The sequence below is a fragment of the Abramis brama genome (assembly GCF_963993115.1).
Source record: "Abramis brama genome assembly, chromosome: 25".
Lineage (NCBI taxonomy): Eukaryota > Metazoa > Chordata > Actinopteri > Cypriniformes > Leuciscidae > Abramis > Abramis brama.
In genome coordinates this window covers 21,917,992-22,206,349 of record NC_139987.1, presented here as the reverse complement: position 1 = coordinate 22,206,349, position 288,358 = coordinate 21,917,992, and the positions used below count along the sequence as shown (strand labels likewise).

The 288,358-nt window shown below is 40.4% G+C and overlaps 15 protein-coding genes, 4 long non-coding RNA genes and 5 pseudogenes across 31 annotated transcripts in view; 13 read left to right on the top strand and 11 right to left on the bottom strand.

The window, feature by feature from the left end:
- LOC311076918 (trace amine-associated receptor 13c-like) overlaps positions 1–269 on the top strand; it is a 1,095-nt pseudogene extending 826 nt beyond the window's left edge. The window contains exon 2 of the transcript in view: positions 1–269. This exon is cut by the window's left edge and continues 749 nt beyond it. The product of the transcript in view is annotated as a trace amine-associated receptor 13c-like (transcript).
- Positions 270–18,172: 17,903 nt separating this feature from the next.
- Positions 18,173–25,434, top strand: LOC311076917 (trace amine-associated receptor 13c-like; annotated as a pseudogene). Its single transcript has 2 exons — positions 18,173–18,582; positions 24,779–25,434. The product of its transcript is annotated as a trace amine-associated receptor 13c-like (transcript).
- Positions 25,435–36,542: 11,108 nt separating this feature from the next.
- Positions 36,543–37,546, bottom strand: LOC311076916 (trace amine-associated receptor 13c-like; annotated as a pseudogene). The gene has a single exon. The product of its transcript is annotated as a trace amine-associated receptor 13c-like (transcript).
- Positions 37,547–42,059: 4,513 nt separating this feature from the next.
- Positions 42,060–44,848, bottom strand: LOC311076674. Its single transcript, XR_014604690.1, has 4 exons — positions 44,718–44,848; positions 43,171–43,217; positions 42,995–43,060; positions 42,060–42,442 (listed from the first exon to the last, which is right to left on the bottom strand). It is a non-coding gene; the product is annotated as an uncharacterized lncRNA (long non-coding RNA).
- Positions 44,849–54,253: 9,405 nt separating this feature from the next.
- On the bottom strand, positions 54,254–73,243 carry LOC311076702 (baculoviral IAP repeat-containing protein 2-like). Its single transcript, XM_084105092.1, has 4 exons — positions 73,012–73,243; positions 72,844–72,906; positions 72,681–72,742; positions 54,254–57,421 (listed from the first exon to the last, which is right to left on the bottom strand). The coding sequence occupies exon 4, from the start codon at positions 57,235–57,237 to the stop codon at positions 56,299–56,301; it is 939 nt and encodes a 312-aa protein (XP_083961218.1). The 5' UTR covers positions 57,238–57,421; positions 72,681–72,742; positions 72,844–72,906; positions 73,012–73,243; the 3' UTR covers positions 54,254–56,298.
- Positions 73,244–75,806: 2,563 nt separating this feature from the next.
- On the bottom strand, positions 75,807–86,010 carry LOC311076434. 2 transcript variants are annotated; one of them, XR_014604668.1, is made up of 6 exons: positions 81,294–86,010; positions 80,937–81,046; positions 80,798–80,841; positions 79,629–79,693; positions 77,940–78,041; positions 75,807–76,150 (listed from the first exon to the last, which is right to left on the bottom strand). It is a non-coding gene; the product is annotated as an uncharacterized lncRNA (long non-coding RNA). The 2 variants fall into 2 exon arrangements; XR_014604669.1 differs by lacking the exon at positions 77,940–78,041 and having other exon boundaries at positions 81,294–85,998.
- Positions 86,011–86,108: 98 nt separating this feature from the next.
- On the top strand, positions 86,109–96,680 carry LOC311076951 (uncharacterized protein). 3 transcript variants are annotated; one of them, XM_084105459.1, is made up of 6 exons: positions 86,109–86,322; positions 94,118–94,351; positions 94,819–94,835; positions 94,948–95,165; positions 95,283–95,451; positions 96,001–96,680. In XM_084105459.1, exons 4-6 carry the CDS (start codon positions 94,950–94,952, stop codon positions 96,312–96,314), a joined length of 699 nt encoding a protein of 232 aa, XP_083961585.1. In that variant the 5' UTR covers positions 86,109–86,322; positions 94,118–94,351; positions 94,819–94,835; positions 94,948–94,949; the 3' UTR covers positions 96,315–96,680. The 3 variants fall into 3 exon arrangements, with proteins under 3 accessions (XP_083961585.1, XP_083961584.1, XP_083961583.1); XM_084105458.1 differs by lacking the exon at positions 86,109–86,322 and having other exon boundaries at positions 93,839–94,351; XM_084105457.1 differs by lacking the exons at positions 86,109–86,322; positions 94,118–94,351; positions 94,819–94,835 and having other exon boundaries at positions 94,859–95,165.
- A 4,150-nt stretch (positions 96,681–100,830) lies between these two features.
- LOC311076046 (uncharacterized protein) lies at positions 100,831–108,412 on the bottom strand. 2 transcript variants are annotated; one of them, XM_084103883.1, is made up of 18 exons: positions 108,352–108,412; positions 108,116–108,205; positions 107,831–107,969; positions 107,179–107,274; positions 106,709–107,092; positions 106,482–106,583; positions 106,175–106,407; positions 105,903–106,081; positions 105,659–105,749; positions 104,781–105,128; positions 104,558–104,675; positions 104,216–104,307; positions 104,003–104,120; positions 103,655–103,759; positions 103,185–103,370; positions 102,352–102,528; positions 102,125–102,146; positions 100,831–102,002 (listed from the first exon to the last, which is right to left on the bottom strand). In XM_084103883.1, the coding sequence occupies exons 2-18, from the start codon at positions 108,188–108,190 to the stop codon at positions 101,978–101,980; spliced, it is 2,490 nt and encodes an 829-aa protein (XP_083960009.1). In that variant the 5' UTR covers positions 108,191–108,205; positions 108,352–108,412; the 3' UTR covers positions 100,831–101,977. The 2 variants fall into 2 exon arrangements, with proteins under 2 accessions (XP_083960009.1, XP_083960008.1); XM_084103882.1 differs by having other exon boundaries at positions 100,831–102,146; positions 108,352–108,411.
- Positions 108,413–111,165: 2,753 nt separating this feature from the next.
- On the top strand, positions 111,166–119,074 carry LOC311076842 (uncharacterized protein). Of its 2 annotated transcripts, XM_084105336.1 has the most exons (18): positions 111,166–111,557; positions 111,704–111,793; positions 111,940–112,078; positions 112,635–112,730; positions 112,817–113,200; positions 113,326–113,427; positions 113,502–113,734; positions 113,828–114,006; positions 114,160–114,250; positions 114,781–115,128; positions 115,234–115,351; positions 115,602–115,693; positions 115,789–115,906; positions 116,150–116,254; positions 116,539–116,724; positions 117,377–117,553; positions 117,759–117,780; positions 117,903–119,074. In XM_084105336.1, exons 2-18 carry the CDS (start codon positions 111,719–111,721, stop codon positions 117,925–117,927), a joined length of 2,490 nt encoding a protein of 829 aa, XP_083961462.1. In that variant the 5' UTR covers positions 111,166–111,557; positions 111,704–111,718; the 3' UTR covers positions 117,928–119,074. The 2 variants fall into 2 exon arrangements, with proteins under 2 accessions (XP_083961462.1, XP_083961461.1); XM_084105335.1 differs by having other exon boundaries at positions 111,170–111,557; positions 117,759–119,074.
- Positions 119,075–123,224: 4,150 nt separating this feature from the next.
- LOC311076960 (uncharacterized protein) lies at positions 123,225–127,260 on the bottom strand. Of its 3 annotated transcripts, XM_084105472.1 has the most exons (6): positions 127,047–127,260; positions 125,554–125,793; positions 125,070–125,086; positions 124,740–124,957; positions 124,454–124,622; positions 123,225–123,904 (listed from the first exon to the last, which is right to left on the bottom strand). In XM_084105472.1, exons 4-6 carry the CDS (start codon positions 124,953–124,955, stop codon positions 123,591–123,593), a joined length of 699 nt encoding a protein of 232 aa, XP_083961598.1. In that variant the 5' UTR covers positions 124,956–124,957; positions 125,070–125,086; positions 125,554–125,793; positions 127,047–127,260; the 3' UTR covers positions 123,225–123,590. The 3 variants fall into 3 exon arrangements, with proteins under 3 accessions (XP_083961598.1, XP_083961597.1, XP_083961596.1); XM_084105471.1 differs by lacking the exons at positions 125,554–125,793; positions 127,047–127,260 and having other exon boundaries at positions 125,070–125,539; XM_084105470.1 differs by lacking the exons at positions 125,070–125,086; positions 125,554–125,793; positions 127,047–127,260 and having other exon boundaries at positions 124,740–125,043.
- Positions 127,261–127,497: 237 nt separating this feature from the next.
- LOC311076950 (trace amine-associated receptor 13c-like) lies at positions 127,498–128,559 on the top strand. The gene has a single exon (XM_084105456.1). The coding sequence runs from the start codon at positions 127,519–127,521 to the stop codon at positions 128,521–128,523; it is 1,005 nt and encodes a 334-aa protein (XP_083961582.1). The 5' UTR covers positions 127,498–127,518; the 3' UTR covers positions 128,524–128,559.
- Positions 128,560–151,108: 22,549 nt separating this feature from the next.
- On the top strand, positions 151,109–152,241 carry LOC311076574 (trace amine-associated receptor 13c-like). Its single transcript, XM_084104912.1, has one exon. It carries the CDS (start codon positions 151,136–151,138, stop codon positions 152,147–152,149), a length of 1,014 nt encoding a protein of 337 aa, XP_083961038.1. The 5' UTR covers positions 151,109–151,135; the 3' UTR covers positions 152,150–152,241.
- Positions 152,242–159,438: 7,197 nt separating this feature from the next.
- LOC311076575 (trace amine-associated receptor 13c-like) lies at positions 159,439–160,476 on the top strand (the record flags this gene model as incomplete). Its single annotated transcript, XM_084104913.1, has 1 exon — positions 159,439–160,476. The coding sequence occupies exon 1, from the start codon at positions 159,472–159,474 to the stop codon at positions 160,474–160,476; it is 1,005 nt and encodes a 334-aa protein (XP_083961039.1). The 5' UTR covers positions 159,439–159,471.
- A 10,920-nt stretch (positions 160,477–171,396) lies between these two features.
- LOC311075982 (trace amine-associated receptor 13c-like) lies at positions 171,397–172,458 on the top strand (the record flags this gene model as incomplete). The annotated part of the gene is made up of 1 exon (XM_084103733.1): positions 171,397–172,458. One exon carries the CDS (start codon positions 171,397–171,399, stop codon positions 172,456–172,458), a length of 1,062 nt encoding a protein of 353 aa, XP_083959859.1.
- A 12,482-nt stretch (positions 172,459–184,940) lies between these two features.
- Positions 184,941–186,131, top strand: LOC311076915 (trace amine-associated receptor 13c-like; the record flags this gene model as incomplete). Its single annotated transcript, XM_084105425.1, has 1 exon — positions 184,941–186,131. Exon 1 carries the CDS (start codon positions 185,127–185,129, stop codon positions 186,129–186,131), a length of 1,005 nt encoding a protein of 334 aa, XP_083961551.1. The 5' UTR covers positions 184,941–185,126.
- Positions 186,132–200,910: 14,779 nt separating this feature from the next.
- LOC311076914 (trace amine-associated receptor 9-like) lies at positions 200,911–201,894 on the bottom strand (the record flags this gene model as incomplete). Its single annotated transcript, XM_084105424.1, has 1 exon — positions 200,911–201,894. One exon carries the CDS (start codon positions 201,892–201,894, stop codon positions 200,911–200,913), a length of 984 nt encoding a protein of 327 aa, XP_083961550.1.
- An 11,629-nt stretch (positions 201,895–213,523) lies between these two features.
- On the top strand, positions 213,524–214,590 carry LOC311077032 (trace amine-associated receptor 13c-like; annotated as a pseudogene). The gene has a single exon. The product of its transcript is annotated as a trace amine-associated receptor 13c-like (transcript).
- Positions 214,591–218,843: 4,253 nt separating this feature from the next.
- On the top strand, positions 218,844–230,659 carry LOC311077049. Its single transcript, XR_014604737.1, has 5 exons — positions 218,844–220,803; positions 220,952–221,061; positions 221,540–221,618; positions 222,131–222,240; positions 230,528–230,659. It is a non-coding gene; the product is annotated as an uncharacterized lncRNA (long non-coding RNA).
- An 8,080-nt stretch (positions 230,660–238,739) lies between these two features.
- Positions 238,740–239,810, bottom strand: LOC311077031 (trace amine-associated receptor 13c-like; the record flags this gene model as incomplete). Its single annotated transcript, XM_084105598.1, has 1 exon — positions 238,740–239,810. One exon carries the CDS (start codon positions 239,808–239,810, stop codon positions 238,740–238,742), a length of 1,071 nt encoding a protein of 356 aa, XP_083961724.1.
- An 8,042-nt stretch (positions 239,811–247,852) lies between these two features.
- Positions 247,853–248,920, bottom strand: LOC311077033 (trace amine-associated receptor 13c-like; the record flags this gene model as incomplete). Its single annotated transcript, XM_084105599.1, has 1 exon — positions 247,853–248,920. One exon carries the CDS (start codon positions 248,918–248,920, stop codon positions 247,853–247,855), a length of 1,068 nt encoding a protein of 355 aa, XP_083961725.1.
- Positions 248,921–251,432: 2,512 nt separating this feature from the next.
- Positions 251,433–252,436, bottom strand: LOC311076913 (trace amine-associated receptor 13c-like; annotated as a pseudogene). Its single transcript has one exon. The product of its transcript is annotated as a trace amine-associated receptor 13c-like (transcript).
- A 12,232-nt stretch (positions 252,437–264,668) lies between these two features.
- Positions 264,669–285,681, bottom strand: LOC311077050. Its single transcript, XR_014604738.1, has 4 exons — positions 283,888–285,681; positions 281,103–281,386; positions 279,111–279,212; positions 264,669–264,767 (listed from the first exon to the last, which is right to left on the bottom strand). It is a non-coding gene; the product is annotated as an uncharacterized lncRNA (long non-coding RNA).
- On the top strand, positions 265,122–269,545 carry LOC311077046 (trace amine-associated receptor 13c-like; the record flags this gene model as incomplete). Its single annotated transcript, XM_084105609.1, has 2 exons — positions 265,122–265,414; positions 268,786–269,545. The coding sequence occupies exons 1-2, from the start codon at positions 265,152–265,154 to the stop codon at positions 269,543–269,545; spliced, it is 1,023 nt and encodes a 340-aa protein (XP_083961735.1). The 5' UTR covers positions 265,122–265,151.
- Positions 281,690–282,742, top strand: LOC311076595 (trace amine-associated receptor 13c-like; the record flags this gene model as incomplete). The annotated part of the gene is made up of 1 exon (XM_084104931.1): positions 281,690–282,742. One exon carries the CDS (start codon positions 281,690–281,692, stop codon positions 282,740–282,742), a length of 1,053 nt encoding a protein of 350 aa, XP_083961057.1.
- Positions 285,682–288,358: the final 2,677 nt, after the last annotated feature.

Below are 288,358 nucleotides of genomic sequence, written 5' to 3'. Positions count from 1 at the left end.
TTCGGTTAGGAGAAAATCTGAGAGTAAAGCTGCTCTGACATTAGGAATCATTGTGACAGTTTATCTGCTGTGCTATATTCCATACTATATCAGTAATCTCTTCCACAACCATAAATGTTTTGACATGAGTCTTGTACACAAACTCAGGTCTGAATCCTCTGGTCTATGCTTTATTTTATCACTGGTTTAAAAAGACAGTTAAACACATCCTAACTCTGAAAATATTTCAGCCAGCATCCTCTCTGATTGATAATTTTACACAGTATTAATTGTAATTAAATAGGTTAAACCTTCACTCTGAGAGCAATTTCACATAAACTGCATTATTGATATATAGTCATAGAGGTAGATTAACAGTTTATCTTTGTAATTTACCCTACATGTATCTCACACCAAATTAGAATTTAACAATTAACCCGTTAGCCTGCACCCCCACTTTTGAAAAATGCCCAGAAATGGCATACCCAAACTAAAACAGATACAGTTCATTAACCCTTTGCAAAAGCACAAGTATGGTCTCATTTATAAGCTGACACTTTGCAGTTTATTGTAAATTTAGAATTAATTATTGTCATAATATTTTTTTTTTTATATATAAATAGCTTCAAAGTTTTGTAAAGTTATTAGAAATGTATTTTTATGAAATATCTTCATGAAAATAATACTGAAGTTGACATTGTATCAATCTATAAATGCACTGCAGCTAAAGCCACATGTCTGACCAAGCTATGTTTAAAATCTGAAGATGATCAGTCTAAAACTCTGTATTTAATTAAATGTGTCTAAAGATCGTGTCATATGACTTTATTTTGAGACTCTAAAATGCAAACTGATGTTTATTGTCATCTTCTAAGCATCTATTCAGTCTATTGTCTCTATTGTTTTGTGGTGCAAACAAGCCCCATTCAGTCTCAGTCTCCCCTGCACACGTTCACACCTCTCCGGCCTGGTTATGGCTGTAAATATGCTTTTCTTTTGTCTGCATTAAAATTACTAACGACAGGCTATTCACGCTGTTTCAATTCCTAATTTCTTTTATTGAAGTTCTCACTTCACATTTCAAATTGTATCAAATGCCCTTCTTGAAAAAAGAAACATTTCAGTAAGCATTCCTATTTATTTTTATTTTTTTCATAAAAATAACAGCTAGGTGGCAGGTGCATCTTGGGCAAGGGGGTAATCCATCAGCCGGAAAGCATACAATCCCGAGGGCCGCCATTGGCTAACAAGCCATCACCTGCTGTTAGCATTCCATTGACTCCCATTCATTTTGGCGTCACTTGACAGCGAATAACTTTACATCTGAGGTGTTTAAAGACTCTATTTGTCCACTGTTTATTTCTAAAGAAACACGACAATGTATAAAAGGCTCTATTACCTTGTATCTTACGTTATGGCCCCGTAGAAGCAGTTTTTGTAAAAATAGGCTAATGATTGCATCATAACCACGCGACTCTCTGGAAATTACCGTATAGACAGGAGGAGAAGCTCGCAGTCAATCGGGGGGACATGGAGTTGCTCCTGCTCCTAGCTCATGGACAGCTCCTACTCACGCTCTCCGTCTCTGCAAGATTCAGAAGGGAATGATTCATATTTCTCTTGGAACAGCTACTAGAAGACTTACAACTGTCAGACAGGTTGCTCACGTCACATCTACGTCATCAAGCTCAGTTTGAGTCTGCGCAGTACGCTCAGCCATCAGGAAGTGTAAAAAAATAAACTGTTGCAAATGTCTAAATGTGTGCATGGGGCAACAAAGTTCCTGAAATAGCCCGATTTGTACAGTTACGTCTTTCTTTTACCTGCGCTTCCAGTTTTGGCACGGTTCTCTCACTCACTGAGTTTTGCAAGCGCGAAGAGGAGGGCGGGTCCACCTTCTTCATGTAGCCAATCAGATGAGCTTCTCGCTGTCTCTAGGTTTACTCTTATCTGACTGGTTCAATAAACACGCCAGTCACCAGAACACATCTTTATCTTCATTTGGCTCAGAAACCTTCTGGTTGCCGAAATGGTACTTTTAATGCACACATGTTAAATAAATAAACAAATAGATCATGATTGCTTAATAACCTGTGCACCATTAGGCTGGTTAAAGCTGACTAACATTCATACTGAATTTCAAGCTGGTGTTAACGTTACTGGATTGAAATTTGAAATATTATATAATCTGTTACACCACTGAGCAGATGTTAAACTTTACAATCAAAACATTTAATACCTATTCTTTATGTAATAATACAATTCTGATGCAGCGTTTTTCACATCATGTCTCTGTTCGTGGTATTTAACACTCAATTCTATATTTTGAAATATTGTCTTGGTCGCACTGCCAATATTGATTCTGATTTAGTGATTACTTTCATGTGACTGATCAAGCTATTATATGTAGCTATTATAAATAATAAAATGCTTTCTCTGTGTCCAGATTCGACTGTAATGAAAAACTGATACTAAATCAACATAAACTCAACTTTGACAAAAAGTAACTAATTATGTCTGAATAAAAACCCAGCAACCAGGGAATATACAGCATCTTGATATGTTCATGTATAGGGCTATACAGCCATCTAGTGGTTACACGATGGCATTGCAGGTGATAAATGGTGCATAATTTAGAGACGCTCTTAAATACACGAAAAAATATTATTGTAACTCATTTGAGTAACATAATAATAGTGGAATCCTCCCAATCAGTAGACCGGTGAATTTATGCATGCAGTAGTTCAGATACAAAATTTTCTTTCTTAACACAGCAGCTCGAAATTCAGTATGGACTCAAATAGTCATCCTAATGGTGCACAGGTTATTAAGCAATCATGATCTATTTGTTTATTTATTTAACATGTGTGCATTAAAAGTACCATTTCGGCAACCAGAAGGTTTCTGAGCCAAATGAAGATAAAGATGTGTTCTGGTGACTGGCGTGTTTATTGAACCAATCAGATAAGAGTAAACCTAGAGTCAGCGAGAAGCTCATCTGATTGGCTACATGAAGAAGGTGGACCCGCCCTCCTCTTTGCGCTTGCAAAACTCAGTGAGTGAGAGAACCGTGCCAAAACTGGAAGCGCAGGTAAAAGAAAGACGTAACTGTACAAATCGGGCTATTTCAGGAACTTTGTTGCCCCATGCACACATTTAGACATTTGCAACAGTTTATTTTTTTACACAAAGTTTGATTTTATGCAGTGAATCTGTTTTGCAGTTCCTAACTCTGTTGTTTTCGGTCGCAAATTGCTGTTCACGGGCCTGCAATGCTTTTGGCCGTATTTGTGCTTAAAAACCGTGCCAAAAGTGTAAGCGTGGAAAAATGGAAGTCAGAGGAATACAGATCCTATTTATTTTGTATTAGCATGAAGCTGCAGCTTCACAATACATGAATTACACTTACGAATAACAGTTAAATGCTGCAAATATTTTTTTCTTACACTTGAAAGGCGATTTACACCTTTACAAATATTCTCTTGCGCATGCAAATTTAATTTACGCTTGCAATCTTATGTACACTTTCACAAATCTTACCCTGTGCATGCAATACTTTATGGCATCATTTTACCTTCATACTATGCTCACAACAGGGTTTGCGTGGGAACGCAAATATCTTTGTGAGGGAACGCAAAAGTTTTGCGAGGGAATGCAATTATCTTTGCAAGGGAAAGCAAAGTTTCTCTGGGGAACGCAAAAGTTTAAATAATAATAATAATAATAAATCTCCCATCTCAATTTTTTTCACCACTAGGCTACGCCCCATATGGGCTCCGTAGTATTCAATAGGAGTGGTTGTGATTCAGTGTGTTTTCCACCTGGTCCGTCGTCAGTTATTAACCCTCAGGTGCTCTTTGTTTGGGTGCAACACGTGTTATCTTCCCTGTCAGAAGTGACCAGACACCTAAAAATGAAACTTCCTCCATCCCAGTAAAACCAATGCAATTTATTTTTGTTCAATAATATTTTTTTCTTTTGTATTTGAGAGGATTTGATGGTAATTATTAATATTTATGCAATATGTATAGTTAATTTTTGCCATTGAAATAATATACACATTTTTTTTCTAATTTTTTAAAATATTTATTTAATTATTACAGTATTTCAGATTAATATAGCGACTAGGCCTATACTATCCATTTTTTTAAAAGTCAGATTAGCGCCATCTGTTGATAGAAAATTAAATATAACATGTTATTGCACGGGTTTACCACTAGATGCCTGTATAGCTTACAGGTAACATTACAATTCAATAATAATAAAAAAAACAAAAAACAGTAATGCTTTATCACAGCTTATTATTATTTATATTATTAATTATAATTATTAATTATGTTATGTTTTTCACTATTGATGTTTTAGAGTTTCACCCCTTCATTGTTGAGCACTTTTTTTCTGCATCGTGGCCGATTTGTAGATTGTACACATAAATTCTCAGAATCTTTGTGTCTTTGTCAATTTCCCATTAATTTCTTATGCTCGGTAATTTTTGACCAAAGAGCACAAGTGTGACTTTTTTTTTACGACCACTAAGCATGCTCGAATCATTTTTTATGTTCACATACCAAATGCCAAAAAAGTCATCAAGTTTCGTAACATTCCGATGAAGCTGTGATTTAAAAAAATTCAAAACAGAAAATTTTCCGGTCAGAAATGACCTAAGATGCTAGACCTCCACCCCGTCCCGTAGACCGAGGGGTGTTAAAGGCACACTAGGCAGCTTTCCGTTTTTGTCAAACAGCGACCCCTAGAGTCGCTGTGGAGTACTTGTATTTAACTTTACTGTCGTAAATAGCACTCGCGCACAGCTGTCTCTGCACTCACGGCCTGATCCCTTCCGCCCTCTATACCGGTACGTGTTCAGTAGGATGGAAGCTGTAACGAGTGGAAATAAGGTGTGGCCCCTTTAAGAGCTGCGCGCGCCCTGTTGAACTGTCGTCGGCAGTCTGTGTTGTATCATGTGCACCTCGAACACCCGTATGCGGGTTATTTCAGTTTGATGCTCATTCTTATCCTACTTTTGTTTATCAAGTAAAGATGTGGACGTTAGAACGGGTGACAGACAGTTACACGAGTTCGACTGGGGACTAAAGTGCAAGTTGTGAGATGCCAATCGCCTCCGTGAGTCTGTCTGGCTCTCGGTAATAACTTCATCTGTGAGCTATCCCTATTTCTCCTCCTGACAGAACGCGTTACAAAGCGTCGGACATCGAACAGGCACAGATAACCTCTGAAGATGTCTACTAGTCCATCAACAAGAACGATATTTACTCGAGTCTGACTCCTTGCTCGGTCAGTCTGCCGTTTCCTTTCTTTCGTCCTCCGACAAAGCTTTCCTAGCTTTGTGTGCAGTGCCGTAAAGCAATTTGTTACATCGCGAGACCTGATATCATGCGATACTTCCTGACGCGACCCGCTGGCCCAAAGTTGCAAGGGTGGTTTTTCCGCTCACAGGCGCTCGGGGGATGCGCGACGACCACCATTCAACCCGAAACAAGTCATATAACTATTCCAATGACTCCGAAGCTGTTCGGTTAAGGTAAAAAAGTTACTTAGTGCACCTTTAAAAAACATAGTCAGTATAGGAACAAGTTCAGAAAAGGGACTTTGATCCCCAGGATTTAACCATGTCTTTGTAATGAAGAGAAAATCCAAGCTGTGCAAGGTGATAAAAGTCATTTTGAATAAATGTCTTGCTTACCATTGACCGCGCTGATCAGAGCCATCCTTAGCGGCAGCGAGTCGTCTCCATTGTAAGTTTCCCAGTGCAGCAATTTCAAGTTTTGATGATTCACTCCACCTCGACGAACATGCAGCAGTCGTTGACAGACGCTATTAGCAAAGTGTGTTGGAATCACAGGCCTTTAGAGCAATTAAAATACCACGGTGCTTTCCTCATCTTCTGCGGTGTTTTTGTCAATGTAGGCCTACAGCAAGCACTGGGCTGTCAAAGTAGAAAAGCCGGAACAGACGACAGCACGGGAGGGGGATACAGGCGTGAATTTCTCCATTCGGGACTCGACAGGTCTTTGAAGATAAGTTGAATATTTAGAAGGGTTTGACGATTGTACGTCCGAAAAGTTGAGATGTTTGGAATTAAAAGTTAAAAATAAAAACAGCAACAAAGCACACATATTATAGGACACACAAATGGCCTGCCACCCACACCGGCGCCATCTTGAGTAAAGATACTCCCCAGTCTTCAAACAATGCTTGGTTATAGCATTATGTTCACCGCCAACAACAACAACAAATATTCAAAAACAAATATTTTAGCAAAATATATTTATATTTTGGTCAGAATTACAGCGCTCCTATTCTATTGCGCTGCCTGTGTGGCGCTCGTTCATGTACATGCAAGTTCAGCTTTCAGACGGCCCGTCCACTCTTGACAGAAAAATGGAAATATTTGCTTGATTTTCAGTTTTAACTTGTTTTAAGAACAGATAATGCAAAGTGCTGTTGTAAACTTCTCTTAGCGCACAGGTATCTGCAATGTCTGTCATCACTGAGTGTCTGCCAAATGCATAAATGTAAATGACTGCTGATACACTTACAGCAGATGTGACAAAGTAAATGTTCTTTTACTTTATACTGACACCTATTGTTTGGTTATAGCATTGTGTAAAAACAATTTCATGTCTCTCTTTTGTCTCTTATGAACAGCGGTTTCAATGTCAAAGTTGAGATTATTAAAAGAAAATAATTATGTCATTTATGCAGCGTCAGTGTGGCCGATAGAGGGTAAGTCGGTCTGATCCAGACACTTTATAAATGAAAGGACACAAAGGAGAGCAGAACACTCCTAACAGGAGGAGACTCACTCATGGCCTATGAGACAAAGGATCACGAGACTCAATACTGCTTTCCTGCCATCAACTCATCATGCATCAAGGGAAAACGATCTATATATGAATACAATATCATGTATGTGTTTTTTTTTTCATTGCTGTCAGCATGGACTGTTTCTGAACCTGCTGGGGATCATCTAAGGCTGTGGCCGACCTGCTTGTCAGACTTATTGTGATACCTGTGAATAACATCAAGCTAACTGAAACGTGTTGGTACATTGGCGACAAACAATGTTCATATTGAAGGCTTTGAAAACAAACATAGTGAACAACCAAATTACATTCTAACATTGTAACATTACAATCTAAAAACAAAATAATGCTTTTTAAAGAAGTTAAATTCACTAAACTTAAAAAGAAAATATATAAAAACAAAACTGCTATCATAAAAATACACTTTTAGGTTTGACATTCTAATCTACATATATAATTTATGTTCACCACCAACAACAACAAATATTCAAAAACAAATATTTTAGCAAAATATATGCATATTTTAGTCAGAATTACAGCGCTCCTATTCTATTGCACTCTGTCTGTGTGGCGCGCATGCATGTGGTGGCGCTCGTTCATGTACATGTAAGTTTAGCTTTCAGACGGCCCCTACACTCTTGACAGAAAAATGGAAATATTTGCTTGATTTTCAGTTTTAACTTGAGACAGTTTTAAAGGGTCATGAAACCCCCCTCTTTCAGCTCAAGTCTTGCTCACAATTTTTTTTGTCCTTTCAAAAGTAACTAAATGCCCTGCTACATATTAGCCTTCAGCAGTGTTTCTCAAACTTTTTCATCCCAAGGACCACTTTATCTTTCTGAGGACCACCTAACAGAATCCCACTCTAACACGCCCCCAAAAAAACAACAGAATAGGAAGGACAAGCTAAATTTAAGTTTATTATGCAACTGTTTCAAGTCAAAAACTAATAATTCAAACACAAATGCAATTATATGATCAGAAATTATTATATGAATTTAATTTCATTTGGAAAAGTAAATGTGAAATGAGCTGCAGCTTAATATGAACAACAAACTGCACATGTGAAAAAAAAAAAAAACTGCAATTAAACATACTGTAATAGCCTAGGTCCCACTTAATATCATTCCAAAGAGCCATTAGTTTAAAACTGAGGTGGTGGGTATAGGAAGTCTATGGTTGTAACTATGGTAACAATAAAATACTGAAAAAATGTTCCCCTTAATGTCCAATATCACTGAAATAACTGGGATTTTACACATGAAACAAAAACTAGTACATTACAAAACTAATAGATCTGTGGATTTTATATGTTGAGATTTCCATCTAAAACTTAACATGAATATTAATGAGACGAGTGGTGCTGCTTATAACACATCAGTTTCTGAATGTCTGGCTCCAAAGAGGAGAGTTTCAGTCTCATACTAGGCTTCACGTTTAGTCTGTTGCACTGTTTTGTTTTCAAACCAACCAGTGTGGAAAACCCAACTTCATAGATGTATGTAGTTGGGAAGGGCATGAGCACTTTGAGGGCAGATTCTGAAGGCTTTGGATGTTCAGGAAGGAGCTGAGCCCAGAAGTCTATTAAGGGCTGTTGTTTGAATGACATTTTGAGACCTCCATCTGATGCAATGTCCAATGTATTATCTTTCTGTAGATGTTTAATTTTCTTTAGATTTTCTGTCTAAAAGTGACCAAAAAGACACTAATCTCCAGCTCACCATTGGTGTCGCCAAACTGCTCCATCTCCAAAACGTTCGTACCAAGCGGCAACCTCCCCTTCTCTCTCTTGAAACCAACACGGAAGTGAGTTAAACTGCAATTCACTGACTGGCCGCTTGGGCTGGCTGCAGAAGTGAGTCAAATCTGTATCTCCCCCATGTTAAAATGACCAACTTTACAGCAGAAAAAAAACATGTTTACAGCCTGGATCTCTATGTGGCTTTGGTCTATACAGCTAATTTTGCCCTTCATAACAACTGTGAGGGGGGTGCATTTTTTTAAAACTCATCCATTTAGTTGATTAAAATTTAAATTTCTGCATTTAAGGGTGTGGCCACTTGAGTGACAGGTGGGTTGTCGCTGATGTCAATGCTAGCCGTTTGTCTGCTGTTACTAGCTGTCACTTCACCTCAGCAAATGTTGCTGCTAAACTTGCTTTCTCTGCAGTGTTTGTGCTTTTTTTTCGGGATTATTTCATACAATTTAATACACCCATTACTTGGGTACAAAGCCCACGGCTTTGGATTCCGTCGTTGTCGTCGAGTATCGTTCGAGAGAACAACCAGCGCTGTATTTCAGTTGTTTTCCTCTGTGAACATGCACTAATGGATGTCTGACAATTTCGTTGCTTTTTGGAGTTTTCAAATTTAAAAACGTCAATAAAGGCTCGTTCGTTCTGCTCTCACGGAACAGATGGATTATAATATGCTTATGTAACGTTACCGTCAGATGAAATCATGCAGGCGTCGGCGCTTTCTCCATTCATGCAATAAATGCACATCCATGAATGAGCGCGGATTTTCTAGCGCATTTACTTTAACTTCATAGGCAATATATCTATGGTTTAACCCATTTGAGAAGAGGCCAAAATCAGAATTTAAAATGGACTGAAAAGCTCTCTACGAACTTGACGAGCGATGCCGCGCTGACGGACCATAGACTATAAAAAAGTGACTGACATGTATGCACATACATCACTGTCACACACACTCTCAGAGTAATATTAAGTTACTGCATAATACATTTTCAACTAGCAGAATAGTACAGAATCACGATACACAGTCTCACTTGTAGCCATGTCTTTTAACTACTATAATATTTCGAAGGGCAAAAACAGGAACTTTTAATTGGCTTTACATCATCAGGTGTCTTTAGCGCGAGGCACTGTGCAGTCGCAGACTTGGTACTGTCAGTAGCATAACCTTATAGCATTACCCAGAGCCGTTTAACAGCCTGAGCTAACTTGATCACGTCGAGCTATTTGGGCGTGATTTCTCAGCCTCTTTGCCCATTTTCTGTTATCCGGGAGTGACGCAAGGCCAAGATGGCGACGGCTGGCTCCGCCCACTTTAGGCTTCAAAAATGCTCTTCAGAAACCTACGGGTGACGTCACGGACACTACGTCCATATTTTTTTACAGTCTATGGTTCGTACGCATGGGTCGGAGTTTGCGTGCAGGTGCGCAAATTTTCCCATCAAGTTTGTTTTTATAAATCACAACTTATGCGTCGGAAGTGGCGTACACCTCTTTCAGGGCCTGTTTTGTGCGTACGCAACGGTTATAAATGAGGCCCCAGAGCTTTAATTTGGTGCGGGCCCCTTTAATTTTGTCCTGTACAGTGAAGACTGTGACCGCTTTTCCTTGCAGTGCTAAGTTGAGCGTATTGAGCGTGCTGAAAATATCTGCAAGATAGGCTAGTTTTGAAAGCCACATAAGTCATTCATAAGTCATAAAGTCGATCATACAGTTCGTCAGCTTGGGGCAGAAATAATTTTACTTCATGCAGATTGTGCAGAAAAGGCGAGCAGCCTGGGTGAAGCCGGCAAGGCGAGTAGCTTGACTGGGGCCGGCAAGGCGCTCAGGAACAGACACCGGCTCAGGGACAGACACCGGCTCAGGGACAGACACGGCTCAGGGACAGCCATCTTGACCGGAAACACAGGCTCGGCGGTGGCCATCTTGTCCGGAGACACAGGCTCGGCGGCGGCCATTTTGTCCAGAGACACAGGCTCGGCGGCGGCCATCTTGATCGGAGACACAGGCTTGGCGGCGGCCATCTTGTCCGGAGACACAGGCTCGGCGGCGGCCATCTTGTCCAGAGACACAGGCTCGGCGGCGGCCATCTTGATCGGAGACACAGGCTCGGCGGCGGCCATCTTGTCCGGAGACACAGGCTCGGCGGCGGCCATCTTGTCCGGAGACACAGGCTCGACAGCGGCCATCTTGTCCGGAGACAAAGGCTCGGCGGCGGCCATCTTGATCGGAGACACAGGCTCGGAGGCGGCCATCTTGGTCTCCAGTCCCCTCATTTCCCAGGCCGGAAAAGGATCATCAAGGCAATTATTAAAAATGTCTTTAACTGCCGAGTCATTATATCCCATCCCACTGGAGAGAGTACAAAAAAAAAAAATCACCCTTAATTCTTCCACCGTCCGGCCCTGCTGGCGTAAGGAAAATAAATTCCCTACTCTCTCCCTCTCGTTCCAGGTGAAACAACGAGGGGTACGAATACCTGTGCTGCTGGATTTCTTCATTGTGGTGGAGTCCTTCTGTCATGACGCGCACCCGAAAGGGTGAATTCCAAGTGCAGCTTTATTTTGGGTAATCCGTAATCATATCCACACACAGGTAAAAGGTCATAATCCATGTAAATCAGTCCAAAACAAGAAAGAAAGAAACAAACAAACAAACAAACAAACAAACAAACAAACAAACAAACAAACAAACAAACCAAGACAGACTCTGAGATGCGGGTGAAACAATACAAGGACACCACACCAGTGACTAAAACAGACAGGGTATAAATAGACAGACACTGAACAAGGTGAGTGGGAACAGCTGAGTGTGATAATGAATAATGAGTACGACAAGGTTGATGGGGATTGTAGTCCAATAGTGACTGACACCTGTGGGGGAAGAGGACCACTAGTGGCTACCCAGGGGACATCACCCATACATTGTGACACATCTCTTCAATAGGACTCATTTGTTCACCACACCAGAATGGACTATTTTCTTTAGCGGAACCAATACAATCGTTTTTAAATCAATAAACTCCTTTTTATTCAATATTTTGTGTCAAATTATGGATTTATTTGTTCGGTAGCCATGTAATAAGCGGGATAATGTAGATCCTGCTTCGCGTCGGGGTCCTGATCAGCCTGTCTGGTTGTATTCGCTATAACAACATTCTAATCTATATTATCCCTTACATAATATATATGCCTATATTTAAATGCAAATATTAATAATTTCAGTGTATAATAAATGCATCACTAATCGTGCACCTGTCCTGTCTATGCTGCTGAGTCCTCCTTCCTCATCTGCACCTCCTGTCCTGCCACAGCACCCTTTTCACTGCGGAAAAGGTCTGTTAATTTGGCACATTTAGCTGCCTCGTGCCAACATTTTTTTCTTGTTCATTCTTATTTTTTCGGCCCCACCCATTTCTTTCTCTTCTTTTTGCCATTTTTACAGTCTGCCTCTGTTGCATTCACACAAACCCAAACCTAACCAGAAGTAAACTTCTTTGATCGGCGCCTGTGAGCCAATCGGATGTCAGGAAAAACGAGGATCAGTCCAAGTTGGGAGGGGCCGCTCGTATCCCCCCATAAGATTGGAAGTATTGGTTTGGCCCGGTCTGAAACACACACACAGCGCGTTCCGCTGCAGCTGAGCAGCCGGCCAGGCCGGTAGCGTATTATAAAAAAAATAAAAACTTTTTGACCACAAGCCAGTTCGGTCTAAAATGGACAAATGAAGCGCCGCCTTCCCGGAATGCTTTGCGGGCGCATCAAAGTCGCTTGACGTCACCCATACGGCGCTGATCCACTTGTCCGTGCGACACTTCTGTCGTGCCGCGCTCCACTATATTCCTATGGGTGACATCAAGCGACTTTGACGCGCCCGCAAAGCATTCCGGGAAGGCGGCGCTTCATTTGGAAAAATGCTGCGCGTCAAAAAGCTGGCCGATGCCCATCTTTATGCAAATGAAGTCCGTTAAACGCGACACGTCTATCCAATAGAAGTAGAGCATATGAAGACGGAGGGAAGTCTCTCGCAGGTCCTCTGTTCTAATACGCTACATTTCCCGCTCTGTCAAAACCACGCCCATAGCGGTTAACGCCCATCAACGTACCAATGTGGGGAGGCGTCGCGACACCACGCGACAGTCGTGTCGGACAAGTGGATCAGCGCCGATAGGAATATAGTGGAGCGCGGCGCGACAGAAGTGTCACACGGACAAGTGGATCAGCGCCGTTAGACACGCCAGGGCTGTAGCAACGTTGTTGCGCGACATTCAGCAACTGAGAGACGACGTTCTGGCCATTAGATAGATTAGATTAGATTAGATAGATTAGACTAGATATAGATATCCCCCATTTAGCATGTTTTGTGGTTAATTTTTAATTAGTCATATGTTAAAAAAATATATACTTTTTAAATATTGTTTATCCCTATTATTATTTATGGGCCTAACAGTAAATTCATTATAATCAACATCTGCAAGTGTACACTTTGAAGAGTAAAAATGACATACCCAGCAAACACATTTACGTTGCAACGTCTGTGGCACGTTGCATTTCTGCTATGGCAACGTCGCTGTCTACGTGCTTGCAACATTGTAACAACGTAGAATTGTAAGACGCGAAAGAGCTGTAGCAACGTTGTTGCGCGACATTCAGCAACTGAGAGATGACGTTATGACAATTTTTTGTTTTTATGCTAGATAGGCCTATAGACCTTTATGTAGCCCCGCCCCTTTTCAGCGCTGCCCTCATTCAGATTCTGCGTGTTTATTAATGAACGGCTCGTTTTAAAATATTTCCGGTCGACTGACATTTGTTAAGTCATCTGCTTTAAACATCACAGTCCTCATGATAACTTTGTTATATATATAATGTGATGTTTTGTTATATATAACAAAGTTATCATGAGGACTGTAAAAATGAGCTCATTTTTTTGTAAATTTGGAGTGCTGTCAGTGCCCACAGTAGTCGATTGTCGAGTTCTCCACTGTTGCTTAGTTACCTATGATCACGCGCGTGAACTCGACAATCGACTACTATGGACTTCGACCCGAAAACAGGAAATAAATACAGGTATGAGCGCTGGCCGAATTAAATTCATTTTTATTCATATCTTTCACATCTACTGCAGTCAGATTCACCGTGTTTACTCTGAAGGAATCACTCACAATGGCTGGGCACTTGGTATCACGATTTTAAAATCGATTTTTTTTTATTACAGAATATTACCGATATTATTACCGATGAAATGTGTCGTTACAGAGCAAGCGGCAACCTCCCTGTCTCTCTCTTGAAACCAACACGGAAGTGAATTCAACGGCAATTCATCAACTGGCCCCTCGAGGCTGGGTGCAAATCTGTATCTCCCCCATGTTAAAATACCCAACTTTACAGCAGAAAAAAAACACGTTTACAGCCTGGTGCAAAAAGTGGCTTTGGTCTATACAGCTAATTTTGTCCTTCATGACAACTGTGAGGTGGGTGAATTTTTTTTATAACTCATCCGTTTAAATTATATTAAGCCTTAAATTTCTGCCTAATTGACCCTTCGCTAAGCCCCGCCCTCCTTAGTTACTGTTGCTACGCCTGTCAAGCTTTTGCGCCTGGCACGTCTATTACAGTATGTATGCACTGGTTTCAGACATTCCTAAGGAGATAATTAGTCATTTTTGGCGAACAGGTGAAAATATGAGAGTGCAATACTGCAGTATGCATTCGAGGGCTATATCCACGACATAATATGCAAACGATTAGAGAATAATTTCATCAAAATTGAAGTTAAAGCATAACGTTAGGTCCCAGCGCAAGCAGCAACCGCCTCATATGCTGACCATTCAAATGGGAAACACACAAATTTGAGGAACAATTATGTGCATGCCCAGCAGGGTAAGTGAAATTTGAAAATATTATAATATTTATAAAACAAACAGCTTATCCATATGTATTGTGGAATAAACACAAGACATTAGCCTGACCACTTTGCAATGATACCATTCTCCCGCTTATATTTTTAGCGCGCCAGGCTAACGTTACTGCTCACACGTCGGACTAACTTACTGTTATGAACTGATTAAGTTTGCATACCAACCTTTTCCTTAGAGATCTCCGGCAAGCCCCGTGAGTGATGTTCCCTCCTTTTACTAACTACCTTTTACTTTTACTAGAACTAACGGGAGAGTCGCGATCGGATTGGGGTAACGGTTTGGCCGTCGATTAACAAAATGTTGAAATATATTTTTAAGTAACGTTAAGTTATGTCAGTGAGCCTCCGTCTTGCCTTTAATCACACTGCTTGATCCACGAGCTGGACAATAACTTTATTCTAGAGCTGCTATAAAGCCAAAACACTTTTAATTTCCTATTATCAATGTAAAGCTGCTTTGGAACAATCTACATTGTTAAAAACGCTATAAATGAAGATGACGCCTGGCATTTCTCCCCTTGGGTTTTAGGTTTCGGGAAGGGAACAAAATCCACCACCCCGTCCAAACTTTTAGGATACCGGGTATCAGATTTGCACAATCCATACGCACAACGCTTCGGCATGTTTCCCTCGCTCGAAAGCTTGCCAGACCTCCCGCGCCTAGTTACGGTTGCTAAGCCACGATTGGCCTGTGGCGGTTTTCGGGCGTGGCTTAGCGAAGGGTCAATTAAGGGTGTCCACTTTTGAGTGACGGGTGGATTCCCACTGCTGAGGTCATTAGTCATCATTAGCCGTTTGTCTGCTGTTTGTTAACTGCCACGTTACCTCAGCTAATTGTCTGACTGTAAAAATAAATAAATTCGGGAGCTACCAAGATGGCGACGGTCAGCCACGCCCACTTTAGGCTTCAAAAATGGTCTTCAGAAACCTACGGGTGACGTCGCGGACACTACGTCCATATTTTTTTACAGTCTATGTTACAGAGCTGCGCACGATGCATCTATAAAAGACTGTGATCTCGATTCAAACACCCACGCGATTCTTCTTCCATTTCGTCTGTCTATTAATCCTTTGACAAAATCATATCGCAACATTCAAATCTGTGTAGGCACTGCTGCTGACCCGGAGAGAGTTGTCATGAAACCGCAGTGTCAGTCAGCTAGCTAAGTTTGAAAACCCCGCAATCTAGTGTGGTGTTTGAGGGGTGGGCGGTGACATGCGTGACATGACGTGAGCTGAAAGTAGTGGGAGGGAGAGTCTGTTGTGAGTTTAGGGGGCACATTGTGTGTGTGTGTGTGTGACTGCTGCCTGCTGAACACTGGGTCGCAGGAAGAAGGATCTGAAGTGCCAGTGTTTCGGCAACAAAAACCCGCCGAACTGAGCCGAAACATCCCAATTTTTATCCTCCCGCCCAAACCCTTTTTTGCCCCCAAAATAGATTGCAAAACCGCCCAATCTGGCAAACCTGCTCACCACAGAAGTGACCGGACACCTAAAAATGAAACTTCTTCCACCCCAGTAAAACCAATGCAATTTATTTTTGTTCAATAATACTTTTCCTTTTGTATTTTGAGAGGATTTGATGGTACTTATTAATATTTATGCAATATGTATGGTTATTTTTTTTTCCATTGAAATAATACACAATTTTTTTTTCTAATTTTAAAAAATATTTCTTCAATTATTACAGTATTTCAGATTAATATAGAGACTAGGCCTTTTAAATCGATTTTTTTTTTAAGTCAGATTAGCGCCATCTGTTGATAGAAAATATAACATGTTATTGCATGGGTTTACCATTAGATGCCTGTATAGCTCTCTATGGCGAGGCTTGTGAATTCTCTAGTTGTTTTTGGACCAAATAACTTACTTTTAAGATGTGGATTTTAATGTATTTTTTAGAAATTCTCAAAAAAAACTTTTTGCCAAAAAAATAAAAATAAGTTTGATGTGAAGTGTACACGTTTTTGCATCATTACTACAGTCAAACCTGAATACAGAGAAAGCATTTTGTTACAGGTAACATTACAATTCAATAAAAAAAAAGAAAAGAAAAATAAACAGTAATGCTTTATCACAGCTTATTATTATTTATATTATTTTTATTATTAATAATAATAAACATTATATTAATTATTATTTTAATATTTGTTTATAATTATATATATATATATATATATTAATTATAATTATTAATTATTTTATGTCTTTCACTATTGATGTTTTAGAGTTTCACCACTTCATTGCTGAGCATTTTTTTTTCTGCATCGTGGCCGATTTGTAGAGATTTTTTGTGTTTTTGTCTATTTCCCCTTCATTTCCTATGGTCGGTCATTTTTGACCGTAGAGCAAAAGTGTGACTAATTTTTTTACAACCACTTAACCACTTCGTGTGTTCACATACCTAATGCAATGCCATAAAAGTCACCAAGTTTCGTAACTTTCCGATGAAGCTGTGATTTTTTAAAATTCAAAACAGAAAGTTTTCGGTCAGAAATGACCGAAGATGCTAGACCTCCACCCCATCCCGTAGACCGAGGGGTGTTAAAAACATATGGTCAGTAGGAACAAGTTCAGAAAAGGGACTTTGATCTCTCTTGATTCTCTCTTTGATCTCCAGGATTTAACCATGTCTCTGTAATGAAGAGAAAATCCAAGCTGTGCAAGGTGATAAAAGTCATTTAGAATAGTGTCTTGCTTACCATTGACCGTGCTGATCAGAGCCATCCTTAGTGGCAGCGAGTCGTCTCCATAGTGAGTTTCCCAGTGCAGCAATTTCAAGTTTTGATGATTCACTCAATTGCAGCAGTCGCTGACAGACGCTATTAGCAAAGTGTGTTGGAATCTTGTTGGAAAAGGCCGAATCCACTCATGCCGTAATTCCAGGGAGCCCCTGGATATAGAACAATCGTAGTTTTGTTCAAATGCCCGCACATCCGGCCGAACCTGGGTCGCAGACCAATCAGCCAGGCGGGACTTTTGAGCAACTAAAATAGAAGGGTTTGACGATTGTACGTCCGCAAAGTTGAGATGTTTGGAATTAAAAGCAGAAATAAAAACAGTAACAAAGCACACATACTAGGACACAGACGGCCTGCCACGCACACTGGCGCCATCTTGAGTACAGCATTATGTTCACCACCAACAACAACAAATATTCAAAAACAAATATTTTAGCAAAATATATTTATATTTTAGTCAGAATTACAGCGCTCCTGTTCTATTGCGCTCTGTCTGTGTGGCGCTCGTTCTTGTACATGTAAGTTTAGCTTTCACTCTTGACAGAAAAATGGAAATATTTGCTTGATTTTTAACTTGAGTCAGTTTTAAGAACAGATAATGCAAAGTGCTGTTGTAAACTTCTCTTAGCGCACAGTTATCTGCAATGTATGTCAGTGCAGCGCGGTTAATCACTCGAAATGCAATGTAAGTCGCTTTGGATAAACGTGTCTGCCAAATACATGAATGTAAATGACTGCTGATACACTTACAGCAGATGTGAAAAAGTAAACGTTCTTTTACTTTATACTGACACCTATTGTTTGGTTACAGCATTGTGTAAAAACAATTTCATGTCTCTCTTTTGTCTCTTATGAACAGCAGTTTCAATGCCAAAGAAAATTATTATGTCATTATGCAGCGTCAGTGTGGCCGATAGAGGATTAGTCGGTCTCATCCAGACACTTTATAAATGAAAGGACACAAAGGAGAGCAGAACATTCCTAACAGGAGGAGACTCACTCATGGCCTATGAGACAGAGGATCATGAGACTCAATACTGCTTTCCTGCCATCAACTCATCATGTATCAAGGGAAAACGCTCTAAATATGAATACAATATCATGTATGTGTTTTTTTCATTGCTGTCAGTATGGACTGTGTTTCTGAACCTGCTGGTGATCATCTCCATCTCTCACTTCAAGAAACTTCACACTCCAACAAACCTGATTATTCTCTCTCTGGCTGTGGCCGACCTGCTTGTCGGACTTATTGTTATGCCTGTGGATGCCATCAAGCTGATTGAAACGTGTTGGTACTTTGGAGACACTTTTTGTGATCTGTTTATGATAATCATGGGACTGCTTATCTCAACATCTATGTGTAATTTAGTTCTCTTACGAGAGTTCTCTCGTACTGCGTTTTAACCAAAACGCTACGGGAAAAGTCTCTTTTCACGAAACACTGAAGCAAAAAATTATCCTTTAATTTTCATATATGTAAAACGCGTTGCGGCAGCAGTCAGCTATGGCGAGACGGCTTGCTCGCTCATTGGCTGCTCTGCGGCAACTGCATAAGCCTATCGAGCGAAGCCTGAGGTGACGTCAGGCCAATGAGGGCGCTTCGCGCCCTCCTCGCCACTTCCCGCCGAGACGGGCGTGGCTTACCTCTATAAAAGGAGCTCGAGAAGGCTGATTCACTTGATTTTAATCTCTTCAGCGAAGCGCACGCATCGCTGGATCACGAGGAAGCACGCGTCGTCTGATGCAAGCACTTCAGCGGGACGAGCCCTTGAAGCCGCTGGCCAACGCCGCCTTCTACCGCCGTACCTGCTGCGCTTTCCGACGCCATATCTTTTACATTCTTTGTTCTTGTGTATGTGTGTGTGTGTGTGTGTGTTCGCTTTGCAACACACACCCCTAAAAGAGCTGCGTCTTTTTCAAGACGCCTTCTCATGCAGCGCTCGCGCTCGCTGACGGCGAACGCCTTCACTCCGAGCAAATTGCCTACGGTGACTCTGAGGACTCGCCGGGCATCCTTTCCGAGGCTGCCCTTCCTGGAAGCGGATGGCGGGATTAGTTTTTCTTTACGTGACAAGAAAAGCTACCCTGCCTCTGCACGCGTCATTCACCGGCGAAGGAGAAAAGAGTGTTCTTAGTCCCACCGTTGGTCGGTCTGACCTCTTTTCTCTCACATTTCTCAGTTCCCTGTTCGGCGACTGGAAATATTATTGCAGCAAGTGAGTCTGTTACATGCTTGCCTGCCAGCAAACGCCGAAGAATACATGTTGACGCCGCTTTCAAAAGCCTGTATCCCCCTGTGGCTCAGTGGTGGAATTATAGGTTTTTCACACGGGAGGCCGGGGTTCGGATCCCGGTCTAGCGGCATATATATTTATGCCGCCAATGCTTTGCTCTGTCAGTCCCCTGAAGGCGACTGCAGAGATGCATTTTGCAGCCAGCGAGCGCGTAGTACCCGCTTGCCTGCAACCGAACACCGTTTCTACGGTTCCCGTGCGTCACTGGCGAAAGGAGAATGGAGTATTTTCAGCCCCGCTGAAACTGGGCAATATCCACTCTTCTCACATTCTGGCATTTTGCAGGCGTCTGAAAATGCAAATCACTCTGTCTGTTCCCCGAGAGGCAACTGCAGACGTGTTTTTTTTTTTTTGCTGCCCAAGAGCACGTGGTACATGCCTGCAAGCAAACGCCAGTGTGGATAATACTCGCACTGACTTTGTCTATGTATCTTCACTGTGGTCCAGTGGTAGATTCTTAGACTTGCGTGCGTGGGATCTGAGGTTCGAACCCCAGGCCTGCCGGCAGAAAATATTTATGCCGCCGAAAGCAAATCACTCTGTTTGTTCCCCGAGAGGCAACTGCAGACGTGTTTTTTGCTGCCCACGAGCACGTGGTACATGCCTGCAAGCATACGCCAGTGTGGATAACACTCGCGCTGACTTTATCTATGTATCTTCACTGTGGTCCAGTGGTAGATTCTTAGACTTGCGCGTGGGGGATCGGAGGTTCAAACCCCAGGCCTGCCGGCAGAAAATATTTATGCCGCCGAATGCAAATCACTCTGTTTGTTCCCCGAGAGGCAACTGCAGACGTGTTTTTTGCAGCCCACGAGCACGTGGTACACGGCCGATGATGCTATATGTGTAGAGAAGATGCCCACTGCTAGTGCCCATCCCTACACACTAGCACAGCCCTTCACACAGGGCCCGCGCTCATATATTCGACTCGGGTCGATCACGCACACAACATAGTGAACGTGCCCACTGCCTAGTGCCTACAAACACTATGTTCTGCATGCCTTGTGGTTTCTGTAAAGACGAAACCTGTGTGCATTCACTCTGCTCAGACAGACAGTGCACTCATTGCAGTAACTGTGCCCGCTCTCCCGCGCCCACACTTACTCACGGTATTTTCTGGTGTCCCGGCCACGGCCGATGGTGCTATAAGTGTAGTGTCGATGCCCACTCCTCAGTGCCCATCTCTACACACAAGCACAGCCCTACACTTAGGGCTCGCGCACATAAAATCGACTCAGGTCGATTGCGCTTCCAACATAGTGAAAGTGCCCGCACAAACACTATGTCTCACAGACCACAGGCTCTCTGTAAAAACGAGATCTGTGCGCGCTCGCTCTGCTCAGTCAGACAGCGCGCCCAAAGCAGTGAATGTGCCCGCTTCCCGCCCACATTTACTCGCAGACATGAGTCCCGCGGGACCCGCTCAGCCCTCCCTCACTCAGTCAAGCGCTGTAGTAAGGTCGAGGACGAGCGCTCTGCCCGCTGTAATAAGCGCGCCCCCCGCCTCGAATGCCACAGGTATAACGCCTACGTTATTGCGCCCCGAAGCGCCTCTGTCGCACGGCGAACAGAGCGCGCTCCGCATCCAGCCCTTAGCCAACCATGCAGAAGCATGGGCAGCGCTTCCAGGGGTTTCGGACTGGGTGCTAGGCATTATAAGAGAGGCTTCTCGCTACAGTTTTGTCGACGCCCTCCCCGCTTCACAGCGCGCGTCCAAACTACGGTGGTTTCAGAAGTAGCACACCTACTTCGCGCCGAAATATCAAAAATGGTAAGCAAAGGGGCGATAGAGCGTGTGCCCCAAGCTCAAAGCGAAGGGGGGCTATACAGCAGATACTTTCTAGTCCCCAAAAGGACGGTGGTATCAGACCCATACTGGATCTAAGACAGCTGAACAAAGCATTAGTGAAACGCAGTTTCAAAATGCTCACGACCAGGAAAATCCTCGCGCATGTTCGCCGAGGAGACTGGTTTATGTCAATAGATCTGAAGGACGCGTATTTTCAAATACAGATAGCGTCACATCACAGGCGATACTTGAGATTCGCCTTCGGGGGTCAGACATACCAGTATACAGTCCTGCCGTTCGGTTTGTCCCTGGCACCTCGTACATTTATGAAATGCATGGACGCAGCGCTCGCTCCTCTCAGACTCAGAGGCATGCGAGTGCTGAACTATTTGGACGACTGGTTGATCCTAGCCCAATCACGATCTCAGCTCGTGGAGCACAGAACCATTTTACTCGATCACCTCGAGAATCTTGGTATCACGGCCAATTGGGCGAAGAGTTCACTGAACCCCAGTCAAACGATTTCGTTTCTGGGTATCGTTCTGGACTCGCAGTCTATGACAGCGCGGCTGTTGCCACAGCGCGTGCTGCACATTCAACGCGCGGGGAAGTCTTTCCGCCGCGGCGCTTTCACCCCGCTCAGGAAGTTTCAAAGGATGCTGGGTCTCATGGCCTCAGCATCATCAGTTCTCCGGCTGGGCTTGCTCCGCATGCGCCCGCTGCAGTTCTGGTTGAAAGCGCGGGTACCCGGTCGATTACGCCTCAAGGTCGATCAGAACTGTGTTACAGCCCTGGTGCCTTGGATGGCGGACGACTGGTACCGATCAGGTGTAAGCCTGGGGACTTCCTCGGGAGTGAGGATGGTGTCGACAGACGCATCCACCTCGGGATGGGGAGCGCTGCTCGAGGGCAGACCGTTCTTCGGCCTGTGGTCGGAACGAGAAAAGCTCCAACACATAAACTGCCTAGAAATGCTGGCAGTGCACAACGCGCTGACGCGTTTTTGTCCCCACATCAAGGACCAACACGTCATAGTCCGTTCGGACAACATGGCTGTGGTGTCCTACATAAATCGCCAAGGCGGTCTGAAATCCACATCCCTGTACAGGCTGGCGAAACGCCTCCTAATATGGGCTCAGCACAACTTACGCTCGCTGAGAGCAGTGCATGTACCTGGGCGTCAGAATGTGGGCCCAGACAGACTGTCCAGGAACAACGTTCCCCCGGGCGAATGGTCTCTACACCCACAAACAGTCCGGCTGTTGTGGGAGAGATTCGGCAGAGCGGAGGTGGACCTATTCGCGTCCCACGAAAACGCTCACTGCCCCGCGTTCTCTTCAAAGAGCGACAGCGCGCTGTCCCGAAGGTGGCCGCGCTGCCCGCTATACGCTTTTCCCCCCGTCTCCCTCCTGCCACAGGTGTTGGAACGGGTCAGGGAAACAAAATGCCCAGTGCTGCTTGTAGCACCGTTCTGGGAGAACCAAGCATGGTTCCCAGTCCTGATGCAGTTAGCAGACATCGCTCCATGGCCAGTGCCGTTGAGGAGAGATCTCCTCTCGCAGGCCGGGGGCTCGATTTGGCACCCACACCCGGAACTGTGGTCCCTTCATGTGTGGGCGCTCAACGGATACCCGTTGGTCTCGCAGAGGGAGTCATGAATACCATCACTCAGGCTAGAGCACCGTCGACTTGGCGGCTTTATGCTTCGAAGTGGTCGGTTTTCTCCGGCTGGTGTACAGCTCGGAGCCTTTCACCCCTCGAATGCGAGGTAACGGAGGTTCTCTCCTTCCTACAAGAGCTGTTGGATAAGGGCAGATCCCCTTCCACGCTCAAAGTGTATGTGGCGGCTATTTCAGCGTTCTCCGGTTCAACGCTGGGTCAGTCACTGGGAAGGAACGATTTAGTCATCCGCTTCCTCAGGAGAGCTAGGAGACTGAATCCACCCAGACCTCCTTCAGTCCCTATGTGGGACCTTTCTACGGTCTTGGCGGCCATGAAAGGTGCCCCTTTCGAGCCTATCCAGTCTATTAGCCTCAAACATTTGTCTTTCAAAAGAGTGTTTTTGATGGCTCTCGCTTCAGTGAAGCGCATAGGCGATCTGCACGCGCTCTCTGTGAGCCCGGCGTGCTTGGAGTTTGGTCCTATGACTCTAAAGTCATACTCAAACCTAAGCACGGCTATGTGCCGAAATCCCTCAACACGCCTTTTCGGGCTCAGGTTATTTCCCTGTCTGCCCTGCCGGCATCGAGTGAGGAGGGGGACTCGAGTTTTCTTTGCCCTGTTAGGGCTTTAAGAGCTTATATGTCCCGCTCTGCTGTCTTCAGACAGACAGAGCAGCTCTTTGTCTCGTTCAGCGGACGTTCCAAAGGAATGGCTGTTTCGAAACAAAGTCTATCCAGATGGATAGTTGACGCCATAGCGCTGGCTTATACTGTCAAGGGCATTCAATGCCCGTTGGGAGTTAGAGCGCATTCTACGAGAGGCGTTGCCTCCTCGTGGGCTTGGTCCAGCGGGATTTCCCTACAGGATATATGTACGGCGGCAGGCTGGGCCTCTCCGTCTACATTTATCAGGTTTTATAACCTAGAGGTTCCCGCCTTACAGGCTAAGCTTTTGTCGGTGTAATCTATTCAGCTGTCTAGCCAGACCTCTGAAATCGCAGGCGCAATGCGCTACCGACTATCTTGGGCAGAACTGTGTAAGACCCACATTTCCCACATTAGTTCAGGCTCCCTACCCTGTCTATGTGATGTCATATTCGCGTCTGTGGACATGTCTATATAAGGACGGAGGGAAACCCCTCCTGTCTTTAGACTCTCCCTGTGAGGTCACGTTAAGCCTGCGGACGCTACAGTATAGGGAATTAAGGCTCCCCTCCCTTATTCCCTGACTCTGTGTGAGTCTATCTGGTGATTATGCACTGTATGCCTGAAATAGCTTCCGGTGATCAGTGTTTTTATCCCAGCACGCACGGCGTTTTACAAGGGGTTCCCGTAGCGTTTTGGTTAAAACGCAGTACGAGAGAACTCTCGTAAGAGAACGTACTCGGTTACTAACGTAACCTCGGTTCTCTCTAGAAGAGGGAACGAGTACTGCGTTCTCTGCCGTGCGTCTGGTTCACTCTGGTTCGCTTCGGCGATCAAAATCAAGTGAATCAGCCTTCTCGAGCTCCTTTTATAGAGGTAAGCCACGCCCGTCTCGGCGGGAAGTGGCGAGGAGGGCGCGAAGCGCCCTCATTGGCCTGACGTCACCTCAGGCCTCGCTCGATAGGCTTATGCAGTTGCCGCAGAGCAGCCAATGAGCGAGCAAGCCGTCTCGCCATAGCTGACTGCTGCCGCAACGCGTTTTACATATATGAAAATTAAAGGATAATTTTTTGCTTCAGTGTTTCGTGAAAAGAGACTTTTCCCGTAGCGTTTTGGTTAAAACGCAGTACTCGTTCCCTCTTCTAGAGAGAACCGAGGTTACGTTAGTAACCGAGTACGTTTTAATTGCTGTTGATCGTTATGTGGCTGTGTGTCACCCTTTACAGTACCCACAAAAAATCACCACAACTAAAACTTTAATAAGCATCTGTGTCTGCTGGTTTTTCTCCTCTACCTACAATATTGGCTATTTAATTAGTGGCAGATATTTTGAAAATTCCCAGAGACCAGATGTGTGCTATGGAAAGTGTTATTTAGTCATCAGTTTTTCATTGACATGCACAGACCTGTTGTTTTCATTATTGTTTCCTTGTGCCCTTATTATAATTTTATATTTAAGGATATTTTATGTTGCACATCAGCAAGTGAGACTTTTAAACTCTCTGATAAAGGGTGGGAAATGTGTAATGGAAGGTTCTGTGAGGAGGAAATCTGAGAGAAAGGCTGCAGTGACATTAGGAATCATTGTGACAGTTTATCTGCTTTGCTATATCCCATACTATATATTGTATGTAACAGGAACTATAATCTCTTCTGCCACAGTGACATTTCTAATATGGATTTTGTATGTTAACTCAAGTCTGAATCCTCTTATCTATGCTTTATTTTACCGCTGGTTTAAAATATCAGTTAAACACATCTTAAGTCTTAAAATATTGGAGCCATCTTCCTCTCTCATAGACCTTTATACAGATCAAGTGTAAACTATTCATCACTTGTAAATGTGTTACACATCATTCGTAGATTACCACTTCAAGAATCAATAAGGCATAAGATCAACGAATCTTATCTACGAATGATGTGTAACACATTTACAAGTGATGAATAGTTTACACTTTAGATTAGGGGATGCAGAAAGTGTTGTAAATGATTTATTCATGTGTTTACACATCTATAGGTGTTGAACACTGTAGTGTGTACTGCAGTGTAAGTGCTGACTGGTGTCTTCTCTGAAACACATGGATTCTTTAACCACTGTGCACCTGATGTGAGCAAAACATACAAAAAAATGTAACAATTTATTAAACATTTATGAAACGCATAGTCATGTTTTGTAAATGATTAGATAATCATTAACTAATCAAATGTAAATGACTTATAATTGAATCTACAAAACATACATAAAATAATGAACTTAGCCTATTACTTATTAATCATTTATGAATGCATAGTCATGTTTCATAAATGATTAGTTAATTTATAAAACATACATACAAAACATACACTTGCTAGTCATTTATGAATGTTTTGTAAATGATTAGTTCATCATTAATTAACCACTTATAAATGACTTACAACTGAACGTTATTATAAAGTGTTACCAGTTCCCTTTCGTTGTCACTCCGAGTTACGTCGGATGACGACGAATGGGGTTTCGCTTAGAAATCCTATCATCTTCGAGTATTAAAACACGAGCCAATGGCAAAGAAATGCCATGGGTCTGCGGAATTTGCATAGCGTAACTCCGCCCCACCCTGGGGGTATATAAGGAAGTCGCGAGCAACATGCAGATATGTTTTCGCTTCGGAGCCAAGTTGATGTACTTCACTCCACAGCCAAATCCTGAGTTTATCTCTTCATCTCTTCGAGACGAGCCTCTCTCCAGGTGTTGGTGTGACAGCGAGTTCCAGCGAGTGCACATTCCCTGCTGATCTGTGCAGTGATTTGCCAGAGTTTGTGTGTTCTCTCCCTGGTCGCTTCAACACTCTGCGGAGAAATCTCCTTTCACAAAAGAGCATTGCACGCGGCACGTCTTTTTAAAGATGCCTCGCCCGTGCACTTCTGGTTGCGGTCTATTCGTGTCTGACTCTGATGGGCACAATCGTTGTCTTGTGTGTCTGGGTGTTGAGCACGCTAAGGCAGCGTTTGTGGATGAGTCATGTTCCCACTGCGGGAACATGCCCATCGCACGGTTGAGATCGAGACTCAATGATCTTCATGTGAGAGTCCCCTCATCCGCACCCCGATCTACTGGTCCCGAGAGGGCTGGTACTTCGGCTGGCGGCCAGGGTGATCTGAGGGTTACAGTGTGGAACAAAGCGCCGACTATTCCACGCTCCACACTTCCCTCTGTTCCCGTGCAACCCGCGAGTGTCCGCGTGGAAACCGCTGTACAGTCTTCTGACTTGCCGCGAGTTTCATTCGGCGCTCCAGAGGAGGACGTGATGTCGATCGCTGCATCACAAGGTGGGCAGGAGTCCTCGGGAAGTGAGGATTCGGCTGTGCTGCCACCCTCGGGTGCCCCAGCATTGTCCGAGTCTGATCCCGAGATGACGGCCATGCTTTCCCGGGCAGCCGCGGCGATCGGTCTTGAGTGGTCCCGGCCACCTGGGCCGGTTCGTTCGCGGCTGGACGATTGGTTTTTGGGTGCGGCTGCTGATCCGCGTCGGCAGCCAACCCCAATGCCTTTTTTCCCGGATGTGCATGAGGAGGTCACGAGGTCCTGGAAGGCACCATTGTCTTCCCGTGATCGCTCGGCGACCGCCTCCGCCTTGCCTCCCCTTGATCAGGCGGCCGCCAAAGGGTACACTGGGGTTCCCCAGGTTGAACGCTCTGTTGCGATGCAGCTGTGTCCTCAGAGTGCTTCTTCCCGCGGGGACCCAAAGCACCCCTCCAAGGCCTGTAGGTTCTCCTCCACCCTTGTGGCGAAGGGCTATAGAGCTGCGGGGACGGCGGCCTCCTCACTGCATGCCATGGCGACTCTGCAGGTCTACCAGGCCCAGATGTTGCGTGATATGCACGAGGGGAGGTCTGACCCAGCACTCTTTGATGAGTTGCGTGCCGCCACCGACCTTGCTCTCCGAGCGACGAAGGTGACCGCACGCTCGCTGGGTCAGGTGATGGCCACTTCGGTGGTCCAGGAGCGACACCTATGGCTAAACCTGGCTGATATGCGGGAGGCCGAGCGGACCCGGTTCCTCGACACCCCCATATCCCAGGCTGGCCTATTCGGCGGTGCAGTCGAGGACTTTGCCCAGCAGTTCTCGACTGCCCAGAAGCAGACTGAGGCTCTAAAACATGTCCTGCCCCGGCGGCCCGCTGCTTCGGCGGCGCAGCCGTCGGCACAGGTGCCTCAGCCCGCTCGCCGCCGAGGGCGCCCTCCTGCGGTTCCCGCCCCTCCCGATCGGCCCCAGCAGTCCGCTGCTCCCGGGTCGCGTCGTCGAGGAAGCCGTAGGAAGGCGCCACAGCCCTCTCCCGCCCCGCGCCCCGCTAAACGCCAGGCTAAGCGGCGCTCCTGAGACGGGCTGCTCAGAGATGGCGATGAGTTCTGCACAGGAGCCGGTAGCAGGGCCGCTCCTTCCCCCGGTGGAGGGCCGGGGGAGAATCCTTGGTTTTCCCATTCCCGCTGCTCGTCCCACGACGGGCAGCACCCTAAAATGGTTAAAGAAAGAACTCACTATCCCATCTCTGAGCACACGGAGTGTGCGGATGAGAGCACGCGCCGCCCACGGGCCACGCTCCTCTCATCCCCCTCTGTCGCCAGACCCCTGCCAGAGCACGCCCCCGTGGGACGCTGGTCCTCTCCTGGCCTCCTCTGGCAGGACGCGGCTAATGACCGTGCCCCCGCACCGGGCCGCTATGCCACCCACGCCTGGGCCGGTCATTCCGCCTCGCTGCACCCCCGACGGCACGTCTGTGGTTCGTATGACCCCGCTGGTGCACTTTCTGGAAGCCTGGCTAGAGCTTCCCAGACTGTCCCGCTGGGTCGCGAGAACCATCAGGCTCGGCTACGCGATTCAGTCCGCGCGATCTCCTCCCCGCTACAGCGGAGTCCGCTTCACTATGGTCGGTGGCAATGCCCCGGTCATGAGAGCGGAGGTCGCCACCCTACTGGCGAAGGGTGCGATCGAGATTGTCCCTCCAGCCGAAATGAGGTCCGGCTTCTACAGCCCTTACTTCATTGTTCCGAAGAAATCGGGTGGGTTACGACCGATCTTGGACCTGCGCGTCCTGAACCGCTCCCTTCACAGGCTGCCGTTCAGGATGCTCACGGCCAAACGCATTTTCGAGTGTGTGCGGCCACAAGATTGGTTTGCAGCGATCGACCTGAAGGACGCCTACTTCCATGTCTCCATTTTACCTCGACACAGACCGTTTCTACGGTTTGCTTTCGAGGGGCAGGCATACCAGTACGCGGTTCTCCCTTTCGGGCTAGCCCTGTCTCCTCGCGTCTTCACGAAGGTCCTCGAGGCAGCCCTTGTTCCCCTCCGGGAACACGGGGTTCGCATCCTGAACTATCTCGACGACTGGCTGATCCTAGCTCACTCTCGAGACCGGGTTTGCGAACACAGGGATCTGGTGCTCCAACACTTAGCCCGTCTGGGCCTTCGGGTCAACTGGGAAAAGAGCAAACTTTGCCCCGTGCAGAGGATCTCTTTTCTCGGTATGGAGATCGACTCGGTCGCCATGTGCGCGCAGCTTACGAACGAGTGCGCGCAGTCACTGCTGACTTGTCTTCGCCAATTCGAGGGCAAGAGTGCGGTTCCACTGAAATTATTTCAGAGGCTCCTGGGGCATATGGCATCCGCAGCCGCAGTAACGCCGCTCGGATTGCTTCATATGAGACCGCTTCAGCTTTGGCTTCGCGATCGAGTCCCGAGGTGGGCATGGCAACACGGCAAGCTCCGGGTCCCAGTGACTCCGACCTGCCGTCAGACCTTCACCCCGTGGTCGAACCTCAGCTTTCTACGGGCCGGAGTGCCCCTGGAACGAGTTTCCCGGCATGTTGTTGTCTCAACAGATGCCTCCACCACGGGCTGGGGCGCCATGTGCAATGGACATGCTGCCGCGGGCTCCTGGACAGGACCCCAGCGCCTATGGAATGTCAATTGCCTCGAGTTGCTGGCTGTACGTCTCGCCCTGCACCGCTTCCATGCGCTGCTCAGGGGTCAGCACGTATTAGTCCGATCAGACAATACCGCGACAGTAGCGTACATCAACCATCAAGGTGGTCTGCGCTCCCGCCGTATGTCACAACTCGCCCGCCACCTCCTCATATGGAGTCAGAAGCATCTGAGGTCGCTTCGAGCCATTTATATCCCGGGATACCTGAACCAGGCGGCCGACGAGCTGTCTCGAGTTCGGCCTCTCTCTGGAGAATGGCGACTCCATCCCCAGACGGTCCAGCTGATTTGGGATCAGTTCGGCGACGCACAGGTAGACCTGTTTGCCTCCCACGACTCGTCCCATTGCGACCTGTTTTATTCCCTGACCGAGGGCACGCTCGGCACGGATGCACTGGCGCACAGCTGGCCGCGGGGCCTCCGCAAGTATGCGTTTCCCCCAGTGAGCCTTCTTGCGCGGACCCTGCGCAAGATCAGGGAGGACGAGGAGCAGGTCATATTGGTTGCCCCATACTGGCCCAACCACACCTGGTTCTCAGAACTCATACTCCTTGCGACAACACCTCCCTGGCCAATTCCTCTGAGGAAGGACCTCCTTTCTCAGGGACGGGGCACCCTGTGGCACCCTCGTCCCGGTCTTTGGAACCTCCACGTGTGGCTCCTGGACGGGACGAGGCAGGTTTGAGTACCCTACCACCAGCGGTGGTGGCTACCATCACTTCCGCTAGAGCATCGTCCACGAGACATGTCTATGCGTTGAAGTGGAACCTCTTCGTCAACTGGTGTTCTTCTAAACATCAAGAACCCACAAAATGCCCCATCAGTGTCGTGCTTTCCTTCCTGCAAGAAGGGTTGGAGCGAAGGCTGTCTCCCTCCACCCTGAAAGTGTATGTTGCCGCCATTGCCGCACATCACGACGCAGTTGATGGTAAGTCCTTGGGAAAGCACGACCTGATCGTCAGGTTCCTGAGGGGAGCCAGGAGATTAAATCCTCCTCGTCCTCCCCTCGTACCCTCTTGGGACCTCTCAGTGGTTTTAACTGCCCTGCAGAGTGCTCCCTTTGAGCCTCTGCAATCAGTGGAGCTTAAGTTCCTGTCAATGAAGACAGCGCTCCTGGTTGCATTGGCCTCCATCAAGAGGGTAGGGGACCTGCAGGCATTTTCGGGTTGACGAAGCGTGCCTGGAATTCGGGCCAGCTAACTCTCACGTGATCCTGAGACCCCGGCTTGGATACGTGCCCAAGGTTCCTACCACACCCTTTCGAGACCAGGTAGTGAACCTGCAAGCGCTGCCCTTGGAGGAGGCAGACCCAGCCTTGGCACTGCTCTGTCCAGTACGCGCCCTTCGTGCTTACGTAGACAGAACGCGGTGTTTCAGGACCTCAGACCAGCTCTTTGTCTGTTATGGTGGGAAGCTGAAGGGAAAGGCTCTCTCCAAGCAAAGGTTGTCTCACTGGATAGTGGACGCCATTGCTTTGGCTTACCAGCAGCAAGGTCGACCGTGCCCCCTTGGTGTGACGGCCCACTCCACTCGGAGTGTGGCATCCTCTTGGGCTCTAGCGCATGGCGCCTCGCTAACAGACATCTGCAGAGCTGCAGGCTGGGCGACACCTAACACATTCGCGAGATTCTACAATCTCCGAGTAGAGCCAGTTTCTTCTCATGTACTCGCTTCAACTAGCCGGTACTAGATTCTGCTCAGGTGTCTTCGCTTGCTCGCCATTCCTCTCTACGGACGGGATACGTGCGATATTCTCCTCAGGTGAGCCTAATAAGCCCTGAGTCTCCTCCAGCACTGACGACGTCAACGCCAGAGTTATGCCACTGGCAGCTTTCGCGCTTGGCTAGGTGCCTCCATGTGCATGGTTCCCTTCGGGTGACCCCCACATGTGTATTCCACTGTAAGCCTCTTTGAGCATGTGTCTTCCCTTGGCAAGCCACCTTGCCACCCCTGGGGTTGAAATATTCCACCTGCGGCTGGACACCCCAGTGTTGCTCCGTATGCAGCCCTTCGGGGTCATATGTGTATTCCAAGTCCCCCCCTTCGGGTTGGGCATGATTGCATATTTCCACTGGATATGCTTCCCAGTGTACCTTGGTATTCCTGTGTTAAGTAGGACTCCTTCGTCCGTGCTAGTCTCACGACAGGGAGCTCAGACTTACGCAGGGCACTGGAAGACAGTCGAGAGGTGGCGTGATTATACGGGAACCTCATTCGTCGTCATCCGACGTAACTCGGAGTGACAACGAAAGGGAACGTCTCGGTTACGTATGTAACCCTCGTTCCCTGAGTAGGGAACGGAGACGTTACGTCTCCCTGCCACTTCCGCTGTACCGCTGGAACGCCTGAGTTCAGTCTCGGCTCCTCAGCGAAGACATATCTGCATGTTGCTCGCGACTTCCTTATATACCCCCAGGGTGGGGCGGAGTTACGCTATGCAAATTCCGCAGACCCATGGCATTTCTTTGCCATTGGCTCGTGTTTTAATACTCGAAGATGATAGGATTTCTAAGCGAAACCCCATTCGTCGTCATCCGACGTAACGTCTCCGTTCCCTACTCAGGGAACGAGGGTTACATACGTAACCGAGACGTTTTCTTTAAGTGAACATAACATTATACTTATGGTTTACTATTTATATATTATTTTTGCACTTGGAGTATACTTCTATGTTCAAATGTTATTTTTTTGTACTTGAAAAATACCTTTAACTGTACTTTAATTTTAAAAACAGCGCTTGAATGTCGGTAAGTTTCATAAAGAAAGGCAGCATTTTAAACAAAAAAGTTGAGAAAATCACATTTTTGTCAAAGACTACGCCTTGATCAGATTCAGAACGATGATCAAAACACAGATGGAGTAGATCAAGTCCAACACCCCCAAAGCTTCACAGTCGTTTTCTCTTCATGGGTTATGCTTCATTTAATTTGGTAACATTAAGCAGTTTTGATTTACACGCTGTTTAACAGGCATAACAAGAATGTCCATTACATTTGGACATTCTAATGCTGAGAAAAGACAAAATATAATATAATTTATTTTTGACATACAATAACTCAGGAAGGAAATAAGGAAGGAGGAACATTCTGTTTTGGTGAAGTCACTTTAAATGTGAGCTGGATCAAATTTTGTGGTGATAGCATAAAGTAATCAAAAGTTACAGCTTTTGGAACTAATGTAGCCTTTTTGTTTATTTTGTAAATTATGATTTTTTTTCTTTTATTTTTCATCAAATAACTCAGCATTATTTAGGAGTTAATCAAATTGGCTACATTTATTGTAAATTTCAGATACTAAGCTTCCAAATGACACCTATTTTCAATTCAATTCACATTTATTTGTATAGTGTTTTTCACAATACACATTGTTTCAAATGATTACAGATTTTAACATCCCAGGTTACAACTGTAACCCTAGTTCCCTGAGAAGGGAACGAGACGCTGCATCGATGATGGTTTGGGAATGCCCCTGCGTAAATGCATCTGAAGCACTTGTATCAACTAGTCCAATGCTGAGAGTTAACGTCACAGGCGGGTGACCAGGAAAGGATAAAAGCACATCTGGTATGACTGGCGTCAGCTTCGATTTAGAATGAAGCAAGTCGATCACAGGGATGCAGGGAGTATGGCAAAGTGACGCAGCATCCCGTTCCCTTCTCAGCAAACTAGGGTTACCGTCGTAACCTGAGACGTTCCCTTTTGAGGGAACTCGTGCTGCATCAATGACGGTTTTGGAACAAGAATGCCGAACACCATACGAACAAGAGCCTTACCGTGTGAATACTGAGAGCACAACTAAGACAAGACCACCTGTGAAACTGAGGCAGCGCCCAGGTCAATGTTGTAAAACCTTACGAATGTGAGCAGAGAGGACCAGCCTGCTGCATACCACATCCTGTAGGAATACATCCTTATATGATTTTCTAGCTGCCATACTCCTCCTGGCCTAAAAGCACCACAGAGGAAACATGCACCAACAGTTTCTCCCCAGGGATAGACCAACCAAAGGGACATGGTAGGCAGCTAAGGCCACCACGCACACCTTCAGTATGGAAGGAGATAACCCTGTGGAACAACAAACCTGCAGCAACTCCAGTACTGTACCAATCGGGCAGTTAACTGGGCCCCACTGTCGAGATCCGCAGTAAAAACCCATCACTTCAATACATACAGTTTCCTCGTGGAAGGAGCTCTGGAGTGAAGTATGGTCTCTACAACCTCAGTTGCCCTCAGAGGCCAAACCCACAGGTTCTATATCTCTGGGCTGGGGTGAATCACAGGAGGATCTGGTGTGCCAGTTTGCATAGCTGGCATGGACACAGACCCTCCGATGCTTTATATAAGAGACCACCGATGTGTTGTCTGTGCGAACAAGCACATGATGGCCTCAGGTCTGGAAGCAAATACTTCAACATTGAGAAGACAGCCATCATTTCCAGGCAGTTTATGTGATGAGATGATGACTCCTCTACAGACCCTGAGCTGAGTGGCCATCCATTACTGCTCCCCAGCTAGTGAGGGAAGCATCTGTCGATAGCAAAACTCAATGGCAAAGAGCTCCTAACACTGGACCCTGGGATAGGAACCAAGGTTTCCTCCATATAACCAAGGTGCGGAGACACTGCAGAGTGATCTTGATCATACGAAGTGGGTTCCCCCTTGGGGAAAACCCCTTGGTCTTGAGCCACCACCGCAGGGGCCTCATGTACAGCAGGCCAAACGGTATAATTTTGAACGCAGCAGCCATCCAGCAGGCCCAACAGTCTCTGAAACTGTTCTACAGTGAGTGACTGGCCTAGCTTTATGTCTTTTACGACTGAGAGGATCATGGCAACACGAGCAGGCGAAAGCATGGTCCTCATTGTCACTGAATCCCATATGAAACCAAGAAAGGTGGTCCTCTGTGCTGGAGAATTCACACTTTTCTTGGCATTTAGTCTCAACATGAGCGAGAACAACATCTCGATGCTGAACCGCCAACTGTTCCGACTCTGCTAGGAATAAGCCAGTCGAATGCGTATGCCCTGCAGCCTGAGCAGCGCCAGAGATGAATCTACGCATTAATTTAACGTGCGGGGTGATAGAGCTAGACCCAATGGAAGAACCCAATACTAATAGGCTTTGACATTGCACTCTTTAGCAGTAGCATTTTGTGCAATTCTACATATCCCCTTTCCTTAGTTCAGTGGTTCTCCAATTTTTTTAGAGTGCCATACCCCCTGAGGCTTTTAACTTCCTTCTGTCCCCTCTCTTCCACTTAGACTGCAGTCACACCTTTTCCATTAAGGGACAATATTTGCCCCCTTTAATCAATTTTTCCAGTTCATTTTTTACCTTTATAAATACCTTTATAAAATAAATAATGCTTTAAATAAAACAATGTTCAATAAATATGCAATGATGGTAAAAATGAAGTGAAACTTTTTAATATTAAATTGAAATCGCCAGTAGGTGGCGGTAAGTCACAGTGACTTTATGAGTGAGTCATCGAGCCATTCATTCATTAGAGACATATTCAGCTGCAGACCCGCAGCACCACCAGTTTCAGAACCTCAGCTCCAGAACCCCAGCCACAGAACCGGAAGTGAGGGACGGAGTTATTGACAACGAGACAAGCATGGCGGAGAGCATGGTGAGTTGTCTAATGTATTTGACATCATGTGGTGAATAATTGTCAAATATATTAAGTTCAGCGTTTATCTGCTAAATATTTAATTTGTGCTTGGCTTTATCATCTTATTGAAGCTTGAATATGTTGTCATACTTATACAGCAATGAAAAAAACACATCCATGATACTGTATTCATGTCTGGAGTGTTTTCCCTTGATACACGATGAGTTGATGACAGGAAAGCAGTATTGAGTCTCATGATCCTCTCATCATGAGGATGTGGAGGTCCTGGGCTGGTGTGGTTACGTGGTCTGCGGTTGTGAGGCCGGTTGGATGTACTGCCAAATTATCTGAAACGCCTTTGGAAATGGCTTATGGTAGAGAAATGAACATTCAGTTCACGGGCAACAGCTCTGGTGGACATTCCTGCAGTCAGTATGCCAATTCCACGCTCTCTCAAAACTTGCAACATCTATGGCATTGTGCTGTGTGATAAAACTGCACATTTTAGAGTGGCCTTTTATTGTGACCAGCCTAAGGCACACCTGTGAAATAATCATGCTGTCTAATCAGCATCTTGATATGCCACACCTGTGAGGTGGATGGATTATCTCAGCAAAGGAGAAGTGCTCAATAACACAGATTTAGACAGATTTGTGAACAATATTTGAGAGAAATAGGCCTTTTGTGTACATAGAAAAAGTTTTAGTTCTTTGAGTTCAGCTCATGAAAATGGGGGCAAAAACAAAAGTGATGCATTTATAATTTTGTTCAGTGTACATGTGATGCTTTTATACATAAATATGTAATTAAGACACTATGTATACCAGCCTACATAAGCAGCCGCTCTTCATGTGAAGAGCACAGGAGAATACTCATTTGATTTTTAAAGAGTTTGATGCTAGCATGCAGATTATGTAATGTTTTCATACTTTAATAAGCATTCAAATACATAAAACACATAAACTGGTTAAAGCAGTCAATTTTTACTATACTGAACTATTTTGTACTGATACTTTTCAGTATTTAATGAAATACATTTATGTATTTATAAGAAATATTTCTCTCACATTGTTTACATGTTGGATTTACTTTATCTTAGCATTGGACTTTGGGATCAATTCTCTGTGAAGAATACATGTGATACTTTCTTAGAACACAGAAGAGATATTGGCAGCCTCAGTCACCATTTATGTTCATTGCATCTTTTTTTCTGGACAGTGAAAGTGAATGGAAAGTGAATGGCCTAGCAACTCGTGAAATCACATGTGTTGTATTTGTGCATTTTCAGGGATGGAAAACAGAGGTTGTGCTTTAAGTGCAAAAAAATAAAATAAATCAATCCCCCACCACCACAATCATGAATGATAATCTGTAAACATTTCCATCAGAGAGGATGCTGGCTGAAATATTTTAAGAGTCAAGATGTGTTTAACTGATATTTTAAACCAGTGGTAAAATAAAGCATAGATAAGAGGATTCAGACCACAGCTTACAAACAAAGTCCATGTTAGAAATGTCATTGTAGTGGAAGAAATTGCAGTGGTTTCAATTAGAGAACTGATATAGAATGGAATCCAGCACAGCAGATAAACTGTCACAATGATTCCTAATGTCAGAGCAGCTTTAGTCTCAGATTTCCTCCTCACTGAGCTTTCAATTACACATTTACCACCTTTCATCAGAGAGTTTATAACTTTCACTTGACATTGTACAACATAAAATATCCTCAAATATACAGTAATGATCACAACACAAGGAAATAGGAAGAAACAGGTAAAATTAGTGAATGTCCAAGCAAGACTATTCATAACCATGCACTGACCATAACATGTTTTGTATGAGATTTTAAAATATCCGATACTAGTTACACACCCAATATTGTAACCTAAACAACAAAACCAGCAGAGACAGATACTTATTAAAGTTTTAGTTATGGTTATTTTCTGTGGGTACAGTAATGGGTGACACACAGCCACATAACGATCAACAGCAATTAAAACTAAATTACTGAGAGATGTAGAAAGGAGCAACCTAACGATAATTATAAACAATCCGCAATAAGTGTCTCCAAAGTACCAACACATCTCAGTTTGCTTGATGCCCTCTATGGGTATCACAATAAGTCCGGTAAGCAGGTCAGTCACAGCCAGAGAGAGAATAATCAGGTTTGTGGGAGTGTGAAGCTTCTTGAAGTGAGAGATGGAGATGATCACCAGCAGGTTCAGAAACACAGTCCATGCTGACAGCAATGATATGAGCAGGTAAATTATATTGTATTCATGTCTGGAGCGTTTTCCCTTGATACATGATGAGTTGATGGCAGGAAAGCAGTATTGAGTCTCATGATCCTCTGTCTCATAGGCCATGAGTGAGTCTCCTCCTGTTACGAGTTTGTTCTTCTCTCCTTACTGTCCTTTCATTTATACAGTGTCTAGATCAGCCTGACCAACCCATCTACCGCCCACTGGTGATGATGCATAATGGCAAAATTATTTTCTTAATGCATTGCATATTTTTCAATGCGGATTAAAGCTAAGATGCAAGAGGTTTTGTAGTCCTTCCTTGTGCACCACTGAGTGTGTGCCCATTACTTGATTTGTAGCCATAAATTACAGGTATCCTCCACCCAAAAATATACATTTCTTTCATTATTTCATGATGCCCCAGATATATATGCAGGGTTCATCAATTTTGTAAAATGCTTGATTTTAACCATTATGTTTTCAAAGTTTAAAACAAGGTTGGATTTTGAATATTGTCATTGAAAATTCTTGATATTTTTTATTCCTTAGAATAAAAAATAACCTTTGTTAAATTTCAACTCGTGGAACATTTGTGCGTCATAGTGCATCACTTATAAAATAAAAATAGGCAATAGATTAAAATATTAGTGATAGCCTTTGATTTACTGTAGTTAATGTGGTAGTGCATAGAGTTCATTTTAGAATAAGAAAGAAAATTTGTGTTTAAATTTATGTGAACCAATCCGTTTGAATTACATTCGTAGTAAAATCTATGTGTATTCTGCTTAAATATAGACACCAGGCAGATGCTGTTTTCTGCATACAGTATATTTTCTCCTCTCACTCGCACAAAAACAGATTCAGTTTTCCTCAAAATGTATGAAAATAGACAGTGGAAAACAAACAGAATTTTATGCAAACCTGTGTAAGGCCTGTCCAATCGTTCCAACGACAGTTTCCGATAAGTGGGTGAAAGTTTAGAAGCTGCAGTTAGAAGCTGGTTGCTATAGAAATAGACAAGCAATATGTCTTACTTTGTTACATTTACAAAATTGTACTTTTAAGAATAGATTTAAATGATGGTACTTTTATTTTAACTCGAGTACATTTCTAATGAAAAAACTGTACTTTTACTTCGTTACGTGGGGCGACGTTTCTATCGTTAAGCCTGTTTTATGCTTCTGCGTTGAATCGACGGTGTACCCCCGCAGACCCCTCTGCGTCGCCGCGAACCCCTCTCCGACCCCTCCACCGTAGCTCGACGTGCACCTCCAAAAAATTGTAACTACGCGTCGATGCGATGCAGACCGCAAGGGCTGTGATTGGTCAGATTATACATCATTTCCGGAGTGTAGCTTTTCCGGTTTCCCCCTATACCGCCATTTTTAAAGTGACCACTGCACTGGTCGTACAGACCAACTTCGCTGACGTCTTCTTTTTCTTCTGCGATTAAACATTTGCAATAAAATCATTTGTTGTTCAACGTCGATTAGCTCCAGCTGCAACAACACTCTCTCTCTTTCGCTCGCCATTGTCGGAAATGAAAAAGAGGAACCGGCGCACGGAACCAAAACAAACTAGCAAAGAGATTCGCGAACCACACACCCCCCTAGCATTCTGGCGGCATTCATTCATTTCACCGCGATGCAATGCAACCCGACGCAGAACCATAAAACGGCCACGACGCCGTAGGAGTGACGGCGTAGCTACGCCGTGGAGTTGACGCAGAAGCATAATGAGGCCTTTAGGCTACTTTATTTTAATGCAATATTTTGTTAAATGTGTAGTTTATTCCAAGCGCGCTGTCTCTTTTTTTATGGACATGAGTGATGCTCAATTCACAAATGAATCGCTCTTTTGAGTCGATTCTGTTCAAAGACTTAATCAAACAAGTTGGCAGAACTGTCTAATAATCAGTTCGCGAATCAGTTTGAATTATTTGTTCAGCTTCCTGCACGCACTTAATCGTCTGAAGCGGTTTCACACTCTCGGAATCATAACAGGAAGATTTAAGACCATCAAGAATGTTGGATGAAGTGGCCGTGGACCTACTGTACAGTCAAGTGAAAGCAAATCTGCAAATGCATTATTTTAGGCTTGTTCGACTTGAACCGGCGCTGAACAGACCGATCGGTTTATGACATCAAAGTACCACGAGAGCAATTCAAAAGCATAAGGAGCTGTCTCTATTCGCTCTTGCGGTACTTTGATGTCATTCACCGATCGGTCTGTGCAGCGCCGGTTCAAGATGAACAAGCCTTTTGTTTGCAGCGACATCTTGGTAACACTTTACAATACGGGTGCACTAATCATTAATTCATGCTTAACTAATGCACAGATAATCATGTGTTAATGGATGACTCATGAAGAACTAAACCATTAATTAATGATTACTGCATCAGCAACTAATAAAGATTCTAAATGATTAATAGATTAAGTAATATATGAATTGTTATTAATTAAATGTCATAATGTATTAATTCCTTAATAACTTATTTTAACAACTAAAAGTGTAAATTAATGTGTTAATTACCACAGTTGGTCAAAGCAATGTACTTCAACTTCCAGTTGTCTGCTTTAATTAATCATTAACTAATGATTTGCAAATGTATCATTATGTTATGACTTTACTTGTTGAGGCACATGACTATTAACTAATTGTTAAGTAATATGCCATTTGTGGGTTTTGACAGTTTGCACATGCAGTGAATGTAATGTCAAAGAATGTGTTTGAAGGATGGGTGAGTTGGGCTGCACACAAATATCAGCACACCAGAATCTGAACTCCTGAAGCTGTAACACCCCAGTCAGCAAACAAATTTGGCCCAGATTTGGCATGTGTCTGGCACAGCTGGCATTCATCCGGCACTGGCATACAGCATGTGGGCCAAACATGGCCCGGGTTTGGCAGAGATGTATGGAGGTAGATTTGTGTCTTTATTATTCAATCAAAAAAAAGGTTGCTTCAATCAAAAAATATATTTTCAATCAAAAAAACCCGTTTCAATCAAAGAAAAAAAGTGTTTGAATGCAAAAATATATTTGAGACTCAAAAAAATGCATTTGAACACTATTTTTTTTTGCTTGAAAATGTTTTTTTTGATAGAAGTGAAGGTTTTTTTGTTTGAAGCAACTTTTTTGATTGAAGTATTGTTGTTTTGTGTTTGGGCCATATTATGGGTAGGACATTTGTGTCTTTATAATTCAATCAAAAAAGAAGTTGCTTCAAACAAACAAAACATATTTTCAATAAAAAAATCACTTCAATCAAAAAATAAACCTTTTCAATCATAGAAAAAATGTTTTTGAATGCAAAAAAATATTTGAGACTCAAAAAATTGCACTTGAACACTTTTTTTTTGATTGAAAATGTTTTCTTTGATTGAAGTAATCTTTTTTGTGTTTGGACCATGTTATGGGTAGGACATTTGTGTCTTAATTATTCAATCCCAAAAAAGTTGCTTCAATCAAAAAAAAAACATTTTCAATCAAAGAAAAAACTGTTTAAATGCAAAAAAAAAAAAAATCATTTGAAGTGTTTTTTTTTTTATTGAACTTTCTTTTTTTTTGAATGAAGTGAAAAAAGTTTTGAAGTCGTTTTTTTTTTAAATCATTTTGACACAAACGTACCGCAGTGGGGGCGGGTGCTTCCCCATTGGTCAGACATGCTTGAGTGACAAGTGTCTACACCAACGACGTCTTTCTGACAAGCAAGTCATGGTCGCCACTCGCCAGCGAGCCAGGAAGCAGTGGTGGAGTTGTTGGTAAGTAGATAAAACCGTATTAAAATGATTGGTGTCACGTTATTAGCCTACTCTGTTTGATATTTCGATTAAACATACAGCTTGCTAACTTAGCTCACGTTGACTAATTTGTGTGATGGTGTTAGATATCTGACGCCTCATATTGTCAGGCAGGCTAGCAGGGTGCGCTAACGGCTAATTGAATTGTTTATTTCACTTAAGTAACGTTACAGAGGCTTGCTATGTGCTTGTGCTATATTGTGTTATAATACGTAACGTCATTAGTGGTCAAACAACAGTCCACAGGCCAACTGTTGCCCACAGCGCTGCCTGTTTAGCAGCAACAGGTCATGCAGAGCCTGAGTCTATCTTCTCACACAGCCCACAGGATTACAGCTATTTGACCGTCCCGCTCTCTCTCTCGCTCACGGGTAGTGGTCTCCCCACCATCACAGTCAAATGCTCGCAGACACAGAGGCAGATGCTGTTATTTTGAGAGCGGGGCTTACATATGCCGTCCCGTACGGAAAATAATGTTGCATACCACCGGTAACATGAATATATATTCCGTTGCTCGGTGCGCAAACTAGCTGTGTCAGGCATTATTTATAAGTAGCCTAATGTCCTGCACAACTCCACATGGAAAACTGGCAGTTCAATGAAGTGATGCTTATTGTCTGACATAGTGTACAAGTAGTTACTAGCTTAAAGTATTGTGCCAATAATGATCCTTCTGGTAAATTTGGCATTCAGTTGAGACACAAAAGCTCTTAGTTTAATGAAAATCTTTGGAAAAGAAGACAAGATGGTTTGTTTAATTAGTATTCATTTATTTAGATTTCTAATATCATATAGTATTGTCCTGTCAACCCATTACAAGTCTTGCCTTATTCAGTGTTGATTTATTGACATGTTTATGTAAGATGTTTTATTAGAAGGTGTGTGAGTGAAAGTTGTCTGAAGTTGTATTTTTCTATTTTATTGCAATGCTGATTGATAATGTAGGACTCTGGTCCTGGCTTGGCCTAAGTTTTGGTGTCTCTAGGTGCTGTGCTCTGTAGGCATGACACATTCATTTCTTTATGTGATACTTTATTTTTTGCATCAAAACTAATTAAAATTAATGTGGACAACTCTGCATCATGCACATTTTCTTTTGTGATGTCCTTCAGTGTCCCGGTCACCAGATACTGGTAACACCACTCTTGAAGAAAGCTTGGAGGCGGTCCACCTTGGCCAAGGCTCACTGCAAATATTTCACCAGCAACTCTGGATATAAGAGGGGGAAATAAAAAAGTGATGCTATGACAAAATTATGTATTGACCTCCCTGTTCATTCACACCATTACCATGGATATATTTTTTTCCTCTATTATCTAAAAACTATGCTAGAGAAAGTTGATTGTTGAAAATACTTCCATGTACGTATATTCCTCCAGCAACAAGAGTCAGTTTGCCATTTAGGCCAACATCCTCTGTTTACCCCATGTGGTGAAGGCTGAAGGAATATAATTTAAATATGAAAGTGAATATTTAGGTTAATTTTGACTAATTTATCAATCCATCCCAAAGATCACATTCTTCAGACTAAAACCACCTTGTGAGATCACAGTGACCTTAACCTTTGAACTCCAAAAGTGGCTGCCTGCTCGTCATACTGGGATGAGAGATTAGATCCTAAGTTAACCACTGTTATCAACAATAACACCATCAATCACTTTAGATGAAGCAGGTAGAGTCTAAAAAGACTAATATATATATATATATATTTTTAAAAAGATTAAAAAGTGTGAATCCAGTTAACAGCAAGTGGAGTGTAACCTGAGTATGTGATAATCGCCTTGCCATGAAGACATGCACAAGAGGTGATGTGTAGTATTGGTCTTTCTAAATGGGAGGGAGAAAAGATGGCTGTTGTGAAAATGGTTATGACCTACAATACACCGGACACATAAAAAGAGCAAAACCATAAATAAAATCTACCCATCCATTCTTACCTTTATTAAGCAATCCTGTTCCAAAAAGTTTTAGTGGAGTTCTTGGCCTAAAAAAACATAATTTGATCAACAGGAAAAACAATTAGTCCATCTGCTGCCTGGAAAGATGTTGCAGTTAATGTAGGTAGCTATCGTTGTCTGTGTGTGTGTGTGTGTGTGTGTGTGTGTGTGTGTGTGTGTGTGTGTGTGTTGCTGCAGACAGAGACATGAGACAACTTAATTTCAGCTACTTAAGGCTTTAGCTAGTTAGCTACTTTAAAAAAAAAAAAAAAAAATATCTGGCTAAATGTACGCTATATATAGCATTAATGCCATTATGCTTAACGGTTACACTAACAAGCCATCAAAATTGATGGCTTGTATAATAAAAGTAACCATACGACACTATTGAGCAGTTATAATTGAGAGTGCAGCAATACCTGTATCGATATCAATACTGCTTATCAATACTTCAAATAATTTGATGCAAAAAATAAAGTATCACATAAAGAAATTAATGTGTCATGCCTACAGAGCACAGCATTTAGAGACACCAAAACTTAGGCCAAGCCAGGACCAGAGTCCTACATTATCAATCAGCATTGCAATAAAATAGAAAAATACAACTTCAGACAACTTTCACTCACACACCTTCTAATAAAACATCTTACATAAACATGTCAATAAATCAACACTGAATAAGGCAAGACTTGTAATGGGTTGACAGGACAATACTATATGATATTAGAAATCTAAATAAATGAATACTAATTAAACAAACCATCTTGTCTTCTTTTCCAAGGATTTTCATTAAACTAAGAGCTTTTGTGTCTCAACTGAATGCCAAATTTACCAGAAGGATCATTATTGGCACAATACTTTAAGCTAGTAACTACTTGTACACTATGTCAGACAATAAGCATCACTTCATTGAACTGCCAGTTTTCCATGTGGAGTTGTGCAGGACATTAGGCTACTTATAAATAATGCCTGACACAGCTAGTTTGCGCACCGAGCAACGGAATATATATTCATGTTACCGGTGGTATGCAACATTATTTTCCGTACGGGACGGCATATGTAAGCCCCGCTCTCAAAATAACAGCATCTGCCTCTGTGTCTGCGAGCATTTGACTGTGATGGTGGGGAGACCACTACCCGTGAGCGAGAGAGAGAGCGGGACGGTCAAATAGCTGTAATCCTGTGGGCTGTGTGAGAAGATAGACTCAGGCTCTGCATGACCTGTTGCTGCTAAACAGGCAGCGCTGTGGGCAACAGTTGGCCTGTGGACTGTTGTTTGACCACTAATGACGTTACGTATTATAACACAATATAGCACAAGCACATAGCAAGCCTCTGTAACGTTACTTAAGTGAAATAAACAATTCAATTAGCCGTTAGCGCACCCTGCTAGCCTGCCTGACAATATGAGGCGTCAGATATCTAACACCATCACACAAATTAGTCAACGTGAGCTAAGTTAGCAAGCTGTATGTTTAATCGAAATATCAAACAGAGTAGGCTAATAACGTGACACCAATCATTTTAATACGGTTTTATCTACTTACCAACAACTCCACCACTGCTTCCTGGCTCGCTGGCGAGTGGCGACCATGACTTGCTTGTCAGAAAGACGTCGTTGGTGTAGACACTTGTCACTCAAACATGTCTGACCAATGGGGAAGCACCCGCCCCCACTGCGGTACGTTTGTGTCAAAATGATTTTAAAAAAAAACGACTTCAAAACTTTTTTCACTTCATTCAAAAAAAAAGAAAGTTCAATAAAAAAAAACACTTCAAATGATTTTTTTTTTTTTTTGCATTTAAACAGTTTTTTCTTTGATTGAAAATGTTTTTTTTTTGATTGAAGCAACTTTTTTGGGATTGAATAATTAAGACACAAATGTCCTACCCATAACATGGTCCAAACACAAAAAAGATTACTTCAATCAAAGAAAACATTTTCAATCAAAAAAAAAGTGTTCAAGTGCAATTTTTTGAGTCTCAAATATTTTTTTGCATTCAAAAACATTTTTTCTATGATTGAAAAGGTTTATTTTTTGATTGAAGTGATTTTTTTATTGAAAATATGTTTTGTTTGTTTGAAGCAACTTCTTTTTTGATTGAATTATAAAGACACAAATGTCCTACCCATAATATGGCCCAAACACAAAACAACAATACTTCAATCAAAAAAGTTGCTTCAAACAAAAAAACCTTCACTTCTATCAAAAAAAACATTTTCAAGCAAAAAAAAATAGTGTTCAAATGCATTTTTTTGAGTCTCAAATATATTTTTGCATTCAAACACTTTTTTTCTTTGATTGAAACGGGTTTTTTTGATTGAAAATATATTTTTTGATTGAAGCAACCTTTTTTTTGATTGAATAATAAAGACACAAATCTACCTCCATAGAGATGGCACTGGATTTAAGACGGCACCCAAGACATGGGCCAGATGTCAAATGGAGTATTTGGCCCAGATGTCAAATATAGATATGTGGGCCATATATGTATGGCCGATCTTGAGCCACATTTAAAATCCTTTTCAAATATTTTTGAGTAAAATCCCAATGTTTTCCCATACAGAAAGGTAATATATTCACATATATGTGAAACACTGTAAAATATATTGAAATACATTTTGAAAATATATTTTTAAAATGCATAACATAAAGCTCATTTTGCGTATTTAATTATGTGTGTTTATATGTAAAATTATATTCATGCCTCATATATGACAAGTGATTATATGATGTATGATATTATATCTTATATTGTAGAATAGTATATCCTGTTATTATATCTATATGACTGACTTCAAACAATGTTTTGCATTCACTGCTTTCATATTCTCATTCAGTTTACAGTTTGATGTAGCCCTATCCACTTAAACAATACATGATTAAGTTTCAGGACATTTTATTTGACTTTATGTACTACTCAGTAAACAAATTTGGCCCAGATTTGGCATGCGTCTGGCACAGCTGGCATTCATGCGGAACTGGCATACAGCATGTGGGCCAAACATGGCCCGGGTTTGGCAGAGATGGCACTGGGTTAAAAATGGCACCCAAGACATGGGCCAGATGTCAAATATAGATGTGTGGGCCACATAAGTATAGCCGATCTTGACCCACGTTTAAAATCCATTTAAAATATTTTTGATGTTTTAATACACAAATATATTTTCATCTTCCTGTTTACATCCTGGGTCTAATGCTTTCAAGTTAATCCAGGCAACAATAAATATTTAATTATTTGAATTCTGAAAATCAACTGTAATTGTTTGATTTCAGTTCTACCAGAAAGACTCAGAGAATAAATACTGTGACAATTATCCATTTATTAACAACCAAGCAAGCAATAAGATTCTTTGGCGTAGGCCCCGTCCGTAGCTCGCAATCTGAGGGTCCGGACTCTGCATATCCTGCCTGAAGACCAAGGCAGGGGCGCAGCCGACCCCCTGTGAGGTATGGAAGGGACCATCCTGGTGGTGGTGGGGAGGATGGAGGGAAGGATTTGACTTGGAGGTGGTGGGGAGGATGGTGGCGAATTGGAGCGTCAGCATCTGCGAACTCAAACATGAGTAAGTACCGATCTTTTATACCACAAGTGTTGGAATGTGATTGGATAGATAAAAGGTCAAGTGACGCACCAATTAAGTCTTCCTGGCAGAACTTTATGCTAAAGCTTTCATTTCCTGCACATTGCTAAATAACTACTTAGACCACAATTTTTTATGCCATGTACTGTACACCAGTGGACTTTTCTTTTCATAATTTAAAATTTTTCCACTGTCATTTTTATGAGATGTCCTATATGATTAAATCCTGCATTCAATATTATACCAAATCCTGACAGATTAAAATGAAACTATAAAACATAATTTAATTTCAACATCACACATTATTTAATCACAGTCTTATCAGAGTAACTATGAAAATGTGCAACAGCAACAATGGATCCAGTGTTGTTGTTGCACATTTCTGGTTACTCTATGATCACTCTGTTACCAGTTGGTTAATATATATTAAGATGATCACAAATTGAACATATGTGATTGAAAGAGATTAAATATATTTGAGAAATGATAGAAACGTGTTGCCATTTATGACAGATATTTCTAGAAACACATAGCTTCCGCATGAATCAGTGGATTAGTGTCAGTCAGCCCAACTCACGCCAATCAGGATTTCAAAAACCCAGAAATGCAAAGCTGACCTATCAGAGCAAAATTGGTCAAAAGGTGCAATTATCATTTGCAGTGCTTCGTGGGATTGTAGTTTTATTTACCCAGTTGGCTTAAACAGTCTCGTCTCGTACTTTTGTATTTTTTACACATTTTCAAATATTTTAATTTCAGATCGAATATTGTACACATTGTGATTCAAGTTTTAGCTGGTTGTTATGATTCATGGCTTATAACGTTTTAAAGCAACAAATCTCCAAAGAGGAAAAGTGAATGAAAATACTCCCGGAACCGAAAAAGTGGGCGGGCACTGCAGTCTTGCACAGACTTCAGAAACGGTCAATTTGCACTGAACCGGGAAAAAGCCAGCAGAGTTGGTAAGTGAAAACTTGTATCATTAAAGTTTACTTAAGTCCTTTTACGGACTTAATGATTCATTGATGTATGAACATGCTATCGAAATTATAGTAAACTGTTCTAATTAAAATGTGCACTTCAATGACCTTGTTTAAACACAGTTTTAATCTAACGTTAGGTGTTTTAAATACAATAAACGAACATGTCAAAAAAGTCAGTTCCCTTTCGTAGTCACTCCGAGTTACGTCGGATGACGACGAATGGGGTTTCGCTTAGAAAGCCTATCATCTTCGAGTATATAAAACGAGCCAATGGCAAAGAAATGCCATGGGTCTGCGGAATTTGCATAGCGTATCTCCGCCCCCCCGTGGGGGTATATAAGGAAGTGCGCTGGCAACATGCAGATATGTTTTGTAAGTTGATGTACTTCACTCCACAAGCCAATCCTGAGATTCATCTCTTCTCTTCGAACGAGCCTCTCTCCAAGTGTTGGTGTGACAGCGAGTTCCAGCGAGTGCACATTCCCTGCTTATCTGTGCAGTGATTTGCCAGTGTTTGTGTGTTCTCTCCCTGGTCGCTTCAGCATTTGCAGAGAAATCTCCTTTCTAAAAGAGCTTGCACTTCTGGTTGCGGTCTTCTCATTTCTGACTCTGATGGGCACAATCGCTGTCTTGTGTGTCTGGGTATTGAGCACGCTAAGGCAGCGTTTGTGGATGAGTCATGTTCCCCTTGCGGGAACATGCCCATCGCACGGTTGCGGTCTAGACTCAATGACCTTCATGGTAGAGTCCCCTCATCCGCACCCCGATCTACGGGCTCCGCGAGAGCTAGTACTTCGGCTGGCGGCCAGGGTAACCTGAGGGTTACGGTGTGGAACAAAGCGCCGACCATTCCACGCTCCACACCGTCCTCTAGCGCCGTGCAACCCGCGAGTGTTTCAAATGAGCCCGCTGTACAGTCCTCTGACTTGCCGCGGGTCTCATTTGGCGCTCCAGAGGAAGATGTGATGTCGATCGCTGCATCACAAGGTGGGCAGGAGTCCTTGGGAAGTGAGGATTCGGCTGTGCTGCCACCTTCGGGTGTCCCAGCATTGCCCGAGTCTGATCCTGAGATGACGGCCATGCTTTCCCGGGCAGCCGCTGGACGATTGGTTTTTGGGTGCCGCCGCTGATCCTCGTCAGCGCGTGACCCCAATGCCTTTTTTCCCGGACGTGCATGAGGAGGTCACGAGGTCCTGGAAGGCACCCTTGTCTTCCCGTGATCGCTCGGCGACCTCCTCCGCCTTGCCTCCTCTCGATCAGGCGGCCGCCAAAGGGTACACTGGGGTTCCCCGGGTTGAACGCTCTGTTGCGATGCAACTGTGTCCTCAGAGTGCGTCTTCCCGCGGCGACCCTAAGCACCCCTCCAAGGCCTGTAGGTTCTCCTCCACACTTGTGGCTAAGGCCTATAGAGCTGCGGGGCTGGCGGCCTCCTCACTGCATGCCATGGCGACACTCCAGGTCTACCAGGCCCAGATGTTGCGTGACATGCACGAGGGGAGGACTGACCCAGGGCTCTTTGATGAGCTGCGTGCCGCCTCCGACCTTGCTCTCCGAGCAACGAAGGTGACCGCACGCTCCCTGGGTCAGGTGATGTCCACTTGCGTGGTCCAGGAGAGACATCTGTGGCTCAACCTGGCCGATATGCGTGAGGCCGAGCGGACCCGGTTCCTCGACACTCCCATATCCCAGGCTGGCCTCTTCGGCGGGGCGGTTGAGGACTTTGCCCAGCAGTTCTCGACCGCCCAGAAGCAGACTGAGGCTCTCAAACATGTCCTGCCCCGACGGCCAGCTGCTGCCTCCACCCAGCCGTCGGCTCAGGTGCCTCAGACTGCTCGCCGCCGAGGGCGCCCTCCTACGGCTCCCTCCCACACGGCCCCAGCAGCAGCCTCCATCCGGGTCGCGTCGTGGAGGACGTCGTAGGAAGGCGCCACAGCCCTCTCCCGCCCCGTGCCCCGCTAAACGCCAGGCCAAGCGGCGCTCCTGAGACGGGCTGCTCAGAGATGGCGTTGAGTTCTTCCCAGGAGACGGTAGCAGGGCCGCTCCATCCTTGGTTTTCCCCACCCCGCTGCTCGTCCCACGACGGGCAGCACCCTAATGTGGTTAAAGAAAGAACTCACTTCCCCATCTCTGAGCACACAGAGTGTCCGGATGACAGTGCGCGCCGCTCACGAGCCTCGCCACTCTCGCCCCCCTCTGTCGCCAGTTCCCTGCCAGAGCACGCCCCCGTGGGACGCTGGTCCTCCCCTGGCCTCCTCTGGCAGGACGCGGCTAATGACCGTGCCCCCGCACCGGGCCGCTATGCCACCCACGCCTGGGCCGGTCATTCCGCCTCGCTGCACCACCGAGGGTACGTCTGTGGTCCGCATGACCCCGCTGGTACAGTTCCTGGAAGCCTGGTTAGAGCTTCCCAGGCTGTCCCGCTGGGTCGCGAGGACCATCAGGCTCGGCTACGCGATTCAGTTCGCGCGGTCTCCTCCCCGTTTCAGGGGAGTCCGCTTCACTATGGTCGGTGGCAATGCCCCGGTTATGAGAGCGGAGGTCGCTACCTTACTGGCGAAGGGTGCGATCGAGACTGTCCCTCCAGCCGAAATGAGGTCCGGCTTTTACAGCCCTTACTTCATTGTACCGAAGAAATCCGGTGGGTTACGACCAATCCTCGACTTGCGCGTCTTGAACCGCTCCCTTCACAGGATGCCGTTCAAGATGCTCACGGCCAAACGCATTTTCGAGTGCATACGGCCACAGGATTGGTTTGCAGCGATCGACCTGAAGGACGCCTACTTTCATGTCTCCATTCTTCCTTGACACAGACCGTTTCTACGGTTTGCTTTCGAGGGGCAGGCATACCAGTACGCGGTTCTCCCCTTCGGGCTAGCCCTGTCTCCTCACGTCTTCACGAAGGTCGTCGAGGCAGCCCTTGTTCCCCTACGAGAACACGGGGTTCGCATCCTGAACTATCTCGACGACTGGCTGATCCTAGCTCACTCTCGAGACCAGGTTTGCGAACACAGGGACCTTGTGCTCCAGCACCTAGCTCGTCTGGGCCTTTGGGTCAACTGGGAGAAGAGCAAACTCTGCCCCGTGCAGAGGATCTCTTTTCTCGGTATGGAGATCGACTCGGTCGCCATGTGTGCGCAGCTTACGAGCGAGCGCGCGCAATCACTGCTGGCTTGCCTTCGTCAGTTCGAGGGCAAGAGTGTGGTCCCACTGAAACTATTTCAGAGGCTCCTGGGGCAAATGGCATCCGCCGCTGCAGTCACGCCGCTCGGGTTGCTTTATATGAGACCACTTCAGCTTTGGCTTCGCGATCGAGTCCCAAGGTGGGCATGGCATCACGGCACGCTCCGAGTCCCAGTGACTCCGACCTGCCGTCAGACCTTCACCCCGTGGTCGAACCTCAGTTTTCTTCGGGCCGGAGTGCCCTTGGAACGTGTGTCCAGGCATGTTGTTGTGTCAACAGATGCCTCCACCACGGGCTGGGGCGCCATGTGCAATGGACATGCTGCCGCGGGATCCTGGACAGGACCCCAGCGCCTTTGGCATGTCAATTGCCTCGAGTTGTTGGTTGTACGTCTTGCCCTGCACCGCTTCCGGGCGTTGCTCAGGGGTCAACACGTACTAGTCCGGTCGGACAATACCGCGACTGTAGCGTACATCAACCGTCAAGATGGTCTGCGCTACCGCCGTATGTCACAACTCGCCCGCCACCTCCTTATATGGAGTCAGAAGCATCTGAGGTCGCTTCGAGCCATTTATATCCCGGGAGACCTGAACCAGGCGGCCGACGAGCTGTCTCGGCTTCGGCCTCTCGCTGGAGATTGGCGACTCCATCCCCAGACGGTTCAGCTGATTTGGGATCAGTTCGGGGACGCACAGGTAGACCTGTTTGCCTCCCACGACTCGTCCCACTGCGGCCTGTTTTATTCCCTGACCGAGGGCACGCTCAGCACGGATGCACTGGCGCACAGCTGGCCGCGGGGCCTCCGCAAGTATGCGTTTCCCCCAGTGATCAGGGAGGACGAAGAGCAGGTAGTTTTGGTTGCCCCGTATTGGCCCAACCGCACCTGGTTCTCAGAACTAGTACTCCTCGTGACAGCACCTCCCTGGCCAATTCCTCTGAGGAAGGACCTGCTTTCTCAGGGACGGGGCACCTTATGGCACCCTCAGGCAGGTTTGAGTACCCTACCACCAGCGGTGGTGGCTACCATCACTTCCGCTAGAGCATCGTCCACGAGACATGCCTATGCGTTGAAGTGGAACCTCTTCGTCAACTGCTGTTCTTCTAAAAATCTAGAACCCACGAAATGCCCCATCAGTGTCGTGCTTTCCTTCCTGCAAGAAGGGTTGGAGTGAAGGCTGTCTCCCTCCACCCTGAAAGTGTATGTTGCCGCCATTGCCGCACATCACGACGCAGTTGATGGTTGACGCAGTCCTTGGGAAAGCACGACCTGATCGTCAGGTTCCTGAGGGGAGCCAGGAGACTGAATCCTCCTCGTACCCTCTTGGGACCTCTCAGTGGTTTTAACTGCCCTGCAGAGTGCTCCCTTTGAGCCTCTGCAATCAGTGGAGCTTAAGTTCCTGTCAATGAAGACAGCGCTCCTGGTTGCATTGGCCTCCATCAAGAGGGTAGGGGACCTGCAGGCATTTTCGGTTGACGAAGCGTGCCTGGAATTCGGACCGGCTAACTCTCACGTGATCCTGAGACCCCGGCCTGGATATGTGCCCAAGGTTCCCACCACTCCCTTTCGAGATCAGGTGGTGAACCTGCAAGCGCTGCCCTTGGAGGAGGCAGACCCAGCCTTGGCACTGCTCTGTCCAGTTCGTGCACTTCGTACTTACGTAGACAGAACGCAGTGTTTCAGGACCTCAGACCAGCTCTTTGTCTGTCATGGTGGGAAGCTGAAGGGAAAGGCTCTCTCCAAGCAAAGGTTGTCTCACTGGATAGTGGACGCCATTGCTTTGGCATACCAGCAGCAAGGTCGACCATGCCCCCTTGGTGTGACGGCCCACTCCACTCGGAGTGTGGCATCCTCTTGGGCTCTAGCGCATGGCGCCTCGCTAACAGACATCTGCAGAGCTGCAGGCTGGGCGACACCTAACACGTTCGCGAGATTTTACAATCTCCGAGTGGAGCCAGTTTCTTCTCATGTACTCGCTTCAACTAGCCGGTAAGAGATTCTGCTCAGGTGTCTTCGCTTGCTCGCCATTCCTCTCCACGGATGGGATACGTGCGATATTCTTCTCAGGTGAGCCTAATAAGCCCTGAGTCTCCTCCAGCACTGACGACGTCAACGCCAGAGTTATGCCACTGGCAGCTTTCGCGCTTGGCTAGGTGCTTCCATGTGCATGGTTCCCCCTCTGGGTGACCCCCACATGTGTATTCCACTGTAAGCCTCTCTGAGCATGTGTCTTTCCCTTGGCAAGCCACCTTGCCACCCCTGGGGTTGAAAAATTCCACCTGCGGCTGGACACCCCAGTGATACTCCATATGCAGCCCCCCGGGGTCATATGTGTATTTCAAATCCCCCCCTTCGGGCTGGGCATAATTGCATATTTCCACTGAGATATGCTTCCCAGTGTACCTTGGTATCCCTGTGTTAAGTAGGACTCCTTCGTCCGTGCTAGTCTCACGACAGGGAGCTCAGACTTATGCAGGGCACTGGAAGACAGTCGAGAGGTGGCGTGATTACACTGGGAACCCCATTCGTCGTCATCCGACGTAACTCGGAGTGACTACGAAAGGGAACGTCTCGGTTACGTATGTAACCCTCGTTCCCTGAGTAGGGAACGGAGACGTTACGTCTCCCTGCCACTTCCGCTGTACCGCTGGAACGCCTGAGTTCAGTCTCGGCTCCTCAGCGAAGACATATCTGCATGTTGCCAGCGCACTTCCTTATATACCCCCACGGGGGGGCGGAGATACGCTATGCAAATTCCGCAGACCCATGGCATTTCTTTGCCATTGGCTCGTTTTATATACTCGAAGATGATAGGCTTTCTAAGCGAAACCCCATTCGTCGTCATCCGACGTAACGTCTCCGTTACCTACTCAGGGAACGAGGGTTATATACGTAACCGAGACGTTACTGTCTTATGTCACTTAAATGTTATCATCTTTGGCAGATGATGCAAGTTAGGGTTGCAAGAGAGAGAATATAGGGCGGCTTCTGTCACTTTGAGTGATTTATTGCCCTTAAGCCCCGCCCCCTTTTTGACCGTGGGAAAATCCCCACGCTTGCCCCGCCCCCTTTTTGACCGTGGGAATATTCCCACGCTTGCCCCGCCCCCTTCTACCACCCACCCACCCACCTCCGGGCAGACCACGTGACCGTGAGAATTTTCCCACGCTTGCTCCTCCCACTTCTGGACATGTCACGTGACCGTGGGAAAATCGGACTTATGCCACACCTCCTTATGGGTTGAACATCTGAAGCGTGGGAAAATTCCCACGCTCAGTAGTTCTAAACAGTGTATATTAAAACTTTTTAAAGAAATGTACAATAAAACATAGTCAGAGATGAGATCAGTGTTTTTATTAAAGAAGACAGATGTACATTAATCACTTTTAAAAATGAATTAGTGTCATTTCAAGATGTTAAAACATTATCTTAAAGCTATCAAAATGTGTCAGTATCAAAACATCTAAAACAACATTTTAAAATGTTAAAACATTGAAAAATCAATGTTCAGTCATTTACAGTTAAGAGAGTTTTTTCATTACAAAAAGATCATTTTTAAAAAATGTTGACCCGTAAGCATTTATCTTTTACGCATTATTTGTAAAATTTTACATTTTACATAAAATATCTTTAAAAAAGTGTCTCAAACACATCATAATATTAAAAACAAGTATTAAAAGCCGACCTACGTATTTATATTTCCGTTTTGTTGTTGTTGAAAGGAGAACCAAAACTCTTATTATCCATCTCCAAAGGCTTGGAGCTTTTAACTCCAAAAATGACAAAATCCGAAAAAGCAAATAGTTCTATTTTCTAACATACATTTAAAGAAAAAGCTGTACTTTCACAATAACATTGTGTTTAAAGATGTATAAACGTTGTATAAAGTTAAAATACACGTCTTTAGTGTTCATACATTGTAAAATGTTAAAACATTATCTTAAAGCTATCAAAATCTATTAGTATTAAAACATCTAAAACAACATGTATTAAAATTATACCGAGCAAATAGATCTATTTTCTAATACATTTGAAGAAAAGTTGTACATTCACAATTACATAGTGTTTAAAGGTGTATGAAACATTGTTTAAAGTTTAAATTATATTTTCTTAAAGATATCTAAATGTGTTATAACATAGTATTAAAACATCTAAAACAACATTTTATGTTAAAACATAAATGTTAAAACATTGAAAATCAATGTTCAGTCATTTACAGAAGAGTATAACGAGTTAAGAGAGTTTTTCATTACAAAAAGATAATTTTTAAAACAAGTTTTTTTTTCATTACAAAAAGATAATTTTTTAAAAATGTAGATCCATAATCATTTAACTTTCCCACATTATTTATAAAATGTTACATTTTACATAAAATACCATTAAAAGTGTGTATTTTCTTAAAGATATAAAAAATGTGTTAGCATTAAAACATCTAAAACAACATTTTATGTTAAAACATAAATGTTAAAACATTGAAAATCAATGTTCAGTCATTTACAGAAAAATATAACAAGTTAAGAGAGTTTTTCATTACAAAAAGATAATTTTTTAAAAATGTTGATCCATAATCATTTAACTTTCACACATTATTTATAAAACGTTACATTTTACATAAAGTATCTTTAAAAGTGTATATTTTTATCCATCACTTTTAAAACATTAATGAAATAAGTTAAAATTGCATTTTTCTCTAAAAGAGTTATTAAAAATGAGTTAGCTATTTTAAGATGTTAAAATCAATAATTTAAAGAAAAGTAAATGTATCCATCCACACAGTATTTGTAAAACTGTTACATAAAACACAAACTAGTTTAAAACATTGTTAAAAAGTCTTACGCTTTTTACATGCCATTTGTTGAAAGAAGAACAAGTGTATATTCCACATGAAATGTATATCCGAAATGTATATCCAAAAGGTATATCCAAGACCAAAGGTTTATCCAACAACAAGGATATATCCATGACCAGAGGTATATCCAAATATATATCCAAAAGGTATATCCAAGACCAAAGGTTTATCCAACATTAAGGGTATATCCGGATCCATAGGTTTAGAGATTTTATTTCCAAAAGTTACAAAGTCTCGTGAGGAGCTCAATGAAACACGTCCACACGGTTACATCCCAAAAGTTAGACTGACCTCTGTGACATCTGCCCAGTAGCCACAGGTAGACCACTCCCACAGACCGTGGGAATATTCCAGCGCTTGTCACGCCCCTTTCTACCCCCTCCCTCCCACCTCCGGACAGGTCATGTGACCGCGGGAATTTTTCCCACGATCCATAATAAAATAACTTTAACTATAATAAAATGATACAGTCCTTTAAAATACAAAAGCTAGTATTTAAAACGCTAGGCCTATCAGAAAAATGTGAACAAGCTAGAATGTCTTTTTACGAATACAGATTTTAAAACAAGTTCCATTTGATACAGTTCCTCTCTTCTCATCTTCTGCACTTAGTAAATCAGACACCAACTCTTGAACGGTTTTGTAATTTTCTCCACTTGGGAGAATTTTGCTCTGAACAGTTTGCTTCACCAGGCCACGCTCAAATCCCATCTCTAAAGCAGACTTCGCCACAGGATTGTTCATCATCACTGCATCTTCTGAACGGTCTTCTCCAGGACCCAGGTGTACAACAGCTGGATCAACAAATTCTCTCGAGTCGCTGTCTCCATTAGTCAATAGCTGTTCAAATATTCTTGGAAATCTTGCTTGAATCTGATGAACAAACTCTTGGCCCTTTTCTTGCAACAGGTATTCACATCTTGGAAACCACTTGGCATGTTCTACCCATGGATCATCACCAGGCTCCCAACATCTGAGTCCGCCATCGCAACAAAAGCACTTCACGTCATCACGACGACCAACATAGTAAAAACCAGCCTTAGCCAATTGGTCTGGTCGAACAGTTATTCTTGAGGGCCAGTAGACAAATGTGAGCAACCTTTCTTCACACTGTTGCATTGCCGATATATTGGAAAGGCTAGATAAAGGTACATTATCTGCACGGTCACCTCGAACGAAGCGGCAGTTGGGGTAATGCCTCTGGTGCTCTGATACTGCCCAATCTCCCGGTTCCCAGTTGCTAAGCTGGCCTCCACAACTGAAGCAAGCCACTCTGTCGCCATGGCCAAGGTAGTAGAAACCACTTTTGGCAAGCTCGGCTGGACTTACTGGTGCAAGAGTCCAATTCTGAAAGGTGTTAAGGCGCTCCTGTTCCCGACGCATGTCAGGACTGTGACAAGCCGGAGGTCGCTGGTGAGACATATCCTGGTGAGACATATCCAGGTTTAAGTAACCCACCCGCTCCTCCATTTGGCCTGAAACGGATGCCGTGTCGCAGGGCTGTAGGATGGCTACGTTGCGAAGCGGGGAAAAGGCAGGGTGAGAGGACGACAGGAGGTTTTGTCCGGGTTGTGTGCGAAGTCCTGAAATATTTATCAGGACAACAGCTTACTCCGCCCCGCTGGAGGAGTTGTCATCATGACCCCGTAAACAGCTGTATAGGATTACATATAATGTCACATTGAATCAGAAGTAGCGTCATGGAGAAGTTATGCATATGCCACCGGTGAGATGTCTATAATTACACCAAAATATTTATATATAAAAATATACATATATTTTTAAACATACATTATGCATGGGTGAATTGTACGCCATAAGATCTGTAACAAGCATGTAGAAAGTAGTTAGGTTGTATTTCATTTTGCCTAGGCTTTAAGTTAATTTTACCAACTATTAAGATGTTAAAGTTCATAGACCTTTAGCACATTCAAATGTATTGAGTTAAAATTAAAACGTGATATCAATATCGCATTACCGAATTCATGGGTGATTAATAGGTTCAATAGTTATCAAGCACCAGCTAATTTAAGTTTTTCTTCAAACAAAAGTAATTTTCTGATAAATCATTGTACACATACATGTGTTTTGTTGTATGCACAGATTTTAAGGGTCGCTATAGAAAGATGCGTCCTTGTCTTTGTTTCCCGGTATTTTTAAAAACATATCTAGATCTACATAGATGTTTTACACGATAAGATATGTCAGAGAACCTTGTGCGACATTTTATATCCGCATAAAGGGTTAAAATGTAAAATATACATTTTAGCGTTATTTAAAAACTAGGACGGTATAATAATATAATGTAAATGTCTCACGTGAAGATGATGGTTTAAACCATAATTTTATCAAATCAAGTCAATTCATGTGAATACTGTCGTATATGAACAAAGAGAAGAGTTCACTAACATTACAGCTAACTGTAGGAAACAAATATCCGGGGGAAAGTGTAAAGAACACGCCATACAAAACATTACAATCACACCCGACAATACGTGTTACGCTAGTGATGTTAAAAATTGTTAAACAATTTTAAAACAGGGTGTTTCAGAAGAAATGCAAAGATGCCTAAAAACAAAGGTGTCCAAAATGTTACATGCTAATACTTGGTCTTATTTCAGAGTCGGTATGCTCCGGTGAAAACTGTGTGAGCTTTGATGAGCCCGACAACAATACCGTTGTTAAACATGCGGTACAATAACAATGTTCAATATAAACAAGAATCCTGCTCTAATGCGACTAATTCTAACCAACTCTAATTGTTTCACATATAACTGTTGATTGTTATATGATTTATCAAACAATTGAAATTGACTATAGGTTAAAATATTTTTATTTTTATATGTTAAATATTCCTTTCCCTCCTTTCACGTAAAAATACCACGTATCAACTGTAATTCATTAGCTTAACCATGTTGTTTAGTGACACACACAAAATAACTGTGTAATAATAACAAAATAAGTGTAATAGTTAGACGAGTTTGAAGTGTAATACTCATCTTTCACGTCAATGTTTCGTAGACATAGCAGAAAGATGTTCTAAAATAAATATGATTTATTTAGTCTTAAACACTCTCATACTAGAAGGACCGTCATTTAATTCTCTTTATGCAATATTTGTTCATGTTTTTCATACATTCCTATATGAACATGTTTGACCACGCTCTGTGACTATACACTTTTTGCAAAAACAGTACAAAAACAAGATGTAAACAGTGTAATATGTAAAATGTCAATTCAAACGCTAAAACTGATCACTATAGTGGCTTTTCTGTATTTGTTTTAAATGACTCATGATGCATTTACTTTTAACCCAGTTGACCTCTAGAATTTAGGTTTTACCAAAGTGTGGAACTTTGTTTAACAGCCTCGAGCTTGGATGAATATGCCTCTCTCAGTGCAATAGTCAGATGTGATTCTGTTGTAATAGTTTAAGTGTAAAACAGCATGCACTTTGTGTAATTCATAGAGGGAAAAGTTGCACTAAATGAAGTATCAATTTAGTCAAACAGAAAGACTATCACTTAAATTCTTAATTGTCATTTATTTCTATAGACAGCTCTCAATGAAAAGTCTTCACCTAAAACAAACGGTCCAACATACAAAATGTAAAACAGGGTCATCATTTGCATGCTTTTGTGAATTTATAATAAACTATGGTTTTCAAGCCTCTTTTCTTAGAGGTTTGGGTCTTTTGAATCTTACATGGATGTTTTGGACACGTGTGATTCTGTATAAAGTTGTTGATTTAAGCACAACTATTTACACACATGCAAGTATGAGAATAACTAATATACTGTAGATTGTGGACATTCCATTATCTGTTTATTCGGGATTAATGTACATCCTTACCTCCTTAGCTCATATGTTTCTTTAATTTGTGCAGGATGTTGAAATGTTAGTTAAAAGGTATTAGTTAATAACAAACAAACTTTAAAGCAACATGGAACCATACTATTAATACATAAAATATGGTATAATTACAGTTTGAAAATGACTTCCATAATATTTTCTTTTAGTAAAGTGGAACATCCAGCACAAGGTTCTGCGTTTGTGGGTATAATCTCACAAAGATTACATCAATATTACTTTTCTCGAACACAACATGTATGGACATGTTTCGTTATCTAGGCATAACACATCAAACAATATTAGGCTAGAAAGATCTAATACCGGATTAATAACTAAATTAAATTAAATGTACAAAAATTTAAGATGTTGTTTTGATTAAACCTTTTTACCAAGATTTAAATCTGTAGCTATACCTCAGCACATGTGTATTTGCTTTGGCGAGGTTTTTAGGTGGGCGGAGACTTGGGTTCACAGACCGATTTCTCAATCATGTTTTGCTTTCCGAGCACATGGATGCTTTGCGGGGCAGTGAAAGATATATATTTTAGCTAAGAACTAAACAAAAGTTTATAGTGAATTGTAATGTTAAAAAGTTTTGCTTAAAAAACTATTTGTTTTATGTATTTTTTAGCGGTTGTTGTTTGATGCGGATGCCATGCTGTGGGAGGGATGGGGGAATCACCCTGTGAGTGACGTCATTTTGCGGACGTCCTTAAATCGGGATTGACCTCTCAGCTTTGAGAGGTGTGTTAGTGGGAGGAGTCTGGACCCCATCGTGGCCCTCTAATGTATATGTCATTTCGGCTCGGACGCTGTGGTGAACGGTCACTTTTCACAATGGAGTCTGTTTGTTGTCTCCCCTAATGATTTGATCTTTTGAATCTTACACAAATGTTTTGGACGCGTGTGATTCCCGTATAGCTTTACAAGGCCATATGGTACTTACGGTGTGACAAATATGTTGATGTGTAAAAAATACACCCAAAGATTTAAGCACTATTTACACACACGCTAAGTAGAAGTATAACTAGTATACTGTATATTGTGAACATTCCATTATCTGTTTATTCGGGATTAATGTACATCCTTACCTCCTTAGCTCATATGTTTCTTTAATTTGTGCAGGATGTTGAAATGTTAGTTAAAAGGGTATACTTCCATAATATTTTCTTTTAGTAAAGTGTATCACCAAGCACCAAGTTCTGTGTTCGTGGATATGATCTCACAAAGATTACATAAATATTACTTTTCACGAAAACGTCATGTATGGACTAGGCCCTATGTCTTGTTATCTAGGCTTAACACATCAAACAATATTAGGCTAGACTTTTATTAGGTTTTAACATTTATGTTTTAACATAAAATGTTGTTTTAGATGTTTTAATGCCAACACATTTTTTATATCTTTAAGAAAATACACACTTTTAAAGGTATTTTATGTAAAATGTAACATTTTATAAATAATGTGTGAAAGTTAAATGATTATGGATCTACATTTTTGAAAAAATTTCTTTTTGTAATGAAAAAAAAACTTGTTTTAAAAATTATCTTTTTGTAATGAAAAACTCTCTTAACTCGTTATACTCTTCTGTAAATGACTGAACATTGATTTTCAATGTTTTAACATTTATGTTTTAACATAAAATGTTGTTTTAGATGTTTTAATACTATGTTATAACACATTTAGATATCTTTAAGAAAATATAATTTAAACTTTAAACAATGTTTCATACACCTTTAAACACTATGTAATTGTGAATGTACAACTTTTCTTCAAATGTATTAGAAAATAGATCTATTTGCTCGGTATAATTTTAATACATGTTGTTTTAGATGTTTTAATACTAATAGATTTTGATAGCTTTAAGATAATGTTTTAACATTTTACAATGTATGAACACTAAAGACGTGTATTTTAACTTTATACAACGTTTATACATCTTTAAACACAATGTTATTGTGAAAGTACAGCTTTTTCTTTAAATGTATGTTAGAAAATAGAACTATTTGCTTTTTCGGATTTTGTCATTTTTGGAGTTAAAAGCTCCAAGCCTTTGGAGATGGATAATAAGAGTTTTGGTTCTCCTTTCAACAACAACAAAACGGAAATATAAATACGTAGGTCGGCTTTTAATACTTGTTTTTAATATTATGATGTGTTTGAGACACTTTTTTAAAGATATTTTATGTAAAATGTAAAATTTTACAAATAATGCGTAAAAGATAAATGCTTACGGGTCAACATTTTTTAAAAATGATCTTTTTGTAATGAAAAAACTCTCTTAACTGTAAATGACTGAACATTGATTTTTCAATGTTTTAACATTTTAAAATGTTGTTTTAGATGTTTTGATACTGACACATTTTGATAGCTTTAAGATAATGTTTTAACATCTTGAAATGACACTAATTCATTTTTAAAAGTGATTAATGTACATCTGTCTTCTTTAATAAAAACACTGATCTCATCTCTGACTATGTTTTATTGTACATTTCTTTAAAAAGTTTTAATATACACTGTTTAGAACTACTGAGCGTGGGAATTTTCCCACGCTTCAGATGTTCAACCCATAAGGAGGTGTGGCGTAAGTCCGATTTTCCCACGGTCACATGACATGTCCAGAAGTGGGTGGAGCAAGCGTGGGAAAATTCTCACGGTCACGTGGTCTGCCCGGAGGTGGGTGGGTGGGTGGTAGAAGGGGGCGGGGCAAGCGTGGGAATATTCCCACGGTCAAAAAGGGGGCGGGGCAAGCGTGGGGATTTTCCCACGGGCAAAAAGGGGGCTTAAGGGCAATAAACCACTCAAAGTGACAGAAGCCGCCCTATATTCTCTCTGTTGCATGTTATGGTATTTGTGGTTGGAACTAATTTATGTACAACTATACAGTAGCCTACAGGCCAAAAGTTTGGAAACATTACTATTTTTAATGTTTTTGAAAGAAGTTTCTTCTGCTCATCAAGCCTGCATTTATTTGATCAAAAATACAGAAAAATAAATAAATAATATTGTGATATATTATCACAATTTAAAATAATTGGTTTTCAATTTATTATACTTTAAATTATCATTTATTTCTGTGATGCAAAGCTGAATTTTCAGGATCATTACTCCAGTCTTCAGTGTCACATGTGACATCCAGCCTTTAGAAATCATTCTAATATTCTGATTTATTATGAGTGTTGGAAACAGTTCTGCTGCCTAATATAGGCTATTTGATGAATAAAAGGTTAAAAAGAACTGCATTTATTCAAAATAAAAAAAATATTTTCTAATAATATAATTCTTCTTTACTATCACTTTTTATCAATTTAAAACATCCTTGCTGAATAAAAGTATTGATTTATTTCGAAGAAAGAAAGAAAAAAAATGACTGACCCCAAATTACTGACCAGTAGTATCCTAAAAAAGTATCACAGGTTATGAAAAAATATTAAGCAGCAGAACTGTTTCCAACACTCATAATAAATCAGAATATTAGAATGATTTCTAAAGGATCATGTGATAGACTGGAGTAATGATCCTGAAAATTCAGCTTTGCATCACAGAAATAAATGATAATTTAATGTATAATAAATTGAAAACCAATTATTTTAAATTGTAATAATATATCACAATATTATTTATTTATTTTTCTGTATTTTTGATCAAATAAATGCAGGCTTGATGAGCAGAAGAAACTTCTTTCAAAAACATTAAAAATAGTAATGTTTCTAAACTTTTGGCCTGTACTGTATATTAAATGTTAAAATAAAAATAAAATTTTTGACCAATATTTTGGAATTTGTCATGTTAAAATAGAGTAAATGCTCGAAAAAGGTGTATTTGTTCTTTTATGCTCATCTTTTGTTCAGCCCAATGAGGTCAGACTGACACATCTGCTAGAGAAATATGCTTTTGAGGGCTTTAGACTTGTACTTCTGATGAAATGAAACACTGACACAGTTTTTCATTTTTAATACTGTAAAACTGCTGGCCTTTAAACTTTCTATTATGTAGGACTATATATATATATATATATATATATATGCATAAACGCAACATGTTTCGAGGTCCAGCTTGTTCAAATGCTGTATAAGGTACAAATATTTTCTTTCCAAACTAGTGTGTTTGTGATTGATAATGACATCATAATAAGATTACAACAGTTTTGAGCATAAGGTGAATGTGTTTTAAGGTGAAAAATAAGGTGGATACCGCTGATCGCACATTTCAAAACTTCTTTTTGACACAGAACGAACAAAAAACTTATCCATGAGTACATTGGGGCCTTAATGAAAGCCATCTTCCTTAATTAATTTGCATTTCTGCTCTCCTTTTTCCCACAGTAAAATGGCAGAGACGCACAAAGGAAATGGTTTACAGTAGATTAGCCAGAAATTGTAATGTGTGAGCACCTAAACAGTTTCTCGGGAGCACACAATAAGTTTCTTAAGTGCACACAATAGTTGTTTTTTTTTTTTTAAAGAGAGAGAATTTTTTGACAAATTTCATTTATAATAATCTTTGTATTTAGTGATTGAAGTTCTAAAATGTTAAACCAATGCTTAAAACTAATTACATAAATGGTTTCAGGTAAACACACTGGCTCTTAAAGGTGGGGCGGATGTGCAGGAGTCTGTTTGGAGAATCATGCATGGTCTGTTTACCAACTCCTTGGCGAGGAAAGTTAACATGAGAGGATTGAATGGAAAGATTAGCTTCCTACGCCTACAGATACGAGATGTTGTGATCGGTAAGTTGCCATTTATTCCCAATATGTAAGGAGTGAAACTATTTCCTTATGAAATCAATTCCTTGTGAATCCAAAACTCAGGAACTCTCGCAACACACATGACATCCAACAAAACAATAAACTTTCTAATCTGACGGGAAGATCTGGGAGAAAGACCATTTGCTCATCTGTCCCTTCACCCATCCTTAAAGGAACACTCCACTTTTTTTGAAAATAGGCTAATTTTCCAACTCCCCTAGAGTTAAAAAGTTGAGTTTTACCGTTTTCAAATCCATTCAGCCGATCGCCGGGTCTGGTGGTAGCACTTTATAATAGTTCATTTAAATGGAACCATAACCGGAACCGGAAAATTTCTAACAATACCCAACCCTACTTATGAAGATCCATATACTGTAATATATGTTGAATTTTGACATTGCCAGCCTTTAAATTAAGTTGACAATAAGTAATAAACAGTATTGAGCATTGAGTAGTTGAGTATTTAAAAATATTATAATCACCATGTATTCTCTGAGTAAGTTACAGAACTGGCAAGTTTGTGTCTGTGCGTTCACTGTTCACAGAGTGAATTTCTGAGCAATGTTAGGTCCCTAATGAACGAATAATGAATATGAATATGAAAGTATCGGATTTCCAGAATAATCAAATATCTAAATTAACATACAATTGATTTTTGTGATCAGTTTTTAATTAGTAATATTGCCTAAATCAAATGATCACTTGAAATTAGAGGTCAGATTGAACATGGAGCTAGACTAAAAATGAAATTAAATCCTGAAAAATTTAGAAACGCAAGTAAAAGACAAAATATACATTAAACCTTCAACCAGGCCACTGGGTGCAGTCCCCTCGCCTATGCCCCGATCTAGTGTTTATTCTGCCCTGCAGAATAGACCTACTTCGGTGCATGACCAGTGTGATCTGAGGATTACCGTGAGGGCTTCCCCGTCGAGTCAACCTCCGCGGGCCCCTCACGCCTCACAAGCGCTGCTGCCATTGGAGTCCCTTAGCGAACGTCTTGGTCCTTCTCCGGAACGACCAACCGTTTCCTTTGGGGCTCCTCCTGATGACCAGATGTCGATCGCAGCATCGGAGGGGGTAGCGTTGTCCGAGACCGATCCAGAATGGGCGGCTATGCTTTCCCGGGCCGCCGAGAAGGTTGGGCTTGCGTGGAACCCTCCACCACGTCCCGAACCTTCTCGGTTGGACGATTGGTTTCTCGGGGCGGGCCGCGCTGGTTCTCAGTGCGCCGCCCCGGTACCTTTCTTTCCGGAGGTGCATGAGGAGCTTTCTAGGACGTGGAAGGCACCGTATAGTGCCCGAAGCCGTCCTAGTGGCTCCTCCCCCCTCGCCACCCTCGACGGCGCGGCAGCTAAGGGGTATGTGGATATCCCCCCAGTGGAGCGGGCAGTCGCGATGCAACTGTGTCGGCGTCCGATTCCTCTTGGCGGGGTAATCCACGCCTCCCGTCCATGGCCTGTAAGTTTTCGTCCGGTCTAACGGCGAAGGCTTACAAGGCCTGTGGACAGGGTGCTTCCGCCCTCCATGCCATGGCGCTCTTGCAGGTCCACCAGGCCCAGGCGTTCATGGACATAAACGAGGGTGGTTCTGACCCAGAGCTCCTCCGGGAGCTCCGTGTGGCAACCGACCTCGCCCTCTGGGCGACGAAGGAAACCGCACGTTCAGTCGGTCAGGCGATGTCCACCTTGGTGGTCCAGGAGCGCCACCTTTGGCTCAACCTGGCGGATATGAGGGACACCGATAAATATCGGTTCCTGGATGCCCCTCTTTCCCAGGTTGGGTTGTTCGGCGACGCGGTCGAGAGCTTTGCCCAACAGTTCTCGGCCGCACAGAAGCAGACGGAGGCCATCCGGCACATCCTGCCCCGGCGGACCGCTGCTGCTCCCACCCGTCCGCTGGCCACAGATCCTCCGTCTACTCGTCGCCGAGGTCGGCCTTCTGCGGCGTCCTCTGCTCCCGCTAAGCCCCAGCAGCAGCAGCAACCATCCAGGCCTCAGCGTGGAGCAAGCCGTAGGAAGCCGACCCCCCCCTGAGACGGGCGGCCCAGAGGTGGATCAAGTTGCTCTTCAGGAGATGGCGAAGGCGCCACTCCTTCCCCCGGTGGAGGGCCGGGCGGAGAATCTTTTGTTTCCTTTTCTTTTTGTTCCGCCACTGACCCACGGGTCAGTGGTACCCACATTTTCAAAAAAAGAGCAATTTCTGAAACCTCTGGGCCCCAAGAGGGCGCGCTTGGCAGTCGACGACGCCGCCATGCCTTGTCACTCCCGAGCCCCTCTTTCATCGCCAGCGAGCAGCAGTGGCTGTGTTCCGGACGCTCTGACGCCTCCGCACACTCACTCTGCCCTTCGACGGAAGCAGGTATGTGCTGCACCACACACTCAGACCCCACTTCGGGCCGCTGTGCCGTCCGAGTCGGGTCCCTGCATTCTGCCGCGCTGCCCCACCCCGGGTACATCTGTGGTGCCGTTGGTCCTGCTTGCTCGGTCTCTGGGAGCCTGGTTAACGCTTCCCAGCCCGTCTCGCTGGCTCATCCGTACCATCAGACTCGGCTATGCGATTCAGTTCGCCCGGCGTCCCCCTGCTTTCAAGGGAATTCTGTTCACCCGTGTTCTGGCGGACAATGCCCCTGTGCTCAGGGCAGAGATCGCAGTCCTACTGGCGAAGGACGCGATCGAGCCGGTCCCTCCAGCCGATATGAAGACCGGCTTCTACAGCCCGTACTTCATTGTACCCAAGAAAGGTGGTGGGTTACGACCAATCTTGGATCTGCGCGTCCTGAACCGGTCCCTTCACAGGCTACCATTCAAGATGCTTACGCAGAAACGCATTTTCAAATGCATCCGTCCCCAAGATTGTTTTGCAGTGATCGACCTGAAGGACGCGTACTTTCATGTCTCGATTCTCCCTCGACACAGACCGTTTCTTCGCTTTGCGTTCGAGGGGCGGGCATATCAGTACAAGGTCTTACCCTTCGGGCTGGCCCTGTCGCCCCGCGTCTGCACGAAAGTCGCGGAGGCGGCCATTGCTCCCATGTGCGAGCGTGGGGTTCGCATCCTCAACTACCTCGACGACTGGCTTATTCTGTCCCAGTCGAGAGATCAGTTGTGCGAACACAGGGACATGGTGCTCAGTCACCTCAGCCACCTAGGGCTTCGGGTCAACTGGGAAAAGAGCAAACTCACCCCCGGGCAGAGGATCTCTTTTCTCGGTATGGAGTTGGACTCGATCAACATGACAGCGTGCCTCACCGAGGTCCGTGTCCAGTCAGTGTTGAACTGCGTGAGCACGCTCAGACGCAGAACAGCGGCACCACTGAAACTTTTTCAGAGGCTCCTGGGGCATATGGCATCTGCAGACGCGGTTACGCCGCTCGGATTCCTTCATATGAGGCCGCTCCAACACTGGCTCCACGATCGAGTCCCGAGATGGGCGTGGCAGAGCGGCTCGTGCCGGGTCCAAGTGACTCCGCACTGTCGCCAAACTCTCAGCTTGTGGTCGGACCCTTCGTTCCTGCGGGCAGGTGTTCCCCTGGAACAAGTGTCCAGGCACTCTGTGGTCTCCCCGTATGCGTTTCCCCCAGTGAGCCTTCTTGCACAGACCTTGTGCAAAGTCAGGGAGGACGAGGAGCAGGTCTTGTTAGTTGTGCCGTATTGGCCCAACCGGACCTGGTTCCCGGAACTAGTGCTCCTCGCGACAGCCCCTCCCTGGCCCATCCCTCTGAGAGGGGACCTGCTCTCTCAGAGACGGGGCACTCTATCCCGCGTCCAGACCTCTGGAAACTCCATGTCTGGTCCCTGGACGGTACGCGGAGGTTCTAGGTGACCTACCCCCTGCGGTAGTTGATACCATCACTTCCGCTAGAGCCCCCTCTACGAGGCGCCTCTATTCGTTGAAGTGGAACCTGTTCGTTGACTGGTGCTCCTCTCACGAGGAGAACCCCCGATCTTGCTCGATCAGAGCCGTGCTTTCCTTCCTGCAAGAAGGGCTGGAGCGAAGGCTGTCTCCCTCCACCCTTAAAGTGTATGTTGTCGCTATTGCCGCACATCACGATGCTGTTGATGGTAAGTCTTTGGGAAGGCACGACCTGATCGTCAGGTTCCTGAGGGGAGCGAGGAGACTGAATCCTCCTCGCCCACTCTCTATACCCTCTTGGGATTTGTCTCTGGTCCTTTCGGCACTTCAGAGACCACCCTTTGAGCCTCTGCAATCAGCTGAGTTAAAAAATTTGTCCTGTAAGACAGTTCTCCTGGTTGCATTGGCCTCTATCAAGAGGGTAGGGGACCTGCATGCATTTTCGGTCGACGAATCGGATAACTCTCACGTGATCCTGAGACCCCGGCCCGGATACGTGCCCAAGGTTCCTACCACTCCCTTCCGGGACCAGGTAGTGAACCTGCAAGTGCTGCCTTCGGAGGAGGCAGACCCAGCCCTGGCTTTTCTCTGTCCCGTTCGCGCTCTGCGTCTGTACGTGGACAGAACGCAAAGCCTCAGGACCTCAGATCAGCTCTTCGTCTGTTACGGAGGCCAGCAGAAGGGGAAGGCTGTCTCCAAGCAGAGGATGGCCCACTGGATAGTGGATGCCATCGCCTTGGCTTACGAAGCCCAAGGCGTGCCCTGCCCGCCCGGGTTGAAAGCCCACTCCACTAGGGGTGTCGCTTCTTCCTGGGCGCTGGCACACGGCGCCTCGCTGTCAGTCATCTGTAGAGCTGCAGGCTGGGCGACACCGAACACGTTTGCTATAGCCTATGTGTTGAGCCGGTTTCTTCTTGTGTGCTCGCTTCATCTAGCCGGTAACACCGAAGTTCCCGCTCTAGTGTCGGCTTGCTGCGCCACTCCCTTCCTAGGAATGGATACGTGCGCTTTTTTGCTCCAGTCGAGTTCCCCAATTGGCGAACCCTGTGAGTTCCTCCACACCCCTTCGGCAGTCGGACGTTGCGGAGCATCCGACGCCAGGCCTAGTGCTCGTATGCTTGTGTAACTTGTGCTAGGCTGGGTTCCATATGTGGTGATCCCTGCGGCGATCCCATATGTGTATTCTTCCACGACCAGCTCCCTGCGGTGAGCCCGTGTCTTCCCTCGGCAGAGTCTGCTCTGCCGTCACTGTCGGTGTGTCTCCCCCTTCGGGTGGAGCCACCCCAGTGACATTCCATATGTCGCACTGCCCCTTCGGCCAGTCCATATGTGTATTCTCCACGTTACCTCCCTTCGGGCAGGATGTGGCTCCGCAGCGTTCTTTCCCCTGGAAAGGTACGCTTTCCCAGTGTTATCCAAGAGTTCCACTGTGTGGGGTATAATGGAACAGCAGTTGAACTCCCTCTACGCAGGTCTTCCGCCCCAGCAGTTGGGGGTCTGAGAGTCTTGCGTAGGGCGCTGGATGTGGCAGCAACTGTGGCGTTTTCCATGGGATCCCAATTACGCAGTCACGTCGACGTTACGTCGAACGTGAGCGACTGAAAGGGAACGTCTCGGTTACTGATGTAACCCTCGTTCCCTGAAGGAGGGAACGGGAGACGTAACGTCCCGTCGCCACCGTTGCTGACCATCGCTGCATGGCCGTCACAAATCTCGGCTCCTCAGCGAAAAACAATGTGTGCGTGCGCCCGCCCGCTTCCTGTTTATACCCGCGCGGCTGGGCGCGTGACGCGATTCACGCACGCCAACGTTCATTGGCTCGTTCTGTAGACACTCGAAGTTGATAGGGCTCCCTGAAGTGATCCCAATTACGTCGTCACGTCGACGTTACGTCTCCCATTCCCTCCTTCAGGGAACGAGCGTTACATCAGTAACTGAGACGTTTTTATTTTATTTTATTATTTAAATTAGATTGTGTAGTTGTAATTTTTGTGAATGAATGAAGTCAAACATTGCAATGTTTGCTGCCAAGCAAACAATGGAAAACAGTTTGTGCCATATTTCTTTAAAATAAATGCCACATTTTATTAGTGTCTCTTGTGTGTTGATGAGCCACTGACCTGATATTCTGACAGTGACTACATCTTTGTTAATTTGACCAATCCAATTACTAACTTAAGACAGAAACTAAACTAATTATCTTGGGACATTCACGTGTGTCTATTATGTCTTTTAGAAGTAAACCTGAGGGTCCTGTCAACACCTGTTCTGTATTCAGAGTTCTGCTGCAATGACAATCCTCCAGTGATCTGTTCATTAAGGGTGTGAAGCAAACATAGACAAACAAATACACGCAATACACTGATGTTTCATTGTGCCCAGAGGTCTGTGAGTTTGTTTTAATGAGATTAAATGTTGTAAAACGTTTAAAACTTTTCACTCAGATTAAGCATGAATATAAAATCACCAATGAGATAATTATTCATAATTAGTAACACAAAGTTCAGCAAATCTTATTTAATGTTGAATTATTTAAAATTGCAGCAACAAGAAAGGTGGATTAGGCCTGCCTAAAGCAGTGTTTATGTGTGCATGTTTGTCCACTACAGCCTGTGGATACCCTGATTCCTGGGTAAGGAATATAGGCCGTGACGCACCAAGCTGACATTAAAGAACTAATGGCAATAAATCTGACTGCTGTGTTGCCTCACATCCTCTGCATCTGGGCCAAAAAGTTGCACTTGAAAACACTGCACAGACCACAGCCAGCTAGCATGTATTTTCTATCCCTGCATGAGAGGAAATCTTTACTTTCTTCATTCCAGATGACCATGTTATTATACAAATATTTGTGTATTGGAATACTCAGATAAGATTATGTAAAATCTGTGTGTGGCTTCTTAACTTTGTCATTTGCTTGCTTTCGTCACTTTCATTTTTATTCTTGTGCACCGATTCCCTAAACTGTACAGCCAAATAAAATGATCTCTCTCACTGACAGCTACAATGCTGATCAACACCGGAGCATTTTTACAAGTACGAGTACATGAGCTCAGTACCGATACTGATACAGGCACTACTTGGAACCTATTCCAAGGTTTGCATTCTTGAGCCACCAGGCACTGTTGTTGTGCAAATGAACAGGCCGGAGCGCATTAAGGGTTTTCTGTTAACGTTCTGAACGTTGTTGTGTAAGCGGCCCCCATTAATAACTAATGATCTTTGCAACGGAAGTGAATCAATCAAAACACAGCACAGTACAACACGGAAGACTGTCTCCCGCGGATTTGTGGCAAGTTTTGATAAGATTTCTAAGAGTGTTTTGACACCATGCAAGTACATTTTTTCATCATAAGTTTTTTTCGGTTTCTGAGTTGGGTGTGTGTACGTCACCAAATCTAACTTTATATTACCTTAATCACTGTCTTGTTGGCTAAAACATAGCACCAATTTGAAACAAATCAGCAACTCCTAGCAACTGTTAGCTAGGCTTAAAATATTTTTTACACAGCGGGGTTAGTTGTAGCACAGTGTTACAACTAAGCCGTCAAGTGAACAACGATAATGAAATGAAAACGGAGCCACACAACTTTTCAGGTTTGAGTATTTATTTATATATTTATTTTGCCACATTTAACTTTCACAAACAATGTTGGAATTTAAATGGTAAAGTATGATGTTTTTCACATTTGTTAACTATGCATTGATCACTTGTTTTTTTACTAAAAAGCCTGTTTTTCATGCAATAAACCCTTTAAAATGTGATTTTGAGCTCGGTTTTAATTAACGACATCAAATGATCATGAGCGTCATCTTCTCAGTTCTCGCGCATGCGTCATGGCGCTCTCGTGAGCTCACGTCAGAGGCCCACACAGAAGAAAATGAATAGTTGAATATAGTCGTTATTTATTTATTTTTTCACAAAAAAAGTATTCTCATAGCTTGATAAATGTAGCCCGGTATGTGAGATAGTGACAACACCGGACACAGAATGAAAAGTATATAAAGGGGTATTTTATTCCAGACTGCACTTGAAACAGCGCAGCGTTAATTAAGCAAAATTTCGGGAACTTAGCGTAGAAAGGTTTGTGTAAAGTGATTGAAATCAATAAAGTTTGCTTCTCACATCAAAATGAGTCTCTCTATCTCTCTTGTTCTCAGTCACAACATTAAATGTATCAATCACAAAAACTAGGCTAGCTAACATAGACAACAGTAGCAGCCTCTCTTTCTAGAAAACAAATGCACAAATAATTATAACATTTGTCAGCACAGAGGACCAAGAAAAGGCTACTTATGTTACATGCAAAATACATGGCAATGAAATTAGAAGTTACATTTTTGAGTATTTGCAATACCTTTCAAAAATGATTAAACAATTTAACACTTAGTCTTACATCAGCAAATAAACACTTGTACAACTTCAAAAATGAAATGAATGATATTCAAACTTACTTTTCATCACCACTCTATAACCTGTAAACATTTTCACAGTGAATGACGCACTCGATTTTCCCCTGCAGACAGTAAAATAAACAATACATCACTCTTCCTCAATATTTGGAACACAAAACTAATAAACACTTCTTGGAAATCAATTAAAGTGAACAACACTCACTCTGATGTTTCACGCTCGCCCCAGAAACACACTGAGGGCCTACACAGAGCACTCTTCTCCCCTCTTAATAAGACAAAATTACCACAAATCAAAAACACTGGTTCACATCAAATTATACACAAAATAATCTTCACATTACACTGGTATTGATGATAGTTCATCACTTACGCTTCTAGAGAATTGTGTTGTTGGGATTTCCCCACACAGAGATGCCTCTCGACAGAAATCGCCACCAATTACCACCAATCAACACAATACACAGCCATCCGGCCAAGCAAACACTGAGGAGGACTTCACAAACTACTAAAAGTGCATATTTCTCACTATTTTTGTTATATCGTCGACTTTTTTTGGCCTTGATTCGACACAGCGTCCACATGAGCATCATCCAAACCACGTTGGGAAAACGCGCTGCTCAAAGACCACTCTCGCGACACTTCCAGACATAAAGGGCCAGTGTAACATTCCATCCATGGATGAGAAATGCACTAATACATTTTATATGTGCAGTTCACTTAACCCAGGGCTTTGATAACCAGTCCAGTGATTGACTTTAGTAACTTTTGACCTGGTTACATAAACTTAAGGTTGAGCCACTGTAGTCACTTTAACGATGGGCTATTTTAACAATGTCTTTACTAACTTTTCTGGGCCCGCAGATGAAATTACCTAACAGCCTATGAAGTGATACAGCTCTCAGATTTCATCAAAAATATCTTTATTTGTGTTCCGAAGATGAGGGTGAGTAATTACTGACAGAATTTTCATTTTTGGGTGAACCAACCCTTTAAGAATGTTAACAAACAAGAGGATCGTGCAGAACTTTAGATACGAAGTTGTACACCATTTAATGATACTTGTCGGAAAAATGTGTTAATACAAACAGTAACTGATCACAAAACTGCAGCTAATTTCCTAAGGGGTGGTGAAATAGCCTTACAAAAGTGAGAGCTTAAACCCAAAAGTAAACACTATCAACACCAATGTTGGCTAGCAGGCGAGCGGAGCAAAGCTTATAAAGCTATAATTGGAACTGTTAATAGAAAATGCAGCTACAAATGATAAGACATACTTACAAGTTTATTGTCCACATAAAACAGATTGTCCTGACAAAGTGGGAATTGCTTCGTTTCAGGATATGCTTTTGTGTGTTGCCTGCATTGTACTGGTTCTGGAAGTTCTCCGTAAAATGTGCAGCACACAGATAAACATTGGGGTTATAATGTTCAAGAACAGTGTTTACAATAATTTTTAACAGTGTAAAAAAACAGTGTATCTTTGACATAGCGACAACACTGTATTCCCTAACACAGCTAAACCAGGCTTTGTCCCACTTTTTCACGTATTTTTCCGTGGGTGGAGATTTGAATTAGTAACATTATTGTGACTTCATAAGATCTGTAAAAAAATGTGTTGTAGTCCAAACAAGTAGCTTGTTATAGTTCTTGGAAAGGGGATTCTGTTAAATAAATATCTCCCTTTGGAGTGACTTTGAGCTTTGTAACATTGCAGATCTTTTTTATGCAAAAACAGCAACAATACAAACTAACTAAAGTGAAAAAGAATAATAGCAAGTTCCCAGCTAGAAATTTTTTGTTCTAAAAATGTTCTAAGAACATTAGCATGTATTGTTCTATAAATGTTTTCAGCGGCTAGTTTTAGTTTTGTTCTCAGAATGTTCTTTTAAAAGTTTGGAGAACATTCTTTAAAAACATTATTAAAATGTTTAGTAGTGACATTCTTTTAACATTATTCTCTAACGTTCTTAGAAAGTTTTCAGCGGCTAGTTTTAGTTTTGTTCCCAGAATGTTCTTTTAAAAGTTTGGAGAACATTCTTTAAAAACATTATTAAAATGTTTAGTAGTAACATTCTTTTAACATTATTCTCTAACGTTCTTAGAAAGTTTTCAGTGGCTAGTTTTAGTTTTGTTCCCAGAATGTTCTTTTAAAAGTTTGGAGAACATTCTTTAAAAACATTATTAAAATGTTTAGTAGTAACATTCTTTTAACATTATTCTCTAATTTTCTCAGAACGTTTTCAGCGGGTAGTTTTATTTGTGTTCCCAGAATGTTTTTTTAAATGTTTAGAGAACATTTTCTAAAAACATTATTAAAATGTTTAGTAGTAACATTTTTATAACATTATTCTCTGACGTTCTTATAATGTTTTTAGCGTGTAGTTTTATTTTTGTTCCCAGAATGTTCTTATAAATGTTCGGATAACATTTTTTTAAAAACATTATTAAAATGTTTAGTAATAACGTTCTTATAACATTATTCTCTAATGTTCATAGAACGTTTTCAGCGGGTAGTTTTATTTTTGTTCCCAGAATGTTTTTTTAAATGTTTAGAGAACATTTTCTAAAAACATTATTAAAATGTTTAGTAATAACATTCTTATAACATTATTCTCTAACGTTCTTATAATGTTGTAAGCGGATAGTTTTATTTTCGTTCCCAGAATGTTCTTTTAAATGTTCGGATAACATTATTTAAAAACATTATTAAAATGTTTAGGTGTACCATTCTTACAACATTATTCTCTAACGTTCTTAGAAAGTTTTCAGGGGGTGTTTTTATTTTTGTTCCCAGAATGTTCTTTTAAAAGTTCAGATAACATTTTTTTTTACAACATTATAAAAATGTTTAATAATAATATTGTTAGAACATTATTTCTCCTAAAAGGTAGGATAACATTCTCTAAGAACACTCTAAAAATGTTTTGTGATGATGACCTTCTATAAATGTTTAATCATAACATTTTTAGAACATTATCCCTTTATTCTTATAAAGTTTTTAGCAGGAAGTTTTATTTTTATTCTTAGAACGTTCTTCTAAAAGTTAGGATAACATTCTCTAAAAATACTCTTAAAAATACTACTTAACATTCTTATAAATTTTTTAGTGGGAAGTTTTATTTTTGTTCCCAAAATGTTCTCTTAAACATAAAAAATGCTTAGCTATAACATTGTTAAAACATACAATTTTATTAATCTCTAAAATAAAACAAAAATCTAACAGGTTTATGAATGGCATTCACATAAATTATTAGAAGTTCTGCGTACAGTAGATGCCCAACATTAAATGAAGAACTCAGTAAAGTCCAATGTGCAATCACACGTCTTGACTGCTGTTTGCTCAGAGCGCTCATCATCAGTCTTTGGTTGTCTTGGTTCTTGCAGAAAAAGAATAAAGTCATCTGCATTAATAGGTGTTCTACTGTTCTTCTCTTCTTTTTCAGCTGCTATCCCAGTTAGCAGAATTGAGCTCCATTCTCTGTGTGCATGGTAGAGTTTTTCCTCATAGCCTATAAAAGAAGATCATGCAACAGTGTAAACAAAAATAATACAAATACATATTACATATTAAGATCACAAGCAATATTGACTTTGAAAACTTTCAAAATTAGCCAGCCTAATTATTAATCAGAAATTAATTAGATTAGTTTATTTAAAAGTATAAATATGATACCTTATGAGTATCTATTTTGTTTCTGTAATTTAAAACATATACTTAATCCATTATATACATGTTAAAGGGATACTCCACTTTTTTTGGAAATAGGCTCATTTTATAACTCCCCCAGAGTTAAACAGTTGAGTTTTACCGTTTTTCGAATCCATTCAGCCGAGTTTCTGATATTTAGAAGAATGTCAGTAACCAGACAGTTTCTGGTCTCATTGACTTCCATAGTATATATTTTTTCCTACTATGGAAGTCAATGAGACCAGAAACTGTCTGGTTACTGATATTCTTCCAAATATCAGAAACTCGGCTGAATGGATTCGAAAACGGTAAAACTCAACTGTTTAACTCTGGGGGAGTTGTAAAATGAGCCTATTTCCAAAAAAAGTGGAGTATCCCTTTAATAACACAACTAGAGGCTAAATTATTTTAACAAACTACAAACTTGGCTTGAGAAGTGTGAACCTCGAACTCAGGTAGCCTTGAGCACAGCTGCAGCATGTCACAGCACTGCCCACGATGCTTTTGCTCTGATGTAACAGCTCATTTTCATCAGTTATATTGTCTATGGATTGTTACATTTCTTACAGATTTCTGCTTGTTTTAAATCAGATACAGATAAAGTAGTACTGCATTTGAGATAGAACAATTTCTAGTGTGATTTAATCATACCTGTGAATCGTCTCTTTGCTATTAGCTAAGCTGTAAGTTTTAGTTACTTCAAAAGCAGAAAGAAAAATATGCTATAACTTCTGTTTCTTATTGAGAAATCACAGGACAGTGTTGACACTAACTTTTTGTGCTCCAGTAGGTTTCTGTGTGCGCACAATCTGCATGTTAAATGTGAGCTACTGTCTGTGCATATGAAAGCTTGTTTCCGCCATGGAATACAATTTTTAAAAAAGGTAATTGCGAATCACAATTCAAACTTTTTTTTCTCAGAAGTGCGAGATATAAACTCGCAATTGGCCGTTTGAAAGTCAGAATCACAGGATAAATTAGTAAAACCTGAGAAAAAAAAGCAATTCTGGCTTATTTTTTTTTTGCTGTCGTTTCTATATGAGAACATTAATGCACTTCATCAATACAGCTGCTCTGAGAGTCACTTCAGCAGCATTTTAGCTTCATTTGAGAAAAACTATCATCATATCATAAAACACAGAGAAACTCAAAGGTCTACACGGCAATCCGTCAAATAAAAGTTTGGTTTAACCTTTGAAGAACGTTTTGCTTAAATCATTACATTTTAAATAATTGGTTATAGCAATTTAATTAAACCATTCAAATGGAATCAAGAAAACAAAAAAAAATTTACTTTTGGGAGATGCGAGAGCGAAGTAGTCCAGTGATAATTAACAGGCAGCCATGGTTAATGCAATTTGCAAAGACCCGCCCCCTTTAGTTACTGTTGCTATGTCCAACAAGCCATGGCGCTCTCACGCCACACATCATATTGTCACGCAATGAAAAATACATTGCGGATCACAGAAAAAACGCTGAAACGTTTAAACGCAGAGACAAGACAGAGCAGGTTACTTTTGATATGAAAGTTGAAACAAAGTCTCAACGTTTAATTTGTGTAATTTTTTTAGAAAAAAATATTTTTGGTAAAATAAAAATGTAAAAAATACCTGTCAATCAAACTCCCTCGAAGGGTGAATTCTGAGGGGAGTAAAAAAGACAGCTCACAATTCTGATATTTTCTTGCAATTGTGTGTTCTTGCCTCACAATTCTGAGAGAAAAAAAAAAACTGTAATTTTACTGATGGAAACAGACAGTAAAAAAGTGGACTTCAAAGATTTCTTATTCTGTAGCTCCCTGTGGGATTTTTTTGACAAGTCCATAAAAATGCATCCATCCATGATAAAAGTACTCCACACGGCTCTGGCAGGTTAATAAAGGCGAAAGGTGAAGCGAAGTGATGCGTTTGTGTAAGAAACATATCCATATTTTATATTTTAGGGCTGGGAATCGATTAAAAAAAGTAACTGATTATTTACACAATTTGCTGTAATTAAATGCAATTAATTGCATTTCCCCCAAGCTTGTAATCATCAATATTTAAACTTAGAATAACCTAATTAAACAACAAAAAGGAAAAAAAGGAACAGAAAATAGCCCTGTATTAAAATAATATTAAACATCAATATATCAATATATTATTATTTTCAATAATCAATCAACATAATAAATTTAACAATTTATTATTATATTTTTTTTTTTCTAATTATCAAAATAAAACATAGTCCTACAAAGCTATTATTACAAGAGCATGTGATCAGAGCAGGTAATTTTACCATTGTTGTCAGCATGACTATACCAGCTCAGTAGGGCTATTTCACAGAAGTCTACTACTGAGAAATTTCACGTTATTTGACTTTGCTTTTCCAGTGCGTGATCGGTACATGATTGGAGCGTTTGGGCCGTTAACGACAGAGCAGAACGCGCAGCGCAAACACGGAGCAGAACATTGAGCAAAGAGCTCAATGTTTGCTCAGTGTTGTGTGTGTGTGTCAGTGCGCCGACACACACACACGGAATGGAGAGCGCGGAGCGGAAAAGACCCGGTCATGAAAGCTGCGCGAGAATAAAACCTGATCGCCGAACACGGAGGGGCGGGACGGCATATTTTGCAGCCTTTTCCGCAACAGGAAGTCATTAAAATGAGGCAAAAAAAGTGCTGCGTTAATTGCATTTTTTTTATAAACTCGTTAAGCATCTCAAATTAATCGCGAAGATTAACGTGTTAATTCCCCCAGCCCTACCATATTTATAATTTTATCGACTTAAATAACTAGCTTCCAGCAGACAGCCATATGCAAGTCAAATTACGCCCAAAGAGTTAGTCAACGCATCGATACGCATATGCGCCTGCAAGGCTACGCATCACTACACTTCGGCCGCCATATGCGTCTATGAGTAGAAAAATGTGTCGTCCCAGTTTTTGATACGCGACGCACCGTTGTATGCAATACTATGCGTTGTTGGTGGGGGCAAAACTGCAAGTTGCTTGCGTCCGACGTGTTGACTATAAAAGGCTCTTGTCGGTGCATGACATAGGAGTAGCATAAGCTTTGACGGCTCTCGCGGTTCAAACAAACAGGGCTAGGCAATAAATTCAAGCTCCTCCCACATTTCTCTTTATATGATTCTCTTTAATGATCATTTTTCTAAAAATCTCTGTGGAAAGAAAGTCAGATATAAATCTGGGACAGATATAAATCTGGCACGAGGGAGAAAAAAATAGATCATTTTTATTTTGGAGTGCATTGTGCGTTTAAAATTGACTACGGTTTTATAAAATGCAGTGGATACTTACTAGTGATGGACTTGTTTCTCTGTTGGTGCCTGTTCTGCTCCGTAAACATTGGTCCAATGCTTGATCTTAAGAAAATGTAAAAAGTGTGTTAATGTGTGTTAACAGACTATTGATCTGGGTGACATAGGACCATTTTTTATGTTTTTCTTAAGTGTTAGGCTATATAAATCTGGAGAACCCTTACTAACATTAACCATGGTTTTGCTACACTAACTAAATGGTAATAAATTATTGTAATCAATCCACCATAAAAATATTGTTTCTACACTTTACTATAATAAAAACCATGGTTAATTTAGCAAAGGACCCTGGGAACATGTCCTAAAAAGAACAGCTCATCCAAAAAATAGACTCTCTATCGTTATTTACCGGTACTCCATGTTGTTCCAAAACTGTATGAATTTATTTTGTATAACCTTAATTAAGATATCTTGAGAAATGACTTCACTGTTTTTTTTTTTTTTTTTCATAAAATGGGTTCCAATGTTGTTTAATTCCCAACATTCTTGTGTTTCAGAGAAGTAAGTCATACAGGTTTGAAAATAATTTCATTTTGAAAGGACATTTATGTTATGTATAAAGACACAATGTTCTCAGTTCCCTCATTGTAAAGCTCCTATGCTGAGGTTTATTTTATTTTATTTTTTCAAAATGTTGCAAGTAAAATGTTCTAATTGTGTTAACTTGTCACATTAGAAGAACGTTTTATGAAGAACATTCAACATCTCATCTCTCAATGATATCCTCAAAACATTTCCCTAACGTGACAGAGAGAATGTTCTTCTTTTGTTATCATGAAACATTGGGACAATGTTATATTGAGATCATTGTACAACTTTAACTTTAGCAACATTCCCAAAATATGCTCAAAATGTTGCAAGTAGAATGTTCTTCTTTTGTTATCATGAAACATTGGGAACATTTGTTTCCATAAAATGGGTTCCAATGTTGTTTTATTCCCAACATTCTTGTGTTTCACAGAAGTCATACAGGTTTGAAAATAATTTCATTTTGAAAGGACATTTATGTTTGGGTCAGCTAGGCCCATAAAAACTCATATCAAGAAGACAGGTACAATTTTGACTGGAGGGTTTGGACCAGTGTGCCTTTGAGCAGAGTTTACATGTTCTGCCTCTATTTCACGTGTATTTTACTATGACAATACTCACCGCAACTGAAGATCATGTGGCTGGATAATTTATTCCCAAAATTCCTGGATAATGGGAAACACACACATACAGCAATATTATTAGCTATTTGTATTTACTTACTAAAAGAGACATAAAAAGCTTGCAAATTTTTACTCACCAGCTCAAAAACATATTATGATGATGACTCATCATTTTGACGGTAACGTTAGGCCGATATCCCGCGATCATTCAAAAGCCTAGTTTTCATAGTGTGGGTCGAGTTCCTCTCTGTATAAAGACACAATGTTCTCAGTTCACTCATTGTAAAGCTCAGACTATGCTGAGGTTTAATTTTTATTTATTTTTATCAAAAACTAACTTAGCTGACAATATTTAGCCTAACGTTACACATGCAGCCTGAAACATTGACATAATATCGATATTGCTCTAGTCGCATTTAAAATTAGCTTCTCAATTTAACACACTATATTTTGATGTAGCAGAATGTATTTTTATATAAAATAAAGTTATTTACCTTCCGCAGATTGCAATATGTCCGTTACACGTAGGCTACGTTGTTAAAATTCGTTGTCCATTTACATCCCGCAACTCGCTCAAAATAAAAAAAATGTAACAGTACGATGCAAAATAATCCATGTTTTAAACAATGTAAAAGCCACAGAACCGAAGGAGGCTAGTACTGAAGATCCCGAGCAGCAGCAGCGCGCGCACACACACACACACACACACACACACACACACACACACTCTAACAGACGAATATTCAAACTTGACCAGTAAAAGGCGCGCATAGCTGCCATTGGCCAGATTCCTGGATGACAGTCTGAATAACCAATCATGCTCAAAACAACTCGAAGAGACAGCCAATAATGTGGTAACATTGCAATTACAGGAAAAGATTACATGTTTTAAAAGAAAGAATATGAAAAAAATGTGCACGGCTATTTATTTAGTTGTATTTGTAAGCTGGCTGTTATATTTAATCAATTGGTTAAATGGTGTCTTCATTGCAGTGCATGATAAAAAATAAATAAACTTACAATAACATATAAATAATAATAATAAATTACACAAATAATATATACCATGTATAACAACATATATTTACCACTGCTCTGCCAAACAGCAGTTTAAAAGAGCAAACATATTATATATTAAACAGAGCAAACATTGCATATGTATAGGCTATTCATATACAATTCTGTATACCTACATGAAAAACTAATGGATTGGTATCATGGTAACATTAGAGATACATTCATGTGACCCATAATGATCCTTTTGCACTTTAACAAAATATTGACCTTTCCTTTAGAAACACTCTTATGCCTAATAATGTCAACTTGCTTTTCACCCTGTGTGGCACTGTTACACAACCTGTTGGTTTAGGGTAAATCCTCTGTCCAACACAACACTTTGGTAACATTGGCATAATTCTATACAAGTTGCAACATATACCCCGGGTTTCACAGGCAAGGTTTAAGCCTGTAGTCCCAGACTAAAATGCACGTTTGAGCTGTTTTACCTGAAAGCAACTTGCACTGACATATCTTAAAATATGTCGGTGCCATTATTTTGTCTCAAGATGCACACCAGTAATGTTTCTTTTTCTTTTTTCTAAGGCACATTTTTAAAAGCTAATTAAATGCACTAAGGCCTAATCCTGGCTTAATCTAAACTCTGTGAAACCGGGTCTGGGTTAGAAATTAAGGGTTAAGGTTAACCCTAACCCTAACCCTTGTCTACAGACTTTTATTTAACAGCATGGATAGACTCCAAGGTGTTGACTGCAGTGGTTAGGCCTTTAGCGTTGATACAGGATGAATAACTTCTTACTGTGACAGTCTGTAATGTATTTTAGCAAAGAGTGTTTGTATGGATTGTCCCTAATTAAGCTAGAGCTATTGGTGCATTCAAGTCATGTCATAAAGATCGTATTTACAAGTTGAACGCCACCACAATGATGAGAATATGAGTAGGAAGCTCAGGATTTTCTTTAACCCCGATCTTGAAGAGTTAGGGGTGTGTCAGTGGGAAACATTGTGGGATACCACTATACTTAGGTATTCAGCAGTGACAATGAAGTAAGCTAATGCCTGCACAAAATATGATAGCATTAATATATAACAGTATAATATGTGATGATAAAGTTTACAGTGGCTTCATTAATTTAAAACATTAAACAAAATTGTAAAACCTCATGAATACAAACTTCCCAGGAGGACTTAAATGCACCATATGTTCCATCGTGAACCCTGTTGGCCTGCTGTCTGACCAGCAAGCTCAATTTAACAATAATTGTGTAGTTTGATTGCTAAATGTTACATTTAAAATGTTCTAGTTTTGTTAACACGTCACATTACAAGAATTTTTTTTAAAAACACTCATCATCTCAGGTCTCAGTGATATCCTCAAAACATTTTACGAACGTTGATTTGATAATGTTCCTCCTCTGTTATTATGGAACATTGTGCCAATGTTTTACTGAGAACATTATATAATCTGTTATCTCAACAACATCCTCAAAACATCCTCAAAATGTTGCAAGTAAAATGTTCTAATTGTGTTAACACATAACATTACAAGAACGTTTTATAAAGAACATTCAACATCTCATCTCTCAATGATATCCTCAAAACATTTTCCTAATGTGACAGAGAGAATGTTCTTCTTTTGTTATGACAAAACATTGGGACAATGTTATATTGAGATCATTGTACAAACTTTAACTTTAACAACATTCCCAAAATATGCTCAAAATGTTGCAAGTAGAATGTTCTTCTTTTGTTATCATGAAACATTGGGACAATGTTATATTGAGATCATTGTACAAACTTTAACTTTAGCAACATTCCCAAAATATGCTCAAAATGTTGCAAATAAAATGTTATAATTTTGTTAACTCGTCACATTAAAAGAACGTTTTATAAAGAACAATAAACATCTCATCTCTCAATGGTATCCTCAAAACATTTTCCTAATGTGACAGAGAGAATTGTTCTTCTTTTGGTTTTATGAAACATTGGGACAATGTTATATTGAGATCATTGTACAAACTTGAACTTTAACAACATTCCCAAAATATGCTCAAAATGTTGCAAATAAAATGTTATAATTTTGTTAACTCGTCACATTAAAATAACGTTTTATAAAGAACAATAAACATCTCATCTCTCAATGATATCCTCAAAACATTTTCCTAACGTGACAGAGAGAACGTTCTTCTTTTGTTTTTATGAAACATTGGGACAATGTTATATTGAGATCATTGTACAAACTCTAACTTTAGCAACATTCCCAAAATATGCTCAAAATGTTGCAAGTAGAATGTTCTTCTTTTGTTATCATGAAACATTGGGACAATGTTATATTGAGATCATTGTACAAACTTTAACTTTAACAACATTCCCAAAATATGCTCAAAATGTTGCAGGTAAAATGTTCTAATAGTGTTAACTCGTCACATTAAAATAACGTTTTATAAAGAACATTCAACCTCTCATCTCTCAATGATATCCTCAAAACATTTTCCTAATGTGACAGAGAGAATGTTCCTCTTTTGTTTTTATGAAACATTGGGACAATGTTATATTGAGATCATTGTACAAACTTTGACTTTAACAACATTCCCAAAATATGCTCAAAATGTTGCAAGTAGAATGTTCTTCTTTTGTTATCATGAAACATTGGGACAATGTTATATTGAGATCATTGTACAAACTCTAACTTTAGCAACATTCCCAAAATATGCTCAAAATGTTGCAAGTGGAATGTTCTTCTTTTGTTATCATGAAACATTGGGACAATGTTATATTGAGATCATTGTACAAACTTTAACTTTAACAACATTTCCAAAATATGCTCAAAATGTTGCAGGTAAAATGTTCTAATTGTGTTAACTCGTCACATTAGAAGAACGTTTTATAAAGAACATTCAACATATCATCTCTCAATGATATCCTCAAAATATTCTACAAATGTGACAGAGAGAATGTTCTTCTTTTGTTTTTATGAAACATTGGGACAATGTTATATTGAGATCATTGTACAAACTTTAACTTTAACAACATTCCCAGAATATGCTCAAAATGTTGCAAGTGGAATGTTCTTCTTTTGTTATCATGAAACATTGGGACAATGTTATTTTGAGATCATTGTACAAACTTTAACTTTAGCAACATTCCCAAAATATGCTCAAAATGTTGCAAGTAAAATGTTCTAATTGTGTTAACTCGTCACATTAGAAGAACGTTTTATAAAGAACAATAAACATCTCATCTCTCAATGATATCCTCAAAACATTCTACAAATGTGACAGAGAGAACGTTCTTCTTTTGTTATGACAAAACATTAAGACAACGTTATTTTGAGATCATTGTACAAACTTTAACTTAAACAACATTCCCAAAATATGCTCAAAATGTTGCAAATAAAATGTTATAATTTTGTTAACTCGTCACATTAAAAGAACGTTTTATAAAGAACAATAAACATCTCATCTCTCAATGATATCCTCAAAACATTTTCCTAATGTGACAGAGAGAATGTTCCTCTTTTGTTATCATGAAACATTGGGACAATGTTATTTTGAGATCATTGTACAAACTTTAACTTTAACAACATTCCCAAAATATGCTCAAAATGTTGCAAGTAAAATGTTCTAATTGTGTTAACTCGTCACATTAGAAGAACGTTTTATAAAGAACATTCAACATCTCATCTCTCAATGATATCCTCAAAATATTCTACAAATGTGACAGAGAGAATGTTCTTCTTTTGTTTTTATGAAACATTGGGACAATGTTATATTGAGATCATTGTACAAACTTTAACTTTAACAACATTCCCAAAATATTCTCAAAATGTTGCAAATAAAATGTTATAATTTTGTTAACTCGTCACATTAAAATAACGTTTTATAAAGAACATTCAACATCTCATCTCTCAATGATATCCTCAAAACGTTTTCCTAACGTGACAGAGAGAACGTTCTTCTTTTGTTATAATGAAACATAGGGACAATGATATTTTGAGATCATAGTACAACTTGTTATTTCAGAAACATTCCCAAAACATCTTTTGAATGTTGCAGTTAAAATGTTATATCTTAGTTTTCATATAACGTTATAGGAACATTTTTTAAAATGAGAAAACATCCTTAAAATGTTCAGTAAACATTACATTCAAATGTTTTCTTTAGAACATTAACCAAACTTGTAGGGAATGTTAGCGAAAGTTCTGAGAACGTTCCCTGCTAGCTGGGTTACCTTCAAGTTTAATAGCAATAACCTTCAAGTTTTGTTTCACTGCTAGGTATGTCCAACCCGGTATCACGCTAAAGCGTGTAATACACACGCTGGTCCACAAGCGGATGCGTGTCAATGTCACGCTTTGCCTCCTCTAGGCGTGAAAATGACACGCATGAATGAAGGTTGAGTATCGGTTGAGTATCGGTAGGGGGCGATGATTTCCTCAATGCCAACAACTCCCCACGGAGCAAAGAGAGAAGCGATATATTGCATTCTCCAAAATTCCCGCGTCAGGTCGGTCAAAGCCATACATTTTTATTATGGTTCTGTAATTTAAGAAATACTAACGTTGCTGTAGCCTAACGTTATATTTGTGTGTGTGTGTGTGTGTGTACTGTGGGGCTTTTTAATCTATGGTGCTGTTAACGTTACCGTGGTCAATAACGTTAATGGAAATTGATATTAATTGGCTAACGTTAATTAATTAATCACAGAAAGCTGCAATGACTGCATATTATGTTATATTAACATTATAAAAAGTTGTTATGGTCGATGGGAAGTAACTTGATGATGATGATGATGATAATATGCGCGAATTTCGATAATGAAATATCGATAGGCCTAAACGTTACTGATGTTGTATCTATTCTAATCTAAAGGATCTATCCACACATACAAAATATCGATCCTAAGGTGTTTTTTTAAAAACCAGTAATTTTATTTATTTAGCACGAATTTATTTTATTTAGAAAGTATGCATTAAATTGATTAAACGTGACAGTAAAGGCTTTTACATTGTTACACAAATATATATATTTCATGTAAATGCTGTCCTAATAATTATGATGCTGAAAATTCAGCTTTGATCACAGGAATAAATTACATTTTAACATATTCAAATGGAAAACAGATCGCCTGTTTTAAATTGCAATAATATTTTACAATATTTGTTTTTACAAATATTTACTGTATTTTTTATCAAATAAATGCAGCCTTGGTAAGCAGATTAGACTTCTTTCAACATTAAACATCTTACCGACCCCAAACTTTTGAAAAGTAACATGTAACATTTTCTATAATTATGCTAGTTTGTGCAATTAAATTTATTTTGATTGATCGTTAAAGTTCAAATGGATTGTGTTATGTTCTGTAATTGTTGTTAATAAATCTGTCAGAAGAAAATGTGCAAAATTTTACCTATTGGGTACAACAGTGGCAGTCCTTTAAAAATTAACAATGGTTCTCTTACGAGAGTTCTCTCGTACTGCGTTCGTAGAACGCTGCGGGAAAAGTCTCTTTTCACGAAATACTGAAGCAAAATTATCCTTAATTTTCATATTTGTAAAACGCATTGCGGCAGTGCACAGCCATGGCGAGACAGCTCGCTCACTCATTGGCTGTTCTGCGGCAACTGCATGAGCCTATCGAGCGAGGGCTGATGCAACATCAGACCAATGAGAGTGCTTCGCGCGCTCCTCGTCACATCCCGCCGAAACGGGTGTGGCCATCCCCTATAAAAGGAGCTCGAGTAGGCTGATTCAACTGATTTTCATCTCTTCAGCGAAGCTCACGCATCGCTGGATCACGGAGAAGCAAGCGTCGTCGAGGCAAGCTTTTCAGCGGGACGAGCCCTTGAAGCCGCTGGCCTTCGCCGCCTTCTACTGCCGTACCTGCTGCGCTTTCCGGCGCTTCATATCCTTTATCTGCTCTGTTCTGTGTGTGTGTGTGCAGTGTTCCCCGAACACTCACCCCTAAAAGAGCCGCGTCTTTTTCAAGATGCCATCCTGTGGCTCGTGCCGAGCCCCGCTCACCGAGGGAGACCGCCATGTTATTTGCGTCTCCTGTCTGGGCGAAGATCACGCAGCGCTCGCGCTCGCTGACGGCGGCTGCCCTCACTGCGAGCTTTTGCCGATGGTGACTCTGCGGACTCGCCTGGCACAGTTCTCCGAGCCTGCGCCCCCCGCCGCGGTGCCGCGCCGTAAGAAGCGCCGCTCGCAGCGGGCCCCGGAACCCACCTCTTCCCGACAAAGCTCGCCGGCTCGCCCGCCAGCTTCACCGGCTTCCCCCGAAGCACTTCCTGATGCTCAGCGCCCGCAGTCTGCCGCCGCTTCATCTGAGGAAGTTGTTTCTGAAGTCGAGTCGGTCGAAAAGGATTCCTGCTCTCTGCTAGCTTCAGGCAGTGAAGACTGGGCGAGCTCTGCGGATCTCACGCCTCCTGCCCGAAAGCCGTCGGCTAGAGCTAGCATCGAGAGGGAGCTCATGCGAGTACTCGCGTTGGCCGCGGCGAGCCTCGGCCTCGAGTGGTCTGCACCGGAACTCCCCTCGCGCACCCGGCTTGATGGTAGCTTCCTCCCTGGTGAGCGCACTTCTCCTGTGTCTAAGCCCGCTCCGTTTCTTCCTGAGCTTCATGAAGAAGTGGCGAAGGCCTGGAACGCTCCCTTTTCTGCACGAACACGTTCGTCTGTATCCCCAGCATTTTCCTCCCTGGATAATGCTCAGGACCGAGGCTACCTCACTCTGCCGCCGGTGGAACAGGCGATAGCAGCCCACCTTTGCCCGCCCTCTGCTGGACGGCGGACTAAGCCTGCGCTGCCGTCAAAAGCCTGCCGCATGACGTCGTCGATGCTCGCGCGGATCTTCTCCGCCGCTGGGCAGGCGGCATCGGCTCTCCACACCATGGCCACGCTTCAGGTTTTCCAAGGCGATCTCCTCCGCAAACTGGACGAGATAGGACCTGAAGCTATCTGCATCGCGGACCTGAGAAGCGCGTCGGATCTTTCCCTCCGCGCTACCAAGGCTGCAGCACAAGCCATGGGACGCTGTATGGCTTCCGCTACCGTAGCCGAGAGGCATTTGTGGCTGACGCTCACGGAGATGGCTGATGCAGAGCGCAACGCGTTCCTCGACGCCCCGCTATCCTCCGCTGGCCTTTTTGGATCTTCTCTCTCCGAGCTCGTGGAGAGATTTTCCGAAGCCCAAAAAGCGTCACAGGCGTTCAAGCACTTCCTGCCGAAGCGCCCCAGTTCTGCAGCGGGCCGTGAGAAACAGGCCCCTCGGAGCTCACAGCCTCAGCCCCCGCCTTCGGCCGCCCCCTCACAGCGACAGCAGCGCAGCTCACGCCCTCGCTCTCGCTCTACTAGCCGCCGCCCCACTCACCGCGGGCCGCGACCAAGGGTTGTGTTGAAGCCGGAAGCCCCAAAGAAATCCTAGCACGCCTAGGAAAGCGCAGGTGTGTAAGCCCCGTTGCGACCGGGCCCTCACCAAAGCGCACCGCTGTCTCAGTCCCAGGAATTGCGACTGCTTCAGCGTTCTCAGCAGAGCACAAGCCCGCACAGCTGCCCGCTTGCCTGCACACAAAAGCCGTTTTTACGGCTACCCAGATAAATCCCGAAAAGAGTGTATTTTCTGGTGTCCCGGCCATGGCCGATGGTGCTATAAATGTAGTGTTGATGCCCACTTCTCTGTGCCCATCTCTACACACAAGCACAGCCCTGCACACAGGGCCCGTACTCATAAGATCGACGCAGTTCGATCGCGCCCCAAACATAGTCAAAGTGCCCACTTCCCAGTGCCCACAAACACTATGTCTGGCAAGCCACAGGCTCCCTGTAAAAACGGGACCTGTGCGCGCCCGCTCTGTTCAAGCAGACAGCGCGGCCAAAGCAGTAAACGTGCCCGGTCCCCGCCCACGTTCACTTGTAGGCTGCATGAGACCTTCTCAGACCTCCCCCGCTCAGATAAACACTGTAGCGCGGTCGAGGATGAGCGTTTTGCCCGCTGTATTACGCGCGCTCCCCGCCTCAAATGTCTCAGGCGTAACGCCTATGCTAGCGCACCCCGAAGCGCCGCCGTCGCACAGCGAACAGAGCGCGCTTCGCATCCAACCCCTAGCCGGCCATGCAGACGCATGGGCCGCGCTTCCAGGGGTTTCGGACTGGGTGCTAGACATTATAAAGAGAGGCTTCTCGCTACAGTTTTGTCGACGCCCTCCACGCTTCACAGCGCGCGTCGAAACTACGGTGAATTCAGAAGTAGCACACCTACTTCGCGCCGAAATATCAAAACTGTTGAGCAAAGGGGCGATACAACATGTATCCCAAGCTCAAAGCGAAGGGGGGCTATACAGCAGATACTTCCTAGTCCCCAAAAAGGACGGTGGTATCAGACCCATACTAGATCTAAGACGACTAAACAGAGCTTTAGTGAAACGCAGTTTCAAAATGCTCACGACCAGCAAAATCCTCGCGCACATTCGCCGAGAAGACTGGTTTATGTCGATAGATCTAAAGGACGCGTATTTTCAAATACAGATAGCGTCACGCCACAGGCGATTCTTGAGATTCGCCTTCGAGGGTCGGGCATACCAGTATACAGTCCTGCCATTCGGCTTGTCCCTGGCACCCCGTACATTTACGAAGTGCATGGACGCAGCGCTCGCTCCCCTCAGACTCAGGGGCATGCGAGTGCTGAACTATTTGGACGACTGGCTGATCATAGCTCAATCACGATCTCAGCTCGTGGAGCACAGAACCATGTTACTCGATCACCTCGAGAATCTTGGTATCATGATCAATTGGACGAAGAGCTCCCTGAACCCCAGCCAAACTATATCGTTTCTGGGCATCGTTCTGGACTCTCGTTCTATGACGGCGCAGCTGTCGCAACAGCGCGCGCTGCGCATACAGCACGCAGCGAGGTCCTTCCGCTGCGGTGCGATTATCCCGCTCAAACGGTTTCAGAGGATGCTGGGCCTCATGGCCTCAGCATCATCAGTTCTCCAGCTGGGCCTGCTTCGCATGCGCCCTCTGCAGTTCTGGTTGAAAGCGCGAGTGCCACGCGGAGCGTGGGCACTCAGCCGATTGCGCCTCAAAGTCGATCAAGACTGCGCAGCAGCCCTGAGACCATGGGCGGCGGGCGATTGGTACCGTTCAGGTGTAAGCCTGGGGACTTCCTCGAGAGTGAAAGTGGTGTCTACGGACGCATCCACCTCGGGATGGGGAGCGCTGCTCGAGGGCAGGCCGTTCTTTGGCCTTTGGTCAGAACGAGAAAAGCTCCAGCATATCAACTGCCTGGAAATGCTAGCAGTTCACAACGCGCTGACGCGCTTTTGTCCCCACATCAAGGACCAACACGTCGTAGTCCGCTCGGACAACACGGCCGTGGTGTCCTACATAAATCGCCAGGGCGGTCTCGGATCCAGTTCCCTTTTCAGGCTGGCCGAGCGCCTCCTAATATGGGCTCAGCGCAACCTGCGCTCGCTGAGAGCGGTGCATGTGCCCGGGACACTCAACCTGGGTCCAGACAGGCTGTCCAGGAACAACGTTCCCACGGGCGAATGGTCTCTACACCCACAAACAGTCCGGCTGTTGTGGCAGAGATTCGGCAGGGCGGAGGTGGACCTATTCGCGTCCCCAGAAAACGCTCATTGCCCCGTGTTCTTTTCGAAGAACGACAGCGCACTGTCCCACAAGTGGCCGCACTGCCCGCTATACGCGTTTCCCCCAGTCTCCCTCCTACCTCAGGTGCTGGAGCGAGTCAGGGAAGTGAAATGCCCAGTACTGCTTATAGCACCGTTCTGGGACAACCAAGCCTGGTTTCCAGTCCTGATGCAGTTAGCAGACTCCGCTCCATGGCCAGTGCCATTGAGGAGAGATCTCCTCTCGCAGGCCAGGGGCTCGATTTGGCACCCACACCCAGAGCTGTGGTCCCTTCATGCGTGGACGCTCAACGGTTACCCGTTAGTCTCACGGATGGAGTGCTGAACACCATCACTCAGGCTAGAGCGCCTTCCACCAGGCGGCTTTATGCCTCGAAGTGGTCGGTTTTCTCCAGCTGGTGTACAGCTCGGGGCCTGTCACCCCTCGATTGTGAGGTGACGGAGGTTCTCTCCTTCCTACAAGAGCTGTTGGACAAGGGCAGATCCCCTTCCACGCTCAAAGTCTATGTGGCGGCTATCGCAGCGTGCTCGACAGCAACGCCAGGCCAGTCACTGGGAAGGAACGATTTAGTCATCCGCTTCCTCAGGGGAGCTAGGAGGCTGAATCCCCCCAGACCTCCCTCAGTCCCGGTGTGGGACCTTTCTACGGTCTTGGCAGCCATGAAAGGTCCCCCCTTTGAGCCTATCCAATCTGTCAGCCTCAAACATCTGTCTTTCAAAACGGTGTTTTTGATGGCCCTCGCTTCGGTGAAGCGCATAGGCGATCTGCACGCGCTCTCTGTGAGTCCAACGTGCTTGGAGTTTGGGCCCAATGACTCCAAAGTCATACTCAAACCTAGGCACGGCTACGTGCCGAAATCCCTCAACACTCCGTTTAGGGCTCAGGTTATTTCCCTGTCTGCCCTGCCGGGATCAAACGAGGAAGGGGACTCGAGCTGTCTTTGCCCCGTTAGGGCTTTAAGAGCTTATGTGTCCCGCTCCGCTGCCTTCAGACAGACGGAGCAGCTCTTTGTCTCGTTCAGTGGACGTTCCAAGGGAACGGCTGTTTCGAAACAGAGCCTGTCCAGGTGGGTGGTTGACGCCATAACAATGGCTTATACCACCAAGGGCCTTCAGTGCCCCTTGGGCATTAGAGCGCATTCCACGAGAGGCGTTGCCTCATCGTGGGCCTGGTCTAGCGGGATTTCCTTACAGGAAATATGTACGGCGGCGGGCTGGGCCTCGCCGTCTACATTCATAAGGTTCTACAACCTAGAAGTTCCCGCCCTGCAGGCCAGGTTGTTTTCGGTTTAGCCGAATCAGCTGTCTAACCAGGACACTGATTTCGCAGGCGCACAGCGCCACCGAAGACTTCACCGCACTTGCAAGCCAAGTATTTTCGGTGTATTCGAGTCAGCTGTCTAAACACGGCACTGATATCGTAGACGCACAGCGCCGCCGAAGTTTTCTGGGCAGAATTGTGTAAGACCCATGTTTTTCCCACATTAGCCAGGCTCCCTCCTGCCTATGTGATGTTATATCGCGTCTAGAACGCACCTATTTGGGCGAAAGTGTGTAAGTCCCACATTTCCCACATCAGCCAGGCTCTCCCTGCCTATGTGACGCTGTATCGCGCTTAAGGGCGCATCCATTTGGGCGAAATTACGTAAGACCCACATTTCCCACATTAGCCAGGCCTCCCCCTGCCTATGTGATGTTATATCGCGTCTTAGGACGCAGCTATCTGAGGGTGGTTGTCCCCCCCCCCCCCCCTCCAGACTCTCCGAAGTCTACCGGGTGATTATGCACTGTATACCTGGACTAGCTTCCAGTGGTCGGTGTTTTCTCATCCCAGCACGCACGGCGTCTTACAAGTGGTTCCCGCAGCGTTCTACGAACGCAGTACGAGAGAACTCTCGTAAGAGAACGTACTCGGTTACTAACGTAACCTCGGTTCTCTCTAGAAGAGGGAACGAGTACTGCGTTCCCTGCCGTGCGCGCGGTTCGCTCTGGTTCGCTTCGGCGATGAAAACCAGTTGAATCAGCCTACTCGAGCTCCTTTTATAGGGGATGGCCACACCCGTTTCGGCGGGATGTGACGAGGAGCGCGCGAAGCACTCTCATTGGTCTGATGTTGCATCAGCCCTCGCTCGATAGGCTCATGCAGTTGCCGCAGAACAGCCAATGAGTGAGCGAGCTGTCTCGCCATGGCTGTGCACTGCCGCAATGCGTTTTACAAATATGAAAATTAAGGATAATTTTGCTTCAGTATTTCGTGAAAAGAGACTTTTCCCGCAGCGTTCTACGAACGCAGTACTCGTTCCCTCTTCTAGAGAGAACCGAGGTTACGTTAGTAACCGAGTACGTTTTACTACGGTAACCATACACACACGACTAATTACAGGTGCATCAAGAGCACAAATCACAAATTATTTTAGAGGTCGTGAAAATGTATTCATAATTAGCATATTAATGATGCATTCACCATCTCATATATCACGACACACTGCTTCTGTTCATGAATGCAGTTTACATGCTAAATATGCATTGTGCAATAACAGAATCACAGTTATCTTCTTTATTTTGTTACAGTTCTGCGTCTATAATATGACAAATCCATGAAGCCTTGCTGCAAGAGAATTAACTATGTTTTTGTTCCCCTTTGTCCAACAGCTCCTGTTTTTACCCACCATCCTTCCCTGTTACCGCCACCTGTATCTCTTTATAAGAAAACCAACGGCTCTTTTAAGAGCCACTCCTAATACTCCTCTTACTACCTCTCTCTCTCACACACTCTCTCTATTTCTAATTCACTCACTCACTCACTCACTCTCTCTCTCTCTCTCTCTCTCTCTCTCTCTCTCTCTCTCTCTCAATTTCTTTCTCCTAAAGCTTCACTGTCTTCAAGTAAGTATTGTTACTCTATTCTTTATTTTTCTTTCACATTACTCTCTCTCTCACTGTCCAAAACATTTTTAAAAATGTAGTTTTTAATTTGCAAAAGTTTTACCTATTGGGGTACAACAACACTGGCAGCCCTTTAAAAAAATTAACAATGGTTTTACTACGGTAACCATACACACGACTAATTACAGGTGCAGTGAGTGCTCAAATCACAAATTATTTTAGAGGTCATGAAAATGTATTCACCTCATATATCAACCCAAAGTGCATGCTTTTAAAAGTAAAAAGTATTGGTATCAGCGTTATTGAACCCTTTATTTACTTGGTATCGGATCAATACCAAATTTTGCAGTATCCAGTGTACTTTCTGTTCTGTGGTGTGCAATCTCACTATCTCTTTCTCATATTTTATGCAGTCCTATAACAAGCTGTCATTAATAACATTGTCACATTGTCTTCCTCTCTTCCAGAAGCCTGGTGTCTTCAAGTAAGTATTGATTTTTTTATTATTTAAATCTCGTCCTGCTTTGTTTGTTTGAAAGAAGTACTTCTCAAAATCTTTTTGTGTCTTTGTCACTCTCTCTCTTTATCTATGATAGAAATGCCAGGCCAAGGGTCAACAAGGAGAAATTGTATGGTTTGCCATACAGAAATGAATGTGGCCTGCAAAACTTGCAACACATGCAAGGAAGAACAGCCACATAAGCTGAGGCTAAAAAAAAAACTAAAAAAATTTGATCAGAAGAGGGAGAGCTGGGTGGATATGCAGAAAAAAAATCGGACCACCTCTCATATCCAGGATGAAGCTGTGTTGTTGGTATGCGATTGCTTTCATTGTTTTTATACAGGTTACGCAGGTTATTTTCCAAATGTTGCTATATATATTTTCAAATAATACATGTTACTTTGTATGTATGTGTCTTTGTATTTTTAGCTTGAAAAATTGCAGGCACTGGGTTTAAGGGGGGTTTTACTTTTGTCTAAGCCTGGAAAAAAGCCGAATGCTTGGGTGTCTGAGGTTTTGGCACCCCGCTGTCAGCTGAATGTGACATCACATACATGCCTCGAAAGAATTAAGGGCCTGTATGATATTGTTATTCAAGGTAAGAATATTCTGTTATTTTATTTTTTTAAATGTCCTGTATTTGATGCTGTCACAGGTAAGGCTGTGGTTGCCTTCTCTTGACTAATAGATCATTCAGATTATCATTGATGGTTTTCGCTTACAATTAAAACTGGTCCTAGCAGAGTAACTTCACGATAGCCTATATTTTATTATTTGTTTGTTTATAAAGAACTATGACATTGAATTGGAAGACAAGGTAATTAGCCATGCTATAATTTTAATTACAAAATTCCAGTAGAAAAAAATGGCACAATTGGTCAACCACCAGACTAACTCAAACATCCATCACATGTCTTAAGAACATTCACCTATTAAATCAATACTGCTTGGTAGAAGTAGTTTGGTAGAACAGCACTTGTTAGGTCTATACACATCTCTTTTTGCTACTACGGCTGCAACCAACGATTATTTCTACTGTCGTTTTTTTTCCCTTAAATTAATCGATTAGATGTTTGTTCTATAAAATGACGTAAATTTGTGAAAAAGGTTGATCAATGTTTAATAATTCTGTACTTCTACAATGTAGGCTGGACCACACAAGTTGCTGCAGAACAACTTAATGAACCTTCATCAGCAGCCCCAGTTGAACCCCCAGCAGGACCACCAATGGTCACACCAGATCAACAGGAAACAGTGGCCCTGCTTAATCCCCCAACAGCTCTAATGGGACCCCCAGCAGCACTTATTGAACCACCGAAGTCCCCAATTGGACAGTCAGTGTCCCTTTTAGCACCCTCAGTACAACCACAGCTATCCCAGAACCTGGGGAAAAGACCCCACTCCCCAGAAGAACCTTCAGAAGCCTCCCCAGTTTCTCTTGAAAAAGGTAAGCAAAATTGAAATTGTATTGAAAATAAGTTGTAAGCCCCACAAAACCATTCTCTTACTTTGTGTAATGTGAAACTAAACAAATTCAGAGTCCAGAAACATTTATTATTATTATAATCCTAAAAAAAAATTACACAACTGTTTTCAACATTGATAATAATAATAAATTACACAGTGTGTCCGTGAGCAAGGCAGTGAAGGCACTTTACTCCAGGGGCTCCAGAGGGATTGTCCCTGTAAGTGCACTGTAAGTTGCTTTGGATAAATCGGAAAAAAAAAATATATATATATATATGAGTGTTTATTGAGCATCAAATCATCATATTAGAATGATTTCTGAAGGATCATGTGACACTGAAGACTGGAGTAATGATGCTGAAAATGCAGCTTTGATCACAGGAATAAATTACGTTTAAAAATGTAATCAAATAGAGAACAGTTCTTTTAAATTGTAAAAATATTTCACAATATTACTGTATTTGCTGTATTTTGAATCAAATAAATCCTTGGAGCCTTGGAGACCGGAAGTCTTCTTTTAAAACATTAAAAAATCTAACCGTTCTAATGATTTTGGCCACCACTGTACAGTATATACATTTTAAAACGATTATATGATTAGAACCTCTCAAATTCCATGAACTGCTGCTGTTGTCATTACTTCATTACTTCAATAATGCCTGTGTTTGCCCATATTTAGGACATTGTTTGGGTGTTTTGGTGTTTTCCTATTCATGGTCCACAATATATTGAATCACTATCGTTATTGCAATATCTCCTTGTGCAATATCATAGGAAAATGTTGCAGAAAGTATGCAATATTTTGTTTATTTTGTGGAGAGAGGCGTCCATGGATTCGATTTAAAGCCCAATTGGTCCACACAGGTCCACTACACGAACATCCCAGCTAGAAATGTTTTGTTCTAAAAACGTTCTGAGAACATTACCATGAAGTTCTAATAATGTTTTCAGCGGGTAGTTTTATTTTGGTTCCCAGAATGTTCTCCTAAAACGTACAAAGCAAAAACTCCAGTGATAAAAAGTTAATGAGATAATTAAGTGATGAATTGAGTGATGATTGAGCATTATTGAAGACACCTGATGTTAACAAGCAGAATCACTGAAGGAGAAAATCACTATTTTTAAGTCACCATTATGGAGAATAGTGTTTGTTTTAGTTGAGCTCTTGACCCTTACATTTTTCACTTAAAATTTTGTTTGGCTGGTGTAAGGACACTCTTACACGTTATAACTGGCAGATGAACAAAGAGAAAAAGTGATCAGATGTTGTTGGTTATGTTTTGACATAATCATCACTTGACCTGAATCACAAAACTCATTTAGAGTCTAATCTCTGACATAGATTTATATTGTTGATTACAGCATCACTGTGATTCTAAAAAATGAGATCCAGAATGTTCAATATAATCCGAAGTATTTCTTAAAAGTTGTTTTGATTTAAAAAAAAAAAATATATATATATATTTTTTTAGGCACAAACATACATCAAGATTGAGTGTATGAATCTCAACAATGGTGGCAAACAAAATAAATAAGACAATCCAGATCATAATTTATTCATACTGCAATGCATGGTGGGAGCCATGAATGGGTTTTGATTGGTGGCACCAAGAATGTAAATGAAATGTAAATGAAATGAAATGTAAATGAGTTTAGTGATTCAGGTCAATTGATGATTATGTCAAAACATAACCAACACCACCTGATCACCTTTTCTCTTTGTTCATCTGACTGATATAACTTGGTTACAACAGCCAGACAAAATTTAAAGTCAATAGTTTAAGGGTCAAGAGCCCAACTAAAGCTAACACGGACCACCATAATGGTGACTTAAAATTAGATTTTCTCCTTTGGTGATTCTGCTTGTTAACATCAGGTGTCTTCAATAATACTTAGGCTAATCATCACACAATTAATAACTTAATTATCTCATTAATTTTAACACTCTTCAGTGTTCATTTAACACTCATATTTTAACACTTTAACCCTTTGAGTGTGGATCAGATAAACTCTTCTGAGAACGTTCCCTGCTAGCTGGGATACCCTATAGAACACCACATGATGAGTGTGGCTCTGGGAGACAATGAAAAAATGGAAATTGGAGGCGAAAAATATCAGCAATGGGGCCAATCAACTTTTGTGTTTTTACATATGTTGAAGAATGTCTAAATTAATATCGTTATCACAATATTCATGATCAATATTCCAATATCACATTTTGTCAATTTCGTGCAACCCTAATTCCCATAGACACTTTGATGGAAATTGATTTGCAAGATCAACTTGTCTATTCAAGGTTATAAAGTTGTGGAATGATAGGCTATTTTCAGCTGTGATTACTTCACTGTGATGACATTATTCCAAACTGATTGTACAAGTCCTTCAGCGGCTTTAGCCTGCTAATGGCAGAACCTGGTTATCCTTAAAGGAATAATTCACCCATAATGCATAATTTATGTATCAAGTGCTCACTGTGTGCTGCCTTCAATTCCTGAAACAAAGTTTTAGTTGTTCATGGAAAGACATTTTGACAAATAAAGCCAAGTCTTCATTATAAACTGTGCTTAAATATTAAATATTTTTTGGACTTTTGAAAGATATCATGAGAGCTGAGGTGTCTTTTGGTCAAGGACCAGGTTTAATTTTAATTTTTTTTGTAAAACTGACCCTGAATCAGACCTCATGATTTGGTATCTTGCTCTGCTTGTGGTATAGGCTGGAGTGAGATTTCAAAGTAACACAAAAGTAATTAGTAAATCTAATTACTGTATTGCTCTTGGAGATATGGGAAGTGTAATAATGACATATGTACGGTAAATTAGATGACGATTGTCTATGTAGCCACTTAGCCATATGACCACAGCATAAAAACACTTAATTATGAACTATAAAAGTATGGAATGGGAGGATGGACACTGGATATCTATAATGATTTTTAATGTAACTCACCTCTGTATTTTAATTCATATTGAATCAGATCACTCTGAAACACTTTTTTATCAGGTTAGGGTTTGTGAAAAAGAAACGTTCCAAGAGGCCCACAGTGACATCTGTGATTCAAATAAGTCAAAATAAACATTTCATTAATGAATTTGCCTACTGTGTCCAACAAATATATTTTAATTAACATTTATACATTAGACCACTTCATGTGCCTTTGAAATGCATGCATGACACAAGGGCTGAGTGGGCAGAGTGAAATTTTTTATTTTGTCATATGATTAAACCAAACACATCACTGGAAAGGTCTTGATCAGCCGAGTAACAGCATTGCAATCTGAAGGCTGTAGCTGGCTCCTGCTTTGAAATATTGACCTCTGAACTTTGCCATTGATGCATGTTGTGAGTCTTATAATTCAGCAACTGAATGGGCTACAATGATGAAACCAACTGTTATATAAAGCTCTTGAACTCTTCCATCATGAGGGCTACCGTTTGGTGCGATCACCAATAGGGGACATCACCAAAAATTGTAAAAATTGAATCTCACCTAGTTATTATTTATAATTTAAAATTTTGACCAAACTACTGTGTTTCACATCAACCCATACCCATGAGTGCACTCTCAGTTTTATACTCCAGACATCCATTTACATGTTTTAGTAATTTACAAAACAGAACTACAATTCCCTGTTGCAGCAGATTACAACGTGATAGACCACCCGTTAAATATGTAGTTCTTCTGGTTGGCAAACTAGGGTTGTAAGTAAGTAGGGTTTCAAAAAGAACTACAGTATAAAGTAAATTCCTAACAGACATGCTACTGCAAAAGCATAATACGTGTTGTATTAATTCAGACAAAAAAACATCTTCTTAAGGTTATTATTATTGGCTAAAATTGCTTGTTTGGGAGATTCATACTAGTTGCTAAGGTAACCGTGATTGCGCAGGCGCGTAGCCTGACCACAGAAACGGAAGTAAAAAAAAAAGTGTTAGGGAAAGAAATATGAACTGATATTGCCAACAAATAATTTAAAAATATGTCATCCTTTATTAAAATTTGTGTTTTCATGTTGAAATCCAGGCACTAGATGCTAGGGGCGTTTTCGTTGACATTTTGGAGAGGCAGGGTAGGCTACACTCTGGACTGGTCGCCAGTCCATCACACAACCACTCACACTCCCATTCACACCTAGAGCAATTGTAGAGTCTCCAATGAACCTATTCTATTCGTTTTCTTTAGGTTAAATATTTTAAACTAATGTTTTTATACAGAAAATAATGATAAAAAATAACACTATTTACATAGCACTTTTTTTTTTCTCCCATGTAAAGAACAAAGTGATATGTGATACAAAGACCACAAGGACATTCATACATAAATATATGCGAGTAAAAAATGGTAGACATGAATTAAAGCAAATAGCCTATAATTGTAAGCTGATATTTACATGTTGTCTAGTGTTAATTCTTGTATCCAGAGTGAAGTTATGCAGCAGGATAATGAATAACTTATCTTATTTATGGCTATAATTTACTAATTAATTAATACAACACATAACTGTATGCCTACTTGACAATTAGCATGTGAAAATTTTATTTTGTGCGATTACACACCCTGTGTAATATACCCTGTGTACAACTGGCATACAATGTTAAGATAAAAATGAAAAATCAGTAATTTAACATCTTATTTTTAAAAAATCAAAACAACAGCTCAGCATGAACTAGTTTGCATCCATGTACAACATCGTTTTATAGTTACCTGAAGTAATGCCATGGCAAATTAGTTTCTTTTGTTGGCAAGATCAGCAGCAATAACAACAGGAAATACTACTATGGGTATTGATCAGTCATTTCTGGAAAGTATTTAATGTAGTGACATGTACAGTAAATGGTTCATTCCAAAAGTATTATTATTAATTTTTTTTTATCACTGTGAATAAAACAATCAAACTATTACATCAATTTAAGTGTAACATTTTTGTACAGTAAAGGTCATTATGTTGACAAGATGAGATGGGCAAAGCTTGGGGAAGTCACCATTGTAAGAGGCTGGAGTCATTCGCAAGCTCTAGCACCACAGTTGACAGTAGAAATAGTCCATGTAACATCGGAGGTGAAATTTAAAAACCGACCTGCTGTTTGTGAACTGAGGTAACAATAGCCCAAAATAAAAGCACTGTATTAGACATTCATTACACTTCAAAAAGTTTTTTGTTTTTCTTGAAACACACCTGCAGTCCAGTCATAATTGACATGCAGTCTAAATGCATCCGACCAGTTAAAGGGATACTCCACTTTTTTTGGAAATAGGCTCATTTTACAACTCCCCCAGAGTTAAACAGTTGAGTTTTACCGTTTTCGAATCCATTCAGCCGAACTCCGGGTCTGGCGGTACCACTTTTAGCATAGCTTAGCATAGATCATTGAATCAGACAGGACCATTAGCATCTCTCTCAAAAAAATGACCAAAGAGTTTCGATATTTTTCCTATTTAAAACTTGACCCTTCTGTAGTTACATCGTGTACTAAGAGATGCTAATGGTCTTGTCCGATTCAATGATCTATGTTTAGCTTAGCATAGATTAATTTTTAACAAAAATTAATTTTTGTAAAATGAGCCTATTTCCAAAAAAAGTGGAGTATCCCTTTAAGAAGCACTCATTTACACTGCTTCAAAATCACTGTCATCTGAACTCTCAAAATCAACTTCTTCATGGTCCTCTGGTATCTCCTCGGGCCCATCCTCCAGCAGAGAAGCAGCATTTGGTCCTAAAGCCAGGCTGTAACTTGAGCATACGACTTGGAACTTCTCCTCTACATCTGCAAGCCTTTTCTGAAGAAGACACAAGAGCCCGCGATGACCCTCTTCACTTAAACTGCCTAGAAGGAAAAATTAAAAGCGAGGTATGACAATACTTCCATTGTTGTTGAGCTATTCATTAACTGACTTTACTAAAGAACTACAAACCATTTAGATCCAGCCACAAGGAATCCATAATGTAACACTTGAGGATCTCAAAATGAGTGAGGTTATAGGATCCACAAAAGCATTACAGCAAGAATGTAATAAAAGTTAGCTTCTTACCACTGTTTCTGCAAGAAGACATTTCTGATATCATTGTCCTAATGTTTCTAGCCAGCTCTCTGAGATAGGTGCAGTGCTGTCTCATCTCCCTCATCACAATGATCTTTTCCTCTTGAAGCCGCACTTTTGACATGAACACATCAAAAATCTTCTTCTTGGTGAGGATGTTGCTGGATTCTGAAGTCACACAAATAACATCCCTTCAATACAAATTTGACCTGTACAGTCTAAACAGCAGGCAAAACCCAAGTAGTGTATGAACATCCCATATACTGGTGCAGAGTGCAAAAATGAAATAGAAATTTAATCAGATAAAACATGGCATATGTTTACAGTAGCATATTCAACATATCATTAGTTTGCTTAATCACACAGACAGACACACACAGACAGACACACACACACACACACACACACACACACACACACACACACACACACACACACACAGACACACACACAGACACACACACACAGCCATGTTTATGTGATTTGTGAGGACATTCCATAGGCGTAATGGTTTTTATACTGTACAAACTGTATATTCTATCCCCTTACACTGCCCCTATCCCTAAACCTACCCATCACAGGAAACATTCTGCATTTTTACATTAAAAAAAAACACTGCTTAGTATGTTTTTAAAGCCATTTGAAAAATGAGGACACCCAAAATGTCCTCATATATCACCTATTTTCCCGAGTGTCCTCATTTGCAGGTGTGTTATCATAAAAATGTCCTCAGTTGTCATGAAAACAAACTCACAGACACACACACACACACACACACACACACACACACACACACACACACTTAGAGAGAAATTGCTACTTACCACTGCTGTGCACTTCCCACGGCCATATTAGACTGTCTCCCCCCACGGAGAAACCGCTCTCCACCTTCTCCTCAACGATGCGCTCCTCATCTGGCACCTGCTCATTGTAGAGCTTGATTGTTTGCAGGAGTTTTCTCTTCTCTTCCCACAATTTTCTTCGACGCAAGTGTCGAATTTTGTTGCTGTCTAAATTTTTTTAAAAACACAGAAAACATGATGCACAAGCATATGTATACAGATATCAGAAAGTTACATGAAATACTTATAACTGACTTAAGAATTAATACATCAAAATGAAAAAAAAAAATCAAATGACTTAAAAGGCATAATAATAGGCCTAATATCTGTAAAATTAAAAAGAAGACATTTTAAAATTAAGGACCTAAAAACACTATAATACAAAAACAATCCACATAAGACATCTGCAAGTAATAAAAAAGACACAAATATTAGATGAGTTTTCAACATACCAGTGTGATTATAAAGGCTGGCTTTTTTTTGATGAACACCAAGAAACATTTGTTCAATTGATTTCTGAAGGTTATGTTGGTCATCACATCTGGTACCTACAGAATCTTAAAGCAACAACAATAATACAAGTTTATTATGATGTCTTTCAAGTTCAAGTTCAAGTTCATTTAGAGCCCCAAATCACATCACTGTTAACAGTGTCAAAGGAGTTTACAAGCCCACAAGTTTATAGCAAACAAAAACAGGACAACGCCCCCTTACTTAATCCTTATGCATGGCAAAGATTCTCACTTATACAATTGCAGTATTAGTAAACTACTTAGAAGAATGTCCATAAAATACTGTACCATCAGTAGCCCATTGTCTGACATCATGTACCCACTGATGCACGATGTTCTCAGGACACCCCAGTTCACTGCTCAAATCCTCCAGTTTCTGAGACTCAGCCTCAGCCTTTTTCAAAGTCTGGTGTAAAAAAAAAGATTTTTGACTTTCCAATCTTAAAAAGTGAGGAAAGTCATGAAAGGCTTAGTATACATAACTCAGACATAACATAATACCTTGATGTATCTGCTGGATAGGGCAAGATGAAGGCCTTCCCACTTCCGTCGGTTCCACCCAATAGCATGGACAGTTAGCATGTCATTCCTGGCTTTAAACAACAGAATGATGTGATGGAGGAAAGAACCATTAATGCTCATGGTATTGCAGTTCATCCACGCATTGACAATTGATTTTTAATTTAAGAGAGATGTAATGCAGTTTTATTAATGTACTATATTAGAATATTTACAGCTGTATATTTGCTATGTTATATAATATTTGTAATCTCAGTACGAAGTATTAGACAGTTAGAATAAAAAGACAGGTTTCCTAAAATAATATAAATCAGCAATAATTACCAGATTTTGTCATGTACTTGGTTGTGAGGGCACAACGAGACAGGTAGCTGTTGACCATTTCGACCTCCTCCCCTGCAGTTGTGCCAGCACCTTCCTGATTTTTGCCACTCCAGATTATCTTACAAATCAGCATGGCACTTAAATTATAGTCATATACAGTGTATTATATAAGTAATTATTATTATTTTATTTTTTTAATGGTAAGATAAAGAATATGCAGTACCTCACACTTGGTTGAATGAGCCTTGGCATGCATGACAGAAAGGAATGGTCTCATCTGCAGTAAAGGTCTGAGTTCCAACATGGAGACTGCCAACTTCTCAAGGTAAGGCCAATACTTGCAAGCAATATCTGTGCAATAGAACTGTCCGTTTGTGGCTGCTTGGAGCTCCTTCTGCAGGTACAGCGGATAAGCAAATATTTCCCCCCTGTACATGTTAAGAGCCTTGAGTAGCACTCCATGTCTGCAAACAACCACCTCAAGGCCCTCTTCATCCAGTTTACTTGCTCTTCTGGCCGTTTCACGTGCAGCAGACCACTGACTGGCTCCACAGATCCCTTTGCCGGCAGTCTGCATGACACAATAATTCTGGTTAAAACTGAAAGTTGCTATTTTTTCTAACTAGTTACTTCATCCATCAGGATGAGTCAGGTTACATCACACCAACTGGCATCTTTATAATGATCGGTGACAATAAAGGTTTACTTTCAAACTACTACTAAAGAGGAGCTTCAGAAAATGCATCTTCTACTTTCTCTACTCTACAAACTGCAGAGATAGTCACTAGTATAGTCGCATGACAGAGATAGTCGCATGACAAACTGCATGCATAGTCACTATCTCTTGCAGAGATCTGCTATTACATAATTAATGACTAAACTAGCCACTTTGGATGCCACCACACCTACCATATCTAATTTAAACCTCAACACAAGATTGCTTGAAAGAGTGCATCATGCTCAAAGTGCTAGTAACAAACTAAGTGTATTATATAAGCTTACACCAACTAGGGATACATTATCTATTTAATAAAACAACAATCATACATTGCAAATTTTGGATATAAATCAAAGGTGCAAAAAACTACATATTTTACTAACACTTTTCATTTTACTCCTGATCTCGTCAACAAAATGGTGTACATCAGTGTCCTTGGCAATGAAGGTGCCATCAAAATAGGGTTCCTCTGACCTTGATAGAATAAGAAAAAAATATATGTTCAGTGTCAGACATTATATGTTCTGATAATTTTTAGGGCTGTGAAAAGATTAATCGCGATTAATCTTTTCACAGCCCTAATAATTTTACATGAAGTAAAACAACTACAAGTGTAAAACAACTAACCCTTTTGACTGCCGAAATCGGTACACTTTTCTGTTGCCATCTGCACAAAGAGCAAGCATGTTGGGTGTACATGCCGGGCAGGTGAAGTGCTCTACACTGGCCATTTTTTCACACTCGTACTGGCAGAATGTGTATTCCATGAAGCTTCTTTGGAATACGTCTCCATGTATTTTCCCAGCCTGTACATTTGATTAGTAAAGAGTAAAATGAAATAGCTACACTAATATTCTCTCATCTCTACTTGAGGCAACTTTGATCTACACTGATCTTACCCTTCCAAAGAGACAGGTCCTCCTCTCCAACATCCGCAAAAAACCTTGTCTCGATAATCCTGGTGCAACAGTTTTCATTTCTTCAAATGAACTGAAGACATCTACCGAAAACAGCGTGTCAGCATTCACAGATGCCGGCCAATACCCACTGCTGATTAGGTCGCTCATGTCAGGTGTCCAATGTGCCAGACATAATCTGCACAGCAAGTTTGGCAAGTGCAAATCATACCGACCTAAAATCAAAAAGTAGAACATTGTAACACACAAAGGGACAAGAATAAATAAAAATATAAACCATAATTCATACCATTTATGCAAACCAAAATGATTGCTCTGCCAGCTGATTCTGTGACGTTTGAAGGGTCGCAAGTACATAACTGGACAGGTCTCACTGTAGGCAATAAACATACTGAAAAGAGAAGTGAAATAATTAGTGAGAAAGCATTAAAAATATGTCCAATTAAGATAATAAAAGTAAAAAAATTAAATAGAATAAAACTTTAATCACTTTACCAAAAAGGTTCAGAACACTACCTTGATTGACCAGTGTATATTTGCCATCTTTTTGTACACAGCACACTGTTGGCTCAATGGGCTTGTAAATTCCCTCAATGCAGGACTCCCTGTTATGGAGGGTGAGTTTTTTGTGTACGTATATGTCACAATCCATACACAGCCACTCTTGGGGCATGCAGTCTCTGCAGCGAATGACGGCAGGAGATGTGCAGTGGCTGCAGTTATTTTCTGGAGCCACATTGCAGGACAGCAAGCAGTTGATGTGATGGGACCTTGCTTTCCGCCACTCATCTTGGGCTACAGATTGGCGCAAGCACCATGATGTGGATGTTGAAGGACACTTGCTGGTGCCTTGAACATCTCCTGAGGTCAGAATGTCCTGCAGTTTCTGCATCTCACTGTCTAAAAGACAGAAATAAGAAAATAATCATTCCTTTCATGCTTATTGCTAACTTGCTTAATTACAGTAAGGTCAGGTGTCATCTTACCAAATGAGTGTTGAGAGCAGTTTGATTGGGTAACTGTGGGAACCTCCTCAGATGACTCAAAAGGAGTAGTGCCCTCACTGCCAACAACGGAATCAACTGAAAAGATTGGTAGAAAGGAACGAGATAACAATTTTCATGTCTTACAAGCATATAATACAGTGTTCATTAGTGACTTAAGGCTATAATAGGCTAATTGACATGTCTGACAATTCCATTAATCTCTAAAAGTTTTTTTCCCTCATTATCTGGACATAATCTTGAACTGTTAGCAGCATGAACCTGACACTGATTGCTTCACTTCCACTTAATTTCTTTGGAATTGCTTAGCATTACAGTGAAGTCAATAACATAAGTAACACATCCATCACCATGTTGTGTTTCTGATGGCACAGTTTAACATACAGTATTCAAAGGAAAATTATTAAAAACCGGAAACAGAAATCCTAAGTTTTACCATGGAAAAAAATAAAGGAAAAAGCTGTGCACTGGAAGCCCCACAGTTTGGTGGTCTATGTTTCAAAAGTGACACAAAATCATATTTATGTTACCTAACAAATAGCAAGCTAAATTCTGTATACAATGGGCACAAGTTATATTTAGTTAAGAAAGATTGGGTGGGTAATCACAAAAAATCCTGGAAGACATGGATTACCTGTAGCTGAAGCACGTTTTCGTGTCTCTCCACTTCTGCTTCTTTTTAGCAGTGGACGTCCTTCAGCATCTCTCTCCACCCATCGGACATTAAATTTACTGCCTTTAGCAGATGTTGCTTTGCCCGTTGCTTCCTTTGCCTTGCATGACAGAAAGTGAGCATAGTATGATAACACTGAAATACAGCCAACTCTTGAGCAGTTCATTCAAATTTTGCACTCCAATTCCCACTCTTTAGTATTATTACCAATACTGGAAGATCACTGTCTCAAAAAAAAAAACTTACTTTGGTTTGAGCAAGAAGCATGTCTGCAATGAAAATAGCATCATCTGCTCTCCCTCGGTCTTGCTGAGCAGCCATTTCAAAGATACTATACTGGAAAGGAAGATAAAAACACGGTCAGACAAAAAGAATTGAGGACAGAGTATAGACTATATAAAACTACATTTCTAAAAATGTTTTGGACAGTGAGAGAGAGAGTAATGTGAAAGAAAAATAAAGAATAGAGTAACAATACTTACTTCAAGACAGTGAAGCTTTAGAAGAAAGAAATTGAGAGAGAGAGAGAGAGAGAGAGAGAGAGAGAGAGTGAGTGAGTGAATTAGAAATAGAGAAAGTGTGTGAGAGAGAGAGGTAGTAAGAGGAGTATAGGAGTGGCTCTTAAAAGAGCCGTTGGTTTTCTTATAAAGAGATACAGGTGAATTTAAAACATCCTTGCTGAATAAAAGTATTGATTTATTTCGAAAAAAGAAAGAAAAAAAATGACTGACCCCAAATTACTGACCAGTAGTATCCTAAAAAAGTATCACAGGTTATGAAAAAATATTAAGCAGCAGAACTGTTTCCAACACTCATAATAAATCAGAATATTAGAATGATTTCTAAAGGATCATGTGATAGACTGGAGTAATGATCCTGAAAATTCAGCTTTGCATCACAGAAATAAATGATAATTTAATGTATAATAAATTGAAAACCAATTATTTTAAATTGTAATAATATATCACAATATTATTTATTTATTTTTCTGTATTTTTGATCAAATAAATGCAGGCTTGATGAGCAGAAGAAACTTCTTTCAAAAACATTAAAAATAGTAATGTTTCTAAACTTTTGGCCTGTACTGTATATTAAATGTTAAAATAAAAATAAAATTTTTGACCAATATTTTGGAATTTGTCATGTTAAAATAGAGTAAATGCTCGAAAAAGGTGTATTTGTTCTTTTATGCTCATCTTTTGTTCAGCCCAATGAGGTCAGACTGACACATCTGCTAGAGAAATATGCTTTTGAGGGCTTTAGACTTGTACTTCTGATGAAATGAAACACTGACACAGTTTTTCATTTTTAATACTGTAAAACTGCTGGCCTTTAAACTTTCTATTATGTAGGACTATATATATATATATATATATATATATGCATAAACGCAACATGTTTCGAGGTCCAGCTTGTTCAAATGCTGTATAAGGTACAAATATTTTCTTTCCAAACTAGTGTGTTTGTGATTGATAATGACATCATAATAAGATTACAACAGTTTTGAGCATAAGGTGAATGTGTTTTAAGGTGAAAAATAAGGTGGATACCACTGATCGCACATTTCAAAACTTCTTTTTGACACAGAACGAACAAAAAACTTATCCATGAGTACATTGGGGCCTTAATGAAAGCCATCTTCCTTAATTAATTTGCATTTCTGCTCTCCTTTTTCCCACAGTAAAATGGCAGAGACGCACAAAGGAAATGGTTTACAGTAGATTAGCCAGAAATTGTAATGTGTGAGCACCTAAACAGTTTCTCGGGAGCACACAATAAGTTTCTTAAGTGCACACAATAGTTGTTTTTTTTTTTTTAAAGAGAGAGAATTTTTTGACAAATTTCATTTATAATAATCTTTGTATTTAGTGATTGAAGTTCTAAAATGTTAAACCAATGCTTAAAACTAATTACATAAATGGTTTCAGGTAAACACACTGGCTCTTAAAGGTGGGGCGGATGTGCAGGAGTCTGTTTGGAGAATCATGCATGGTCTGTTTACCAACTCCTTGGCGAGGAAAGTTAACATGAGAGGATTGAATGGAAAGATTAGCTTCCTACGCCTACAGATACGAGATGTTGTGATCGGTAAGTTGCCATTTATTCCCAATATGTAAGGAGTGAAACTATTTCCTTATGAAATCAATTCCTTGTGAATCCAAAACTCAGGAACTCTCGCAACACACTTGACATCCAACAAAACAATAAACTTTCTAATCTGACGGGAAGATCTGGGAGAAAGACCATTTGCTCATCTGTCCCTTCACCCATCCTTAAAGGAACACTCCACTTTTTTTGAAAATAGGCTAATTTTCCAACTCCCCTAGAGTTAAAAAGTTGAGTTTTACCGTTTTCAAATCCATTCAGCCGATCGCCGGGTCTGGTGGTAGCACTTTATAATAGTTCATTTAAATGGAACCATAACCGGAACCGGAAAATTTCTAACAATACCCAACCCTACTTATGAAGATCCATATACTGTAATATATGTTGAATTTTGACATTGCCAGCCTTTAAATTAAGTTGACAATAAGTAATAAACAGTATTGAGCATTGAGTAGTTGAGTATTTAAAAATATTATAATCACCATGTATTCTCTGAGTAAGTTACAGAACTGGCAAGTTTGTGTCTGTGCGTTCACTGTTCACAGAGTGAATTTCTGAGCAATGTTAGGTCCCTAATGAACGAATAATGAATATGAATATGAAAGTATCGGATTTCCAGAATAATCAAATATCTAAATTAACATACAATTGATTTTTGTGATCAGTTTTTAATTAGTAATATTGCCTAAATCAAATGATCACTTGAAATTAGAGGTCAGATTGAACATGGAGCTAGACTAAAAATGAAATTAAATCCTGAAAAATTTAGAAACGCAAGTAAAAGACAAAATATACATTAAACCTTCAACCAGGCCACTGGGTGCAGTCCCCTCGCCTATGCCCCGATCTAGTGTTTATTCTGCCCTGCAGAATAGACCTACTTCGGTGCATGACCAGTGTGATCTGAGGATTACCGTGAGGGCTTCCCCGTCGAGTCAACCTCCGCGGGCCCCTCACGCCTCACAAGCGCTGCTGCCATTGGAGTCCCTTAGCGAACGTCTTGGTCCTTCTCCGGAACGACCAACCGTTTCCTTTGGGGCTCCTCCTGATGACCAGATGTCGATCGCAGCATCGGAGGGGGTAGCGTTGTCCGAGACCGATCCAGAATGGGCGGCTATGCTTTCCCGGGCTTTTTTTTTTATTTTGATTGATCGTTAAAGTTCAAATGGATTGTGTTATGTTCTGTAATTGTTGTTAATAAATCTGTCAGAAGAAAATGTGCAAAAGTTTTACCTATTGGGTACAACAGTGGCAGTCCTTTAAAAATTAACAATGGTTTTACTACTTTATACTACTTTATAATATGACAAATCCATGAAGCCTTGCTGCAAGAGAATTAACTATGTTTTTGTTCCCCTTTGTCCAACAGCTCCTGTTTTTACCCACCATCCTTCCCTGTTACCGCCACCTGTATCTCTTTATAAGAAAACCAACGGCTCTTTTAAGAGCCACTCCTATACTCCTCTTACTACCTCTCTCTCTCACACACTTTCTCTATTTCTAATTCACTCACTCACTCTCTCTCTCTCTCTCTCTCTCTCTCTCTCTCAATTTCTTTCTTCTAAAGCTTCACTGTCTTGAAGTAAGTATTGTTACTCTATTCTTTATTTTTCTTTCACATTACTCTCTCTCTCACTGTCCAAAACATTTTTAGAAATGTAGTTTTATATAGTCTATACTCTGTCCTCAATTCTTTTTGTCTGACCGTGTTTTTATCTTCCTTTCCAGTATAGTATCTTTGAAATGGCTGCTCAGCAAGACCGAGGGAGAGCAGATGATGCTATTTTCATTGCAGACATGCTTCTTGCTCAAACCAAAGTAAGTTTTTTTTTTTGAGACAGTGATCTTCCAGTATTGGTAATAATACTAAAGAGTGGGAATTGGAGTGCAAAATTTGAATGAACTGCTCAAGAGTTGGCTGTATTTCAGTGTTATCATACTATGCTCACTTTCTGTCATGCAAGGCAAAGGAAGCAACGGGCAAAGCAACATCTGCTAAAGGCAGTAAATTTAATGTCCGATGGGTGGAGAGAGATGCTGAAGGACGTCCACTGCTAAAAAGAAGCAGAAGTGGAGAGACACGAAAACGTGCTTCAGCTACAGGTAATCCATGTCTTCCAGGATTTTTTGTGATTACCCACCCAATCTTTCTTAACTAAATATAACTTGTGCCCATTGTATACAGAATTTAGCTTGCTATTTGTTAGGTAACATAAATATGATTTTGTGTCACTTTTGAAACATAGACCACCAAACTGTGGGGCTTCCAGTGCACAGCTTTTTCCTTTATTTTTTTCCATGGTAAAACTTAGGATTTCTGTTTCCGGTTTTTAATAATTTTCCTTTGAATACTGTATGTTAAACTGTGCCATCAGAAACACAACATGGTGATGGATGTGTTACTTATGTTATTGACTTCACTGTAATGCTAAGCAATTCCAAAGAAATTAAGTGGAAGTGAAGCAATCAGTGTCAGGTTCATGCTGCTAACAGTTCAAGATTATGTCCAGATAATGAGGGAAAAAAACTTTTAGAGATTAATGGAATTGTCAGACATGTCAATTAGCCTATTATAGCCTTAAGTCACTAATGAACACTGTATTATATGCTTGTAAGACATGAAAATTGTTATCTCGTTCCTTTCTACCAATCTTTTCAGTTGATTCCGTTGTTGGCAGTGAGGGCACTACTCCTTTTGAGTCATCTGAGGAGGTTCCCACAGTTACCCAATCAAACTGCTCTCAACACTCATTTGGTAAGATGACACCTGACCTTACTGTAATTAAGCAAGTTAGCAATAAGCATGAAAGGAATGATTATTTTCTTATTTCTGTCTTTTAGACAGTGAGATGCAGAAACTGCAGGACATTCTGACCTCAGGAGATGTTCAAGGCACCAGCAAGTGTCCTTCAACATCCACATCATGGTGCTTGCGCCAATCTGTAGCCCAAGATGAGTGGCGGAAAGCAAGGTCCCATCACATCAACTGCTTGCTGTCCTGCAATGTGGCTCCAGAAAATAACTGCAGCCACTGCACATCTCCTGCCGTCATTCGCTGCAGAGACTGCATGCCCCAAGAGTGGCTGTGTATGGATTGTGACATATACGTACACAAAAAACTCACCCTCCATAACAGGGAGTCCTGCATTGAGGGAATTTACAAGCCCATTGAGCCAACAGTGTGCTGTGTACAAAAAGATGGCAAATATACACTGGTCAATCAAGGTAGTGTTCTGAACCTTTTTGGTAAAGTGATTAAAGTTTTATTCTATTTAATTTTTTTACTTTTATTATCTTAATTGGACATATTTTTAATGCTTTCTCACTAATTATTTCACTTCTCTTTTCAGTATGTTTATTGCCTACAGTGAGACCTGTCCAGTTATGTACTTGCGACCCTTCAAACGTCACAGAATCAGCTGGCAGAGCAATCATTTTGGTTTGCATAAATGGTATGAATTATGGTTTATATTTTTATTTATTCTTGTCCCTTTGTGTGTTACAATGTTCTACTTTTTGATTTTAGGTCGGTATGATTTGCACTTGCCAAACTTGCTGTGCAGATTATGTCTGGCACATTGGACACCTGACATGAGCGACCTAATCAGCAGTGGGTATTGGCCGGCATCTGTGAATGCTGACACGCTGTTTTCGGTAGATGTCTTCAGTTCATTTGAAGAAATGAAAACTGTTGCACCAGGATTATCGAGACAAGGTTTTTTGCGGATGTTGGAGAGGAGGACCTGTCTCTTTGGAAGGGTAAGATCAGTGTAGATCAAAGTTGCCTCAAGTAGAGATGAGAGAATATTAGTGTAGCTATTTCATTTTACTCTTTACTAATCAAATGTACAGGCTGGGAAAATACATGGAGACGTATTCCAAAGAAGCTTCATGGAATACACATTCTGCCAGTACGAGTGTGAAAAAATGGCCAGTGTAGAGCACTTCACCTGCCCGGCATGTACACCCAACATGCTTGCTCTTTGTGCAGATGGCAACAGAAAAGTGTACCGATTTCGGCAGTCAAAAGGGTTAGTTGTTTTACACTTGTAGTTGTTTTACTTCATGTAAAATTATTAGGGCTGTGAAAAGATTAATCGCGATTAATCTTTTCACAGCCCTAAAAATTATCAGAACATATAATGTCTGACACTGAACATATATTTTTTTCTTATTCTATCAAGGTCAGAGGAACCCTATTTTGATGGCACCTTCATTGCCAAGGACACTGATGTACACCATTTTGTTGACGAGATCAGGAGTAAAATGAAAAGTGTTAGTAAAATATGTAGTTTTTTGCACCTTTGATTTATATCCAAAATTTGCAATGTATGATTGTTGTTTTATTAAATAGATAATGTATCCCTAGTTGGTGTAAGCTTATATAATACACTTAGTTTGTTACTAGCACTTTGAGCATGATGCACTCTTTCAAGCAATCTTGTGTTGAGGTTTAAATTAGATATGGTAGGTGTGGTGGCATCCAAAGTGGCTAGTTTAGTCATTAATTATGTAATAGCAGATCTCTGCAAGAGATAGTGACTATGCATGCAGTTTGTCATGCGACTATCTCTGTCATGCGACTATACTAGTGACTATCTCTGCAGTTTGTAGAGTAGAGAAAGTAGAAGATGCATTTTCTGAAGCTCCTCTTTAGTAGTAGTTTGAAAGTAAACCTTTATTGTCACCGATCATTATAAAGATGCCAGTTGGTGTGATGTAACCTGACTCATCCTGATGGATGAAGTAACTAGTTAGAAAAAATAGCAACTTTCAGTTTTAACCAGAATTATTGTGTCATGCAGACTGCCGGCAAAGGGATCTGTGGAGCCAGTCAGTGGTCTGCTGCACGTGAAACGGCCAGAAGAGCAAGTAAACTGGATGAAGAGGGCCTTGAGGTGGTTGTTTGCAGACATGGAGTGCTACTCAAGGCTCTTAACATGTACAGGGGGGAAATATTTGCTTATCCGCTGTACCTGCAGAAGGAGCTCCAAGCAGCCACAAACGGACAGTTCTATTGCACAGATATTGCTTGCAAGTATTGGCCTTACCTTGAGAAGTTGGCAGTCTCCATGTTGGAACTCAGACCTTTACTGCAGATGAGACCATTCCTTTCTGTCATGCATGCCAAGGCTCATTCAACCAAGTGTGAGGTACTGCATATTCTTTATCTTACCATTAAAAAAATAAAATAATAATAATTACTTATATAATACACTGTATATGACTATAATTTAAGTGCCATGCTGATTTGTAAGATAATCTGGAGTGGCAAAAATCAGGAAGGTGCTGGCACAACTGCAGGGGAGGAGGTCGAAATGGTCAACAGCTACCTGTCTCGTTGTGCCCTCACAACCAAGTACATGACAAAATCTGGTAATTATTGCTGATTTATATTATTTTAGGAAACCTGTCTTTTTATTCTAACTGTCTAATACTTCGTACTGAGATTACAAATATTATATAACATAGCAAATATACAGCTGTAAATATTCTAATATAGTACATTAATAAAACTGCATTACATCTCTCTTAAATTAAAAATCAATTGTCAATGCGTGGATGAACTGCAATACCATGAGCATTAATGGTACTTTCCTCCATCACATCATTCTGTTGTTTAAAGCCAGGAATGACATGCTAACTGTCCATGCTATTGGGTGGAACCGACGGAAGTGGGAAGGCCTTCATCTTGCCCTATCCAGCAGATACATCAAGGTATTATGTTATGTCTGAGTTATGTATACTAAGCCTTTCATGACTTTCCTCACTTTTTAAGATTGGAAAGTCAAAAATCTTTTTTTTTACACCAGACTTTGAAAAAGGCTGAGGCTGAGTCTCAGAAACTGGAGGATTTGAGCAGTGAACTGGGGTGTCCTGAGAACATCGTGCATCAGTGGGTACATGATGTCAGACAATGGGCTACTGATGGTACAGTATTTTATGGACATTCTTCTAAGTAGTTTACTAATACTGCAATTGTATAAGTGAGAATCTTTGCCATGCATAAGGATTAAGTAAGGGGGCGTTGTCCTGTTTTTGTTTGCTATAAACTTGTGGGCTTGTAAACTCCTTTGACACTGTTAACAGTGATGTGATTTGGGGCTCTAAATGAACTTGAACTTGAACTTGAAAGACATCATAATAAACTTGTATTATTGTTGTTGCTTTAAGATTCTGTAGGTACCAGATGTGATGACCAACATAACCTTCAGAAATCAATTGAACAAATGTTTCTTGGTGTTCATCAAAAAAAAGCCAGCCTTTATAATCACACTGGTATGTTGAAAACTCATCTAATATTTGTGTCTTTTTTATTACTTGCAGATGTCTTATGTGGATTGTTTTTGTATTATAGTGTTTTTAGGTCCTTAATTTTAAAATGTCTTCTTTTTAATTTTACAGATATTAGGCCTATTATTATGCCTTTTAAGTCATTTGATTTTTTTTTTTCATTTTGATGTATTAATTCTTAAGTCAGTTATAAGTATTTCATGTAACTTTCTGATATCTGTATACATATGCTTGTGCATCATGTTTTCTGTGTTTTTAAAAAAATTTAGACAGCAACAAAATTCGACACTTGCGTCGAAGAAAATTGTGGGAAGAGAAGAGAAAACTCCTGCAAACAATCAAGCTCTACAATGAGCAGGTGCCAGATGAGGAGCGCATCGTTGAGGAGAAGGTGGAGAGCGGTTTCTCCGTGGGGGGAGACAGTCTAATATGGCCGTGGGAAGTGCACAGCAGTGGTAAGTAGCAATTTCTCTCTAAGTGTGTGTGTGTGTGTGTGTGTGTGTGTGTGTGTGTGTGTGTGTGTGTCTGTGAGTTTGTTTTCATGACAACTGAGGACATTTTTATGATAACACACCTGCAAATGAGGACACTCGGGAAAATAGGTGATATATGAGGACATTTTGGGTGTCCTCATTTTTCAAATGGCTTTAAAAACATACTAAGCAGTGTTTTTTTTTAATGTAAAAATGCAGAATGTTTCCTGTGATGGGTAGGTTTAGGGATAGGGGCAGTGTAAGGGGATAGAATATACAGTTTGTACAGTATAAAAACCATTACGCCTATGGAATGTCCTCACAAATCACATAAACATGGCTGTGTGTGTGTGTCTGTGTGTGTGTCTGTGTGTGTGTGTGTGTGTGTGTGTGTGTGTGTGTGTGTGTGTGTGTGTGTCTGTCTGTGTGTGTCTGTCTGTGTGATTAAGCAAACTAATGATATGTTGAATATGCTACTGTAAACATATGCCATGTTTTATCTGATTAAATTTCTATTTCATTTTTGCACTCTGCACCAGTATATGGGATGTTCATACACTACTTGGGTTTTGCCTGCTGTTTAGACTGTACAGGTCAAATTTGTATTGAAGGGATGTTATTTGTGTGACTTCAGAATCCAGCAACATCCTCACCAAGAAGAAGATTTTTGATGTGTTCATGTCAAAAGTGCGGCTTCAAGAGGAAAAGATCATTGTGATGAGGGAGATGAGACAGCACTGCACCTATCTCAGAGAGCTGGCTAGAAACATTAGGACAATGATATCAGAAATGTCTTCTTGCAGAAACAGTGGTAAGAAGCTAACTTTTATTACATTCTTGCTGTAATGCTTTTGTGGATCCTATAACCTCACTCATTTTGAGATCCTCAAGTGTTACATTATGGATTCCTTGTGGCTGGATCTAAATGGTTTGTAGTTCTTTAGTAAAGTCAGTTAATGAATAGCTCAACAACAATGGAAGTATTGTCATACCTCGCTTTTAATTTTTCCTTCTAGGCAGTTTAAGTGAAGAGGGTCATCGCGGGCTCTTGTGTCTTCTTCAGAAAAGGCTTGCAGATGTAGAGGAGAAGTTCCAAGTCGTATGCTCAAGTTACAGCCTGGCTTTAGGACCAAATGCTGCTTCTCTGCTGGAGGATGGGCCCGAGGAGATACCAGAGGACCATGAAGAAGTTGATTTTGAGAGTTCAGATGACAGTGATTTTGAAGCAGTGTAAATGAGTGCTTCTTAAAGGGATACTCCACTTTTTTTGGAAATAGGCTCATTTTACAAAAATTAATTTTTGTTAAAAATTAATCTATGCTAAGCTAAACATAGATCATTGAATCGGACAAGACCATTAGCATCTCTTAGTACACGATGTAACTACAGAAGGGTCAAGTTTTAAATAGGAAAAATATCGAAACTCTTTGGTCATTTTTTTGAGAGAGATGCTAATGGTCCTGTCTGATTCAATGATCTATGCTAAGCTATGCTAAAAGTGGTACCGCCAGACCCGGAGTTCGGCTGAATGGATTCGAAAACGGTAAAACTCAACTGTTTAACTCTGGGGGAGTTGTAAAATGAGCCTATTTCCAAAAAAAGTGGAGTATCCCTTTAACTGGTCGGATGCATTTAGACTGCATGTCAATTATGACTGGACTGCAGGTGTGTTTCAAGAAAAACAAAAAACTTTTTGAAGTGTAATGAATGTCTAATACAGTGCTTTTATTTTGGGCTATTGTTACCTCAGTTCACAAACAGCAGGTCGGTTTTTAAATTTCACCTCCGATGTTACATGGACTATTTCTACTGTCAACTGTGGTGCTAGAGCTTGCGAATGACTCCAGCCTCTTACAATGGTGACTTCCCCAAGCTTTGCCCATCTCATCTTGTCAACATAATGACCTTTACTGTACAAAAATGTTACACTTAAATTGATGTAATAGTTTGATTGTTTTATTCACAGTGATAAAAAAAAATTAATAATAATACTTTTGGAATGAACCATTTACTGTACATGTCACTACATTAAATACTTTCCAGAAATGACTGATCAATACCCATAGTAGTATTTCCTGTTGTTATTGCTGCTGATCTTGCCAACAAAAGAAACTAATTTGCCATGGCATTACTTCAGGTAACTATAAAACGATGTTGTACATGGATGCAAACTAGTTCATGCTGAGCTGTTGTTTTGATTTTTTAAAAATAAGATGTTAAATTACTGATTTTTCATTTTTATCTTAACATTGTATGCCAGTTGTACACAGGGTATATTACACAGGGTGTGTAATCGCACAAAATAAAATTTTCACATGCTAATTGTCAAGTAGGCATACAGTTATGTGTTGTATTAATTAATTAGTAAATTATAGCCATAAATAAGATAAGTTATTCATTATCCTGCTGCATAACTTCACTCTGGATACAAGAATTAACACTAGACAACATGTAAATATCAGCTTACAATTATAGGCTATTTGCTTTAATTCATGTCTACCATTTTTTACTCGCATATATTTATGTATGAATGTCCTTGTGGTCTTTGTATCACATATCACTTTGTTCTTTACATGGGAGAAAAAAAAAAGTGCTATGTAAATAGTGTTATTTTTTATCATTATTTTCTGTATAAAAACATTAGTTTAAAATATTTAACCTAAAGAAAACGAATAGAATAGGTTCATTGGAGACTCTACAATTGCTCTAGGTGTGAATGGGAGTGTGAGTGGTTGTGTGATGGACTGGCGACCAGTCCAGAGTGTAGCCTACCCTGCCTCTCCAAAATGTCAACGAAAACGCCCCTAGCATCTAGTGCCTGGATTTCAACATGAAAACACAAATTTTAATAAAGGATGACATATTTTTAAATTATTTGTTGGCAATATCAGTTCATATTTCTTTCCCTAACACTTTTTTTTTTACTTCCGTTTCTGTGGTCAGGCTACGCGCCTGCGCAATCACGGTTACCTTAGCAACTAGTATGAATCTCCCAAACAAGCAATTTTAGCCAATAATAATAACCTTAAGAAGATGTTTTTTTGTCTGAATTAATACAACACGTATTATGCTTTTGCAGTAGCATGTCTGTTAGGAATTTACTTTATACTGTAGTTCTTTTTGAAACCCTACTTACTTACAACCCTAGTTTGCCAACCAGAAGAACTACATATTTAACGGGTGGTCTATCACGTTGTAATCTGCTGCAACAGGGAATTGTAGTTCTGTTTTGTAAATTACTAAAACATGTAAATGGATGTCTGGAGTATAAAACTGAGAGTGCACTCATGGGTATGGGTTGATGTGAAACACAGTAGTTTGGTCAAAATTTTAAATTATAAATAATAACTAGGTGAGATTCAATTTTTACAATTTTTGGTGATGTCCCCTATTGGTGATCGCACCAAACGGTAGCCCTCATGATGGAAGAGTTCAAGAGCTTTATATAACAGTTGGTTTCATCATTGTAGCCCATTCAGTTGCTGAATTATAAGACTCACAACATGCATCAATGGCAAAGTTCAGAGGTCAATATTTCAAAGCAGGAGCCAGCTACAGCCTTCAGATTGCAATGCTGTTACTCGGCTGATCAAGACCTTTCCAGTGATGTGTTTGGTTTAATCATATGACAAAATAAAAAATTTCACTCTGCCCACTCAGCCCTTGTGTCATGCATGCATTTCAAAGGCACATGAAGTGGTCTAATGTATAAATGTTAATTAAAATATATTTGTTGGACACAGTAGGCAAATTCATTAATGAAATGTTTATTTTGACTTATTTGAATCACAGATGTCACTGTGGGCCTCTTGGAACGTTTCTTTTTCACAAACCCTAACCTGATAAAAAAGTGTTTCAGAGTGATCTGATTCAATATGAATTAAAATACAGAGGTGAGTTACATTAAAAATCATTATAGATATCCAGTGTCCATCCTCCCATTCCATACTTTTATAGTTCATAATTAAGTGTTTTTATGCTGTGGTCATATGGCTAAGTGGCTACATAGACAATCGTCATCTAATTTACCGTACATATGTCATTATTACACTTCCCATATCTCCAAGAGCAATACAGTAATTAGATTTACTAATTACTTTTGTGTTACTTTGAAATCTCACTCCAGCCTATACCACAAGCAGAGCAAGATACCAAATCATGAGGTCTGATTCAGGGTCAGTTTTACAAAAAAAATTAAAATTAAACCTGGTCCTTGACCAAAAGACACCTCAGCTCTCATGATATCTTTCAAAAGTCCAAAAAATATTTAATATTTAAGCACAGTTTATAATGAAGACTTGGCTTTATTTGTCAAAATGTCTTTCCATGAACAACTAAAACTTTGTTTCAGGAATTGAAGGCAGCACACAGTGAGCACTTGATACATAAATTATGCATTATGGGTGAATTATTCCTTTAAGGATAACCAGGTTCTGCCATTAGCAGGCTAAAGCCGCTGAAGGACTTGTACAATCAGTTTGGAATAATGTCATCACAGTGAAGTAATCACAGCTGAAAATAGCCTATCATTCCACAACTTTATAACCTTGAATAGACAAGTTGATCTTGCAAATCAATTTCCATCAAAGTGTCTATGGGAATTAGGGTTGCACGAAATTGACAAAATGTGATATTGGAATATTGATCATGAATATTGTGATAACGATATTAATTTAGACATTCTTCAACATATGTAAAAACACAAAAGTTGATTGGCCCCATTGCTGATATTTTTCGCCTCCAATTTCCATTTTTTCATTGTCTCCCAGAGCCACACTCATCATGTGGTGTTCTATAGGGTATCCCAGCTAGCAGGGAACGTTCTCAGAAGAGTTTATCTGATCCACACTCAAAGGGTTAAAGTGTTAAAATATGAGTGTTAAATGAACACTGAAGAGTGTTAAAATTAATGAGATAATTAAGTTATTAATTGTGTGATGATTAGCCTAAGTATTATTGAAGACACCTGATGTTAACAAGCAGAATCACCAAAGGAGAAAATCTAATTTTAAGTCACCATTATGGTGGTCCGTGTTAGCTTTAGTTGGGCTCTTGACCCTTAAACTATTGACTTTAAATTTTGTCTGGCTGTTGTAACCAAGTTATATCAGTCAGATGAACAAAGAGAAAAGGTGATCAGGTGGTGTTGGTTATGTTTTGACATAATCATCAATTGACCTGAATCACTAAACTCATTTACATTTCATTTCATTTACATTTCATTTACATTCTTGGTGCCACCAATCAAAACCCATTCATGGCTCCCACCATGCATTGCAGTATGAATAAATTATGATCTGGATTGTCTTATTTATTTTGTTTGCCACCATTGTTGAGATTCATACACTCAATCTTGATGTATGTTTGTGCCTAAAAAAATATATATATATATTTTTTTTTTTTAAATCAAAACAACTTTTAAGAAATACTTCGGATTATATTGAACATTCTGGATCTCATTTTTTAGAATCACAGTGATGCTGTAATCAACAATATAAATCTATGTCAGAGATTAGACTCTAAATGAGTTTTGTGATTCAGGTCAAGTGATGATTATGTCAAAACATAACCAACAACATCTGATCACTTTTTCTCTTTGTTCATCTGCCAGTTATAACGTGTAAGAGTGTCCTTACACCAGCCAAACAAAATTTTAAGTGAAAAATGTAAGGGTCAAGAGCTCAACTAAAACAAACACTATTCTCCATAATGGTGACTTAAAAATAGTGATTTTCTCCTTCAGTGATTCTGCTTGTTAACATCAGGTGTCTTCAATAATGCTCAATCATCACTCAATTCATCACTTAATTATCTCATTAACTTTTTATCACTGGAGTTTTTGCTTTGTACGTTTTAGGAGAACATTCTGGGAACCAAAATAAAACTACCCGCTGAAAACATTATTAGAACTTCATGGTAATGTTCTCAGAACGTTTTTAGAACAAAACATTTCTAGCTGGGATGTTCGTGTAGTGGACCTGTGTGGACCAATTGGGCTTTAAATCGAATCCATGGACGCCTCTCTCCACAAAATAAACAAAATATTGCATACTTTCTGCAACATTTTCCTATGATATTGCACAAGGAGATATTGCAATAACGATAGTGATTCAATATATTGTGGACCATGAATAGGAAAACACCAAAACACCCAAACAATGTCCTAAATATGGGCAAACACAGGCATTATTGAAGTAATGAAGTAATGACAACAGCAGCAGTTCATGGAATTTGAGAGGTTCTAATCATATAATCGTTTTAAAATGTATATACTGTACAGTGGTGGCCAAAATCATTAGAACGGTTAGATTTTTTAATGTTTTAAAAGAAGACTTCCGGTCTCCAAGGCTCCAAGGATTTATTTGATTCAAAATACAGCAAATACAGTAATATTGTGAAATATTTTTACAATTTAAAAGAACTGTTCTCTATTTGATTACATTTTTAAACGTAATTTATTCCTGTGATCAAAGCTGCATTTTCAGCATCATTACTCCAGTCTTCAGTGTCACATGATCCTTCAGAAATCATTCTAATATGATGATTTGATGCTCAATAAACACTCATATATATATATATATTTTTTTTTTCCGATTTATCCAAAGCAACTTACAGTGCACTTACAGGGACAATCCCTCTGGAGCCCCTGGAGTAAAGTGCCTTCACTGCCTTGCTCACGGACACACTGTGTAATTTATTATTATTATCAATGTTGAAAACAGTTGTGTAATTTTTTTTTAGGATTATAATAATAATAAATGTTTCTGGACTCTGAATTTGTTTAGTTTCACATTACACAAAGTAAGAGAATGGTTTTGTGGGGCTTACAACTTATTTTCAATACAATTTCAATTTTGCTTACCTTTTTCAAGAGAAACTGGGGAGGCTTCTGAAGGTTCTTCTGGGGAGTGGGGTCTTTTCCCCAGGTTCTGGGATAGCTGTGGTTGTACTGAGGGTGCTAAAAGGGACACTGACTGTCCAATTGGGGACTTCGGTGGTTCAATAAGTGCTGCTGGGGGTCCCATTAGAGCTGTTGGGGGATTAAGCAGGGCCACTGTTTCCTGTTGATCTGGTGTGACCATTGGTGGTCCTGCTGGGGGTTCAACTGGGGCTGCTGATGAAGGTTCATTAAGTTGTTCTGCAGCAACTTGTGTGGTCCAGCCTACATTGTAGAAGTACAGAATTATTAAACATTGATCAACCTTTTTCACAAATTTACGTCATTTTATAGAACAAACATCTAATCGATTAATTTAAGGGAAAAAAAACGACAGTAGAAATAATCGTTGGTTGCAGCCGTAGTAGCAAAAAGAGATGTGTATAGACCTAACAAGTGCTGTTCTACCAAACTACTTCTACCAAGCAGTATTGATTTAATAGGTGAATGTTCTTAAGACATGTGATGGATGTTTGAGTTAGTCTGGTGGTTGACCAATTGTGCCATTTTTTTCTACTGGAATTTTGTAATTAAAATTATAGCATGGCTAATTACCTTGTCTTCCAATTCAATGTCATAGTTCTTTATAAACAAACAAATAATAAAATATAGGCTATCGTGAAGTTACTCTGCTAGGACCAGTTTTAATTGTAAGCGAAAACCATCAATGATAATCTGAATGATCTATTAGTCAAGAGAAGGCAACCACAGCCTTACCTGTGACAGCATCAAATACAGGACATTTAAAAAAATAAAATAACAGAATATTCTTACCTTGAATAACAATATCATACAGGCCCTTAATTCTTTCGAGGCATGTATGTGATGTCACATTCAGCTGACAGCGGGGTGCCAAAACCTCAGACACCCAAGCATTCGGCTTTTTTCCAGGCTTAGACAAAAGTAAAACCCCCCTTAAACCCAGTGCCTGCAATTTTTCAAGCTAAAAATACAAAGACACATACATACAAAGTAACATGTATTATTTGAAAATATATATAGCAACATTTGGAAAATAACCTGCGTAACCTGTATAAAAACAATGAAAGCAATCGCATACCAACAACACAGCTTCATCCTGGATATGAGAGGTGGTCCGATTTTTTTTCTGCATATCCACCCAGCTCTCCCTCTTCTGATCAAATTTTTTTAGTTTTTTTTTTAGCCTCAGCTTATGTGGCTGTTCTTCCTTGCATGTGTTGCAAGTTTTGCAGGCCACATTCATTTCTGTATGGCAAACCATACAATTTCTCCTTGTTGACCCTTGGCCTGGCATTTCTATCATAGATAAAGAGAGAGAGTGACAAAGACACAAAAAGATTTTGAGAAGTACTTCTTTCAAACAAACAAAGCAGGACGAGATTTAAATAATAAAAAAATCAATACTTACTTGAAGACACCAGGCTTCTGGAAGAGAGGAAGACAATGTGACAATGTTATTAATGACAGCTTGTTATAGGACTGCATAAAATATGAGAAAGAGATAGTGAGATTGCACACCACAGAACAGAAAGTACACTGGATACTGCAAAATTTGGTATTGATCCGATACCAAGTAAATAAAGGGTTCAATAACGCTGATACCAATACTTTTTACTTTTAAAAGCATGCACTTTGGGTTGATATATGAGGTGAATACATTTTCATGACCTCTAAAATAATTTGTGATTTGAGCACTCACTGCACCTGTAATTAGTCGTGTGTATGGTTACCGTAGTAAAACCATTGTTAATTTTTTTAAAGGGCTGCCAGTGTTGTTGTACCCCAATAGGTAAAACTTTTGCAAATTAAAAACTACATTTTTAAAAATGTTTTGGACAGTGAGAGAGAGAGTAATGTGAAAGAAAAATAAAGAATAGAGTAACAATACTTACTTGAAGACAGTGAAGCTTTAGGAGAAAGAAATTGAGAGAGAGAGAGAGAGAGAGAGAGAGAGAGAGAGAGAGAGAGAGAGAGAGTGAGTGAGTGAGTGAGTGAATTAGAAATAGAGAGAGTGTGTGAGAGAGAGAGGTAGTAAGAGGAGTATTAGGAGTGGCTCTTAAAAGAGCCGTTGGTTTTCTTATAAAGAGATACAGGTGGCGGTAACAGGGAAGGATGGTGGGTAAAAACAGGAGCTGTTGGACAAAGGGGAACAAAAACATAGTTAATTCTCTTGCAGCAAGGCTTCATGGATTTGTCATATTATAGACGCAGAACTGTAACAAAATAAAGAAGATAACTGTGATTCTGTTATTGCACAATGCATATTTAGCATGTAAACTGCATTCATGAACAGAAGCAGTGTGTCGTGATATATGAGATGGTGAATGCATCATTAATATGCTAATTATGAATACATTTTCACGACCTCTAAAATAATTTGTGATTTGTGCTCTTGATGCACCTGTAATTAGTCGTGTGTGTATGGTTACCGTAGTAAAACCATTGTTAATTTTTAAAGGACTGCCACTGTTGTACCCAATAGGTAAAATTTTGCACATTTTCTTCTGACAGATTTATTAACAACAATTACAGAACATAACACAATCCATTTGAACTTTAACGATCAATCAAAATAAATTTAATTGCACAAACTAGCATAATTATAGAAAATGTTACATGTTACTTTTCAAAAGTTTGGGGTCGGTAAGATGTTTAATGTTGAAAGAAGTCTAATCTGCTTACCAAGGCTGCATTTATTTGATAAAAAATACAGTAAATATTTGTAAAAACAAATATTGTAAAATATTATTGCAATTTAAAACAGGCGATCTGTTTTCCATTTGAATATGTTAAAATGTAATTTATTCCTGTGATCAAAGCTGAATTTTCAGCATCATAATTATTAGGACAGCATTTACATGAAATATATATATTTGTGTAACAATGTAAAAGCCTTTACTGTCACGTTTAATCAATTTAATGCATACTTTCTAAATAAAATAAATTCGTGCTAAATAAATAAAATTACTGGTTTTTAAAAAAACACCTTAGGATCGATATTTTGTATGTGTGGATAGATCCTTTAGATTAGAATAGATACAACATCAGTAACGTTTAGGCCTATCGATATTTCATTATCGAAATTCGCGCATATTATCATCATCATCATCATCAAGTTACTTCCCATCGACCATAACAACTTTTTATAATGTTAATATAACATAATATGCAGTCATTGCAGCTTTCTGTGATTAATTAATTAACGTTAGCCAATTAATATCAATTTCCATTAACGTTATTGACCACGGTAACGTTAACAGCACCATAGATTAAAAAGCCCCACAGTACACACACACACACACACACAAATATAACGTTAGGCTACAGCAACGTTAGTATTTCTTAAATTACAGAACCATAATAAAAATGTATGGCTTTGACCGACCTGACGCGGGAATTTTGGAGAATGCAATATATCGCTTCTCTCTTTGCTCCGTGGGGAGTTGTTGGCATTGAGGAAATCATCGCCCCCTACCGATACTCAACCGATACTCAACCTTCATTCATGCGTGTCATTTTCACGCCTAGAGGAGGCAAAGCGTGACATTGACACGCATCCGCTTGTGGACCAGCGTGTGTATTACACGCTTTAGCGTGATACCGGGTTGGTATGTCAGTGTTCTTTTAGATGTGGATATAGCATCGTGCAAAAGCAAAGTTTTTAGTCGCATGTCTTCATTTTTGGCTCTAATGCACAGTAATTTGACTACCAAGATTGGAATTATTAAAAGAAAATAATTATGTCATTGCATCATCAGTGGGCGGTAGATGGGTTGGTCAATCTGATCCAGAAACTGTATAAATAAAAGGACAGTAAGGACAGCAGAAAAAAACTCCTAACAGGAGGAGACTCACTCATGGCCTTTGAGACAGAGGATCATGAGACTCAATACTGCTTTCCTGCCATCAACTCATCATGTATCAAGGGAAAACGCTCCACACATGAATACAATTTCATGTATGTGTTTTTTTCATTGCTGTCAGCATGGACTGTGTTTCTGAACCTGCTGGTGATCATCTCCATCTCTCACTTCAGGCAGCTTCACACTTCAACAAACCTGATTATTCTCTCTCTGGCTGTGGCCGACATGCTTGTTGGACTTATTGTTATGCCTGTGGATGCCATAAAGCTGATTGAGACGTGTTGGTACTTGGGAGACACTTTATGCGATCTGTTTATCATAATCATGGGACTGCTTATCTCAACATCTATTTGTAATTTAGTATTAATTGCTGTTGATCGTTATGTGGCTGTGTGTCACCCTTTACAGTACCCACAGAAAATCACCACAACTAAAACTTTAATAAGCATCTGTGTCTGCTGGTTTTTCTCCTCTACCTACAATATTGGCTATTTAATTAGTGGCAGATATTTAGAAAATTCCCAAAGACCAGATGTGTGCTATGGAATGTGCTATTTAGCACTAAGTTTTTCATGGATATTCACAGACATGTTCTTTTCATTCGTGCTACCTTGTACCCTTATTATAGTTCTATATTTAAGGATATTTTATGTTGCACATCAACAAGTGAAAGTTATAAACTCTCTGATTAAGGGTGATAAATGTGTAATGGAAGGTTCAGTGAGGAAAAAATCTGAGACTAAAGCTGCTCTGACATTAGGAATCATTGTGACAGTTTATCTGCTTTGCTATGTCCCTTATATGTTGTGTGTAACAGGGACTATAGTGATCTCTTCTGACACTATGACATTTCTAATATGGATTTTGTATGTTAACTCGAGTCTCAATCCTCTTATATATGCTTTATTTTACCGCTGGTTTAAAATATCAGTTAAACACATCTTAACTCTTAAAATATTGGAACCATCTTCATCTCTCATGGACATTTTTAAAATTTAATGGGGGTTGATTTTATTATTATTTTTCCCCCACTGATAAAGCACAAACTCTAATGCTAACATGTAGTTTTTAAGACTTAGTTTGAGTCTTAAATTGGATGTGGACACATTCATCAACAGAAGAAATAAAGATTTTTTTTCAGTACTATGTATAGATATGTGTAGATTGTGAACGATTAAAATGTCTCCACAATCTGTCTTTACAGAGACATAGTACTGTGCTACAGTGCACATGCTATAGTTTTTTTTTTTTTTTTTTTTTGACTATCATGTTATGCTAACGGGACATTGCAGTTCTTCATCATCACAAAAGTTTATTATTAGCCTATAAGCAGTGATGTAGTGGTGCCTGTAGGAGTGGGTATACTCTTAATTTATGTCCCCAATATATGTTTAAGCGTCCCAGCATGAACGCTCTGTGTTATAAACAGTGACATGTAAGACTAGTCTTGCATATTAGTTCACCCCAAAATGGGCCAGTAGTATTTGCACATTATCACTTAACTTTTGCTGCTTGACTTCATGGAGAAAGGATCATTATGAAATAAATATTAGCCACAGAAGAGGTGCAGTTTTTGCAATTAATACTAGCCCACAGACTATAGGAAGAGACAACAAAATAATTATGAATTTTGAGTGACTATTCCTTAGTCCATCCACACATGAAAATTGGACAACTATTCAAGGGATCACTGCATCACTGTCTTTACTGGGTGCAGGGCAGTACGCAGGGTTTTATAAATACAGAGGTTCTGAAAATTTAGATTAAGGTGTTTTGAAGGCCAAAAAAATGGACAACAGTAGCTTTAAAAGCATGTCAGTGGGCAGTAGCATGAAGTATTTTATCAGATAACAGATTCTTAAACATGAGAATAATTTTCTTTCCTAAAATAATCAATGTGGCAACACTTTTCTTGAAGGGGTGTGCATAAGACTGACATGACACCTTCATAATCATGACATGACACATGTACATATGTATGAAAACTGTCATTATGTGTCATTCGCTCAATTATGTAATTTTTAATGCAAAGATGACATTGTTTGAGACGTCTTTGTTATGACAACTTGACATATACCAATACTCTTTAAAGTGAAATATGCTTTCACTTTTGTATTTGCATATCAAAAGGAGCTACAGTAATTCCTGCTATTTTCGTACAGCAGCAGCATGTATACAAAATTCAGATTGCAATGTTAGTGAATATTAGCAACAGCAGCAGCAGCAGCATCTTTCTTTTAATGTACTAAACATCAAACTATGCCTTTAATGTTTTCAAAATGGTGATGTTCTGCTAGCATGCCGAAGTTTCACGTTTTCTGATAGCTATAGGAATTCTGGCAAAACGAGAGGACAATGTGTCTAATTGTCAGATGAAACAATTGTAGCATGATGAATTTAAAGTTGAAACAAGCCTTTAGAAATATTTCTTATGAATGGGAGAAAGTTCAACATGCAATATGGTGGGTTAGTCGCCGATCGGTTTTGTCATAATGTCTCTGCAGCTGCAGTTAGAAGCTGGTTGCTATAGAAATAGACATGCAATATGTTTTACTTTGTTACATTTACAAAATTGTAATTTTAAGAGTAGATTTAAATGATGGTACTTTATTTTAACTCGAGTACATTTCTAAAAATGTAAAAAAACTGTACTTTTACTTCGCTACGTTGGGCGACGTTCCTATCGTTACCATATTTTAACGTAATTAAATGTGTAGTTTATTCCAAGCGCGCTGTCTCTTTTTTTCTGGACATGAGCGATGCAATTCACAAATGAATCGCTCTTTTGAGTCGATTCTGTTCAAAGACTTAATCAAACAAGTTGGCAGAACTCTCTAATAATCAGTTTGCGAATCAGTTTGAATTATTTGTTCGGCTTCCTGCACGCACTGAATCGTCTGAAGTGGTTTCACTCGGACTCGGAGGCATAACAGGAAGATTTAAGACCATCAAGAGCATTGGATGAAGTGGCCGTCAAGTGAAAGCAAATCTGCAAATGCATTATTTTAGGCTTGTTCCATTTGAACCGGTGCTGAACAGACCGATCGGTTTATGACATTACCGCATGAGCAATTCAAAAGCATGAGGAGCCTATACTCTCTATAGAGAGCCTAAGTCCCTCCCCTCCGCTTCCGGCTCATGGGACCTTATTTCGGAAAAAATATATATGGTAGTCAATGACGAGAGAAAACTTATCTTTTTATTCCGTCTGAACTGTGCCCTGAATTACACATATGATGTTTGTCAATTTAAAAGATAATTATGAAAGTCAAGAAAGTCGCAGTTTGTCATAAAACAGAAGAGTAACATTTAGTTTTATGTGAAAATCGCTCAATGAACTACATCTCTCGTCTCACAAAAGGAGACTTAGTCGGTTTCGTAAGAGCCAGTATGCGGGACCGGCAGTACAAGGTTTTGGTGAGTGTTAAACGGGTGTAACGTTAATGTCAGCTATAACGCTAAGTGATAGGCTAATGCTCAAGTTATGAGTTAAGGGAGATCAGCATAATTTAACCCTCTGGGGTCTAAGGTGTTTTTGGGGTCCTTGAGATGTTTTGACATGCCCTGACATTTTTGCTTTTTTCAGTTGCTTATAAACATATTAATGACAAAGTTGTCATTACACTCTATTTAGCACAAACAGGGCTACCATAATATGTGAGTAATATGTATGTACATGTTTGTATTTTTGAGATAATATTGTTTATGCACGGTTATTGAAAAAACTAAAACGTAAAGTTTCTGAAATACGGCCACAAAACACATACTAAATATGTGTCCACAAGACTTTTTGCTTCAAAATGATGTGAAAATCATCATGCCTAATCATTCTAGTCAGGCAGGCAATATACAGAGATCAGTAACAGGAATGTCAGAGAAAATCCAGAATCATAAACAATACCAGGTGGAGGTCGGGGCAGGCGGCAAACGAATACACGAGAATCAATAAACAGGCAAGGATCAGATAACAGGGAGACAATCAAAGTAGAATAAACGCTCGGAAATGTTAGCCGGGGCAGAACAAGACTTCGCAATGTGTAATAGTTCAGAGGCAGTTTATATAGAGGGGAGAAGTGGATGCACCTGTGCAGGTGATTAGACCTAGGTACGGGGCTGATGGGAAATGAAGTTCAATACTCTGGTGACGGTGTCCTTTGGTGATCGGAGAGAGCCACAGAGGTGCGATCTATGACACCCATACTGTATTTTCAGAAAGTTTTGGAACATATCCTCTCCCGAAATTTGTCACTAATAAAACACAATAAAAATAATTTAATGAGAAGGCGTATATTGACATATTAAGATTTTGTTTACATCTACCTTGTAAATATATTTTTTGCTATTTTATTAAAAAGGTTACAATTACAACAACAATGACAATTTTAACAATATTTCAAGTGTAATCTTTCTTTGTAAAAAGTATACATTTTATCATACGTATTTCAAAGGTAAGGATTCATTAGTTTGAATATTGGAACAAACACTATAATAACATCTTAGTTGATAATTCAATATACCTACTTTATTTTTGACAAAACATCCCATACTATACATTTAACATATAAGCAGAAATTGGCAAACAAAAGCTTATTTGATTGCCGACCCCAGAGGGTTAATGTTAAATGGTGCATCATTTGCTGTTCAGAGACAGCTGATACACAAACGTCACTAACACTAATTGGTACATATATCCTGCCCATTCATGTTTTGCTGCTAATTAAATATATTACAGCATTCTAAGAAATGGTATGCTATTTTATTTTTACAGGTCTGCATGGGAGATGACGGCACTATTATTAGCTCTGCCTGTGATTGTGCACGGGGAGAGTTTAAATGTAGCCATGCTGCAGCATTGGTCATTTTCGCCATGTGGGAGATCAGTTCAACCGATGTGAAGTGCCAGTGGAAGAAGCCTCGATCTTCCAACATCATCCAGCTGAGCTTTACCCACAGCGTGAGGCAACATACAACCCCCTGGCCAGAGACATCACCTCTGAGGATGTGGACTGGTTCAGGACTGCGTTGAGGGGCACACAGTGTAGCATGGCATGGTTGTTGTCACCTGAGCCAGAGCCACGGCCTCAACATCAGGTCAATCTCACTGTGCCGGAGCTGGTGAAGGAGCATGGGGGTCGGGGGCTTGAGGCAATTCTTGCTTCAATGCGACTGACAAAGGACCAGCAAGCTGCCATCCAGACAGCGGCGAAATCCCCAGTGGCAGTTGCACAGGCAGGGTAGACTGACAGCCAGCAATTTTGGTGCTGTGCTGTTGTCACGGCACTCATCGACTCCATGCCCATCCCTCATGAAAAGGGTGCTTGGGGGGAACAACCTGGATGGAGTGATGGCTGTCAACTGGGGTGTAGTGAATGAGGCTGAAGGGGTGAGAGCTTTTGAGCAGGCCTGTCAGCTGGAGGTGCTCGAGTCTGGTCTCTTTGTGAGTGAGTCAGGTATCCTGGGAGCATCACCCAATGGACTTGTGGAGCCATCTGCCCTGCTGGAAGTTAAGTGTCCACACAGCCAGAGGAACATGACCATCACAGAGGCAGTCCAGTCATCATCTTTCTGTCAACGTATGGAGGGTGGATCATACGTCTTGAAAGAGGATCACCCATACTGGCACCAGGTCCAAGGACAGCTCTACATCACTGGCCGTGAGTTATGTTACTTTGTGGTGTGGACCACAAAGGAAGCAATCATCCGGTCCATCCTCAAAGACCCTGCCTGGTGTGGAAATCTCCTCCTCCTGGAGAACTTCTACACCCAATACATGCTCCCAGTGTTGGCCAGTAGAGAGGAGGACATGTAAATGATTTTTTATAGAATCAGTTCTTTTTTTACAAGTTCCAAGTTCTTTGGGAGACACTGGATCAGTGTTCCTGTTGCGTTTCCTGTCAGTACCTGTTAAAAAACAGGGAAGCTAATGATCCATTACAAATTTTAAATCTTTGCCTTAACCATATTAGGATTTTAATAAACTTTTAAACAGAACATTATGAACACAACAGTTATGAATTACAACAATTATGAATCACAACATTATGAAAGAAAATCATACATACAAAGTAGACATTGCACAGATGATTTTTTAGTTATTGTACATTTTAGTGATGGTTGGAATTAGAACAAGAACAGATGGCAATTTCCTTAATGAGTGGATTTTGCAAATTTACCAAGGCACAACAGAGTTGCACCAGCACATTGGCAGAGTTCCGGAGGTGCGAAGGAATCAGGTCCAGAATCCTGAACTCCTTCAGCCTGGCATTCGCCCTCTCGACATGGATGCGGTTCTTGGCAATGTCCTTCGCTGCCTTCACTTCACTCTCTGTGAACCTTCCCTTATTGTTGAAGGGTGGTATGTTCACTATGACACCTGCAGGCACAATGTCAGAGATCAGGAACCCCTTATCTGCCAGTATGAGATCACCAGCAACTAGGTGCGCCAGAATGCCAGACTGCTGCACAATGAACTTGTCAGACGCAGAGCCTGGAAAGAGTTGGCTGCAAAAATTAATGACACCATTCGGGGCAACAGAGATCAGTACTTTGAATGAGTACATTCCCCTGTATGTAGAGTATGTCAGTTTTGCTTGGTCCATCTGACTAGGAGCAGCTATATGGATGTCGGTGCAGTCCACAATCATGCGGCAGTTAAAAGCAGAGGACTGGAATGAAGCAGGCATGCTCTCTTGATTTTTTTGGCGACTTGGCACAGTGGACATCATCGCCTGAAACAGCACCTTGTGGAGCAGATGAATCATGGTGTTCACCACATTACTGACTGTTGCAGTACTGCACTGAAATAGCTGTGCAAGGTGCAGGTGTGGATAGTCCTGGCGGACTTTCATCAAGGCCATGAAAACCTGGTCTTCCTGCAAGATGCCCTCCACTTTCCATCCTGCAAAATACACAATGGAGCCCTCAAAGCGCTCCACCAACCCTGCCACTCTTTTAAACATGGCCATATCTAGAAGCCCTGTTTCCATCCTTATGACCTCATCTGTCAGCCATGCTACAGAGTATCTGCCTGACCTCTTTATCTCAACAGGCTCAGACTGCAAGCTGTTATCTCCTGCCTCATCTTCACAACTGGGTCCAGACTGCTCAATCGAGGGTCCGGGTTCGGGGTTGGTGTCTGGGTCTGCAGGCTCAAGCACTTTGGCATAGCCGTGGTCGATGGACTTGCTTGTTGAGGGTAAGCTGACTGTGTTACACTTTGTCCATTTAAACAAACTTGGCCCTTTGTCTTTCCCATGAGGGAAATGGCAGCTGCAAATTCTACTATTAGCATCTGGCTCCCAATACTTGCTGGCCCAGAAAAGTTATTAAAGAGATCGTTAATATAGTCCAAGTGACTACAGTGGCTCAATCTTAAGTATATCAAGCGACGAAAATACTTTTTGTGCACAAAAACAAACAAAATTAACAACTTTATTCCACTATTCATTTCCTTCTCTCTGGGCCTCTAGTTGGTTCACGTAGTGTTTTTGGGCAGCGCGTCTGTGTTACACGTCACCACGTAGGCTCACTATTGGCCGACGCTGGTCATGTGTGTGATGCGTGATGACGTGTAACACAGACGCGCTGCGCAAAAACACTACGAGGCCCAGAGAGAAGGAAATGAATAGTGGAATAAAGTCGTTATTTTTGTTTGTTTGTGCGCACAAAAAGTATTCTCGTCGCTTGATATACTTAAGATTAAGCCACTGTAGTCACTTGGACTATATTAACGATCTCTTTAATAACTTTTCTGGGCCAGCAAGTTTTGGTCACCTAGCAGCCTATGGACAAGTGATCCAGCACTCAGATTTCATCAAAAATATCTTAATTTATGTTCCGAAGATGAACGAAGGTCTTACGCGGTTGGAACAACATGAGGGTGAGTAATTACTGACAGAATTTTTGGGTGAACTAACCCTTTAACGTAGCTTAATGGACTAATTACAGTGATATAAAAGACCAAACTCGCAGGCAAGCAGATGCAAGCAGAATAATGCGCAAAGCTTAATGCTGAGCGTTTCCCAGTGATAGACTGGCATAAAGTTGGCTTGACATTGGACATTCACACATTTAGGGACCATCTCTAAAGTGTATACGACATTGGTATACACGTTTCTAACTTCAATAGCATTTGAATAGAACGACTTACAGTCATAAAACCAACTGTAAAGTGTTAATTTAGTGTCAGGCATACTGCGCACCCTTTGGATTTTTGTTTGCTATTGAAGTTAGAAACGTGTATGCCAATGTTGTATGCAACTTTGGAGACGGTCCCTAAATGTGCGAATGAGAGAATAGAAGATAAAAAAGTGTTAGTATTAATTGATCAAGTGTTGATTTTATGCCAGTATATCACTGGGAAATGCTCAACATGAAACTTTGCACGTTAAGTTCATATTCTTAGTCCATCTGCTTGCCTGTAGCCTATATATAGCCTATAGCCTACTTCCCCAATAAGGTGCGAGTTTGGTCTTTTATATCACTGTATTAGTCTATAAAGCTACGTTAAGCGTTTTGTCCCGACGGAAGGGGAATCCTTGAGTATGAGGTATTGAGGGAAACCGATTATAATCCTGTTCATGGTAGAGAAAGCTGATGACATGTAGGCTACACAGGGAAAGTAACAATGAAGTTATTGAATGAAACATAAACACAGCTTTTGTGTCTTTATCATCTTTTCCGCATAGGGCCCACACCCTCCTCCATCTGCTCGAGGTGAACCAAAAACAACTGATACCAGCTCTCAGTGATATGTGTTGGGTCCCCGTTTTGATAACAGTAACTTTCTCAAATGTTTACAGAACAAACGGGAACCCAGTGTGCCTGTATCTTCCTCTATTGCTGTTCTATTACAAGATAGAAAGTCTAAGGCCTTCAATAGCCGTACAGCAAACCTAACTAATCTGGTGCCTCTTACACGTCAAACTAATATTGCTGTGGGGAAAAGTAAGTCTGTTAAGTTAGCACTCCTTAACATTCGCTCACTTAAAAATAAATCACTTCTAGTCAACGACTTAATAACCACAAACAATCTGGATTTTATGCTTCTAAATGAAACCTGGCTAGAAGACAGCTGCAGTGCAACAATCCTCAATGAAGCAGCCCCCCCGAACTTTACTTTTATGAGTGTCTGCAGAGCTGTTAAGAGAGGTGGGGGTCTAGCTGCTCTTTTTAAAGATATCTATCAATGTAAGCAAAAATCATTTGGGAATTACTTGTCTTTCGAATATCTGGGCATTGTGTTAAAAGGTGCTCCACGCATTTTACTTATCATTATTTACAGGCCTCCAAAATACTCTCCAGCCTTTGCTGAGGACTTTACAGAACTGTTATCAACAATTACATCAGAGTTTGACTGTTTTGCCATTGCTGGAGATTTAAACATCCACATAGATAATGCAGAAACCAATATGGCAAAAGAAATCAATACTGTTTTAAAAACTTTTGATCTGACTCAGCATGTTCATGGACCCACACACAATCGTGGACACACTCTAGATTTACTTATCAGTAAGGGTCTAAACATTTCATCGATTGTTATTAAGGATGTAGCACTGTCTGATCATTTCTGTATTTTCTTTGATATATTGATCTCTCCTGCCACTGAAGCTAGATCTGTGTCTGTCAAGAAGAGATGCTTAAATGAGAACACTAGTGTACTATTTATGAAGGCTATATCCTTAACACCAAGCATATCTGCAGACTCTGTTGATTTTCTCCTTGATTCCTTTAACTCAAAAGTTAAAAGTGTAATTGATGATATTGCTCCTGTTAAAGTCAGGAAGAAGAGTGGCAGACAAAAAGCACCTTGGAGAAACTCAACAGCAGTGCAAAATATGAAAAGACAATGCAGAAAAGTAGAGCGCATATGGCGGAAGACAAAACTTGTAGTCCATTATAACATCTACAAAGACTGCATCCATGCTTTTAATATGGAACTAGGCAAAGCTAGACAGACTTTCTTCTCAAATATTATAAACAGTAATTTAAACAACACACGCACTCTTTTTGCTACTGTAGAGAGACTGACAAACCCCCCAAGCCAGATTCCCAGTGAAATGCTCTCAGACAACAAGTGCAGTGAGTTTGCCTCTTTCTTCTCTGAGAAAATCAATAATATCAGAAAGGCGATCAGCACATCTTTGAGTTACCCTGGGGTTAGACAGACCATCAAACCACCTGAGAAAGTAGTTACTATGTCTGACTTCAAAGAAATTGATGGCAAAATTTTGGAAGAAACCGTACAGCACCTTAAAACATCAACCTGTGCTCTTGACACACTTCCCACATCATTTTTCAAAAGTGTGTTAAATAGTTTAGAAGCAGATCTTCTAGAAGTGGTAAATGCCTCACTTCTCTCTGGGAGTTTTCCAAACTCCCTGAAAACTGCAGTTGTCAAGCCCCTCCTGAAAAAGAACAATATGGATAAGACCATATTAAGCAACTATAGGCCGATCTCAAATCTTCCTTTCATAGGCAAGATCATTGAAAAAGTTGTCTTCAATCAGCTGAACAAATTCTTATGCTCGAATGGATACTTTGACAATTTTCAATCTGGTTTCCGACCGCACCACAGCACAGAGACAGCGCTCATAAAGATAATAAACGATATTCGCTTAAATACTGATTCAGGCAAATTATCAGTGCTGGTACTACTCGACCTCAGTGCTGCATTTGACACTGTCGATCATAACATACTTCTTGACAGGCTGGAAAACTGGGTGGGGCTTTCTGGGAAAGTCCTAAAATGGTTCAGGTCATACTTAGATGGGAGAGGTTATTATGTGAGTATAGGAGATCATAAGTCTGAGTGGACATCCATGACATGCGGAGTCCCTCAAGGCTCAATTCTTGCGCCACTCCTGTTCAACCTGTATATGCTCCCAATGAGCCAAATAATGAGAAAGAACCAAATTGCTTACCACAGCTATGCAGACGACACACAGCTCTACTTAGCCCTATCGCCTAACGATTACAGCCCCATTGACTCCCTGTGCCAATGCATCGATGAAGTCAACAGTTGGATGTGTCAAAACTTTCTTCAGTTAAACAAAGACAAAACTGAAGTCATTGCATTTGGAAACAAAGATGAAGTTCTCAAGGTGAACGCATACCTTCACTCTAGGGGTCAAACAACTAAACATCAAGTCAGGAATCTTGGTGTGACACTAGAGTCAGACCTTAGTTTCAGTAGTCATGTCAAAGCAATAACTAAATCAGCATACTATCATCTAAAAAATATTGCAAGAATTAGATGCTTTGTTTCCAGACAAGACTTAGAGAAACTTGTTCATGCTTTCATCACCAGCAGGGTGGATTATTGTAATGGACTCCTCACTGGCCTTCCCAAAAAGACCATAAGACAGTTGCAGCTCATACAGAACGCTGCCGCCAGGATTCTGAGCAGAACCAGAAAATATGAACATATCACACCAGTCCTCAGGTCTTTACACTGGCTCCCAGTTAAATTTAGGATTGATTTTAAAGTATTATTACTGGTATATAAATCATTTAATGGCCTAGGACCTCAATACATTGCAGATATGCTCACTGAATATAAACCCAACAGATCACTCAGATCACTAGGATCATATCAGCTAGAAATACCAAGGGTTCACTCTAAGCATGGCGAGTCCGCTTTTAGCTATTATGCCAGCCGCAGCTGGAACCAGCTTCCAGAAGAGATCAGATGTGCTCCTACAGTAGTGACTTTCAAATCCAGACTCAAAACACATCTGTTTAGCTATGCATTTAATGAATGAGCACTGTGCCAATGTTCGTCCGACTGTTTGTACTGTACTGTATTTTATTTTTTATTTTTCTAAACTGTTTTAATTATTCTTATTTCTTTTTATTATTTTAATTTCTTCTATGTAAAGCACTTTGAATTGCCACTGTGTATGAAAAGTGCTATATAAATAAACTTGCCTTGCCTTGCCTTGCCTTGCATATATACTGACACAGATAATCATTTTCATTTTATGAATGAATGGCTTGTTCTGTTGCTGGTCTTCGTCAACAACACGCGCTTTTGCACCACCTGCTGGTGAGGTTGATTAACAGCAGATGGAGAGTATGCTCGGCAATCTACTGCTTTTCCTGCAGTTCCTGGATGTCAATGTTGAATTTACTGCCGAATTTGAACCACTGAATTTGTGGAAGCGAATTTTCAAAGCGAAATAAAATGGACCGAAAAATGCCTGTTGAATATTATAGGTTGTTTATTATAGTTATTTTTAAACAGTTTGAATATTTTGGAAGTGAAATATGAAAGGTGAATATGGATTATTGAACTTTTAATAATGAAAATGTGTTTGAAATATTTTTAATTGAAATATTCACAGCTTAAATATTCAACCATGTTGAATTTCAGCCCATAAAAACGCAAGCCCTAAAAATACAATGCATTAAAATGTCTTTTTTGTTTCAAAAACATTTGGCAGTATTTTACTTCCATATAGGGTGTGCCGATGGACCTGGGAAAAGAAGAATAAGAACCATTATTCACACGATTTCAAAACAAGATGCCACTCTTACACTTTTTTTAAGTGTGTAAAGATGGTTTCAGATGACTGTGTGAATGTGTGACATTACATGTGTCTGTATGTGGGGTGCTGTTTGTGTGTCAGCAGATTTACAAATTAGGTTAAATAATTAAAAGACAAAAAAGGTAAGTCACCTCACTTTCAACACTATAAATAATTCCTCCCTATCAGACTTGTTCATTCACTCTCTCACTAATTATCAAACTACCTTGCCAAAAAAGGAGACTGACTCACCATCACTTTGAAAATCTTTGTCCAGAAGAATTACATGCATGGCTGCCTTCCTGCCTTTCGATTCTCCCTGAACTGCCTGATCTTTTTAATTTTCAGTGTTCACACAACTTAACACAAAATGGTATATTCCAGAATGATCACACTGGTGTGGCAGTACTCTTCAAAGGGTTCACTAACGTTAAATACTTACCAAACTCTTCCTAACTTATAATGACTACTCTCTTACTGTTAAATATTGTGAGTAATGAAAATGACATGGCTAAGTTAACGTGGTAATCCTAGCTAACGTTCATTGCTTGCTACTAGCTAGGTAATTTAGCTATATTCCACGCAGATATGTATCTCACCTGATGTGTTTAATCCAACGACTCCAGGGGCCCGTTCTTCGTACGTTGCTTAAAACATCCGAGATCAAATTACACATCCAAGATGATATCATCCTGCTAATCATGATCTGGCTAATTAGGTTCTTCGAACACACTTGCTGGATATGATTAGTATAGGTCAGCTGGACTGAGTTATCTGAGATAATTGCGCGTTCATGTGCTGGTTGAAAAGGGGATATGTATCGATAGTAGAAACATTGATCAGCAGCGCTGCTATTGGCTGCTCAGCGTGGCCAGCGTGGGCTCGTTTTCTCCTCAGCAGAGCAAGAACTAATAGTCGAAGTTTATTCGGAATTTTAATGTTTAATCAAAGCGCCAGGGAACACCTCAAAGTCTGCAAAAGCCAGGAGAGAGGGCTGGCAAAAAATAGCAGACAATTTAAATCCGTTAGAAGTGGCCATGTTAGATGTTTTTATCACTTATTAGCCTATATTTTTGTATTTTAATAATTGCATAATTACTTTGTTCATTGTAATGTCAGAGTCACCACACTAGAACATGGGAACAAATAAAAGTGAAGTACAAAAATATTCTACATAATGGTAATTTTTAGTTATATTATAGTCTCTTATAAAAGGCACTGTTAAATAAATGGTTGTCTGTTTATAAAAGCAACCAAGAAAAAGGCTGAAAAAAAAAGAAAAGATCTTAGTAGCCTACACTGTAAAATAATTTTTGCTGCATTCATTTAAGGCCGTATAGTCATTTCAACTGTTAAATCTTGAGTAATGATGAATTGCTTTGACTTGTGAAAGTGAAAACTGATAAACTTATGTTAATGTAAAAATATTTTGCCATGAGTTATTGATCACATTTTTCCCGAGTGTAGTTCATTGTAATGACATTGTGTTTTCCTCTTTTGTGCACTTTTACATAATACACCAACACTTGTATCTGTTCCCAAGAAAGTGGTGGCTGAAATATGTGCAGTAAGTGGACATTTTCTAACTTTCCAAAGGAAAGAAAGTATAAGACTTTGTAATGTCTATTTGTTTCCATTGCACTGGACAGTGAATAAACCCTCTCAGATAACTGTCATATGGAGGAACTAGCCTACCTGCAAGTGCATAAAGAACTTTACTTAATTTATACTTGTATGCTTTATGGCTGCAATATAAGTTGCAGGATTCCACATCTACAGAAAGGCCTACAGAAGAGTCTGCACAGACAGAGGAGACATAGGCCTACAGGTGGGCAGTGTATAGCCAACTTTTCCTTTTTATTTGTTGCATGAGGCATGTGTCTAATATCTCTTGTTGCAGGCACTTGACCACTGGCTTTTCTTTACAAAGAACAATTGAAATAAAACTCAAGGAACTAAGCATATTTGTCTTTTATTAAACATTTAATGAAAAGTGTTTTGTTTTTTTGGCAATGTTGTGTAATAAGGCACATGCAACAATGTCACAGGCCCTGTCAGGTGTGCAACCCTCAGACTTTTCAGACACTGAAATCTTTAGTTAGCCAAAGTGCATTTCATTGTGTGCCCTTGTCCTGGCTAGAGCTGCATTGTAACTGATTTGGGTCAGGGAATGGGGTCATAAAACACCTGTCTGCAGGCAGGAACATGTCATAATCACCTATGAAAAAATGCAGTTCTGTTAGGATCAGCATAAGTGTATGTAATACAGTGAGCTTGATATTTAATTGTGGAAATTTTCTTACCACTTTCAAATAATGTGCATAAATGTGAATCTCTGAAAATTCTTAAGTCATGCACAGATCCTGGCCATTTTGCTTTCACATTTGTGATATGGAAGATTTTAGTCAACTGCCTATTTTTTATTTGATATAATATTATTAATCAGGAATATTAAGAATCCCAATAGTAACTGGGCTGCACATTTACATTGTGAACCCCCTTTCTGTTCACATAATCCCCTTCATTGAGGCCTTGATGGCAGTCTGTGGTAGCCTTTAGTCTATGGTACCAATCACGTTAGTGAAGCCTGAGTGACATACTGTAATCGGCATGGTCATGATTGCATCTTCATAGAAAATTATGATAGCCAAAAAAAAAAAAAATTGCTTTAAAAAAAACTGCTTTACAACATAAGTGGCTTGGAAATGCCACACAAAAAATCTAAAACTGTTTTTTAAACCTAAAAGCGCCAGGTAAACTCCGAATGATACGACAGACGGCACTTTCCATCAAGTTCTCCGCATCTCCAATAGTGTAAAGGAAAGAGCCACTCGCAAATAATCTTAGGGCAATGGAAACAGTTTGTGCTGCAGTTAAAGCCCGACTCCGACAAGTCGAAAATAAATGTGCGTTTACAACAATTTAATAATGTAAACGACAATCTCACGAGTCACGAGAAAAAATACACATCTCAGAAAGTGCACTATCGCGCTGCGCTGGACTTCCCGTATCAGCTCCGCTTATAAAGCTGCAATCTAATCCTGTTTACATGAAATAAGCCTGCTCCCGAGCAGGTTTAAGCTTATGGACCTGTTGAGGACCAGGATGAGCTTCGAAGAACCAAACAATCCAAGATCATGCCAAATCGTCAACAATCAAATCCAGCTAACTGAGTTAGCGACGTACGAAGAATGGGCCCCTGGTCCTTTCATCAACCGGGAAGCGAAACAACGAGCAAGATCCGTTGCTCGTATGTGTGCAGTCTGGTACAAAACACTCAGGCATGATGGCGTAAAGTTATGATTATAACATAAGACTATAGAAAAAATGACAGACATTAGCTTCAGTAAAGTTAGCTTCATTCATTGAGAGAAAATGTATGACGTGTCACATGTGCGCCTTTTGGGTTTGTAGTCTTTGTAATTACGTATTTTCACAGTCTTATACCTCAACAGTTTTACATCAAACTGCGACTTTCTTGACTTTAAAATGTATCTTTTAAATTGACAAACATCATATGTGTAATTCAGGGCACAATTCAAAATATTTGTTGTCTCTCGCCATTGACTACCATACAATATTTTTCCGAAATAAGGTCCCATGCATAGACAGTATAAGAAGTGGACAGAGCCATCTCATTGGAACTCAATTGAGACAAGTGAAGCCCATTTTTAGCGATTTTTTAGCACTTCCGTTCCTGACGCGCAGACTCAAAACCGACTCAAACTAAGCTTGATGACGTGAGCAACCTGTCTGACAGATGTAAATCTTCTAGTAGCTGTGCGTGCAAACTGCCAACGTTAATCTTGCAGAGACGGCGAGCTTGAGCAAAGAGTTCTTTGGCGTGAGTGAGCAGGAGTAAGTATTCTGATTAATTATTTTGTATAGTATTTATTTTAAAATGTAACGCCAGTACGCCATATTAAGTTAATGCATACTATTAAGAAGTTATGTAAAATGATGTTCAAGAACTTGTGATATGAATTATTATCGACTCTTAAATTATAAGTTATTTTATTATCGACTCTTAAATTATAGCCTACTTTTGGATTGTAATCGTTTGCCTTTCTGCAGTACTTAGTAATTTTAGTTAGTTAGTTTAGTTAGCTTATTTTGAACACACACACACACACACACACACACACACACACACACACACACACACACATATATATATATAGAAGAACATGTACAATCATCCAAAATTATTAAAAGTGATTCAAATAGCACATGCACACATACATGCATAAACGCACACATAAAAAAAAAAAAAAAAAACCTCCTTCTTCGTTTCCTTCTATCTACATCAAACCGAATAGTAACCCATCCAAAACAGACATATATAAGCCCAGGAACCATACTGTCAGTATACAATATCCCCTCGAGTCATTTTCGTATCCATTCAATATAGGCTATTCATTTATAGTCTCTTAAAATTGCTTATTGTTCTACATGATTTCATCTCTTCATGTAAAACATTTGCCCATAGGCTAATATTCAAATATATAAATAATTGTGAGCTAGGTGTTAAATCATGCAGTTTTGGCTAATAAATCATGGTCAAAACCACTTTTTTCTTTATTTCACGTTATGTAGGCTATGACATTTTGTAGATGGCTTCTGACCAGGATGAAAGGGATCACATTCATCTTCAAGCGTAGATCTGTAAATAAATAAAGGAACGTTAACCGCGATTGACATTGAGATTGTTTTCTTTTCTTACATTGCCTGTATAATTTCCTAATAATTTCTCCATCCCCCGTCAATATACCGGCCGTTACCCATACTTCATTATTTAATGAAGTAGATAAATTATTAAAGTTCGTGGATAAATGTTACTTCTTATGTATTCACTTGCCACATACCGAATTATTTCCAATTCCCCAAAAATGTTGTTGAAATATTTTGTCCCGTTGCTTTTATGGACTCTATATCTATGGGCTTCTCCCTTGACGTCCCCCCAATTGCCTGCAAGCTTCTCCTCCTGTCTGTACGGTAATTTCTCTACTGTGCGACAGAGAGTCGAGTGGTTATGACGCAATCGTTAGCCTATTTTTACAAAAACTGTTTCTACAGGGCCATAATGTAACATAGAAGGTAATGGAGCCCTTTATACAGTGTCGTGTTTCTTATAGAAATAAATAATGGACAATGGAGTCTTTAAATGCCTCAGATGTAAAGTTATTCGCTGTCAAAGTGACGCCAAAATGAATGGGAGTCAATGGAATGCTAACGCAAGTGAAGTTCTGCTACAAGATGGCGGCACGCGGCCGGCTTCAGCTTCCGGTCGATGGATTACCCGTCTGGTCCCATGGTGGTCCACCGGAAGGGGAGGGACTTAGGCTCTCTGTTCGCTCTCGCGGTACTTTGATGTCAGTCTGTGCAGCGCCGGTTCAAGTAGAACAAGCATTTTGTTTGCAGCGACATCTTCGTATGCTGTCTCTTCTGTAAATGAATGATCCCACAGGACGATACATTCGATTTCATTCCATTCAGGTAATACATTTTACAACCAAGCAGATTATTAGCCTACACCACGATACCATGTCATACATACCAATTCTTGGACATATACCTAAATGTAGGCTATACATTAAATAAGCCATTATTTACAGTACAGTTTATGAAATGAACACCTGCCATCCCGCGGTAATTTGTGTGTATTGCGCAGTGGCGTGCAAACTCGTTGCCTCATGCCTCATGCCTCATGCCTGCCTTAGAAACATTTAACCAGTTTGAACGCGCTTGCAGAAATATACATTTGATTACAGTTTGGTCAATTATCAGTCTGCATTTGATTGATCGTTGTTTGTGTTCAGATGTTCAGCGGTCATGAGCGCGTGCACATGTGAAGAATTGAACTCTTCTCAGTGTCAATCGGTTCCCTTTACATGCATTTGAATGCAAAACTCTGCAGATTCACTTTATTTCGACATTGATTAATAATCCAAATGTAGTTACTATTATACAAACATATATATATATATATATATATATAAACACACACGCACACAAACACAGACACACACATATATATATATATATATATATATATATACATAGGCCTATATTAGGCAAATAATAAACTTTTTGTGATGATGAAGAACTGCAATGTCACATTAGCGTAACATGATAGTCAAAAACACATTAAAAAAACAATAGAATGTGCACTGTTTTTATTTATTTTATTATTTAAATTAGATTGTGTAGTTGTAATTTTTGTGAATGAATGAAGTCAAACATTGCAATGTTTGCTGCCAAGCAAACAATGGAAAACAGTTTGTGCCATATTTCTTTAAAATAAATGCCACATTTTATTAGTGTCTCTTGTGTGTTGATGAGCCACTGACGTGATATTCTGACAGTGACTACATCTTTGTTAATTTGACCAATCCAATTACTAACTTAAGACAGAAACTAAACTAATTATCTTGGGACATTCACTTGTGTCTATTATGTCTTTTAGAAGTAAACCTGAGGGTCCTGTCAACACCTGTTCTGTATTCAGAGTTCTGCTGCAATGACAATCCTCCAGTGATCTGTTCATTAAGGGTGTGAAGCAAACATAGACAAACAAATACACGCAATACACTGATGTTTCATTGTGCCCAGAGGTCTGTGAGTTTGTTTTAATGAGATTAAATGTTGTAAAACTTTTAAAACTTTTCACTCAGATTAAGCATGAATATAAAACCACCAATGAGATAATTATTCATAATTAGTAACACACAAAGTTCAGAAAATCTTATTTAATGTTGAATTATTTAAAATTGCAGCAACAAGAAAGGTGGATTAGGCCTGCCTAAAGCAGTGTTTATGTGTGCATGTTTGTCCACTACAGCCTGTGGATACCCTGATTCCTGGGTAAGGAATATAGGCTGTGACGCACCAAGCTGACATTAAAGAACTAATGGCAATAAATCTGACTGCTGTGTTGCCTCACATCCTCTGCATCTGGGCCAAAAAGTTGCACTTGAAAACACTGCACAGACCACAGCCAGCTAGCATGTATTTTCTATCCCTGCATGAGAGGAAATCTTTACTTTCTTCATTCCAGATGACCATGTTATTATACAAATATTTGTGTATTGGAATACTCAGATAAGATTATGTAAAATCTGTGTGTGGCTTCTTATCTTTGTCATTTGCTTGCTTTCGTCACTTTCATTTTTATTCTTGTGCACCGATTCCCTAAACTGTACAGCCAAATAAAATGATCTCTCTCACTGACAGCTACAATGCTGATCAACACCGGAGCATTTTTACAAGTACGAGTACATGAGCTCAGTAACGATACTGATACAGGCACTACTTGGAACCTATTCCAAGGTTTGCATTCTTGAGCCACCAGGCACTGTTGTTGTGCAAATGAACAGGCCGGAGCGCATTAAGGGTTTTCTGTTAACGTTCAGAACGTTGTTGTGTAATAACTATTAATAATGGGTAGGTATATGTCCCCCATTAATAACTAATGATCTTTGCAACGGAAGTGAATCAATCAAAACACAGCACAGTACAACACAGAAGACTGTCTCCCGCGGATTTGTGGAAAGTTTTGATAAGATTTCTAATAGTGTTTTGACACCATGCAAGTACATTTTTTCATCATACGTTTTTTTCGGTTTCTGAGTTGGGTGTGTACGTCACCAAATCTAACTTGTTGGCTAAACCATAGCACCAATTTGAAACAAATCAGCAACTCCTAGCAACTGTTAGCTAGGCTTAAAATATTTTTTACACAGCAGGGTTAGTTGTAGCACAGTGTTACAACTAAGCCGTCAAGTGAACAACGATAATGAAATGAAAACGGAGCCACACAACTTTTCAGGTTTGAGTATTTATTTATATATTTATTTTGCTACATTTAACTTTCACAAACAATGTTGGAATTTAAATGGTAAAGTATGATGTTTTTCACATTTGTTAACTATGCATTGATCACTTGTTTTTTTATTAAAAAGCCTGTTTTTCATGCAATAAACCCTTTAAAATGTGATTTTGAGCTTGGTTTTAATTAACGACATCAAATGATCGTGAGCGTCATCTTCTCAGTTCTCGCGCATGCGTCGTGGCGCTCTCGTGAACTCACGTCAGAGGCCCACACAGAAGAAAATGAATAGTTGAATATAGTCGTTTTTTTTTTTTTTTTTTTTGCACAAAAAGTATTCTCATAGCTTGATAAACTTAAGGTTGAGCCACTGTAGTCACTTTAACGATGGGCTATTTTAACAATGTCTTTACTAACTTTTCTGGGCCGGCAGATGAAATTACCTAACAGCCTATGAAGGAGTGATACAGCTCTCAGATTTCATAAAAAATATCTTCATTTGTGTTCCGAAGATGAATGAAAGTCTTATGGGGTGGGAACAACATGAGGGTGAGTAATTACTGACAGAATTTTCATTTTTGGGTGAACTACATTTTTGGATCGTGCAGAACCTTAGATACGAAGTTGTTGTAGCATTAATGACATCTGCTTTTCACATTAAGTGAATCATGTGGGTGTTGAACACATCGTCTTTGTCCTTAGGAAGACAGCGCTGGTTAGTTATTCCCCACGGGGCAATTTACCAGCGCCCGTGTGGCTGGACTCCCCCCCAGCTCAGCGTGAACTCCTAGTGACTTTATAGCCTCGTGACATTCCAGAGCACACACACAAAACACACTTTGGACTTTGAAACAGATATCCCCACATAACAAGCCACTAAATGTTGATATGTATTCTTGTGTTTCTCAAGTGTCGTCACTTGCCATAACGGAAACACTGACAATTTTATTGTGTGTTTAATCAAACTTTATTTGTGTGTGATTATGCATATAAATGTAACGTTATGTTTCCCCTATCTTACCTGTCATATTTGGTATCTGTCTGACCGTCCTGTTTTAATTCAACCAGTCACACATAGGAGATTACAGTAAAATGTATTGTTCTGTGTGTACAATCTTACGAGGAAATATGAACTCTTTTTCTCATAAGACATATGGTCAAGGTAGGCGTTTCTTCTTCACACAAAGAAACATTTTCCCGCTTCAGATCAGAAGACCTGATTTGCTGTTGTCCCAAAAAGAGGGCGTAAACAGATGTCTTTTAAAAAGAAGAGACCTCCACTTCTCGCTCTCTCTCTCATCTCTTGCTCTTGCTCTGACCTCCTCTTCTCCACGCGCAGCGCTTCTCCTCCCAACGGAACCAGCTGGACCAGGCCTTGCCTTGGCTTCTCCTCTGGGACGCATACCCTTGCGTCATGTAGAAGCTGCCGTTCTTTGCAACTAAGTTATAATTTACCTCTTCCTTCACGGGAGATGAATCCTATTTTCCGGTAAACGTTACATTCAGTGAGCCTTTTAAGCTTCCCGCGACACCGGAAGACGCAGCAGAAACAGGACACCGTCCGTGCTTCCTTCCTGTCTCAGCCTCACCCGAACAGAGAACAGACTTGCAAGTATCTTTTGATCTCTCTAAAGCTGATTTCAGGTGTCTGGCTCTTAGGTTTCTGTATGTAATAATTACTAGCTTTTCCCTTCTCTCTATATCGTTCTTCCTTTCTTTCTTTCATTCATTCTGATCACGTATGTTTTTGTTTGGTTAAATGTTTGTATGTTTTATTGTTTGCATTTTTACGTACGTTTATATTTGTAGCTCATATAATCTCTCTAGTTTTGCATTTATTAAAATCAATTTATACTTTTCACTGTCTCTGTGTTTGAAAACCCACCTTATAAAGTCAATGAAATTAAAAGATCTAATTAAGCTACAAGTTCGATATTATAGACTACATTGAGTAGTTTTAATTAATAAACTCAGAAAGTTTGATGTTCGTGGCCAGAAGATAAAACTTTCTTGGAGTTTGTAAATAGAGATACCCCTTCCTAACTGTAATAATCTTACATTTATTCGCTGGACGAATGACTGATGACCAGACCAGTTACAGAACAAGGTAATCTCGATAATTGATAAAGTAAATGTACATGCGACTTATGAATTATGACCATGAGTTATGATTATTAATATTTCCAAAATTCCCTATATTCTTGAGCTAATTCGCATTTACCCAGAGTCGTTTATGTTACATTGTACACCATTTAATCACGATACTTGTCGGAAAAATGTGTTAATATAAACAGTAATTGATCACAAAACTGTAGCTAATTTCCTAAGGGGTGATGAAATAGCCTTACAAAAGTGAGAGCTTAAACCCAACAGTAATCACTATATCAACACCAATGTTGGCTAGCAGGCGAGCAGAGCAAAGCTTATAAAGCTATAATTGGAGCTGTTAATAGAAAATGCAACTACAAATGATAAGACATTTGCAAGTTTATTGTCCACATAAAACAGATTGTCCTGACAAAGTGGGAATTGCTTCGTTTCAGGAGATGCTTTTGTGTGTTGCCTGCATTGTACTGGTTCTGGAAGTTCTCCGTAAAATGTGCAGCACACAGATAAACATTGGGGTTATAATGTTCAAGAACAGTGTTTACAATAATTTTTAACAGTGTAAAAAAACAGTGTATCTTTGACATAGCGACAACACTGTATTCCCTAACACAGCTAAACCAGGCTTTGTCCCACTTTTTCATGTATTCTGTGGGTGGAGATTATTTGAATTAGTAACATTATTGTTATCATTACTTCATAAGATCTGTAAAAAATGCGTTGTAGTCCAAACAAGTAGCTTGTTATAGTTCTTGGAAAGGGGATTCTGTTAAATAAATATTTCCCTTTGGAGTGACTTTGAGCTTTGTAACATTGCAGATCTTTTTTATGCAAAAACAGCAACAATACAAACTAACTAAAGTGAAAAAGAATAATAGCACCCCTTCAAGTTTCACTGCTCAGTATGTCAGTGTTCTTTTAGATGTGGATATAGCATCGTGCAAAAGCAAAGTTTTTAGTCGCATGTCTTCATTTTTGGCTCTAATGCACAGTAATTTGACTACCAAGATTGGAATTATTAAAAGAAAATAATTATGTCATTGCATCATCAGTGGACGGTAGATGGGTTGGTCAATCTGATCCAGAAACTGTATAAATAAAAGGACAGTAAGGACAGCAGAACAAACTCCTAACAGGAGGAGACTCACTCATGGCCTTTGAGACAGAGGATCATGAGACTCAATACTGCTTTCCTGCCATCAACTCATCATGTATCAAGGGAAAACGCTCCACACATGAATACAATTTCATGTATGTGTTTTTTTCATTGCTGTCAGCATGGACTGTGTTTCTGAACCTGCTGGTGATCATCTCCATCTCTCACTTCAAGCAGCTTCACACTTCAACAAACCTGATTATTCTCTCTCTGGCTGTGGCCGACATGCTAGTTGGACTTATTGTTATGCCTGTGGATGCCATCAAGCTGATTGAGACGTGTTGGTACTTGGGAGACACTTTTTGTGGACTGTTCACTATGACCCTCAGTGTGATAATCTCAGCATCTCTCAGTAATTTAGTTTTAATTGCTGTTGATCGTTATGTGGCTGTGTGTCACCCTTTACAGTACCCACAGAAAATCACCACAACTAAAACTTTATTGAGCATCTGTCTGAGCTGGATTTTCTGCTTGAGTATCAATATGGCCTTTGTAATTAGTAGCAGATATTTTGACAATTCACAAAGAGCAACCTTGTGCTATGGAGAATGCTATTTTATAATTAATTTGTCGTGGAGGGTCACTGATCTGTTCATTTCTTTAATTTGTCCTTGCACCATAATCATAACTTTATATTTGAGGATCTTTTTTGTTGTTCATCAGCAAGTGCAAGTTATAAACTCTCTTATGAAGGGTGGTAAATGTGTAATGGAAGGTTCAGTGAGGAGGAAATCTGAGAGTAAAGCTGCTCTGACATTAGGAATTATTGTGACAGTTTATTTGCTTTGTTGGATTCCATACTTTGTCATGTCTTTAACAAAGACTTCAGTGATCTCTTCTGCCACAATGACATTCCTAATATGGACTTTGTATGCCAACTCAGGTCTGAATCCTCTTATCTATGCTTTGTTTTACCGCTGGTTTAAAATATCAGTTAAACACATCTTGACTCTTAGAATATTTCAGCCAGCATCCTCTCTTGTAAACATTTTTACAGATAATTCATAATTGTTGTTAGGTTTTCCTTTTTTTTTTTCTTTTTTTTTTCTTTACTGATAATGGACAATCTGTTTAATCAGTTATAGCATAAACCAAACCTTGACTAGTCCTGTGTTTGTTTCTTTTCGAGGCTTTATTATTTAAACATTACCAAAAAACTAACACTTTATTTAAAAAAATATTTAGAAAATGGGACCAAATCCACCTTTGATCACGATGTTCCCTCTTAAGTGACTTATAGAACTCTCACCCTCATGTCACTCCATATATGACTTTCTTCAAATGAATATTATCAGTGTATATGGTTTGTTTGCATACTGTTTATTTTGTATTTTGTGTATTTGTTTATTTTGCAATAACAAATACATTTTGCTCAAAGTCACGTTCAAGTTTGAATAGTTACTGATTCAGTCTCTTCCTCAATAAGCTTTGCTAATGTGGAGTATTTGGGATTCAGAGATGTTACTGTTTTCATAATCAGCTGTATGATCAAAGCCAATAATATCCAGTTGCAGATCTGCAGTGCCAGCAGTTTCAGACCAGCAGCCACAGGACAGAAGTGAGGAGTGGAGCTTAGACAGTTAATAGAGTTGTGCTACCTATACACGTAATGTTCTTTTATTAAATACAAACTATTTTCAAATGGATTTTGATCGGATTGATATCTACAATATTAAACAATACATTTAAATAGTCACTATAGTCACTATGTTTTAATATTTTAAAACAGCCAATTAATTACATTTAATGTTAAAAGATATAAACAATAGTTTATTGTTTCTAGACCTTTTTTTTTTCTTCTTTTTTTTAAATATATTAATAAATGTTTAACATGTTAAGTGTTTTCGATTTGACTGTATATGTGGTTGTATTATTTCCTTCATGTTCATGTATTTACAAATAATATTTAGACACTGAGTATGTCATGTAGTCCTTTTTAATGTCAAATGTAAATGTAAACATTTAACACAAAGCCTTAAACAAGTGAAACGTGCATTTCTCTGTATGGAAACCATAAGACATTTAAACAATATGGCTAAAATAATAATAAAAACAAACAAAAATATAAAAGGCTCATCATTTTAAAATAAACAAGCAAACAACAAATAATCAACTTAAAACACAAAAACTATTACGTATGAACAGAAAAGTGATTTTATTTAAAAGTATTGTTGTTTAATACAGTAGTTCCCTTTCAGTCGCTCATGTTCGACGTAACGTCGACGTGACAACGTAATTGGGATCACTTCAGGGAGCCCTATATCATCTTCGAGTGTCTACAGAATGAGCCAATGACCATTGGCATGCGTGAATCGCGTCACGCGCCTCGCCCTGTCCCGCCCCGTAGCGCGGGTACCCATACACAAAATAAATATATGTAAATATATTTTAAAGTGTCAAAAATATATGTGGCATATATTCCAAATACATTGACGTTATCCACTTATATTTATCATTTTGAAATATATTCTGAAATATAACAAAAATATATGATGTTAAGTGTGAAATATATTTACATGTATAACATGTAATGTAAAATATATGACAAAATATATAATCATCCAATGTTTAGCTTGCTAAAGAAGGGTCGAACATGTATTTTGATCATAGTAATTCCTCCCTTTTCCCCTATACACAACAGTAGGCTACCATATTTCACTACTGTATTATGACACACAGCTATAATAAATACTGTACTTACATTTAAATTACTGCAATGTAAAATGACAGATAGTTGCTTTCCTAGGACTATTAGGCCATATTAGGTGGCACGTACCTAACACTAAGTGCAATTATTAGATTTATTGTTGTTTTATTGACATCTTTCCTGAAGTCATTTAAATATTGAAAATATGCACAATATTTATGATGCAAGTATAACAATGATACTCCAACAGTGAAGTGCACTTAAACAATAGATAGAACTCAGTGTCTAACACTGCATACACACACTATTAAATATCTGTATTCAATTCTGTAAAAATAGGGAAAAAAAACTTTCTGTGTGTTATTTCCTACATAAAATTGTCATTTTAGTAGCCTAGAAATCTAGACGCACCCTAGCGGCAGCAAAATGTATTTTGCAGCCAGGGCAGTCTAGCAACTCTCCACTGACTTTCGAGCTGTAAAAACCTAAATTGGGTCAGGCCAATCACGTCGTGTATAGAGTAGGCGGGGCGGGCTTAACATAATGACGACAGAGTTGCGACGGTTCCTGCTACTTGAAAACAAAGAAGAGCTGCTGTTGCTGGAGAACAGTCTTCCGAATCGGCTTTGACCGCGACTCTGGAGGACTTCGAGTTAAAGGGATAGTTCACCCAAAAATGAAAATTCTGTCATCATTTACTCACCCTCAAGTTGTTCCAAACCTGTATGAGTTTCTTTGTTCTGCTGAACACAAAGGAAGATATTTGGAAGAATGTTTGTAATCAAACAGATCTCGGTCCCCATTGACTACCATAGTATATTTTTTTCCTACTATGGGGACCGAGATCTGTTTGATTACAAACATTCTTCCAAATATCTTCCTTTGTGTTCAGCAGAACAAAGAAACTCATACAGGTTTGGAACAACTTGAGGGTGAGTAAATGATGACAGAATTTTCATTTTTGGGTGAACTATCCCTTTAAGTTTTTCTTTGAGAAAAGAGCAAAGAACGGCACTTAAGTCATTCTTAAAAAAGGAAGATGTGTTCGTAGTTTTGCCGGCCAGATATGGCAAAAGTTGAATCTATCAACTAACGTTAGCTCCGCTGTTGGGAAAACGCTCTGGTTGGTTGAAGCGCTGTCCTATTGCGTGCAGAGGGAATTTGAAAGACAGCCGTTTACCCCGCCCCTCGGATTGAGCCGTGTCTATGGTGAGTTGCCAGACCTAACATCTTGATGTAGGTCTGGCTTGCCAGGTTATCATTTTAGGCCAATAAAGTCATTAAAGGGGTAGTCGTGGCCTACTGGTTAGGGCTTTGGGCTTCGGGCTTGTAACCGAAGGGTTGCCGGTTTGATCCCTGCCCAGTAGGAAAAATGTGGGTGGATGAAGTAGAGCACTGCTTTCCCATGCCCACATCCACGGCTGAAGTGGTCTATCTAAAAAATAAATTGAAAATGTGTTGTTTGTTTGTGAAGATGTTGACTTTTTAAATTTCAAAATATATTTACATATATTTAACTAAAATATATTTATTGGGCCAATTTCAAATATTTGCATATATTCCAAAAATATATTCTGAAAATATATTTCAAATACATTTCTTTTGTGTATGGGTATAAACAGGAAGTATTATCCTTCACTTTGGAGCCGAGCTTCTGTTTGTCTTCTGAAATCTACAAGACTGCTACTGTGTTGGAGACTCCTTCAAGACTCTCTCTCTTCAGTGTTGGTGTGACGGCGCGTTCTGCGAGTGGCCGCAAGCTTATGCTCACACAACTGCTGTTTTCACAGCAAGTATATTTCTGTGTCGGTTTCAGTGGGCGTTTCACTATAGTGTTTACAGCACTGCTGTACACTGCGGCCATTCCCTGGGTGCCTCAGCACTGTGCTGGAGGAGGCAGACCCAGCCCTGGCTTTTCTCTGTCCCGTCCACTTCTTGCGGATATATGTGGATAGAACGCAAAGCCTCAGGACCTCAGATCAGCTCTTCATCTGTTACGGAGGCCAGCAGAAGGGAAAGGTTGTCTCCAAGCAGAGGTTGGCCCACTGGATAGTGGATGCCATCATCTTGGCGTATGAATCCCAAGATGCACCTTGTCACACACGAAGTGTAGCCGCTTCCTGGGCATGGCGCAAGGTGCCTCGCTCACAGATGTATGTAGAGCTGCGGGCTGGATGACACCTAACACGTTCGCTAGATTTTATAGCCTATGCGTCGAGCCAATTGACACAGTAAGCACGCTCGATGTGTCGGCTTGCTGCGCCATTCCCCTCCTATGGACTGGATATGTGCGCCATTCTTGCTCCAGTTGAGTTCTCCTTATTCGAACCCTGTGAGTTCTTCCACAACCCATTCGGCATTGGATGTGGCGGAGCGTCCAATGCTAGGCCTACCACTTGTAAGCTTAGTGAACTTGTGCTAGGCTGGGACCATATGTTGTATCCCTACGGGAATCCATATGTGTGTATCCACGATAAGGCTCCCTGAGTTCGAGCCCGTGTCTTTCCCTCGGCAGAGTTTGCCCTGCCATCTCTGACGGTTCATTCTCCCTCCTGTTATGGCTGGAGCCACCTCAGTGACATTCCATATGTTGTACTGCCCGATAATTCGCCCAGTCCATATGTGTATTCTCCACTTCGTTGTTCTAAGAAGATCATTAGTTGTCAGCTTAAACATTTACTTTTTTGTTTGATTCATTTGTTCTGTTGGAATGTGTTTCTCTGTACTGTTGGCACATGCACCACATAAAAAATCGGAGTAAGATTTACTTGGAAAAAAAGCTAGGATACAATTTTCACTTAAATTATAAATTTATTTGTGCAGTTTTAATACCAATAATGAGTTGAATAAAACGATCTGAATATTACATTACCATACAACATTATACATAAAAATATTGTTTGTGTCTGAATTGTTAATCAAAAACAGATATAACTAACAAGTTGAGAATAAAACAAAAAAATCTTCAATTCTCTTGTACTCTGCAAAAAAGATAAGTTAGATAAGGTAGCATTGTCATCACACATACAGTACTGTAAAGTTAATTAGTATTGTATAGGGTTGTATTGTGTTTAGGGTTGTATTGGGTCCTGAATCTGTAGATACACTGTATACATTTTTGATGACAAAAACTAAAGTAAATATTACTTTGGAATATCCATTAATTTTACGTATGTATTTGAACAACTAGTCTCTCCTTATGGAGGATCCCTTTACCACTCTACAGATAAAGCGCTGTTGGGAAAACTCAATTCGCGTATCTACCCTGAATTGATAAAATAAAATAAAATTAAATTCTGTATCAAAATTATAAGGAAACACCAGTACTTTGTTTAGGCTTGGTTTGTAGGGAATTACAAACCTGCGCACATATATGCAAACGCACATAACTATAGAACCAATTCTTAATGCGCATGTGAACGCCATCAGTGTTTCTCACAGGTTCGCATTTGAAGTTTGTGTAGAGAGAATGGTGTCGTCTTAGCAGCCCCTAATTTAATAACAAATGATCGTTGTGACCGAAGCGAATCAATCAAAACTAACTTTAGCTGGAAAATAACTTTATTAAAGAACCGCTATAAAGCCAAAACAATCTTACCTTAAATTATACATTTATCTCTGTAAAGCTTCTTTGAAACAATCTACATTGTTAAAAGCGCTATATAAATGAAGATGACTTGACTTGAACAAGTAACACATTCAGTTGAACGTGACATTTAGAAATACAAATACTAAAATAGTAAAATATACTCCAATAATATTTGTTTTATTTACAAGTTCAAAAATATTATTTTACAGTTCATAAGAAATTCTTTGTGTAGCTACTTGCTGAATAAAAGTTCTACTTCTAAAATACATCAAAACAAAACATGATTTAACTGACCCCTGAGTAATGAGCATCAGTGCATTCTCTGTGTGTTTACCCATGTTTGTGTTCACACCTTTAATTAATGGTTCATCTCTACATTCAGCACATAATTAATAGCACCCTCAGGTGTACATTTACTCAGTAACAAACTAAAACAATTATGATTGGTCTTCGGAGTTTAATGTAAATGATTTCTCAGAAGACTTATTATTTGAAATAAATAAGTAATAATAAATTTGTTGTTACTAGAACGACAGAAACAAACATCAATAAACAATCTTAAGGTCAGTGTCACATTGTTCTAATTCTGAGCACTGCATGCCATCAACTCATCACTCTTTGATCAACGTACATATGTGTAATGGAAGGTTCAGTGTGTGAGGAAATCTGAGTGCAAAGCTGCTCTGGCATTAGGAATCATTGTGACAGTTTATCTAGCCTATAGTTTATCTACTTCTTTGTGGCAAAGTCATTAATTATTATTGAAATATGAGTTTTCAGTAATGGCACATACATTTTTGAGTTCTTTCATTTTCGCTGGCACATGGCTCCTCGCTGACAGATATCTGTAGAGCTGCGGGCTGGGCGACACCTAACACGTTCGCTAGGTTTTATAGCCTACTTGTTGAGCCGGTTTCTTCCTGTTTGCTTGCTTCAACTAGCCAGTAACACTGAAGTTCCCGCACTAGTGTTGGCTTGCTGTGCCACTCCCCTCCACATGGAGCGGATACGTGCGCTTTTTTCTCCAGTCGAGTTCCCCACTTAGGCGAACCCTGTAGAGTTCCTCCGCATCCCTTCGGCAGTTGGACGTTGCGGAGCGTCCGACGCCAGGCCTAGTGCTCCGCTTGTGTAACTTGGGTTAGGCTGGGTCCCATATCTGGTGATCCCTGCAGTGATCCCATATGTGTATTCTTCCACGATCAGCTCCCTGCGGTGAGCCCGTGTCTTTCCCTTGGCAGACTCCACTCTGCCGTCACTGTCCGGTGTAGTCTCCCCCTTCTCAGGCTGGAGCCACCCCAGTGACATTCCATATGTTGTACTGCCCCTAACCGGCCAGTCCATATGTGTATTCTCCACATGTTACCTCCCTTCGGGCAGGACGTGGCTTCCGCAGCGTCCCTCTCCCCTAGAAAGGCACGCTTTCCCAGTGTTATCCAAGAGTCCCACTGTGTGGCTTATAAAAGAACAACAGTTTGAACTCCCTCTATGCAGGCCTTCCGCCTCACTCATTTGGGGGTCTGAGAGTTTTGCGTAGGGCACTGGATGTGGCAGCAACCGTGACGTTTTCCATAGGGATCCCGCTTAAGTCGGCACATCAACGTAACGTTGAACGTGACCGACCGAAAGGGAACGTCCCGTTGCAACGGTTGCTGACCATCGCTGTACGGCCGTCACGATCTTGGCTCCTCAGCGAGGGTGCATGCGTCCGTGTCCGTGTCCGTGTTTATACCCACGCTGCGGAGCGGGTGTGTGACACGATTCACGCATGCCAACGTTCATTGGCTCGTTCTGTAGATACTCGAAGATGATAGGGCTCCCTGAAGTGATCCCAATTACGTTGGCACATCAACGTAACGTCTCCCATTCCGTCCTTCAGGGAACGAGGGTTACATATGTAACCCGAGACGTTTTACCATATTATTGTGTGACTAAATATATTAATGCATACAATGAATAAATAATATAACATTATGCAGCATCAGAGTGGGCGGTAGATCATGGGTAGGTTGGTCTGATCCAGACACTGTATAAATTAAACGACAATAGAGCAGAAGAGAAGAGCAGAAAAAACTCCTAACAGGACGAGACTCACTCATGGCCTATGAGACAGAGGATCATGAGACTCAATACTGCTTTCCTGCCATCAACTCATCATGTATCAAGGAAAAACGCCCCAGACATGAATACAACATCATATATGTGTTTGTATCATTGCTGTCAGCATGGACTGTGTTTCTGAACCTGCTAGTGATCATCTCCATCTCTCACTTCAAGAAGCTTCACACTCCAACAAACCTGATTATTCTCTCTCTAGCTGTGGCCGACCTGCTTATGGGACTTGTCATGCCCATAGAGGCCACCAGGCTGATTGAGACGTGTTGGTACTTTGGAGACACTTTATGCGGATTCTATTCAATATTTATTGATGTGCCTCTTTCAGCATCTCTCAGTAATTTATTTTTAGTTGCTGTTGATCGTTATGTGGCTGTGTGTCACCCTTTACAGTACCCACAGAAAATAACCACAACTAAAACTTTAATAAGCATCTGTCTGAGCTGGATTTGCTCTTCAGCTTATATTACTGCCTTTATAATTAATAGTGGATATTTTGACACTTCACAAAGAACAGACTTGTGTTATGGAGAGTGTTCTGTTATGATGGGTTTTGCCTGGGGAGTCATTGATCTGTTCATGTCTTTTATTTTTCCTTGTATCCTGATCATAACTTTATATTTGAGGATTTTTTATGTAGTACATCAGCAAGTGAAAGTTATAAACTCTCTGATTAAGGGTGGTAAATGTGAAATGGAAGGTTCAGTTAGGAGAAAATCTGAGCGCAAAGCTGCTCTGACATTAGGAATCATTGTGACAGTTTATCTGCTGTGCTATATTCCATACTATATCTGTTCTATATCAGTAATCTCTTCCGCAACCATAAATGTTTTGACATGGGTCTTGTACACAAACTCAGGTCTGAATCCTCTGGTCTATGCTTTATTTTATCCCTGGTTTAAAAAGACAGTTAAACACATCTTAACTCTGAAAATATTTCAGCCAGCATCCTCTCTGGTTGATATTTTTACACAATATAAATTGTAATTAAATTGGTTAAACCTTCACTCTGAGAGCAATTTCACATAAACTGCATTATTGTTATACAGTCATAAAGGTAGATTAACAGTTTATCTTTGTAATTTACACTACATGTATCTCACACCAAATTAGAATTTAACAGTTAACCAAACTTTTTACACAGTAAAACAAATTACAATGTTCAGTTGTTTTATTTGCTCATTAAGTAAATTGAGCAAGAAGCACAAATCTTCAGTCCACTGAAATAAATGATAAAAGTAGATATTATGTAGCCTACTTTACGCTTTAGTTTCATCAGTTATTTCATCAGTTTTATCATAAATCAAAAACACAATGACAAAAAGAGGACAGTCATATATAATTATGTGTAAGTCTCAAATGTATTATGGTGGTTTCTCACAAAGTAAATTATTAAAATGGTTTATAACAGGCCTCAGGGGTTAACACATCTGAAACCGAGGAACTACACAGAGTAAAAAACAGTGGAGCCTAACAATAAAAATATGTAATATCTTAATGTAACTTTTCAAGTAAGTTGATGTCATTTTTACATTATCTTGTTTCATAAAAAGTGATGCAAATAATTATATAAACATTTTTTAAAAAAAATCCCAATCAGTTCCTTTAATTATCCAGTTGGCTTTGGAAGTTCATACATTTTGGCAGGATCACTGAGCCTGTAGGCTGTGGGAATGCAAATGTATTAAAATGTTTCATTTAGGTTTACATTGAATTTAGCATGTTAAGGTTAGGTATAAATTATGATTATCAGAGTTTTCTAGCAAACGACTCTGGTCAGTCCTGTTTTACTGAAACTCTTGGAGTTTGTGTTTTAGCAAGAAAGTCCATCCAGTCCTGTACTCGGGTCTCAGTGTTTGAATAGATATGCTGAGTGGATTAGGGTGGGCAATGCTCTCAGTCTAAAACCAGTTCCTAAACCTGTCTTTTTCGGTTCCTGCCCCTAAATGTATATAAACTGTAAATGTATAATGTTTGAGTTAGATCATGTTGGAAGTTTCTACAGCCGCGAACAGAGGAGTTCTCAATAAAGAATAACGTCTGTTGAACGCGATCCCGACTGTCTCACTGGTCTCTGCTTCGAACAAAGAAAACTTTACAACAAGGCCTAGTAAACAGCAGCAACTGTTGCATCAGTCTGTTGTGTGTATTTGTGTGTCTGTTTTGCACCTTTAATGAATGATTCACTAGGCCAATTACACAAGAATCGGAAATTGCGTGACCGCTGTGTAAAGTTAGTTCCATTATGCATCTGTGGCTATTACATTATATGCTGTTTTCTCAAATACAGCTTTTTAGCTTTTTATATTTAGTTTTCCAAGCTGCTGTTATGAATAAATAAATTTGTACTTGTATTTTATACGGCCACTGAAATATACCAGCGGGTGGTTTTAATTCATCGGCTGTTGTAACAGAAATATGTAATCATTCAGTATCTCCCCTGCTCATATTACTATATGCCAAGCTTTTATTTATAAATAAAAACTAAATTCCCAGTACATATCCACAGTTATATAATCTCTCTCTCTCTCTCTCTCTCTCTCTCTCTTTCTCTCTCTCTCTCTCTCTCTCTCTCTCTCTCTCTCTCTCTCTATATATATATATATATATATATATATATAAAGCATGTATTAATCTCACAACATTATATCCCGCATTTCCAAATAAATACATTGAGATTCACAAACAAATGTAAAGAGATTCACAAAAATGTATCAAATTCACAATAGATTAAGATCCACAAATAATTGTAAAGAGTTTAACAAAAATTTATAAAACTAAAATAAATAAAATGAGATTTGCAAATAATAATAATTTTTTTTTTTTTTTTTTTTACAGATGTGTTTTATGTCACAAACACAACTCTGCCTGGCATTAATTTGTGAACTGCTTTCTGTGCATTTGTAAATTGCTGCACATATTTGTAAATCTCTTGTGCATTTGTAAGTCCCCTCATGCCTCTGTGGATTTTGAAACACTTAAGTGGACTCCACCCACCGTTTACTCAAGCCAATCAGATAATGGCCACATTAAGCTGACCAATCGTTCTCGCAACAACCAATCACGTTTGGTTTTACAATCAGGGTGGTCTTGCCCTGAAATAACTTTGCTTGTTCATCTGCAGCTCAAATACAAAGTGTAAGGCTAAGGCCCATAAAATTGCTACAGTAAAATAGGTTTAAAATGTGCATTTCGTTAGAGTTAGACCAAGACTGTGTATCAAGTCAAGACACATTTTATGAGTTAAGATAGACAGAGTCAAGATAGAACACGCTGTTGCTGAGGCCATTTGGGGTCATATTTGGTATTCAACATAATATTTATGTCCTATAATATTTATATCACTATTTGTCACCACGATTGTGCTTTTAAAAGACAAAATCATCCGTTTTGCCATTTCTTGCATCGTGTACTACCCCGTGCGAGCCTGTCTACACTGGACAGAGCGAATGTGCAAATCATTCGCGTACTTCAGAAGAAGATCAGGCATCCGTTTACTGTCAGTGAATCATCATGTCGTGCTGCGTGTGTCCAGTGTAGACAGTATCACGAATTATACATTTTCATAACCGGCACTATAGTCAATAAGGAAGATTATGCAGACACTTTATATCTACAGGTAAGAAAACAGACGTCATGGGCAAAATGTGTTAACACTGCAAACATGTTAGCTTTACATTATTTGAAACTACTACGGCAGCAGGGAAGATAATGGGGCACTATTTGCTTTTGACGCGCTGTCGCGCCGCTTGCGTCCGGTGTAGAGAGGGTGTTATGATGCTCGGGATCTATGATGATCATAATTTGTGTGTAATCCTGAGTTTATTCTGATGGAAAAATAAACTCCAACAATCTTTTGGAAACGGGGTGTTTTAATCACACACAAACAGCTCAATTTGAACAGCTCAATTTGATTTTGATGCAGCATTGTCAGTACAAGGAGTACAGATTGAAAGGACTCATGAATTTAAGTTTTTAGGTGTTGTGATCGATGAACAGTTGACATGGAAATTCCATATCGACCATGTTAAATCTAGGGTATCCCAAATTATAGCCGTGTTACATAAGGTAAAAGAATCTGTTAATAAATGTGCCTTATTTTTGTTATATAATTCATTGATTGTTCCACATCTGACCTACTGCATTGAAGCATGGGGAAGTGCAAACAAAACTTATATAGAACCAGTTTTTAAATTACAAAAACGTGCCATTCGCGTTGTAAATGGAAGTGAATATAGGGCCCACACAAATCCAATATTTATACAGTTAAAAACCTTAAAATTCAATGACTTATTAGAATATAGCCTTCTAAAAATAATGTATAAAGCTCACCTGAAAACATAACCTGATAAATTGCAAAATAGATTCATCAAGAGAGTTAGTAGATTCAATTTAAGAGGAACTGAAGTCTTTCAGAAACCCGAGTTTAGAACAAAATTAAAGGAAAGATGTGTCTCAATACAAGGTGTCAGTCTGTGGAACAATCTAAATAGTGAAATTAAAACTTTAACATCGTTTTTTGTTTTTAAGAAGAGTGTAAAAGCATTACTAATAGAGAAATATAATGCTGCTATTTAGCAGGAAAATGTGATATTTGATTTATGTAATGTGATATTTGTGATATTTGATTTATGACTTTGTATATGTGCTGCAAAGTAGACGTGTGTTGTAAGGCAAGGCAAGGCAAGGCAAGTTTATTTATATAGCACATTTCATACACAATGGTAATTCAAAGTGCTTTACATACTATTAAAAATAATCAGAAGAAATAAGAATATACAAAACAGTTTAAAATAAAGAAACAAGAAAGAACTAAAAATAATTAAAACAGTTTAGAATAAAGAACAGTTTAAAATAAAGAAACGAGAAAGAACTAAAAATAATTAAAACAGTTTAGAATAAAGACTAAAATAAGACACAGTATAAACAGTCGGACAAACAGTGACACAGTGCTCATTCATTAAATGCAAAGTTAAACAGATGTGTTTTGAGTCTGGATTTGAATGTGACTAATGTAGGAGCACATCTGATCTCCTCTGGAAGCTGGTTCCAGCTGCGGCTGGCATAATAGCTGAAAGCAGACTCTCCTTGCTTAGAGTAAACTCTTGGAACTTCTAGCTGATGTGATCCTAATGATCTGAGTAATCTGTTGGGTTTGTATTCCGTGAGCATATCTGCAATGTATTGAGGTCCTAGGCCATTGAATGATTTATATACTAGTAATAATACTTTAAAATCAATCCTATAAGTAACTGGCAGCCAGTGTAATGACCTGAGGACTGGTGTGATATGATCATATTTTCTGGTTCTGCTAAGAATCCTGGCTGCAGCGTTCTGTATGAGCTGCAAATGTCTTATGGTCTTTTTGGGAAGGCCAGTGAGGAGTCCATTACAATAATCCACCCTGCTGGTGATGAAAGCATGCACTAGTTTTTCTAAGTCTTGATTGGAAACAAAGCATCTAATTCTTGCAATATTTTTCAGATGATAGTATGCTGATTTAGTTATTGCTTTGACATGACTATTGAAACTAAGGTCTGACTCTAAAGACACACCAAGATTCTTGACCTGATTTTTAGTTGTTTGACCTTTAGAGTGAAGGTATGCGTTCACCTTGAGAACTTCATCTTTGTTTCCAAACACAATGATTTCAGTTTTGTCTTTGTTTAACTGTAGAAAGTTTTGGCACATCCAGCTGTTGACTTCATCAATGCATTGAAGCAGAGAGTCAATGGGGCTGTAATCATTAGGCGATAGGGCTAAGTAGATCTGTGTGTCGTCTGCATAGCTGTGGTAAGAGATTTGGTTCTTTCTCATTATTTGGCTCATTGGGAGCATGTACAGGTTGAACAGGAGTGGCGCAAGAAGCGCACCTCTTTGGAATTGTAATTTAACTTATGTTGATAAGGGGCAGATATTATAAGTTTATCTTCTTTCTGCTCCTTTTCATTTCTTTTTCAAAAGAATGAAATAAAATATGAAATGAAATGAAATGAAATGAAGCGCCCTTTACAGGGGTGCAAATATCTGCAAAATGAATCAGATTCAGTTCCCACCCCGAGTGTAAAGTCTAACGTGATTGGTTGCGAGAACGTTCTACGATTGGTCAGCTCAATGTGGCCGTTATCTGATTGGCTTCAATAAACGGTAGGTGGAGTCCACTGATTTTTCTGCACGTCAATGCTAGAAGTGTTTCAAAATCCACAGATGCGTGAGGGGATTTACAAATGCACAAGAAGAGATTCACAAATGTGTGTAGCGATTTACAAATGCACAGAAAGCGGTTCACAAATAAATGCCAGGCAAAGTTGTGTGTGTGTGACACAAAACACATTTGTAAATATATTTTTTTATTTGCAAATCTCATTTTATTTATTTGTGAGTTTTATACATTTTTGTGAAACTCTTTACATTTATTTGTGGATCTTAATCTATTTATTTGTGAATTTGATACATTTGATAAAGCTATAGTAGAAATTATACTACTATAGCTGAGCAGCAGCTATTGCATCAGTGCATTCACTGTGTGTTTAGATGTGTTGCTTTCACACCTCTTATGAATCTCATCTCTGCATTCAGCACAGGTGTTGTTAAAAGCACCCTCAGGTTCACATTTACTCAACAGCAAACTATAATGACTACAATTGGTCTTCAGAGTTTACTGTAACTGATTTCTCAGATGACTTATTTCTGTCTGTTATTAGTAGTAATTGAGACACTTGTCATTGCTTGTTTGACAAATCAACCTTCCTTTGTGAGAGGCCTACATGCACAACCATTTGCAAAGCTCACTGTATTTACATCAAAGTATGACTAATTAAATGGAGGTTTGTACACTAATGGTTACGACACTGATTTGAGGATCCATTTTATTGGTGGATCTGAGTCCAATTGACCCTTTGCAGGGAGTTTGATTGATAGGCGATCTGATAATCATAATCTCATAATCCACCATCCGCCGAATCAATTTTTGTCCGACAAAGCAGTCAGGAGATTTAGTAGATCAACGTTGGAGGATTTGAACTTGAAAATCCTGGCTCCTTTTAGAAAACGCACAAAAAGGTTGTTTCTTCCTAGTGATTGGCCAGCCGCAGGAGCATGATAAGCTGCTATGGCTGCCACGTACACTTTGAGCGTGGATGGGGAGCGACCTGCGTCCAACAGATCTTGTAGGAAGAGAGTACCACTGATACCTCGCATGACTGAGGCTTGAAGTGTCTATTTGTGCACCAGCCAAAGAATACTGACCACTTTAGGGCGTAGAGGCGCCTGGTAGACGGAGCTCTAGCCTCAGTGATGGTATTCAAGACCTTCTCAGAGAGGTTCCTGGATACCCATTGAGGAGCCACACAGTCGGGGCGAGGGTGCCAAATCATCCCGTTCGCTTGTGTGAGGAGATATTTCCTCACTGGAACAGGCCAAGGGACTTAGTCCATCATCTGAGCCAGCTCTGGGAACCACACCCAGGATTTCCAGAGAAGGGCTACTAGGAGGACTGGGCATCCACTCTCTCTGACCCGTTTGATGACCTGAGGGATCATGGAGATGGGGGGAAATGCATAAAGAGGGCGAATGGGTCAGCGCGTCCCTGTTCTTCGAAAAGAACACTGCGCAGTGAGTGTTGTTTCTCGAGGCGAGGAGGTCGACCTCGGCCTCGCCGAACACACTCCATATCAGACGAACTGTCTGTGGGTGGAGAGACCACTCGCCTGGGGGAGTGTTGTCTCGAGATAGCATGTCCGCACCCAGATTCTGGATGCCGAGGACGTGCGCCGCTCTCAGGGAGCTCAGGTTGGCTTGCGCCCAGAGAAGGAGGTCTCTCGCCATTGGTTTACAGGTCGCCTGACCTGAGACCACCTTGGCGATTTATATAGGACACCACTGACATGTTGTCCATGCGAACTGAGACGTGGTGTCCCCAGAGGTTTGGCAGAAACGCATTCAGGGCTAAACAGACTGCTCTCATTTCCAGGCAGTTGATGTGTAAGCTCTTCTCCAGGCTCGACCTGAGGCCGGAGACAGGCTTGCCCTCGAGCAGTGCCCCCCAACCTTGGAGGCATCTGTAAAAAACACTTTCCTCCTGGAGGCCATATCCATGGTCACGCCCACCTGGTACCAGTCCTGGGCCTGCCAGGGAACCAGGGCCCTTAAACAGCCGTGATTCACCATAATGTGCAGGCTCCTCGATTGCCATGCATGGGCTGGCACATGGCGCTTGAGCCAGTGTTGGAGCGGTTGCATATGCAGTAATCCCAGACAGAGTACTGGTGATGCAGCTGCCATGAGACCTAGAAGTTTCTGAAACTTCCTGAGGGGTGTGTGCGCGTCTGCCCTGAAGGAGGCTATCAGCCGTTGTATAGAGAGAGCGTGCTCTGGTGTGAACCGCGCTCTCATAGTTGTTACGTTCTGGCTGGGTAACAGTTTGCTCTTGGGTAAATTGAATCTGAGCCCCAGACATTCCAAATGGCTGAGGAGCAAAGATCTGTGTGCCAATAGTCCGGTCCTCGACTGCGCCAGAATGAGCCAGTCGTCGAGATAATTCAGCACGCCCACTCCCTGATGCCTCAGGGGAGAAAGCGCCGCGTCCATGCACTTTGTAAATGTACGGGGTGCCAGAGACAGACCGAACAGTAGGACTGTGTATTGATAATACTGGTTCTCCAACCAGCAGCAGTGGGCGGGCAGAGATGAGTGGCCATGGCTTCTTTGAGTGGCGGTAGCTTCTCGTATCCTTTTTCCGCTGTGCCATCAACAGATGAGAGCGTTGCGGAAGTGGAAGAGCTTGTGCGTGCTGAGTAGGGGGCGCACCACGTCTTAGTGAGTTCTTCATGTACCTCGGGGAAGAACGGAGCCGGCCTGTGGCGGATGGCCTGCTGGCGCCCAGGCAGAAACCAGCCATCCAGCCGACTTCTGGGGGGCTCTTCGGGCGAGGCCCACTCGAGCCCGAAGTCAGCGACAGCCGTGGTGAGGATGTGTTGTAACTCCGCGTCCGAATTAGTCCTGGTAGCGATAGCACTGGCACCTGACTGAGAGAGAAGGGCGGGGTCGACGGAGCCATTCCCCTTCAGATGCAGAAATGGAGAGGCTGTCGTCGTGTTCGTCATCCGATCTGCCAAAGGAGACGAGGCCCGCCGCTTGACAAGAGAGGCGCTTGTCCGCCTGCGTGAACAGGACCGGTGACGGAGTTTGTGCAAGAGAAAGTGATGCATGCGGGGACCTGGCCGGCATGGGCTCGCTTACCCCCATGTGTTCAGGCTGCCGTTGGCTGCAGCACTTCTTTTTCCTCGGCTGCAGTAGTGCGGGAAAAGGAAGAGCAGGAGAAGCGGTGTCGCCATCTTTGCAGAGAGCTAGCCATGTCTGCAGCACAGAAACAGGCAAACTCTCGCAGAGAGAGCAGCCTCCGGCGGAGAGTGTGGCCTCCAGCCTCAGCGTGGGCGGTTCCCAGGCATGTGACGCACTTTGTGTGCCCGCCGGTCTTGTGCAGATGGCATCCGCACAAGGTGCATGAAGAGCGAGGCATCTGGAACAACGCTCGCGAAATTTCTCTTTTAGACTGAGTGTCGCAGCGGCGAGCACACAGTAGCAGAAAAGCAGAAAAGCATATGCGTAGATAAAGCCTTTTGATCAGGAGAATGGCGAAAGAAGAGAAGCGGCTTCTGGGTGAGTGAAGGCGCTGTCCGCTGTTCACAGATGGCTCGTTCTAGCTGCAAAAGGCTTGTTTCCACGGCGTTGAGACGCGAAGTGTCGCTGAAGGAGAGAAAATCTGCTATAATGGCGAATTACGGGCTCTTTTATAGAAATAGCCATGCCCATGCGTGCGTTGGCGCCTCGCCATTGGGTGTGCAGTTGCTGCAGCACAGCCAATGAGTGAGCTAGACACTCTCTCTGCTCGCTCTGCAGCTGCACTGCGTTTTACATATAGGCTTCAATAATCTGAGGAAAGGAGTTCCTCACTGCATATAGCTATGCAATATGAAGTGACCGTTCTTGAAAGGGAACTGTGCTTTCGTGCGTTGGCTGGCGCTAAGCCAGAGATGGACGCGCTCAGCACTTGTCATATATCACAACTATATGAAGTGTTTTCAAACACATAATGTTTAATTTAGGTTCCACACATTTAATAATCATAAGCACTAGTAAAACAATACATTTTGAGTTTGTAAAATACACACTGATGTCTATGGAATCAGCAATAACAATCTATTCAAATATAATTTGCCGACGTGTGTTATTCACATCAGATACACATAGTGTAAGTAGTATAAAGTTTACTCTATTCTTCTCCCAGTTCACCGGCCACTTCTTACATGTATTTCGGGAGAAACTGATTAATTTTCATGCTGTAAATCCGACTGACAGGACTCTCTAAACTGCAGCGCAAACAAACATGGCGGTGCCCATCTCACGTTATAGATCAAGATCAAGATTATTTATGAAGGTCTTTAAACGACAAAACACACTCACTTACACGTATTTGAGAATCGGAATATCAGAAAGTTGTTCACATGGTAAGCAAGTTTGTGAATATTTTGCATAAAAAAGGAAAAACAATATAAACGCGTCCAAATCAATCTATTTAATATCATACAGTGTTATTGTGGCTGTGATGACAAGCGTGACACGTCACCATGGAAACATTAAGGGGGAACGTTCTAAAATAGAGGTCGCCTTGACAAAACTCACTCTGGGGGGTCAGTTAGAAAAATTTAAACTTACATATGAAAGGGTTAACTTGCATTTACTTTGCTCAAAGAGTGCCTTGGCCAGCTACATAAAAAATGGTAGCCAGGCAACAGACAAGTGACCAATCCTGAGGGGCGACGTCACTACACACAGTGCACGCTTTAGCCAACCGTGCTGAGAATTTCGTGCTGAAGAATGGTTTGTAGCCATGCCCATCCAAGTCCGTGTGAACCGGAAGTTGCAAACGACTTTTCTCCAGTGTTGTGACATATTTCCAAGTGAAACAGAATATTGAACAGAGGGCAGGGTTTTACTTTAGCGCTCCTCCTCTCCATCTCCATCACTAACGGTTTGAGGGGAGTGGTTAAGCGTTTTCAACCCAAGCCATCAAACTAACGTCATCAGAAAGGGGACGCCATTCCAGACTGGAAGTAACTGTTAAAATTTTGATTAAAAATTACCACGGCAAGCAATTTTTTTCTGTGTATTAACTTGCACAGATTAATTGTTCACCACAACTACCAGTGATGTAAGTGTACATTGATTGGCTGAACAAAATACTGGCAACCATCATTTTTAAAAAGTAGTGTAAACACACAGTTAACATTTACTTATTCCATGATCTAACTTCACAAACATGGAAAACAGCAATGCTACATAAGCATACAGAAAGCGTTAATGTTAAAGGCATTTACCTGCTTAAATAACTTATGGAGTGACATTCTATCTCAGTTTTCACGAAACCTACGACACACAACAAAAACACAGCTGTCAGCTAGCTTACATCACTTCAAAATTCCTACTGCCTGTGCGAATGTAACCAGGAAAATGGCCATAGGGGAACCTTTAATTGTATGTATTGTTGAGTTGAATGGGAACCAAAACTGTCTGAATGACTGATGACAGAATTTTAATTTATTGGTGGACTATCCCTTTTATTACCACATATGTTCAATTTAGTTGCTTTTTCACTCCACAGTATACAGAGCATTTATTATTTTTGATAATGTGTTCTGTATAGGAGACAGTTATTGCCCACCTATTACATTTCCATAGTTATTTACAGGGGGGGCTGGGAGGATTATGGACTGCTCAAGTATTCTTGAGTTCCAATGGATGACATTTCAAAGCTAATGTTTAAAAAAGAAAATAAATTATTAAAAGATAAATTACATCACAGTGGGTAGTAGATGGGTGGGCCAGTCTGATCCAGACACTGTATAAATGAAAGGACACAAAGGAGAGCAGAACAAACTCCTAACAGGAGGAGACTCACTCATGGCCTATGAGACAAAGGATCATGAGACTCAATACTGCTTTCCTGCCATCAACTCATCATGTATCAAGGGAAAACGCTCTAAATATGAATACAATATCATGTACGTGTTTTTTTCATTGCTGTCAGCATGGACTGTGTTTCTGAACCTCATGGTGATCATCTCCATCTCTCACTTCAAGAAGCTTCACACTCCAACCAACCTGCTCATTCTCTCTCTGGCTGTGGCCGACTTGCTTATGGGACTTATTGTGATACCCATAGAGGGCACTAGGCTGATTGAGACGTGTTGGTACTTTGGAAACACTTTATGTAGACTGTTTATTATAATCCTTGTATCGGTTTTCTCATCATCTCTCAGTAATTTAGTATTAATTGCTGTTGATCGCTATGTGGCTGTGTGTCACCCTTTACAGTACCCACAGAAAATAACCACAACTAAAACTTTAGTGAGCATCTGTCTGAGCTGGGTTTGTTTCTCAACCTACAACACTATTCTCGTATCTGATTATGGATATTTAGACACTTTACACAGAACAGACATGTGTGATGGAGAGTGTTTGTTTGCGGTGGGTTTTGCCTGGGGAGTTACTGATCTGTTCATGTCTTTTATTTTTCCATGTACCCTAATCATAACTTTATATTTGAGGATATTTTATGTTGCACGTCAACAAGTGAAAGTTATAAACTCTCTGATGAAGGTTAGAAAATGTGTAATGGAAAGTTCAGTGAGGAGGAAATCTGAGAGTAAAGCTGCTCTGACATTAGGAATCATTGTGACAGTTTATCTGCTGTGCTATATTCCATACTATATCTGTTCTATATCAGTAATCTCTTCCACAACCTTAACTATTTTGACATGGATGATGTACATAAATTCAGGTCTGAATCCTCTGATCTATGCTTTATTTTATCCCTGGTTTAAAAAGACTATTAAACACATCTTAACTCTTAAAATATTTCAGCCAAAATCGTCTTTGGTCAACATGTTTACAGAACATCAATTGTAATTAAACTGGTAAAGCTGTCACTCATGAAGGTAGATATAATTATCATTGTATGATTTAACTTTATAATTTAAAAAGCACTAAAGCATGTATCAGTATATAGCTTATTTAATAGAGTATGTTTGCTGTTTAAATCTCAAATGCAGATATTGCAGATAATTAAGTAAACTTCTTTAGACACACATTGAATTTAAGTGACAAAATGCATTATTGAATTATGTTGCATTGGATCATTAAGTGAACTGAGTAAACAGCATAAATCTGGAATAATGAAAAAAGGTAGATAGTATGCTTTTACTTTATGCTTTTATCAGTGATGTTTAATCTGTGTTATCATTGATGAAAAACACAATGGCTGCGTCCGAAATCGCATACTCTCTTGAGTGGGTACTTATTTTGAATTTGAGTAATTACTTCAGGGCTGCTAAAAAAGTACTATATTGCAGTTGTATATAGTATCATATACACATTTTTATTTTATCACATTTCTACTCTTTTATCAGTACTGTGAATTTGGACATACTGCTTTTGTCACATACTGTTTTTTGTCTACTATATAGTAGGGAAGTATGTGATTTTGGACGCAGCTAATGACAAAAAAAGGACAGTCATATAGAAGAGTGGTTCCCAACCCTGATCCTGGAGTAGGCCAGCTCTGCACAGTTTAGATGTCTCTCTAATCAAACACACTTGATTCAACTCGTCAGCTCATTATTAACCCAGCAAACAAAAATATGTTCTTTGATTGTTTTGCTAAAATACTCATTAAATTATGAAAACATTATTTCTGAATGTTTTTTAAACGTTTAAAACATCCCACATTTTTTTTTTTTTTTTTTTGTATTAAGAATGGTTTTTTTTTCTTGGTTTATGTGAATGTTAGAACATTCCATTCTATCATTTTGAGAATGTTATGAACATTATTTCAGAATGTTTCAAACTTTCAAAAGTTTTAAAGTTTTTTAAATGTTTTAAGAAAGAAAATTATTGGTTAACAAAATAAATTGGATGCTGTTCTTGAACCATTTGGAGTATATGCATGGTTTTGGTCTCTTTTGAAAGGGAACACTTTGAGGTGTTCACTGAGAATCACTGTAAGTCTTACTGTTATTGAGTAATAGAACTTTGAACACACTACAAAAGGGGGAAAACATTTCCGCCTACATTTTTGTTTGTAAACAGATGTCTGCAGATAAGCTGGGAGGTATTAGCTGGAAAACACAGTGGGATCACAGCATGAAGCCTTACCAAATCCAATTTAAAAGTTGATAACAATACCTTAGATAATGAGTGTTTTACACGTTTATCTAAGTTTATGTGTAGGCGCTTCCCAAAAAAAGGCCACTTGGAGACTCCAAATGACACTTCGTAACCACAGACATATAACATGCTGCTATTCTTGAATGCTTTATTGTACAGTCATAATTTTGGGCTCTAATGAAAGGTTACACTTAGAGCTATTCTATGCCTTATCCAGATTCACTGTCAATAATTGCTGACACATAGTAACTGAAGCATAAACACATTATTGTGTTTTTTTGGGGGTTTTTTTTTGCAATTCTTGAAACTGAAATTTGTGCAAATAACGATACAAAACAAGTGCTATGGTATTAAAATATTTTTTAATATTAGTCTATTATACACTATATATATATCAAACTATTTACAAATTTATGATTAGGTTTTTCTTTGGTTATTGAACCTCTCTAGGAAGGTGAAGGATGGGGCTCCTCTCTTGATGTCCATCATATGGCTTTCTGCTGACGAACTCCCAGTCTTCATCCAGTTAAATGTCAGATGATTGTCTGTGATATAAAAAAAGTAAAGAATGAAATAATTTACATCTTTTATGTATTCAACTATTTTATACAGAAACGCACGCACACAAACAACCAGGCATATGCAGTGAGTGAGCACACATACACACACACACACACACACACACACACACACACACACACACGTCTGGTTCACTATCTTTGTGGGGACTGTCCATAGACTTAATGGTTTTTATACTGTACAAACTGTATATTCTATCTCCTTACACTAACCCTACCCCTAAACCTACCCATCACAGAAAACTTTCTGCATTTTAACATATAAACCCATGGATAAAGACACACAGGGACACAAACATACATTTACACCTCATAACAGCTCAAGAGCGCTCATAACACCAAACACACATAAGCTAGTCGACGAGCAAGCAAACACACAACAGAAGTTAGCATGACCATCTTAAAACACAAATGCATCAGTATACTCAGTATACAAGTAAAATATGTTATATAATATAATAAAACACTTACTTGTCGAGAGTGATGACTCCCCATCCTAAAAGCATATCTCCAAGAGTCACTATATGCCATTTGCTACACTATATGCCGCGTTACACAGTAATACGCACGGACGCGCTGGTCACCATGAAACTTTGCGCACGGTTTTCTGTGGTCGATGTGTTGATTCCTCCCACTAAAACTGCATATCAATCTTTTCAGAAGTTCATTAGCTATCAGATAAGCCAGTCATTTGCAAACTCTGATCCAACTGGAGCAGCTAAATGTCCCTCAAAGAGAAGGAGGGACTATCCCCCATACTGCAAGCTGACTGGCTAATGCTACCTGGAAAATCCCCTTGCACACCCCGATTTGCTCAAATCAGCTGTCAGTCAAAAGTTCAGGGGTCAGCGGCCATTTTGACATAAAAAAATCGGTAATATCCAGGGTGGCAGGGTTTCATAAAATATAGAAGCTTCCCCGGGCACCGCCATTGATTAGCGGACCCCCACCTGCTGTTAGCATTCCATTGACTCCCATTCATTTTGGCGTCACTTTGACAGCGAATAACTTTACATCTGAGGCATTTAAAGACTCCATTTGTCCATTATTTATTTCTAAAGAAACACGAAAATGTATAAAAGGCTCTATTACCTTGTATCTTACATTATGACCCCGTAGAAGCAGTTTTTGTAAAACGATTGCGTCATAACCACGCGACTCTCTGTCGCACAGTAGAGAGATTACCGTATGGACAGGAGGAGAAGCTCGTGGGCAATCGGGGGGACATGGAGGCAAAATGACAAAATAATTAATCAGAAAACTTAGCAAAAGTTGCTCCTGCTCCTAGCTCATGGACACCTCCTACTCACACTCTCCGTCTCTGCAAGATTCGGAAGGGAATGATTCAGATTTCTCTTGGCACAGCTACTAGAAGACAGACGGGTTGCTCACGTCACATCTACATCATCAAGCTCAGTTTGAGTCTGCGCAATACGCTCGACCCCCAGGAAGTAAGTGCTTCTAATTGACTTCACTTGTCTCCGTTGAATCCAATGGGGTCGTTGTGTCCAGTTTATATACTGTCTATGGTAATATCAGAGAATGTCTAATAAGGGGAGAAGTTCCACTCTCAGTAAACTTCCGGCTTCTGAACTGGTTGCAGTTCCACTCTGGTTCCATATGAGGGTGCTCACAGGAGGAGTGCAGAATGAATGGAGGTCTATGGCGCTATAACCCTCAAAATCCACTTTTCTCAGGATATAATTTTTTGTCTAGTAATTTGAATGTTGTATTCGAAAGGAGATGCAAAGAAATTACACATTGCTGGGTGTTAGATTTTTTAGAGTCACTTATTTGCTTTAAAAAGTCTTTTAAAATGTCAATGACGTCATACACATCGTACGACCAGAGATACTGCTTTACGGCAATCCTTCAGTCACTTTGGTGCTTTCGCGCTCTGCACTTTCTTTTCTCTCGAGGCATCGACAACACAACTGACACAGGTAAATACACGTGCTAGAAGAGTTTTTGTTTTGTTTGTTTCTGGTCCCGCTTCGGATGTCACGATGCCATTAAGCGGTATCTCTGGTCGTAATCAGTCCTTCACTGACCAATCAGCGTTCATTAGCAGAATGCTAGCGTGTTATGGGCAACAACAACTCAACCTGTAAGAAATCGAAAGGACATAAGTACTCGTTCATTCAACTTTCGACCTATAACCCATGTTGAACTTGTAAAACCTACAATCAAATCTTAGATTTCTCAACGGCAATCGGGTGAAAGAGACAAATTTAGCCATCTAGCCCCATAGACTCCCATTCATTTTGCACTCATGGGCGATCGCCCCCAGTGGAACTCTGGTGGAACTACAACCAAAATTCGGTACAATAGGACTTAATAGGGAGTGGGCAGGCTCTCCGTAAACGGGCTCTGGTAATATTTACATGTGAGGTGTAGTTTCATCACAGAATGCGTTGAAGTTGTGACAGCTCTGTCAGCTAACTTGAAATGCTACTACTACATTCCGTGGATGTTCTGACAAAGACACCGATTGTACCCGCTGTGTTGATTGTATCCTAAAATGGTTTACATCGTTCAAATCACAAGAATCTTAGCTTTCCAAAGATATGTAACATGTTTAAACATTTTTTTTTTTTGAGTTTTGTCTTTCAAGAAGTTGAACCTGTTAAACATCCATTTGGCCCGCGGGCGGGACATCGGAACTTTATCTACGCCACCAACCAAATTCTTGTACTTCCTGCAGAATTTCAGTCAATCTTTGATGTTTTTATTGGAGAGAAGTGGCTTCTTTGCTGCCCTTCTTGACACCAGGTCGTTGTCCAAAAGTCGTTGTCCAATTAGTAAAATTATGTTAGCTGGTCATTTGGTCCCAAGGACAAAAACAGTGAAATTTGGGGTTTTGTGATAAAACTTTTTGCAAATATGTAAAATGCCTCTGATCACTCTGCACATTAATCTAGAAAAATGTGAATCAACATCAACAACTGAAGCAGAAAACATCTTCAAATTTGGCAACAGCTGTACCCTGTCATTCAAGTGGGAAGTGGGACCTTAATAACATTCCATTTTTGGATGGTAATTTATCTGCTAGACAACATGAGGGTTAACACTAGGGGCCCTATTTTAACGATCTGAAACGCAAGTGTCAAGCGCAAAGTGCAAGTAACTTTGTGGGCGGGTCTTGGGCGCTGTTGCTATTTTCCCGGCGGGATAAATGACTCTTGCGCCAGGCGCAAATCTAAAATGGGTTGGTCTGAAGCAGCTTCATTATTCATAGGTGTGGTTTGGGAGTAACGTGAAATAAACCAATCAGAGCGTCATCTCACATTCCCTTTAAGAGCAGACGCACTTGTTCTAAAGCGGATTGCTATTGTAACGGCGGATTTGCCAGGCGCGCGCCAGGAGCGGTTCACAGCCAAGGAGAGCAACGCTCTCGTCACGGCCGTAAAAGAGAGAAGTTACATTGAAATGGAGAAACCCACCCAAATTAACTTCAGTTAAACAGGTGTATGATAATTTGGGTAAATGTGTAAGCTAGATGTATGCTTTTATAATAAATTGTCTATCTATCTATCTATCTATCTATCTATCTATCTATCTATCTATCTATCTATCTATCTATCTATCTATCTATCTATCTGTCTGTCTGTCTGTCTGTCTGTCTATCTATCTATCTATCTATCTATCTATCTATCTATCTATCTATCTATCGTAATAATGTATGATTTGCAAAAATGAAAACTGCTGCTTCTGTGTAGATGAGAGAATCAAAGTGTATGCGCGTTGTGCATACGCTACATTGATTATGGCCAAGCATGCGCCCTTAAAATAGCATATGAATAACATGCGCAACGTGCCACTGACTTTAAACTATTTTTTCCTGGTTAGTGGCGCAATTGTTTTCTAAACCTGCAAAATAGCATGAAGGAACGTTTGCGCCGGAACACGCCTCCTTTTTTGTGCTGAACCGCCCAGGGAGCGCAAGTTCATTCCCTAGTTTAGCGACGTGCTTCTGTGGAGGGAAAAGCGTGCTTTGCGCGGGTGCAAAATAGGAATGATACATGCGTCGGTGTACAAAGTCAATTGCGCTGGGTGCAAGATAGGGCCCTAGGAGTCTCATGCTCATCTGAGGATGCTGCCTCATAATCTCCTCAGCTGCCTCAGGGTCCTCTTCGACATTATCGTCTATATCAGGCACATTCTCCTCTGTCACTGTCAATTTCAAAGAACTATGACAAAATCTAATTGACAGAAAACCTTTGCTTAGAGGTAATTTTCAATTGAGAAAGAGCATAAAGAGAGCTCACAGAGCACAAAGAGAAATTGTTTATAAGGCTTCTGTGGAAGCTTTCATATATTTGCTCCTCCCCTATATTATGTTTTCCCCTCCCCTACGGCACAAAATATTGTTCTTGCAAGTATTATGTTTTCCCTTCACTGGAAATATATAATTGGCACTGGAAATATCTAATTTCTTGAGAGAATTATGATTCCCCCCTCCACTATTTCGTGTGAACTATCAGTGGTTCTTGCAATAGAGTTCGGGATCGTTACGTCACGCCGCAATGCATTGTGGGAATCACGGTACGGAAGTAGATGTACTGTATAGTAGCGTATAGGCAGTAGGTAACGTTGATCAGTTGGTCATTAATTTAGGTTATTTTTTGGAAAATGGTTCAGTAATATTGCTGTAATCTTAGGCTATCACACGAGAGACCCGTGTTCGAATCCCGGGTCTACCGGCACATAAAATTATGCCGTCAATGCTTCGCTCTGTCAGTTCCCTTAAAAGGCGACTGCAGATGTGTATTTTGCAGCCAACGAGCGCGTTGTACAACCCGCTCGCCTGCACCCAGACACCGTTTCTATGGTTCGCGTGCGTCGCTGGCGAAATGAGAAAAGAGAGTGCTTTTAGTCCCGCTGAGGCCGGACCACCTCCATTTCTCACACATTTCTCATTCCCCTCTGAAGTTCAGGCGACTGGAAATGTCAATATTGCAGTAAACGAGCCTGTTGTATTACATGCACGCCTGCAAACAAACGCCTACATGTTGACGCTCTCTTATATTCTCGCGCTAACTGAAAGCTTATGTGTTCCCCCCCTGTGGCTCAGTGGTGGAATCTTAGGCTTTCGCATGAGAGACCGTGTTCGAATCCTGGGTCTACTGGCACATAAAATTATGCCATCAATGCTTTCGTTCTGTCAGTTCCCTTAAAGGCGACTGCAGATGTGTATTTTGCAGCCAACGAGCGCATTGTACAACCCACTCGCCTGCGCCCAAACACTGTTTCTATGGCAACACAAAGTATTCCTAGCCGCTGCGGCCGGACTCCCACCAAAACTTCTCGCTCGCTCAGTTCCAGTAATTGCGACTGTTCCAGCGTATTCTGCAGTAAACAAGTCGGCAACACAGCCCGCTTGCCTGCACACAAACGCCGTTTTTACGGCGACCCAGATAAATCCCATAAAGAGTGTATTTTCTGGTATTCCGGTCATGGCCGATGGTGTTATGAGTGTAGTAAAAATGCCCACTGCCCAGTGCCCATTCCTACACACAAACATGGCCCGCCACACACGGCCCGCACAAATAAAATGGACTCATGTCGATTGTGCACCAAATGTAGTGATTGTGCCCACGTCCCAGTGCCCGCAAACACTACACACTACATGTCTCACGGTTTCTGTAAAAACGAAACCAACGCACATACAGTCTGCACAAACAGACGGTGTTCTCAGCGTTTTGCATGGCCCCGATGTCCAGCGCCCTCATTCGCTCACAGACATAATAAACCCCATGGGGTTCGCCCTGCTCGCTCTCTCTCAGCACAGCGCTGTAGGAGAACTGAGCGCGGGCAGGCTGCCCGCTGTGCCCGCTTCGCCCCCAGTCTCACACGCTGCAAGCGCGGCGCTCATGTTACAGCACACCGGTGCTCTCCGCTCGCCACTAGGTCGCGACCAGAGCCCAGATATCATTCTATCCCTAGCCACTCACGCGAAAGCGTGGGCAGAGCTTCCCGGGGTATCAGAGTGGGTGCTGAACATTATAGAAAGAGGCTATTCGCTACAGTTCGGTCGACGCCCGCAACGCCAAGCGGCGCGAATCGAAACTACGGTGAAAAAGGAAGTAGAACACCTACTTCGAGCCGAAATAGCGAAGTTACTGAGCAAAGGGGCTATTATCACAAGCTCAGAGCGAAGGGGGCATGTACAGCAGATATTTTCTGGTACCCAAAAAAGACGGGGGTCTCAGACCCATTCTAGATCTAAGACGACTAAACAAAGCACTTCTGAAACGACGGTTCAGAATGCTCACGACCAGGAAAATCCTCTCGCAAATTTGCCAAGGGGACTGGTTCATGTCGATAGATCTGAAAGACACTTATTTTCAAATACAAATAGCGTCACGTCACAGGCGATTTTTGAGATTCGCCTTCGAGGGCCAGGCATATCAGTACACAGTCCTGCCGTTTGGCCTATCCCTGGCACCTCGTGCATTCACGATGTGCATGGATGCAGCGCTCGTACCCCTCAAGCTCCGAGGCATACGAGTGCTGAATTATTTGGACGATTGGCTGGTTCTAGCTCGATCACAGTCAGAGCTCATAGAACACAGGACCATATTACTCGATCACCTCGAGAATTTAGGTCTCAAAGTCAATTGGGCGAAGAGTTCGCTGTCTCCCAGTCAGAAAATATATTTTCTGGGTACAGAACTGGACTCGCTGTCTATGACAGCACAACTGTCGCCGCAGCGCAGACTGAGTATTCAGCGCATGACAGAAACTTTTCGCCACGGCACTTTAGTCCCGCTCAAAAGTTTCAGAAAATGCTGGGTCTCATGGCTTCAGCATCTTCAGTGCTTCAGCTGGGTCTGCTTCGCATGCGCCCGCTGCAGTACTGGTTAAAACCGCGCGTTCCGCGCAGAGCGTGGACCTCCGGTCTCTTGCGCCTCAAGGTCGATCAGAAATGCACCGCAGCTCTGAAACCTTGGACAGCGACCGATTGGTACCGGTCAGGTGTATGCCTGGGTGTAAGCCTACGGACGCCTCAACCTCGGGATGGGGAGCGCTGCTAGAGGGCAGACCGTTCTTCGGCCAGTGGTCAGAACAGGAGAAGCTTCTACACGTAAACTGCCTGGAAATGATGGCAGTCGACAACGCGCTGAGGCGCTTTTGTCCCCAGATAATAGGACACCACGTCCTGGTCCGTTCGGACAACACGTCAGTGGTGGCTTATATAAATCACCTAGGAGTTATCAGATCCAGAACCCTTCACAGGCTGACGGAACGCCTCCTGGTCTGGGCTCAGCACAATATGCGCTCGCTCAGAGCAGCGCGTGTGCCCGGCCACCTGAATGTGGGACCAGACAGACTGTCCAGGAACAATCTTCCGGCAGGAGAATGGTCTTTATACCCACAGACAGTCAAACTGCTATGGAGGATATTTGGCAGAGCGAAAATAGACTATTTGCGTCTCAAGAGAACGCTCACTGTCAGGAATTTTTCTCCAAGAGCAGGGATGCGCTGGCCCACGTCTGGCCCCGCTGCCCGCTCTATGCGTTTCCCTCTGTCACGCTCCTACCCCAGGTGTTAGAGCGAATCAGGGAAAACGGATGCCCAGTGCTACTCGTCGCCCCATTATGGACGAACCAAGCCTGGTTTCCAGTCCTGATGCAACTGATGAGTACCACCCCGTGGCCGATACCGGTGAGGAGGGATCTCCTCTCGTAGGCAAACGGCTCGATCTGGCATCCTTGCCCGGAGCTTTGGTCCCTACATGTGTGGGCCATCAACGGGTACCCGTTAACCTCCCAGCGGGAGTGTTAAACACGATCACGCAGGCTAGAGCTCCATCTACGAGACGGCTCTATTCCTCAAAATGGTCTGTGTTCACTAGCTGGTTTACAGCGCATGGCACTTCACCCTCACACTGTGGGGTGTCGGAGGTTCTTTCCTTTTTACAAGAGCTTCTGGATAAGGGCAGAGCCCCATCCACGCTCAAAGTTTATGTGGCGGCCATAGCAGCGTTCGCTGAACCACCGCTTGGCCAGTCATTAGGAAGGAACGATCTGGTCATTCGCTTCCTTAGAGGAGCTAAGAGGCTGAATCCTCCCAGATCTCCCTCGGTTCCCGTTTGGGACCTTTCCACGGTTCTGGAAGCCATGAAAGGTGCCCCATTCGAGCCAATACAGTCAATAGACCTAAAACACTTGTCTCTCAAAACAGTGTTTCTTCTGGCTCTCGCTTCAGTGAAGCGCATAGTGGACTTGCAAGCGCTCTCAGTGAGCGCGACGTGTATGGAGTTTGGGCCTAATGACTCGAGAGTCATACTCAAACCAAAGCACGGATATGTTCCTAAATCCCTCAATACACCGTTTAGGGCACAGGTGATCTCCCTGTCGGCCCTGCCGGTATCTGAAGAGGAAGGGGACGCAGGCTTCCTTTGCCCGGTCAGGGCGTTAAGAGCCTATGTGTCTCGCTCATCTGTTTTCAGACAGACGGAGCAGCTCTTTGTTTTGTTCAGCGGACGTTCTAAGGGACAAGCTGCGTCAAAACAGAGTTTATCCAGATGGATAGTTGATGCTATAGCGCTAGCTTATACATCTAAGGGCCTGCAATGCCCGTTAGGTGTCAAAGCGCACTCCACGAGAGGCATGGCCTTGTCGTGGACTTGGTCTAGTGGGATTGCCTTGCAAGATATCTGTATGGCGGCGGGCTGGGCCTCCCCGTCTACATTTATAAGGTTTTATAACCTCGAGGTTCCCGCTTTACAAGCTAAGTTGCTCTCGGTCTAAATTTTCAGTATTGCCTGCCCGATGCTATCGGCTCAGGATGCTGAAACTGCTAGAGCGTCGATCACTGATCGTCTGTATACTTCTGTGGGCAGTGCGTAAGTCCCCCATATTTATCAGTCCAGGCCGAGTTCGCCCTGGCTGTGTGGAACACTTGATATAATCTGCTCTTATTAGAGCTCTATATTACAGGAATGATGCTATTCTAGCCCCTTTTCCCGGACTCTCTGTGAGTCCCTTGTGATTAGGCACTGTATGAGCCCCGGGCACCTGCCCTTGGGACTTTAGTGTTGTATCTCAAGCACGCACGGCGTTTTACACTGTGTTCCCCTAGCGTAAGATATTACGCAGTACGAGAGAACCTCTCGTAAGAGAACGTACTCGGTTACTAACGTAACCTCGGTTCTCTCTAGAGAGGGAACGAGTACTGCGTATCTTGCCGTGCATGCATCACGCTCTGGTTCGCTTCGGCTATGAAAAACTGGTCAAACCAGCCTCTCGGGGCTGTATTTATAGCCAAGCCCCACCCGCTTTTGGCGGGACATGACGTAGTGGGCGCGAAGCACCCTCATTGGTTCTGACGTCATGAGGGGCCTCTCTCGATAGGCTGGTGCAGTTGCCGCAGAGCAGCCAATGGGCGCGCGAGCTGTCTCGCCCATGTCTGCATGCTGCTGCAATGCGTTTTACATTATTGCAAAATTAAGGATACTTTTTTAATCTCTAGAGAGAACCGAGGTTACGTTAGTAACCGAGTACGTTTTGACGTGACTTGACTTTTGACTGTTGACTGTTTTTTGATTGGGGAAATTTATTTATATATTTTTTCCCTTACTGACTATGTGAACTATTGAACTATATGAACTAGACTGTTGGAATTACTGCTGATCTTGTGAATTGAGCTAATTTTGTTTCTTTTTTGTAGCGGGACAATTTGTGAACTAATTTTTGTTTTTCTTCTTCCTACTCAAACCAAAAAGTCATTTTTGAGACACTTGAAACTGTGTTGATATTTGTTAATATACATATTTGAATGAATTCTAGTTGTCCGTCATATTTAATGTAGTAGTGGTCTATTTAAGAGTGATTTTTATGGGTATTATTGCATTGATTACTGATGCTAATTCTTTTCTCAAATAAGTGAGGGGTTTTGTGAAAGAAACACCAGACTGCACAAGACCTTTGTACGTTTTCGTAAACTGAACTAAATTAATGACAGAAATCCTGTCTGGCACCCCAGCATTAAAGAAAAAAAAACCAAAACAAAGAGTGTGTGAAAACGTTACAAGATAAGGGCCCTAAAGCAGAGGGAAGTTTTTTGAAGATCATAAAATCTCAAGTTATAATGACCTCAATATCATCCAAAACAACCAAAACAAATGTGTGATTTGTGTCAAATTACCAATGTGTGAACAGCAAAATGTTTTATTTCTTATGTTTTATACAGCAAAATGAGCCTGGGGTCAAATTGACCCCAAAGAACACAGACGCTACAATGTGTACTGAACATTGAAAACAAATTATCATGTTAATTTTATGTTTACCCAGTTGTCCCCATTATATTAGAAAAAGTCTTTAAACATGAAGCAATTATTTTTTTTTTTTTGTTAATTATGTATTTAGAGGCGTTAAACACTGAATGGGGTCAAATCGACCCCAAGAGGGCATCTTAACCACACCAAGGGACCCCCCTCAGATAAGTTTCAGGGGCCACTCAAAGGAAGGGTGATCTACAGTGGCTGATTATTACGGATTAAAGCAATAACCACCACACCTGGTTTTAGTTAAGTTCCACCTGTGCATTGCTTTCATGTGGAAATACTAAACAATAAAAAAGTGAAGAAATTAAGCAAAAAACAAAACAAAAAAACAAAAAAATGCATTAACTTTTGAACAGTGTAAGAGAATCCTAATCTGGACTGAAGAAATAAATTGCATTTCAAAGCGAATGTAAAAAAAACAAAAAAAACTGCATGTTACATCATCAGTGGGCAGTAGATGGGTGGGCTGTCTGATACAGACTGTATAAATGAAAGGACAGTAAGGAGAGCAGAACAAACTCCTAACAGCAGGAGACTCACTCATGGCCTATGAGACAGAGGATCATGAGACTCAATACTGCTTTCCTGCCATCAACTCATCATGTATCAAGGGAATGCGCTCTAGATATGAATACAGTATCATGTATGTGTTTGTATCATTGCTGTCAGCATGGACTGTGTTTCTGAACCTGCTGGTGATCATCTCCATCTCTCACTTCAAGAAGCTTCACACTCCAACAAACCTGATTATTCTCTCTCTAGCTGTGGCCGACCTGCTTATGGGACTTGTTATGCCCATAGATGCCACCAGACATATTGAGACGTGTTGGTACTTTGGAGACACTTTCTGTAAACTGTTTATTATAATCCTTGGATTGGTCTTTTCAGCATCTCTCAGTAATTTAGTTTTAATTGCTGTTGATCGTTATGTGGCTGTGTGTCACCCTTTACTGTATCCACAGAAAATAACCACAACTAAAACCTTAATAAGCATCTGTCTGAGCTGGGTTTGTTTTTCAACTTATAATGCGACAATTGTAATTAATAATGGATTTTTAGACACTTCACACAGAACAGACATGTGTTATGGAGATTGTTCTGTTATGATGGGTATTGCCTGGGGAGTTATTGATCTGTTCATGTCTTTTATTTTTCCTTGTACCTTCATCATAACTTTATATTTGAGGATTTTCTATGTTGCACATCAGCAAGTGAAAGTTATAAACTCTCTGATTAAGGGTGGTAAATGTGTAACTGAAGGTTCAGTGAGGAGGAAATCTGAGAGTAAAGCTGCTCTGACATTAGGAATCATTGTGACAGTTTATCTGCTTTGCTTTATTCCATACTATATCTGTTCTATATCAGTAATCTCTTCCACAACCATAAATATATTGACATGGGTTGTGTACACAAACTCAGGTCTGAATCCTCTGGTCTATGCTTTATTTTATCCCTGGTTTAAAAAGACTGTTAAACACGTTTTAACTCTGAAAATATTTCAGCCAGCATCCTCTCTGGTTGATATTTTTACAGGGCATCAATATTAATTAAACTGGTAAAGCTGTCACTCATAAAGGATATGATTATCTTTGTATGATTTATATTTGTAATTTACAATACATGTATCTTAGTATGTAGCTTATTTCAGAGAGTATGTTTTCTGCATTTGATGTTTAATTTTAATAATTAAACTTATTTCCACACACACAGAAATTGAGTGACACAATGTTCATAAATTGTATTAAATTAGCTTATTAAATTAACTGAGCAAGCAGCATAAATCTTCAATGTACTGGGATAAATGGTAAAGGTAGATATTATGTGCTTTATGCTTAATCACTTTCATCAATCCTGTTGCATCTGTGTTATTAAAGATCAAAAACATAATGACAAAAAGAGGACAGTAAACTAAACTCAGTAAAAAAGTGATGTCCTCTGACTTGAAAATGTCTTAATGTATAAATATTGGTATGAACAACAAGATTAAACAACTGAGACATAAACTAAACAAGTTTCACAGACATTTGACGAACAGAAATGAAACAATGAGTCCCTGAACAGTATTAAAATTAGCAGTCATATCTGGTGTGGCCAGAAGCTGCCTTAAAGACCACAGAGCATCTCATCCTCATGGACTGCAGCAGACTGGACAGTTCTTGCTGTGAGATGTTACCCCACTCTTCCACCAAGGCTCCAAGATTAGAAATCACAGTGTGTGTGTGTGTGTGTGTGTGTGTGTGTGTGTGTGTGTGTGTGTGTGTGTGTGTGTGTTCTGATCAACCCAAACGCCCCCACAAAGATAGTAATATCAGAAATATTTGACCTTGTGTAGACATTTTTTTATGGTCCCCATAAAGAAAACATGTTATAAATTATGCTATTATGTTTTTTGAAAATGTAAAAAGGGGATATAGTTTGTCCAATATAAAAATCATGATGTCTATCCTAGTTAAAAAAATATACTTTATTGTATTTGAAATATATTCCCTTTATCAATAGTACATTGCAAATATACTAACAAAAATTGTACTCTTTTTAAATATATTAAAAGTATATTAGCATCATGCTTTTACCTATTTTCACAATACAACTTTTAACATATTTTAAAATAATTGTACTTTAGTATATTTTCTAAAAATATATTTTAAAAATGTATTTATTTGCACTTTATTAAAATATATTTTAGGTATTTTAACTGTGCTGGAAATGATCATTGTAACAATGCATTGAAAGTATACTTTATAGTATTCAATAGTATTTTGTACAAAGTATAGCTAAGTTTTATTTGTCTAATAATGTACATTTGTTATTGAAGACAAAGTTTACAATTTATAGTATTTGGAATAAGCTAAAGGTATTAATGAGCCTATACTTTTTACTCAAATATATCACACCTCGTGGGCTAGTGTGCCGACATACTTGGATATATTTAGGCACAAATATGTAGATTTGAATAAATTCCAATCACTAGACAAGTTATTTGTTGACATGTACTGCGTACACTGCCACCTGTCAATGATGTCATAACCCTGTTATTGTTACAAACTGCTCCGAGACATGAAGGTTGAGATCCAAATGCAGCTTTAACACTGGCAATCCAGACACATAATCCAATATACAGGCAAAAGGTCAAAACACAGGTAGGCCGTCCAAACAAACAAACAAAAAAACAAACAAACAAAACAGGCAGGGGTCAGAGGCAAAAGAGTAATCCACGGAACAGGCAAAAAACCCATGAAACCAGGGAAAACGCTCGGAAATGCAGTGCAACAACATACAAAACTTTACAGTGAGTGAATGAGTGAACATGGTATAAATAGGCTGAGACTAACAGGGTGATGAGACACAGGTGAATGCAATCAGTGATGATGAGTCCGGGCAGTGAGTTTTGGGAAATGTAGTTTGTGAGGGAGTGATAATAGTCTGGTGTGGAGTGCCCTCTGGTGGCTCTCAAGGGCACTCCAGCTGGTGACCGTTACAGTTATACTTGGTTGTAGTTTACTTCTGTAGAAACCAAGAATTTTTATTTTTTTTACACACTACCCCCACCACGACTGAGGCTGATATAATGGTTACATTCTGATGTTAGCGGCATATCGTTAGCCTCATAGCATAATTGCCTAAGTCATATTAAAAAAAAAAAAAAGCTATGAAGTTAACGATATGTTGAGCACTATAGATCCAATCTTATGGGGGAAGCTTCACCCCAAGCTGGAGCAAGCAAAGACACATTGCAACAAGCATGTAGCTGTAGCCAATTTAATAATTATATGGGATCTATTAGGGAAGCTTACACCCCTAGCGGCAACAAAATTTGACACAACAAGCATGTTGTATAATCGTGGAACTATTGCTAAAACTAGTGTAGATTGGCAGGGGAAGCATACACCCTACAGCATTAGCTCCAACTAGCGGCAACAAAACTGATACAACAAGCATGTTGTGTAATCGCGGAACTATTGCTAAAACTAGTGTAGTTTGGAAGGGGAAGCATACACCCTACAGCATTAGCTCCGACTAGCGGCAACAAAACTGATACAAGCAGCATGTTGTGTAATTGTTACGAGTTTCAAATTGAGTAACTGGAGTAACAAAAAGATTTTGACTGGGGTTCACTACTCTCAACTCTCGATGTCAGCCTGGAAGACAAAATCATACTCAGTTAGAGAAAGAGCGAACCGCCATCTTCATTTCCAAATCTCAATATCTTTATTACAAAGGTATCTGTTACGACCCCTCTAAGATTTGTCTAGGAGCAAGAGGAGTAACACTAAAAATATGGCAAAATCTGTAAGAATAATAGGAGGCGGCAAGAAACAATGCAAAAAACATGAACTGCCAATGAAAGTGATTTATTATACAAAAAAAGAAAAAGGAAACCATTAAACTATAAAGTAGATTGACAAAAGTATAAATTATTAAAGCCACAACCAATATGTACAAATTTACAAAAAAAAAAAAGAAAAAGAAAAAATGAACAAGGGAAAAAAAACCCTAACAAATCAACCCAAAAGAAAGGGGACTCTAGTGACGCCAAAGGAAAGAAAGAAACAAAAACAAACAATTCTACCTCATTTAAACCTCTAACCTAACTAAAGGAAAGAAAAGAAAGTAATGAAATCTTCAGCGTCAAATGCCGTATACTTCCCTACTCTCAGCTAACAAAACAAAACATACAATGGGTGGCGTTCACCTCTTACCTGGGGTTTCTATACACAGAGTTACCTAAATGTTGCACAATGGAAGTCGTACGACATCTTCCCTATCCTCCTTCCTCTTGGTAAAGAGTAAACATCAGAGAGCGTAAGCTCAGCAAAGATCAAAGAACAACGCCATCCAAGCAAAAGAAAATAATCGAACAAAATAGTAAACCAAAAATTATAACAAAACAACAGATGTTGGCATAAGCAAATACTGTAACAAATAAAGCGAGGCAAAAACCGAGTAACAATGACAGCAAAAACAAGAAAACAAAAGAGCCTCCATTCACTCCTTTCCAGCGTCCTTTAATCTGCCAGCGGAAACGTTACTGGCAGCGGATAGGTCGACGTCACCTCGCTTAATGATGACTGATAGCCTCGTGAGCCAATCAGCGGTCAAGGAAGACGGCCTAAGAGATTGACAGAAAGAGAGAGGGAGGGAGAGAGAGAGAGAGAGCGCAGGAGAGAAAACAAACACAGGCACTCCCACAAGACACCTATGAACGTAACACTCCCACCCTTAAGAACAAACTCGTTTGTAAAGAACAAAACAAAAAACAAAAAAAAATAGACTCTCGAGAGAGCATCAGCCAAAACATTCTCCGAACCCTTCTTATGTCTGATATCGAGGTTGTAGTTCTGGACAATAAGAGCCCAACGCATCAACCGCTGATTGTGATTATACATTCGAGTTAAAAACACGAGAGGATTGTGATCTGTATATACTACAATCGGAAGACTACTAGAACCAAGATAAACCTCAAAGTGTTGTAATGAGAGTAACAAAGCAAGAGCTTATTTTTCAATAGTTGAATAATACAGCTGATGTTTGTTAAACTTACGAGAGTAATAACTAATAGGATGTTCTATTCCATTGGCATCCTCTTGGATAAGAACCCCCCCAGCACCCACGGCGCTTGCATCAACCTCCAATTTAAAATGCTGAGCACAGTCAGGTGCCATTAAAACAGGTGCATTGCACATCAGAGTTTTGACTGAATCAAAAGCATGTTGACTCTCAACTGACCACTCATAAGATTTAGATGGACTAAGCAGTGAAGTAAGGGGACTCACAACGGTCGAGAAATTCTTACAGAAACCACGATAATAGCCTGCCATTCCCAAGAACCACCTCAACTCTCTGCGGGTGGTAGGAATTGGGAATTCGGCTATGGCAGTTACCTTGGCCTCTACTGGTCGTACTTGGCCTTGACCAACCTCCTTACCAAGGTAAGTAACAGTGGCTTTGCCAAATTCACATTTTGCTAAATTAAGTGTCAAATTTGCTATAGCAAGTCGCTCAAACACTGTTCTCAACAGGCTAATGTGTTCTGTCCAACTCAACGAATACAACACCAGATCATCAAGATACACGTTGCAATTTGGTACATCATGTAAAACGATGTTAACGAGGCGCTGGAAAGTTGCTGGGGCATTTCTAAGCCCGAAAGCCATTGCCGTATACTGGAGGAAATTATCTGAGGTGACAAAGGCTGAAATCTCTGAAGCTTTTGAGGTGAGTGGAACTTTCCAATATCCTTTTAGCATATCAAGCTTTGTAACAAAACGTGCAGAACCGATGTTATCTATACAATCCTCCATCCGAGGTAACGGGTAACTGTCTGGCACAGTCACAGCATTTACCTTACGGTAATCTGTGCAGAATCTGAATGTGCCATCGGATTTGGGAACAAGTAGGCATAGAGAACTCCACGGACTGCAACTGGACTTGGCCAAACCATTTTCCAACAGACACTCTACCTCTTGACTCATAACAGATCTTTTCATTGAGTTTACACGATAAGCATGTTGTTTAATAGGACGAGCTCCGTTCACATCAATATCATGTGTCAGAACATTTGTTTGTGTAGGAACATCACCAAACAGACATTTAAAATCAGAAAGTAATTTTACAATGTCTATCCTCTGATCCACAGTCAAATGATTAAGATACGAGTGAAGATCGTCTAAAATCTCTGAATTTGCCAACCTTACACCCTGCTGAAAAGCATGGCGATGCACCACACCATCCGTGTCCACCTCCAAGATACCAGGAGATGACTTCAGATCCACGGCTACCGCAACAGAAGAGACAGCGGGCCCTGCTGTCTGTTCCGCAACACTCGCCGTTGACGACTCTCTAGTATGATAAGCTTTCAACATATTTAGATGACAAACACGGGTTTTTCGTTTTCGATCAGGTGTATACAACATATAGTCAGTTTCACTCATTCTCTTTTTCACAACGTAGGGACCAAAGAAACGAGCAGGTTGAAAAGATTGCGCTACTGATCGTTTATCATATGTACTCTTCATATCTTTCTGAGCATTTGCAAGCCATTCTCTAGCTAGCGACCAAGCAGTATGAAGACGATCCCGAAACTGGCTCACATAATCCAGTACACTAGTGTTTGTATTCGAATCAGGTGCTAAAATGCGTTCTTTAAGAACTTTCAACGGGCCTCTAACTTGGTGTCCGAACACAAGTTCGGCGGGACTAAAACCAAGAGATTCTTGAATGGTCTCTCTAACAGCAAACATAACTAAGGGAACTCCCTCATCCCAATCGTTAGCAGTGTCCTGGCAATATTTCTTAAGCATTGACTTAAGGGTTTGGTGAAAACGCTCAAGTGCGCCCTGGCTCTGCGGATGGTACGCACTTGAGACTTGATGAGAAATTGCTAGTGATTCAAGTACTTGTTTAAAAAGTTTAGATAAAAAATTTGTACCTTGATCGGTTTGCACTACCTTCGGAAGTCCAAACGTGGAAAAGAATTTCACCAATGCCTTACTGACGACAGGTGCAGTGATCTTTCTTAAAGGAATCGCCTCTGGAAATCTGGTGGCCACACACATGATAGTTAACAAAAACTGGTTTCCAGACTTAGTTTTCGGTAACGGACCGACACAGTCAACCATCACATGTTCAAACGGTTCTCCAATCGCGGGTATAAGAATCAAAGGAGCAGGTGGAATGCTCTGGTTTGGCTTTCCAACGATCTGACAGGTATGGCAAGTACGACAGTAATGAGCAACATCTTTTTTTAGACCTGGCCAAAAGAAATGACTCAAAATCCTATTATATGTCTTGGTAACTCCTAAATGACCAGCAAGCTGGTGATCATGGGCTAAGAACAAAACATGTTGACGATAGGAAAACGGAACCACAATTTGATAAACCACATTCCAATCTGAATTCTCATCAGCATGAGAGCACCACTTTCTCATCAGTAAGTCCTTATCAATGAAGTAAGCAAACTTCTTATCCTTAACAACATCAAAAGAAACAGCAGACTTAAAAACAGTGACAAGTGTTTTATCCTCTTTCTGTGCAGCAATAATTTTCTCACGTGACACAGGTAATTTAAGTAACTCTGCATCAGACTCAACTACACCTTTGTTTGCTATTTTTGAACTGTGTTCCTTTTCAAGATTCACATCCAGTAATGTGTCACCAGACAACAGTGGAAACATGAACGAGTTAGACAGATCAACTACATCGCCTACTCTGCGCGACTGGGCGCGTGTGACGTCGCAGGCTGGAAAAACATCAAGGTAAGTTTCAGACAATCCTTCTGGCACCTCCCCCACCTCTACTTGAATTGCAGCTACTGGAGAAGTTTTAATTGCTCCACTAATTATCCTCATTGCTTGATTATGCATACCATCAATTTTGCTTAAACTTGTCTTGGAAGCTGATCCATATGCTATACAGCCATAGTCAAACACTGATCTCATTAGACCTGTATAGATGGTTTTTAATGCTGACCTTGTAGCCCCCCAATCTATCCCACACAGACATCTCATGACATTTAGTATCCTTTTACATTTATCTACCATCTTTTGGATGTGACATGCCCATGTCAACCTCTTATCGAACCAGACTCCCAGATATTTAAACATCTCAACCCTCTCCAGTTCTTTACGAACCGCCATCTTCATTTCCAAATCTCAATATGAGAGAAGCATAGACAGTAAAAGAAATGGACACAGCGACCCCATTGGATTCAACGGAGACAAAGTGAAGCCCATTAGAAACTCTTACTTCCTGGGGGTCCAGCGTACTGCGCAGACTCAAACTGAGCTTGACGACGTAGATGTGACGTGAGCAAACCGTCTGTCTTCTAGTAGCTGTGCCAAGAGAAATCTGAATCATTCCCTTCCGAAACTTGCAGAGACGGAGAGCGTGAGTAGGAGGTGTCCATGAGCGAGGAGCAGGAAAAACTTTTAGTAGGTGTTCTGATTAATTACTTTGTCATTTTGCCCGATTGCCCGCGAGCTTCTCCTCCGGTCCATACGGTAATTTCTTACTGTGCGACAGAGAGTCGCGTGGCTGTGACGCAATCGTTAGCCTACTTTTACAAAAACTGCCTCTACAGGGCCATAACATAAGCTACAAGGTAATGGAGCATTTTATACATTGTCGTGTTTCTTTAGAAATAAATAATGGACAAATGGAGTCTTTAAACGCCTCAGATGTGAAGTTATTCGCTGTCAAAGTGACGCCAAAATGAATGGGAGTCAATGGGATGCTAACTGCAGGTGGGGTTCCGTTAGCCAATGGCGGCGTCCGGGGGTACCTTCAAAATAATACAAATCCCTGCACCCTTGGAGAGAAGAGGAAGACGTCCGTCACTTAGGCGGCGCGGTGCAACAATACCTGCACTTTGGTTCCGCTTTCTTTGGTTCCCCCCTAATTTATATTGTACAACACAATAACAGTCGCAATTCTAGTGAACGCTGCATGTTACTAGATAAACTCATATCCTTTAAACATTAAATTGTACTGTCACTTAAAGGTGTTTCACATAATCGCGGAACTATTGCTAAAACTAGTGTAGTTTGGCAGGGGAAGCATACACATTCGTTTGGCAGGGGAAGCATACAGCAATAGTTCCGACTAGCGGCAATAAAACTGTTACAACTAGCATGTTTGTATAACCATAGGACTAGTATTAAAACTAGTGTAGTCCAGTCGGGGAAGCATGGACGCTCTAGCTCTGAGTCAGATCTCTGAGGCAGTGCGCAACTAAGCTATGAATACAGTGCGCCCATCCTACAGATTCCATCGGCTGTGGAGGTGAAGATGACGACTCCCATGATTCCACACTCCTTCACAGGACCATGAAGCTACGATGTTGTTAAGGTTGAATACCAGACCTCTGCGGTGATTGTACTGTGTTTTTTGCACAAGTATGTTACCGATATACAGATAGCTTTAGCCACAAGCATGTGGTAACTTTAACACAGCATGTTGCAATAATCGGATAGAATAAAGAACAAGCATTTTTCCAGTGCAACCAGATTATCATAAAACAACACTTGATTACTACAGCATGTTGCTGAGGACAGTATGCGCAAAATACTAGAAGCTGAGGTAACTAGCAACCACCATACAGTAGCCTACTGATAACAATGTTGCTGAAATGACAGCATATTGTTGATAACTGATAAGCTTAGCACAGCATGTGACAATGACACCAGGTGTAAGCCTAAAACACAGCCATGTTACAAATAACGACTGGGCTAAATAACCTTAAAAGTAAAACAACCATGTTTCCAATAGCAACTAACAGCTTTTAAAGCAAGCAGTTTTCAATAGCCACTAGATAGCCTTTGTTTGTTTGTTTGTTTGTTTGTTTATTTAAAAGGGACAATGCACATTAATAAACATAAGGACAATGTCCAAATGTAAATGAGCCAGATTTAGCCGTACAGACTAATTTTCATCTGGAGTCCCCTGGCAGGTTGTTATTGTAAAACTGTAAAAAAAACATTGCATACATACACATTAAAACATAAACAGATTACACAGACACAGTCAACATCAAACAAGCACAAATAATGACACATAGAATATATCAACCTATAAGTAAATGACTGCACTACTGCAAATTATGACAACATATTTGATTGTCCAGCAACCACTGTTTTATAATTTTTGAAAAGGTGGTGAGAGAGGTAATGTTTCTTACTTCTGTAGGTATTGTGTTCCAGGTATGCGCCGCACGGTAGGAAAAGGCTGACTGTCCAAAGGAACTTTTCCTATATGGTATTTTACAATCACCTCTAGAAGTGGCTCTGGTGGATGCGTTAAGATTTTGTTTAACAAATTCATTGAGTGGAGGGGGGGCTAAACCATGGAACATTTTATACACAAGCAAGATATCAGCAAGTTTGACCATATTTTCCCAGTTTAAAAAAACATGTTTCTTTAAAATATTACAATGATGAAAAGAATTTGACTTATTATCCATTGTTTTCAAAGCCCGTTTATAAACTGTTTCTACTGACTGTAATGCAGTCCTTCCTTTAGAACAAGCAGTGTTTAAATAACTGTTTATATATATATATATATATATATATACAGTGAGGAAAATAAGTATTTGAACACCCTGCTATTTTGCAAGTTCTCCCACTTGGAAATCATGGAGGGGTCTGAAATTGTCGTCGTAGGTGCATGTCCACTGTGAGAGACATAATCTAAAAAAAAAATCCATAAATCACAATATATGATTTTTTAACTATTTATTTGTATGATACAGCTGCAAATAAGTATTTGAACACCTGTCTATCAGCTAGAATTCTGACCCTCAAAGACCTGTTAGTCTGCCTTTAAAATGTCCACCTCCACTCCATTTATTATCCTTAATTATATGCATCTGTTTGAGGTCGTTAGCTGCATAAAGACACCTGTCCACCCCATACAATCAGTAAGAATCCAACTACTAACATGGCCAAGACCAAAGAGCTGTCCAAAGACACTAGAGACAAAATTGTACACCTCCACAAGGCTGGAAAGGGCTACGGGGAAATTGCCAAGCAGCTTGGTGAAAAAAGGTCCACTGTTGGAGCAATCATTAGAAAATGGAAGAAGCTAAACATGACTGTCAATCTCCCTCGGACTGGGGCTCCATGCAAGATCTCACCTCGTGGGGTCTCAATGATCCTAAGAAAGGTGAGAAATCAGCCCAGAACTACACGGGAGGAGCTGGTCAATGACCTGAAAAGAGCTGGGACCACCGTTTCCAAGGTTACTGTTGGTAATACACTAAGACGTCATGGTTTGAAATCATGCATGGCACGGAAGGTTCCCCTGCTTAAACCAGTACATGTCAAGGCCCGTCTTAAGTTTGCCGATGACCATTTGGATGATCCAGAGGAGTCATGGGAGAAAGACGTGGTCAGATGAGACCAAAATATAACTTTTTGGTCATAATTCCACTAAACGTGTTTGGAGGAAGAAGAATGATGAGTACCATCCCAAGAACACCATCCCTACTGTGAAGCATGGGGGTGGTAGCATCATGCTTTGGGGGTGTTTTTCTGCACATGGGACAGGGCGACTGCACTGTATTAAGGAGAGGATGACCGGGGCCATGTATTGCGAGATTTTGGGGAACAACCTCCTTCCCTCAGTTAGAGCATTGAAGATGGTTCGAGGCTGGGTCTTCCAACATGACAATGACCCGAAGCACACAGCCAGGATAACCAAGGAGTGGTTCTGTAAGAAGCATATCAAGGTTCTGGCGTGGCCTAGCCAGTCTCCAGACCTAAACCCAATAGAGAATCTTTGGAGGGAGCTCAAACTCCGTGTTTCTCAGCGACAGCCCAGAAACCTGACTGATCTAGAGAAGATCTGTGTGGAGGAGTGAGCCAAAATCCCTCCTGCAGTGTGTGCAAACCTGGTGAAAAACTACAGGAAACGTTTGACCTCTGTAATTGCAAACAAAGGCTACTGTACCAAATATTAACATTGATTTTCTCAGGTGTTCAAATACTTATTTGCAGCTGTATCATACAAATAAATAGTTAAAAAATCATACATTGTGATTTCTGGATTTTTTTTTTAGATTATGTCTCTCACAGTGGACATGCACCTACGATGACAATTTCAGACCCCTCCATGATTTCTAAGTGGGAGAACTTGCAAAATAGCAGGGTGTTCAAATACTTATTTTCCTCACTGTATATAGTTTGATACTTGACTGTCATGCTTCCTCATTTACATGTAGTGGTAAAAACTGTAATAAAACAATACACCAATATTCACAGTTGCAGTTGAATCGCAGTTTGAAACAGCATGTGTCAAACTGCCTTTGACACAGTTAACCACCAAGATCCTCCTGTCAATCCTAAAGATGAAAGGCATCTCAGGAACCGCACTCCAATGGTTCAAGGTTCAACTTCTCAATTACAGTAAGTACATGGGCTATGCCTCTTTATTTTTATTTTAAATTATTATTATGTATTACAATAATATTTACATCATTATATTAAAGCATTAAAATTATTATTGTCATATCTCACATCATAACTCCTCAGAATATTTAATCAACATTCGCTTTGATGGACATTTTCACAGACTTTTCTTGATGTTTGTGGAGTTGATTTATTTTTTTAAACTCATGTAATACAACAATATGTGAAGCCTCTACAGACTAATGAGGAAGCATGACAGTCAAGTATCAAACTTACTTCGACTCTGTGTTCATTTGCATGGTTTAACTTGGTGTTTAGTCAGAGTTTCAACACACTGCACGAGAACATTACAGACACACTGCCAACGTTAAGACACAAAATAATGTGCAACGTTTTCTGTACAGAAGCACTCTCTGCCAAGTCTGTATATAAAGTTATTACTTCAATTTATATTTATTTATTCTTAATATACAGTTGAGGTTGTGTGCTTCTATGTATTGACCCAATTTAAATGATTTAATTGGATGTGTACTTAAAATTTTTCATACTCATGTTTTCCACTTTTTCACAAGTCTGGCCCTCTGTTTGATTACATTGACGTTGAACAAAACAAACATTTTTACACAATTATAGTTGAAATTTCAAACACTGTCACATACTACCTCTAAAGCTATTTTAAACAGCATTTTTCTAATTCTTGTATAATCATTGCACAGGCAGGTTCTATGACTTCATATTGAGACACTACATATAGTACAATAATAATCAAGCATAGCGTTAGTTCTGGCAGGTCACTTTAGTCAAGCTCGCATCAGGTGACTCTCAGCGGATCCACTTCTACCTATAGGAATACACGCCCATCACTGTACATATATTAAGCTCCTTCAGTATTATTAGCAGCTATCACGTTTCTCAGGAGCTAATTAAATGGCGAAGACTGGCAGGCAAACAGCTGATTTGCCGGAGTCGCTACAACGTGAGAGATTACACGGTAAATCTAGGTTTTTAGACTTATTTACAACATACAATAGTAAAAACTCCTCTTCTGACAAAAGATTGTTAATGCCAAAAGCAATCCTTCTCTTGCTTTTTTAAATGACATTTTTTTTGTATCTCAATAAATGAATGAATGCCACGTTGCGCTTTCCTGTTTACGGTTGCTTAGTGATTTTTATGTTCTTGGCTATGGCGGTGTGACAGCATACTTCCGGTCGCCGTAGCCGTTCCATTCGCAGCTGTTGCTTAAAGTCCCTAATACCTGACAATGGACACCTCGTCAGGCATTAACCCTTACTTAACCGCCTTCTTTGAAATGTAATATAAATGAGTCAGTTGTTGCCTTGGTAACGCAACTGTTTACTGATGATGTGAGATGCAAATTGCGACCGCATTATGGAGATGATCAGATATTCCTTTTAATCTTATTATTCATTTGTGTTTATGTCACTCAAATAGCATGATAGTCAGCTACAGAGAAACTGGTAGCCAAATGACCAATCATGAGTGGGACATCACTACATGCATTCTAGCAGCACGATTAGCTAACCGTAACGTTTGTAATCGTGCTGTGCGGTACCAGGCTCAAGTGGAAACATAACTTTAACCATTCCTAAACGTTCTTAGAACCGTTCGGTCCAACGGTTGAAAAGTGGCTTGCTTTATTTTGACCTTTTATTTGTGTGAAGCCAAGTAATGTTCAAGACTGGAGTGTTACTCAGTAAATGTCATTCTCTCAATGTACATACTGTAACAAGGTATGTTGTTATGGGAAGAAGGAGGCTGGAACCGGTGAACATTTAAAAACTATAGAAAATCTATAGAAATAAACACAAAACGAAAGTAAAGGCGGCAGCCCCTCATGGACAACTGCCGCACACACATAAACAAAACATAACATAATGTCCAGGCCTGGTCCTCTCTCGTCCTTCACTGTCGTCACTCCTTCTTTTATGCTTCCGAAGCTCCTCCGTGAGAGGAGTGCACAGGTGGCGCTCATCATCCATCATGCCACCGGGCTCGCACCGGGCTCGCGCCGTTCTCTCAATTAAGCATAAATAAATTTATAGTTACCTATATGCCTATTTAAGTCCAAACAGTGACTTTTTCCTGTGACGAACGCTCTGTCAAAAAAGCATTAAAAATTAAACAGACTGCATAACTCAATTAGCCCTATTTTTTTTTGTTTTTATATATATTTCTGTTTGAATTCCCTGTATACATTTTGTTTGAATTTTCTGTCTTTAAAGATTTTCATGAATATATCTATAAACAATGAAAATGTTCAACAAGGAGCCCAGCACCAAAACTCTTATTGTATGTGTTAGTTCTAATTCTTATGTTTCTTCTAATTTGCAGTCTATGCAGTCCACAGAATGCCGTGTAAAACAGTTCGCACACTGCTTGAAGTTATTTTAAAGATTCATGGTACAAATTTTGGGCTCTCCCCAGCATGTCTCTGGAAACCTGTTCAGTGTATTAACAGCACCATCTAAAAGAGCCTTTGCACTCCTCCAGCACTATTGAGCTTCATGTACAAGCCCACCAGGGTTTGTCTGGATTGCATAGCCAAGTTTCCCCCTGCTGTTAGATGTCATAAAAGTTCTTTCTCAATCAATCGCCAATTTTTAGTAGCCCTGCATGCTGGTAAAATATTTTTTTTGCAAACAACATAATAGTTAGCAAATGGTAATATTATAGTAGATGTTTTGCCAGAGCCAGCTCCCTTTCTCCCTCTTTTTTATTTTTTCTTAAAAGTGTGAAATTAACTTTTTTTTCTGTTGCTGCTGAGGATATCCACTAGTGAAGGGCATGGGAAATGGCAGATTACAAATCTTGTACTTCTGGTTGTACAAACCTTTAAATGCCATTGTCACATTGCTCTGGGTGAATTTGGTTACATTACCACTGACTGCTACAGTAGCCTCTACAATTGTTACTTGTAGCAGTATTAAATTATTTTAATACAGAAAAGCAATTTTCTAAATTTCTGTTTATATATAGAGAGAATCATAAAAAATAGTACACAAGGTTCAAGCAGAAAACAAGTAGATTTTTATTATGTATTTTGTTGGCCATATTGTGGTAGTCCACTTTTTGCAACATCTATGCTGTTTGATAACACTTTTAAAAACAATACACTGTAAACATGCAGCAGATACAATTGTGTGTCAGAAAATAAATAACTAGGAGATAAACAACTATTTAAAAAAAATATTATTAGGCTACTTGTGTCTCCTTTTCCCCCGATGATATGGTTTCCTCTGAATCCCCAAAAAAGCAAAAAGGTTCAGCATTCAGACCTTTCAAAATCTTTACTGTGACAACATTACTTGGATATTAATAAAAAGAAAATTCAGCAATGCACAATTAAATCCAAGGACCAGAAAACCATTTGTTTTTCATTTTCATGCCTTTGACATTATTATCACTGATCATTTACCTCAGGGAACAGACTTAAGTATTCTGATGATGGTTTGAATATTTTCAGAGACAGAATGTGTTTAACTGATATTCTAAACCATCTATAAAATAGTGCATAGATGAGGGGGTTCATACAAGAATTCATATACATAATCCAACACATAATGTTCATTACAGCTGATTCATTTGAATCATTTCCTGGAAAAAGAGAGGATATGTAATACGGTATCCAACATAGAAGATAAATTGTTATAACAATCCCCAGTGTTTTTGCTGCCTTTTTTTCTGACCTGCTGACATTTGTGACAGAGTTTATGAGCCGAGCTTGATATTTTGCTACACAGAAGATCTGCCCGTATAAAGATATTATTACTGAACAAGGGGCCACTAATGAAACAATGAGGTCTGTGAGAACATACTCAAACTTGACAGTAACAATACAGTCCCCATAACATGTAATTGGGTTCTCCGTATAGAAAATAGCATTGTATAACATGATAACCGAATATATGCTTGAACATAGCCAGTTTAAAATTATACAAAAAACAGCTTTGTTGGTGGTGACCCTTGTTGAATATTTCAGAGGATCTTTCACAGCAATGTAACGATCTATAGATATAAAAACTAAATTACCAAGAGATGCCGAAACAACAGTATAAAGAATAAATGGAAAAAAAGAACAAAATGTCTCTCCAAAGTACCAACATGTCTCAATATATCTGATGCCCATCAGTGGTATAACAATCAGTCCCACAAGCAGGTCGGCCACAGCCAGAGAGAGAATGAACAGGTTTGTTGGAGTGTGAAGCTGCTTGAAGTGAGAGATGGAGATGATCACCAGCAGGTTCAGAAACACAGTGAAAAAAGATGCTAAAGATATGAAAATGTACAAAACAAAGTACTCCACTTGAGGTTTGATTTCTTTGATGCATGACAAATTGTTGTTTAAAAAGCAGTAGTCCATTTCTTGATTGTCTGCATCTGTCATTACCCTGTTAAGCATTTTAAAAATGTATTAGGAATACCACAAGTTTTAAAAAAAATAAGACCACTTCATAGCAACATTTTGTAGCTGTGGGAAGATTTTCAAGCTTGTTGGTTTGGTGTCAGTTTTGTGGATTCATTTATAGCAAATGAAACCTGGCCACATCATTACACAGGAGGGTTGATGCTTTGGTTTTAAACACACCCATAAGTTAAATATTCATAAGCATGGGGATGATAATTCTATAGTTTATGGCCTAACAAAAAATATGAATTCAGAATTTTCTTTAATTTACACCACACAGTCAGTTTGGTTTTGTTACTATCCAGGTTGCTTGAGCAATTCATAGAAGCTATAAGAATTCCTTTCCGAGTCCAGCGATACCAAACATGCTAGGTTTGGCCTCACTGTTTGTGTAGCGTTGTGATTTAGCGCTTAAAAAACGTTTGCCAATATCTTTGAAACCGTTAGACCAATCAAGATGAAACCACTGTCAGAAATTTGGAAACACAGGTTGTTGGCTTTTACACTAATGCCCAAATGTCACAATTTTGATAGTAAGTGGCAAAAAAAATCAATCAATGTTGCCCATGGGTCATTTTTTTATGCTCTCATACATATAAATGTCTATAACAAAATGAGATATTTTCAGCAAATTTGACACACACGTGTATGGACTCACTCAGAACAAGGACATTTCCATTAATTACAATATACTGTAATATTGTAATTATAAAGCGTTGTACTAATCTTTCTTTCTCTTGGATTAGAAACAAGTACATCTTGTTCATTCTGTGTTCATTCTCATCTGAACATTTTGAGTTCATTTTCACCCAGCTGTTTTTTCATGTGTTCAATTTCTGCTGTTTTTGCTCTTCCTGCTCTGCACTGCTGTTGCAGCTGCTTCAGGGACTTGGCCCTGTATCGCTGCTTGCAGCTATATTATTTTAGCTGTTGTTGTTATTCTTTGTTTTACATACTCTGAACTGTACAACAAATGCCTTGTGTTTGTCTTGTACTTTTTGCACTGTATGCTTTGCCTTGTTAGTGAAACATGCTCATAGGTAATGTGATCAATTACACCTCTGATTACTTTGCTAGAACACCTTCTCTAGCATGATTTGTCAGCATAATTTTTGCTGCATCACAACCTTGATAACCCAGTCATGGACAGTGAGAGGATCCTAAATTAACCACACATTGAGAGGATCCTAAATCAACCACACATTGGTTGACGAATGCGCATGCGTCGCGTCTGAACGTGTTGTTGTCTTTGGAGCTCTATCGATTTGATTTATAATTCTTGATTTTCTCTTTAAACTCACTTAAAACGAACATTTTCTACTTTTCCTCACTGAGAAGCACTACTGCTCACACCTCATAGTTACAACGCGGACTGTTGAGCAGACGCGTCTCAAGCCTTTTTGTGATCCAACGCTGGATACTCTTATAGGTTACGTCCGTGGATCACGGCTGAACGCGTCTTCTCTACACTCATTTACAAACAAATATTCTTTTTCGCCTATCGTGCGTCTACTCTACACCCGCGCACCACTAAAAAGACGGATTATATCCAAGACTTCAGTCATAAATTAGTATTAATATTGATAGCATCACTGGTAGCGTCGTTGCTAACTTACTGTCCATCTGTTAAAATGGCGAATATATCAGATGTAAGTAGTCTACCCTTTGGTGCAGGTGAAGATACATTTGAACTGCACGCATTGCAGTCTGAGCTGGAAGCTGTTGAGAAACAGATCCACGACCTTTTAGTAAGACAGGCCGAGCTGATAGACCGGCGTTTGGCTCTTGAAACATCACGCGCCGATGCACACAAATCAGTGACTAACGTTACTAACCTGCTGACTCCGACCTCGTCTACTCCGTGCGTTTCTCAACATCGGTCCCGAGCGCCGAGGTCGCGATCAGCCATGGTCTCGTTCACTCCGGCTCCAACACGCCACCACGAAGCCTGGGTGGTTCCGCAGCGGAAGACGCAAGTCAGGCCCAGACCAAAACTCTCTCCGACCCTCCCGGTTTTCGAGCTATCCACACAGAACCGCTTCTCCCCTCTCCGCGAAACAGAACGCGATGCTTTGATCATCTGCGATTCCATGCTACGTTAGGTAAAAGTAAGGTGCACAGTCACTGCTTTCCTGGTGCTCGTGTTTCTGAAATCGCTGCTCGCGTTCCCGAGATTCTGAACGATGACGAGCGCGTCGGAACTGTGGTCCTGCACGCGGGAGTGAACGACATCAGGCTGCGTCAGACGGAGATTCTGAAAAAAGACTTCAGGAATCTGATTGATACGGTACACAGCACATCGCCCGAAACAACGATTATTGTGTCAGGACCGCTTCCCACGTACCGACTAGGACATGAAAAGTTTAGTAGATTGTTCGCGCTAAATGAATGGTTAATGTCATGGTGCAGTGAGCAGAAACTGCTCTTTCTAAATAATTGGAATCTGTTTTGGGAGCGTCCTAGGCTTTTCCGTGCTGATGGCTTACACCCAAGCAGATTCGGAGCAGATCTTTTGTCGGATAACATCTCCAAAATGTTAAATACCTTTTGACTAGTAACCAAAAGTCCAAATCATAGTCTCTGCTGCACCAATTTAACTGATATAAATACTAGTGTTGAACATTGCATAGAAACTGTGTCTATTCCTCGTTTAGTGAGACCAAATAATAAATCTACTGCAGGATCTAGGAACAATCTAATTGTTATTAAACCAGAAAATGTTGCTATTAGTAAACAAAAACAATTTTTAAAGCTAGGTCTTCTAAACATTAGATCACTCGCACCTAAGGCAGTTATTGTAAATGAAATAGTCACAGATAATAGCTTCTGAAACCTGGCTTAAACCAAATGATTATTTCGGTCTAAATGAGTCTACTCCATCTGGATACTCCTATAAGCACAAGCCCCGTCCGATTGGTCGTGGCGGCGGTGTTGCAACAATCTATAGAGATATTCTCAATGTTACTCAGAAAACGGGTTATAAGTTTATTTCGTTTGAAGTACTTGTACTAAATGTTACGCTCTTAGATGTTAGAAAAACATCCCTATTATCTCTAGCCTTGGCTACCGTATATAGACCGCCTGGGCCTTACGCTGATTTCCTAAAAGAGTTTGCAGATTTTCTCTCAGACCTATTAGTCAATGTCGATAAAGCATTAATTGTTGGAGATTTTAACATACATGTAGACAATCCAAATGATGCGTTAGGGACTGCGTTTACAGATTTATTAAACTCCTATGGGGTCAAGCAAAACGTCACCGGACCAACTCATCGTCTTAATCATACACTCGATTTAATTATATCATATGGAACCGATCCAACTGATATAGATATCATTCCACAAAGTGATGATGTTACTGACCATTACATGGTAACTTGCATATTACGTACTGCTGTAATATGTCATGCGGCGCCGTGTTATCAACCAGGCAGAACAATCCTTCCATCCACCATAGATAATTTCTCAAATTGCTTATCTAATCTGTCTCATCTGCTGCCTGAACCCAAACAAACAGATGAACTAGAAGAACTAACTAGCACTATGAGCACCATTCTCTCTAGAACATTGGATGTTGTTGCACCTATTAAATTAAAAAAGGTCAGAGAGAAAATTAAAGCACCATGGTACAACAATACTACGCATGTTCTAAAGAGAGAAACCCGTAATTTAGAGCGTAAATGGAAAACAACTAATTTAGAGGTCTTTAGAATCGCGTGGAAAGACAGTATGTCACGTTATAAAAAGGCCCTAAAAGCGGCCAGGGCTGAGCACCTCCGCAAAATAATAGAAAATAATCAAAATAATCCTAGGTTTTTATTTAACACCGTGGCTAGACTAACAAATAAACAGAAGTCACCCGAACAAAATATCCTGTTACAGTTTAGTAGTAATGATTTCATGAACTTCTTCACTGAGAAAATAGAAAGCATCAGAACCACAATTGTAAACGTTCAATCTTCAATCGCGCCTTATAATTCAGCCTCAATTATCACCCCTCAAGAACAATTACAATGCTTTACAACTATAGAACAAAAAGAGTTAAATAAACTTATCACTTCTTCTAAAACAACAACATGTTTATTAGATCCTATACCAACTAAATTACTGAAAGAAGTGTTACCTGTAGTGGAAGTTTCACGGTTGATAATTCATCGTTTCCTCTGTGTCTCGTGTAACTGTTTGTTTACATGTCTGTGAGTTTGCGTGAGTGGGCGTTGCCCCGCTCGCGTGTTTGTTCAGTGCTCCAGCTGTCTGCAATCGTCTCATTCCCCACCTCAGCTGTTTCCCATTACCATTCCCTACATATACTCACTCATCTCTCCATTCCAGTGTCCATCCGTTGTTTGGCTGTCCTGCTTGTGTGTTCGTGTCGTCTTCCGGGTTGTTGTCGTCTTCAGTGGAGGTTCCTGTTGTTTCACCGCACCCGAGCACCGATCACCGAGCACCGAGCACCAGACCATCGAAGTCCCTGTGTGACCGAGCCTGAGCGTCTTCCCCTGAGAGAACCCGTCATCGAGTGGATAGAGAAGCGATTTCGCGAGCGCACCCTGAGAAGGAACTTCCTCATTGACTTTGAGTGATTTTCACGTTTGTGTGTTGAGTCCTAATAAACACCTGTTCACCTGCTATTGCTTCCAGTGATTTATCATGACAGAACGGATGGACCAAGAAACGGGAGCAGCGGGTGATTCATCTGCTTCATTGGAGGAATTCATTCGCGCGTGTATCGGCCGGATGGATGCACAGGATCGCAACCAGGGGGAGACAGGACGCGCTATTCAGGCTCTTGTCACACAGGTGTCCGAGCTCACCCAGCGATTCCATCAGCTGCAACCTCCCACTGCGCCAGCACCTCCGGAAGCACTTGCAGTTCCCCCCACGCCAGCCGTGCCTCTCTCCCAGTCTGAGCCCAGATTGCCCGCTCCTGAGCTGTACTCTGGTGAGCCTAACCATTGTCGTCCGTTTCTAACCCGTTGCAGTATGCATTTCTCATTACAGCCCAGAACTTTTGAGAGGGAGGAGACAAAGGTGGCATTCGTGCTCACTCTGCTGACTGGGAGAGCGGCGCTTTGGAGAACTGCAGTGTGGGAGAACCAAGACCAGTGCTGCTCCTCGTTCCAGGCACTCGCGACGGAGATGAGACGCGTTTTTGATCGGGCCGTCGCGGGAAAGGAGGCTGCCAGGGTCTTGGCGGATCTACGTCAAGGAGATCGTTCCGTGTCAGATTATTCCATCGAGTTTAAGACCCTGGCGGCCGAGTGTCGCTGGAACGAGGAGGCGCAGTGGGATCATTTCCTGCATGGGCTGGCCGAACGCGTCCAGAGAGAGATCTACGCCCTGGACCTCCCATCTTCTCTCAATGGGCTCATCGACCTGGCCTTGAGGGTGGACGCCCGACTGTCTCGGATTGGTCAGAGGACGTCACCCAACCCGGTTCGCGGCGGGATGGAGAACCAGCGGTCCAGCGGCCTGGACGCGTTCAGTCCCCACGATCCCGAGCCCATGCAGGTAGGGCGAGCTCGGCTTTCCCGGGAGGAGAGAGAGAGGCGGAGATCCCAGGGCCTTTGTCTATACTGTGGTGGCACCGGACATTTTGCTCATGGTTGTCCGGTAAAAGGCCCAGCCCGATAGTAAGTATGAGGCTACTATCGGGTGGGATCTCCGCAGGAAAGACCTCATCCACTTCCACCATCCTCCCGGTAAGACTGAGATGGTCTAATCACGATCACCACTGCAGTGCACTCATAGACTCTGGAGCCGAAGGTAACTTCATGGATCACCGGTTTGCACTACAGTTACAGATTCCCTTCCGAACACTTCCCCAGAAGATCACAGTCAATGCACTTAACGGACAAACTCTACCTACCATCTCTCAAGCAACCGAAAGACTTACTCTCATCACATCAGGAAATCACGCCGAGACTATTTCATTTTACATTACGGACTCACAACTCACACCCATAGTTTTAGGACACCCCTGGCTTAGCTTGCACAACCCCCGTATTGATTGGAAGAGGAGAACCATCTCAGCCTGGAGCACTGAGTGTCATAGTTCGTGTCTAGTGTCTGCTTGTTCTGTTGTTTCTGTCCCTGTGTTTCAGGAGGAAGCAGTGGACTTATCAAACGTGCCCGGGGAGTACCAGGACCTGAGAGAAGTGTTCAGTAAGTCAAGGGCTGCTTCTCTCCCTCCGCATCGTCCCTATGACTGTGCAATAGATTTACTGCCAGGTAAGTCTCCGCCTAAGGGCAAGATCTATTCACTCTCAGTTCCGGAGAGGGAGGCTATGGAGAAATATATTTCTGATTCTCTGGCAACCGGGTTCATCCGTGCTTCCTCTTCTCCAGCGGGGGCGGGGTTCTTTTTTGTGGGGAAGAAAGACGGATCTCTGCGACCTTGCATTGATTACCGAGGGTTGAATAACATCACGGTAAAGAATACTTATCCTTTGCCGTTGATGTCTTCAGCCTTCGAGAGGTTGCAGGGAGCCTCACTCTTCACAAAACTGGACTTGCGTAATGCTTATCATTTGGTCCGCATCAGGAAGGGGGATGAATGGAAGACTGCTTTTAACACCCCTAGGGGACATTTTGAATATTTGGTTATGCCATTTGGGCTTTCCAATAGTCCCGCAGTCTTCCAGGCACTAGTCAATGATGTGTTGCGAGACATGATCGATCAATTCATATATGTTTACCTGGATGACATATTGATTTTTTCTTCGTCTCTCCAGGAACATGTGCAACATGTACGACTAGTGCTTCAAAGGTTGTTGGAGAATGGGCTTTTTGTCAAGGCGGAGAAATGCGTTTTCCATGCACAGTCGGTTCCTTTTCTGGGACACATCGTGTCGGCTGAAGGTATGCTTATGGATCCTGACAAGGTTAAGGCTGTGGTAGAGTGGCCAATCCCAGATTCCCGCAAGGCCCTGCAGCGGTTTTTGGGATTCGCCAACTTCTATCTGCGTTTTATTCGCAATTTCAGCCAACTAGCCGCACCTCTGACTGCCTTGACCTCTCCCAAAACTGCGTTCAGGTGGTCAGACGCAGCTGAGGCTGCGTTTGCCAAACTCAAGAGCCGCTTTGTTTCAGCTCCAATCTTAATTGCCCCTGATGCTTCGCGTCAGTTTGTGGTAGAGGTCGATGCGTCAGAGGTGGGGGTAGGTGCAGTTCTTTCACAACGCTCTCCTTCAGACGACAGAATGCATCCCTGCGCGTTTTTGTCACATCGATTATCTCCTGCTGAACGTAATTATGACATTGGTAACCGTGAGTTGTTGGCAGTCAAGCTAGCATTGGAGGAATGGCGTCACTGGTTGGAGGGTTCAGGGGTACCCTTTATAGTCTGGACTGACCACAAGAATTTGGAGTACATTAGAACCGCCAAAAGATTGAACTCCAGGCAGGCTCGGTGGGCACTTTTTTTCGGCCGTTTCGATTTTACTCTTTCCTATCGTCTGGGTTCCAAGAACATCAAACCCGATTCTTTGTCGCGTATTTTTGATCGTCCCGAACACGAATCTACTCCCGAGCGCATTTTTCCTGAGACCCTAATTATCTCTTCGCTCACTTGGGAGGTCGAATCGAAGGTCAAGAAGGCCTTAGAAGGGGTAACGCCTCCGATCCGGTGTCCACCTAACCGTTTATTTGTGCCGGAGGGATTACGATCTGACGTTATCCAGTGGGGTCATTGTTCCAGTCTAGCTTGCCATCCAGGGGTGAGTCGTACTATATTTCTAGTTAAGCAGCGATTCTGGTGGCCTCGTATGGCTCGTGACGTTCACAATTTTGTTTTGGCTTGCTCTAGTTGCGCCACTGGTAAGTCGTCCAATCGACCCCCAGATGGGTTACTTCAACCGCTGTCGGTGCCTTCGAGACCTTGGTCCAACATCGCTCTAGATTTTATCACCGCCCTCCCACCCTCCCAGGGTAACACGGTTGTTTTGACCGTGGTGGACCGATTCTCGAAGGCAGCCCACTTTATTCCCTTGCCCAAATTACCTTCAGCCAAGGAGACAGCGGTGGCAGTCGTTGACCACGTCTTTCGGTTACATGGCCTCCCGACAGACGTGGTTTCTGACAGGGGACCCCAGTTTGTGTCCAGATTTTGGCGAGAGTTTTGTAGATTGCTGGGGGCGACGGTCAGTCTGTCCTCTGGGTTCCATCCCCAGAGCAATGGTCAAACTGAGAGAGCCAACCAAGATTTGGAAAGAACGTTACGATGTTTGGTCTCCAGGAATCCTTCCTCCTGGAGTCAACAACTTTCTACGGTGGAGTACGCCCACAATACGTTGCCAGTGTCATCCACGGGCCTATCTCCGTTTGAGTGTAGTGTAGGGTACCAACCACCTGTTTTTCCTAGTGCTGAATCCGAAGTCGCGGTCTCCTCCGCCCACGCCTTCATCCAGAGGTGTCACCGTACTTGGACGAGGGCCCGAGAGACACTCCTCCAAGTGCGGGAGCGCACCAAGGCCAAGGCCGATCGCCACCGGTCAAGGCCTCCTGTATACGTCGTCGGTTCCAAAGTGTGGCTTTCTACCAAGAACATTCCTCTCCGTTCTGTGTCGAATAAACTAGCTCCTAAATTCATTGGCCCGTTTTCTGTCACCAAGATTGTTAGTCCGGTGGCAGTCCGCCTCAATCTTCCTCCGGCGTACAGGAGAATTCACCCCGTCTTCCACGTTTCTAAAGTCAAGCCTGTGTTTTTTTCACATATTAATCCGCCAGTCCCGGTTCCCCCACCGCCGCGACTCGTAGACGGGGAACCATCCTATTCGGTCCGTCGCATCCTGGATTCTAGGCGGAGGGGACGCGGATTTCAGTACTTGGTGGATTGGGAAGGTTACGGTCCGGAGGAGAGAAGTTGGGTTCCTGCTCGTGACATCCTGGATCACTCCCTTATCGATGATTTCAATCGACAGGTAAGGAGGTCTGGGAATGCCGTGAGGCATTCCTAGGAGAGGGGGTACTGTCACGGTTGATAATTCATCGTTTCCTCTGTGTCTCGTGTAACTGTTTGTTTACATGTCTGTGAGTTTGCGTGAGTGGGCGTTGCCCCGCTCGCGTGTTTGTTCAGTGCTCCAGCTGTCTGCAATCGTCTCATTCCCCACCTCAGCTGTTTCCCATTACCATTCCCTACATATACTCACTCATCTCTCTATTCCAGTGTCCATCCGTTGTTTGGCTGTCCTGCTTGTGTGTTCGTGTCGTCTTCCGGGTTGTTGTCGTCTTCAGTGGAGGTTCCTGTTGTTTCACCGCACCCGAGCACCGATCACCGAGCACCGAGCACCGAGCACCAGACCATCGAAGTCCCTGTGTGACCGAGCCTGAGCGTCTTCCCCTGAGAGAACCCGTCATCGAGTGGATAGAGAAGCGATTTCGCGAGCGCACCCTGAGAAGGAACTTCCTCATTGACTTTGAGTGATTTTCACGTTTGTGTGTTGAGTCCTAATAAACACCTGTTCACCTGCTATTGCTTCCAGTGATTTATCATGACAGGAAGAGCCTCTCCTCAATATTATTAACTCATCTTTATCTTTAGGTCATGTTCCTAGAACATTTAAACTGGCAGTTATAAAACCTCTCATTAAGAAACCACAATTAGATCTTAATAATCTAGCAAATTATAGACCCATTTCAAATCTTCCATTTATGTCTAAAATATTAGAAAAAGTGGTGTCCGCTCAACTGGGCTCTTTCTTACAAGAAAATGATATCTATGAAAAGTTTCAGTCTGGATTCAGACCGCATCACAGCACTGAAACTGCGCTCGTTAAAATCATAAATGATTTACTTTTAGCTTCTGACCAAGGCTGTTTCTCAATACTAGTTTTACTTGATCTAAGTGCTGCGTTCGATACTATAGATCACACAATACTCTTAGATCGACTACAAAATTATACTGGTGTTCAAGGACAAGCATTAAGCTGGTTCAAATCATACCTATCTGACCGCTACCATTTTGTCTCTTTAAATGGAGAAAAATCGATCATAACTACAGTAAACTATGGAGTGCCGCAGGGATCTGTGTTAGGCCCTCTGTTATTCTCAATATATATGCTGCCACTTGGAAATATTATAAGGAAACATGGAATTAGTTTCCATTGTTATGCTGATGACACTCAAATATATATTTCATCACGGCCGGATGAAAACGCTAAATTATCCAAATTGACAAAATGAGTTAAAGATATCAAAGATTGGATGACGCGTAATTTTCTTTTATTAAATCCAGACAAGACAGAGGTAATACTTATCGGTTCAAAAAACCGCCCACAAAACCTCTCACAATACAATTTTAACATCGTAGGATGTCCTGTTACTTTATCCTCTACAGTAAAATACCTGGGTGTTATACTCGATTGCAACCTGTCTTTTGAAAATCATATTTCATATGTTACAAGAACAGCCTTTTTCCACCTTAGAAACATTGCTAAGCTACGTAATATACTATCAGTTTCCGATGCAGAAAAGTTAGTTCATGCATTCATGACCTCGAGACTAGATTACTGTAATGCTTTATTAGCTGGTTGTCCTGCATCCTCAATAAACAAGCTACAGTTAGTCCAAAATGCAGCCGCTAGAGTTCTTACTAGATCAAGAAAATATGATCATATAACACCGATTTTATCATCACTGCATTGGTTACCTATAAAGTTCCGTATCAATTACAAGGTATTGCTACTGACTTATAAAGCCCTAAACGGCTTAGCTCCAGTCTATTTAATGGATCTTCTATCGCCCTATAATCCATCGCGCTCTTTAAGATCACTAAATTCGAGGCTTTTGGTCATACCTAGGATATCCAGATCCACCAAAGGAGGGAGAGCATTTTCACATTTAGCTCCGAAACTCTGGAATAGCCTTCCTGATACTGTTCGTTGCTCAGACTCGCTCTCCCAGTTTAAAACTAGATTAAAGACGCATCTCTTCAGCCAGGCATTCATATAACATTTTAAATCTTACTGTTCAAACTACAATCTGGCCTCTAGTTCATAAATGCCAGAGGAGAACTGGTCCCCGACTGAGCCTGGGTTCTCCCAAGGTTTTTTTTTCTCCATTGGGTCACCTGATTGAGTTTTAGGACACCATTAGGTCACTTGATGGAGTTTTCGGTTCCTTGCCACTGTTGCCTTTGGCTTGCTCAGTTGGGGATATTTTGGGGATATTAATTTAATTTTATCAATCAATAAATTTACACTAGAAACAACCTTGTTGTGTTATTTTGGTTTAATGCTGTGAAGCTGCTTTGATGCAATCTGTATTGTGAAAAGCGCTATATAAATACACTTGACTTGACTTGACTTAAATTATATTAATTATTTTAGGTAGTTAATCCAAAATAAATGCATAAATAATTTGCTCACACTCGTGCTTCCAAACCAGTATGCATTTTTCTTTCAAATATTTTGGAAAATGTATTATTGTGTGTTTTTGTCAGTGCAATGACAGACCAATGACAGAAGTTGTGTCCAATGTTGTTTGGAGCCCACTGACTTTCAAAATACTCCCTCATTAAGTTGAGACTTAGAATATAATAATTATATTATTATTATAACCACAATTAGAGTGGTAGATGGGTTTATCTGTCGGATCCAGACACTATATAAATGAAAGGACAGAAAGGAGAGCAGAACAAACTCCTAACAGGAGGAGACTCACTCATGGCCTATGAGACAGAGGATCATGAGACTCAATACTGCTTTCCTGCCATCAACTCATCATGTGTCAAGGAAAAACGCTCCAATCATGAATACAATATCATGTATGTGTTTTTCTCTCTGCTGTCAGCATGGACTGTGTTTCTGAACCTGCTGGTGATCATCTCCATCTCTCACTTCAAGAAGCTTCACACTCCAACAAACCTGATTATTCTCTCTCTGGCTGTGGCCGACCTGCTTATTGGACTTATTGTGATGCCTCTGGATGCCATAAATCTGATTGAGACGTGTTGGTACTTTGGAGACACTTACTGTGGACTCTTCGTAATTACTCTCAGACTGCTTCTTTCTACATCTCTAAGTAATCTAGTATTAATTGCTGGTGATCGTTATGTGGCCGTGTGTAACCCTTTACAGTACCCACAGAAAATAACCACAACTAAAACTTTAATAAGCATCTGTCTCTGCTGGTTTTGCTGTTCAGTTTACAATATAGCCTTTGTAATTATAATGGATATTTTAATACCTTACACAGACCAGATGGTTGTTAGGGTCAGTGTATTGTTATGATTACTCCTGCTTGGAGATTCACTGATTTAATCTTTTCCTTCCTATTTCCTTGTATCCTGATTATAACTTTATATCTGAGGATATTTTATGTCGCACAACAGCAAGTGAAAGTTATAAACTCTCTGAAGGGTGGTAAATGTGTAATGGAAGTTTCAGTTAGGAGAAAATCTGAGAGTAAAGCAGCAGTGACATTAGGAATCATTGTGACGGTTTATCTATTTTGTGGCATTCCGTTCTATATCTGTTCTTTAACAGAAACCACTGCAATCTCTTCCACTACAATGACATTACTAACATGGACCTTGTATGTTAACTCAGGTCTGAATCCTCTTATCTATGCTTTGTTTTATCGTTGGTTTAAAATGTCTGTTAAGCACATTCTCACACTTAGAATACTTCAGCCAGCATCTTCTCTGGTGGACATTTTTACGGATTGTCATTCATAATTGTTTTGTTTTTTTACTTTGATCTCTGAGATCAGTCATTGAATAATTGCAGAAATTGCAACGTTATAATGTGTTCCTGAGTTGTGATGCGTACAGATATATGGAGTAAGATACTTACGTTAACCCTAATTAATTGCCTATAGAGGTAGCATTTTAATGCATCATTAGTGCAGTTCAAAAAGGTAAGCTACTCAATTATGCTGCCTCAAGACACCAAATTTTATCAAGATTCTTAGGCAGCATTGTATGCAATGCATCCTTCAAGAAGAAGAAAAAAAAACATTTCCAGATTGTGACAGAAATCATGATCATAAATATGTGTACTGTGCTAGACTAACGTTACAGCACTTTTATTCTGTTGCCCTCTTGTTGGGCTGATTGCTTCTATTGTTCTCATTTGAAAGCCGCTTTGGATAAAAGCATCTGCTAAATGATGCTGCAACGTGATCTCATGAGAATACGTGTGTATTTTTACGTAAAGTGTAATTCTACCATACGAACATTTACTTACGTTTTATACACACAGAAACGTATAATACTGACGTATTTACAGCACTAAAACGTAAAATATTTACGTATTAACAGCACAAAAACGTAAATTATTTACGTATGAACATCTCTACCGACGTACATATTTGTACGTATTCTTATTTATGCATATTAAAATCGTGGCATTAATGTTTTGACTCTATTGCATTCAAATGTCTTATCAATTACGTTTTCAGTCGCATTTATTAAATGCAGTTTACTCAAGAAATAGGCTAATAACATTTCGCTCTGTTCGTGCCTTCTGCTGCAAACTCGTTTCGGAGGATTAGCCTACATGCAGTTAAACAAGAATACACTTTAAAACCTTAAAAATACCTTATTTAAAGGGTTAGTTCACCCAAAAATGAAAATTCTGTCAGTAATTACTCACCCTCGTGTTGTTCCAACCGCGTAAGACCTTCGTTCATCTTCGGAACATAAATTAAGATATTTTTGATGAAATCTGAGAGCTGATCACTGCTCCATAGGCTGCTAGGTGACCGAAACTTGCTGGCCCAGAAAAGTTATTAAAGAGATCGTTAATATAGTCCAAGTGACTACAGTGGCTTAATCTTAAGTATATCAAGCGACGAGAATAATTTTTGTGCGCAAAAACAAACAAAAATAACGACTTTATTCCACTATTCATTTCCTTCTCTCTGGGCCTCGTAGTGTTTTTGCGCTGCGCGTCTGTGTTGCACGTCAACACGCATCACACACATGACCAGCGTCGGCCAATTGTGAGCCTACGTGGTGACGTGTAACACAGACGCGCAGCGCAAAAACATTACGTGAACCAACTAGAGGCCCAGAGAGAAGGAAATGAATAGTGGAATAAAGTCATTATTTTTGTTTGTTTTTGCGCACAAAAAGCATTTTCTTCGCTTGATATACTTAAGATTGAGCCACTGTAGTCACTTGGACTATATTAACGATCTCTTTAATAACTTTTCTGGGCCAGCAAGTTTCGGTCACCTAGCAGCCTATGGAGAAGTGATCCAGCACTCAGATTTCATCAAAAATATCTTAATTTGTGTTCCGAAGATGAACGAAGGTCTTACGTGGTTGGAACAACATGAGGGTGAGTAATTACTGACAGAATTTTCATTTTTGGGTGAACTAACCCTTTAATCGTTTAACCATTTTGTAATATTTAGTTTATTTACAGTGAGACACAAAATGCGTTTTCTCCAATAGAACAATAATACACCAAAACCCAACATAAATTCACAAAAGACATCAATTTTATTAGCTTGATATTATAATCCAAATCTTTAGAATCCATACGTTTGCAAGAAAGAGATCCAAATTCAGCCCTTTATCCAGTGAGTGATCTTCATCTCCATTTCAAAGGCTATCACAGCAGCGCAGTCCGTAACTGTCAAATCCCGCGCTCGTGATGAATTCAAATTCAAAAATTGCGCCCTCAAGAAGCCTTACGACATGTTTTACGGCAGTGATATCAAACGCTCATTGGCTATGGCGGGCCGGAAGGTTCAAAAATAGGACAAATGATTTGTCGTGGGAAGTCACTTTACTATAGCCACTAGCTACTGACTTTCCCACTGATAGGCCAGCGGTGGATCTGTATACGTACCCTCCTCACACAGCGAGCGACTCACTCTCCTCACACAGCGGGCGGCGACTCACTCTCCTCACACAGCGGGCGACTCACTTTTCTCACACAGCGAGCGACTCACTTTCCTCACACAGCGAGCGATTCACCTCACACAGCGAGCGACTCACTCTCCTCACACAGCGAGCGATTCACCTCACACAGCGAGCGACTCACTCTCCTCACACAGCGAGCGATTCACCTCACACAGCGAGCGACTCACTCTCCTCACACAGCGGGCGACTCACTCTCCTCACACAGCGAGCGACTCACTCTCCTCACACAGCAGGCGGCTCACTTTCCTCACACAGCGAGTCATGTACACATTGTCCTAATATTATAATAAAATCATACCCTTCTCAAATACTGTGGTGGTGCAATAGCCTAACTAAAAATTTCAATAAAGTGTTATGTGTTGTAAACGTCATAATATTCTGAACCAATAATCTTAAATTGATTCTCAGTGCATTTTTTTTTTACCTTTATAAAGGCAATTTCCCCCAAACTGTAATCTTTTATGTTAAATGATATACATTTTAAGTCACTATATGGCTTTTACCAATCAAATTGACTATCAACAAAAATATTTTATCCCACTGCAGAGAAAACAGAATCTGCATCAGAGGTGGCATTTAGATATTCAAACACCATTATGTTTTTCTATATCACATTTGTTAACTGTATGACTTACTTTCATGTTGTTGTTGTTTTTCTCTATCACCTTTTTAGCAATAGATCATTATTTGATAACACCATTCAAAAGAGTATTCAACATGAATGCCCCATGAAGTTATATGAAATTTACGTTTTTGGAAATTAACTTAAAAAGTAATACATAATGTTGAGTACTTGTGAGTTCTATCTAGCTTGTAAAAGTTCATTTAACTCGTGTCTGCAAGTTAAACTTTGGGGGAGGGTTGATACACAGCAAATACCCCAAAATACAGAGTTGTCTCCATTTTGAGTTAGAGCAGCTGCCAGCAGCAGTCCTTACGTGAATTCGTATTGAGAAACAATTGTAATTATCAATTAAAGTGCCCCTATTATGGGTTTTTGAAAAATACCTTTCATGCAGTGTGTAATGTAGCTGTATGTGAATGAACAAAGTCTGCAAAGTTGTAATATTGTTGATGATAAATTCAAAGTAAAAAAAAAAGATCTTTTCAAAACGCTATAAATTTTTTGAAAAGAAAATAATTTATAATTCTTATAATTATAATTATTCTTTCTACAGTTTTACAGTTTTTTCGTATTTAAAAATTTCTAATGTAAAACAACATTTTTGCTTGGCACTGGTAGTAAGTTTCTCCCTGTAAGGACCCTTTTCTTTTGCCGCATTCTTCATTTCTTCTTAATTTTCTCGTAATTTCTATTATAATTCCTCGAGCCGTCTTTCCTGCTCAGTCTCTGTATCGCTCTTATGGGCCTTTCACACAGGACGCGGTATGCACGGCGCTTGCCGCTGGGTTCAGCGTTGCCCTTCAGATACAACGCGAAAAAACTGTTTACACACATTGTCTACCTACAAGTTACCTGACTGTTAAAACACAACTATTTTTAATGTAAATCTGTCTGTCTATGAGACGATCGTTCATACCATACGATGTCTTAATATAATTTACTTTCATCCATTTTGATTTCCGTGCTTGTGTGGATCCCCCGATTCTATTGGCCGCGTTGGGAATCGTCACAGAGCGCAGCGGCAAAAGTTGAACTATTTTGAACTTTGACCGCGGCGTGCGCGTGAGCACGCCAATGATGCACACCGCTGCGCTTGCGCTTTGGTCGACGCAGCAACAAAACGTCCTTGCGCGGCGCAAGCCATTGAGTTGAATGGGTTTTATAGCGCAGCACCGCGCATACCGCGTCCTGTGTGAAAGGCCCATTACACTGTTGCCCTGGCAACCGATAGGATCCCAAAATGGTGGACGGGCTCAATTTGTTTTTCAACGAACTTTATTATGAACAATACACAGGACAATAGGTACAGAGAACACTACAAATACTGTGCAACCTGCACAACAAAAAATGAAATGTACCCAGCCAACACGTTTATGTGGGGCCCATATGGGTTACAAATGGGCAACAGGGGTACAGAGTGGGCCTAGTCAGTTCACTAATGGGAAATGAGTACATACCCAGCCAGCACATGACCGACTTTCAACGTTGAAATATGGTTGAAATAATGTCAGTTTGTTGTTGAAAAAGATTAACAAAACCCCTTCTAAATCAACGTTGACATTTTTACAAGATCCCCAGCCAACACATGTGGGGCCCAAACGGGCTGCAAATGGGCTGATATCAGGGGCTCACCTGGGCTACCCAACTGGGAACCCAGCTAATTTTGGCCGCGGTTTCCGTGGTGGCCCCACATGTGTTAGCCCAGATGGGTTGATGATGGGCTCTTGATGGGCTCCATATCGGGCCCATATGGGTAACCTAGGTAGCACCCATTTAGGGCCTACAGGAGTCTGCCCACATGGGTTGATGATGGGCTCTTGATGGGCTCCATATCGGGCCCATATGGGTAGCCTAGGTAGCACCCATTTAGGGCCTACAGGAGTCTGCCCACATGGGTTGATGATGGGCTCTTGATGGGCTCCATATCGGGCCCATATGGGTAGCCTAGGTAGCACCCATTTAGGGCCTACAGGAGTACATCAGCCCACATGGGTTGATGATGGGACCCAGATAGGTCTTATCTAGGGCTCTTATGGGCCACAACGGGTATATATATGGGCTACCATATTTGTCTGTTTGGGTTACCTTATTTTACAGTAAACCCCTAAATACAATCATTACATGTAATCCACTAAACTATACTAAAATGTTAAAGGTATTCAATGAACAGAAAGCAGTAGTTCACTTTTAAAGTTACTTTATTAAGCAAGTACAAGTATCCCAAAACAAAAAAAGTAAAAGATTTAAAACACTTAAAACACTTCTAAATCAACTTTGACATTTTTTACAAGATCTGTACGTTGAAACAACATACAACAGAAATATCTGCCTTTTAACATTATTGTGACAATTAATTAGCATTTCATTATTTTTTTTTATATAACAGCTCTTCAGTGTATATGTTAAAATATAATTATCATTATTAACAATACTAGTTTCAAACCTTTTGCCTTATGTGATTTTGTGTGAATTTACAATTTTGTCTGCTTGCCTAACCGTTTGCATTGCATTATTACGTTTGTATATACACTGTCATGTCATTTGACTAATTAATTAAATAATAATACAGACTGCAAATAAAACTCAATACACCGATATGTTAACTCGCGCAAACTATTGTTATTGGTTGTTTCGCCGTTTTACTTTGAGCATGATTGGTTAATCTGTCTGTCTTCCAGGAAACTGTCGAATGAGAGTGTGCGCGGCTCTGCGCGCCTATTTTAAATTTGAAAATACGTCCGTTACTCTCGGTCGGTGAGCACTGAGCAGCTGAGCTGCTGCTTGCATTGATTACTCGGTCAGACCTGGATTATTTTATATGCCTGTTGAATTCTTAAATTTTGAGCGAATTTAAGTTGATATCAATGAAGAACAAAAGCTGGAATGTGAACAGAGGAAGGGGTCGTACGTGGTCTGTAAAAATACTGGCGATATCAGGTAAGAAAACATTTTTCAGTCCTTAGCAGTGAGTTAAATTAACGTTTATGGACATGAGAAACGGTCATAGGCTTAATGCAACCTTATACGTTAAATAAGTTATCTCTCTGTGTGTTTTTGTACTGCTGTAGCAATATAAGCACGTATTTCAATGTAATTTAGTACCATCTGACATTGCTGTGTTTTGTTGTTGGTAATGTTGTGTGTTTAATGTCAGCTAACGTTAGTTTAAAAACGCATTAGAGGTAAAAAAGCGTGGGAATGAGTAAAGTGATAAAACAGTCATTTATTCGTTAGAAGTATGTTTACATAACCTCTTCAAACACTGATAACAGTATTGAAAATATATTTGTTTCCTTTTTTTTTTTTTTTTTTTTAGATCAAGCATTGGAATAATTTTTTTCTGGGGAGAACACCCAACAGAAAGACCCATTCACCAACTAACTGTTACAGTAAGTTAATTTTACCCACTGTTCAAAAACCTACACTGGGTTTAATATATAGTATTAATATGATTTTCACCTTTAAAGTAAGACATTTAATGTTACTGATAGAAAGTCTGAGTAACTTTTTTGTCCTTTTGTCTTTTTTCTGCTGAAGTGGCGCACTGAAAGTGGATTCATGTCACCTTCATCAGTCCCTTCTTTAATCACTGGACACCATAAAGGGAAAGACCCTCAGACGTGTCATAATTGGATAAATGGCTGCAGGTAAAATTATTTGATGGTTTGATTTTGGTACCAATTGTTTTCTTTAGTTGTTGTTTTTTTTTGTGTGTGTGTGTGTGCTTCCCTTGCTATGATACAGATTTCTGATGGGATTGCCATGCTTAAAGTTTACATTTTTAATCATGTAACAACTAACAGTCTCAAAGATGACATTACTAGGGCTGGATTTATTGGATGGGATGCGCGCTATGTTCCATTCATTCATCAACTGAAAACAGGATGAGGATGACTAATCGATTTTTGGGATTTAAGAACTGATATCATTTCGTAAAAATGAGAATCAATTAAAATCGAGAAATCAATATTTTTTACCCAGCCCTTGACATCACTCAGTTCATGTAGTGTGAATGTTATAATGGCAAACGTTTTTACAATTTAAGATTGTTTAAAGGAATGATATAAGAAAATACTGCTTTTTAAGGACTTTTCATTGAATAATTTCTTCTTTCCCCCTCTTCAGATTGGCCAAGGATACAGCTGATTACTGGCAATTTGATGGAGGATTATTCTCTAGCTGCTACATTGCACTATCACTTCTGGTACAGATTCATTGGCCTTTTGTGTTATTTTTTATTTTACTTGATTTAATAAATTACTTTTAATTAGTAGCCTACAATGTATGGTTAGGATTCTGAATTAAAACAGTGTAATGTTTCTCCACAAATATTATCAGAAATATACAGAGCCCCCAGGGGTCAGGCAAATTGTTGAAACAATATAAACCTGCATTGAAAGATCTAATTCAAAGAGCAACAGACCACAACCCTCTCAGCTCAACACCACAATTTGTTGATTTCTTCATCTGTTTTAAAGATGAAATCATGACCTTATCATTATAGTAATCGTAACTGACACATGGGAGTAATATATATATATTTTTTTTACAATTCCATGTTGGGGCTCTGAAGAATTGCTTGTGTGAATACATAAAATGTGTTTTAGAATGGATTGTGTTGTATACTTTGTTTTCTACCCGACTAATTGAACTGTAAAGTGAAAATCTTGTACATGACTTATTTTGTATTGAGTTTTCTTGCTTTTATTTATACAGGATAGTACAGACAGCGGGCAAGAAGTGAAGAGGAAGTGATGGCATCAGGAGCAGCACAACCAAAAGCTTGTGACCCCATGGAAGTTGTCCGAGTGCGTGGAAGAACAAGTGTAAGTGCAGAAGCCGATCTTAGGATGTAGTGGAGGAAGTGTATATGAAGAAGATATAAAGGAGCCAACTTGTTTAGTTTTTAAAATTGAACTAAGAGCCAGTGCAATTGTTGTAAAACAGGAGAAATATGTTCTGTAACATAACATTAGAGCGAGCAGACTTTGTAAAGTTGCTACTACTTACATGTCAAGTGATAAGCAATATTTGAGTTGGATGAATGATGGGCAAATGTTTGGTTTTCTAACTTGTCCTGGGAACCCTCAGTACTGCACACCCACTTCAGATCTTGCAGTTTCTATAAATGAGCTAATGTGATGAATCAGGTATATTAGATGAGGGAAACGTACAAAGTCTGCATCTGAAAACTTAGGCAGCTGACTCATTGCCTCGCTGCCCTATCAGGCAACGACTTAGCAGGCAGCGTTTACACTGTAACGGTGGTGACCACCCTGGCACAAAAAGTCTGTCAAAGAAATAATATATTCTTTCTGTTCGGGCGCCAGCCAGGAATTTCCTGACAAAGATGGTATTTTTCCCCGGATAGCAAAAACCACCGGTTACAATATTTACAAAAAAAAAATATTTGTCAGCGACAACTGTTAGCAAAAAGAAGAAATTTATTTTCCAATGTCCCAAAAACAACACACAAAACAACCTTCAAGAACACAAAAAACCCCCCAAAAAAATAAAAATAAAATAAAAAACTGTTCAACAATGCAATTCAAGGGTGAAAAGAAAAAGGAAAAAAAAAACCCTGTAGCAATCGCCGCGTCACCTGTGTCACGTTTCCAATAGGCAGATTCGCGTCCAGGACCATAAAAAAAAACAGAATAAACATTCTGTTAATTAGTTCAAAGTTACTAACAATAACAAACTTAAAAGGTACAATAATCAATAAACAATCACAGTAATACTTATAAACATATCAAAAGTGCGTGCGTGAATGTTTTGCGAGTGCGTGCATGAATGAATGAGTGGGTGTAATGGCGGCGCACAGGTACTGACCAAGTTTGTTGCTTATGAAGGGATCTAGGGGGTGTTGTTGTCAGGCACCGTTTCGGCGGATTAAGCAGCCCATACTTGTCTTCAGCTTTATTAAAACCAGATGACCAGGATGTGCAACGCAGTGAAGTTGAGTGAACTCCGCGACGCACCAGACATCACTCACAGGAAACCTCAGCTCACAAGCGGCCGTCTCTCCCCTTCATACGGTAATACCAATCCAAACAAACACTCCCACAGCTTCAAACCTTCGGATGACGCGACCTCTCTCAGGTACGAACCCACATTTATATCCTCCTTGCCTCCGCCGTTAATTGAAAAGCGCCTCCCCATACACGCAAAGTGAAAGTAAAAATAAAAGTAAACAAAACAAAGATGTGGCGTAAAGCTCCTTTTTTTTTTTTTTTATCGCCACACTCTCCCTCCCTGGAAGAAAACAACCCACGGTTGTTAAAAAAAACATGTATTAGAAACCTAAAAATTCTTCATCATCCGAGGGTTCTTGAAATAGCTCATACAGTTGTTTTTTTTCCAGAGACTCCAATTCTTCCGCTGTTGGAAAACACATTTTTAAGTTACAGACATGTGCTGTACGTACATCTTCTCCTGTGTCTTCCCGAGCTATTTGATAGTTCAGTGGACCCAACTGTTTCAGGATACGGTACGGTCCTTTCCATTTTGGTGCCAACTTTGCACTAAAGTGGTGTTTTGCACTTGATTGTGGAAAGTTTCGCAGCCAAACTCTGTCTTTATGTTTGAAAGTTGACTCTTCTCTTTTTATTATAGTTCCTCAGTTGTCTCATCTTGGCTTTTCCACTATTTTCTTTAGCTTGCATTTGCAGCTGATGGAGGTGGTGGACCACATCGTAAGAAGCAGTGTCTGGAGATAAGTTAGGGCCACAAAGTATTTTATCCATTGGTCCTTGGAGCTTTCTGCCAAGCTGGAGTTCTGCTGGAGATAGTCCAGTGGTCTCTTGGATGGCGGAATTCAGGGCGAATCGAAACTCGGGCAAGAACTGATCCCACTTCTTGTGATTGTCGTCTACGTAGGCTGCCATCATAGTTTTGAGGGTACGGTTCACTCTTTCTGTCATGTTGGTTTGTGGATGGTAGGCTGTAGTTAGTTTGGATGTAATGCTCCAATTCTCACACAGCTCTCTGAACACAACTGAGACAAACTGAACGCCCCTGTCTGAGAGAATGAAATCCGGAACGCCCCATCGAGTCAGGATCTCTTTTCGGAAGATGGAAGCAACACTTTGTGCAGTAGCCTGACGGATGGGGAATAACTCAACCCATCGCAAATAATAATCAACAAACACTAGCAGGTATTCATTTTGATTTGAACTCCGTGGTAAGGGACCCATGATGTCAACTCCTAGCATTTGGTTTGGGTGTGTGGTGGTAATTTGCTGCAATTTTCCAGCAGGTTTTCGATTATCATTTTTCAAAGTTTGACATTTTAGACAGGTTTTGACATGACGTTTCACATCAGACCACATGCCAGGCCAAAATGCTACTTCCTGGAGTCGCTTGTACGTTTTGTAGATTCCTCCATGGCCACTAAGAGGACTGGAGTGATAGTGCTGCAGCAGAGAGGGCCGAAGACTACTGGGAACGTACACACGGTAGTGCAACTGGTTATTTGGGAGGTATGTTTTATGATATAATTTGTCCTCAACAACTTCGTATTGTTCTACCAGACTTAAACTGTTTTCTGCAACTGCTTGTAATAACTTCGTAACTTCAGTGTCTTTGTGTTGTTCCTCCCACAAGACAACATCTGACAATGGAAGCTCCGGGTCCTTGTGGCTGGTGTACAGACTGCAACTTGAGGTTTGAGAAGTCCTGGATAGAGCATCTGGTGCTACATTGAGTTTCCCTTTTCTGTACTCTATTATAAAATCAAATTTCTGCAGTCGCAGTACCCAACGGATGAGACGACTGGTGGTTTTGGTGGAACCCATGACCCAGTGTAGAGCGGAATGGTCTGTGACAACGGTGAAAAGTTTGGGTTCCAGGTAGTGTTGCCATTTTTCTAAAGCCCACACTACTGCCAGACATTCCTTTTCAGTTGCGGTATAATTTAATTCAGCTCCTGTTAAGGATCTGCTTGCATATGCAATCACTTCCTCCCTGCTAGTATCTTTCCGTTGGGCCAGAATCGCACCCAGACCCGTGTCACTGGCGTCAGTGTAAACGGTGAAGGGGAGTGCAAGATCTGGATGGCCAAGGATGGGTGATGAGGTGAGGCAAGACTTTAATTGTTCGAATGCTTGTTGGCACTGTACTGTCCACTGAAATCGTTGTCCTTTTTTTTTCAGTGAGTTGAGGGGTTCGGCTATTCTTGAAAAGTTCTGGACAAACCGATGGTACCAGCCCGCTAATCCAAGGAACCTTTGAACCTCCTTCAGGTTTTTTGGCACAGGGTAGACGTGAATGGCCTCTGTCTTACCTGGGTCTGCTGAAATGCCTTGAATGCTGACAACATGTCCCAGAAAGGTGATTTCTTGCAGACAGAACTTGCTCTTCTTCAAATTAATAGTTAGCCCAGCCATTTCCAACCTGTGAAGAACCGTCTGAAGGTCATGGAAGTGCTGGTTGATCGAAGGTGAGTAAATGATTATATCGTCTATATAGACGAGGCATATTTTTCTTCTTAACTCCCCCAGGACTGTTTCCATAAGTCTCTGAAATGTGGCGGGAGCATTTTTGAGACCAAAAGGCATAACATTAAACTGATAGAGCCCTGCAGGTGTGATAAAGGCAGTCTTGGCTTTGCTATCGGGGTTCATTGTCACCTGCCAATAGCCACTGTTGAGATCAATAGTGGTGAAAATGGCAGCTCCAGAGAGTGACTCCAGGATTTCTGAAATGTTGGGGAAAGGGTAAGCATCACTTTCTGTGACCGAATTAACTTTTCTGTAATCCACACAGAATCTAAGTTTTCCATCCTTTTTAGGAACCAAAACCACTGGTGAGGCCCAACCAGAGTGAGATGGTTCAACAATTCCTTCCATCAGCATTTCTTCAAGTTGCTCATCCATGGCAAGTTGTTTTAGAGAAGACATGCGATATGGTTTTTGTTTAATGGGTACTTGGCAAGTAGTATAAATGTGGTGTTGCAGAACATCAGTACGTCCCTTCCGGGGAGTACACACCTGAGGGTTGCTTTGCAGGATGTGGAGCAACTGTTGTTTACCATCTGGAGGTAAATGAGCTTCATCCACTGCCTTTTGAATTAACATTTCTTTATCCATACTGTCAGGGTGTTGAATTAGCAGTTGAGTAGATGGAGGTGGAATAGAACTTAGTAAAGATAGATTCTGTGTGATTTTCTTCTGTGGCAGGTTTCCTTGTGTTGGACTTACAATTGGTACACTGGCATTGCCTGGTTGAAAAGGATACTCTTTTTCAAGAGAAAACTTGAAAGAATATTTTTGGTCTATGACATTAAGCTGCATCCCACTGAAGAAGATAAAATCCAAACCTAGGACTACAGCATAGGCGAGAGCTTGTGACGTCAGAACAGCAGCAGGTATGGTGAAAGCTTGGTCATGGAGTTGTAAGGTGGTATTCATCCATCCTAATGGAATCTCTGCTTTTCCATTTGCCAAGTAGAGAGGTCCACGGGACCATGGGTGGAGCTGAGTGGATGATGGAAACAGCTTCATGAGACTTTCATGAATAAGAGTGAAACTTGCACCAGTATCCACGATGGCTTTTCCAGTCCAGGCAGCAATACTGATGGGAACAACCAATTGCTGAGGTACTGACATCGGTGCATTAGGGCCTGTGGGTATTATGGTCGTCTTGATGGTCGATGGAGGCTTCTGCATTCTCGTGGCAGTAACAGAGTTGTTCGAAGACTGACCCCTTGTCTGAGGAGAGGAATATGGATGCTGTGGGGACTGTGGAGGTATATAGTGTGGACACTTCCCTGGCGGATGCTGTCCTCTGCATCTCCAACATTGAACGGGGGCATTCTCAACAGGTCGGTTCGGTGAGGGTTTTTGTGATGTGGGGGAATGCTTTGGACCCAGTCGACCTTCATATCGAAGCTGTTGTTCATGATCTTTTTCCAGTTGGTGTCCTAACTTAACCAACTCCTCCACAGTACTCACTCGACTACGAAGTTGGCTGGCCAGGTACGGCTTGATGTTTTTCAGTATCATCTTTACAATTTCACCTTCGGTTAGATCAGCCTTCCATCTTCTACAAAGTGCTCTGTAGGAAAAAGCAAAGTCTCTTATAGATTCTTTCTCACCCTGGATCTTTGTTCTAACCCGTTCAGCCAGTTCATCCTCATAATCTTCAGATAAGAATGCAGAAAGAAAAGCTGCCTCAAACTCACTCCATGTGGTTATGCTGGAACGTCTGACCTCCCACCAGTCACGCGCGGTCCCATGTAGGACAGTACGGAAGGTGGCCAAGATATCCACATCAATGAGGGGATGAAGAGCCAAGAAATCCTGACACTTAGTTAGGTACAGTAGGGGGTCTGCATCATCTGATGGCCTTCCAAAAGTGGGAAAAGTTAACCTGATATGGTCACTTTTTATTACAGATGACGGTTGAAGAGGCGCAGAAGTTGAAGACTCAGATGGCAGAGCTGAAGTAATGGGGGTGCTGGAAACTGGTGGTGCCACGGAGAAGTCCTCAATCTGTTTTTTGAGTCCTTGAAACTCTTTCTCCATCTCATCTTTCAATTCCTTTACACATGTAGAGAACTTGTTAATTTGAGTGACACATTGCTGAAGTTCTGTGGTATGGTGATCGTGATTCATTTGAAATGCGTGTTGAACAGCTTTGAGGTCCTGCTGAACTTCTGACTGAAGTTGGTCCACCATGAAACGCATTTCCGACACCATATTAGATTCCACCTTTTTCAGTTCATCTGTAATCATTTGCTTCACAGCTTTAGTCAACTTGTCTGTTTCAGATTCCTCCTGTTGTTTGGTGGTGGTCAACAGAGTGAAGACTTGACTCTTGTTATCCTCCATTTTTGCAGTAAGGTCAGCGAGTTGACTTTTGTGGTGAGAAGAAGTGACTTTCATTTCTTGGGTAAGATCATTCACATTTTTTTCTTGTCTTTTCATGAAGTCAAATAAAATATCCCAGTTCCCTTGTACCTGAGCAGTAACCTGTTGAATTTCCCTTCCAGGAGTTGGTAGAACGTTTGGCAGGTCGTGTTGTGCAACTGAAGACGGAGTTTCTCCTTCGGATGATGTGCAAAGCTGCATGTTATCCATTAGGGGTGCCCAGGTGAGAGTTTGCACGGGAGTGCTGCCAGCTGGAACAGGAGGAAACCTTGGAAAAAAGGTTACAGGATGCATGGGACTGAATGGAATAGGGGTGTTATACACTGCAGAGACACCAGGTGGAGGTACTTGAGGTATCAGAGGTCGCACTGCTGGTGGCCATACTGGAGTTGCAATGTCTGGGGGTGACTCCATTTCTACAAAAGTAGATGGGGAATGAGGGGTTGCCGCCATATTTGTTGTGTTCACGAGTGTGATTGAAGTGTTGCAGTGTTGGCAGAAAATCAGTAAATGTAAAATGTATATCATGAATAGTGTTTGTGTCAATTTTTCCTCACACCATAGTTCACAGTTTTCACAAAACCACACAAAGTAATGTTTCACAAAATACTTTTCCCCAGTACAAGTAATTATCCCCTAGTTAGACCACTTAAACACAGTTTTCTGTCAAAACACGTCACAGGATTTGAGGGATTGAATTTTCAATTTGAATGTTCAACAAGTCACAATCACTTTTAAAATGTTAAAGATTTTGTAGCAGGTTCACACAAAGAAAACAAGAGGTTTTCCTTTTAAGGTACACACAACCTCAATCCGGAAATGTCTTTTAGGTTGCAATAATCCGAGCAAAAATTTTTCACAAAAATACAACGTTCATGTTCATGTCCCTGTTCGGGCGCCACTCTGTAACGGTGGTGACCACCCTGGCACAAAAAGTCTGTCAAAGAAATAATATATTCTTTCTGTTCGGGCGCCAGCCAGGAATTTCCTGACAAAGATGGTATTTTTCCCCGGATAGCAAAAACCACCGGTTACAATATTTACAAAAAAAAAATATTTGTCAGCGACAACTGTTAGCAAAAAGAAGAAATTTATTTTCCAATGTCCCAAAAACAACACACAAAACAACCTTCAAGAACACAAAAAAACCCCCAAAAAAATAAAAATAAAATAAAAAACTGTTCAACAATGCAATTCAAGGGTGAAAAGAAAAAGGAAAAAAAAAAACCTGTAGCAATCGCCGCGTCACCTGTGTCACGTTTCCAATAGGCAGATTCGCGTCCAGGACCATAAAAAAAAACAGAATAAACATTCTGTTAATTAGTTCAAAGTTACTAACAATAACAAACTTAAAAGGTACAATAATCAATAAACAATCACAGTAATACTTATAAACATATCAAAAGTGCGTGCGTGAATGTTTTGCGAGTGCGTGCATGAATGAATGAGTGGGTGTAATGGCGGCGCACAGGTACTGACCAAGTTTGTTGCTTATGAAGGGATCTAGGGGGTGTTGTTGTCAGGCACCGTTTCGGCGGATTAAGCAGCCCATACTTGTCTTCAGCTTTATTAAAACCAGATGACCAGGATGTGCAACGCAGTGAAGTTGAGTGAACTCCGCGACGCACCAGACATCACTCACAGGAAACCTCAGCTCACAAGCGGCCGTCTCTCCCCTTCATACGGTAATACCAATCCAAACAAACACTCCCACAGCTTCAAACCTTCGGATGACGCGACCTCTCTCAGGTACGAACCCACATTTATATCCTCCTTGCCTCCGCCGTTAATTGAAAAGCGCCTCCCCATACACGCAAAGTGAAAGTAAAAATAAAAGTAAACAAAACAAAGATGTGGCGTAAAGCTCCTTTTTTTTTTTTTTTATCGCCACAACACACTATGGTGCCTCACAAAACCGATTTAGTTTAGTTTATTTTTTTATATATTTGAGCAGTAACCATTCTGATTTCAGACAGACTTATGAGGCAGCATAACGGTTTAATGATCTACAACACTAATTTCTAGAAATTACTTCAAAAGTGGTAAAAGTTGGTCAAAATGTACATTTTGTGCCTCCATTATGTGCAGTGCAGGGGGCGTTCCAGGACAGGTTTGCAAACCCCTTATCTAGATACACTTAATTTGGGGCACCAAAAGGCTAACCTGACACATCTGATTGAACTGTGAAAAGGAATTAAAAAAGTGGCATAATGGTTGACTGATTTATTTTCTCTTTTCAAAGGGCCGTTGGGAGAGCGACAACAGAGGAGTGAGAAGCTGCACGGTTATTGTTTTGTTTGTGAAATGGTTAATTTTTCAGATATGCATATATATATATATATATATATATATATATATATATATATATATATATCTTTTACTTTTTTCTTTTCTTGTTTTGTGATACTTGTACTTGCTTAATAAAGTAACTTTAAAAGTGAACTACTGCTTTCTGTTCATTGAATACCTTTAACATTTTAGTATAGTTTAGTGGATTACATGTAATGATTGTATTTAGGGGTTTACTGTAAAATAAGGTAACCCAAACAGACAAATATGGTAGCCCATATATATACCTGTTGTGGTCCATAAGAGCCCTAGATAAGACCTATATGGGTCCCATCATCAACCCATGTGGGCAGACTCCTGTAGGCCCTAAATGGGTGCTACCTAGGTTACCCATATGGGCCCGATATGGAGCCCATCAAGAGCCCATCATCAACCCATGTGGGCAGACTCCTGTAGGCCCTAAATGGGTGCTACCTAGGTTACCCATATGGGCCCGATATGGATCCCATCAAGAGCCCATCATCAACCCATGTGGGGCCACCACGGAAACCGCGGCCAAAATTAGCTGGGTTCCCAGTTGGGTAGCCCAGGTGGGCCCCGGATATCAGCCCATTTGCAGCCTGTTTGGGCCCCACATGGGTGTGTTGGCTGGGTACAGTATGTACAAACAGACCAGAGGATAATAACATTAATTAATTGGACGGGCTCAATTCGTCACGTCACAGCAAGCTACCGTGACGTATGACGTTATTAATAACTTAAATTCTGCTCTGTACCTCATTTAAAACTATTATATACTGAAAGAGAGGACTGTGACTGCAACACATCGTCATGTGAACGACTTTTGGTACCGGTTTTGACATTTTCGCAATAAATAAATTATTGTGATTACACCTATGTTGTTTTTCTTCATAATTGTAGCCTATGTAGTTTTAAGAAATTGTTATGGGTAGGTTTAGGGGTAGGAGTAGGATTAGCTGCAAAAAAAATCTTTTAATGCTATATTGTTAATAAAATTGCCATTTCCCTACACATCTCTGTACGTTTTGTCCTTTTTATATTCTGTATAAAATGGGTAACGTTATGTTTAGGTTTGGGAGTAGGGTTAAGGGATCTTCCATTTATCTATAAAACGGTAAAAGGTAAATTATACAGATATCTTAATGATATGAAAGATTCGTAAATATTTTACGTTTTGTAGCTGTAAAAAACGTAATAATGTTACGTTTAATTGTTGCAGATACGTCCATATCATACGTTTCAGCATCTATCCAAACGTACAAAACGTACGTTTTCTGTCTTTGAAAATTACGTATTAATACTACGTATTAACAATGAGACCAGGCTGGATTAAATGTTAATGTAAATGTAAATAAACCTTTCATTAAAAACTAAAAAGTATCAATACTAAATCGTTCAGTGTAATAAAAATCACTATTTTCTGCAATATTATTGTGTGTTGTTTATCTTTATGCTTAGAGTATTACTATAGCGTAGCACATGCTGGCATCATGCTCTGTTGAATTTTCAGCATCATTACTCCAGTCTTCAGTGTCACATGATCCTTCAGAAATCATTCTAATATGCCGATTTGCTGCTCATGAAACATTTATTATCATTATCAACGTTGACAGCAGTTGTGTACAATTTCTTTTCAGGATTCTTTGATGATTAGAAAGTTTAAAAGAACAGCATTTATCTGAAATAATAATAATAAATGTTTCTTGAGCATCAAATCTTCATATTAGAATAATTTCTGAAGGATCATGTGACACTGAGGGCTGGATTAATGATGCTGAAAATTCAGCTTTATCAACACAGAAATAAATTGCATTTTAAAATATATTCAAATAGCAAACAGTTATTTTAAATTGTAAACATATTTCACAATAGTACCTTTTTTCTGTATTTTGGATAAATACAGAAAAAATAATATTTTGGTAAAAAATCTTACCATTCTAATAATTTTGGCCACCACTGTATAGGTGTTTACATTTTCATATATATATTTTCAATTTCACACATCAGCAGAAACAATTGTGACACATCACTAAAAGAGTGGTGCAGGTATGACATCACTTTGTAGGTCAAAACGAGGAAGGGAGTTAGCATTTTAACACTTTCAGTTCCATCCCGAAGTCAATGGGTTTTTTGAATAGGGTTTTAGTTAAATGGCTGAAATAAGGTGGAGAACACAAGCTCAAGACACTTTCATGTTTAATTCTACAACATAAAATACATCAATATTACCCCACTCGTATTTTTTGAAGCTGTTACATGTCTGGAAAAAGGCGGTTGCTAACAAGTGGCTAAATGGGACTACAGAGGCTGTCGAGGAGATTAAACGTCATCACGCCGAACAGGTAAACTCAGTCCGCTTTTACAGGATCGTTATAGTTATGTGCTCTTACAAACTATTTTAACTCAAACGTTCTGGGAAAAAGTTTTTAGATAAACCTGAAAGACTTGTTGGAAGCTTATTAGTGATGGTGACGTTGAATTCGTGGGACTGTGGTGTAGTTCGTTTATAGCCTCTTTAACTTTTTTCTTCTGGCGACTGTATTTGGCTTCAGAATTCATAAAAGTTTTTGATGAATTTGATGAACTCCCCACCATCATTCCTATTAGATTAACAGTGTTGTAAAACTTATCATGCAGATGAAATATTACAATTCTCATAAATATGATAATTAACAAACTATAAATAATAGTGATTTAACAATCATAACTCAATTTTGTAATGCGCTGCACACAGTCAAGCAAGCTTTAATTTTTTGCTCGCTGAGAACGGTTTAAAAAGAAGAGAACAAGCTAAGATATTTCTTTAATTAGTGTTTAAGGACATTCCCTGATATAACATTAGAAAGAAAAATTAACATAGCTAAAGTGCGTTGATTCAGTAAGAGATCTTGTCAAATTACCATTGAATTATTGAAAGTGAATGCAATCACAGAGGTGATAGTGCAGACATACATATGCTAGCTAAATGTATGTGTTAATCTATTTATATACAGTATATATATATATATATATATATATATATATAAATATAAATCCTATGCCACTGTTTAAACCTGCACAGAAACTATTCAAGCCACTGCTACCAAAGACTGTATCGCTAATAGCGCGACATTAGCACTCAAGCCGGATGGATGCATGCTGTACGTGTGACTGTGAGGGACTAAGAGGCGATTCTGAGAGAGTTGGGGGGTCGTTTCCATTCAGAAATGATCACCCTATTCTTTTCGTCTTTACCATTCACTGATAGAGCTTTGGAGCCCTGGGGCTCAAAAATAATTGTCATTTGAAATTAATGTATTCAATATCTTTATAATGATTAGACTATAAAGGCATCATTTAGGTAGTTATGCACCCAGGAATTGTGTGTGTGTGTGTGTGTGTGTGCGTCATACAATACTACAGTCATATAGATTATTTAATGAATAATGTCTATGTAGATTTTTATTCTACTCTTTAATCCTATAAATATAAATCTTTTAGAAAATGTTTAGACATTAAAAAACATTTGAACTTGAATTCAACTTTCTTTTTCTTTACCTCTGCCTCCAAACCATCATGGAACTTCTTAAGTGATTTAGAAAACTACAGCTCTGCACACCACACAAATAGTGCTACTAATGCGGAAACCAAAGAAGTCTTGATTTATAAATCAAGCATCATGTTAGTTCAGGGAGGTCACGTCAGTTATGCTTGCATCAGTTCACCCATGATTTGACAAGTACCTTGTTACAATGATCCTTTAAATTCACTCCATTCAGATAATAATGCTATCTGCATTTACTGTTGCCATGTATAAATAAACTATTGATGAAAGTTGGCCTGACTGAATTAATTTCAAACAGAATTTGAGCTAATAGCAAGATATTTTAATAAGCATAAAAATCCACAGCACACACAATTATTCAACATAACTATTTTATATTTCTGCATTTAATTACTGTATGAAATAAGTTTATATAAGTACTATCAACATTTCTAGTACATCGTCCACATCTTGGGTTTACGTTTTCAAATTTCACAAATAGGATTGCCTTATCTGTAAAGGATACATGTCATGCTGCCTTGGAACACAAAAAAAGATACTAGGCAGTATCTGACAACGTCAGTCATCATTCACTTTCATTTCATCCTTTTTTTTGTTTTTGTTTTGTTTTTCTTCATACAATGAAAATGAAATGTGACGGAGGCAATCATGCTGCCTGACATCTCCCTCAGTGTTAAAAAACAGATTTGGAACAACCTGAGGTTGAGTAAATGATTATCATTTTTTAATGTTTGGTTGAACTCTCTCTTCATTATTAGGTTAATGTTGATCATTAAATTGTATGTGCCATTCTCGCTCCTGAACACCTAAATACATATGACATATTCTGTAATAGCGGTATTTGTGTATTTTTTCACCCCCTCCTCCCTTCAATCATGAATGACAATCTGTAAAAATGTCCATCAGAGAGGATGCTGGCTGAAATATTCGAAGAGTTAAGATGTGTTTAACTGATATTTTAAACCAGCGGTAAAATAAAGCATAGACAATAGGATTCAGACCTGAGTTCATATGAAAGGTCCATACTAGTAATGTCATTGTAGTGGATGTAATTGATGTGGTTTTTGTTAGAGAACAGATATAGAATGGAATAAAGCAAAGCAGATAAGCCGTCACAATGATTCCTAATGTCAGAGCAGCTTTACTCTCAGATTTCCTCCTCACTGAAACTTCCATTACACATTTTACACCATTCATTTGAGAGTTAATAACCTTCACTTGCTGATGTGCAACATAAAATATCCTCAAATATGCAGTTATTATGACAGTACATGGAAATAAGAAGGAAAATATCAAATCAGTGAATCTCAAAGCCGGAGTAATCAAAACAATACACTGACCGTAACACATTGTTTTGTCTGAGATGTTAAAATATCCATTACTAATTACAAACCAAATAATGTAAAATGAACAGCAAAACCAGCAGAGACAGATGCTTATTAAGGTTTTAGTTATGGTTATTTTCTGTGGGTACAGTAAAGAGTAACACACAGCCACATAACGATCAACAGCAATTAAAACTAAATTACTGAGAGATGTAGAAAGGAGCAACCTAACGATAATTACAAACAGTCCACAGTAAGTGTCTCCAAAGTACCAACATGTCTCAGTTTGCTTGATGCCCTCTATGGGTATCACAATAAGTCCAATAAGCAGGTCGGCCACAGCATGAATTTGTGGGACCGTGGTGTAGTTCGTGTATAGCCTACCTTTAACTTTTTTCTTCTGGCAACTGCATTTGGCTTCAAAATTCATAAATGTTTTTGATGAATTTGATGACCCCCACCCCCACCCCCACCATCCCCACCATCATTCCTAGTAGATTAACAGTGTTGTAAAACTTATCATGCAAATTAAATAATACAATTCTCATAAATATGATAATTAACAAACTATAAATAATAGTGATTTAACAATCATAACTCAATTTTGTAATGCGCTGCACACAGTCAAGCAAGCTTTCATTTTTCACTCGCTGAGAACGGTTTAAAAAGAAGAGAACAAGCTAAGATATTTCTTTAATTAGTGTTTAAGGACATTCCCTGATATAACATTAGAAAGAAAAATGAACATAGCTAAAGTGCGTTGATTCAGTAAGAGATCTTGTCAAATTACCATTGAATTATTGAAAGTGAATGCCTTCACAGAGGTGATAATGCACACATACATGCTAGCTAAATGTATCTGTTAATCTATTTATATACAGTATATATATATTTATATATATATATATATATATATATATATACAGTATATATATATATATATATAAAAATCCTATGCCACTGTTTAAACCTGCACAGAAACCATTCAAGCCACTGCTACCAAAGACTGTATTGCTAATAGCTCGACATTAGCACTCAAGCCGCCGACCGCTAATAGCTCGTAAACTGCACTTTTGACGAAGTTTCTGGCTGTTTCTATTCAGCTATTTAGAATAAAAGGATGCACTCTGTACGTGTGACTGTGAGGGACTAAGAGACGATTCTGAGAGAGTTGGGGGGTCGTTTCCATTCAGAAATGATCACCCTATTCTTTTCAACTTTACCATTCACTGTTAGAGCTTTGGAGCCCTGGGGTCGGTTTCACAAGACTTTGACTATGGCTTAGATATAGTAGATAGTCAGACTTCAGATAGACATCTAAATCAGACCGTTGCACAAAGCACTTAAGACTCTGACTATCTTAAGTAGGACTACACTGCAATGCATTCTGGGTAAAATAAGACACTTTTCAAAACAAAGAACATGGCGGATCAAGTAAGCGCATTCAGCCGCTCAGTGCAGTTTACCCCAGTGGAAAATAAGTGTTTGTTGGAGGAGTATAACAGTCACAAGGATATTTTACTTGGGAAATTTAGCAGAGAATGTAGTAACAAGAAGAAATGTTAAAATTATGAGCCATTTTCCCTTTTCTTTTGGCTGTAATGTAACTGATTGTTACTGCTGGTTGCCAAGGTAACAGAGTCTTAGACCTAAGTTAGCCTGGGGGTATGAGGTCTAATGTTTTTGGTCTAAATTAAGTTGGTCTTTATTTTTGTGAAACAGTCTAACTTGCATTAGACTAGTCTATGAGCGAATTTTAGACTTGTCTAACACTGTAGACCGGTCTAAAATAGCATTATGAAACCGGCCCCTGGGACTCAAAAATAATTGTCATTTGAAATGAATTTATTAAATCTCTTGATAATGATTAGACTATAAAGGCATCATTTAGGTAGTTATGCACCCAGGGATTGTGTATGTGTGTGTGTGTGTGTGTGTGTTTGTGTGTGTGTGTGTGTGTGCGTCATACAATACTACAGTCATATAGATTATTTAATGAATAATGTCTATGTAGATTTTTATTCTACTCTTTAATCCTATACATATAAATCTTTTAGAAAATGTTTAGACATATTTAAAAACATTTGAACTTGAATTAAACTTTTTTTTTTTTTACCTCTGCCTCCAAACCATCATGGAACTTCTTAAGTGATTTAGAAAACTACAGCTCTGCACACCACACAAATAGTGCTACTAATGCGGAAACCAAAGAAGTCTTGATTTATAAATCAAGCATCATGTTAGTTCAGGGAGTTCACGTCAGTTATGCTTGCATCAGTTCACCCATGATTTGACAAGTACCTTGTTACAATGATCCTTTAAATTCACTCTATTCAGATTATAATGCTATCTGCATTTAGACTCCCACCCCCATCTTCAGCTACAACTTAGCTGATGGATGTCAGTGATTCTAGGCTAGTGATGTAATCTTGTTTACCTCTTCTGTGTATTGTCATTTGTATTAAGCCATTTTTTCTGTCTTACAATTGTGTGCAACTGTCAAATATGTAAACTTCTGTAGCTGTTTTATTTTCAGCAGATGGGTAAAATATTGCTGATCTCCTCGCCTTGTCCAGGCTTGGCTTCATCATGCTTCATTCAGTTTGACCCAGAACAAAATTGTACAAACAAACATAACTGTTGACATGTATAAATAAACTATTGATGAAAGTTGGCCTGATTGAATTAATTTCAAACAGAATTTGAGCTAATAGCAAGATATTTTAATAAGCATAAAAATCCACAGCACACACAATTATTACACATAACTATTTTGTATTTCTGCATTTAACTACTGTATGAAATAAGTTTATATAAGTACTATCAACATTTCTAGTACATCATCCACATCTTGGGTTTACATTTTCAATTTTCACAAATTTCACAAATAGGATTGCCTTATCTGTAAAGGATACATGTCATGCTGCCTTGGAACACAAAAAAAGATACTAGGCAGTATCTGACAACGTCAGTTATCATTCACTTTCATTTCATCCTTTTTTGTTGTTTTTTTGTTCATACAATGAAATTGAAATGTGACAGAGGCAATCATTCTGCCTGCATCTCCCTCAGTGTTAAAAAACAGATTTGGAACAACCTGAGGTTGAGAAAATGATTATCATTTTTTAAGGTTTGGTTGAACTCTCTCTTCATTATTAGGTTAATGTTGATCACTAAATTGTATGTGTCATTCTCACACCTAAACACCTAAATACATCTGACATATTCTGTAATAGCAGTATTTGTGTATTTGTTCACCCCCCTCCTCCCTTCAATCATGAATGACAGTCTGTAAAAATGTCCATCAGAGAGGATGCTGGCTGAAATATTCGAAGAGTTAAGATGTGTTTAACTGATATTTTAAACCAGCGGTAAAATAAAGCATAGACAATAGGATTCAGACCTGAGTTTATATGAAAGGTCCATAATAGGAATGTCATTGTAGTGGATGTAATTGTTGTGGTTTTTGTTAGAGAACAGATATAGAATGGAATAAAGCAAAGCAGATAAGCCGTCACAATGATTCCTAATGTCAGAGCAGCTTTACTCTCAGATTTCCTCCTAACTGAAACTTCCATTACACATTTTACACCATTCATTTGTGAGTTAATAACCTTCACTTGCTGACGTGCAACATAAAATATCCTCAAATATGCAGTGATTATGACAGTACATGGAAATAAGAAGGAAAATATCAAATCAGTGAATCTCCAAGCCGGAATAATAATCATAACAATACACTGGCCATAACACATTATTTTGTCTGAGATGTTAAAATATCCATTACTAATAACAAACCAAATAATGTAAAATGAACAGCAAAACCAGCAGAGACAGATGCTTATTAAGGTTTTAGTTATGGTTATTTTCTGTGGATACAGTAAAGAGTAACACACAGCCACATAACGATCAACAGCAATTAAAATTAAATTACTAAGAGATATAAAAAAGAGCAACCTAACGATAATTACAAACAATCCACAGTAAGTGTCTCCAAAGTACCAACATGTCTCAATTTGCTTGATGCCCTCTACGGGTATCACAATAAGTCCAATAAGCAGGTCGGTCACAGCCAGAGAGAGAATAATCAGGTTTGTTGGAGTGTGAAGCTTCTTGAAGTGAGAGATGGAGATGATCACCAGCAGGTTCAGAAACACAGTCCATGCTGACAGCAATAATACAAAAATGTAAATGATATTATGTTCAAAACTGGAGCGTTTTCCCTTGATACATGATGAGTTGATGGCAGGAAAGCAGTATTGAGTCTCATGATCCTCTGTCTCATAGGCCATGAGTGAGTCTCCTCCTGTTAGGAGTTTGTTCTGCTCTCCTTTCTGTCCTTTCATTTATACAGTGTCTAGCTCAGGCTGGCCCACCCATTTTCACCAACTCTGATACTGCATAATAAAAAAAATTATTATGGTTATGTGCTCTTACAAACTATTTAAACTCAAACATTCTGGGAAAAAGTTTTTAGATAAACCTGAAAGAGTTGTTGGAAGCTTATTAGTGATGGTGACGTTGAATTCGTGGGACCGTGGTGTAGTTCGTTTATAGCCTACCTTTAACTTTTTTCTTCTGGCAACTGCATTTGGCTTCAAAATTCATAAATGTTTTTGATAAATTTGATGGACCACCAGTGGCATAGGAATTTATATATATATATATATATATATATATATATATATATATATATATATATATATATATATATATATATAAATTCATATGCCACTGTTTAAACCTGCACAGAAACCATTCAAGCCAACGAAGACTGTATCGCTAATAGCTCGACATTAGCACTCAAGCCTCCGGCCGCTAATAGCTCGTAAACTGCACTTTTGACGAAGTTTCTGGCTGTTTCTATTCAGCTGTTTAGAATAAAAGGATGCATGCTGTACGTGTGACTGTGAGGGACTAAGTGTCACGGTTCATGGATTCATTGACTCTCTCTCGCTATGTGTGTGCGTGTTGAGTGAATGGGCGCGGCTCATCAGCTGGCTCGTTATCCACTGATGAGCCGATCAGCGCCAGCTGTTCTGAATGAGGATGTCCTATATATTGTTTGCTCACTCGTCTTGTCTTTGTCAGATGGTTGTGGAGGTTCTCCTGGGTCTGTGCTATTATTCTCCTGTTCCAGTCCGGTTTCTACGACGCTTCACAGAGGATCTTCGTTCTGCGTGGATCTGCAGCCGCCCACTGAGTCCCTGCGTTGCCAAGTCTGCCCGAGTTTGCCTGAGGATTATCTGCCACTCCGACTCTGAGTTTGCCTGAGGATCTTCACTGAGTTCACATGAGAATTATCTGCTATTTCTACACTGAGTGATTCCTGTGAATGCTGCCTGTCAAATTGAGCCTCTTGTCTTCTCTTTTTGACTATAATAAATACTTATTCACTCGCATCTGAATCCTTGACTATTTTCCAGCGCACCATGACAGAACCATCTGACCATCTTCACATGGATTCAGCGAGTGCTCCCGGTATTGAACAGATGTTCGCCGGCAACCACGCCCGGATGGATCGCCAGGACGAGCAGATCGGAGCTTCGGGACGGGCGATACAGGCTTTGGTAACGCAGGTGTCCGAGCTCACCTCTCAATTCCAACGCCTGAGAGATCCCACTGCGCCAGCACCGCCCCCGCCTGTTCCCCAAGGGATTTTCCATCAACCAGAGCCGCGCATCCCAGCACCAGAGAGGTATTCAGGCGAACCTAATCTTTGCAGAACGTTTCTAACCAAGTGCTCAATTTATTTCTCGCTTCAACCTGTGACATTTGCTTCTGAGGAGTCGAAGGTAGCCCTGGTGATGACACTACTTTCTGGTCGCGCGGCTCAGTGGGGAACAGCGGTGTGGCAGAACAAACATCAGTGCTGCTCCTCGTTCCAGGCACTCGAGCTAGAGATGACACGAGTGTTCGACCGCGCCGTCGCTGGACGCGAGGCGGCCCGCCAGCTCGCCGGCCCGCCAGCTCGCCGACCTTCGCCAGGACCAACAGTCAGTCTCTGACTATTCCATAGAGTTCCGGACATTGGCGGCCGAGTGCAAATGGAATGAGGAGGCGCAGTGGGACATGTTCCTGCATGGGTTGGCTGACCGCGTTCAGAGGGAAATTTATACCTTGGAGCTGCCCAAGACACTGGATGGACTGATCGAGCTAGCATTACGGGTCGATGCACGTCTTCAACAGAGAGAGAGCCGACCGTACCGGATGCCTGCGGCCGATTTCACCATGAGTTCCAGTACCCGGATTACGAACGCGGTCAGCCCCTCTAACGATCCAGAACCCATGCAGGTAGGTCGAGCTCGGCTTTCCCGGGAGGAGAGAGAACACCGCCGCTCGAGGGGTCTATGTCTCTACTGCGGGGAGCCTGGCCATTTCATCAACACCTGTCCTTTAAAAGGCCAAGCCCGGCGGTAGGACGGCGGCTACTGTCGGGCGGGCTCTCCATGATCGGACCCTCGAGCGCCACCCTCCTTCCGGTTAGACTCCAGTGGGCGGAACACTCCTTCAGCTGCCAAGCGTTGGTGGATTCGGGAGCGGAGGGAAACCTTATGGACTTCTCACTGGCACGTAAACTTCACCTTCCCATCACTGCTTTAAGGAACACTATCACCATCAACGCACTCAATGGGCAAGAACTCCCGGGTATCACTCACTCCACTGGACTTATCACACTGATCACCTCGGGGAATCACACGGAAAGGACTTCACTCTACCTCACGCAGTCACCCCACGCTCCTATTGTCCTGGGTCACCCGTGGTTGGTGAAGCACGGACCCAGGATAGAGTGGGGTCAAAACTCTGTGTCAGCTTGGAGTGATGACTATTATGCCTCATGTCTTTCGTCTGCTGTTCCATCTGTTTCTTGTTCTGTGTTGCAGGAGGAGTCAGTGAATCTGTCTAACGTGCCGCCGGAGTACCGCGACCTGAAGGAGGTGTTCAGTAAGTCTCGGGCTGCTTCTCTCCCTCCTCATCGTCCCTATGACTGTGCTATAGATTTACTGCCAGGTACGTCTCCGCCTAAGGGCAAGTTATATTCACTTTCTGCTCCAGAAAGGGAGGCTATGGAGAAATATATTTCTGATTCTCTAGCTACTGGGTTCATCCACCCTTCCTCTTCTCCAACGGGGGCGGGATTCTTTTTTGTGGGGAAGAAGGATGGTTCTCTGCGACCTTGTATTGATTACCGGGGGTTGAACAACATCACGGTTAAAAATACTTATCCTTTGCCGTTGATGTCTTCAGCTTTCGAGAGGTTGCAGGGAGCATCTATCTTCACAAAATTGGATTTACGTAATGCATATCATTTGGTTCGCATCAGGAAGGGGGATGAATGGAAGACCGCGTTTAACACCCCCAGAGGGCACTTTGAATACTTGGTTATGCCTTTTGGGCTTTCCAATAGCCCAGCGGTCTTCCAGGCACTCGTTAATGACGTGTTGAGAGACATGGTTGATCAGTTCATATATGTTTACCTGGATGACATATTGATTTTTTTCTTCGTCTCTCCAGGAGCACGTTCAACACGTCAGACGAGTGCTTCAGAGGTTGCTAGAGAATGGGCTTTTTGTCAAGGCGGAGAAATGCGCTTTTCATGCACAGTCTGTTCCTTTCCTAGGGTACATCATTTCGTCTGAGGGAGCAGTGCTTTCCCAGCGTTCTCTCACGGACGACAAGATGCATCCCTGCGCGTTTTTGTCTCGTCGTTTATCTCCTGCCGAACGTAACTATGACATTGGTAACAGAGAATTGTTGGCAGTGAAGTTAGCGTTGGAAGAATGGCGTCATTGGTTAGAAGGGTCGGGGGTACCTTTTATCGTCTGGACCGATCACAAGAACCTGGAATATATCAGAACCGCCAAAAGATTGAACTCCAGGCAGGCTCGGTGGGCACTTTTTTTTGGACGTTTTGATTTTTCTCTCTCGTACCGCCCGGGTTCCAAAAACATCAAACCCGACTCTTTGTCGCGTATTTTTGACCGTTCCGAACGCCCGTCTACTCCCGAGTGCATTTTACCCGAGACCCTATTTGTCTCCACACTCACATGGGAGGTCGAATCGAAGGTCAGAACGGCCTTAGAAGGGGTAACGCCTCCGCCCGGTTGCCCACCGAATCGTTTATTTGTGCCGGAGGGATTACGGTCAGACGTTATTCAGTGGGGGCATTGTTCCAACGTAGCTTGCCATCCAGGAGTTAATCGCACCAGTTTTATGGTCAAGCAACGATTCTGGTGGCCACTTATGGCACGCGACATTCACAGTTTTGTTTTGGCTTGCTCTGTCTGTGCCACTGGTAAGACTTCCAATCGACCCCCTTGATGGGTTACTCCAACCGCTGCCTGTCCCTTCGAGACCCTGGTCCCACATTGCGCTAGATTTTATCACCGCCCTCCCACCCTCTCAAGGGTACACGGTAGTTTTGACCGTGGTGGACCGATTCTCGAAGGCGGCTCACTTTATTCCCTTGCCCAAATTACCCTCAGCCAAGGAGACAGCGGTGACCGTTGTAGATCACGTCTTTCGCTTACATGGCCTCCCGATAGACGTGGTTTCCGACAGAGGACCCCAATTTGTGTCCAAATTTTGGCGAGAGTTTTGTAGATTACTGGGAGCGACCGTTAGTCTGTCCTCAGGGTTTCACCCCCAGAGCAATGGCCAGACCGAGAGAGCCAACCAGGATTTGGAGAGAGTGTTGCGTTGTTTGGCTGCCAGGAATCCTTCCTCTTGGAGCCAACATATCTCTATGGTGGAGTACGCCCACAATGCATTACCAGTGTCATCCACGGGCCTATCTCCGTTTGAATGTAGTTTAGGTTACCAGCCACCAATTTTTCCCAGTCTGGAATCCGAAGTCGCGGTCCCCTCCGCTCACGCGTTCGTCCAGAGGTGTCACCGCACATGGACCAGAGCCCGTGAGACTCTGCTCCAAGTGGGGGCGCGCACCAAGGCTAAGGCCGATCGCCACCGGTCGAGGCCACCCGTATACGTCGCTGGTCAAAAAGTGTGGCTTTCTACTAAGAACATTCCTCTCCGTTCCGTCTCTAATAAGTTAGCTCCTAAATTCATTGGCCCGTTCACTATCACCAAGATTATTAGTCCGGTGACAGTCCGCCTCAACCTTCCTCCGGCGTACAGGAAAATTCACCCCGCCTTTCATGTCTCTAAAATTAAACCCGTCTTTCGATCGCATCTTAATCCGCCTGCTCCGGTTCCCCCCCCCCCGCCGCGACTCGTAGATGGGGAACCTACTTATTCGGTTAACCGTATCCTGGACTCGAGACGGAGGGGACGCGGATTCCAGTACTTGGTGGACTGGGAAGGTTACGGTCCGGAGGAGAGAAGTTGGGTTCCTGCCAGGGACATTCTGGATCACTCCCTTATCGATGATTACAATCGACAGGTAAGGGTGTCTGGGAACGCCAGGCGGCGTTCCTAGGAGGGGGGGTACTGTCACGGTTCATGGATTGATTGACTCCCTCTCGCTATGTGTGTGCGTGTTGAGTGAATGGGCGCGGCTCATCAGCTGGCTCGTTATCCACTGATGAGCCGATCAGCGCCAGCTGTTCTGAATGAGGATGTCCTATATATTGTTTGCTCACTCGTCTTGTCTTTGTCAGATGGTTGTGGAGGTTCTCCTGGGTCTGTGCTATTATTCTCCTGTTCCAGTCCGGTTTCTACGACGCTTCACAGAGGATCTTCGTTCTGCGTGGATCTGCAGTCCGCCCACTGAGTCCCTACGTTGCCAAGTCTGCCCGAGTTTGCCTGAGGATTATCTGCCACTCCGACTCTGAGTTTGCCTGAGGATCTTCACTGAGTTCACATGAGAATTATCTGCTATTTCTACACTGAGTGATTCCTGTGAATGCTGCCTGTCAAATTGAGCCTCTTGTCTTCTCTTTTTGACTATAATAAATACTTATTCACTCGCATCTGAATCCTTGACTATTTTCCAGCGCACCATGACACTAAGAGACGATTCTGAGAGAGTTGGGGGGTCGTTTCCATTCAGAAATGATCACCCTATTCTTTTCAACTTTACCATTCACTGTTAGAGCTTTGGAGCCCTGGGGCTCAAAAATAATTGTCATTTGAAATGAATGTATTCAATATCTTAATAATGATTAGACTATAAAGGCATCATTTAGGTAGTTATGCACCCAGGGATTGTGTGTGTGTGTGTGTGTGTGTGTGTGTGTGTGTGTGTGTGTGCGCGTCATACAATACTACAGTCATAGATTATTTAATGAATAATGTCTATGTAGATTTTTATCCTACTCTTTAATCCTATAAACATATTTTAGAAAATGTTTAGACATATTTAAAAACATATGAACTTGAATTAAAGGGGGGGTGAAACACTAATTTTCAGTCAATCTCATGTTAATCTTGAGTACCTATAGAGTAGTATTGCATCCTTCAAATCTTCAAAAAGTCTTTAGTTTTATTATATTTATAAAAGAAAGATAGGCTGTACAGAGTCTTTCCGGAAAAAAACGAGCGGCTGGAGGCGGGCCGTGTGGGCGAAGCTAAAGCTGTGCTAACGCGCCGAGCTAACAACACACAGAGACATTTGAAGCAGTTTTACTCACCGCCCGGTTCCAACGCACGACCGCGAACCTTTATCATTGTGACTGCTCGATCCTTAAGCATTAGACGATCTGCAAATCCGTCGATCTGGGCTTTGTTTATAAAACAATCATCGTCGAAATGCAGGGAACAAACAGTCTTGCACAACTCCGTTGATGCTCTGAAAAAACAAACTCCATCCACTGGTCCCTTAACGCTGGGTTCTTTGGGAATCTGTGCAGGGTTGTCTTGCCCTGGCAACCAAAAACACACTTCTTTGGTGACACTGACTTCCCTAAAAAAAGCACAGCGCTTTGATGGCGTACTGCTTTCGCTCTCTTCTCTCTCTGGTCTACGGATGCGCGCGCGCCCGCGCCTTTCCGGGAGAAGTGCCCTTAGGACCCATATAAGGAAATTACGCCCCAGCTGACGTCACACAGACCCATACTCGAAAAAAAACTTTCCGAAACTTGTGACAAACCGGAAGGACAATTTTTGGCACAGAAATACTCCTTCAAACGTACAATTTAATTTTTTAAACTTTGTCCATGTTTAGCATGGAAATCCAACTCTTTAACAGTGTAAAAAACTCAGTATGCATGAAATAGCATTTCACCCCCCCTTTAAACTTTTTTTTTACCTCTGCCTCCAAACCATCATGGAACTTCTTAAGTGATTTGGAACACTACAGCTCTGCACACCACACAAATAGTGCTACTAATGTGGAGACCAAAGAAGTCTTGATTTGAGACTTGAAGAGTCTTGATCAAGCATCATGTTAGTTCAGGGTGGTCACGTCAGTTATGCTTGCATCAGTTCACCCATGATTTGACAAGTACCTTGTTACAATGATCCTTTAATTTCACTCTATTCAGATGATAATGCTAGCTGCATTTAGACTCCCACCTCCATCTTCAGCTACAACTTAGCTGATGGATGTCAATGATTCTAGGCTAGTGATGTAATCTTGTTTACCTCTTCTGTGTATTGTCATTTGTATTAAGCCATTTTTTCTGTCTTACAATTGTGTGCAACTATCAAATATGTGAACTTCTGTAGCTGTTTTATTTTAGCAGATGGGTAAAATATTGCTTATCTCCTCGCCTTGTCCAGGCTTGGCTTCATCATGCTTCATTTAGTTTGACCCAGAACAAAATTGTACAAACAAACATAACTGTTGCCATGTATAAATAAACTATTGATGAAAGTTGGCCTGATTGAATTAATTTCAAACAGAATTTGAGCTAATAGCAAGATATTTTAATAAGCATAAAAATCCACAGCACACACAATTATTACACATAACTATTTTGTATTTCTGCATTTAACTACTGTATGAAATAAGTTTATATAAGTACTATCAACATTTCTAGTACATCGTCCACATCTTGGGTTTACATTTTCAATTTTCACAAATTTCACAAATAGGATTGCCTTATCTGTAAAGGATACATGTCATGCTGCCTTGGAACATAAAAAAGATACTAGGCAGTATCTGACAACATCAGTCATCAATCACTTTCATCTCATCCTTTTTTGTTATTGTTTTTTTTTTTTTTTATACAATGAAATTGAAATGTGACAGAGGCAATCATTCTGCCTGACATCTCCCTCAGTGTTAAAAAACAGATTTGGAACAACCTGAGGTTGAGAAAATGATTATCATTTTTTAATGTTTGGTTGAACTCTCTCTTCATTATGAGGTTAATGTTGATCACTAAATTGTATGTGTCATTCTCATACCTAAACACCTAAATACATATGACATATTCTGTAATAGCAGTATTTGTGTATTTGTTCACCCCCCTCCTCCCTTCAATCATGAATGACAATCTGTAAAAATGTCCATCAGAGAGGATGCTGGCTGAAATATTCGAAGAGTTAAGATGTGTTTAACTGATATTTTAAACCAGCGGTAAAATAAAGCATAGACAATAGGATTCAGACCTGAGTTCATATGAAAGGTCCATAATAGGAATGTCATTGTAGTGGATGTAATTGTTGTGGTTTTTGTTAGAGAACAGATATAGAATGGAATCCAGCAAAGCAGATAAGCCGTCACAATGATTCCTAATGTCAGAGCAGCTTTACTCTCAGATTTCCTCCTAACTGAAACTTCTATTACACATTTTACACCATTCATTTGTGAGTTAATAACCTTCACTTGCTGACGTGCAACATAAAATATCCTCAAATATGCAGTGATTATGACAGTACATGGAAATAAGAAGGAAAATATCAAATCAGTGAATCTCCAAGCAGGAGTAATCAAAACAATACACTGACCGTAACACATTGTTTTGTCTGAGATGTTAAAATATCCATTACTAATTACAAACCAAATAATGTAAAATGAACAGCAAAACCAGCAGAGACAGATGCTTATTAAGGTTTTAGTTATGGTTATTTTCTGTGGGTACTGTAAAGAGTAACACACAGCCACATAACGATCAACAGCAATTAAAATTAAATTACTAAGAGATATAAAAAGGAGCAACCTAACGATAATTACAAACAGTCCACAGTAAGTGTCTCCAAAGTACCAACATGTCTCAATTTGCTTGATGCCCTCTACGGGTATCACAATAAGTCCAATAAGCAGGTCGGCCACAGCTAGAGAGAGAATAAGCAGGTTTGTTGGAGTGTGAAGCTTCTTGAAGTGAGAGATGGAGATGATCACCAGCAGGTTCAGAAACACAGTCCATGCTGACAGCAATAATACAAAAATGTAAATGATATTATGTTCAAAACTGGAGCGTTTTCCCTTGATACATGATGAGTTGATGGCAGGAAAGCAGTATTGAGTCTCATGATCCTCTGTCTCATAGGCCATGAGTGAGTCTCCTCCTGTTAGGAGTTTGTTCTGCTCTCCTTTCTGTCCTTTCATTTATACAGTGTCTAGCTCAGGCTGGCCCACCCATTTTCACCCACTCTGATACTGCATAATGAAAAAACTATTATGGTCATGTGCTCTTACAAACTATTTTAACTCAAACGTTCTGTGAAAAAGTTTTTAGATAAACCTGAAAGAGTTGTTGGAAGCTTATTAGTGATGGTGACGTTGAATTTGTGGGACCGTGGTGTAGTTCGTTTATAGCCTACCTTTAACTTTTTTCTTCTGGCAACTGCATTTGGCTTCAGAATTCATAAAAGTTTTTGATAAATTTGATGGACCCACCCCAACCCCTCACCCTACCCCCCACCATCATTCCTATTAGATTAACAGTGTTGTAAAACTTATCATGCAAATGAAATATTACAATTCTCATAAATATGGTAATTAACAAACTATAAATAATAGTGATTTAACAATCATAACTCAATTTTGTAATGCGCTGCACACAGTCAAGCAAGCTTTCATTTTTCGCTCGCTGAGAACGGTTTAAAAAGAAGAGAACAAGCTAAGATATTTCTTTAATTAGTGTTTAAGGACATTCCCTGATATAACATTAGAAAGAAAATGAACATAGCTAAAGTGCGTTGATTCAGTAAGAGATCTTGTCAAATTACCAGTGAATTATTGAAAGTGAATGCCTTCACAGAGGTGATAATGCACACATACATATGCTAGCTAAATGTATGTGTTAATCTATTTATATACAGTATATACAGTATAAATAAATAAAAAATCCTATGCCACAGTTTAAACCTGCACAGAAACCATTCAAGCCACTGCTACCAAAGACTGTATCGCTAATAGCTCGACATTAGCACTCAAGCCGCCGACCGCTAATAGCTCGTAAACTGCACTTTTGACGAAGTTTCTGGCAGTTTCTATTCAGCTGTTTAGAATAAAAGGATGCACTCTGTACGTGTGACTGTGAGGGACTAAGAGACGATTCTGAGAGAGTTGGGGGGTCGTTTCCATTCAGAAATGATCACCCTATTCTTTTCAACTTTACCATTCACTGTTAGAGCTTTGGAGCCCTGGGGCTCAAAAATAATTGTCATTTGAAATGAATGTATTCAATATCTTAATAATGATTAGACTATAAAGGCATCATTTAGGTAGTTATGCACCCAGGGATTGTGTGTGTGTGTGTGTGTGTGTGTGTGTGTGTGTGTGTGTGTGTGTGTGTGTGTGTGTGTGTGTGTGTGTGTGTGTGTGTGTGTGTCATACAATATTACAGCCATATAGATTATTTAATGAATAATGCCTATGTAGATTTTTATTATACTCTTTAATCCTATACATATAAATCTTTTAGAAAATGTTTAGACATATTTAAAAACATTTGAACTTGAATTAAACTTTTTTTTTAACCTCTGCCTCCAAACCATCATGGAACTTCTTAAGTGATTTGGAACACTACAGCTCTGCACACCACACACACAAATAGTGCTACTAATGCGGAAACCAAAGAAGTCTTGATTTGAGACTTGAAGAGTCTTGATCAAGCATCATGTTAGTTCAGGGTGGTCACGTCAGTTATGCTTGCATCAGTTCACCCATGATTTGACAAGTACCTTGTTACAATGATCCTTTAAATTCACTCTATTCAGATGATAATGCTAGCTGAATTTAGTCTCCCACCTCCATCTTCAGCTACAACTTAGCTGATGGATGTCAGTGATTCTAGGCTAGTGATGTAATCTTGTTTACCTCTTCTGTGTATTGTCATATGTATTAAGCCATTTTTTCTGTCTTACAATTGTGTGCAACTATCAAATATGTGAACTTCTGTAGCTGTTTTATTTTAGCATCCTGCTTCAGTTTGTTTGTTTGTACAAAATTGTACAAACAAACATAACTGTTGACATGTATAAATAAACTATTGATGAAAGTTGGCCTGATTGAATTCATTTCAAACAGAATTTGAGCTAATAGCAAGATATTTTAATAAGCATAAAAATCCACAGTACACACAATTATTACACATTCTGTAACTATTTTGTATTTCTGCATTTAACTACTGTATGAAATAAGTTTATATAAGTACTATCAACATTTCTAGTACATTGTTAACATCTTGGGTTTACATTTTCATTTTTCACAAATTTTAACAAATAGGATTGCCTTATCTGTAAAGGATACATGTCATGCTGCCTTGGAACATAAAAAAGATACTAGGCAGTATCTGACAACATCAGTCATCAATCACTTTCATTTCATCCTTTTTTGCTATTGTTTTTTTTTTTTTTTTATACAATGAAATTGAAATGTGACAGAGGCAATCATTCTGCCTGACATCTCCCTCAGTGTTAAAAAACAGATTTGGAACAACCTGAGGTTGAGTAAATGATTATCATTTTTTAATGTTTGGTTGAACTCTCTCTTCATTATTAGGTTAATGTTGATCACTAAACTGTATGTGTCATTCTCGCTCCTGAACACCTAAATACATATGACATATTCTGTAATAGCGGTATTTGTGTATTTGTTCACCTCCCTCCTCCCTTCAATCATGATCTGTAAAAATGTCCATCACAGAGGATGCTGGCTGAAATATTCGAAGAGTTAAGATGTGTTTAACTGATATTTTAAACCAGCGGTAAAATAAAGCATAGACAATAGGATTCAGACCTGAGTTTATATGAAAGGTCCATACTAGTAATGTCATTGTAGTGGATGTAATTGATGTGGTTTTTGTTAGAGAACAGATATAGAATGGAATCCAGCAAAGCAGATAAGCCGTCACAATGATTCCTAATGTCAGAGCAGCTTTACTCTCAGATTTCCTCCTCACTGAAACTTCCATTACACATTTTACACCATTCATTTGAGAGTTAATAACCTTCACTTGCTGATGTGCAACATAAAATATCCTCAAATATGCAGTGATTATGACAGTACATGGAAATAAGAAGGAAAATATCAAATCAGTGAATCTCCAAGCCGGAGTAATCATAACAATACACTGACCATAACACATTGTTTTGTCTGAGATGTTAAAATATCCATTACTAATTACATACCAAATATTGTAAACTGAACAGCAAAACCAGCAGAGGCAGATGCTTATTAAGGTTTTAGTTATGGTTATTTTCTGTGGGTACAGTAAAGAGTAACACACAGCCACATAACGATCAACAGCAATTAAAACTAAATTACTAAGAGATGTAGAAAGGAGCAACCTAACGATAATTACAAACAATCCACAGTAAGTGTCTCCAAAGTACCAACATGTCTCAATTTGCTTGATGCCCTCTACGGGTATCACAGTAAGTCCAATAAACAGGTCGGCCACAGCCAGAGAGAGAATAAGCAGGTTTGTTGGAGTGTGAAGCTTCTTGAAGTGAGAGATGGAGATGATCACCAGCAGGTTCAGAAACACAGTCCATGCTGACAGCAATAATACAAAAATGTAAATGATATTATGTTCAAAACTAGAGCGTTTTCCCTTGATACATGATGAGTTGATGGCAGGAAAGCAGTATTGAGTCTCATGATCCTCTGTCTCATAGGCCATGAGTGAGTCTCCTCCTGTTAGGAGTTTGTTCTGCTCTCCTTACTGTCCTTTCATTTATACAGTGTCTAGCTCAGGCTGGCCAACCCATTTTCACCCACTCTGATACTGCATAATGAAATAATTATTTTATTCTCCAAACTTTTGATATGATAAATATACACAACTGTAATTAGAAACTAAGGTTTACTCTTTTTTGAAGCATAATTCAAATCAGAATAACCCTTATTTTTGTGCGCATCAAATAATTATTCCATAATTAAAAATCATTAGAGATGCACTGGTCAACCGGCCATCAATTGGAACCGGATAGTTTTTGCTCTAAACACATGATCGGCAAATGACTCGGTTACTATTGAACCATGGCTCCCTGAGAAGAGGGAACGAGTATTACGTAAGTAGCTTAAGCTATGGGAAAACTCCTTTTTTGAGATAACTTTCCTTTTCGAAATCACACCCATACTCACGCTGGTTTGGTACCAGCCAAACCACAAACGTGGTTCACTTTGATGTGCAAGTGGCCAGATTAAAAATGGCATTTGTTTGCAGGTGTGCATGTTTCGTAACAGACTCGTTTACGGCAGTATTGACATTTCCAGCCACCTGAGCTAATGAGGGGACTGGAAAATGTATAAAAGGCTTTTAGTAGATTGGCCCAGCCTCGGCTGAACTCAAACACTGTCTTTTCATCCCTTTCGCCATGGCTAGGAAGGCTTTCGAGGCTCGGGGTCCAACACAATCTTGGGTCGGGGTACCCGCGTAGCTGAGCAAGAGTGGAGACGGACCTCAGCCGCTGGGCGGGGCTGTGTGACCGGCGGTGCTGACTTTACCTGCTGAGGAGTTGGCACCTTTTTGTGCCAGCTTAAAGCAGAGCTGGAACGCTTAGGGAGGAAGTGACGCATAGATTGTGACGCCTTCTGAGCCTCAGTGTAGTGTTCCACGAAACCTTTGACTGCTGGGCCGAACAGACCGTTGGTGGAGATAGGGGAGTCGAGAAAAGCTGCCCTGTCTGCATCCTTCATCTCTGTTAAGTTTAACCAGAGGTGATGTTCAAACACCGTCAAGTTCGCCATTCTCCTTCCAATCGCCTGAGCGGTTGATTTTGTGGCCCGCAGAGCCAGGTCTGTGGCACTGCGCAGGTACCTGAAAGCTTCCGATTCATGTCCAGACTCGTCCATCTTGCGGAGAAGTCTGGCCTGAAAAACTTGGAGGACAGCCATGGTGTGAAGTGCCGAAGCAACTTGGCCAGCGGAGGCAAGGCTTGGACGGATGCGTTGCTTTGGCTTTTCATCCCATAGCAGGGGGCGGGCATAGGTGTGCGGCCACCGCTTCTTTGAGGGAAGGAATCGCCTCGTATCCTTTTTCCGCAGCGCAGTCCACAGTCGAGAGCGTTGAGGAGATGGAAGGCTTTTGGCGAGCCGAATGTGGTGCTTTCCATGACTTTGTTAGCTCGCTGTGCACTTCTGGAAAGAAGGGGGCAGGCCTTTGCTGAGGGGCCTGTTGGCACCCCTGCAGAAACCATTCATCTAACCTGCTGCGCGTCGGCTCCTTGGGCGAAGACCACTCGAGCCTGAGGTCTTCAACGGCCTTAGTTAGCAAACGGAGAAGCTCTGCATCCAGCCTGGTTCTCACGTTGCACGCGCTGGCTTGTGTTGAGGGTGCGGGGCCGGACACGGAGCCCGCCCACTCGTCGCATTCAGATGCAGCAATAGAAAGGCTGTCATCCCTCTCTAACCCTAATTGATGGAGTATGTAGCTTTTCATTTCTTAAACAATCATGGCCATATACCAGGATGACAATGTCAAGATTCATCAGGCTCTAATTGTGAAAGAATGGTTTGGAGGGAGAGTGAAGAGTCACTTTCACACATGAATTGGCCCACAGTCCAGACCTTAAAGTCACTGAAAGTTTAGTAATTGGTGATAGATACATTTGTATGTGTCATTCCTGCACCTGAGCACAGGAACACGTCGTGATGATATGCCTGCTGCAATATCTGTGTCCATTTTCAGGGATTGACCTCAGAGATGTATCTCCAAGTTTAAAAAAACAAACAAAAACAAATCTCCAAAGTACCAACACATCTCCCCCTGCTTGACAGCGCTGACATGCAAGACAATAGTATTCAAACATTTGACATATCAATGTGAATGTACAGTATTTGCATTGGATATAAAATATCAAAACATGTGACATAATCCCCAAAACCACTTTGTCTGTGTGCACCTGGCCACCGACCTGTCATTCAGACAGTGACTTTGCATCTTTGTTAGTTTGACCAATTCATTTTCTAACTTCACACAGAAACTAATCATCTAAGGAAATATGCTTTTGTGGCTATTTAGTATTTCACATTGGTAAATAATCCTTTGGGCCCTGTTAACACCTGTTCTGTATTCAGAGTTCTGCTGCTGTGACAATCCTCCAGTGATCTGTTCATTAAGGGTGTGAAGCAAACATAGACAAACAAACACAATACGCAATACACTGATGTTGCTATGTGCTCAGAGGTCTGTGAGTTTGTCTGACAACAAAAATAAGACACATGAATTCAGAAAATTCTGCTTTTATGTGATGCTATAACAATGATTACAGGTGTCAGTATAAAGTAGGAACATTGACGTATTGGCCAGTAAAACAAGTTTACTTAGTATATTACAGAATTATTAAAGATGTTTACCATTTGAAAATTCCCAGAATGTGCCACAGCCATTGACACACATGAAATCATGGCTTCTGTAGGTGCATCAATGGACATGATCACATTATATAGATTAACCATTGTAAATGCACACATTTATAGAGACATTGTGATGCTTATCATTAGCCATATTTCCATCCACCTATTTTATGCGAATTTTGGAAAATAGCATAAAAATAAACACTGAATGGAAACGCCAAGATGCACATAAATTCTAAAAATGTGCATAAAACTTGCATGCGGTCCATATATAAGCTGCAAATGCCCTGCCCTAAGGCATTTGTGGACCCACTAATTAATAATAACTTATTTGATGTGTACCAGAAAAGCTTAGATGATAAAATGTTGGTAAGATAACCATCCATCATGTATTTATTTGCCAAACAACAGCATTTATTTGCCAAACAACGGCGCTGAGTGTCATTGCCTCAGAATCTTGGACTGAAGCAGAGCGCAGCCGACAAAGACTCTGAGATTTGTAACACGGCAGCACACGCAGTGTCTCGTTATCCTCCTCTCAGGGAACCGAAATTACGTTAGGTAATGGTAATGACATGTACTGTTCTTGTAATCAGCTGTATGACCAAAGACAGGCCTAGTGTTAAACCATAATGTTAGATGCAAAAGGGAATTTAAATTTAATATCCCGATTCAACCAGAAGGGAGACAAACCAAGGCATCATTGTCCCACATGACATCACATACATCCTTCACAGAGAAAGGAATCCTTAAGTTCATTGTGACAAATTAATGAGGCATTAATACAGCTGATAATAAAACTTATTTAAGTCAGTGCTAAAAAATATAAATACGAAATGTGTTTCATCTGTTTGCTGTGTATTTTTATTCTTATTAATGTATCATACTATTAACTTGTAAGTTAAAATTCGAAAATCAGATTGTATTGAAACTGTATTTCTGTCAGGTCCATTAAGTCAAGAACACCGACAATAAAAATAATTAAAGAATTTATATTGAATAGATTGCAAACAGGTTGATGTTCCTGAATTGAATTTGGCGGTATGGCTCTGTTCAGGGAGTCCTCTGACCTTTCATGAGCACCATGAAATAGCAGAGAGTCAGAGGACAGCAGCAGCAGCAGCATTACTGTGCGTTCACACTGCCGGCGGCACACAAAGTGGCCGGAAGCCATTCATTTTCAATGGGAGCCGGCGGCGAGCTCCGGCGAGGGCGGCGCGGCGCGTCTTGGACGGCGAGAGCGGCGAGAGGAGTTGAAATCAAGTCAACTTTATGGTAATAAGCTATGACGCGGTTCGGCGGCAACTAGCGGCAACCAATCGGAATGTAGAAGTCCTCCGCCTGAAAGGAAAAAAATCACGCATTCTAATCTACGTCAGAGCGTCCCCGAATCTTTCTACGGCGTCGGTGGCAGGGCGGCGAGAGCGAATTTTGCCGCTCTCGCCGGCGGCGGTGTGAACGTACAGTTAGGGAACGCTCACACAGTTTAGGACTGTGAGAGCTAAAATATCCCCCCTGTGAACAGAGCAGGCAACATGACATAAAGCAAATACCATGTTATGCATAAGGAGGAGCTGGGGAGGTGGTGGGCAGCAGAAGCGAGCAGCAAGTATGTATGAGCAACTGAATGTGCTTTAAATAGGGCGCCTTGTTTGAGCTTTGGCCATTGAGCAGCGAGGGGAGTTAACGAGCTAATGCAGCTCAGCTGGAGCAGATCATCTGACGGGACAGTGTTGTTAGCAAATAGCATTAGCAGCGTCTTGACTACCTGGCCTGCCAGAACTGACGCTGACGCTCAATTTCTGTCAGGTCCATTAAGTCAAGAACACAGACAATAAAAATAATTAAAGAATTTATATTGAATAGATTGCAAACAGGTTGATGTTCCTGAATTGAATTTGGCGGTATGGCTCTGTTCAGGGAGTCCTCTGACCTTTCATGAGCACCATGAAATAGCAGAGAGTCAGAGGACAGCAGCAGCAGCAGCATTAGGGAACGCTCACACAGTTTAGGACTGTGAGAGCTAAAATATCCCCCCAAACAAAACCACACCTGGCAATCCTCTGAGATACAGAGGATGATTTTATTTTAACAATTTATATGCTTTGTAATCTACAAATATACACGGATAATTTGCAATATGTTATAATCAGATGAGTCCTGACCACCCATGAGTTAGCAGAATCAGGGGACAGCAGCAGCAGTATGTTCTGATCAGATGAGTCCCCTGACCATCATGAATTAGCAGAGTCAGGGGACAGCACAGTATGAGGAGATAGCAGCCGCATATAGGGACAGCATTATCAGCATGAAGGGATGCAGCAGCAGCATAAGGGCTCTCACATTATTTTGACTAGATGAGCTATTCCCCCCAAAACAGAAATTGAGTGTCTCGAACGGTGTCGTCTGAGCCACCCTAATTTAGCAATTATATTATGGTAAAGATTAATTAATTACTGAAATGACTATTCAAGACCACAATAGCTAAAACATGCTGTTACCTAGTATTATCTGTCTTTGAACTGTTTTGACAGTCTACAGTGTAAGCGCTATGAAGAGATGACTAAGCCACCTTCTGAGAAACAAGCTAGATGAAGGAATTAAACAGCTTTTTACCAGCATACAGATCAGCAGAAGCGAGCAGCAAGTATGTATGAGCAACTGAATGTGCTTTAAATAGGGCGCCTTGTTTGAGCTTTGGCCATTGAGCAGCGAGGGGAGTTAACGAGCTAATGCAGCTCAGCTGGAGCAGATCAGCTGACGGGACAGTGTTGTTAGCAAACAGCATTAGCAGCGTCTTGACTACCTGGCCTGCCAGAACTGACGCTGACGCTCAATTGACTCTCCTCTGCTTTTTGTATGTTTGTGGGGCACATGGAGTGGCAGCCTAGAAAGCATTTCCAAATCAGTCACTTGCGAGGTTCCATGACAGTTAGAAGACCACTGCCTGTTGTATAACTCATCTGTAAATAACAATATTTATATGTAAATGCATCTCAGATATTGTTTAAACCAGCGGTTTTCAACTCTGGCCCTCAAGGTCCACTTTCCTGCAGAGTTTTTCTCCAATCCTAATTAAACACACTTGAACAAGCTAATCAAGGTCTTCAGGATTTCTTGAAAGCTATTCACCTTATTGTTAATGTAAGAGTGGCTGCAGTCCTTTGTATATTGAATGTGTCTTCCAGTCTCGGTTATGTATGTAACCCTCGTTCCCTGAAGGAGGTAACAGAGACATAGTCGACGTGTCGACTGATTGGGATCATGCTTAGGGAGCCTGTCATCTTCGAGTATTGATAAAACGAGCCAATGCACACACTGGCGTACGAGCTTTGCATCCCCGCAGCGTATAAATACGGAAGTGGATGCACGCACCACTCGTTTTTTCAAAGAGGAGCCGAGCGGAGCCTAGAGTCAGCAGTGGTCCAGCAATAGTGGCGAAATCCTTCAGGGAACGAGGGTTACATACGTAACCGAGATGTTCCCTTTCAGTCGCTCACGTTTGACGTAGTTGACGTGTCAACTGATTGGGATCCCTATTAAAACGCCACTAGTGCTGCCACCTTCCAGTACCTAGACAAAGCCTCCTGACCCCCTGCATTATTAAGGCGGAGATAGGACAGGGCTTACAATATCATGTATGTGTTTGTATAATTGCTGTCAGCATGGACTTTGTTTCTGAACCTGCTGGTGATCATCTCCATCTCTCACTTCAAGAAGCTTCACACTCCAACAAACCTGATTATTCTCTCTCTGGCTGTAGCCAACCTGCTTATGTTACTTGTCATGCCCATAGAGGCCACCAGACTGATTGAGACGTGTTGGTACTTTGGAGACACTTTATGCAGACTCTATTAAAAAATTATTGATGTGCCTCTTTCAGCAGCTGTCAGTAATTTATTTTTAGTTGCTGTTGATCGTTATGTGGCTGTGTGTCACCCTTTACTGTACCCACAGAAAATAAACACAACTAAAACTTTAATAAGCATCTGTCTGAGCTGGATTTACTCTTCAACTTATATTACTGCTTTTGTAATTAGTAGCGAATATTTTGACACTTCATACAGAACGCCAAGTGTTAAGTGTTATGGAGAGTGTTATGTTATGATGAGTTTTGCTTGGAGAATCATTTATCTGTGCATGTCTTTTATTTTTCCTTGTATCCTGATCATAACTTTATATATGAGAATTTTTTTATGTAGTACATCAGCAACTGAAAGTTATAGACTTTTTTTTTTATTTAACTTCAGCTGTACTGTTTATCACTTCTGCAATAAACGTCACCAAATCCTTTTTGTCCACATAAATCTTGTCACTTGTTTTTTGTCGTTGTTCTCCAAGTCTTCAGCAGCCAATGACACTGACCTGTGTATTTCATGCGTATTTTACATGTATTTAACGCGTATTTAATACGTGAAATACGCATTAAATACATGTAAAATACGTGTGAAATACACAGGTTATTTCACGTGTTAAATACGCGCTGAATACGTGTATTTAACGTGCTGATTTGTCACGCATATTTAACGCGTTGTATTTAACATGTTGTTGACGTGTTAAAATTCCTGTGTTTTTGGCCATCTTGGCTTTCCATACTTGTCACCTGACCTAAATACTGCGCGCTGATTCGCTAAAATGGATTTATCGGGTTGTGTTCACCAACAACAAGGGTGTTTCAGCTGAGGAGATTAACGTTACAAAGACAGTATGGTGGGTAAATTTAAATGAAGGAAATGCTTAGATGGACTTTACGTGAGGATGTGTAGAGTGTCAATATAAAGGTACCTCATATCGATATTTTACTTGTGGCATTGATGCATCGTATCTTTAGAGGTTTGATCGATGCATCGATCCATGTCGATGTATCGTTACACCCCTAATTACTAGTGTTAATTTCGTTAACAAAATCATGCTAAGTATTCCTGTCTGCAGCCTCCAGATCGGGGCGGGGCTGCACATGTAGCCCCACCCCACACTTACCCTGATTGGCCATATAAATAAGAGAGTTTAAACAGGTTGAGCTCAGTTTAGAGCACACTTAATCTGAGAATCTGTCAAATTCAGTTGTTTTTTGTTAACTTAACTCACTATGTCTGCATTATTAAATCACTGAATTGTTAGCTACTGCAAGTTTAATATTTTAGATCAGTCAAATTCACAAATTAATATTATTTATTGTGAACCATTTTTTTTTTTTTTAAAGAATCAGTTCAAAAGTTTTGGTCACCAATGAGATCACAGAGATCTCGATTTAATACTTCATATAGTGAATCACAATATTTGACCACTGGGGCCGTGAGATTTGAAACGGAAACAGAAGTAAAACAAATATTCAAGGATGTGCATTACATTCAGTTGAATGATAAATACAAATTTAACTTTATGCTTTTAAGCTGAATTTTACTAAACTGTTTGCTGAAATAACCACAACATTAACAAGAGCACTGAAATAAAAATGCGCTGTTTAGGCTGTCAGTCAGATTCGCGTGAAACCCAGCAAACACAGAAAGTTGGTATAACATACCCAACCTTCTAACAACGTTTTAACAACATGGCCAGATTGCTATAAATATGTTGTGTGGTGAAGGTTGTTACAGCGTTGTCACAATGTTGACATTGAACCACCGTTAAGGGCCATTGCTTAAGGTTGTGCCAAGGGTGTCTGGACAACCACTGGATGACATGTACTCGTCACTGCTCTGAAGCGCAAAAGTCAGCCTTTTAAATTTCAACCGACCGTTGGGTTGTCTCATTCTTCATCGAGCAATGATATGCGAGTATTGCTTTAATTTACCTCAGCTAAATAAGATACTTAATTATTCAAACACAAACTACAACTTCCTTGTCTAATGTGACATTTATTTGTTCTGTCTAACTAAAGGGACAGAATAACCTAAGCTGATTACAGTACCAGACAGTGTATGCTAACTCTAGCTATATTACATTTAGTACTAATAATTAGATATCCTTTAATCCTTACTGTTAGGAAAAGTGTTGAAAATCTTCTGGTCAGGTATGACAAATATTTTAACTTTATGCCAAAAGTTTTTAACGTTAAGACATATTGAAGCCAAAATGACTTTAATGATGAGTAACTTAATTGACATCTCAGCACTCTTTGAACAGTCAGCAACTTAAGTTAAGCACAAAACTTACTTGTTGCACGTTAATGTTCTTTCCTTTTTTTGGAAAGGCAAAGAGAAAAAAAAAATTAACACCTGTTTATTTTTTCCTTTGATTTGTCTGCTATTTAGTCTCATTCGTTTCTTTACTAGATTTTCTCATGTCTGCTCATGCTAGTTAACATATATAGTCCTGTCATGTGAAGCTCTGATTTGCTTTGTTTTCTGTCAAATTTAACTGTGCCTGCAGTGCCACCATCTCTGGGCCCAGATTGTCTACCTGGTTTCGGACTCATGCCTGCCTACTGGTTTCTGGGCTTGCATCTCTCCTCTGGATTTGTTGATGTTTCCTGGACTGATTCCGGTTATCGATCTTTATCGCCCAGCTTTCGACTACGTTCCCCTGTCTGCCATGTACAGAACCTGGTTTTGTTCATAAAATTTTCTGATCTGCCTTTGCTTTTTATGTTTTCTTTATTATAGTTAAAAGAAATTTGTAATTATTATTTTTTATTATTATTATTTTCACAAATATATGACTTTTGGAAGTGCACTTTGATTACCATATGCAGTTTTAATAAAGTTGAAATAGCTAACCTTCTATGTCATTTTAACTCTTCAAAGTGTACACTTGCAAGTGCTGATTATAATTAATTTACTGTTTGGCCCATAAATAATAATGATAAACAATATTTAAAAAGTATATAATTATCTAACACCCAACTAATTAAAATTAACAACAAAACATAACATGATAAATGGGGGATATCTATATCTTGCATAAAAATAATTAATTGTCAGAACGTCGTCTCGCTAGCCTAGAAATATAGACGCACCCTAGCGGCAGCAAAATGTATTTTGCAGACAGGGTAGTCTAGCAACTCTCCGTTGACTTTCGGAGCTGTAAAAACCTAAATTGGGTCAGGCCAATCACATCGTGTATAGAGTAGGCGGGGCGGGTTTAACATGATGACGACAGAGTTGTGTCGGTTCCCTGCTACTTGAAAACAAAGAATGGCGGCTGCTGGCGAACAGTCTTTCGAATCAGCTTTGGCCGCGACTCTGCAGGACTTGGAGTTAAGCTTTTCTTTGAGAAAAGAGCAAAGAACAGCACTTAAGTCATTCTTAAAAATAGGAAGATGTGTTCGTAGTTTTGCCGGCCAGATTCAAAAGTTGAATCTATCTACTAACGTCAGCTCCATTGTTGGGAAATCACTTGTTTAGCGTTCATGTAAACACTACATTCAGATTCACCAATCAGAATGAATTCAGTTAGATTGAAACAAAAGGTGTGCATGTAAACAATGAATGGCGACTGCAGAAAGCAAAAGCCGAATCCCGGACATTTTGGATGATCTCGACGGCCGGACATGTCCGGGAAAAAGAGGATGGTAACCCCTACTACTCAGCTTTCTCCTATACTCAGCTTTCTCCACAGAACAAGAGCCTGCTAGCTTTAAGCTTCCAAAAAAAGATGGCTGACACTGTATACATTCTGTGAGTGAGATCCCACCCTCTATGGGCGGGTTGACTTTAGCCTCTGGCCAAAAAATCCTCAGATGATGCAAAAATCATCATTTTGCGTCATCTGAGGATTTTGGGGATTTTTTCCAGACAAAAGTTATAAAAATCTCTCGTCTCAGGGGGATATGAGGGTGGAAAGCACAGTAATTCGAAAATGCTACAGGTTTTCTACTAATACAAAGCTTAATGCTAAATCCTGAAGTATCCCTTTAATATTTGCAGTCTGGCAACCATGCGTCGCGCTCTCTCTACACTGCTTAAGAAGCGCAGAAAACCTCAAAAACACAGACAAACATGTAAGCTGGAGTTCACCGATCTCCATTTGAGATTTTCTGCTTGTATGAAAGTGTCATTCAGCCAGTCTGTGTTCCTTCACGAGCCGCTTGCGCTGGGTTATGTGATCAAAACTTCTGTAATAATTGTCGAGATTCATGTTAGGAATTATTACAGAAGAGAGCGTGGGGAATGTTCATGCGCGTGCTGTGAGACATATAGCGCTAGGGCTTGTATTTACATTTACATTTAATAATTTAGCAGACGCATTTATCCAAAGCGACTTACAAATGAGTATAACAATAGAAGCAATCAGACAACCAAGAAGGCAACAGTAAGTGCTGTAACAAGTCTCAGTTAGTCAAAGTACACATAGCAATTTTTATTTATTTTTTTATCAGAAAAACAGAACAAATAGTATAGAATAGAAAAGTTAATTGTACAGAGATGTCATGCGTTTGTGTAGGGTTTGAGTTCCTCGTGTGTAGATCTGTTATCCGAAGTAATTTACCACGCGCCAGCATCAGTTGCAAGCTTCAGCTTTGAGCTTTGTGAGGAATTTAGCGCAGGTTCTGGCGTACGCATACCGCATACTTCCCTACTATATAGTAGTGGAAAAGCATAGGTGAGCGAAAAAGTATATACGAATCCTTAGTATCCATAAAAGAGTAGGCAAGAATTACCTGGGTGATGTACTAATTCTCTCGAGATTCGGACGTACGTATACTTATAGTGCGTTTGAATATGCCTACTTACCTACTATGTAGTAGGAGAAAGTACGTGAAAGGAGTAGTATGTTCGAAACATCAGTATTCACAAAACAGTAGGCGAGAAGTTCCCGGATGTCTTACTGCTTCCGCCCAGATTTTCGAGAGCTCAACCGATGGATACTTTTCTATCCCAGGAGGCCACGCGAGAGGATACGTCATAATCGAACATTACGGACGCAGGTGCTTTCAACACTTTTTTTTTTCTTTATGTTAAAATCACATGCTGAACTACTGTAGAGTAAACTGTTGAATTGTTGAAGGTGTAAAGGAGTTAGACCGTATAGTATAGTTGTGATTTTGCTGTAAAAACATGTTTTATTATGTATAGCTATCAGGGGAGCTTTACGTCTCCAAAGTGGATTTACATAAACCATATACAAGACGCTCATTTTAAATGTCTTTTTACATCTGACAGGAAAATCTTATTGCAGAAAAAAAAGTATTGCAGATGAGCACATCACTACATGAAATAGACATCTGAGTAATGAATGTGTGCTATTATGTAGAATAATTCACTGTTGTCAACACTGTTTACATTAGAAATATGTGCTTTAAGTAAAGTAAATAAACAAATCTATAAAGTAACTAAACATAAATTGTATATTTTATTTGTCCATTTGTACGGTTGATAAATTGAGGAACATTTATGTTGGATAAAAAGTTAACACATCAGCAACAACCTCAACATGTAAATGTAGCGTTGAGCTCATAAATCAGAGGTAACGTGAATCTTGTCTGGATGTTACAGGGACAGATGAACAGATGTGTGTTTATCCGGTGGAGAGTGGCTGAAGAAGGCTTTGAGTGAGTATACTACAGAAATGAATAACAAAATCTATTTAAATGTTAAGTTGTAGTTTATTTTAATTATTGTCATTTCAAACAGAGCTATTACAACACTTTTCTGATTCTTGATTTCTGTGCATTTGCTGCAGATCTTTTGTGGTGGAGCAGGACCTGCAAGGAAAGATGATGGCAGCACTTTACTAAAATATAAAGTAAGATCATTTTGTTACTTCTAATACAATCAAACGACATTGTACTGTTAAAATGACTGCTTTTGTATTATGTTTGTGTATTTTTGTAGGATCTGAAATCTCTGCAGGCTGGTGTGAGCACTGAGGTTAAGGAGCCCAGAGCTGAATCCTATTATTCTATTATTGCATATCTATTATTGTGTTAGGTAAATATAATGATGCATAGCCTACAGTGAATAAATAATTACAACATTATGCATTCTCAGTGTGGGCGGTAGATGGGTTGGTCGGTCTGATCCAGACTATATAAATTATATGACAATAAAGAGAGCAGAACAAACTCTTAACAGGAGGAGACTCACTCATGGCCTATGAGACAGAGGATCATGAGACTCAATACTGCTTTCCTGCCATCAACTCATCATGTATCAAGGGAAAACGCTCCACACATGAATACAATATCATGTATGTGTTTTTTTCATTGCTGTCAGCATGGACTGTGTTTCTGAACCTGCTGGTGATCATCTCCATCTCTCACTTCAAGAAGCTTCACACTCCAACCAACATGATTATTCTCTCTCTGGCTGTGGCCGACCTGCTTATTGGACTTATTGTGATACCCACACTGTAAAAACGAACTTTTTTGTATAGTAATATATATTAAATTAACCATCATAATTTTTACTTTATAAAATTAAAATTCAATGAGAACTAGAATTTTCTAAGTAAAATTTTAAATATCTACACATTTAATTCATGTAATAAATTAACTGGTTGGAAAGAGTAAATCTTATTATATATTTGCTTGTAAAATTTAAACATTTTATAGTCACTTCACATAAACATAGTAATTTTAAGTAAATTTTAATCGAAAAGTATAGCGCGTTTGAATCCGCACATGCGTGTTTGGACAAGACAGTCTAACTGCCACTTTGGGTCAGACGGATTGGCGAACTGCTGCGTGGCTGCTTTTTGTCGTGTTTGAGGTAAGTTTGTCTTTCTGTTTTACATTTAATAAAACATGGGTCTGTGTGTATTTGATTGATGATTCTTGTTTACGTGACTCAATAAACATTAATGCTCATCTTATAACATGACCTCATATTAGTGTAACGCGTCTGGGTTATCCACAGTACATTAACGTTATAACCCTTACATTTCACTTCCTAAGTTACATTAGTTAACGTATATTTAATCGGAAAAGTTTTCAATAGTTTTATAGATAAAACACTGTTTTTCGTGTAAAAATTTCAAACTGATTGGATACCGTTGTAACTGCTAGTAGCTTGCTAACATGATTAGGCCTTAAAATTAACGTTAACCGCTTTCCTGCTGAAGTAGGCCTAACGTTACGTTAAGTTAACGTTATAAGTTAAGTTACCGTTGACTGTTGTATGGAAAAGTTTGAATTTTCTTACTGAATACGGTGAAGTGGGAGAAAAAAAAGAGAGTAAACTTTATAGTTACCTACACAATGTGTGTGGTAACTATACTTAGGTGTATTTAAATGCCTGAAATGCACTATATAATCACACCAGTTTAATCGTACACATCAAAGGGTTAACATACTAAAAAAGACCATATGGTTTCGATTATGTATGTGTTCATTCTGTTATGATAATGAAGTCACTTTATATTTTTGTTTCTCAAAATAATTATATTTTTTCTTTTTCTAAACTGTATGCAGGAGGACAGCTGCAGTGACATCACTCAGCACATCATTAAAATACTGGTTGTCCATGGTGCTGATGGAGAAGATCCAATCGATGTATCCAGCCTTCTTAAAGGACAAGTTCGGTATTTTACACTTAAAGGGTTAGTTCGCCCAAAAATGAAAATTCTGTCAGTAATTACTCACCCTCATGTTGTTCCAACCCCATAAGACCTTCGCTCATCTTCGGAACACAAATTAAGATATTTTTGATTAAATCTGAGTGCTGGATCACTCCTCCATAGGCTTCTAAGACACTATAACTTGCTGGCCCAGAAAATGTATTAAAGATATTGTTAATATAGTCCAAGTGACTACAGTGGCTCAATCTTAAGTTTATAAAGCGACAAGAATACTTTTTTCGTCACCACGTATCACACACATGACCAGCGTCGCCCAATAGTGAGCCTACGTGTGACGTACAACACAGACGCACTGCGCTTAAACACTACGTGAAAAGACCCGAGGCCCAGAGAGAAGGAAATGAAAAGTGGAATAAAGTCGTTATTTTTGTTTGTTTTTGCGCACAAAAAGTATTCTCGTCGCTTTATAAACTTAAGATTGAGCCACTGTAGTCACTTGGACTATATTAACGATGTCTTTAATACATTTTCTGGGCCAGCAAGTTATAGTGTCTTAGAAGCCTATGGAGAAGTGATCCAGCTCTCAGATTTAATCAAAAATATCTTAATTTGTGTTCCGAAGATGAATGCATAGGTGCACTGGAACAATCCTTCCTAAAACGCATTAAACTTTTGTTTACAAAGACGTGAAACTCACCGAGTGGTCAGGGGTGTTCACTGATGTGCTCACACAAAAATCGCTGTAAAATATGCTTTCCAACAGGTTTTATCATAGTTTTTGTCTAACTCCATTGACTTGTATTGGATGTGCTGTGAGGTACGGTATTACTCCGCCAACGGAAATGTTTTTTTGTTTTTTTTTGCTACCGGGCAATTCCACGCAAAACTGTCACATCCATAACGCCAACACAATGCCATGGTATTTAGTTGGCGTTATGGATGTGACAGTTTTGCGCGGAATTGCCCTACCACAGAAACCGAAAATTCTCGGGCCAGAAGCATGTGTCCAAATTTCAATCTTAACCGTTCTATTTAATCAGAAACGATCTGAAAACAGGGCTTTATGTGTAAAATACCAAACTCGTCCTTTAAACTCTCCCCAAAAGTTCAAAGATTGAAGATGAAGTTGTATTAAAGGAGAAGTTCACTTTTAAAATGAAAATTCTGTCATCATATACTCACCCTCATGTTGTTTAAAACCTGTATGAATTTCTTTCTTCTGATGAACAGAAAAGAAGATATTTAGAAGATTATCAGTAACCAGACAGTTTTTGGGTCCCAATGACTTCCATAGTAGGAAAAAAAATACTATGGAAGTCAATGGGACCCAAAAACTGTCTGGTTACTGATAATCTTCTAAATATCTTCCTTTCTGTTCAGCAGAAGAAAGAAATTCATACAGGTTTGAAACAACATGAGGATGAGTATATGATGACAGAATTTTCATTTTAAAAGTGAACTTCTCCTTTAAATGCTATGGTATGATAGAACTGTTTAAACTTTCATTTGTTGATGTTTTAATACATTAAAGTTGTAATGGTATTCTTTAAAGTTCACTATTTCAGAGTGCTGTTTTGAATGTTGAATGTTTTGCATGAATTTTTTTAAATACATTTTTATGTTTAAAACAAGGGTTACAGTATAATTCTGAAGTTTTACTGAATGCACCTGTGTCAAGAGATGACTGTGAATGTCCATTTTTGTATGAATAATTTTTTGATGACTGAAAAATAAATAAACTGTTTAATTGTATTTTAATTGTGTGATTTGTGAAAAATATAGAGAAAATGTTAATTTATGTTCATGATTATTTATAAAAAAGAAATTAGCAATGTTTTACATAATTGTAGGGAGTATTATAATTTCATAAAACTAAGTAAATGAAAACAAAAAAACTTAAATAAAATCTACTTATTTACTTCATTAAATGGTAAGATTTACTTCATAATTTCATAAAAGCAAGCTTCCTAATTATAAAACAATAAATAAACTTTACTTAATTACTTTAAATAAATATAGCTTCTAAATGAAATGTAAATAGGTAATTTTTACTTAATTTCTTCATGAGCGTTACGTTCAATACTAAGTAGAGTTTACTTGATAATGACACGTAAGTTGTACTTGATATTATGGCAGTAAAATTTACTTAATATATACTTGTGCAAATTGTTACGAGGATTTTATTAAGTAAATCTTACAAGTAGTTTTTTTCTATGCATAGAGGCCTTTAAACTGATTGAGACATGCTGGTACTTTGGAAACAATGGCTGTGGACTGTTTACTTTTATCCTCAATCTGACTCTTTCAGCATCTCTCAGTAATTTAGTTTTAATTGCTGTTGATCGTTATGTGGCTGTGTGTCACCCTTTACTGTACCCACAGAAAATAACCACAACTAAAACTTTAATAAGTATCAGTCTGAGCTGGTTTTGCACCTCAGTTTATAACACTGCCTTTGTAATTAATAGTGGCTATTTTAACACCACTCACAGATCAGATGTGTGTTATGGCGAGTGCTCCATTATAGTTAGTTTTGTCTGGACAATCATTGATCTGATTTTGTTCTTTCTGTCTCCATGTATTCTGATTATAACTTTATATTTCAGGATTTTCCATGTTGTACATCAGCAAGTGAAAGTTATAAACTCTCTAAAGGGTGGTAAATGTGTAACGGAAGGTTCAATGAGGAGACAATCTGAGAGTAAAGCTGCTCTGACATTAGGAATCATTGTGACAGTTTATCTGCTTTGCTTTGTTCCATACTTTATCTGTTCTATATCAGTAATCTCTTCCACAACCATATATATTTTGACATGGGTTGTGTACACAAACTCGGGTCTGAATCCTCTGATCTATGCTTTATTTTATCCCTGGTTTAAAAAGACAGTTAAACACATCCTAACTCTGAAAATATTTCAGCCAGCATCCTCTCTGGTTGATATTTTTACACAATACCAAATGTAATTAAATTGGTAATTTACACTACATCGTAATAGTATAGTTTGTTTTATATAGTACGCATTCTGTATAATTCTTGCATTGATGCAATTGATTGAATATTTATAATTGAACAATTAAACAGACTTCTTTTTAGACTGTAAAAAGATGACAATGTTCAGTTGTTTTATAAGCTTGAGTAAATTGAGCAAGAATCACAAATCTTCAGTCTGAAATAAAAATAAATTATAAAAGTAGATATTATGTATTTTATGCTTCACTTTCATCCATCATTTTGAATCTGTTTTATCAAAAATAAAAAATAAAACACAATGATAAAAAGAGGACAGTCATAAAGAACTATGTGTAAGTGTTAAATGTATTACAGGGTTCCCGCGGGGTCTTAAAAAGCCTTAAAAGCATTGAATTTATTAATTTGGAAATAATACCTTAAAAAGTCTTTAAAAAGTCTTGAATTTTGATGTCTGGGTCTTAAAAATTGTGCTGTATGTAACTTCTCCGTATTGTATTTTTCCTCAAAAGTTTCATTTGTCAACCACGATTATTTTTATTAAATAACGTAGTATATATAAAGAGTGGCGGAACCAATAATTGAGAATGCAACGCAGCCCCGGGTCACAGTGCACAGTACTGTGAACACGTGATGCCTTCAACACAGCACACAAAGCGGAGCTCGCTCGCGTGCTACCAGTAGCCCGGGGCTTGATATGAGGTCGCTCGCCAACAGGCAGTTCACATACCGCGTCTTTTTGCGTGCTCAAGTTTATTAAAATGTGGGCATGCGGCAAGCGCTATTGAAACAACGCGCAATTTTTTTCCACCCGCTTGTTGCTGTGGAGAGTGCGTTGTATGGTTGCTTAGCAACGACGCCACAGGAAAATCAGACCAAATGTTATTAATAATATTAGATAAGCGGATGTGCATTGTAAATGTCAGTAATTAATCTTTTTTGACTCATTCTTTTTATAAAAAAAATATTTAAAGGCTGAAATATGTGAGGTTTATCTTTTTATAAAACCATTTTTGTAAAAACTTTATTTGAACTTGTACATATTAGTAGATAACATGTTGCAAGACACTCCTTTAAAATCTGGCCATCATTTTTAATAGTATTTTGATGTTTATGTAAACAAAACTTGCATATTGATAATTTTATGTTATTTGCGGGGTTTCGACAAACTCAGTAAATTGATTTCATAATAATCGTGAAAATAAATGTTCATGCCATTTCATCTCTAGTTATGATCAACTAAAATCAGCTATAATTATGTGTTTTTAGAGTATAATATGCAAACTACAATTTTCTAAAATAATCTCTGAGCCTGTTCAATCTCTATTAGGCTATTAATATGCTGCTTCGTAATGTAAATAGATATGAGATGAAATATATTATTAGAGGGCAAGTTTGTTTTAGCTTATTTTCATTTTAGGCCTAAGGTTTTGGGCATTTGGCATGTTGTTGTGTGTGGAAGGTTACTAATGTGATTGCTTTGTCTGTAAATTAAATTAATGCTTTTTCAATTACTGAATTCATTGAAATAAAAATATTTTTTTCAGAATTCTTTTAATTATAATTTTTTTTTGGTTATGCGCCGTGTAGGTCTTAAATTTCAATCTATTTGGTCTTAAAATGTCTTAAAAAGGTCTTAAATTTGACTTACTGAAACCTGTAGGAACCCTGTATTATTGTGGTTCATCACAAAGTGAATGATTAAAATGGCTTATAACAGGCCTCAGAGGGAACGTTTGAAACAGAGTAACTTCAAATTCACCCAAAATAAATTTAAAGAATGGAGCTACACAGAAGAATTAACAGTTGAGCCTAACACAAAAAAATATGAAATATCTTAATGTAACTTTTCAAGTAAGTTGATGTAATGTAATGTTTACAGTATGTTGTTTCACAAAAAGTGATGTGTATAAATTAATACCATATTGAAACTACTAAACATTACCTAATGCAGGTCTTTTATAAGTCAAACAAGGTTAACATTAATATAAAACATTATTTTTTTCTTGATAAATTCCTTTGATTATCCAGCTGGCTTTGGAGGTTCACACACTTTGGCAAGTTCACTAACGTCGCTTAAACACCAGCTTATATTGATGTTAGTTGATCTAGAGTTGTCGGATTTATTTTAAAAATAGAGGATGGAGGGAAATTAATTTTTAAATGCTTTTGCATTTTCACACAATTGTTTTGTGTTCCCCCAAGAAACTTTCCCTTGCAAAAAATGTGCATTTTTAGACTTGAGTCTACACACAGTGAACACGCCTTCAGGGTATAACATAAAGGTTTAATAAATCTCTTTGAAAATTGCTCACCATCTACCAAATTGGACTTTACATCTATGCAAAAACAGATCACTCTGTTCTTGTTAATTTTTTTTTAAAGTAATTCAATCAACTGCAGTTTTTTTTTTTTTTTTTTTATTAATAATAACTAAAAAAAAAAATACAGGTAACGACGTTAACTTACAAAACTTAAGTTCATTGAAAGTATTCTTATATTAAAAGCTTGTTATTTAGCAAAAGCAGATAACTCCAACAGTCGTTTTTGGCAAAAAAAAAAATAACTTCACATTTCATGTTTCAGAGTTAAACAAAACGTCTCGGTTACTAACGTAACCTCGGTTCCCTGAGATGAGGTCTCTCGTATTGTGTAAGGCTAGCTTACGCTATAGGAAAACTCCTTTTCTCGAGAATATTGAAGCCAAATCTTTAAAACGCAGTGCAGCTGCACAGCATACACAGATGAATGGCGAGTACGGTCATTTGCTGTGCTGCAGCAACTGGACGAACCTATGGCGAGGCGGCTCAGATGCGCGAACCAATCAGGGCACTTAGCACGCTAGCACATTAGAGCCCATCAGAATGGGCGTGGCTAAAGGCTATAAAGCGCTCATTCACCGCCAAGGAACTCAGGTTTAATCGACTGAAGCGTTCCCCTGATCAAAGCACAGAGCATGGCGGGTTACGCAATACTCATTCCCTCATCTCAGGGAACCGAGGTTACGTCAGTAACCGAGACATTCCCCTTCGAGAGGTCTCTCATATTGCTTAAGGCTAGCTTACGCTATGGGAACCCCCTTCAAAACGCTGTGCGTGCTTAACTTTGCTCCATACAGTAGCCCGAGACAAGATGCCTGAGGCAGTAAAAGAGTAAAGTATGAACCAAATAAGCCGGTCGGTGATGGGCTTATATAGTGAAAAACAAGGAATGGGCCCGGATGTATCGGGCCCAAAATTGTAGTTTTTTTTTTATAAATGTTAAAACCTCATAAATGTGGATGGCAAGGCCCAGCCGGCTGCCGCACAGATGTCTTCAATGGGTATTCCACTTGACCAAGCCCAAGACGAGGCCATGCCCCTCATGGAATCAGCTCTGGTCAATGAAGGCCATTAGACTCATAAGCCAGCGCGATAGCATCAACTATCCAGCGCAATAATCTCTGCATTGAGACGGCGAGCCCCTTGGTGCAGCCGCCAAAGCATACGAAAAGCTGTTCCGACTGTCAGAATGAGGCAGAATATTCCAGATAAACTCTGAGAGCCCTGACGGGTGATTTGCTTTCTTCTCTGTCAAATTTAACTGTGCCTGCAATGCCACCATCTCTGGGCCCAGATTGTCTACCTGGTTTCGGACTCATGCCTGCCTACTGGTTTCTGGGCTTGCATCTCTCCTCTGGATTTGTTGATGTTTCCTGGACTGATTCCGGTTATCGATCTTTATCGCCCAGCTTTCGACTACCTTCCCCTGTCTGCCATGTACAGAACCCGGTTTTGTTCACAAAATTTTCTGATCTGCCTTTACTTTTTATGTTTTATTTATTATAGTTAAAATAAATAAGTATATTTGTATTTTTTTTTTTTTTTTTTTTTTTTCCACAAATATATGACTTTTGGAAGTGCACTACCATATGCAGTTTTAATAAAGTTGAATTAGCTAACCTTCCTTGTCGTTTTTACTCTTCAAAGTGTACACTTGCAGGTGCTAATTATAATTAATTTACTGTTAGGCCCATAAATAATAATGATAAACAATATTTAAAAAGTATATAATTATCTGACTAATTAAAACTAACCACAAAAAATTAACATGCTAAATGGGGGATATCTATATCTAGCATAAAAAAATTGTCAGAACGTCGTCTCGCAGTTGCTGAATGTTGCGCAACAACGTTGCTACAGCTGTTACGTCTTTCAAATCTATGTTGTGTAGCAACACTGGGTTGTACCTTAACAAATAGCTCAAATGATCTATAGGGAATTTTAATAATTAATCATGACTATGATTAATATTTTGCATCTTACAGTTACATTAATTTATTCGAAGTTGAAAATAGATCGATTTGTATATATGAATAATCAATCGCAACGAATTATAATTCATCATTCATATATCAATAATCCTATTTCAGATCGATTATGAGATAACCCTTAATGGAAAATTAATGTAATTATCGAACCGTTGTTTGTCCCGCAAACGACCATAAGATTAACTTACCAACTTTCTCAATAAAGTTATCACTTCTTATAATTTCAAAAAGGAATAGCTTCTGGCCATGAAACCATTATTTTTGTCCTTATAAAATTTAGGTTACTAAACCATAATCAAATTGTAAAGCCTGTAGCTAGATCGAACATTTCAGGGACTCGTAATGTGAGAATTATAGACAGGATCAATCAAGTATGGAATTTTAATAATTGGACTAATACATTGAACTAAGGAATACAAAATACTACAATTTACACAAGTAAATATGTATGTACAGGACACGTAAACAAAATACAAGACTAAACGAATAACAGATGAGAGAGGGAGAGGATGAAAGGGAGAAAGTGAAACTAAAGTTCAGGATGAGAGAGATCACCGAAATGATCTCAGCATGGCAAAATCACAGGCAATGTAACCTTGAGAGACAGCAAGGAATCAAATCACATTAAAAGTTCAATAAACTTATCTTGCAAAATGGTTCTCTTTGTTGCTGAAGAACGCAGAGTCGTGCGTGTGTCTCTTTAAGAAAGCAGGGCTTGCTTCGGTGAGCGCGGCCGCAGGATGTTCAAATCTCTTTAAAGTTGAGGTTGCCGGCTACGTTTGCTTCGCTGAACGTAGGGAGAGTCCGAAGACGAAAATAAAGAAAAGACTTAAAGAGAAAGGAAAACGGAGAATGCTCCCAAAAAGGGAGCCATATGGATCTTCTCGCTGACGAAGAGGGTTCGTAAAAGTGCTCCGAGTTTCCGAAGGGGAGAGAGAGAGAAACAGGCAAGTTCCGTCTTTTGAGGGAATCCCGTCCCCGCCCCATTTTACGGGAAGGGCAAATCATCTGTCGAGATTTTTCGAGCGGGAAGATTCCTGTGTTTGTTGGGAACAGCCTCTTGGCTCGAATTACAGTGAAGTTTGACTTGAGCCTTTCGGCTCCAGAAATATGAAATGTGTCAAACAATGTACATTACTGCATTCTGCTATCGAAATTCGACTCTGTTAGATTGCGAGGATTACAGAGATATGAAACTTGTCATAGGAAGATTGTAGGAACACCAAGTTACATAAGATATGCATAATTACACACATTTAAGGTTTGTTCATTCAAATAAACGTCATAAACGAAGTGAATATAACCTAGGAAAACACTCAGGAGTATATGAAAAATTACATGCTTATATTCTAAGTTTAATGTCCAAAGTTCGTGTATGTGGGTGCGTTAATGTGTGTGTTGGAATGTCTGTCACGTTGCGCTTCCCGTTATCTCTTGCAGAGAAGCTTTGGCTGCAGCTTGTGCAGGGTCGTAAAGTGTTCTCCTCTAGAAAGAGGAGTCGGGTTACGGAATGCGATTCAACTGGAAAGATATTCTTCAACAATACATTTCAGAGCTAGACACTAGAAAATCATATTATGTGATCAAACAACTTAATAAAACATGCATACAGGAATTGTACATATATCAAAAGGGGTATTTCTAATACGTTAAGTTCTAATACCAAAGGTGTGTGTGTGTGTGTGTATGTGACATAGAAAGTTTCGTTATCTCTCTGTGGGTCCTTTTGAAGCTCCCCACAGGGAAGAAGAATGTTGGTTTCAGGTTTCTGGAGTATCTCTGAGGTGCAATTAAGTCTCGGGGGAGCCGTAAAAGTTGCCACAAGCGCAGACCTAGTGGCTCCAGGGCTATGAGTTACATTTACAGGTTAAACGTTAAAAGTTTTCCCAAAATTTATAATGACAAGGCTTCTGGAGTTTTGTGTACAGGGAAAACAGAATCATGATTCTCGCACATTCGTTACAGTTGTTACAATGTTACGAGCACATACAGACTCTAGGTGCTTTCTTTCCGAAACATGGCAGGTTGGCTTACAGAAAAGAAAAAAAAGTGCTCGATTTCATCACTTTAAAATAACAAGGAACAGATTGTTTTTCTGAAATAAAGTGTAGCAAAAAGTCTGATATTATGCTCAATGTAGTGAAAATATAGCTTCATACACACTCCTAAATAGATAACAAGGCAGACAAATTATCCTATTGCAGTGTTTAGTTATCATAAAACTGCATGACCAATAACACCTGTAACTATTACTAGCCTATGTCTTGTCATGTTACTGACAACGATACTGATACATAATTTTCATTTCCTTTCTCATACTATGGTGGTATGAAATAATCAAAATGTCACAAATCATTTAGCCTAATTCACAATACCCTCTACCTGAACCTCCTGCTGTGGATAATTAACCAATTAATTTTTTTAAATGTTGAGGGGTCATTTGTACGCTAGCCAAAAGCCTTTTGTTTTGTTGCACTCATTATAAAGAAGCAGTCAAGCAACAGGAGGTGACAGACAGTAACTGTAGCCAAAGTGTTTAGTGCAGTTGTAGTTACTAGGAAACGGTGTTTCTGTACTGTGCTCACGAGCTGAAATCTCGTTGGTGAAGGTTTGATCGCGTTTAGTTACGTGGTAAACTGTTTCGGTAGTGAGGTGTGGCCTAAGCCATCTCGCGCTATTTATACAGTGTGTTTTGTAGCACTCATTAGAAAGAAGTAGTCAAGCTACAGGAGGTGAAAGTAACTAGTCTAAGTGTTTTTGTATCTTTTTCTCATTTGCTTAAAATAAATAAATAAATAAATACATGTACTGCATTAGATTAAACTGGGAAGGGTCATAGCACTTGCATATTGTTGTCCTATTGTTAGTTTAACTGCTTTTATCGCTCTCATTTGTAGGGTTGGGAATCGTAAGAAATTTTCCGGTTCCGCCAAACGATTCCGGTTCCGGTTCCGGTTCCCATTCAATAAAAAATATTAAAACAACTAATAAAAAATAGTGGCTACAATGTTCTTCCGCAAGACGCGTGCAGTTCTGTTTATTAACTGCTAGAGCGCTGATTTATCCACTAATGAAACAAGTAAAGTCTTTATGAATCAATCATTCAAAACGATTTTAAAAATAATCTGTTGTACACACATCTTACATGGATGTTTAAGCATATTCTACCCCTTCTGAGAGTATTCTCCACTGCTGGAGATACAATAAGCTAGGAGAGGTCCCAAATTATTCTAGAGAATGCAGACATTTTTATTTTCCTTCAGAAAAAATAATATTTTTTTTGCAAAAATTGCTTAAATAATATGTTGAATTTGTTGACATTACCAGTCTGTTAAACTCATTTGACAAGTATAAGAAATAAACACAAAAAGGATTGTGGATTTTTCCCTTACTACTATTTTTTATTAGTCAGGTCCGTAGCCAGCCTATTGAAAGGGGGGGTTCTTTTTTTCAAAAAGTGGACCTTTTTGCAGTTTTTCTCCTCCTTTTGTATTTAATTATGAGGTTCAAATACTTCATTTTGGTGACCTTTTATTTTTATGCACTAATTTGTGCTGGATTAGCTTGTCTGCTGGTATCTTAACGAGCACGCTTTTTGATGCACCTAAAATATTTACTGCATTGTTGTCAAATTGCTTCCTCATGTAACACCTTTGTCAGTCCATACACAGTTCATAAGTTTAAAGACCACACTAACAACAGAATAGATTTAATGAACTTTACTGAAATATTAATAATAATTCTTCTCATCATCATTTCTTGACTCTCTGTCAATGCCTCTTTGCTTGTTGCTGTATTTGTCTTGACACTTATGGATTTAGTACACTGGTCAGTTCCAATCATATTGCACAGCCAATATAACTGAATATCCCACTATGTTTTATTATTATAATTACGCTACGTTTATATGGCTATTATATTGTAGACTATTGAGTGGATAAAATATAGAAATACTTTTAATTAAAAAAAATAATAATAATAATTTTATATATATATATATATATAACCCCAGGGGCGGAGCCAGACGATGTAAACATTCGGGGCTCAGCCCAAACCTAGGGGGGTCTGGGGGCATACTCCCCGGGGAGATTTTTTTCCCATTTACGTCAGCTAAATGCACTATTTTTCAGGCTGTTTTAGATAATAGAATGCCTAAAAATCTATACATTATCTGGGAAAATGATGATAGTTACTCAGTTAACTATGTGTAGTGAATCCAAAACACCAAAAATGTTAAGGATGACTCATTTTCACCCCTGGCAACTAAAAAGAGGCAACCATTATCTGACTATTTTTAAGTTAGCCTACATAGGTAAAATTGGAATTTAATGTAAACATCATTACATCATATCATTACATTGTCCGCGGTTCGTCTGACGCTGCTTCTGAATCTCTCTCCGGCCGGTGAGGTTTACTGTTAGTGTTCCGTATAAAAAACTTTGATATGTCCATATTAACTTCAGTCGGTTAGCCAGTAAGCTCGCTACGACGCTGGTGAAACATACAACAGCCCGCCAGCCCCCGATGACAACGACGTTCGTTAGTTTTTATGGCAGTTGGCAAACAAGCTGAGTGATGCGCGATGCATTACCGTCCGCCACCACGCACGGTAATGGAGCTTGCGTTTCATTTTTTGCCGCTCCAGTCAGAAAGACTGAGAGGAAATGAAACAAAGTTGAAGTTATTTTAAAAAACCTAAAAGATTCGGAGCTTTTGACAAAACATTCGGGGCTTAAGCCCAATTAGCGAGAATTACCCCCCGTGTATTTCTTACGATTCCCAACCCTAATTATGTCATATAACAAGTCAAGTTAGCTTTTCCACTCTTGCAAACAGAGGCAGGTTATGACCATGAGGTGTGGAGAGACATCATGTATCATTGGAACATGAACAGACAGGGTCTGATTTGTAATCATTTTAAAGGATACAATGCAATTAATATAAACTTTCTGACAGTGTGTGGGACATCCGACTACTTTCCAAGAAGGGGCGCAACTGATTTACAAATATTGCGATAAATATGTACAGGAATTGAGGCAGTAGCCAATGACAGCACTAGGAGTAAAAGCTGCAGGATTATGTACAAATATCTACTAGTTTCGTATGAATTTAAAAACTTAAATCTTATGAATTATTAAGACTTTGAGACTATGTTCATACTGATTGGCTATGGGTTTTGAAGGAAAAGGTTTAAGAAACAACAAATGCTTGATAAAATGTTTAATTAAGGATTAAAACCTACACATACATACCATTGTGAATATTTGCCTTTGCAGCTGTCCGTCTCCTCTGTTTACTTGTCCTCAAACAATAATGGGCTGACTGAGTCCGAAAGGCCCTTTAGGTCTTTTCAGCTGAAAAAAGAGAATAATATAAAATACCATTATGTTTAATATATATAGGATTATTTAAAGGAAAAAGTACTGATTTACTTTACAAATATTGGACTTTACATTATTAGGCATTGAAAACATGGTAAGTGTTGTGGTTACTATGCATTTGCAACAAATATCACATTAAAACTGCCAATACTGAGGTAAAAGCATGGTAAGTTTTCTGGTTACTATCCTTTTACTTCACCTATCACAGTACAACTAAGGTTACTGTGGTAAAAGCATGGTAAGTGTTGTGGTTACTGTGCATTTATAACAAATATCACATTAAAACTACCAACAATGTGGTAAAAGCATGGCATGATTACTGTCCTTTACTCTGCCATCACAGTAAAACTAAGATTACCGAGGTTAAAAGCATGGTGAGTGTTGTTTTTACTGTGCTTAAATACCACTTTGGAACCAATTGTACTACTTTGAACCTGATATGAATATTATTAACTGATTGAAGGTCTATAGCACCTCATGTGACAGGCATTGATTGGACATTATAGTTTAGCAAGGTGTTGTGTAGCGACTAAGTACCACTAAATGCTACCGGTTGATGACTGATAGCTTACTTTCTTACGTGAATTCAATAAGGCTCATGATCACACTCTCATTGTTAAAAGTTGAACATTTATTCGTCTTCCTTTTAGACAAACGCCTGTCATTTGAACACAGTAAAAAACTGTTCGCCTCCTCAATCATCCAACACCTGAGTGACAAACAGTTGACCTTAAATAACCCCAGGCCACAGGCAGAACACCCAAACAATGAAAACACCACCCTCCAGTGGTTGGGGGAAAAACTTAAAGAAAAACATGGCTCCTACATGTTGAAAGAAAGCAATTAAACGCAAAGCCTCCGTGGAGATGACAGATATAATGCAGTGACTGGACATAAGGGAGCTAATCTGATTAAAGGGATAGTTCACCCAAAAATTATATTTAAGCCATGATTAACCCTCAAGCCGTTCGAGATGCATATGTCAATCTTTTTTTCAGACGAACACATTTTCAGTTATTTTAGAAAATGTCTTAGATCTTTCAGTGGTTATAATGTGAAGTTATGGGGTCCACATCGTTGAAGTCCGAAAATGTGCATGCATCCTTCACAAAAATAATCCATCCGGCTCCAGGGGGATAAACGAAGGCCTTCTGAGGGTAATCCGTGCGGTTTTGTCGTAAAAATATACATATTTAAAACTTTATAACAGCGCAGGAAGCGTGAAGTGTTGACCACACTTCAGTTTTTGATGCCTTGGGAGTGAGAATGAGTTGACATACCACCTGGTCATCAAACCCCCATATATGGACATATCCTGTCATAAAACAATAGCGCAGGTAGCGTCGTGACGTAGAGCGAACGTGACAGCGCAGCCAGAGAGCAGAGCAAAACAAAACTCTACGTTCGTTCTACGTCACGACGCTTCCTACGCTACGTCATACGCCAGCATCCATCTCCATGAACGCGCGCCGACCGCCACCGGAAGCCAGTTATTTTCGTTTATAAAGTTTTAAATATGTATATTTTTACGACAAAACCGCACGGATTACCCTCAGAAGGCCTTCGTTTATCCCCCTGGAGCCGGATGGATTATTTTTGTGAAGGATGCATGCACATTTTCGGACTTCAACGATGTGGACCCCATTGCTTCACATTATAACCACTGAAAGATCTAAGACATTTTGTAAAATAACTGAAAATGTGTTCGTCTGAAAAAAGATTGACATATGCATCTCGAACGGCTTGAGGGTGAGTAAATCATGGCTTAAATATCATTTTTGGGCGAACTATCCCTTTAATATCGACAAACAGAAAATACATTATAACAAACATTATTCGGAAGGTGTATTTACAATTACTTACCAACATCTGGCACACATGAACTGACGGCAAAATATCGCGATGTGTTCGGAATGAGACTTCTTCAGCGCGATTTCCAACTGATAAAATCCGCGTCTGTTGTTGACGCCACAGGTTTCCCAATGAAAGCAATGGAGTTCCGAATTCGTCTATAGTGACACCAAGGGGCGACTTTCACTTCATTGTGACGCCGGAGGCGTTTGACCACACTTCAGTTTTTGATGCCTTGGGAGTGAGAATGGGTTGACATACCACCTGGTCATCAAACCCCCATATATGGACATATCCTGTCATAAAACAATAAATCATAGGGGTGTCATAAATCAAAAGTGACACAAGCTACAGCTTATCAACTACTATTAGCCTATTGGTTACTGACAGAAACAATTAATGTAAAAAGAAATAGTAAAATAAGTTTGCCATGTGAATAAAAAGCATGAAAATATTCATTTCAACTTTAGCACTGTTTTACCATATTATTGTGTGGCTAAATATAATAATGCATACAATGAATAAATAATATAACATTATGCAGCATCAGAGGGGGTGGTAGATCATGGGTTGGTCAATCTGATCCAGACACTATATAAATGAAAGGACAGAAAGGAGAGCAGAACAAACTTCTAACAGCAGGAGACTCACTCATGGCCTATGAGACAGAGGATCATGAGACTCAATACTGCTTTCCTGCCCTCAACTCATCATGTATCAAGGGAAAAAGCACAAGACATGAATACAGTATAATGTATGTGTTTGTATCATTGCTGTCAGCATGGACTGTGTTTCTGAACCTGCTGGTGATCATCTCCATCTCTCACTTCAAGAAGCTTCACACTCCAACAAACCTGATTATTCTCTCTCTAGCTGTGGCCGACCTGCTTATGGGACTTGTCATGCCCATAGAGGCAACCAGACTGACTGAGACGTGTTGGTACTTTGGAGAAACTTTATGCGGATTATATTCAATATTTATTGAGGTCCCTCTTTCAGCATCTCTCAGTAATTTATTTTTAGTTGCTGTTGATCGTTATGTGGCTGTGTGTCACCCTTTACTGTACCCACAGAAAATAACCACAACTAAAACTTTAATAAGCATCTGTCTGAGCTGGATTTGCTCTTCAGCTTATATTACTGGCTTTGTAATTAGTAGCGGATATTTTGACACTTCACACAGAACAGACATGTGTTATGGAGAGTGTTCTGTTATTATGAGTTTTGCTTCGAGAATCATTGATCTGTTCATGTCTTTTATTTTTCCTTGCATCCTGATCATAACTTTATATTTGAGGATTTTTTATGTGGTACATCAGCAAGTGAAAGTTATAAACTCTCTGATTAAGGGTGGTAAATGTGTAATGGAAGGTTCAATGAGGAGGAAATCTGAGAGTAAAGCTGCTCTGACATTAGGAATCATTGTGACAGTTTATCTGCTTTGCTTTATTCCATACTTTATCTGTTCTATATCAGTAATCTCTTCCACAACCATAAATGTTTTGACATGGGTCTTGTACACAAACTCAGGTCTGAATCCTCTGGTCTATGCTTTATTTTATCCCTGGTTTAAAAAGACAGTTAAACACATCCTAACTCTGAAAATATTTCAGCCAGCATCCTCTCTGGTTGAGATTTTTACACAATATTAATTGTAATTAAATTGGTTAAACCTTCACTCTGAGAGCAATTTCACATAAACTGCATTATTGTTATACAGTCATAAAGGTAGATTAACAGTTTATCTTTGTAATTTACACTACATGTATCTTACACTGTTGCAATTGCTGCATTATTGATGGATTGATTTATAGTTATTAAAATGTAACAATTAACCAAACTTTTTACACAGCACAATGTTCAGTTGTTGTATGAGCCAAACAAGGTAACATTAGTGTAAATTTTTTTTTTCAAACAATTCCTTTAATTATCCATTTGGCTTTGGAAGTTCATACATTTTGGAGGGATCACTGACCCTGTAGGCCTCGTAAACAGCAGCAACTGTTGCATCAGTCTATTGTGTGTATTTGTGTGTCTGTTTTGCACCTTTAATGAATGATTCACTAGGCCAGTTACACAAGAATCAGAAATTACGTGACCGCTGTGTAAAGTTAGTCTCATTATGCTTCTGTGGCTATTACATTAGTATGCTGTTTTCTCAAATACAGCTTTTTAGCTTTTCTGTTTTGTCTATTTTCCAAGCTACTGTTATATAATCTACAAAGAAATTAATTTGTACTTGTTTGTAGCTTATACAGTGGGTGGTTTTAATTCACCAGCTGTTGTAACAGAAAGATGTAATAATTCAGTATCTCCCCTGCTCATTATATGCCAAGCTTTTATAAAAAAACAAAACAAAACAAAAAAAACTGTACATATACAGTAATATAATCTCTCTCTCTCTCTCTCTCTCTCTCTCAAACATGTATTTTATATATATATATATATATATATATATATATATTACTTGTTTTATCATTTTAATCAGTATAATAATTTTCAGTTCTTTAATCAGTTTTTGATTAACACCTGGTCACGAGGAAACTGAAAATCAGAAGGATGCTTAATAAGTTTTTCCTTTATTAAGATGTATATGGTTTATGTAAATCCACTTTGGAGACGGAAACGTGTTCTTACTGGAGCTCCCCTGACAGCTATACATAATACAACGTGTTTTTAAAGCAAAATCACAACTATACTATACGGTCTAACGTCTTTACACCTTCAACAATTCAACAGTTTACTCTACAGTAGTTCAACACATGCGATTTTGACACAAGGAATCGTGTTTACTCACATTTGAAAGCACCGGTAACGCTGATCTCCGCGATGTTCGATTATGACGTATCCTCTCGCGTGGCCTCCTGGGATAGAAAAGTATCCATCGGTTGAGCACTCGAAAATCTGGGCGGAAGCAGTAGATCATCCGGGAACTTCTCGCCTACTCTTTTGTGGATGTTTCGAACATACTACTCCATTCACGTACTGTTTTCTCCTACTATATAGTAGGCATATTCAAACACAGTATAAGTATAGGCCTTTTCAGAATGTTTGTAAACAATAGGCGCCGAGTAACTTCCGGGTGGCAGAACGCGAGCGGCTTCCACTGACTAATGCCTCGTTTCCACTGAGCAGTACGGTACGGAACGGTACGCATTTATTTGCGTTTCCACTATCAAAAGTTGTGAATGGTACCAAAATGCCGAACCGTACCGTACCACTTTTTAGGTACCCTTCCATTGGGGTACCTAGCACAGTGGAACGGTACTAAAAGGTGGAGCTAGACTCACTGCAGGACGTTGATTGGTTGACAGAGAATCGTCACTTGCGCGTGCTACAAGGGGAATGACAACATAAGAAGCGCCATTTTTTAATATACAGTTTAATATAATACTACTGTTACTGTATCACGAAATGTAATTTTAAGAGTTTTTCAGGCGAGAATGTAGTTGTTTAAAGCTCAAATCTGTGGTTTATTTATAAAGATGATTTTTTTTTTCCCCGGTTGTGAGATCCATGCGTTCAGCGGGGCTCGGCGCTCATGTTTCCCGGCTGGATGAGCCTTTCCTCGGCTAATCTTCTGACGTTCGTCGCTTTCTCCGACGGTAGTGGTTAAACATGAGATATAATTCGTCTTGTGTAGACCTAACGGGCGATCTTTGCTCTCGTGAATATATAATGAGTTCCCTGTCAATCGTTTTGGCTGAGGGCTAAGTTTAGTTTCATATTAACGTTATAGGCTATTTATATTTAACTTTACTTGTAATGTTAGACTAGAGCGCTGCATTTGGATATTTGACTGAATTGTTTGCTTTATTTCTTATTGTATAGCTTCTTGTACCTTTTACTTAAACTTTTATATAGGCTATTATTGATAAAACTGAAATTTTACAAAAAGAAATATGGTTTCTTGTCATTTTTTTATTACAAGATTATCACTGATGTTTATTGCAACATTTGTACAAACGCATATATTGCCTGGAATATGTTTTTTTTTTTTTTTTTTTAAACGAAAAGAGGTAACGTTAGGGTTGTTTTAAATTTCGTTTTGTTATAAATAGAATAACGTATAACGTGCAGTGAATAATGAATATGCGTTGCGCATGAACCACATTTGTGTCCCTATAATGTTTAATTTATTTAAATGAAAACGAAAAGAGGCAGAGTGGTGTTTTATAACATATTTCGTTTTATTGTTTCTTAAAATGTACATACAGAGCAAGTTAACAGAGATAACCGGAGTAGCAGAGCGAGCTGAGTGACGCTTTTAAAAACGCTCTGTACCATTTGCATGTAGGAGTCGCACATGGCAAGTACAAACTTTGCGTACTTGATATTGAGAAAAGCCTAATGTCGGCGCTTGTCTTCTTGTGACAAACATGTCGAGGAGCAAGAACAAGAACTGCTGCATGTCATCCATTGTAGCATGTTCTACATGCTCTATGTTCTTCTTCGCGCGAAAATGACGTTGATCGAAACACCACGCCTATCAAGTAAGGGTACTGTTGGCAGTGGAAACGCTAGCCAGATCATGGTTAACAGACCCGAACCGTACCGTACTGTCCCGTACCGTACCGTACTGCTCAGTGGAAACGAGGCATAACTGAAGAGATCCAGCCGGCGACTGCAACAGTTACATAGTTAAAAACATTGTTGTTGATCAAAGTTGAAACGATGATGAAAACGTGTTGTGTTTGGTTGCGCTGCCAGATATACAGCAAAATGTGTAGGGTTTTATCGATTTCCTGTGGTGGTTATAGTGACGTCGTGTCGTCAAAAATAGGAAATCTTAACGATCCCCTAAATTATATGATTCATCCAACGTTTACATTTCTGCTGCCAACCCTGCTTGCCCTTCAACTCTGCTTCGTGTATTCTCAAAACGGTCCATCTACAAAATCACAGCAGAGCATTTATCTTCCGCCGGCGAAATTCGAGACTAATATTAGTAAATTGTCTCTTTTGATGAAGAGACTCATTGCCAGTCAGTCACTGCCTGAAGTAAAAGAAGGCTGCCCACTCTCACGCACTGACCGTGAGACTCCCGCAATTGTAGGCTATGAGGCGCCACGTAGGATTTAAATCAAACTTCGCTTATCAATACATACATAACACACGTGCATATACACCTATAAATTACCCGCATATACATGTAGGCTATACTATTGGATGTTCAAAATACATATGAAATACACGTGCACACTAATATGAAATTCATACCAATACATATTATGTTAGTAATGAATGCATATACACTTGTGAATATTGCATATAAACTTGACGCACGCATACACCTATAAATACTCGCATACATAGGCTATAGCCTACACAACTAAAGCATGCATCCACGTTTTATTTTGTATGTATGCGCGAGTGTTATATGGATGTGTATGCGCGCATCGAGTTTATATGTGCGAGTGTTTATAGGTGTGTCTGCGTGCTACGAGTGTATATGTATGTGCGCGACGAGTGTTTATAGGTGTATATGCATGGAAGTTTAAAAGTATTTATAGGTGTATGCGTGCGTCAAGTTTATATGTAGCAAGTTATTCACAAGCATTCATTACCAACATAATATGTATTGGTATGGATTTCATATTAGTGTGCACGAGTATTTCATATATGTATTTTGAACATCCAATAGTATAGCCTACATGTATATGCGGATAATTTATAGGTGTATATGCACGTGTGTTATGTATGTATTGATAAGCGAAGTTTGATTTAAATCCTACGAGGCGCCTCATACAATTGTCACTTTTCACACGCTCTCACTACACATCCATTTTCTCACGCAACTTACCTAAATATTCCTCATACATAATATCGACCAATCAGTGTTTTTCAACCGCGCAAAGGTCGATATAACAGCTGGAGAACAATTGCCACATAACATTTACCTCAGGAAAGCCATTTAATGACCATGATAGGCTATATAGCACGTTATTTTGGCTAGAAAAAAGAGCTATAGAGAGTATTTTGCTAATTATGTGTAGGCCTACTATATTACATATTTATTATATTTTTTACTTATATCATTAAACACAGTTGTTATTATGATAAAAAATGCATTATATTTAATAATTTATTTATTTTTTTATTACATTTTTACTGTCGATGGTGGGCCTCCCTTCCAAGCAATTTACTAGCGTTGTCATAGGAACGCTTCGGCTTTTGCCACCCGGAAGAACGTCTATTACTGTTGTGACGTCATGGTGAATTGTCATATAGTATAAGTATACGCACGTCCGAATCTCATGAGAATTAGTACATCACCCAGGTACTTCTTGCCTACTCTTTTATGTATACTAAGGATTCGTACATACTTTTTCGCTCACCTACTGCTTTTCCCCTACTATATTGTAGGGAAGTATGCGGTTTCGAATGCAGCCATAGTGTATATTAGCCTGGATGCCAGCTGAACTTAGCCCCGTTGTGGAGCAACTATGCTCGAACCAGAGCTGTTTGGACCAATCAAATTGTCAGGGCGGGCTTTATACGATGATGGACAGATGATCAACAGTAACGTAATCATCCACGTCACCCAAGAGCGCTTGGGTTGAATTTGTTTACAACTAGATGTGTAGATTCCGCCATCGCATCTGTTATAGAAGATATCGACAGCGCATTAATTTTAAAAGAGGAACAGAGAACTGCGATCAAGGCATTTGTCGATTGGAAAGATGAATGAAGAACATATGTCATTCACTCCGTTGCTTTGATTGGTTGTAGGTCTATCCAATTGAGTGCAGAGGTATTAGGTGTGTTCGACACATAGATTGTAAAAAAAGATGGACGACGCCCCTTCGCTCTCTTCCATTGGTGAGAACTGAAGCCGCCAGTGTCCCGATATGGTGCTGACATCTTGGAACTTGAGTCTGTGCAGTAACGATTTTGGGACCAGACCTGCGCAGTAGTGAGCAGGAAGTAAAGCCGCGAAATCAACGCTCCGCCCTCACTCTCGCAGAATGCACTCTCCCTGTGTGCACTTTTAAAAAAAATTATTGCAGTACGACAAGAGGCTTGTTAAAATAAAGTAAATACAATCTCCTCAGTCCTCCAAAGATCCCGAAAAAAAATGTCCGTTGGTGCTTCAGTGACTACTTCGCTCAGAGAACCTGTCAATCACAGCTGTCAATCATGACGTTACACCACCGTTTTTATAGCATCACGTAACTAACTAAAAACCAACTTATTTTAGAAACAGACACTTGAACTTACATCAGCGTGATAAAAATGACAGCAAATGAAAGAAACCACCTTTGAAA

Bases quoted from the DNA above. Each gene is read 5' to 3' on its own strand.
- LOC311076951 (XM_084105457.1), top strand. From the start codon at position 94,941: ATGATAGAAATGCCAGGCCAAGGGTCAACAAGGAGAAATTGTATGGTT. The intron at 95,166-95,282 runs GTATGCGATTGC...TTGTATTTTTAG, and splicing joins AGGATGAAGCTGTGTTGTTG to CTTGAAAAATTGCAGGCACT. The intron at 95,452-96,000 runs GTAAGAATATTC...TCTACAATGTAG, and splicing joins GTATGATATTGTTATTCAAG to GCTGGACCACACAAGTTGCT.
- LOC311076046 (XM_084103882.1), bottom strand. From the start codon at position 108,190: ATGGCTGCTCAGCAAGACCGAGGGAGAGCAGATGATGCTATTTTCATT. The intron at 107,970-108,115 runs GTAAGTTTTTTT...CTGTCATGCAAG, and splicing joins TGCTTCTTGCTCAAACCAAA to GCAAAGGAAGCAACGGGCAA. The intron at 102,529-103,184 runs GTAAGTAGCAAT...GTGTGACTTCAG, and splicing joins GTGGGAAGTGCACAGCAGTG to AATCCAGCAACATCCTCACC.
- LOC311076702 (XM_084105092.1), bottom strand. From the start codon at position 57,237: ATGGAGGAGCGGGTGGGTTACTTAAACCTGGATATGTCTCACCAGGAT.
- LOC311076574 (XM_084104912.1), top strand. From the start codon at position 151,136: ATGGCCTTTGAGACAGAGGATCATGAGACTCAATACTGCTTTCCTGCC.
- LOC311076842 (XM_084105335.1), top strand. From the start codon at position 111,719: ATGGCTGCTCAGCAAGACCGAGGGAGAGCAGATGATGCTATTTTCATT. The intron at 113,428-113,501 runs GTATGAATTATG...TTTTGATTTTAG, and splicing joins CATTTTGGTTTGCATAAATG to GTCGGTATGATTTGCACTTG. The intron at 116,725-117,376 runs GTAAGTAGCAAT...GTGTGACTTCAG, and splicing joins GTGGGAAGTGCACAGCAGTG to AATCCAGCAACATCCTCACC.
- LOC311076950 (XM_084105456.1), top strand. From the start codon at position 127,519: ATGGCCTTTGAGACAGAGGATCATGAGACTCAATACTGCTTTCCTGCC.
- LOC311076960 (XM_084105470.1), bottom strand. From the start codon at position 124,964: ATGATAGAAATGCCAGGCCAAGGGTCAACAAGGAGAAATTGTATGGTT. The intron at 124,623-124,739 runs GTATGCGATTGC...TTGTATTTTTAG, and splicing joins AGGATGAAGCTGTGTTGTTG to CTTGAAAAATTGCAGGCACT. The intron at 123,905-124,453 runs GTAAGAATATTC...TCTACAATGTAG, and splicing joins GTATGATATTGTTATTCAAG to GCTGGACCACACAAGTTGCT.